This window comes from Grus americana, chromosome Z, assembly GCF_028858705.1.
Source record: "Grus americana isolate bGruAme1 chromosome Z, bGruAme1.mat, whole genome shotgun sequence".
NCBI lineage: Eukaryota > Metazoa > Chordata > Aves > Gruiformes > Gruidae > Grus > Grus americana.
The window spans coordinates 44,521,863-44,800,954 of NC_072891.1; the positions used below are offsets into that span (position 1 = coordinate 44,521,863).

The following is a 279,092-nucleotide window of genomic DNA, read 5'->3' on the forward strand; positions in this document are numbered from 1 at the left end:
TTAGGAAGACGCCCTTTATCCACATGTCCAACTTAAACAGCTAGTTTTCCTCTTCTTTGGTGTGTCAGTGCTACTTCGTAGACACTATAATTCAGCTGCCTTTGCTAGTAAGCTATTAGACCATTTCTTGGCACAAATTTGGCCTGTTCTTGCTAGCACTCTCTGAACAATTCCCAGGCAGCTAAAATGGTTCAGAGACTGTTCCCAAAACAGGTGTGCATGCAGTCAGATTGCACAGATACATGCCGTGCCACGTAGATTTGTTTCAGTACCCAGGAATATTCCCAGGCATGCTCATTAATTTACTAGTACAGGTGTAAGAGCTATTGCTTTTCTCACAGGACTCTAGGCTACAAATTAATTCTGAAGTAGAATTGTTGAGTGGCACATTTCTGGAAAGCATAAATATGTAAATACATATATAGTATATATATAAAAATATATCAATGACTAGGATAAAGAAAAGGAAGCCTTCTTTCTTTACAGTTCCCATTTCCTATAATGGCAAGCAGTGGCAAGCAGTTTCTAACTGCTCTGTGGCAATTGTATGGGTTCAGTAACTGAACTTGAACCAGTCCGTATAAACGCTAGATGACTTGCAGGTCCATCAAGAATCCTGCCACTACTTCAGCAGGGTCAGTTTTCTGTCCAGACAGCTTAAGCAGCAATAAATAATAATAATTAAAAAAAAAAACAAACCCAGAGATCAAAACTAATTAATATAAAGAGTCATATGTAACAATTCATTGGACCAGCTATTCTTCTAGATTTTATTTCAAGCTAGTTAAACGCAAAATGGACTGGCTGTATCTGGTACATTTGAAAATGCAATTTATTCCATTACATTTAAATAAAGACAGAAACAGAACTGATTTTGGGTTTTTTGAAAAAGATTTGGGGTTTATAGAATTATTTAAAAAGTAAGAGCAATTACAGTAATTCAAAACACAGCATCTCTAAGAACTTAGGAAACATAACTGGCCAAGAGAAATTTACCAGTCTGGCTCAGGTGTAACCTGCAGCTTGGAATACAGTTATCATTCTCTTTTGGGATGGGGTGGAGGGGTGTGGTGCAACTTTAATTGCTATTTTAACATGAATGCATACTATACCACAGACTGTGGTGGGTTGATCCTGGCTGGAGGCCAGGTGCCCACCAGAGCCGCTCTATCACTGCCCTCCTCATCTGGACAGGGGAGAAAAGGCATAACGAAACGCTTGTGGGTCGAGATAAGGACAGGGAGAGATCACTCACTAATTGTTGTCACGAGCAAAACACACCAAACTTAGAGAGGGAATTCATCTAATTTATTACCAAGCAAAACAGAGTAGAGGAATGAGAAATAAAACCAAATCTTAAAACACCTCCCCCCACCCCTCCCATCTTCCCGGGCTCAACTTCATTCCCAGCTTCAACTTTCCCCCCCTCAGCGGCAGAGGGGGACGGGGAATGGGGGTTACGGTCAGTTCATCACATGTTGTCTCTGCTGCTTCTTCACCCTCAGGGGGAGGACTCCTCTCATTGTTCCCCTGCTCCAGCGTGGGGTCCCTCCCATGGGAGACAGTCCTTCACGAACTTCTCCAACATGAGTCCTTCCCATGGGCTACAGTCCTTCATGAACTGCTCCAGCATGGGTCTCTCCCACAGGGTGCAGACCTTCAGGAGCAACCTGCTCCAACGTGGGCCCCCCACGGGGTCACAAGTCCTGCCAACAAACCTGCTCCAGCATGGGCTCCTCTCTCCATGGGGCCACAGGTCCTGCCAGGAGCCTGCTCCAGCGTGGGCTTCCCATGGGGTCACAGCCTCCTTCAGGTGCCTCCACCTGCTCCAGCGTGGGGTCCTCCACGGGCTGCAGGTGGAATCTCTACACCCCCTCATCCTTCCTCCATGGGCTGCAGGGGGACAGCCTGCCTCACCATGGTCTTCACCACGGGCTGCAGGGGGATCTCTGCTCCGGCACCTGGAGCTCCTCCTCCCCCTCCTTCTGCACTGACCTTGGTGTCTGCAGAGTTTCTTACATCTTCTCACTCCTGTCTCTGGCTACAAAGACTCCCTCTAACTTGTTTTTTTCCCTTCTTAAATACGTTATCACAGAGGCGCTGATAGGCTGGGCCTTGGCCAGCGGTGGGTCCGTCTTGGAGCCGGCTGGCATTGGCTCTATCAGACACAGGGGGAGCTTCTAGCAGCTTCTCACAGAAGCCACCCCTGTAGCCCCCCCACTACCAAAACCTTGCCTAGCAAATCCAACACAAAGGCGTATGCATCTTGCTGTAAGCTCTAAAAGCTTGTTTTCACTTAAGATTTTTATAATTAGTGCTCATTTTCAAAATACATAATTATGTCTAAGTACTCAATTTTGTTCACCTATCACAACTCAAGGAATAAGATTAGAAAGTAACAATATGTCAGTTAATAACACAATTTAAGAAAAACCCTTGTTTGTTTTTCAATAAAAATGAGGATGGAAAGTAATACTGTAAATAACTCCATAGAAAATATAAATGTAAAATTGTAACTAATAACAACAGAGAAAATAAATTCTGATGACTACATTCATTTGAATTCTTTCATTTGACAGAATGTGACTATTAATGAACTCTTATGTAAATATTCTTGTGATTAAATTATCTCTGAAAGATGCTCACATTTGATGATGAAAAAATTGTGGTTTCCAGATCAATAGGACACCTGTATGTTACATATTTAAAATCCACAAGTCTTATTCAGCTGACAAAATCTGAACAAGGTGGTTTGATTGGCTGCCAAAGGAAGCAGCAGGGGTAACGTTTGGCTCTGGTTACATGTTAGTTTCTGATAGCTAGCTCAAGGCTACATGTTCCTATTTGCTCTTTTGTTTGTGGAAAAAAGGAAGATTTAAAAGTATACATTTTTGCAAGAGACTGTGTGTATTATTTTGTTGAGGGACATAAACCTTTGACTGTATTGGTTAGGCTGCAGAAAACTGGGATACTTTCTATGTCCTGCTATTTAATAAAAAGAGGCAGAAAAGATGTTTGTTCTTTGGAATGGCTATTCTTTATGTCTCAAAATCTAAAATGAAAGAGAAAGCATAAAGCAGTCCTTTGTGGTCAGAAAGCTACTCATTTTCAAGTCTGTAGGACTACCGCTTCTGCTATGGTAACACCACTGTAATTCAAAAGAATCATCCATGAGACGTAATACTAACAGGGAAAATTTCAGGTGTCTGCCTTGTGGCTCCACTGTAGCTTTTTAAAAAATGCATATATTCCATAGAGCTCATCATTATAAATGCTAACTTCAGAACAAACTATAAGCATACAACCAGCAACATGTGCCACTTAGCATTCCTTAGTGATTTGTTCTTTACATTCAGAGGGAATAGAAGTAATTTTCTAAATATTGACAGAAATCTTACCAAAAAGTGCAATGTATCTAAGAATCTGATTTACAGAAACAAATTCCAGCTACTTGTTCGCAGCAATACTGACGATACAACTGGGAACAAGAACAAATGACAGCAGACAGTGAGATACAGGCAAAATCTACAAACCCAGAAACTAAGATGAGGTCCTGAAAAAAAACCTGTAGTGTATATGCCGAACAAGCAGGGCCACATAAAGCAATTATAAAAAATAAAATTAAAAGATGTTGAGGATAACCCCCAGAAGATATTTATATTGAGCTCCATAAATCCAAATATGAACAATTCTAGGCCCAGCTGCAATAAAAACATTTTGAAATGTCTAAGTACTCCAAACATCACAGCGGTTTAAAGCTGAGAACTTCTGCCTTAGTGATTTCTACACGACAGTGACAAAACTGTGGGGAAGGAGAAGGTGGAAGGGAAGGTCCACTCGTCCACATGGTTAAGGAAAGAAGAGCGTTGGCTTTTTCCCATACCTGATGAAGTGATGGCACTGAAAGCTGGAGCAGAGAGGAAAGAAAGGAAAAAGGTACAGCTTTCCATTACCTGAGCCCTTGTCAAATGCAATGCACGTAGGTAGTTTTCACTTTCCATTCTAGACATCTGGTCACATCAAAATCCAGCTCCCAAAATTATACACTATCTGCATCAGAAGATCACAGATAAGCATCTCTTTTTTTTCAAATCTCTGAAATGGTTAGAATTATTGCTTGATAAAATATAGGTAAATCACTTTTCTCCTATATTTAAAATAAATAGTAATATTTTCTTTCCTTTTCTTTAAATGTCAAACTAGAGCAGTCTATCCTTGCAAAAGAAATTGGTGTAATTATTTTAGATTAGAGGATTCATGCAATCTAACTACTTTGTAAGTGATACAGCATAAACAGAAATGCCTTTGGTCTCATTCTTTCAAATAGAGAGAGCCTTCCTTGGAGTCAGAAATGTAGGAGGCAGTCACAGGCATGAAGGTCCCTTAAAATGATCCCGATAGTTTATTACCACAGTAAGCTAAGTATAATTACAAAAAAAAACCCAAACCAAACCAACCAACCAAACAAAAAAAACCCACAGCCAAAAAAAACCCAAAAAACCAAAAACCATGTAGCCAACACAAATGCATTTTAATTTGCTTTCATCAAAGAAAAAAATTTAAGTTCAGGATCAACTGAAAAGTTCACATTAAGTTACACATAACTGGACAGCAACAAACAAATAAAATGGTTATTCAGATAGCATTGAACTCTACTGAAGAAACATAAAAGGTGGCAAAAATCTATTTTACTATAGCTACCTACGAAACAGAGTCTGGAATCTTAATACATTGTGATTCTCAATAGGAAATAGAAAATGTACTGAAAAGCCCTTTTGCTCTTTTACTTATTTTGCTCTCTGTATTTTAATTAGCAGGAGCTTAGTCTCTTAAAAAATGGAAACATGATTAAAAGAGAGTGTATTCATTATACCTGCCAGTAACTATTCTCTCAACGTGAAGCTCTGAAACCTGTGACGTGCATCAACTCCATCAGAGAAGGTGATCTTTTAAAATGTAAATAATTCTCTCGCCAAAAATAGACTCAATTTGTTACAATCAGAACACTAAGATCCACAACTGCAAACAAGTGCACCAATTGTAAGTGTATGTCACTCCCTTTTTCTCTTCAAATCTATAAAAAAACAGAGTAGCTTTTTACTACTGAAAAATAGCAACCTAAGGTCCAGTATGAGATATATGTTTTCAATAGTTTTTAAAAAATGGAACTGCCTTGATGGTATAAATAATTATATGCAAACAATTCTTTTCCTAGACGTTCTAAATCAGAATACAGTTGCAAGAAATTTAATCAAAATCATGTGGAGAAAGACACTTGCCTCATAATGGCTGAGGAAACTAGCTGTGGACCAGCCTGTGATGAAGTAAGAGACAATATGAAACTATTGTTATGCAGGTGAAAAAATCCCTTGAAAAGCTATACCTGGAGAGTATTTTCCTAGGGTTCAAAGTCAAAATAAGATCTGTCATAGGTACATAGCTATTTAAATTTTCACTGATAACCCTGCTGGAGTTAGGAATATGCTTATTGAACTTGTAGGTTAAACCTAGCTGAAAAGAGATAAAGCAAGTGAAATCAGGCTTAGACTTAAAAAATACATGGGAAAACTGGAGAAAAACCAGGATACAAATTAGTGAGGACAAAATCTTCATTAATTAGATACCACACTTAGGCAGGTAAGATTACCTACACCAACTGATTGAGAAATACCTGGCTAGATGGTATTTTTTTTCAGGAAAGGATCTGGAGATGTGTCAATCATCATCTGGGCATCAATCAGCAAAAAAACAGACATCATACTGGGAACTATACAGAGTAACACAGCCTCAGAGACACCTATTCCAAAGGTCTAAAAAAAACTAAGGTTCTCGATGAGAAGGGAACACTGAGCAAAGGTATAACAATATTCAGTATAAGAGGCTATTGTATGGATTTAGGGAATAACCTGATGATCACAAGGAAAATCTTTCTAGCAGTGTCATGGTTTAACCCAGCAGGCAGCTAAAACAACCACACAGCCATTAGGTCATTCCACCCACAACCCAGTGGGATGGGGGAGAGAATCAAAAAGAAAAAAAAAAAAAGTAAAACTTGTGGGTTGAGGTAAAGACAGCTTAATAGGACAACAAAGGAAAATAATAATAATAGTAGTAATAAAACAAGTGATGCACAAATGCAATTGCTCACTGCATGCAAAAGGAAAATAAACCAACTTGATGCCCCAGTGTGTTTCCGAGCAGCGATCCCACCTCCCGGCTCGCTTCCCTGGTTATATCCATAGCATGATGTTCTACGGTAGGGAACGTCCTTTTAGCCAGTCTGGCTCAGCTGTCCTGGCTGTACTGTCCCTGCTTCTTGTGCACCTGGCAGGGCGTGGGAAGCTGGAAAGTCCTTGACTTGGTGTGGACACTACAACTGCCTGGCAATAACTAAAAACATCAGTGTGTTATCAACATTATTCTCATACTAAATCCAAAACACAGCACTGTATTAGCTATTAGAAAGAAAAATTAACTCTATCTATCTCAGCCGAAACCAGGACAAGCAGTAAAGAATATATTGCCATGGGACATTAGAACATAACACAAGCAAGCCGGACAGGCTACGTCAGGACCATCTATCCCACTGTCCTACCTCTGACTGGCCAACAGCAGATGAGCAGGGAAGAGTGTAAGAACAGTTCATACACAGATGATGTTCTCCCCTTAATACTCTTCCAGCCTGCAAGCATTTTGAGCCCTAAGCATGCTTTGACTCTGCCACTGAGGAGTTTTAAGAAGGGATTAAAAGACACATCCCTAAAGAATGATGTAGGTATGATATTCTGCCTGGGGCAGAGGCCCCTTCAATACCTATTTTCTGTGATTCTACAAGAGGGAAAAAGAAAACCACCAGCAACATGAAAGGGAAATCACAGGGCGGGGGGGGGGGGGGGGGCGGGCAGGTTTAAGTGGCTACAGAATACCTGAAGTGGAAAAACATTACATCCAGCATTTCGGGATAGAGCCCTCTCTCTAAGTACCTCAGGAAAAAAAGAGGGAAATACCAGCTGTGCTTATAGGTTCCTCCAGCATTGTGAGACCAAACCAAAGCAAGACGTCAAAGCCCCACTCTCAAAACCAGCAATTATAACCAGGCTTTAAACAATGCTTAAACAGAGCTGTGTTGCAACTCTAGTATCTGTTCTGGAGCATGTCACAGAATCTTGTTTGTGTGCCTTCTCTACAGAGGCTGAGACAAAAATTAAACAGTGCTGCTAATCTGAAGAGATCTCATGAAGAGAGCCTTATCAATGCCAGCATTTTACAGATTGCACATGCTCGTCATCTAGAGCATGTGGCTCTTGTTGGTATTGCAGTCACCTGAATCTTCATATATATACACACACACAGATGCAAACACATGCTCAAGATGGTATTTGTCCTAATTACAAATGCTTCTGGACAAACATCAGGTACACCAACAACAATTAACATTTTTTTTTCCCTGACAACTCTTCATAATAACCATCTAGAGAGGTTTTTTTACTATAAAATCTGAAGAAATTCTCACATCAATTGTAAGATTCAAACCCAACTCTTACAAAAAACTCCAGAAACATTTCTGGTCTGGGAACTGATCCAATAAAATTTATCTTTTTCAGACAGTTGTTCTGAAAGACAATTTTAAAAGGAAAATGATCACATGTGTTATGTGGATCATACACTGGCTACTGTCTTCTGGTTTCATGTTCTCTAGACAATGAAGATTTGTCATTTTGTTCAAGAAGAAAATTATAAAATGTTTGTTTTTCCAACATTCTTGAATATGTCTCTGAAATAAAAATTTGATTTAATATGTTACTATCAAAAATAATTAAATACATAATAGTTTTAATATGAAAACTAAAAAGTACAAAATTCATTTAAGATTTCCAGGAAGGAAATAATTCAAATAGACAAAACATCTATTTTCCTGATAGTATACATATACATCAGAACAATAAGAAAATTAATATTGGAGTCACTACTTACAATCATTGGAAAAGAAATGAGATGGTCGATGCATGTGTAAAATCTTTGTTACTAATTCATATTTAAGGAAAAAAAAACAATGAAGCAATGAGCAGAGACTGTTGTATGCTCTGCCTGAGTCCTCCAGGGAATCCAGTGACCAGCCAGGGTTCTTAATAAGAAATTACTATCAGTCATTTTAGCCAAGAGGAACAGTTAGCTTAAATTGTGAGACGTATTCCTCTCCTTTATAAGAAAAGTTTATTAGCCTCTGCTTTCATTTCTGCGATATTTGCACCTTATCACAGGTTATGACAAATAAAAGTCATGGACATTTGCTAACATTCTTTACCAATATAGAAAACTTTTATAGCTTTAAATATATATGTAAAAATATATAACTAGAAATGATTATTGACATTTTTCCTATTCTCTATTCTCTAACACACATACATAAATATTAAATAAATTTTTCTGTGAGAGATTACATATCTAGATAAATGTTCCAAAATTACATTTGTGTTAAATTTCTACATACAATAGTTCATCTATGAACTCTGTGAAAAAGTATAAAACATACAGATGAATAATAATGTATTTTGATTCAACTCGATACATTATAAACTAAGAAGTATTTCATATATATGAAGATTTTACCAAGACAACGTATGGTAGGTGGAGCTTTAATTTTGATTTTTAAAGGGGAAATAAATTAATGCAGTAATAACTGTAACAATAGCAATTGCAATAAGCTTCAAACCATAAAACATTCAAAATGTTTCTTCTTCAGCTGCAAAGCTTTACTAGAAGTGGGAAGATTTTTATCACAGATTCACACAATCACAGAATGGTAGTGGTAGGCAGGCACCTCTGGAGAACATCTAGTCCAACCCCCTTGCTAGAGTAGGATCAGAGGAGCAGGTTGCACAGGATCACATCCAGGGGGGTTTTGAATATCTCCAGAGAAGGAGGCTCCACAACCTCTCTGGGCAGCCTCTTCCAGTGCTCTGGCACCCTCAAAGTGAAGAAGTTTTCCCTCATGTTCAGATGGAACTTCCTGGGTTCCAGTTTGTGCCCATCGCCCCTTGTCCTGTCACTGGGCACCACTGAAAAGAGTCTGGCCCCATCCTCTTGACATCCACCCTTTAGGTATTTATAAGCGTTGATGAGATCCCCTCTCAGCCTTCTCTTCTCCAGGCTAAACAGACCCAGCTCTCTCAGCCTTTCCTCATAGGAAAGATGCTCCAGTCCCGTCATCATCTCTGTAGCCCTTTGTATCAAGGGTGTGCACATTGGATGTTCAAATGGAGAAGAATCTAAGTCACATGTAGGGAAGAAGTTAATGGTTACCCATAGGATAGCACAATGGGGACCCCCATATAACGTCCAAGGATGGTGTGAGGCTGTGTCAGCTGGGATTGCATAGGCAGGGGAGCATAGGAGGAAGAGGACCACAGAGAACATCCGACTCACTGACAATTTTTCATTCAAAGAATGAGTCTGTGCATTTGAGGAACAAGAAGTCTAATTCCTACGGCAGCACCCCATGCATGCATGCACAGAGTTTTGCTATGTCAATGTTTTTATTCCAAAGAAAAGTAATGAGGAGAATGAACCATTCAATTATCTGCAGATCTCTGCACAGCAAGCGCCATTCCAACCTTCATATTTGCAACACTGTGATATAATATTTTCCTTAACCAAGGATTTCTGGCATAGTTCTTACTTAGAGAAGGGTGCCAACTGCAGTGTGTGATTAGCATATATCTGTTCTTTAGTGAGGTCCACTGTATATTCTTTACAGCAAAGGTTATGCCACATAGGCCATGCTTGAATGTCCATAATTAGCAAGGAAAATTCTACTAAAGAGAAAAAATTGTAAAATATTTCTTACGGCAAAAAAAAAATATAGAAAATGAAAAAGAGTACTAGTTACTTTCACCATATTAAACCTCATACAAATGTCTTACCCTCTTTTACTTGTTGTTGTAGAGCTCAGAGCAAGATCACGAAGCTGGCGACAGCTGCCAAAGCCTGAATTCCTGTATCGGTCACCTTTTACAGCCACAAATATCAAGATATCTGTAGATATCAAAACAACTGATTACTTCTGAAGTATGTCTGTTATGAGCACAGCATCATGAAATTAAGAAACAATCCTGTTTTCAGGGTGATCTATATCGATTTACTGTATGTTTTAAATAAGTATAGCAATGAGACCATAAGAGAAGTAGTTTAAGTTGATTACACTAAAATGTATACACTCTATACTAATATATATTAATTCTCACTTCTCGTGCTCATATTATGGCATCAGTTTAAAAGAAATTTTTACAAAAACTGTTAATGAGAAAGATTTTCACTAGATCAACAAGATAGTCTCTGTGGAAAGGAAAGTTTCTAAGACCCCTCCTCCACCTTGTACTCAGGCTTTTATATATACACTCTCACTTTTGACAAGGAAAATGTAATTATTCCTAGAATATAAATTAATTATATTCAATCAAGAGTTATGGTTAATGTTGTATAAACAAGTTGCCTCATTTGAATTTTAAATGTGAGATCCACTAGCTTTGCTTGCAATTCTCATGCCTAAGCAGCTCATGAATGTCAATCTTATATCATAAGACAAAACCCCAGTAGTAAGTGTTCATTCATTAATTATCTCACTAAAGATGGATAATAAACTTGGAAAGCTTACAACTATGTCACAACAGTATGGGATTTTAGAGTACTAATTGACCAATTAAGAGCTAAAATGGCAGAATAGTTACCAAGGCATGTCTTGCATCAGAATACATATATATATATATATATATATATCTCATATGCTAGAACAAAATTTATGCCAAATCACCATATCAAATAACACCATGAAATCCCATTATTTTAAACACACTGCAAGAACATTTTCTTCCTGCTGGCATCTATTATCGTGTTCCCATTTGGAAGCCATAAACCTGAGCAGCATTTGTTTGCCTAAGAACTTCATGAGTGTGAGCATGCGAGAGGGCTGTTCGGAAAGTAATGCTGTATTATCACTTTGATACCAGTTTTCATGAGTAACTAGCAGGCTCAGCTAAAACATTCAGCAATGTGGTTAATGAGCATAAAGAAGGAGCACTTTGATTATTATCATCAAGCACCATCAAAATACCCAGGACAGATGGACAGAAGCAGTGTCTCATCACTTTCTGTGGTTCCAACTACATAGAACCATGCAGAAAGATAAAAGGAATTATGAGAAGTTACAGCTTCAGTGAACTCAGAATTTCGTAGTAGAAAACCAAAGCTTGACTGAAGGAGATGATGCCACAGTATCTCACTTCTTAAATAAATACCGTAACTGCTTTTTTTAATTTACATACGTTTAAAAGGTGAGAAAAAAATAATATTCTGTTATAAACAGTGAACTGCTTGTCAGTATTTATATAGAAAATAATTAATGACTTCTCCAGCAATCTAGTAACTGAAAATGTTGCAGTCTTGTATAAAGTATCATGATTTCATCATGGAAATAGCTTTACAGAGTAGTAACATAACCTTTTGATTCTTCATAGCAAGATAAATATTTCTACACAGGATCACTATCTTAGCCTGCTGAGATAGATACACTCTGAAGGAAAATTGATGTCTCCATCTTTCTCTAAATCAAAATTGCTGAAAAAAAAATGGACATTTATGCAGATGCAATCAGCTTCTGCCAAAAAGGACATCATTCAAAAGATCTGTGCTTTCGGTCACTAGAACCAGGAAGACTAACTGTTTATTCAGGACTCACACACCACCACAGTGACATCTCTGGTAAAGACACCACAGTCTCTGCTTTTGGCATACCAGCAAGACACACATGATTTTTTGAATGGCTGAAATATTCAAATTTACAAGAAAATCATTTTCCTTTCAGCATTCACATTTGTACCTGATCATTCATAAATAGGCGCTGAAGTCAGCTAGGCTTTTATCTGTCACTTGTGAAGCGGAGCTGAAAACTAAATACTCCAGTTGAGGACACTGAGTCACAATAAAGTGGACAACAACATGTCTCACCTAAAATGCAGCGCATAAAGGGAAAACAAAATACAAACATATTCTTTAGGTATGTGCCTAAACACACCTGCCTAAAGTGTCCCTGCAAGAACCTTGAATGGCAGCTGAAAACAATAAGACCCAATGGCCATTTATGCTTGCACAATTTCTCTGTGGATGAACAGTATAAGGTTATCATTATAACCAACTGTATCATCAATATATGCTTGGCATTGCAGCCCGTTAGGGTTACATGGTCCTTGCTCCTTGAAAATTTTGCATTTTTTCAAAAACTAAATATGATAACAAAGTAAAATACATAGTAGTAACAGTTAAGATTGAAGTTTACGGCACGTGATTTCATTAACACATATACATAACATGGCTGGATTGTCCCGTCACAAGATTTTTCTGCTACAGCATGGTGACCATTCTGACTCAGAGGGCAGATCTTAACAAACCACGACATCCTCATTGACCAAAGACCTCTAACAATGCATTCCATGTTCCTAAATCAAAAGCTGTCACTATTTCCTCACCAGTTAGACAAAATGCAGAACTATACATTGATTTAAACTACCAAAATACATAAAGGAACCAATAGTTATTTGCAACAAGGGACCTCATAGCAACAGGTTATTTTCTTACCATGGAGCAAATCCTCCTGGAGACTATGCTCAGGCACATGGAGAGCAAGGAGGTGATTGGTGACAGCCAACATGGCTTCACTAGGGGCAAATCGTGCCTGACAAATTTGGTGGCCTTCTATGATGGGGTTACGCGTTGGTGGACAAGGGAAGAGTGACAGACGTCATCTACTTAGACTTGTGCAAAGCATCTGATACTGTCCCGCGCAACATCCTTGTCTCTAAATTGGAGAGACATGGATTCGATGGATGGACCACTCGGTGGATAAGGAATTGGCTGGATGGTCACACTCAAAGAGTTGTGGTCAACGGCTCAATGTCCAAGTGGAGAACAGTGACGAGCGGTGTTCCTCAGGGGTCGGTACTGGGACCGGCACTGTTCAACATCTTTGTCGGCGACATGGACAGTGGGATCGAGTGCACCCTCAGCAAGTTTGCCAATGACACCAAGCTGTGTGCTGTGGTCGACAGACTGGAGGGAAGGGATGCCATCCAGAGGGACCTTGACAGGCTGGAGAGGTGGGCCCGTGCAAACCTCATGGAGTTCAACGAGGCCAAGTGCAAGGTCCTGCACATGGGTCGGCGCAATCTCAAGCACAACTATAGGCTGGGCGAGGAATGGATTGAAAGCAGCCCTGAGGAGATCCAGCAGGTCAAGGGAGGTGATCCTGGCCCTCTACTCTGCTCTTGTGAGACCCCACCTGGAGTACTGCATCCAGCTCTGGGGGCCCCAGTACAGGAGAGACATGGAGCTGTTGCAGCAAGTCCAGAGGAGGCCACGAAGCTGATCAGGGGGCTGGAGCACCTCTCCTGTGAGGACAGGCTGAGAGAGTTGGGGTTGTTCAGCCTGGAGAAGAGAAGGCTCTGGGGAGACCTAATTGTGGCCTTCCAGTACCTGAAGGGGCCTACAGGAAAGATGGAGAGGGACTGTTTATCAGGGAGTGTAATGACAGAACAAGAGGTAATGGATTTAAGCTAAAGGAGGGTCAGTTTAGATTAGATGTTAGAAAGAAATTCTTCACTGTGAGGGTGGTGAGGTATTGGAACAGGTTGCCCAGAGAAGCTGTGGATGCCCCCTCCCTGGAAGTGTTCAAGGCCAGGTTGGATGGGGCTTTGGGTCACCTGGTCTAGTGGAGGGTGTCCCTGCCCATGGCAGGGGGGTTGGAACTAGATGGTCTTTGAGGTCCCTTCCAACCGAAACCATTCTATGACTCTATGATTCTTAATAGTAAATTCTTTGAATTACAATCTATTTTATTTTCTTAGTATCTATGTTTTGTTCCTTATCACAGGAAGCATTTACATCCTCTCACTGAGGATACCTTTCCACTGTCTACTCCAGTCATGGGTTTTTTAAAGCTATATGTAATGACTCCCACTGACGCTCAACAAGAACTGGTAACTTACTGTCTTTTCTATATATGAAATTCAGTCTGCAGAAATACTCTGCAACAAAGTGTAGTTTTTAGCACATGAATGGTAGACACCACAATATTTGTAGGGTTCTCTGTGTTGTAAAATATGTAGGAGACATTCTCATGCCCTGTATTATGCCATTTGTACAATACAGGCCTATAGAGAAACAAGAAGTGCAGGCACTACTGTGAATCCTATGGATTACACAAAATGCTGCAAGATCATAGCAAATGTCAACATATAGCATTACAAATATCAGCATGTGCATATAATGCAAATACTGTAGATATAAATCAAACTGCACCTTGTTGTTTTAAGACTAATTGAGGCAAGAGCAAGAAATCAAAACTTCCTTACCACATTGAGCCCAGTTACCTTGAGTGCAGTTAGTTTTCTCAGATATTTCAAAATATGGGATAAACATGCATGAGTAATGCTCAGGACTCTGCCAATGTTCAGTATCTGCAGATCTGGACAGCCACTAGCCATAGGGCTTACATATTTGGCAGTTAGAGAATGAAAGCCGAATACTTTTAGTTTTCTGAGTCAGGAGGAAAGGATGAAATTACAGAAACATGAAATCCAAGATCATTAATGCAAAAAACATCCAAAACTTGTTTTAAATCGTTTCAATTTTCTTTTTCCTAAATAGTCCAGATTTGACACAGCAAAAAAGTTGCAAACACTTGTAGAGAAGAACGGATGACTTTCTATCATCCAGTTCTGATATACTGTGGGAAGAAACATGCAAAACAGAAACTTCTAAAACAATCCCAGCGAAAAAAAACCAAGTAGCCAAATATTAGTCTCTATATCTGAGTCTCCTTCTCTGGGGATCAGAGTGATGGAAACCTCTTCAGTATATCAAATCATATAAAATTTATATCCTGATAGACCATAATCTTAGACATATAAACCAAAGATTTTGGTGGATGAAAATGTGAATGTAAATCTCTCAGGATGGCACTTACTTTCTTACATATCAACCCTCCTCTCTCTCTCCCGAACAGGCCCTTCAGCCACAGCGTCCAGTACAAGATGACGCAGAACCTGGAATTACTCAGCCCCTCCCCCAGGACTTACATTACAGCGACACACAATCCATTAGAAAAGAGGAATGAAGTGGAAGAAATGGAAAAGATCTTAAATGAGAAAGTTACATGGTTAGCCCTGGAAACAGTAACAGATGTTGACATATGTGGTCATTGAAGGACCATTTAAGGCCATTAGCATGGTAATGTCATGTAAACATAAATCTATTTAATAAAATGTATCCAGTTTCCAAAATTTAACTTACACAATCTTTAAAATTTTAGATGTGAGCAGATACGCAATTTTAATTCACCACCTTTCCTCAATGCCTTAGAAGCTGCCTTTAGTGGTATGATACTGTAGATATTAATCGGGGTCCAACACAGGTCTAAGTCAGAGAATAAGGAAACCTCCCTTCTCTGTTTCTGTCCTATACTGTTATAAAATAGCATTGCACTGAGCACTTTCTTTTTTTCCCCCTAGACGTTTTGGAGGATCACATCAATAAAATAGGTGAATCCTTTGAAATGCAACTTAAACTCTCTACAATTCCTCCGAGAGATAAGTAAATAATATCTTATATTAATTTATTTTTACTTTAAGAAGAAGCAACTTGCCAAAGTTCAGAGTATCTATTACAAAACAGAAGACAAAACACATGGCTTCAGTCTCAACTCTTTACTTGTTTGTCTAGTGTTCTACTATTAAAGCTATTGCTGAACAACAGCAGCCACCAAAGACCTCACTTGCAGCTGAACTTGCAACTCAAGCCTCATATGGATCAAATTGCCTTGAAAATGTGGAGTATGGTTCGTGACTAACTAGAATTATTCATGAGGCTCCTGCTGTACTCTGCAACAAACCAGACCACAGCTTGAAACTGTTCTTCGTTCATCCCAAAAGGAGCCTCGCAGGACAAGGTGGTAGGTTTTATAACCGCTTTCACGTGGCAAATATACACCTAGATAAGAAAGTCCCTGTTTAAATTTCCCATCATAAGTTTGAATCTGCAGTGTGCAGGAAACTTTATGATGTGCTTATTTCCTGAATCTAGTAGGATACGAAAGACAAGAGCTTTCCTCCTGAGCAGAACTATATCTTACTTATACTTCTTATAGTATATTAAAGTTTATTCTTTGTTCTTAACATTTTCCTTTGACATCTTTCCTTCACTCTGATACTTTAAAATCTATTTTTAGAAACCCATTTGTCCCATATGATCATGATTACTCTTTTTTTGCCTCTTCCAAATCTTTTCATTCCATCTTAGGAAGAAAAAATACAAAATCATTTATTTTGTATTCTCTGCCTCTGATGCCATTTCTACTATTTTTAAGGACAAGAATTCCCCTCTCCTTTACTGCATAACCTGTTCCATCTGTTTTCACATTTGGCAGAACATTACAGTCACTCCTGTCTTACACAATGTGAGGGACAGAGGTAAGAGGGGGCTAATATTTAGTGCAAGACCTGCATGTAAGCAGAGGAACAGGTGTTCTTTTGAAAATGGTAAAAGAGAATTCAGAGAAGAACTGTCAAGAATGGCAGTGAAACTTTAATTACAGGATATGGATCCTGGTTGGCTTATTTATAACTACTTGTTTTGTTGCACTTGGTAACCACCTGCTCTCACTTTGTCATGCAGCCATACGTAGACATGCAGGAAATGAAAGCACAATTCAATAGGCAAGTACTCAGCATATGTCTGCAGCTGTTGCCGTGATCGCAGCTTGTGTGCCATGCCTCAGCTAGTGCTGAATGAACTCTAGCTGCATCGCTGCAGCACCATGGAGCATGACTGAGGTCACTATAAACACCCAAAGAATCTAAATATATTTTTTTTGCAGTTAGTCTGCATTGCATTTCTCTCTATGGTGATCCCAGTGCTTAGCCAAGCTAGTTTAAAACCAGTACAGGTATGCCTGAAGGACACACTACCATTCGTGGTGAAGAGGTTCCAGGGATAACCGTGACCGAGTCATCCAGACCAGGAGAAGCAGAAGAGCTCAGCTCTGCAGCACTGCCCACGGGGCCCCTGCTCTCACATTTCGAGCTAGCTGTGGGGCTTCTGCACAGACCTGCCAACGTCAGTGCAGACATCTCCCAAATCAATTAAGTGCTTTCGGTTTTTTTAAACTGTGAAATTCAGTTTGCCCTGTGAAATGTAGTGTGGCTACACAGATTGTGTTCACCGGCTGTGAAAATCAGGCCAATCTTAAAGTGGTTCTGTAAATAACTAATTTTAGATGTCTAACCTTGAAAGAGCAAACACAGGCAAAAATTGTGTCAAAATTACTACAGATGATGTGAGTTAGAAAGGTCTTACTATTATTTCTAGTATTATTTCATCAATAACTGCATTTACTATTTTTGAAACTATACTGAAGAGTTTGCTTTTGCTCCTGGATTGCATTTCTCTCTGACTTTTATAACAAATAAGAACATCCTTCCTCCTGGCCTGCCACAGAAGACATGTAAAACCATACACACAAACAAAACAGATCAACTCCTGAGAGTTAGATGCTCCAATAACATCAGTTAGTATCCTACTGAGTTCCCTTTACACTAGGGACCTAGCCCATTGCATACAATTCCAGTTCACTGTGAGGAGCAGAGTCCTGCCCTAAGCTTTGATATACATTGATTTATGATGGTACATGATACTGCATGATATGAAATAGGAAGGACAGATGAAGGGGCAGCAGTTCATCATATACAGACATTTTTATGTCATTCTAAATAAAAAAAAAAATCACACAGAAGCTAAACTAATAGAAGACATTTAAGCATCCTCAGAGCTTTGAAACACACATGATTTATTTGCTGAAGAATATCAGATAGATGGGCAAGGTTTTATTTCCATCATCCTAATTCATAACACATACTTTGCACGGAATGTTAAAGAACTGCTTTGAAGGCAGTGCTGCTGACTACTATTACTTTTCTTTCTCCTTGCTAGTGTAATTTATTTGAACGAATGCACCATACAACAAAATTCTTGAATTATGAAAAAAAAAAAATTCTTCTCTGAAAAAAGCAGTACAAGTAGTAATAGTTTTCATTGAGTGATATTACTACAATATCTGAAGTATATCATCCTTACCAATAAATGATGCATAAGCTGAATTCTCAAGTATTAACAATTAACAATGTGCTTCAAACAGATGTAAACTGATTCAGAGTGTTCAACTTCGGGCAATTTGTTTCACTGAAGACAACTGACATTATCATGAAAATTTCCATAATTTTTTGCGAAAGGCAACCCTCAGGAACTATGAATTTCCCCTAAGAAAGATCAGATATTTTCCCCTTTTACACAGATAACTGCTTTTCAAATTTATAAGACATGTCAGACACAACCAAACTGTGTCTTTCAAAGCATCGGGTCTTAAAAATAAGAAGCACATGATCCACTGCATAGGAGGTGACTACCACATATAATCCACATGTACCATCTTCCCCCAACAGATCTTTTCTTCTCAGAAATTTTTGCACAAATTGAAAAAGAATTTGGCCATTTGTACAGGATTCCTGGCAGCCTGCTCAAAGCTGCTGCTCTGTATGGCCACCAGACATCTGGACATCTCAGGCTTCTGCAAAGATAGAGATGGCACACGTCGTGAGCCAGCACATCTTGCATGCCCTGGACCTGTTGCACATGTCGTACTCGATCGATAGAGCTAACAAGGGAAATCCAAACCTTTTTGCACTTACTACTCGTGCTGACCACTATGGAGTGTCTATGCACACGTATCTAGTATTTCTCAACTGAAATACAGGTAACTTACAGTCTCACCCTATTAACTGACATACCTGAGTAAGTAAAATGTACTAGTTATTTGAATTAGTTTAAAATAATAATTTTATGATGTACTACCTTTTGCACTTAAGGTAATGCAGGTCTTTTAAGTGTATCCATTTGTATGTGTATATATATATACATATATATTTGTATATATTGAATACAAAAAATGTAATGTTATAGCTAAGCTTGACAAAAGTGGAACTGTTCACATGCTTAAAAAGTAAGGAAAAAATTTCCTTACAGGACTTTGCTTAAAAATATGTATGTTAATAGGATTATTTGAGTACTGCTCATCTTTTGAGTAGTTAATAAGCACAGAACCACTCTATATTTATGGTACCCAGACATACACCCCAAAAAGCAACAAAAAATAAAGCACTTCCCACAGTCCTGGAAAGCAAACAAAATTTTAAAAATCCTGCTAAGAAGATCAATCATATGGGGCAAAATGTGAATCCAGGGAGGACAGCTGTTTGGCTAATGTGTGAGTTTAAAACCGCATAGCTGTGCTCAGTTTGAACAGAAATAGGCTGGCATTTCCCTTCAGCTGGATGAATCAGTGTAAAGAAGGAGGACTGCTATACCCCATGCTCCTGTACAGATCCCAAGCATGCAAAAGAAGCAGAAATTATCAGTTTAGACCATGCTCAGCTCAAAGGCTGCGTTCAGGGGACTCACGAGACTGACCCTCGCCAGTAATTTCACCCATTGCCCAAATATCATCAGAGAACTTCCCTGTCCCCTGACGTCAGGCGGGTGCTGGAGTCAAGTCTGGATTTCATGACTGAATTTTAATTCATCCAAGCACCTCGTTGTATACTAAGGATGTTCTGAGGTAATCAAACAAATTCCGTATTACGAAGAAGGTCAGAGAGCAGGATTTCCGATATTCCTCACAACAAATCACAGTAAGAAAATTGCTGCTGGACAAAAATGATTGACTGTCTGAGCTATTAAATCGCCTATCTCCTTTCCAGCAAAACATGGTTTCTGACTAAACCTCAGCTCCACTACATTTCAGAAGAAACCTACATCAACATCTACATAACTTCATTCACAATTATTTTTTTATCCCGCCCCCACCCCAAGCAAATATCTGAGGAAAAGAACTGGCCACTGACTATAAACAAAAGAAATATAGATTTCATTTGGCTGAGGTTCTCCATCTTCTGTGTCACACTTGTTAGCAATAATAGATGGAATGTCAAAAACACACACACAAACCCCAAACAACAGATTTACATGTTTTCTGATTCCATGTATTAGAAGGAAGTTCAATGACAAGCCAGTAAGACCACTTCAGAGTACTCCTTTTTCTGGGTAGTTAAAAAATGTCACAATTCATGCCCTTCATTTTTCTATTTATTGTTTAGCTACCACAAAGCCAGGATTTCCTTTTATGACAGGGTGACACATGCATTCTTAAGTCTTACTGTCAAAATACCTTATGTTAAAAAATTGTTTCTTAATTAGCAATATATGTGTAACACACAGATTCACAGTATACTCCTTCCACTTCCTAGACCTGTGTATTATAAAAAATATATAAACATCAAATTATTGCAAAAACTAGCTCATCTTCTCTCATTCTTGTGCATTTTGTTCCTTTATTTCCCCATATATCATGTTAACATAGCTCTTACTGTTAGCAAACTCTTCATGTTCCATAGGGTTTGGGTTTTTCTCCAGCTAATCATTCAAATCCGATGCCTGTTATATACTCCCAAACACAAAATTCAGTTAGGCTGATATTGAGGTTGTTACACGGCATATCAACCAGTTGAAATTGTATAAAGCCAGGAAATAAACTGTTCATACATTCAGTTCTACTCTTCCAGTTTTTATTAGCTCTATTATAGCCCAGAATGCTCTTAGAGAAAAATGTGTGCAGTCTTAAATCTGAACAGCTTGATGGTGGCATACTGTTGTTTAACCCCAGCCGGCAGCTCAGCCCCACGCAGCCACCCGCTCACTCCCCTGGTGGAATAGAGGAGAAAATCAGAAGAGTAAAAGTGAGAAAACTCGTGTGTTGAGGTAAAGACAGTTTAATGGGTAAAAAACAGCCACGCACGCAAGCAAAGCAAGACAAGGAATTCATTCCCCACTTCCCATGGGCAGGCAGGTGTTCAGCCATCTCCAGGGCAGCAGGGCTCCATCACGCATTACTTTGGAAGACAAACACCATCACTCCAAATGTTCCCCTCTTCCTTCTTCTTCCCCCAGCTTTATATGCTGAGCGTGACGTCATGTGGTATGGGATATCCCTTTGGTCAGTTGGGGTCAGCTGTTCCGGCTGTGTCCCCTCCCAACTCCTTGTGCACCCCCAGCCTACTCACGGGTGGGGTGGTGTGAGGAGCAGAAAAGGCCTTGGCTCTGTGTGAGCACTGCTCAGCAATAACAAAAACATCCCTGAATTATCAACACTTCTTTCATCAGAACAAATGCAAACCATAGCCCCGTGCCAGATACTCTGAAGAAAGTTAACTCTATCCCAGGCAAAACCAGAACACATGCCCAAGCAGAACTGATTCACGTTATGACTATGTTTGTGTAGTTTGAAGGTGTAACTCATAAACACAGCTGGAATGTAAACCTGGTCTCTCAGAAGGAGATGTAAGGACAGTAAGGAGGTAAATGGGCTACCAGAGACAACAGAGAGTAGAGAAATTAATAGGGTTTGGCCTTATCTCTTGACTTATCTTAGACCCTAGGCTAAGTAACATAATCTTAATATCAAGGCTCAGTCTACACTTAAAAGTTCTGGCATAGATGTGTGTCTCTGGAGTGTGAAAAACATACCTCCAACCAGCTGCAATGATTAACGCCCTCAAGTAGATACAACCCTGCTGTCAAAGCCACCAGGTTATCACCAGGTGTTACTCTGCATAGGAGAGTGCTTTATCATTCTGCTAAGCAAGCACAGTGTTGCAGCAGCTACATCCCCATTGGGAAACAGTTATGAAAACTTCTCCTTGGAAGTTATATTAATACTCACCTTCCAATGTAAACACAGTTTACGTGCACACCTTTATTGAGATAGCTCAACACAAATGATAAAACTTAGCTGCCATTAAGCCAAAAGAACTGCATTGTCACAATAAACTTATACTATCACTGCACAAGGTCATTTGAATGGCAATTACCTTTTACCGTGGTTTTCAACCAGGATATTTAAAGCATCATCAGTAATCTAGCATCCATTAGCAGAACCACCCTGAAAACTGAAATGCAAAAAGTAATGCCTATTTCTCCAGACTTGGCAGGAAAAAAAATATTTAAAAAGCCAAAACAAACAAACAAAAAACCCCACAAACACAAACCCCAAAGCCGACAATTTCACTGGATTCAAAGGACATGACTAATTTACTCTCTTTCCCATTACTTAGGAAACACACAGGACATGGGAACTGGACACAACCAACTGGAAAAGGCATTGAAAACTTTCAACTGGATCAAATATTTCTGCCTCTTGCTTCCAGTCCTCTGAGCAGGAAATCTTTAGTGGCACTATGCAAAAAGAACCTACAGAAGAGAGCTGCACCCCTGAAGTGGAGCTGCTCACAGAAAGCTCCTATTCCCAAAGGTGTACATGGATTTTAGAGCTGGAAAATTAAGAGCGAATTGTTGTTCTCTGCCACCAAACTCTCCTGTGCACAACGAGCAGAGCTCTGGTACAGCTGAGAACCACGAACCAAGTGAATACAGCAGACTTTTGAAAACTTACGTCAGTGAACAAAACAAGGAAGATGTACATGTGGATTTCAATAGTGCATGACAGTATGACTTCATTTTCACTTTTTCCTAAAACAATTTACCTTAAAGAAGCTTCTGCTAAAGAAATTATTCCTGAATCAGTAGATCCTGCCCAGCTACTTATCCACAGAGGTAAGCTGTTGACAGAAGATGCTCGCACGCAGCAGGATTGTGTCCTCTCTCAGCGCAGGATCACTACAGCTTGTTACATTCAGTATCTAGGTATAAAACCAACAAGCAGCCTACTTCCTGAACAGCGCTGAATGATTCCAGAGGAAGGCCTTGGTATATTTACTTCACTAAACATGGAATTGGAAGAATTCTCAAACTGCAATTTTTATCCTGCCGCTATTCTTACATTTTTGTATCCACACGATTAACAAATGATTTTATGACACTGAAGATTGTTCTTTTCAATGGAATTCTGGTAGCACATTTACAAAATATATAGGTATATACATATAAGCCTATGTACTTAATATACTAGATATTTTCCACATATAAATTATACACTTAGTTGTGAAAAAATATCTGGTTTTGCACTACCTTATATGTGTTTAGGTACATGGTTTTATATTTTTGTGTTTTTGTAGGTGTGAATAGAGTGCACCTTAGCAAAACTTCAGCTGTTTATTGATGTGGTTAACTGCAGCTGAGTTTTCACCTCAGTGTGAGTTGAAGTTGTTATACCTCAGTGTAATATTATAGCAATGCCCTTGTTCTCTACATTAAAGGGCAGAATAACTTGTTCTTTAACTAAAGTCACTGTTGCTGGCAAGAACATAACGGACAGTAAAGATCACGTTTGTTTCTTTGGTCTACTGTTACAAATAAAATGAAAAATTGGAAAAAGCATGTGAATTCATATGTGGTTCTACCAATTTTAAGAGTTCAAAAGTCTGGAGATAAGTTTAAAGCAGTTTAAATTCAAATTAAAATAAATTAATTGTAAGTAATTCTATATTCCTTTTATTTGCCTCTCCTGAGCCTGCAGAATTGCTGTTCTCAGGGGTGAGGAGTGGGTATTACGGTGGCTGCAGCCATCGGTTTACAAACTACGAATTGAACCGTGCAGCTTCCACACTGCTATCCTGGTACCCAGGAGTTATCAGGCATGAGCAGTGGGCTAACAATGGTGAGCAATTACTCTCTCAGTCCACTGGCAGTTTATCTTCAGTTAGTTCTCGCTGTGACAGCCTTCACAACACTCCCTCTGACGGACAACCGGTGAGTATTTACAGTGTGCGTGAAGACAGCCAGCGCCCGCGTTTGAGTCCCCACGTGCCTCCTGTTCAGCCTGTTCAACCCCCCATCCCCACCGCCTTCGGTGCACCGAAGCCTTTGGGACCTGAGCTCCTCTCTGCGCTCTGAACAGAAGGCAGGCTCGCAGCCAATAATCATATTACGAGGCTGCCCCTAATCGCTCCTTACAAAGCAATCTGAAGGGCTTTTGTAAGTCCATTTTTTTTCGCCTGGATACAGCCCACTGAATGCTAGCGTCTGAGAACTGCAGCCAGGTATTATGTGGCTGCTCCACTCAGATATCCCCTGTGGTTTTTCTCTACTTGACATTCTGTCCCCTTGGCAACTGATTTATCTCTACCCTGCTCTGAAGCCTATTCACTCCCGTAGCATGGAAGCAATTCTAAATGCCAAGAACTTTACCATGGTGCCACAAATCATTTCTCCATAAGACAGGATACGAAGGTGAATTTCCAAAGAGAAGAAGAAAACTTCCATTTTGGCAGGAAACTTCCATCGTGCTAATCAATAAGAGACTTATTGTCATCCTCCTAGGGAAGAAAGCACTCAAACAGATTTCGATTGCATTTTGTATAATTTTATAATCAATTACCAATTAACGATTCACCTATGCAATCTTCAAATCACTGGGTACTACAATTGAAATGTTTCTATTTAATTGGCTCATTGGACTCCAGTTAAATATTTTAGGCATCTTTCTTTCTCTTGCTTTCATATTTCACATTATAGATGTATTAACGAGGTCTAAAATGATACATAATTTTTAACTAATGTTTTTCCTGTACCCATCTACCAAGACAATCCTGTATTTTCTAAGACCGTGTTATCAGAACACTTGACAGGTAAGGAACATATCTCCCCAGTGACCTCTGAGAGCAAAAGTGTCATTATCAGCCCCATTATGAGTTAGTAAATAAAATCTGAACTGAAGAGATTAATATGGGAATTCTTGAGTGTTCTCCTTGAGAAGTTTCGTGAAGATAGCACAAGGAGTCTGTGACAGACTCAGGAGTTCCTGTATCAGAGTTTCAGTGCCTTGACTGAAAATTCCTGCCTTACAGCATTTCCTGTCATCTCCTGGTTAGTTTTAGCTGCAGGTCATCTCCTCCCTTGGTAGTTTTTGCCACTGAAAATATACTAAAGACATGCACAATGGACTGAGTGCAGCTGATCAATACTTTCCTTCTTCTTCCATATATATGGTTGCTCTCTCTTCTTGTCGCTGCCCTCTAAGAAAATGAGAAGCCATTGAATATACGAAGTTGAAAGAGCAATATTGAAAGAAAGAGATCCAAATATCCCAGACCTGTCAGTTCAGAAGGGGCCTGACAGCCAGGTCGTGGTTTCTGCTGCACGTGCAGGAACAAGTCACTACACAGATGTACAACCAGTCAGATTTTTTTCAGGTTTGCTGTAAAATACAGGGAAGAAGACCAGCTGTAAACTTAAGATGAACCTCAAAGTCTATGAATGAAGAGGAAAGGAAGAAACTGCCTCCCGCTAGAAGCCACTAGGATCCTTTCTATTGCCAGTAATGGAAGTTGTGTTTGGTCTGAAATGTAGTTATATCAAACGGGTGATGAGTAGAAAAACCTGAAAGTATGTCATCCAAATTTCATAAAACATCAATTTTCCAGCACCAGAGTTAAGAATTAATATTGCTATTAAATAAAAAGCTACCAAATACTAGTAAATATATCACATAACTGCTTTAGCAGAATAGATTTTTTTTCAATTCACTGATCTGAAAAGTGCCTATAATGAAATGGTTATTGCACAGAAGATGAACTGATGGAGAAATTAATTGAATTATTCCTAGTAATACTCTATGTCTTAAAAGAGTTTTATTATTCAACCCAACGCTCTCACTAGGGAGTATTCAGTCACAGCTAATGTTCTGAAGAAAACTAGTTAATTTCTATAACTGACAATCTATTTACAAGACAGTTGCTTTTACCGGACACTTTGTGTTTGCTGCTAAAGAATTTATTCACTTTACTTGGCCGGTATCTAGGACAGATTACCTGTTTTGGGTATAATTCATGTATGAAGCGTGTTAAATAATTTATCTATACCTGTGTATGTGCAACTGCATATTTACACATTTGCATATGAAGTATCAGTCTTTAACACTACTTTTTGTCTTGTTTTTTGATACATCTTCCACTACAACAATAAGCAGTAGCAGCTCTGAGATTTCAACAGTCAAGATGTCAGAAGCTATCTATCTAGTTTCTTTGCTCTTCATCTTTTGTGCAGCAGCGTGATATTGCTGACACACACTCAAATTTGTTATCTAATCCCAACTGGCAAAGCCCTGGCACAGCCCCTCAGTTTGGTGTCAACTGCAAACCTAAGAAGAAAACTGCCTACAGCATCATAAGGATCATCACTGAAAACTCTCAACAGTAGAGGACCAAGAATGAAATTTGTAAAGAGCTCAAAAAAATTTCTACACTGAAGAAAAATCACTTCCATCTACTCTTGAAACAGATTCCAAACATTTTTTCATTTATTTGCAGATATTTACACCCAGTATGTTTCACTTGATTGCCTGTGAGAACAACACAGAGAACAATGCCAAAAGCCTATTCGGTATGTACTGTTCCTACTCACTCTGAAAGGCCTGTTAGCGTATTGCAGAAAGGGGTTAGATTGATTGGGAAAACATAGCTATTACCTTTTTCTTTTTCTTTTTTTTTTTTTCTTCACCATTAATAGTACAATTTGACTACTTGTCTGAAAATTTCTCCAGGAACTGAAGTTAAGCTTAGCACTGTAAAATTCTGGGCTTCCTTCTGTTTCCTCCTTCCAAAAATAAGCAGTACTTAAGGGCTTTTAGGGTCTTCCAAAACCTCTTCCACCACAATGAGAAATGCTTACACTTAGCAGCTGAGGTTTCATCTGCCTGCTCTTTAAGGGCAGTAGCCCAGGAGGAATTACAGGAGGTCTGATCAATTGCAAACATCTAAGTTATCCAGGTATTATCTAACCTGTTTATTTCCTACAAGATGCTGAGCACTTACCCATTTATCTCTGTTATCAATGATTTTTCTAATTGACTGTAATTACCTTATGCAAAAACTGATGTAAATATTTCTCCCACATTATCAATCACTTTCCTGTTCCACCTAATATAACATCATTTTTCCTTAATCTTCCCCTTATTACTGCTTATGTAGAATGACTTCTTGTAACTATCTCTAACTATATCTCCTCTGGAAATACATGTCTGTCTTCTTAATAAACATACTCAAATTGCTCAGCTGACTGCAACGGATGAGCATAATGCACAGTAGCAGACAGCCACATGGCAGCATGGTGACCACCCAGCAAAAAGTAGAGTCCTCTGCTTCTCCTGGGCTTCTAGCACCTGGTAGAACCAATGCAAACACACAGACAGAGCTCGTGTTCCAGCATGTGACCACCCAGGTTTCCAGGTGTGGGATGAGTGAAGGGATATTCCTAGAGGTGGAAAGTGATTGCAAGAATGACTGTGGGAGGTGTGACCAGATTGCTGAACTGCTCTGCTTGGTGGCCGAGCTGCAGGAGGAGGTGAGCAGACTGAGGAGTACTGGAAAGTCTGAGAGGGAGATTGATCAATGGAGCCATACTCTGCCATCTGTGATGCATGGAAGCCAACTCAGCATGGCCACTACAGAGGCAGGTCCTGGATCTGATTTGTGCTAGGAGGAAGGCAGTGTCACAAGGGATAAAGAGGGGTGGAAGAAGGTTACAGCATGGAGTGGTAAGAGAAAACCCTCCTTACCCTCTAAGTTACCCTCTGAGATACCCTTACAGAACCGTGCATAATGAGTTAGAGGAGGAATCTGTGCAAGCAGTCTTGCTAAGATCAGAGAGACCAACACCTCGTAATAAAACCTGCATTAGGACCAGCACTGAGAAGAAACAACGGCGAGTTATGATCATTAGTGATTCCATCCTGTGTGAAAGGAAGCATCCATTTGCAGACTGGACCCTCATTGCAGGGAAGTTTGCTGCCTCCCTGGGGCCCAGATTTGGGATGTCACCACAAGACTGAAAAATCTAGTATAACCTTCAGGCTACTCTCTGTTCCTGCATTTTCAAGTGGGTACAAATGATGTCACTACAAAAAGTCTGAGGTCAATCAAAAGAGATTTCAGAGTCCTGGGAAGAATGCTAAAAAAATTGGGAGCACAGGTAGTGGTTTCCTCAATACTCCTAGTAATGGGGAGAGATTTTGGACAATGCAGGCGTGCCCAAGACTTCGGTACCTGGCTCCAGGACTGGTGCCTCAGCCAGAACTTTGGGGTTTATAACCATGGAAGAATGAGTCTTCAAGGCACAAAGTATGCTGGGGCCTGACGGGATCCACCTGCCCCAATGGGGAAAATGCGTCTTTGGGTGTAAGCTGGCAGGACTGATCGAGAGAGCTTTAAACTAGAATTGATGGGGGAAGGGGATACCAACAGGACTACAGCAGGTAGGCCAAGGGCTGGCATGGCATCACCTGATTAAATGCTTGTGGGAGCATTTACACTGCTCCTGGGAGCACGGAGGGCTCAGGAGTGCATCTGAAATGCTTGTACACCAACATGCGCGGTATGAGAAACAAACGGGATGAAGTGGAAGCGTTAGTCAGCTCCCAGAGATACAATATCATCGGTATTAGGGAGACTAAATTACAGTTTAAACTGGCCAGTGTTGTGTCAGATAACAAGGGCTTTTTAAAGTATGTTAATAGCAAGAGGAGGTCTAAAGAAAACATTGGACTGATACTTGTTGAAGTTGGTCATCTAACTAATCGGGATGAAGAAAAAGGAGACGCATTCAATGCACTTACTGCCTCAGTTCTAATAATACTGACAGACCTTGGGCTGCCTGGTCCCCTGAGTCGGAGGACCACAAGTGTGGGAACAGTGACATTCCATTTGTGGGCACTGAAATTGTAAGGGACCAGCTGTGTCACCTGCATGTTCACAGGTCCATGGCACCTGATGGGATGCATCCCAGAGTACTGAAGGAGCTAGTGGGTGTTATGGCAGGACCCCTCTCTATCATCTACCAAAGGTCTGTGGAGTCTGGGGAGGTCTCTGCTGACTGGAAGCTAGCCAATGTTATTGCAAATTACAAAAAGGGCATGAGGGAAGACCCAAGGAACCTCAGTTCCTGGAAAAATTATGGAGAAGATTATACTGGGTACTACTGAAAGGCATTTAAAGAGTAATGCAATGATCAAGCACAGTCAATGTGGGTTCACAAAGGGAAAGTCCTGTCTAACCAATTTGTTATCCTTCTATGATAAGGTCACCTGCCTAGTGGATGAAGGGAAGGTGGTGGATGTAGTTTTCCTGGATTTTAGTAAGGCTTTTGATACTGTCCCTCACAGCATCCTTCTGGACAAGTTGTCCAACTGTGGGATGAGCAGGTACACACTGAAGAACTGGCTGAGGAGCAGAGCTCAAATTGTCGTGGTGAATGGGGCTACATCTGGCTGGTGACCAGTCACCAGCAGTGTTCCTCAGGGCTCAATTCTAGGGACAGTTCTGTTCAATATTATTTACCAACAATCTGGATGCAGGAGTTGAATGCACCATTAGCAAGTTTGCTGATGACACCAAACTGGGAGGTGCTGATGACTCTCTTGAGGGACAAGAGTCCTTGCAGAGGCATCTAGATAGATCAGGGCACTGGGCAATAATTAATGGGATGAAATTTAACAAGCCCAAATGCTGGATTCTGCACCTAGGATGGAGTCACACCAGGCACAAGTACAAATGGGGAGAGGAGTGGCTGGAGAGCAGCCCTGCAGAAAGGGATCTGGGGGTGCTGGTGGCAGCAGCTCAGTGAGAGTCAGCAGTGTGCCCTGGCACCCAGGAGGGCAAACCGCATCCTGGGGTGCACCAAACACAGCATGACCAGCCGGTCAAAAGAGGGGATTGTCCTGCTGTATTCAGCGTTGGTGCGGCCTCACCTCGAGTACTGTGTGCAGTTCTGGGCCCCACCAATTAAGAAGGATGTGAAGGCCCTTGAATGTGTCTGGAGAAGGGCAACACAGCTGGTGGAAGGGCTGGAAGACATGTCCTGTGAGGAGCGGCTGAGGACTCTGGGTTTGTCTAGTTTGGAGAGAAGGAGGCTGAGGGGCGACCTCATGGCTCTCTGCAGCTTCCTGAGGAGGGGAATTGGGGAGGGAGGTGCTGAGCTCTTCTCCCTGGGATCCAGTGATAGGACATGTGGGAATGGTTCAAAGCCGCACCAGGGAAGGTTTAGACAGGATATTAGGAATCATTTTTTTAATGAGAGGGTGGTCAAAGACTGGAACAGGTTCCCTGGAGAGGTGATGGATGCTCCAGGCCTGTCAGTGTTTAAGAGGCATTTGGACAATGGCCTTAACAACATGGTTTAAATTTTGGTCAGCCCTGAAGTGGTCAGGCAGTTGGACTAGGTGACTGTTGTAGGTACCTTCCAATTGAAATAGTCTATTTGTTATATTCTATTCCACTTCTGAGTCAGTTCTCTGGGAAGCCATTATAGATCTAAGCCTCCCAGTTTTACATTATGCTCATGTTTAATTGATTTCAACAAAGCAGGCACTGAAATATATTTTCTGAGTAATATGATTTCTTTTACTTTTCTATATTTTTCTGTTGAAAAATCTTGGCATACTGATGAGCATTGTATCAATTTCATCACTGCACAATGGGCTTCAAGGAGTTTTTGTAATCAACGGTTGATCAAAGATATATAGTCACTATGACCACCATGTTAATCTATGCTAATCCTTGAAAATTCTTAAAGAAAAAAAAAAATTAAAAATCGACAGAAACTAAGGATTGTGTAGGTTTGTGTGTGTTATCCTTAAGAGGCTGAGGATGAAACTCATTAAAGTTAATAGGAAAACTTCTGAATTCAGTAGAGACCAAGTCAAATGAGTTTCAGGACCTTCTTTTGTTCTGTTTTCATCCAAAATAAAGATAAGAATCTCACCTGTTTAATCCTTCCCCAATATAAAAGTAACATGCAGAAATACACTTTATCAGATAACGTTTTCACTAGGTTCTGCTGAATAGAAGTCTCAACTTCGTTAATTACTAAAGAAAAGTGCTCACGTTTAACTCTTCAAACACAGGATTGCCTGCTGAGTATTTAAAAAAAAGAAAAAAACAAACCAACCACAAACTAACCCCCCCCAAACCAAAAAAACCCCAGCCCCAAAACCCCAAAACAAACAAACAAACAAAAACCCCACCGTGTTGACATGGGCTCCCCCTCGTGGTTATTTGTTATAAAATATTTTTAAAACCTTATATTTGCTAGGACTAATAACAGAAATCCAAGAAAGGGAATGTTTTGAAATGAAATGTGTTCTGTGTAAAAACATTTTTCTCAGTCATCTATAAAAGATCAAAATCAAAGAGTTGTTGAATCATCACTTAATACTGATCAAAAAGAAAGCAGAATAAAGTAATTCCATCTATAAATTTTATACCTTATAAGAATATAATTTGTGTACGCTAAATAAAAGTTGAAGACAGCTTTGGAAAAGTATATTTTTAACTGCTGTTAAGGTAAGGGAGTTTCTAATACGATGTCAGAAATGCATGTTTGCAGAAATCTAATTCAAGTGCTTTAACTCGTATTATCACATGCTATCTTTTTCAACAGAAATTGCTTTCCTTGGCACAGCAGTGTTTACCTCATGGGCAGCTGCAGAACAGTTTATCTTAACTGTTTAACGCCTGTTTCCATGTGCCACTACTGTCTGCTATTCAAAGCCAGGTCTAACACCAGACCTTCACTACAGCAACAGAACATCTCAGAAAGAGAAACTGTCCTCAACATACAAGACAGGTAACAGTTTATATTATTCACATTTTATATATGAGAAATGGAGGTACAGAGAGGGTAAGATTTTACAGTCTGCAATTACAGTGTCACACTATCAAGTGACTCACTGAGTGAACGTACTTTAGCAACCTAGTGTACTGGAAAGGTTCCTTGTAGGTGCAAATTTTCCTTGTTTTTATTCTTGTAGTTATGCAGTATGCACTCAAGCATAGCACAGGTGTATTCAAAGAGGTGCAACCAAGGGTGAAATCTGGTGCAAGAGCATCAGCTAAGGCTCCTAACTCATGATGCGGGTGCAAGGTCTCCTGCAGTTCACTCTCCACATCCAGTATTCTCTTAATAAGAGCAACATCCTCTGCACAGTAATCTGTCTTGCATTATCTGTTAGGTACAGATGTACAGTCCTTGCCTAGGATTTTTTGCTGGTAAATGTTATTGCTGGTAAATCTGTGACCTAGATGAGTAATCCTAGAGGCATAACAGTTCACGTCAAATCAATGCCCAGCCCTTCCCTTGTTGCACTGCACTGGTCGGCAAGGTAGATGCACTCGCACACCACCCACCTAGTTTGAACCTTCCCTGGGGATAAACTGGGCTTTGTCATGGTGAAGGCCATTGCCTACATCTTCCTGCCCGTAACAGCATGCATTAGTCACCACCACCTGGGTCAAACTTCTTCCACTGTGCAACATCGTATATAGAGAGACACGCTTTTGCACCGCTTTCACTGAAACAGCCTAGATTTGTAATCCTGATGGTCTGTGAGAGAAAACCAAGGAGGAAACTGTCAGGATTTTCCCAATCTATTCAGAAAGTGAATAAGAATGAAATATAACTCAGTATACTTCATTTTGCAGGGGGGCAGGGGGAGGGAAGTTCTAATATAAATAACCAGTGATCGACAAAAGCAAATAGAAACTCTGCAAGCTCTATCTCAATGTGAAATGTAATCATTCTGGTAAAACAGCATGAAGTAGGACTTTGCTTACTATTTATCTTACCAACTTCAGCTCTGGGATGTGGGGATTTTTATTTTCTAAGTGTACCACAAACTTTTCACAGTAGTGGAACTTCAGTAGAGATGTGTCTTCTTTGACACATGGCCAAGCGGACAGGTGGAAACTAATGCAGGCAACAGTTCTTAACCAAATTTGTAAAACTAAAGGTTCAAGTTTAAAAGAAACATTAATTCTATCTCACTGTGTGAGTGTAATCAATCGCAAATACATGTTACATGCTGAAACCACAGCATGATAATATGCAGATATATGAATACAGAACTGTGGCAAAATGGAGTTTAAAGGAGTGCATCTTACTGCACTGACAATCTAACACAGACTTATTTTTAAGATGTATAGTTAATTGAGCATACTAACAGATCACATATCTAGGCATCTGCATCCTGTTACAGGCACCCAAAGTTAATTGCACTTACACTGTTTGCATTTGCTGGAGGGATAATGGGTTTTTAAAACCACACCTCAAAGATTTATTACAGGTTCTGCAGTGCACTTTCCCTTGCATTAGTGAGAAAGATTTATCAGTCCCACTCCATGACTCTGGGATTTTTGAACGTTCTTCAAATCAGGAGATAGGTTTTATTTGCATTAAAATTGCTGCGTTATCATTAATTATTTGGAACTGAATCTCCTCACATTTGTAACGGTATGAACCAGGAACGCTCTCAGTTACTTTGCTATGTAAAAGGTGCAAGTAAGAGAAAAAGCTGTCCCAGTGGTTAGTCTCATGCATCCAAGTTAATTGTTCTTTGCCTCAGCTATAAAACCAAGGTAAGAATTATGTACCTTAACAGGAGTCTGTAAAGTGAGTTAATCAATGTCTGCATTTTTCTCTGAAAGCCTAACTTATGATACAAATACAAGGAATTGTCACTATTTCAGTTCAGTAAAACAGAGCTTTAATAAACCAACAGGTTCTTTCTGCCATCTGTAAATTGCTAAGAAAGGCTGATTTGAGATATTTGTCTAGTAAAAACTCTTCTTGCCATAGATTCTCAATGTCTGAAAAACATTATTTCTTTTAAAACATATGTGGATCTTCACATGTTTATATGAAGGACTATGGTAAATTCACTCCTTAGGCCCCCCATAAACCAGGAAGTGTAGTTACTGACAAAATCAAAATGCAATTAGAAAGTGTGTATATATAAATATGTCATTTTTGACCATGTAAGTTAATATGCATCATATATTGGCAAAATATTTAGGTGTGAAGTACAAGAAGTTAATAGAACAAATATGTAATAGAAGTCCTTACTTTTACTCACATATGACTGACAAAGCTAGAGGTTTTTCACTTCAGTTTTCAGCACATAATCCATACTACATTTCTGAAAAAAAGACGACTTTTGCCTCACAAAAACTTGCATTACCTTAAGAGATTTTTTGCAATGATGGAAGAACTAACCCCTTATCAGTAAGCTGCTGTTTTTCATCATGCCAAAGGTAGAGTGAAACTGTGAGGATAACGGAACCCTAAACTGATTGGCCACTCATCGTTCAAGTAATGGTAATCTGCAACCTGAATCTGCCTTCCTGCAAAAAGAAACTCGTTACCATGATACACAAAGAAGTACAAACACCTATTTCTATTCCATTGTTTGGATGACATAACAGGTCAGAAATAATTTATTTAAAGAATTAGATCCTGAATAGATGTGTACAGTGTGTTTTTCTACTAATAAATCCATCATTAGAATACATTATGAATTAAAGCTGAACTTTGATTACTTCATAAGCAAAGGCCAGTGCTTCCCAAACAAAGAAGAAAATTTAATCACATACATTTCCTACAACTCCTAAAAGGGAAAGTGGGAGAAAAATTAGCCAAAAAAACCCCAAGAACCAACCAGTATTGTATTAGCATCTATAACTATTATGAGCACCCCTAACTTTTTTAAGTTTAAAACTTAAGAAATTAAACAAGATAACAACTACAGTAAGCAACTGTCTGTCCTTCAGACAACTGGCAGAAGCCTCATATTGACAGGTCCTGATTCTCAGAGTGGACTTCAACCACCCCAATAGCTGCTGGAGCAGTGCAATCCAGCAGGGCACAACCAGTCAGGAGGTTTCTATACTGCACTGATGACAACCTTCTGGCAGGCAATCAAACAGTCAATAAGAGGAAATCATCAGCTGGGCTTCACACTTACAAACAAGGAAGGACTTATAAGAGATGTGCAGGTCAGGGGCAGCCTTGGCTGCAGTGACCATGAGATGGTGGAGTTCAGGATCCCGAGAGAAAACACAGCAAAAAGCAGGATCACAATGCTGGATTTCAGGAAAGACTTTGGCCTCTTCAGGGACCTGCTTAGAAGAATCCTATGTTATACAGCCCTGGAGAGAGAGGAGTCAAGGAAAGCTGGTTGATTTTCAAGGCTCACATCTTCAAAACTCAAGAATGGTCCATCTTGACAAGCAGGAAATCAAGTAAAGGCCACAGGAGGCCTGCATGGATGAACAAAACACTTGTGACCAAATTCAGACATAAAAAGCAAGCATTCAAGAGTTGGAGGCAGGGCCAGGTAACTCACCAGGAATAGACAAACACCGTCCAAGCATACAAGGATAGGGCTAGGAAGCCAAAGCCCACCTGGAATTGAATGCAGTGAGGGATATGAAGAGCAAGAAGAATTTCCACAGGTACATCAGCAGCAAAAATATAGGCATGCTGCTGAATGGGGCAGGGGACCTGGTGACAACGGACATGGAAAAGTCTGAGGTGCTCAATTCCTTCTTCACCAAAGTCTGTATTGGTAGGATTTGCCTCCAGGAATTTCAGTCCCCTGAGACCTGGGGGAAATTCTGGAGCATGGAACACTTACCATTGGTGGAATAGGATCAGGCTAAAATGCTGGTCTCAGAGGGTTATAGATCAGCAGCACAAAGTTCATTTGGAGAATAGTCACGAGTGGAGTAGAGCACGCGAGGTTGATCCAGTGGCCAATATAATTTAACATCTTCATTAACAATCTAGGTGATGAGATTGAGTGAACCCTCAGTAAGTTTGTAGATGATACAGAACAAGAGGGCATGGCTTATACACCAAATGGTTGTGCTGCCATCCAGAGGGACCTCAGCAGGATGGAGAAATGAGCAAACAGGAATCTCTGTGGAGTTCAGCGAAGGGAAAGGCAAAGTCCTGTGTCTGAGGAGGGATGACCACATGCACCAGAACAGCCTGAGTGCCAACAGGATTGGCATCAAAAGACCTGGGAGTCCTGCGGACAAGTTGAACATGAGCCAGCAGCTCACCAACAGAAGGCAAACAATGGCTGCCTGAGCTGCATTAGGAGAAGCATCACCAGCAGTTTAGGGGAGGTGATCCTTCCTCTCTACTCAGCACTGGTAAGACACACCTGGGCACAGTTCTGGGCTCCCCAGTATAAGAGAGACATGCTTATACTGGCCCGACTCTAGCAAGCAGCCATGAAGGAGAGTGATGTCCCATGATTAAGGGATTCAGGCATCTGTCACAGAAAGGCTGAGACAGCTGGGAGAAGAGAAGGTTCAGGAGGGTGGGAGGAGGATCTTATCAGTGTGTATAATTACCTGATGGGAGGGTGAAAGGAAGATAGACCCAGACTTCTCTCAGTGGTATCCAGTGACAGGACAAGAGGCAACGGGCACAAACTGAAATGCAAGAAATTATGTTTAAACATAGGAAAAACTTCTTGACTCTAGGGATTATCAAACACTGGAACATGTTGTCCATGTAGGCTGTGGAGTCTCCATCCTTGGAGATAATCAACACCCAACTGGAGACAGCCCTAAGCAACCTGCTCTATCCAACCTACTTTGAGCTAGGGCATCAGACTAGTTGATTTCCAGAGGTGCCTCCTATCTCAGCCGTTCTGTGACTCTACGTAGGCTGTATCTATTACAGCACCACTTTCTAAAGACGCTCTCCTCTCTTCCTTTAAATTTTAGTCTCAGTGAATATGACTAAAGTCCTTTAAAAATCTGTTGAGTGCAAGTCTTACTAATGCAGGACTGAAGATCAGCTGCAGCAAAAGCAACTTGGTTTATCTTAAGTCTCCAAGTGTTTCCAGCCTCATGTTAATGCTTATGGAAAATTTTCAGAAATTGTCCCCTGTGCAAAGTCCTTGTGAGCACAGCTACACCAGGGAATGCAATACTATGCTAGGGATCTAGCTATTAATGAACTGGAACACCACATTACCATGCAACAATATTAGCTTAGGTTCAAAAAAGCTGTATAATTGCATCAGCACAATGCTGCATCCAGGCTGATTAGCTCTGCCAATCAGCCTAATTAGCACAGAGCAGAGCCATGCTGATGTGGCTATACTGATTCTAGCTCCTAAACTACTAATCACAACACTACCCTATACAGTGTAGACCAAACAAGAGGTATCATCTGAGTATATTTACAGGTGAAAACTCCTGTAATTCTGTCCATTCTATAAGTATGTGTAAAACTTTTAGAAAAAAACATTCTTTCTTGCTTTTCAAAACAGAATTTTTTTGTACAAGGCACATTTGAGGCTATTACAAAAAATATTTCAAGGATTTTTAAAACATGCTTCTGCTGAATACTGGTTATTCTGCAAGGTGATTAGCTGCTACAGCAGATTTTAACAGCTCTTGGATTCTTGTCAGGTTATTTCTCTCAGAAGGAGAATCTATGAAAAGGTAGTAATTTCACTGATGAAATTTTGTTTCTTCACATAGGGTGTTCACAAAGATCTATTTCCTTTAACAGCATTTTAAAAAAACCTACCAGACACTTTGCTTGCTCATCGGGTTTTATACTATCACTTTCTTAAAAGTGTTACTCCTAATTTTCAGCTGCATGAGGGGAAAAAAAAGTCACCTTCTGGTGTTTGGTAAATTTGTTTGTTTCAAAATGTTATGATAAAGGTTGGACTACCTTGTGCTTGCAAGAACTGAAGGTACATTAGCAATTTCCTCTAGGATGTATGTCAGGCTTTGCATAAAGAACAGCTCAACCTCAGTCATGCTCTGCTTATTTCCCAGAAAACGACCATGTCGCTCAGGTAGTTCATGTCGACTTCATCCCCTTCCAAATAAGCAATTACTTTGATGTCAGCTAATTAGTTCTGCACTGCTTGAGCCTGTCCAACAAGGTTCCGTGTATCTGGGTTAACACAAGAAGCATAATAAAACCTTTCACATAAGCTCATGATCTAAAGCACAACTCTCAGGTCATACTTGAGAATGGATTCTGAATTCCAAATTCATATTCCGAATTACCCCCTCAACATGGTCTTGATCCGTCAAACTTTTTCATCTAGGCAGGGCCTTTCTTGGCTTGAAAAACCTTTTCTTAATCTTGGTCTTGAAAGGATCTTAACTCCCAGGGGTTTACTTTATTTCTTTCCAGCTGTGACTTTTTACTTTGAGCTGCTCACTGTGTGAAAGCTCACTACCCCGGCTGACTCCACAGACAGCTGACTTACGATGAGCGCATGGGACATCACCAAGGCAAAATCTGAACAGTAAGGAACATGAGTTACTTCTAGCATAGATGTAAATAAAGTAACCAAATGCTAAAGATTTGCTATAGCAAAGGTTAATTTGACTGTTACCTCTGAAAAAATTAACCTTAAAGGTTCAACATTCCCAAGTAACCGAAACTTATTTCTAAAGAAACGCCCTCTGGAAAATTCAGTCCTTGTCTGTGTTTGCTACACATTGTGTACCAGTGCCCATAGCAACCTCTGAATGAAATACTGCTCCCGGGCAAACTTTCACACAGCTCTGGCCCAAATTAGTGGGTGTGGCAACGCCCTAATAAAGGTCACCTCAACTACCTCCCAGTCTTCTCTGTGTTACATGTTGTTACTTTGGCTGATGAGCCAACAGCAGGAAGTCCTTTATATAAATACCTGAAGCATCCTTTGAATTAGCTGCGCAATATGCAGAAAATATGGAGAGATGCCTCCCACTCCACTCATGCTGCGTGTCAGAATACTGCACAACCGGCTGAGAGACTATCAATGAACCAAAAGCAGCTATCTGCACTTATGACTACAGTGAAGCTAAATGATTCAATTATTTCTAACTGAGCCTGATGAGATATTGTAATTGTCTGCTTATAGAATAAATACAATAATCTACTACAGATCTGTATTTTTTCTTAAAAATAGGACATTCTTAAATATAAAATACATGCTAGTTATGGCAGCTGGTTATAGAAGTCCAGCACCTTCATACGTTACTGTATTCAGAATACTAGTTCTCATATCTTGCTGTATTTTCTGTTCCAGCAAGTGGAGGGGAGTTTTGTTAAGATCACTGTTTATACTACTATGAATCTTTCTTTCTATGCTAGCTTGGCATTAGCAGGCAGATTTTTTAAAACCTGCCTTCGGATCGGCTTCACCTTTGTGTTTCCCTACTCTGAATTATACCAGTTAAGAAACTGCAACCATTAAAGTACCTACAGTTATTGAACATTTGAATACAGGCATTTAGAAAAATTTTAAAATTACACATATGAAGTACATAATTGTATCGACATCATGGGCTGAACATGATATTTTGTTGGTCTGAAACATTAGGGCAAGATAAAGACAGACTAACCCTGAAAACAAAGTGCCTTCAGCTCAGAAAAAAGCTAGGTTCACTTGTTACAGGCTGCCTAACAGGCTACAAAGATCACCATTACCTTCATATTTGCAAACTTTGTGTATTATTAGTAGTAGAATAGTGATAGCATCGAAATGTACATACAGAAGTATCTACTGTCAATCGTAATAGTATGCCTTAATAAATCTTGGAAAATTCATATATACACTGCCTTTGGAAGTACTACATACCTGTCCTCACTAGGCAGAAGCTGACAGCCTTTTTCTTATTTAGCTGAGAATGTACAATCAAAAAAACTTCACCGAGTTTTGAAGCTTTGGTTCTTCATGACACGCACAACCACCAAAGCAGAATAAAACGAGAGCACCAAAGGTAAAATCCCAGACTTTGAATTGGGTTTTTCCATGCCTGCCTGATGAGTTTAGTTTACCTCTTATATGTCTATGACACAGTGCAAAGGTCCTGCACAGAGGCCTGCTGGCTTCCTCTGCCGCAAGCTCCTCCAAGGATACACCTTGGGTGAGACAAGACTTGTGTGCCCGCCGGCAGGGCCCCTGCCTCCCGCCGCTGCTGCCGCCGCTGCCGCCGCCACCACCTCTCCCAAGGAACAGCACGCTCGCTTGCCTAGAACGTTTGTTCAGCACCACTGAAATGCAACACCCGACGTTTGTTTGGGCAAGGTGTAAGTATTTGCTCAGGAATTCACTGTGAGAACGTGACATAAGCCATGACAGAGCTACCTACAGCAGGTGACCTACAGTTTTGTTTGCTACCTTAGTCACAGCCTTGAGTTTCTTCCTTTTGTAGAAGCCACCTCCCCTATTAACCATTCAGGTCATTCAGTGCATGTTCATTTTCTTTTGCTTTGTTTCTAAAATGTTCCTCTTTGGCCTTTGGATAAAAGTTTGCTGGTGCTTTTATTTGATTGTATTTTTGGCTTAAATTCTTAAGAAAAATTAAACAGAAACACTGTTTGACGATGGAAAAATCTTCAATTTTCTTTTTATTTCTGTGCAATATGTTAAACTTTCCCAAGGGTGAAAGATTCTGGAAAACGGTACGAGCAAACTGAAGAAACTTGGGTTCAGTGACTTACCCCAGTAATGAAAGAAAATTTGTGGCAAAGATCTGAATCCAGATGCCACAGACGACAACCCTACATTTTTCCTACCTACATATGCATGTAAACCCAACTTGTCAAAATCTCTGGTGAAGGACGAGAGCAGGAAGACTTTTAATCACAGAAAACTTGCTCAAGTAACATCTGTCAAATTTAGTGTGTGGATCAGACCTAACGAGATGGCAGATATTTATGTGTTCTTTGTAACAATAAAAGCAATATTTATTTTTTCCCATTCTTGGTTTACACTTGTGTATACATTTAGCTGGGTACTGGATGTAGGAGTACTTAAGGTACCTGGAGAAAATCCACAGCTAACATGTCAAGGTGAACTTAAAAATGAAAACAAAAATACAAAAGGGAGAGTGCACCTTGAGAGGAAATCATTTACAAGAGATAAGTATGTGAGAATTTTCCTTAATGGAAACACTTCATTTACTGAAAAAAATCCAGTTAAAGTAATTTATAAGTCACATTTTATTAAGGATTCTCAACTAGAATTTGCAATAGTCCCAAATTTATAATGGCTATGATCTTATGTAAGAATATTTAAAGAACTTAAATATAAATATATTCAGGAGATTTATTTCTTTTTAAAATACATTACATGGAACAAAACAAGTATAGTAATATTTGCTGTTCTTTCATATAATGCAGTTACTTAGCCATTACATGTTATCATTTTCTTGATTTACAATATATGATAAAAATAAAACACTTTGCAAGGCCTCTTTGTAGTGCAAGTGGTTTAGTAAATTAAAACAGTCTATGTTCCAGGGAAAAATGGAAGGCTGTGGAATATTATCCTCCTTAGTGCAGAAGCTGAATATCTGGGCAAGTCTAGACTGAATTCAATTTCCAGTAATACTGAGATTCACATATAAAGAAAAACAGGGCATATTTAAAAGTCGGCATATCTAAAAAGACTTAAATAACATACTGAAACAAAAAAAAGGTACACTGCATATCACAGTGCACATGACAAATTTCTAGTAAGACCATGAAAATTAAGTTATTTTCCATCTCCCATCCAGATAGACATACATTTCTTTGTAACCATGATTATCAATACAGAGAAATTTGTTCCAAATATGATCTTACCGCTCATAACTCACTGGAGGCAAAGGAAATCTTTATAATTTATGAATTCAGAAATAGGTTTAATAGCTTATAAAAGACTACATTTATTTGCTCCAAAACTGAGCAGATTGTTCCTTCTTAAAATTTTCCAGAAAATGAAAATATTCACACCAGTTGTCGATGGTAACTTGTTATTTACAACGACGACTGTATCACATTGTCAGGAGTTATTGTTTGAGCAAATACAATATTCACAGACATTTCTTCTACAAAAACTTATAACTCAATTAGAATTGGGCCTGTATTGCCAAACTAAAATTTTATCTGAACATCTTGTCCAAGCAAATAAGCATACAAAGTCAGATACTGAAGAGGGGAGCAATTTCTTCTGTTTCTTCTGTTCTTCAGATCTATTTTAATGCCATCTGACTTTTCCGAATAAAAAATATGGTATAAAGCATGAACCAGAGACTCTTGGAAGTAAAATCGCGAGTCCCAACTTTAAAAACTGCTTACCACACCCTCGAAGACAGCTGTTTAGTAAAAATAAGCTAAAGAACAGCTTTGCAAATAAAGACCATGCTGTTATCATTTTCAAGTCAGCTTTGATTCTTACAGCTCTGCAATTCCAAAGTGAGAATCTTTAGGATAGACACACCCCCACACCCCAAAAAAAAAAAAAAACCCCAAAAAACCCCCTAAAGGCTGATTTGTGGCTTTGCAAACATTAAGATAAAACATAGTATTTTGAAGACACAGCTAAACAATCAAATACGTTGGATATATACATGAGGAATTCAGCATTTTCATTTTTAATCATTATACAACTGGACAAACTATAATTTCTAAGGACTTCCAATGCAAAAGGTCAAAAAGCCTTACGATGTTACGGTATCCATTCCAAGTTTTAGTTCAGACTTTTAAAGGTCAATTAGGCCTCCAAATTACTGGCAAAAGCAACTGAAGGCAAAATTTTGTGCCAGGATCATTTGTGTTTGTACTTACTTGGGCACAACTGTTGTCTTATATATGTCTGAGCACGCAGAGGAACATCTTCTACAAAACCAGCTCTAACAACTACTAAGACACTACATTGCAGGGAATCACCATAGAGTAGAAGGCAGACGAACTACATGATTTTAATATGTCTTTCCCATTTCTAAGAAATCAGACCTCACCAAATGAAACACGTATTTGCCAGTCTTTCATTAATTAGTATTTTATCTCCATCACTGGTATTATGTGATTACACATTAATTTCTGTTACTGCAATTGCTACATGATCAACAGTTGATAGCCAATGAATTATTCTAGCGCGAAGCAAATTAGGCTTTTACACACCATTCTGAAATACCAACACTGCTTTCTAAACTGAACTCAACGCTGCTCAAGTTCAGCAGCATGGTGGATTGGAGAAGACCGCTGTCTTACCATCGGCCTGACAAGTTCCACTCCATGGCTCCATTTACACATGAAACCAAATAGCTGGGCAGAGTAGGGAATTGAAGGTCCCGTAATTTTGGACGTAGTAAACTGGTACTTAAAAGGCTGTGAACATAGCAAGGGAGTGTCACGCTGTCTGCCCTTCACTCCAACTTCCATGCTTCAGTTGACAGCTGATGTGCTAACAAGATTACTATGCATGAAAATCATCCCACTACTTCTGTTGACATGATTCTTTGCAGAACACCAGCAGTGCATTTCCAACAAAAACTGAATGACTCATAAACTTTAAAAAAAAAAAATTAAATTCTTTTTAACATGCTGAGTCTAAAGCACCTGTGATTACAGGACAACTGTATCTTATCCAGATAGCTTTTTCAAAGATGCAAAGCCACATGAGATCCAATGTGCATTCACAGAGACCTTTTGGAAAGCAAAATATTTAGCATGCTGAGCTCTCCATGCTAACATTATCATGTGACTACTGACGTAGAGTCACTGACTAGCTTTGTGGATCGAAGAGAACAGCGTTATAAACTCAGATGGACTGTAATTGCTAGTATTCATTGCAAAACAATAGTAAAAGTGCAAATGTCTACACTATTTCCAATTATAGACACAAGCTATATAAGTAATTACTATCAACCAACACAATAATAGATATATATATTTATGTCTACAGGATATATATATAATTTTTTCATGTAGTTTACAGATTCTAAAGCTTAATACTCTACTTATTGTCTGCACTACTTCATATAAGATCTTAAGATACAAAAGCTAGAGACTACTTGATTATCTCTTCAAAGAACTGGGCGTATCAGTAGTATCTCATTCAAATCTTACAGTCCTGTTAATATCACTTCAGCCATTAATTGGAGAATATCTTCAAACCATTTCTAAGAGAGATTATTTGACTATGCTTTTATGCCACCTCCTGTAAGTTCCTTAAACTTCATTGTAAGAGATGGAGCAGCTTCAACTGCTCAATGTTCAGCTGCTCAGCATATCACTGAATGAATTCATGACACCAGATCTGAGCAGAAGTTAAAACAAGCAAGGGAAAGCAGTAGATGTAGCAAGCACAGAAACTAGGTGATACTTATATGAAGATTTTTATTTATAGGCATTTACAGTCTTTGAAGAGCTACTATTCTGCGTTCAGCAGGCAGTTTCAGTTGTGCTTTCTCAGACATGGTAAATTTTGAGGAAGGAAGTGTTTTCCCTTGTCTGGAATTGACACAACCTATGGAAAAAAATGTTTTCATAACATAATAAAAGAAGTTAATTACTGAATCAGAAAACCCATGATTTTTTTGTCTTCTAAGTTTCTCAGGATGTGATAAGTAATGGAACATTGAACAAAATTATTTCAAAGGTTGGAAACAACCCATACCACAACTCAACTCAGTCTTTATGCATAACCTATTTGTAGTAATCCAATATTTCTGTGGTGCTGAACCATAATGATTCAGTCTTCATATCAGACCTCTTCACTCAGTCTAGAATTTACCTGGAAGGTATTTTTTGGAGCAAACATTCTATCCTAATGCTTTGGTTCCCAAGTTTTTTAATCTCTTTAAACACTGCAAGCCCTGTGTTGACAATTTGAATCATTTCTAACACATCATGTCTCAGAAGTCATGGGCGGCTTCTTATGATATGTGGCTTGGGATCCATCAGCTTGATGAACTCAGAGAAATAAACCAATAGGAAAACAACAGAAGGGGAAAAAAAAAAACCACCGACAATGAAACAAACAAACAAAAAACCCCCCACAAAACAACCCCCAAAACCCAACAAAACCAAACCCATCTATTTTTATCTTTGAGCAGGGACACTGCATGAGACAGTCTCCAAATGCCCCACCTGCTTCAATGATTTTGTGATTATACATTCAGCCAGGGGACTATTTACTCTCTCAGGTTTTCAAACAGTGCTCTGATTTTCATTCTTTATTCAGGGTTATCTCAGCAATGTGAACAATAAAATGGTTACTCTAAGTAACCTTGTGATAAATGGAATGACACTACTTTGGGTGTTTAAACCAAAAAGCAAAGCACAAAGCACAACTCTGTGTTGAGAGAGCAGAAGAATGCCTCTCCAAAAGGATGGAGAGTGAAAAAATAGCAGCACGTGGAAGAAAAGAAGAAACTGAGCTCATAGACCGTGCAGAAATCATGTACATTTAAATTAATAACCTTCTGAATTACTATTCATACATTCATACTAACAGTCATCTATTAGGCAACTGATATTAAGAGCATCATTTCAGCATCATACAACAAATGAAATCAAATGTTAATGCAAATATACCCCTCACTTATGGATATGATCTCTGATAACAGTATATTTCAGAAGAGTTCTCATTATTTCTTCATAACTCTAGAAAAAAATTAATACATGCATACAGATTTACACTACAAGTGTTAAAGAAGCTTTAACCTTGTATTTTTTTGTTGTTAATATAAATTATTAATGCCTCCCTTTATGAATGAACCAGAAAAAAAAAAGAGACAAAATAAAGAGTCATTTTTAAGCAGTAAAGTTCATTCAAAAGTCTTTTAGGAAATTGATGGAGGTTTATACAGCATTTGCTATACTTGTTCATGCAATATTACACACAAAGCTCATTCGATTTTGTTTGGGTGACATGCAACAAAAACTAACGGAATGAGGAAAAACAAGCAGCAAGTTAGCAGCAATTAACTCTATGGAGGGAGACTTTTGGAGAAATAATTCAGAGTCCTAACATTTGGTTTTGTCACATTAAAATTCTTTGCTAATGATGCAAAGGAGTTGGCACCAAAACCTAGGAGTAGGGGAGATTGCCCAGGTTGCTTACTTTGTTGCACCACGTGGCTAATACCACATCAAATAATCCTAGCCATGACTAAAACTCATTGCTGTCGAATCACACGAAGTTATACATTAATCAAGACAAAAGACTAACAGCAAAATTGTTGAAAAGCATTAATAACGTGGAGGGGGGCAGATCCAAAAACATTCAGCTTGGAGAGTTTCAGTTCATAGTAAGTCACAATATGATCAGAAATATGCGCTGTCAAAGAGAAAGAGAAGTAAAAAATAGTATCAGCACACTCAAGAACCTTTCTTTTTTTCTTTTTCTCTCTTCATGAAAGTCTCCAACACAGTAGCTGAAGAAGATGCATGCATGCATATGTTTTAGCAACACATGCGCATAATAGTTTGAGAACAAACTGAGTGCAGACACTGCATAGATGATCTAAGTTCAGAGGAGGTAGTTAAAGTATTTTGGTGGAGGAGTTTTCCATTGGAAGCTGTTACTTGACTGCAAACATAAGCTTTTGCAGAAATGCACCATTTTGACAAAACTTCCAATAAAAAAATCCTAAAAGTGTCTCAAAAATAAAATGCACTTGTCTTTCAAATTTTTTTTGTTACATCACTTTTTTATAATCTCCCTATATAATTTTACATTCAAACTTCTATTTTCAAAACATAATACTCTCATAAAGTTCTGACAATAACACTGAAATCTTTATTTCTATTTTGTGGAAAAACAAGTTTTCAGCTCAATCTGAATTAAAACCAGAATAAAAGGCAGGAAAAGATTCTGAAGAAAAACAAAGGTGTCGTCTTGCCCATGGCAAGACACTGGGACAGTAGTCCCTGCAAATCAGTGAATGGGACAGATGTCCCCCTAAGATCAAATACTGCTCAAGAATAAAAAGATATTGAAAAGGACTATTTGCAGTACTTCAACCACCATGTTGTTATTTCCAGTTTCAGGCTGGGAGATTTATCAAGTCTGCAGACAAACCCAGAAGGTCGAGAGTCCTGCTGCCTTTGTGGAACTCCACGGGCAATAATTTGGCGAGGATGCTGACAAGCACATCGCAACGACGGGACAGGAAAAGACCTACTCAGGCAGTTTCTGTGCACTCTGGAAACGGGAACATCCAAAACATACCAGCCCATAAGGGGCCAGCCAGTTTACTTGCACTCAGTTTCCTGGCACTGTAAGTGACCTTAGAAGAAGGTGTATAATGAAGGTAGAAATAGAAAAATATTTACTTGTTATGTAAACAGTTTTTCAATGCTCTTTTCTTCACCTATTTTCCAGATATTTTTTTCCTCCCGTTTACCTACAGTGGGCTTGATTTTCATTCATCACTAGGTCAGCTACTTCAAATTCTTTCTCATTTTAAACTTATTTTATATTAGGTTTACATCTAGTGTACATGCTAATCTGATCCATGCTAAACAATCTCTTCTATTTAAGCACACAAGCTTTCTCCTTCTAATAGTTATTTTTATTATTCCCTGTTTAAATGTTCGGCTGTCTACTAAACAAAACTGATGAAGTTCTGAAGCCTTTGAATAAAAATTGACCACAGGTATTATGGAGGCCTTACAGGATATTGACAATACAGACTTATCTTGTTTCATTTACGGATGTGCTTCAAACAGACAGAAACATTGATTAAAGGAATGTATTCATTGTAGTCTACCACCTCACTAGAGAGTGTATTAAAACAAAGCTCTGGCAACTGTAATTTTATTTCTTTGACTTAAATTAAATCACTTTCAGGACAATTACAACCTTAAGGCAATACACTAAAAATTCAGAAAAATATTAAAGCTGAAGATAAAGGTTAAGAACACTGCAGTGTTAAAAATCAGTATTAAAGTCCTCACTGGAATATTTACTAAAGATAAGAAATATCTTACAAGAAATATAAACTAAAAAATTAAGCAAACCTTGGCTTCAGCTGCCCATGTATGTAAGATGACTGTGCAAGGCTTGACTTCTCCCAGTGCCTCCTTGGACAAATTAGTTTTGTTCTAAGGATTTCTGTTCCAGAGAGTTTCCTAACTAAATCATGTGACGACACTAAATGTTACCAAACACATTTATTCAATGCAAAGCATGATGGGTGTTGCTTTTACTAAGGAGAGAACAAAACTTCTCCCCTACTAAGACAACTGTGTTGTTTGTGGACAATTTCACAGTTCTCCACTACATCGTGTTGCATTAAAACCAGTTTTTGGCATCATCTCTTGTGAACCACACCCAAGAACAGCTTTATTTGGGATGTTTTGTGTACAACCAGGCTATAGAAAAGCACTAGCATTAGCAATTAGTTATACAAGCAACTTTTATGTGTTGTTTGACAACATTTTTCTAATGCAGAAATTGGCCATGCTGAAATAGATCAATCTATTGTGTATTTCAATGAGTAAGGGTACTGCTTTTCAGGGTAATGCAGTTATTCCTATTACTACATTAAAGACAGTAACAAAGTGTATTTATAACAAAATTAATTATAGTCATGTCAAAATGCATGACTTGTATTTAACAGAGTCATTAATAATGATAATTTACACAACTAAAATCAATAGCTAAACATATGTTAGAAATTCTTTACCTATCTGAACTTGACATTTCTTCTGGTTTGTTTTATTACTTGACTCTGAACTATCAAAAGGCTTTGAAAAAATACATTCTATAGCAGATTCTTGCTTAAGAGCTCTCATCTTCAAGATGTATGGTCTTTTGTTCCACATCACCAGGCTTTCAATTACTAATAACACTTAGCCTAGACAATCTATAATCACTGCCAGTTTCTTCCATTTTGTCTTGTTCAACAACTCTATTTTCAAGATGTCTGGCAAATGCATTCTCTTCAGAGAGAATACATTTTCTCTTTGGAGAAAAGGTCATTCATTTCCTTCTTTGGGCTGAAAAGTTCTCATCATACTTAGCATCCTCAAATAAAAATAACATTTACCCAAAACACTCATTTTGTGATCTATGCTTAATGGTTCATCCTCCCAACACAACTTTGGGAGCCTCATCTAAGTTGCTTTTCAAAACTTATATAGATGTGCTTATCTGGTTTCATGCACTCTCTCTCTGCTCCTCAGTATGCTGTTCCACATCATATTTCTCAGAGTTTATCGATATACTGAACAGAGTATAGCCACATTTATTGCATTAATTTGTGTTAGGAGAGAGCTGAGACTTTGATAATTGGAAAAAACTTTAAAGGACAGGCAGCTTCCTGAAAGACGGTCGCCCGAGTTCAGTATCAAACCACTGCTTTCCACAGCAGAACCTTCTGCAGATGACTGTAGCACTATTTTACTACCAAAATTTTGTCAATACTTGATTCAGTAAGGGGACTATCCATTTGCTTTGTGCTAATCTGCTTTCTTACTTCTTACATTTTGTCTTCCTCTTTTGTATCTTCAAATCTTTGTTTCTTTGTTTTTCTGATCTGTCTGTACTTTAAAACCATCAAAATTTAAGATCAAATCCTCCAAATCATCCACTTTTTCCTTTGCCTTATGAGAAAAAGCCAGCGCCTTACAGATATTATCTCTAATATTTTTGCAAACACAGGAAATGTCAGTCTTTATGGCAAAAGTGGAATTTTTCATCTCATCATCTTTATTATCTAGTATATGCTTTCCTCCTATGCTGCATTTTTCACTGCTGTTGGTCTTTTGTCTGCAGAAAATATTGCCTTCCATCAAAGTAGAACAAAAATGTTTTGTATTTTCTCTTTTGAATGAGAAGACCTTCTCTGGTGACTTTTTTGGTCACTTTTTTGGTATGGTCTCCCTATCAGATCTAATTTTAGTTTCTGTCAGAGCAATTCTTTCTGCACAGGTCTCATCAGAATTATCAATTAGGGGAGCATCTTTTAACTATATTTGAATGCATCCTCACTACACACAGGAGGATGAAGCTGGGCTTGACATATGTCTGCCCTTGTTTCTCCCTCATCTAAGCTTTCAAAATATTTTTCCTTGAGGTTTTGAGGTTGGTCAGCAGCTGGAGGTTGGGCCAAAGTAACTTCGAAGATCTCAGGATCCTTTCCTTCACATTTATTCATAGTTACTGATCTTTGTTGATTAGTATTAGACTGAATCTTACAGAAACACTTGTGTTGAGAAGTTAAGGAATTCTTTCTTAAGAAATTAATAGCAATGGATTCTTTTGTGCACTCCATGCTGACAAATGAAGTGGTACAAAGTCTAGAGCTCTTGCACACATCACCAGGTAAACTGAAGCTGTCTGTCCACAAAGAGCAAAAGCTGCCCCAACGTTCAGTTTCCTCCATCTTGTCTCTCACTTCCATCTTCTTGAGAAAAGGTACGTTCCCGGTTCAGCTGTGAATTTCTTGATAGACAATTGTCCTTCTGAGTTTTACTATGAGTCTGTCCTACACATTTTCTAGACACTTCTGAACCTAAAATTGTTATATGATCTTTTTCTAATGTGATATTCCAGGTCATTTCTCACTATGTCATTGAATGGGTGAGTGCTGTTTGACACAGAAAATTGATTTCCATCCTCCTCTGCCTTCATTATGGAATGCTAATGTTTTTCACCTGGAAACTGCTAATTCTGGTTTTGGGGGGTTTTTTGTCAGCATTAGGATGGGCAACCTCTCTTTTTTCATAGTAAGCTAGGTGCTTGGCCCGTATGAATTTGAGATCTCAAGTATGAGTTGTGTTTGTTTCACTAGGGATTTTGGCATGCTTTTTCAGAAAAAATGTTCCATCTGAAAGGAAAAGAAAGCATGTTAAAATAAACTAAAATCTTCCTTTAATATATTCAAAGCTGCATTATTTTGTTGGCAGAAAGCAATGATAGTGGGGTAAAAATCCCAGAACATGCAAATCCATTTGAAATTACTTATGCTTAAATGAAGATACCATTGTATTTTACTATTCAGTAATAACAATGACTACATATTTGATCCTGCCCCAAACAAAGGAAATTCTTTGCTGACAAAAAAAAGAACTCCCTAAAGATGAAGACCTCAGTGGATGCCAAATCAAGACATAAGAGCAATACTCCTTTACTGAAGTTTTATTGCCTGCCTAACATGAAATAGTTGAGAAGATTAAGGTTTTTTTCAATGACAATCTTCATGTGATAAGAATTGGGCGTTTGCACAACTGGGATCTTTCCAGTGTATTTGTAAAAGTTCTCTGAGCTTGAAGTGTTCATAGCAAGTAAGATGGCTCTCTCCTGTGTTTTCATAAACATCTGGGAAAAGTTCTATTTATTTATTTTTAATCTGGATAAACAGGCTCTGGATGTATGAATGTATGAAAATTAAAAATTAGGTGATATTAATTTAACAGGTTAAAAGGCAACAGACCTTTTACACAGTATTTTGTTGCTACTTTACTATGTTACAAAATAAACCACAACTATGTTCACAGTTACTTTTAAGCTGGATACAATATGGAAAACTCCAGCTTGCTATCAAATCCATACATTTTCCACTTGGCAAAGAGGATTATTTGGTTGATTTGAAAAATCAATCAGAATTTTAAATGGTACAACAGAAACAAATCTATGAAACACACTATTTCCAAAATAACATTATGGAGGAGAAGAATAATATAAGGTATTAAATAAAACTGATATTTAGCCAGCAAAGCAACCATGGAGCTTAATAAAAACCAATAAAACATGATTTTAAAATAAACTCCTAAATCACAGCTCACTATTCCAAGGATAGGACAAGTAAAGTGCTCTATCATCAAGAATTATAGTAAGGAAGTTTTTTTATACTGTCAGATACTCCACAAACTCATATGCAAAATATATCATATATGTATATATATATATATGATATATCTGAGGATAAATCCAAGATAAATCCAAACTAGGCTCTCCAAAAATCTTTTTAATGTGTGATCTGCTAAAGTCACATGAAACTCCAAACACCTTGGTGGTGAAACCCTTCAGTGAAATTATTTCCAGTGATATTAATGCTAAATCCATAGGGGTTTTTTTTGTTTCCAAGGTTCAGCTGAGTCTTGAAGTCTCAGAAAAATTAAACTAGCTCAGATTTGGGCAACACAAGCAAACTTCTCTGAATGAACACTGTAGTGGTGCAAGATATCTTCAATTCATATGAAATACACAATCCCATTTAGGATGAAATTTAGTAATCAAGATGTCATTCAAAAAGGATTGTAATTTATTTGAATTTTACTTTCGCTTTTAAACTCAAAACCCACAGTAAGGTTGATTTTTTTCCCCCTCTCTTCCCCCCCCCCCCCCATTATTCTAGATACGTATGTATCTTACTGGAGGAGAATAAGCAATAATGTAAATAGCAGGAAATCTACTCCATCCATTTTCAGTTGTCTACAGATACAGACCTTAATCTTACAAGAAACTTTTTACATGCTTCAAACATATAGGTATCCTAGGTTACATAAAAAGCGTCCTCTTCTTTCTTACAACACCAACATTGGTCTTCCAGAGTAACGATGCAGTCAAACAAGGAAATGTTAATAACTTGATCCTGCCTGTGACTGAGTGTACTAATAAGACCTGGGTAAGGCTTACTCTCAACGGCATTTTTCAGAGGTCACCTCTGTAATCATGCATTTCCCTTAACATGAAGGAACTGTAGCAATGTCTCTTTCAGACTGAAGTACTCATTTGAAAGTAGACACTGGTTATTTTTAAGTATCTTCCTTGAGTATTTGAGCCCTCAGATTCATATTGCTACTTCCTTATTTTAGGAAACAAGGCAATAGAATACACTACAAGCTAATCGATCACAATTTTTATGATACGTAAAAAGAGAGCAGTGAAGCAATTGAATTGACAGCACATCTAAGATTGGCTTTGTATTTCCAAAGATCAATTCTCCAAGTTAATATAAGCAATAAAACAAATTCATTCAGAGGTTGCTCTTAGGACAAATTGTCCCAAGGCAAAACCGACAGCAGATACTTTCAGGGCAAGCCAGGTTCCTTAAAACCTGAACCTTCCACTAGGCTTAGAGCCACTAAGGGGAATTGATACAGATGATCAAGAATTTAGGTGAAACACTGCATATTCTTGGACTTCTTCTGTTGCCACCCTGATCTTAGTCACTGGCCCAAGTAACGCACCCAAGTGGGCTGACTCATATTAAGCAAATAACAAATAAGTCAGAACTCATAAGTCATATGATATCATTCCTCAGGTTCAAGATAGGTTAGACTGACCTTACTACTGACACAGATCTTCCTCCTCCTTCCCCTTTGGCTACTCTGCTCAAGGAGCACAGGACACACAGGCTCAGATATCAAAGCAATCAAGAAAAAAAATATTATTGCATCCAGTCACTGCCCTAACAAAGGGTTCTTGCGTACCTGCTGGCCTCAGGAACAACTTCCACATCAGCGATGCCACCAGAGTGAATCCAAGCAGTCTGCACAGCACATCTGATTCCATGAGGAACTACAAGACTGTCAGAAAGACAGTCAAATCAAAATGGTACCCATCAGTTAAACATGGGAAAATTCCTCTAATATTTATAGGGAGTGAATGGCATCTATAACAAGATAGGCACCAAATGAAATGCTTAGTAAAATGAATGTTATATGATTTTGTAAAATACAGCACAGTTGGCAATTGATACCTACAGCCATAAGTAAGCTGTGTAAGTAAGATACAGCAGGAAATAAGAGATGGAAGACAGGGAAGACAGAAAGACAGGTCTTCTTGTTTGAAAACTTACTTGAAGTTCCTTCCAAGAAAATACTTTTTCATTTTTGCACAGCCTAAGTTTCCTTTTCACATAGTTCTTTTAAGACCCAAACACTTGCCATTCTCTGTAGATGTCGAGAGCTTTTTTCTAACTAATTTTTTTTTCTAAAATTTTCAGCTGCTCTCTATTCTCCACTTCTAATTTAGACCACGAGACTAATAATAACATTGTGCATTTCTACCTTTCAAACTTTACCTTTGGAGCTGATAAAAATTTTCTCAGTTCTAGAGGTAAGAAAAACAACAACTAAGAGGTTGTCTCAAAATCTTAATTGGCACAGCAAGAAATGCAAGCCAGACCCTTGTAGGCTTGATTAAAAAACAAAATAAAACAAATAACTAGCATTCAAAAATAATTTACAAATGATATGGGCACAGAAGCAACATGAAAACTAACTTCATCTTGCAAACACTATCTGAACAGGTAAGAAAATTATAGTATGCTTTTTTATAACTGTTCTCAGAAACCTGGTTTTCAGGTTATCAGCCTGTTTCTTTTGTATCACCTCAAGGCTTCTTCAGAGAGTGACCTGACACTGAGACAATTTTATCAGTTATAGTTTTCCCATAAAATTCAAGAGAACAGTCACATAAATTGATGCAAATGATAATTTTCAGTTTTGATCATTTGGTGAAATGCAGCAGAGGCACTTGTGATATCCATGTGAACATCAACAGGGCTGACAGGAATTCTCCATACCAAACTTGTCAGTAAAAAACACTGCTCCACCAGCGTACTGCAAGACCTTGTTCCCTTTTAAGGAACTGATTGTTCAGGGGAAAAAAAAAAAATCCCTTATAAATGAAATATTTCAGCTTGGCATTACACTCCTCATCAACTACACAACTGTATTGTCTTCATTTCTGTTCCTTTTTTTTCTCAAGTCTACTCTCTGGCACCATTTTAATGTACAGCCAAATTTCCAAACTCGGTATCAAATGCTTCAGTTCTCCCTTCCTACTACACGCTGCTCAGGAGCAGCTGCCACGCAGAAATGCAGCACTGTTTGTCATTAGGACCTTTCAGAACAATCAAGGAAGTAAAAGCCCGGCAGAGGCCATCAATCCATGATACCATCAGCCAAACATGACCATATAATAAATGCTTATCATTTCCAAGCGGGGTTGAGAAGCACGACCAAAAGCGAGCATGGCGTGCAGAGGGATGTGCAGCACCAGTGAGAGGGTCATTATAACCACAGGAGCCCAGCCCAGGAATTAAATGGAGCTTGCTTTCACCACCCCGCACGGACCCAACGCTATGGGTATACTATATGTATAATGCATATATAGGAAGATATACATGTTTATGTACCTGCAGGGGCACCGCCGGCAACGGGAGAGCTCTGAGCAGGACGGCCGCGCGCTCTCCGCTCCAACAATACTGGGGCCACCCAGCCCCGTCCCCTCGGGGTGGCAAGAAGCGGTGCCACTGCAGACCTTTGGCGCTGCATCTTCCTGAACCAGTGGAAAAGCTTATTCCCAGATCAACGGACTTATGTCTAAAACTATAAACGCCTAATTCAAACCTGTTGCCAAATATTTCTTTAGTATCATTTAAAACAAACCAATCAAACAAACAACTGCCCCAAAATGAAACAAATCTACCCAAACCCCCCCCCCAAAATAACCAGTAACAGAATCCAATTCTTAAAAGTGTGTTTCTGTGGAAGACAACTTGTGATGGATTATTCTGTAGTGCCACAAGAGGACACTCTTAAACCACATTTTTTAATGAGAACTAGCACTTTACAAGTAATTTTGTATTCAGCAGTAAATACAGATTTCTGCTCCACAGCAACACAGAAGACAATGACAGTTCTTCATATTGACCAAATCCTGCTTAAGCTCAGTATTCAGGTAGTAAACAATCAATAAAATTTTTTATTATAGCCACTTTAAAAATTTTAGCTCATCTGACAGCTATAACTCTTTATACAAATTGCATAAGCTTTGGTTCTTACAGCTTTTTTCTGATATTGCATTCATACCTTTTCTCCGAAAGTATATAATATATTTTACACTTTGGTTACAACATTTTTAGAAACATGTTATTTCCATATCTGTAAAGGAGCGGTACCAGCACTCGTGTACCTTATCTTTAATTACTCAAAGCAACTAGGCAGGTATAATTTTTTTTTTTTAAAAAATTACTTAGGAATTACATTTCTAGAAACAAAAAAATCTAGGTTCATAAAATCAGCAGTATTATTAAAAGTATTGAAACAACTACATGCCATTGCCTTATCATTATTTTAGCAACATTGGGTAAAAGTTTTCTAGATAGAGCCAAGCAAATAATTAGAGTTTGTGAATTATACATTAAAAACACCTGAGTTGATCTAATCCAGTCATCAGTTTGGAACAAAAGGAAAACAAATACATAAAATATTTTGCTTCTTTATAGTAAACTCTGGTGGAACAAGTGTTTACAACTAACAGATGTAGAACCTTCCTTCATTTTGCTTATTATATGGCTATGTTCTGCAGCCTGAACAAGAACAACAAGAACAAAAAAAGTTAAAATGATGAATTAGTTTATTTATACATACAGTTTAACAATAAACAGATCAGAAACAATAGAGTTTAAGATAGCTGGTAATGCTGTTTATATTTGGGATAAATGTGTTTCATTTATAACTTCATTTTAAAGTTGTCATGGAGTTGAATGATACTGTTAACCAAGCTGAGTAGAGGTTAATGCTTTTATTACAATGATTAGTTGTTTTAGGGAGGGGAGAGAACAGGAACCTCACATTGTTATTCAAAGCCTCAAAATTACACTTTTGACTTTAGCTTTCAGCATAGCAGCAATTAGGTGGATGCAGGGGACCACAATTACCTTTGTCTCGACCAATGGGGCCAGCTCTGGGATATTTTGCTAAGTCTGACTTGGGCCCCTCACATCTGTTTGCTGATTTTTGTTCAGCTGATGTGGTACTACCAAAACAGCTTTTCCCACATCACTCACTCTGTCCTGTCTGATCCACTACAGCATTTCCAACAGTTTGTTGGACCACACTGGCACCATCTCCAGGAAGGATTTGTATAAGGAAAACATGAAGAAACTCATAATAAAACAACTAGAAGTTCTTACACTTCTGAAGCATACTCAGTTTATAGCTGATAATAATATGAAACACTGTGTTTTTTCTCTTTTCTTCTTTTTCTCTTATAATCTATATGGGAGTTGAAGACTTAGATAAATGTAGTTGCAAATAGGATTACACTCCTTGCTTTGTTTATCCTTGGAGGGAGTCAAACCCCCATAATTCTCAAGGCTTTCTGGTGTACATTCGCAGTTGTAAAATGTTTTAGCTAGATGTGAGGTCTGCTTTATTAATGCTCAGTAATGGTTACATAATTTCAAATTTGCAGTATTCCTTTTTTCTAAGTTGTTATTTTGTGATGAATAGCTCCAGCCTTGAAAGTGGGGAGAGAGGGAGGGATAATATCTTGTGATTTCAGAGTTCTGCTGATTGCTTTTTTGCTAAATGCTCTTCTCAGTGTCCTGCCAAGGGAGTCCTGATAACTCCAGAAGTCAATATGCAAAGTACAGCCATAAATTAAGAGGGGTTATTCACAGGCACCCACAGAGCCAAAATCTTTGAAACAGATACTATTGTACTTTATAAAGGTCCTAAGAGTGCTGGATGATAGTATAATTTGCTGTAAGGGTAGATTTTTAGCAAATATGTATGGACAGCAAGTGCTGCAATGCAAGTCACAAGAAATACCTTCTCAGCACACAATAAATGGGAATCAGCTGTACGTGTTTTACAGCTCAGGGGAATTATGAGTCAAAGCAGTACTGAATTAAAAAGTATAGGAAAGAAACCAAGAACTGTCTCTGACTTTAATGTTATTAGATTGCTTTCAGAAACATCCCCTTCAGTGTAAAAGCTGTGCTTTTTGTAAATAACCAGAACAATGAAAAGCAAATAACCTTTTCAGTGCATTGCCAAAGATTTAGCCTGCTCTGTTACTGCCAAACACTGCTATGGCTGCACTTTCCTACAATCCAGGACGGCCAAAACGCAGTTCGCAAGCAGCTTACAGGTGGCCCTTGCAGTCCCTGGTGCACGCAGCCCAGGTGTGGGGCTGCGGGGTGAGGATGCAGGCAGGGACTCGTGTCCCAGGCGAGCCCCTGCTGCTGGCCCGGCCCTGGCATAGCTCTGCAGCTTCCCTGGTGTGTCAGCAGGAAGGGTCTGCCTGCGCATTTTAGGAAGTTCTGCAGCCCTTGCTGCGGAGGCAGATCGGGCCCCACCTGATCCCAAAGCGTTTCTGGTGCTGGGTGTTCGGGGGGCTGCACAGGGCTGTGCAGCGGTGAGAGAAGCAGCAAGGAGCTGGGGACGGAGTGTGTGCTGGGGACAGAGAGGGTGGATGGAGCCACGGGCTATGCTGAAGACCAGTGCAATGGTTTGGAGGTCAGGGATGTTTATTAAATTTGTACATGAGAGATGGAAGAGGAAGAGAGGCTTAGGAAATGAGGATTTTGACAGGAGGAGCTTTGTGCTTTGTGGAGTATAGTTGCCTATATCAGAACAGCAAAGGCGACTTTGATCAGGGCAATATACGTGGAGGAGGAAGTGATGAGTACGTGGCTGGCAATAGAAACTCTGTTTCCAGCCTCTGACCTCCCTTCCCACACAAACATGCCAGCTATGCTACTGTAATGACAAAGGCACTGCTCACACATTACTAGATCAGTATTTTCTCTGTGTACCCATACCATGCCATGGTCTTTAGCGATAAGTTGTTTTATCTCATTTCTGAGGTTCCAAAATAACTTCTGGGGAAAGCAGTGTGTGGGGGAGAGAGCAGAGGGAAAGAATGGAAGAGGATTTCCCATCCTTCTGAGACCGGGAAAATTGTGGGGATAGAATAATGGTCTCAAAGGTAATAGAGTTAGTAATATTTTTTGTGGGCTGTCCAAAGAAGATACAACTCAGCTATTCTGGCTTAAACAGTAGGTTTATTCCAAAGAAGCAGCAGGTTGAAATAACAAGAACAGATCATAGAAGCATAGAAGCATAGAAGCACAGAATCACAGAATCACAGAATGGTTTGGGTTGGAAGGGACATCAAAATTCATCTGTTTCCAACCCCCCTGCCATGGGCAGGGACACCCTCCACTAGACCACGTTGCCCAAAGCCCCATCCAGCCTGGCCTTGAACACTTCCAGGGATGGGGCATCCACAACAGAAAGGCAGTTGCGAAGTAAAGCTGACAAACTATTTTTCACCAGCAGATGACATTTATTTTGGTTTTATGCCTGTTTAGCATAGCACAGACATCTCCTTACATCACTTTTGTTGTTACAGTTCCCTGTAGACATACCAGGATCTCAGGCTGAAATTGCACATGCCATCAGCTAGGCAAAACCAGTAAAGGAATGGTGGTGGTCATGAGGAGATCATGAGATGTTGTGCTACTGAGTGGTTATATATACATGCTGAGTGGGGATGACAACTGCTGACATAGGTGTCAAGCATAAGATTTAAGCAAACTTTGTATTCAGATGCTTTTTGGATTTGGCTTTGCAGAAGTCCTTTTCTTCCCCATATCTAAAGTGTATCTCATTATGTCCACTCAGCTCTATCTGTGGGAAGAGGAATCTGAAGATTTCATCTGAGAAAAGTAGGGCACACATTAGGTGCCACTTTAGTTTTTATTGCCATGTTCATTGTGCTAGGGGTTCATTCAAATATACCTGCAGCCTCTCAGAACTTCTCTATAGGAAACTATTCCTGTGCTTAATACTGAAAATCAGAAAATATTTTGAAGTGGTTTTAAAAGCAGACTTTTCAGAAGACATTACAGACAGTAGATCTTTTTATTACAGATTCTAAACAGGATATATAGGATTGCAATTAAGATGCTTTCCATGTTCTTCTGTCTACAGCTCTTTCCAGTAACACGTGTCCTATTCAATCAATATAGCTAATTTTTCTTCAAAGAAATGTAAACGATTTCACCTCAATTTCTAGTCTAGTAAACCAATTATGTTCTCTTCATCTTTTGTGACTCGCAATTACAGAATCACAGAATCACAAAATCACACAATGGCAAGGGTTGGAAGGGACCTCTGGAAATCATCTAGTCCGACCCCCCTGCTAAAGCAGGATCACCTAGAGCAGGTTGCACAGGATTGCATCCAGGCATGTTTTGAATGTCTCCGGAGAAGGAGTCTCCACAACCTCTCTGGGCAGCCTCTTCCAGTGCTCTGGCATCCTCAAAGCGAAGAAGTTTTTCTTTATATTGAGATGGAACTTCCTGTGTTCCAGTTTGTGCCCATTGCCCCTTGTCCTGTCACTGGGCACCACTGAAAAGAGTCTGGCCCCATCCTCTTGACATCCACCCTTTAGATATTTATAAGTATTGATGAGATCCCCTCTCAGCCTTCTCTTCTCCAGACTAAACAGACCCAGCTCTCTCAGCCTTTCCTCACAGGAGAGATGTTCCAGTCCCCTAGTCATCCTTGTAGCCCTCCACTGGACTCTCTCCAGTAGCTCCCCGTCTTTATTGAACTGGGCATCCCAGAACTGGGCACAGAACTCCAGGCGTGGCCTCACCAGGGCAGAGGAGAGGGGGAGGAGAACCTCCCTCGACCTGCTGGCCACACTCTTCTTAATGCACCCCAGGGTACCATTGGCCTCCTTGGCCACGTGGGCACATTGCTGGCTCATGGAGAGCTTGTTGTCCACCAGGACTCCCAGGTCCTTCTCTGCAGAGCCGCTTTCCAGCAGGTCAACCCCTAACCTGTGCTGGTGCCTGGGGTTATTCCTTCCTAAGTGCAGGACCCTGCACTTGAATTTCATATGGTTCCTCTTTGTGCAATTCTCTAGTCTGTCCAGGTCTCGCTGAATGGCAGCACAGCCTTCTGGTGTATCAGCCACTCCTCCCAGTTTTGTATCATCTGCAAACTTGCTGAGGGTACACTGTCTTCTCATCCAGGTCGTTGACGAGTATGTTGAATAAGATGGGACCAAGCACTGACCCTTGAGGCACACTGCTAGCTACAGGCCTCCAACTAGACTCTGCGCAGCTTATCAGCCAGCCAGTTCTCAACCCCCCTCTCTGTTTACTCATTCATCCCACACTTCCTAAGCTTGCTTATGAGGATGTTATGGGAGATGGTGTCAAAAGCCTTGCTGAAGTCAAGGTAGACAACATCCACTGCTCTCCCTTCATCCACCCAGACAGTCATGTCATCATAGAAAGCCATCAAATTGGTCAGGCATAATTTCCCCTTGATGAATCCATGCTGACCACTCCTGATAACTTTGTTGTTCACATGCTTAGATATGACCCCCAGAATGAGCTGTTCCATCACCTTTCCAGGGACAGAGGTGAGGATGACTGGCCTGTAGTTTCCTGGGTCCTCCTTCCTGCCCTTTTTGAAGACCAGAGTGACACTGGCTTTCCTCCAGTCCTCAGGCACTTCTCCTGTTCTCCATGACCTTTCAAAGATGATGGAGACCAGTCTAGCAATAACATCTGCTAGCTCCCTCAGTACTTGTGGGTGCATCCCGTCAGGACCCATTGCTTTGTGGATGTCAAGTTTGCCTAGATGTTCTCCAACCCAATCCTCCTTGACCACGGGAAGGTCCTCCTTTCTCAAGATTTTCTCTCCCACCTCCAGGGTCTGGGTTTCCTGAGGGCCGATCTTAGCAGTAAAGACAGAATCAAACAAGGCATTTAGTAACTTCACCTTCTCTGTATCCTCCATCACCAGGGCACCCACCTCATTCAGCAGCGGGGCCACATTTTTCCTAGTCTTCCTTTTGCTGCTGATGTATTTGAAAAAGCCCTTCTTGTTGTCCTTGACATCCCTCGCCAGATTTAATTCCAAGTGGGCCTTAGCCTTCCTCATTGCATCCCTACATACTCTGATTACATCCCTATATTCCTCCCAAGTGGCCGCTCCCTTTCTCCAAATTCTGTAAACTTCCTTCTTCCTTTGAGTTTTCCCAGGAGCTCCTTGCTCGTCCATGCAAGTCTCCTTCCTCCTTTGCTTGATTTCCTATTCTTTGGGATGGACCAATCTTGAGCTTGGAGGAAGTGGTGCTTGAATATTGACCAGCTCTCTTGGACTCCCCTACCGTCTAGAGCCCTAACCCATGGGATTCTCCCAAGCAGGTCTTTGAAGAGGCCAAAGTCAGTTCTCCTGAAGTCCAGGCTTGTAATCCTACTTATTGCCCTGCTGCTTCCATGCAGGATCCTGAACTCCACTGTCTCATGGTCACTGCAGTCAAGGCTGCCCCCAGCCTTCACATCCCCAACAAATCCTTCTCTGTTCGTTAGTACAAAGTCCAGCAGCACCCCTGTCCCAGTGGGCTCCTCCACCACCTGTGCCAAAAAGTTACCATCAATGCTCTGCAGGAACCTCCTGGACTGTGCGTGCCTGGCTGTGTTGTCATTCCAGCAAATATCAGAGTGGTTGAAGTCCTCCACGAGAACCAGGGCCTGTGATCTTAAGGCTACTTCCAGCTGCCTGTAGAAGGCCTCATTGACTTCCTCTTCCTGATATGGTGGCCTGTAGTAGACACCCACAACAGTGTCACCCATATTAGCCTGCCCCTTAATCCTTACCCATAAGCTCTTGACTCTTTCTTCATCCACCCCTACGAGGAGCTCGATACATTCCAGTTGTTCTCTCACATAAAGAGCAACTCTACCACCTCACCTTGCAGGACTGTCTTTCCTATAAAGTACGTAGACATCCATGGCAGGATTCCAGTCATGTGAGCTATCCCACCATGCCTCTGTAATTGCAATGAGATCATGGCCCTGCAACCACATGCAGACCTGTAGTTCTTCCTGTTTATTCCCCATGCTGTGTGCATTGGAGTACAGGCATTTCCTAGAGGTAATCAAGCATGGAGATTTCTTTGGAGGGGTGCAGGAGGGTCCACCATAGCCACATATGCCCTTGAGATGGTTGGCTTTCTGGTTCTTATCTTGGGAGGCAGCTAAGGAACATGTGGCGCTGCTCTGGTTAGCCTGGCTTATTCCCCAGTTGGATCCAATGGCATGAGCATTGACGCTTTGGACCCCACCCCCACAAGTCTTTCTGTTTAAAGCCCGCCTCACCAAGTTGGCCAGACTGCTGCCAAAGATCCCGTTTCCTCTTCTAGAGATGTGTATCCCATCCCTCTCGAACAGGTTATAGTCATCAAAGAATGTCCTGTTGTAAAAGCCAAAATCCTTACAACGGCATCAGCCATGTAGCCAGGTGTTGATATGCATCGTACATCTATTTCTGGCTGCCCCCTTTCCTCCAACTGGTAGAATGGAGAAAAAGATAACTTGGGCACCGATGTTTTTCACATGCACTCCCCGGGCCCTATAGTCTTCCTTCATTCTACCCAAGTTCTGGTTTGCAGTGTCATTCATGCCCACATGAAAGAGTAGCAGTGGTTAGTAGTCTATGCTCTTGACAAGTTGTGACACCTTCTCAGCAACATCTCGGATCATGGCTCCCAGAAGACAGCATACCTCTTGTGACTCCCTGTCAGGTCAGCAGATGGGGACCTCGGTGCCCCTTAACAGAGAGGCACCCCCTAGCAGTACTCACCATTTCTTTTTACGGTAGCCACTGTGTGCTGCTGGTACAGTTTCTCCCTGCAGACCTTGCTTGTGGGTGTCTATAACTACTAAATCTTTTTATCTCTTTTTAGTTGTGAAGCTGGAGGGTGGAGACTGAAGCGGAGTCCTGCTTTTGTGGCCCAAGGTGCCTCATTCTCAGTGGTGCCCACTACAGGTTCTTGGTTATGAAACCACCTATCTGTCTCTGTCTCGGCCCCTCTAATATTGTGCAGCCTTTTAACTGTTTCCTGCAACTCAGCCACCTGATGCAACAGATCACCAACACCTGCACACCTTATGCAGGTACTGACCTTTTCACCAGGAGAAGGGTCTGGGCACTCACTGCAACCTACCACCTGTGTTGAAGTCTCCTTCCTTACCGCTTCTGTCTGGGTGGATGCATCTGACATCTCAGGGGAGATGTTCTCTGTAGGAACGCTGTTTTTGGCTCTGAGGTGAGTGCCCACCATTTTGGTGAAGACCTAGAGCACTTCCCTGGACTGTGGACCTACAAGCAGGTTACAGGGCCCTCCCTGCACGCCCTCCCTGCGCAAACTGCCACGGCGTGCCCTGTTCGCTAGTGCTCCCTATGGCCTTTTGAATCTCCCGCGGTTGCTCCTGGCAATCCCCAAGCCAGTTAGTAGATGGTATTTGTTCATCAGGCTGCTGCTGAAGATGCTAGGGACCACTCTGCTTCCCTGAAGTATCTGCCATTTTGTGAGCTCAGCAAACATATCTGCATTGAAATTAAAAGCAAGCTAATGTGGGAAAAGTCAGAATGAAATAAAAAGAGCAGGTAACATGTTTAATTTCCATTTTTATAACTATTTTTTGCACTCCTCCACTACATGATTGTTAAGTGGAAATTAATGCCTTATTGTTCTTCATTGTAATGCACAAGCACTCGAGCAGTGGTTGGTTATAGTAGGAAAACTTTTACAATAAAAGTTATGCCACAGCTTTAGATTCCTGCTACATCATTAAGCATCACTGCACAGGGACAGTGCCCACGTTTTCTAAGGGGGAGCTCTGAGACATGTAAAGGGCAAGCTGTGAACCTTTCTAACAGCGTAAGATGCAATTGCTGCAGGGAGTTCCTGGCTGAGACGAACAGCAATAACCTGCCTTAAAAGAAAGCAACTGCAAGCAAGACACCTTCAAAAGGTCAGAGCAGCACCTACAAATTTCTGAGGATAAGGCTAATGAAGGATTCGCCTTTGTAGAGAGGCAAAATGAAAGACGTAAGACTATGGGGTAAAAGTCTTGTTACATTGCATTTTAACAGCTGTAATGGGCGTCTCAGGGACCTTTTTCCACATAGAACACAGCTATAAGAAAACTTACACCGAACCCACAGAAACAGAAGAGGCAATTACTTCCTTTGCAATTTAAACAAAAACCAACAAACAAAACAAAACAAAACAAAAAGATGAGAAATGTGCCTTGACTTCCAGATGAAGTTTCTTGCATTCCAGTACTTGTGATCTCCAGTCTGGCCAACACGGTTGTTGTCAAGTTCTAACAGTTACCTACAGCCACCATTAGCACTGATTAATACAGCCTGATTTCTTCAAATGCACATTTGGTGTGACATTTCTGTGAGATGTAATTTTAGAGACATTTTAAGTGTCATTATTCAGAAAGAATGTATGACAAAAGCTGAATTTCTACCCAAAGTACACATATTTCATAAACTGTCATAAATTGTGGTAAATACTTAGAATGCAAACAATGTTGAGGAAGATATGCTGTATTATTATGTTAAAGCAGGAATGCAACCGCATTTGAAGGCAGCATTATAACTTACACCGTTCTAACTCAATAAATATGTCTACCTGTACTATATAATGATGGGCCTTTAAATTTCAAATTGCAGGAGAGGCCATTTAGATTTTGGCACTTTCTATACAGTACAGATATGCCTGCATTTAAGTGTTTTATGTGCTCAAGAAGTAGCCTTGCTTTCTCTGACTTAGCTCCCCAAAAGGATGTTCAGCTGGCTCTTTGCAGACTGTGTTTCTTACCAGATCCTTTCACACCATCTGAGCTCCAAACCAACTTAATGTAAGCAAGCTCCATCCAAAAGCTGCACAGCTTTCCTTGCATAACACTCTGGCCAGATCTGCCGACCAAAAGCCAGGGCCTGACTTTAAAACCAGGCTTCTCAGTTTGTGTTCTGTGTGTAGTAATTTTATTTTGGGGCAAACTCAAGACTGGGACTAACTCTTACGTGGTAACAGAGCAAAGCATTAGGCCCTTGGTTAGTGCATCTGAAACCATGTTAATGACATCCTATTTTAAAGCATTTTCTTAGTGTTTCTCCAGCTGATGAATAAAAAAAGCATATAAAAAAATTCTGAAGAGTCCTAAGAAATCTGTGCTATATCGTGTACCAACTAATTATCAAAAAAACTATTATTTACAAAACTTCTTTCACCATAAGAACTGTCATAACTACAGAAAGCTTGTCTCCAGTGTATTTTTATTAGGGATTTCTGCCATCATATCAACATACAAAACAATCAGGATGTTGACATATAGAAATGTGAAATTCACTGTACAAAGATAAGGCTCGAGTTACAGGTATATTTTCCCCTTAGTCTCCATGAAATAAAACCATTTTTAATTCTTCCCAGAGTTGTGTTTATAAATGTTAGACAAACCACAAAATAGATTTCAAGTACATAACATTATACAATATAATCCAAGCACAGACAAATACACAATACTGTTCCTATAGATGCTCCATAATCCAAGTCTGTCATCCTCACCAATAAAATCTTAGACTGCTACTCTCTCTGAACATGCCCAACCATATCCTTCTGTGTGTAGTACGTGGTCCTGGCCTTCAAGTTATAGGGCTCTCATGACTTTCAGTTAAATTATTTTGGTAGACCAGAGAATATCAGAAAGGAAGGGAAGAATTTTGAAAGACCAGGCCTGGATGTATGCACACAGTTAGTAAAGGCAGGCACACGTGCACACACACACTTGCATTTAACCCTACATAAAACCTCACTGCACTGCACATTTTCTGAGAATATGTTCTCATGCAACTCAGCTGTTTTTCTCATAGATTTAGAACAAGCATAACAATAATCCTAATTCTGGAGTGCTGCAATTTACAGGGACAAGACTATACTTTAGAGCATAGGATCTAACTTTTTTTTTTTTTTTAAAATAATTATTAGACTTTTATGGGAGCCAGTATGGAACCATGTCTCCATAGTCCAGCAGGATGCCAGCTCTCACAACCTCCACCACTCCAAACACCTTTGTTTAGATACAATGCAAGTGAATAATTTCCCGTTAAGGCTAAATGTCTACTTTAGTTCACTCTCCATTTCTATTAGGCTGAATGATTATTACCTCATGGGAAAGGATCATTTAGCTGCAAGTAGCACAAGAAGAAATACACATCAAGTAACTAATCAATCATGATTCTTCTGGGGAACAGATTGGCAAGGACAAAGATGAGATAAAAGGTAGTTGTTTAATTTAGCCTTTGTTGGCTGGGAAATGAATAGCAATCCAAAAGTTTTCAACTGAAAAAGGAACTCCTAAGCCCTGTTTTGTCCTTTAAAAACTAGAAAAGATTAAAAGGGAAGGAGAAATCCTCTAAGGAAATTGCCGTTTTCAAACTAGACATTTGCAAAGGCTTACATGAGAAAACCAAGCAAAACCAATTCTCTGATATGAAACTAAGGAATTTATTCAATTAGAATTAGAGATGTGGTTACAATGTGTTAAATGCACATCTAATAAAGTATGTCTCCAATTCATAAATCTCTAAGCAGGAGAAAGACTTTGAGGCCAGAACCAGAGTTCCATAGTTTAAATACAAAATACGCCTGCACTGAGATCAGGACGGGAGAAAAGAATAAAAACTTTCTTAAATACAACCTCTATGGTACATTTGAGGGCCTTCAAATGTTCTCAGCCTTGACAAGATTTTACTTATATATATTCTCTAAGCTATATTGGAATACCTTCAGATATACAAATCCATGTTACATGAAACAGAATTAGATCATGTAACTGGGCTCATCATAATAGGGAAAGAGGGTAAGTATGCTGCTATATGTGAAAGGAAGCATATTAGTATGCACAGAAAATATGTTGTCTTAGAGATTAGTAATAACGGGCATCAAGGATGAAGATGCATCTCTTAAAGTGTTTAAGCCTTTAACTGTGAGTCAGTAGAACTGTACAGCCTAATGCTTTGCTTTTAAAAAGGAATATATTTTTCTTCTCTATCATTTTTAAAAGTAGGTCACTCACCTACTGATTTAGCTAGGGTTTTGCCTTTTTTTTCCTGTTTTTTCTTTTTTTTTTTTTTTTTTTTTTTTTGCTACTTACTATTATCTTCTTCCATGTTATGTACAATAATCTACATTTAGACTGAAGACTCACTTTCTTCCAAAACGTACTTGGACTATCTTGTAAAGACTTTCTACAGCACTGATAAAGTGTAAGACAACCTGACAGGTAAGAGGAAGGATCATTACTTTCAGTTCTGCTCACTTCCCCAAGCATTACAAATGTACCTCTCAGAAATTCTTCTGCATACTTGGTGTCTGTTCACCTCCCCCAGGCAGCCCCAACTGAACTTGAGTGAACTTTCTATATATTTCCCCAACCACAGTCCCTTTGTATACAGCTATATTAGACTCATTCATTCTCCAGCCAGTAATTTAAAAAAAGAAAAAAATCATTGCTGAAACACTAAAAACACCCTACATGCCCTTGTGCATTAGTCTTACCAATTTGTACATTTAAATAATACCAGAAGTTGTCTTTTGCTAAAAATTTACCAAAATATTTTAAACACATAAAAATGTAAAAAAACAAACAAACAGAAAAACAAAACAAAAACAAAAACCCAGCATAAACATTGCTCGTATAGGCATTGGTTAGAAGAGATTGCTGCACTAAGGAGTATATTCAAAAACGTTTTTCTTTCAGTTTCATTGGATTTAGTGTCATGGATTGAAAAGTTAAGGACAATGAAACTTATTGTGACTCCACTTTATATGACATAATAGATGAGCAGGAAGCCTGAAATGCAACTAAAATAAAGCTTCTTTTTGGTTACTGAAAGATGACTGTATAAGCCTGTAACTAAAGGGGCAATTTAAGTATGTAAAGGGAACTTAAGAACCTGAAGAGTCTGTAATGGACTGGATATGAAGACAGCTACTGACTGATGGCCCCAGGGGCATTATGGAAAGCTGGCACTAACTGAAATTTTGAATATAGCCCTTAGTTGTATCATATTTATTTAAAATTTAAAAGCTGCCCAGCATGTCACGGATGAAGTTTATTTTGCAAGCCACCCACTGCCTAAGAGGGCAGTAATATTCAATATGAAACTGCTGAAACTCCGGTGTCTGACGGATTTCATGAAGAAAAGAGATTTGAAGGTCCGACTCCAAGAGAACAAGGAGAAGAGGGAACACAAACAACAACAGTCCAAGGCCTACAAGGAGAAGTCGGGAGAAACTCTTCACAAATGCATTTACCTCTATGTTGCCCATTAAAATATCATAGCTCCACCTAAGCGCTCTCCAGGCTTCCTTCATTTCTTCCTCCTCTGCAATCAAAAATGCATTTTCATCTGCTTCCAGTTCCTCAAATGAATCTGTATCATCTTTCTCATTCTCTACTCTTGGACAGGTATCAAAGAGCATGTCAATCTCATCATCAACAGGGGTGGGCAGCAAGCTGGCACTGGGATTGTATGCCAGTTCTGAGATGGTTAAGGGTTCCTCTTTCATCTTGTCTTCCTGTTCAGCGATAAGATCAGTATTCTCCCCAGTGTCATTAACTGGGGAGCCTGAAGTGACAGGTACTGAAATCTCATCTTCCTTTGGCAACTGGATACCTGAAAAAAAGAGATGAAAATAATGATCCTAAATTTCTGCCTTCCTGGTGGCAAAATTCAGCCTTCCAATAGTATCTAACAGAGATTGGAAAGAAATTTCTGCAATCATTTTGCATATTGAAACTAGACTATACACAATTAGAAAAAACTGGAAAATCTTTTTGAAAGGTGGGCAACATCTTTTACAGCACTGCAGTAAGCCAGATCTGTTTAACTTTGCCTGATGCAGCTACCACTAATAATGGTATAATACAAAACATAAAACAGAACACCTCATTTCTACTGGCAGTCAGACTTCTGATATAAATGAATACCTAGTACATATGTGAATTGGTGCTATTTGGTGTATTATAATAATAACAACAACAACCACCCACCTTTGTTTCTTTGAGATGAATGAGGAGAAAGTGATAAGATAAAGGCTGAGGTTGGGAATTTTTAATAGTGCATTATATTAAAAGGAGACAATAGATTACCGTGATACATTTGTATTAACAGCAGAGAGGATAAAAGGACAGAAAAGCTGACACACAGTATGAGGATTAGATATTATTGAAATGGAGTGAAAATGCCTCACCTCTTTAAAAAGCTCCCTCTCTTCATGTCCCATTTTTCTTCCAGTCATCTTTCTACTCTTCATACTCACAGTCTCCTTTCTCCTTCTCCTTTAAATTTCACTCTCTCCCTTACAAAGGAGTCTTTCTTAGCCTTATGGGTATGCTTCTTCCTTATTATCCCACTCTCTGCCCAAGCTCTCTCCTCTCAAAACTTACTAACCTTTTTTCCAGTCTAACCCTAACAGCAATAAATCTGCAAAAAAGTCTAGCTGTTTTGGAGCTACATCAACACTTCAGTGACTGCTGTTAGTTGTGAGTTGCAGGAGGAGAAGGGAGGAGAGTTGGGCACAGAACTCTAAGTGATGGGAAAACAGTTTTAAATTTGTCCCACGTCCAACACTCATTATCATCATCAGATGTCATCTGTGTGCAAAAGGAACAGACCATACACAGTATCATGTGTAGTACTAATATATAATAACACTTAGTACATCTCGTTGTGTGATGTTAAGCACCTCCCCATTCTTTACTAATGACTAATCCAAATGCAACATATAGGAAAAGGATATAGCAGTTAAAACCAATACAAGGTTACATGACTTGTCCAACAAGTAACTCAGGAAATTAATGTCAAAATACTATTTATAATTCAGATTAGCGCAATTCTTTGATTTCAGCAAAAGATCTCTGTAAAAGATAGCGAACTGACATCATCAAAGATTCATTCCAGTTTTAGTGCAGCAAAGATTAAGGTTGAGAGACTTTAAAACAATGTGGTATAACAGAAAATGTATTATTACAGAAAAACAAGAACTCAGAAAAGCAGTATATCTCCAGTGCTAACTACACTAGACATATAATGGTTTTCAGTGTGAAGTAAAAAGGGTCTTAGCAAGCTCTGCTAAAGTTTTCTATTAAAGAATGGCAAACATATAAAAAACTAAACAAAAGGCCCATTGTGGTCATTTCGAGATGATGGAAGTAAAACATGACCTGAACCATGCTATAAGGAAGAGATGCATCACTGCTCTGTAAACATATGATACAGGACAAAAATTGGAAAGCAAAAATCCCAATTAGAAAGACATCTACAACGTAGGAAGATACACAGCTTAGATGTGTTCTGGATCACAATTCAAAGCTACAATTTTAAATAGTAAATCAATTATAATTGACCAACATTCTATAAAGACTCTCACTTTGAGATCAGAAGACTTTTCACATTGTTTCTTTAAAATGTCACTGATTATTTTCTTTTTTACAGTATTAGTCCTAAGAACTGTAGATACCATTCACTGTACTGAAATTATTAACTTTGTTTCTGAAACCTACTTTTCCTCTATTTGACTAGATAGCAAAAGAATATTCTTATGCAATTGGGTACTGATCATAAAACTAGCAGTAGGCATAACTACACTTCAGCAAAGTTGGTAATACTTGCCTTACCCTAGACTTTCTCAGTGTTACAAATTTTGCATTTCTTGAATGACAAGGTCTGACAATCTCTATTTTCAATTTATTTTTCTCCCCCCCCCCCCGCCCTTTATATCTGCCATGACTACCATGCTCAGGACAGGACATACCCACAAAAATCTCAGTTTCATACCTGATACCAGATTTGTGCACTACCGGGTCATTCAGCAATAGACCTGCCCTGAACCAGACACAGGCACATGATCATATTTCTGCCAGAGCCTGAAATACTCAGTATTTGCAGAAAAATCTGGCAATACAAAGTTAACATGTTGAAACTTTGTAAATTAAATTAAACAAGCAGAGGTGCTGCTGCACTAGGAATCTTAAAGCTTGTTACAACACTTCCTCAGAAATATCTGCCATAGTACCCTGCTGTATGCCAGGGTGACTGGCATATACCACAAAACCCTCCATGCGACCTTGCAGCTCTGTTAGCATGTTCTCCAGATAATCAAAAGGGTAAGTAAGGTACTTGCTAAGTTACGCCAGTTTATAGACTTCCCAAAAGTTTGGTCAGTGATGGCTTGTTAGTATCTGGTAACTTTAAAATTATACAGAACTTAATACCAGTGGGGATGAAATGTCAATAACTGCAACGTAAAATACACAAAATTTTACAAATATTTCTAATGATATAAGAAATGACAGAAAACCTGCACTTTAAACCTATTTACATTAAATCACTCCTTCAACAAGCTAACTTGCTCCTTACCTGACAAGACAACTTCCTGGATCCCCTTCTTAGTGCATCCTTTTATGCGTCATGTTATATTCATTACAGAAAACCTCTTCATTACAGAACACCATCCTCAGGAAGCATCCTCACCTTCAGCAGAGCATGTTAGCTATTAAAATTAATTTCCCCTTTGAAGTCTTCAAAATGGCCCAGACAGATCTCTCCCCCGTAACTTGTTATCCTTTCCTGCTCTCTAGGTGATACACTGGCCATGCCTCCAGGTGAGGTTTCACATTCTGGTTAAATCAACCAAAAAGACAATTTCTGCTTCCTCTTATTTCATCCCTGAGCAAGCCAGGTTGTAAAGCTAACTTAGGAAAATAACTGTTTTTCTTCCTGGGTTAGTTCTCTGATTCTTTTTCTTCCTGAACTGGCTTGTCGGATGTTCTCATGAGCACAGCACATTACCAGGGATGAAGAGAAAGCAGGAGTGCTCCCTTCATCAGCACCTGGCCAGCAGATCTGCATAGCTGAAATGAAACCTCATCCTCAACAAAGAAAATGCAGATGTCTCTTCATTAGCTTAATTTGACTGCCCAGCTAATAATTCCTTGCCTCAACTACTCTGTCCTCTCCTACCACAGCCATTTTAGAAATTCATCACATTTCAGCATGAAACCTGTTTTGTGATGGAACTTACTGTCTACACCAGCCTTTGCGTTAACAAATATACTTGCCACAGTCATCAAGAGGAGAAGACAAACTGACTGAAACTAGACACAATGGTATATGAAAACTAACAGGTGAGAACAGATTTGGGGGGATCTTTCTCCTAAGCATACAGTAACAGCAGGTAACGCTGGATCATCAAACCATACTCTGAGTCACTTGAGAGCACACTCATGATAGCTTAAAATATAAAAGCCAAAATTTTTAAACTCTGGAGACCAATGTTAAGCATCTACACACATCTAGATACACAAGTACTACAATTTGATTTTCAAATGTACTTTTCATTTTCTTTTAATAGGAGTAAAAGGTAAGTTGAGCCACATACTTAGGCACCTCAATATGGATTAAAGGATCTAATTTTAACCTCCCAAATTTGAGAATCCTGGCCATAGGCATCCCTATACCTGCTTAGATGCAAGGTCAGTCCTATATCTTTATCATGTTTCTCATCACAGAGAGGACAGCTGCAGCTACTGCAAAGAAAGGTCACCCCAGTTTATGATTCTTGAGCCTTCTCTCCTTCCCCAGAGTAAATTCCGGCATGCATAACATACATAGTGAACATAAACAAGAAAGATCATATTAACTTTCATTAAAAATCTATTTTTCTCAAATAACTGGCAAACTTCAGACTTTGTGATTAACCTGTAGATAGAAGGCAGCAGAGGAACCTTTTCAGATCAGTGTTTTCTGAAGGGGTTGTATTAAAATTGGAATGTGTTGCGGTTCCAAAGCATACATCAACTTTACAGTCCACTATTTAGTTTGAGCAGATAATAAGAATTTTCAACTGGTTTATGTGTTGTTAAAACATACTAAAGCAAAGTAACTGCATTTTACATCAGTCAGATGTAAGTGTAAATAAATAACAAATAACAAATTTTACAGAGCCAGAGAGATCTCATTACGCCAGCCAAAAATCAGTGCTTCCCTTCCACCAAATACTGGGATTGCTCCAAACTCCTAACTTGCGACAGCAGATAGGAACACGAACAGTGGATTAAAACACAAGTTTACAGTGGTCATCTACTGTGAATATGAACGTGCAAGAGGTCTGACATAAACGCTGTCAGCTGCTAGTGTTTCTAAAGGGGCCAAAACCAGCAGCTGAGGATTAGCAGGATGAAGGGCAGCCCCAGTTCCACCATTCTTAAGAAGCTGCAGTTGCTGGAAACACAGCACCCCAGAAAAATGTACCCTCTGCTTATTAAAAAATTCAGTCCACACTTTGGTGGCCAGATATACTGCATACAGCTTTACTTACCAGACATGCAAACACAATTACGCATCGGTAAAGACTTTGTATAGCAGACAAATGAATAAGTGTGAAGATTTCCTGCTTTTAAACACAGAACTGAAAAATTAGATATGGTCCAGAAAGAGCAGTGCTGGGAATATTTTATATAGATGTGTAAACAAGTAAGGCCAGCCAGGCTGCAATTAGGACAGTTCCTCCCTACCTCTTTTGCTATTTCCTCTAGAAATAGTGTGTATTTCTTTGCTTATTTTCAATGTGGACAAAATTTATCTGTACTATGAATAGAATGACCTTTTAGAGGGAAGGAGAGGGTGACTTTCTCACATGAGGAAAGTGCATGGATGTCACAAAGAAAATGTAGGAAAGGGAAACAGAATCTATAATTGCACTAACCTCAAATAGTTCCCTAAACAAGGTCTATATCAAAGCAAGATCTGCATCACAGCCAGATGTCCAGCCCCCAGAAGCAGGAGACCATAGATCCCTACCCTACCCACATCCCATGCCCATAGAAGACACCTGTTCTAGCTCTGCAAGGAGAGTAAATCAATGACAGCTTATAGTAACTCCTTTTTAGGCAGTGACCTGGCTTTCCTGATGGCCGTTCCCATTTTTTTTTTTTTTTTAGTCTTACAGGAACTTCTAGGAGGGAGCAAAGCCCTGTCACAGTTGCCAACTGACATCAGTTGCAAGCACTGTGACTGCAGGGTTACAGCTGACCTCCCAACTGCATTGTGTGTCACGGTGTTCAACTAATGTCACACACCTGGTGCAGCGACCAGAGACCGACACTCTGCTTTTCACATCCCGCAAAGGGCACCCGAAGCACAGAGGCAGAAGTGAAACAGAGCGTGCAGCACAGCGGGTGTTCTGGGGAGCCTGTCCCTACCCTCCCTCTGGCCTGGAAGGGGCCCACCCCAGCATTGCTGATCCCCTTCCAGAACCAGAATTAAGCACCCAAAAGGCTGAGGGGAGTAGCAGGGAGAGAGAGCTGTGTATCAGGGGAGTAGGAATGAGGGGGCAAGATCCGTCTGTCAGCAGCTCAGAGCAATGGGAAGAGCTGGTGAAGGGACTGCAGTGACTCAGTGTCTAGCGCCGGGCCAGAGAGAGCAAGGCTGAAAAGAGCTGGGCACTGATGTGAAAGCTTAGCACCCGAGAAGAGGACAAGTGGGACGTTTCAGCATCCCCACTCAGCTTGGGTGAGCCCTCCAGGTGCAAGTCAGCGCCTTGTTCTGAAGCGGGGTTCTCCCAAGGAGTTATGCCCACTGCCATGAGTTTTGCACAAGCTGACTCCAGTTTCATATGCTGATATACAGGTTTTATGCATGTGTACATCAAAAGGAATAGCATCCTATAAATAGGACTGCAAAATCAAGCGTCTTAAGAATCAATGTAGCCCCAATGCACAAATCTCGTACTAGACTGCTGTCACATTAAACTAACAAGATGGCTTGTATCTATTTGGAGCCAGCATTAAACCTCTGAGGTGTAAGAATAAAAAAATACATGTAAATACTAATGTTCTTTTCAATTTTGCTACCTATTTTTGACTCAAGGGAGTTAGGTGCATTCTCATAGACACTATAGTTTCCCCTGAGCGGTGAATTCATGAAGCAAAGGTAGCCAGAAGCTGTTGCTACTTAAGAGATAAATCACTGCAAGAAGCAGGTTCTCCCATATCTGCTGTGCTTACTGCTTTCTGATTTTCATATGCCAAAAGTGTGAGAATATTCTGGTCTTTGCCAGAACATTCTCAGATAATTCTTCTGTAAATACACATTTCTGAAATGAAGATTCAATACAAAGGCATAGTTTTATATAGGTGCATGTAAACTGAAATCTGTCAACCTATATATGCAAAAATCCCAGAAGTAAGCAGTATCACAGAAAGCATGAAGGAAAAAATTTTGAAATGTCTTACTTCACTGAGGAAACAGAGACATATAGATTGATAGAGGGGCCAATCCATCTTTGGCAAAGGGGTTTGGTATAAAAAAGAAGAAAAAAAATACCTTTGTCTTGGTTGCTATCCAAAGCACTACTGAATGCTTTCTGTTCTTTGGGTTGCACTCCCGTTATGTGTAGTGAAAAAGAGGTTCGAATCAGAGTCCTTCCTCCCCCTCCCTCCCCATATTTCAGTATATTAAATTATTCAGTATCTAGAAAAATAAAACCAACAAAGTTATGATCTGGCAACTCAACCCACTCAGTTGCAGTAAAATGCTAAACTGTATCTACTACTGTATTCAACTGACATTCAAAATCTGCTACCAACCTATATGCTAATTTAAGAACTATTTAGTATTGGCAGAAATTATCACAGTTTCAAAGTATTTATCCCTCTCAGCCCAAGAAAACTACAAGGGCAAAAATTCCAGTCACTCATTTGTTAGCAATTAACAAATCCACAATTTATGTAAGCCATTACAACAAATGTCATTTAAGTTTCACCTCATTCATTCCCCATTTGCAACCCTGTTCCTGTCAGTAATTCATCTTTATTCTCTGCTGTACTCAACGTAACATTGTCATTTACAATATAGTTCCTTTCCAAGAGACTACTATTAGCATAACAAACTATGGGAGAGGAAAAAAAAAAAAAAGTCTTGAGTAAAATAAATGTAAATTTACCAGCCCTCCTGGCTGTGATCTTGGAGCCATGCCGCAGTAATCGAATGCACACTTCCTTGTTGCAGTGGTTAACCATCCGCAAATGAATGCTTCTCTTGGTTTGGATTTTTACAAGACATTTCACCATTTTGACTATTAATTCCTCTTCTCAAAGTCTTGTAAAGGCTCTATCCATACCAGCTTTGACCTTTTATTGAGTTCTCCCTCAGTTTTAAGAGACTAACACAAGTCACTCTCAATGAATCAAATGACAAGCTTCTAATATGGCCAACAAAAATATCCCAGTAGGGAACAGAACGAAAGGTTATTTTTAAACATTTCCAAATGCCTCATAACATACAATACAAACTTCCACAGCATCCAGCTCAGTTAGCAGTTGCTAGCATAACAGCTGAACCACAAACAGAAGCATAAAAATATCCAAGGAATCAAAACATAGCGCAGTGAAACAAAAGGCCAGCATTTAGGGTCTGTTTTTCACAGAATAAAATGACACTGTGGCCATTATTTTTCCAAAGACCTTCAATTTGGCCACTGATGTCAGTTCCCCACCACTGCCTGAAAAGTATTTGCAGCAGATACAAAAGGAAAAATCCTATGCTGTGCTTAAAAACCTTAGTCAAAGGCAAACCAATGAGATGAAAATGCTTTCATTTCAAGACTAGAACCAAAGCTGACCTGCCTGTGTATAAACAAGAAGAGAAAATTCCTAAGTTTGGGAAAAATGTCCCTCTTTGCACGTGTGCTCCAGTTCCCACTTGTGGACAACTATTGGACACATTTGCATCCACCAGAAAGAAGTGTTGCTTCAGAAGGCTTGGCACTTCCCCGTCCCCATCCAGCAGAGATATGCAGGCTCCCAGAAAAGGCATGACGCATATATGCTGGCTGCGGATAACTTGTTCCAGCTGGAAGCTGGCATGCAACCACGTGCACAGCATCACGCTGTCCTAGTGGGAAAGGAGCTCTTACTGGGTTCACTGAAACAAAGAGGAGATAAACTGGAAGGAGTGTACTAGGGTGCAAAGGCAGTCTCTCACTTCCCAGAATACTTACCTTTAATGTTTACAACATGTTGTGTCATCCAAGTTGTCATTAACTGACATCCTTGTTCCCTCCGCACTGTAAAATCAATGATGTGCATGCAAATATGTGGGAAAGAAGGGGGCAGGGGAGAGAGTCCTGCAAATGTATGTTTTACACCAGGTGATTCCTCTCATGAAAGACATGTGCTTCAATGGAGCATCTGGAAAACATCTCTACAGTGGCTCCTTTCCCCTGCCTGGCCTATATAGCATGAATATCCAGCAGTGCTCCTTTTCACTCCTTCCTCCTGCAGGGCAAACACTCCTCTCTTCCTCTCCTTCTCTGCACGCACTTCCATGTGGGTCTGAGGAAAGATCAAGTGCCCCTTCGCTTTCTATCTGCTTTTTTTTCCACACTTCGAAAGTAACATTTCTGTCTGCTTTTATCATCTTTATGCTCATAGCTGTTGTAGCAGCCAAAAGACGATCATTAAAATCTCACTAACAAGGGTTGAATCTTCACTGTGTACACAGCTACAAAACCTGGAAAGCACCAATTCTTAACAAAGTCTAAGCACCAATGTGTTCAATATATAAAGGAAAGCCTAGCCGAGGACACAAGTATCACCTGGACAGGGCTGTGAATGATTTCCAACAGGAGCACATTCATGTCAATGAATAAACATTTATTTAAGGTTCATGTGACCATGCTCATGAAAAGAGAAATGACTGTGAGATTTCAAGTCACTGCCCACAAACCATGTATTCAAAACTAAGGAACATTTAAGTAAGGCTCTGTGTCCTGAGAGAAAGAAGACTGCATGACCTGACATTGGACGTCCTGCGTAACCGTTGGAAGGTGTTTTTCAGCAAATATTTTCCAGACAAGGAGCCTGCTTCTCTCCTGCAGAGCTGCCCAGGAGTCTCTGTGTGCAGAAGACAGCCAGCAAGGCAACCGGTCCACTCTCAGTAACTAACTGGTTCTGCGGCTCTTCTCAGTCTCCTCCTTCCTAGATTGCTGCTCCAGATATTACACAGCTGAAAGGCTAATGACTGGTGGGAACTGTGGCAGAGAGACCCTTAGCATTCATGCCCCCTTACAGAGACAGCAGAAAACAGCAGATGGTTATGTAACTTCTCTTAAAATCAGAAAGTATGGTTTACAAAAGCAAAACCAATCTCCTCCCAAAACCAGAAAACTAAAACTTAACAAAGCACTCTTCAAAACTAGTACCTCCCCCCAGCCAGTGAAAATAGTGAACGGGAAATTCCTATTTAAGCATAACAATTTTAATGTATTTGTGAAAAGGAAGTATATCAGCTGTCTTCAAATTTTAGAGGTACCTTGTTATGGTGATGGGGGCAACCTTGTTCAGTTTGTAACAGAAGTAGTGATTTTATTTTGTAGACACATGACATAGTAAAAACTTGGGAACCTAAGAATTTGTCAGTAAGTTATGGAGGAAAGCTGGCAGAGCTAATTTTTGTTAGCATTAGGTATTGCTATCTTGAAGTGAAAGTTTCGCTTGTAAAAAAGTTGTTGTCAGACCTTGTAGGGCTCAATTACATGGTTAGAAGACTGTAAATCGAAGTTAGTTTGTTGAACAGAGACATGATGATGCACACAGAGATGTTGAGATCTGAGGTCAGAATGCTCTTGGGAGACTCCCAGAAACTTGCAAGACAAAGAGTGCAGTAGAGGGAGAAACTTAAGATGACCAGACTTTATTCCATAAATGACAGAATGATCTCAATGTCAAAAAACTGCCAAAAAAATATAGAAAATTCCATTACATACAACCTGACCTAAGGATGCTCACTTTGGCCTCTACTAAGTTTAATAGAATAATTAATTAATTAGAAGAAATTAATTATCTCTGCAGACCACAGGAATCTAAAAATAGAACTGTTATTTTATTTAGAAACACCACTAAGAAATTTGATGAACTCCTACATATTACAATTTTTGTTATCATATACGCACACACACACAAGAGGTACCATCAGCTCACGGGAGTATTGCTTCTACTAATTTCATGGGGAAAAGCTGTTAAGCAGATGCTACTTGACAGAAGACATTTCATGACTCTCTCTATCTGCTGCATTAAGATAAATTGTCTCTCGTATACAGCAGGTATGATTTTAAAAATATGAATGTTGACAATCTGTGTATTGGTTCCACCCAGAGAAAAAGCACTAAATCAGTAATTTCCTTCCCAATAAAAATTAAATGTAACAACATTGAGCTGTGCCCAAGGAAAAACGTAGACTAGATTACCTGTTATAGTGTTCTTGCTGTACAAACATAACATGTGAACAGATACTTAACATTATTTCATATTGTACTAGCATATTTTTAACATTTATTCATACTATTATTCATAAGTGGCCAATTTTTCATATGTTGATGCCTAAGCTGTACCCACAAAAGCTCCATGTGCCTCTGCTCTACAACCAAAGCTTACACAGATGAGAACTCACACATACAGACAGACAACTAGACTGGTAGTAGCCAGTATATGCTCATTCCCATCCATGCTTGTAAGATGCAACAAAGACTCCACATTATAAAGTAAAGATATCATTCATGCCAATTAATTGCCATTAATGCAATATTTCCTATACTTGAGTGACACACAAAAATAAGTTTGCTAAAGAACTCTCCATACATAACTCAGATGCACTCGCATACAATTTCATAAGAAAAAAAAATCTTAAAAGATCAATGAAGACATCTAAAAAGTGTGTAACTCCCCGAGAAAGAAAAAATTAAGGAACATGGATTTTAAACAGGAAGAATTTAGAATGAGTCTGTGCCATCAACTCTCTCTTTTCTAAAATACAGTACAAGGTAGATCAATCAATAGCATGACTGAAGCATGCTACTTTCACTTTGGTTGCTCCAAAGGCAGAAGTTAATGTCACTAGGAAAATAATTCACGTATGAAACCTGAGTACACAAGTATCAAGTGACTTAAAAGAAGTTTTCATCACTTGTCAAAACCACATTAATATCCTGTGACTCAGAGGTGTGGGTTTGCCTTTTTTTTATTTTTTAGATTGGACTACTCAAATATGTGAAGCCCTGATAGCATCTGGTGCTGAGAAATCCAAAGACAATGACCTACCACCTACAAAATGATTGTCAAGTGATCAGGACAGGCAATGATCTCTCTCACCAAATCAGACAGTGAAAGAAGGCAGCCAAACAACTCCTACAGCAATACCAAAAGAAATATAACATGCTCAACTGCACATTGAGCAAGGACCATGAAAGGACCTAATAGGACCATTCAGAAGGACCTAGTTTGACCATCTGTGACAAAGATGAATTTTGCAATCACACTTCTGGATACACTTAAAACTTTTGTAGCTAGGTGACTTTTGAAGAATGTCTCTTAGGTTCAAAAAGTAAAAATGATCCCTCTAAGCATAGCTGACACTCATATATGTAAAATGCAATTCCATGTGATAACATTCTATGCATGGCAGTAATTTTATGGTTGCATCTTTACACTACCATGCTTTTTTCCTCCTCCTACGACAGAAAGGACATTAGTGCAAGACAAGAGTCAGTAACAAGGAATGTGAAAGCCTGAAGAATCTTAAGCAGTAGCAACAAAGCACTGAGAGATGACCTGCAAAACCTAAGGCATAAGGAGCATAAGGACTTGAGAGTATTTTTTTAATTTGATAAAATATGTATTGGCTGGTGGCCAATCTCTAGGTAAGTCACATAACTATAACTTAAAACAGCAATAAAAGCACACTTAAGTAAGAATATCAATTCAAATCTGGGTGCTTAAATTAGTAATTGGACAGCTGTATTAGGCATCTAAGCACAGACTGAAGAATTGCCTCTTGAAGAATGAGACACCAATAGACAAACTCTGGATATTTCTGCCTGCCATTCTAATAAAAAATAAAATGCCATTACCTGTTTTCAAATCCGCTTGCATAAGTGTCAACTGCTAAAGTAACTATTATAGTGGTATCATGGGCATCCAGTATCTTTCTTCCCACAAAGAATGGTCATTTATGACCATGTTTAGTCAACAAACCCTTTCTTACATGTCTGCAAAACCACTGGACAATTTGGGCTTTTTTGGAGGACAGCTTCACTTCAGCATGATAGCCAGAGCAGATTTGTAAGATGGGGAATTTCATACGGGAGAATGGTTGGGCTTTAGTTGGTTTTCAATATTTGGCTGCATCATGTCAATTCTCCATGTGAGAAGATTAACCTAAGGACAACAAGGCAGGCTGAAGCCGCTCAAAATCCCCTGCAGACTCTGTTATCACCACTTCCGATGGCTTTGTACCCTAACAACTACCGAGTAATTGGCACAAAATCTTCCCTCTCACCTGGCAGTTCCTGTTAGTTCAGTTTCACACCACCCAGGCTCAGCCAGCTCAGAATTCATCTCTCCGGAAGTTTCAGGAAGCAGAGGTATTTATTCAAGACACTGAGGCCGCTATATTTTTGGCCACATGTTCTGCCCATAATATATAAAGCCAATTTAAAACTAAGAACAAGTAGGTTTTGCTCAGTTAAAAGACAAAGCTGTGCACTCTCCTGAATCCACCCAAGGTACACAGAGCTGACAGCACCATTATAGCCAGCTCTGCTAACGAGTTGCTTGGGCCCATTTACACAGCACAGTGCAGCACCATGTGAACGTCTCGGTCATCAGCAGCTGAAACATTCGTGTGCATACGGCAGCACCTTGCAGAAATAAGAGCGTGGATCAGGAACATCTGATCTGGGCAGGTCTGCACCATGCTCTCAACAGCATCTGCAGGCTCTTTGGAAAGCACCCCAGGGTGTCCACCCACACCTCAGGCCTGGACCTTTAGAGAGATGGTGAGGCTGTTTCACATGTGAAGCACACTACAAGCAGCTTCCCAATGCAGGTGAGTCAGTCCCAGGGCTAGCTGCCTCCACTCTCCTGCTCCTGCCCTCACTCTCGCACAGGACCTTGCTCAACACTCTCTGATGAGCCACTTACAGGTTGAGCCAGGCAGTGGGATACTGTACAGTTAGGGGGTTGTTGGTTTGGTTGTTGGGGTTTTTTAAATTTTTGTTTTAACTCCTCCCAGTTCACTCTGGCATGACTAGTGTTGATGCAGGGGAGAAGATGGGAATCCACAGAAGTGGACTGAGTGCATGTGGGGAACAGAGCCAGCATCAGAGAGCTGTGAGATCAATTCAAGCTGCAATTTGATAATATAGCCAAGTTTGCTGCAGGAAAATACTGTAAAAGAGCTAAATACCGTTAACTTAGCAGCTGGTGGTATTTAACTATGCATAACATGTTCTACAGGAAACCCACAACCAAATATTTCTATTAAATCGTAGTAGTAGTAACAACAATCTGTCTGACTAAAAGGAAACATGACTTTCAAACTTATGTAATACATACATTTGAAACCAGCACTGTCTGGTGAGCGTATAGCAATGTTAAGTCAGCAGTTTCCAAAAATGGATTTCATTGCTTAGAGTTGTAAGTGTGGCATAGCAGTCTTACAAGCAGCAAGCTGTTGTTACTCTGCAGTGGTGCGAACTGCCTAGGAGGAACACAATGTTGGTACTCGGCAGTCAGAAAGTGAATTCTCAGATACAGGTATTTCACAGCAGAGGTAGGCAAGTAATTGTTAAAATTAAATACATGCCATGCAGCCACTGCTACTGATTATAATAAACTAAGTACACAGACAATCTAATTCACCCTGTTCTTACTGCATTCAGTGTTGAAACGCCAAAGAATGAACAAAGCATGTTCAAGTGACTCCTATAAAATGAAATTAGGACATACTCCTATGAAAATGAACATACTTTCTCAGCTGTTTTCAGTTTCCCATTAATTGACCACAACAAAGCAACAGCAGAGATTGTATTTGCCAATTTCCAAAACAATTAGCTCACTGCATCTTACGTAAGAACCACTGTTAGGTTTTGTCTGTTTGGCTTCCTTTTTTATTAGGAGGAATGCAGTTATCCTCATTTAAGCTGGCTAAGATCTTCATACCATGGCTGGTAATGACTGCATCTCAAAAAGATAGGTGTTGAATGTTTTTTTTAAAATATCATAAACATATACATGGAAAAGCTTGTTCTATGAAATGCATTCAAACTGATATTCCAGTAACATCCCGTTTTGTCAATGGGATTAAATTAGCAGAGATTTTTTCCTAGCTGACCTTCAAATAACATTTCTTTTTGTCAACAGAATTAAATTAGCAAAGATTTTTTTCCTAACATTAGAACAGAAAGAAAGAAATATGAAAGCAAAGGGAAGCAAGAAAAACAACATACCTAGCAGTAAACTGCCAGTTTTCACTCCTCAGTAACTGCAGTTACTATTTAGTAAAGTGGTGCTATGTTGAGATTATTTATTCCTCATTAAGTTCTTTTCACCTGACAATCTAAAAACACATTTTTGAAACAGAAAGTTTAACAGCAGTAACTTTCTTCACAATGTATCTCGCATGAGGCTTGTGCAGAGTTCCTTGAGCTAGTGATCATTTCTCAGTATGACATGCAGAGGGTTAATAGTGTACTCCTAAGGGGAATTACTAGATTTTTTCCATATTCCTGAGTCAGTAACACACCTTTTTCCATAAGTTTTGTAATAAATATTGGTAGCGTTTGGCAGGAATTGGGTAACTCACCTTCATCTAAAGAAACCTCTTCCTCCTCACAGGGAGAAGGAAGGAGGGGCTGTAGAGGTTCCATGTTGATTATGAGTTGCTTGTTCAAGGAGGGAGAGCTGCGACTCTGGGTAATGCTGGTTCTAAAAGAACAGGGAAAACAGGGTTAATTCATTCACAAGGAAACTACTGCAGTCCAATACGTCTCATCTCAGAATGGTTTTGCATAAATTACACCAGGCCCTGAGCTATCATAACAAACTGCACACTGAACGCTGCTTTCAGCCATGTTACGTTGCGCCCTCAGCACACATAAACCTTTCAACATCTGAAGTGTAAGAGAAGGTTTTGTGCTGGTTTACTTCCCTTTACACAGCCTGACTCCTTTTCATCTCATGCAGGATTTCAGTGTGTTGCTCCTCTCCACGCTGCACAGCACACATCAGTATTTGGCTTCAAGGAAGAGGAAGGTAGAGAGGATACAAATCATCTTCCTGATGTTGTCCCATTGCTTCTGGGATTGGGTAAAGTATTTGTTATGGTTTGAGCACTGCAGACTAAAGACTAAAGCAGGAACAACAGTATCCCTTCAGTTAACAGATACACATTGCTCTCATTCTCACGCACCCCAGACATACACCATGTCTCTACACCATGCCTCCAGGTGCTCAGGCTGGCTTTCTTGTCTTACTTGGCTCTAACAGGCTTTCCTGGTAGCAGGTGTTGAACTTTCTCAGGAAAGTTTGAGGAATGCTGTAGATTTGCTTCAGTCATGAGGCTCATTAACCTAAAAACATATTTCTGAGAATATAAAATGGCTATTTAGAATAAGTTATCTAGGACTTACATGATACAGGCCTGAAGCAAGAGTCCTGCAATAAATCTGAACCATTACATTATAAAATACTTACTTTTGACAAAAGCAAAGATGAAAGAGAAGAGGATTCTACTTGACTTCAAATGGTACATACGTACAGTGCTGAAGTTTCACAAAATGCATTTCAAGTTTGCACAAACACTCAACTTACAATTCCACATAGATAAACAAACTGAACAAAGCACCTATTGCAGTGAAAAGAAGGGACTGTGTGTTGCTGAGGGTTTAGGTAAACTCGGGACACAGATGTCCTACTCTAAGGCACATTATGTGTCATTAAATATTCTGTGGGGATAAACAAGCTTTCTTGCTCAATTGCCATGATTCCTTGCTCATTAACATATGCCCAAAGCTACTTATGTCCTCATTTGCATTCTGTGAGCAGTCTCTAATAACTATTTAGTTTAAATTTTCACCATCCAAAGAAGTTTTTCACTCAGATTACTGTAATTACGATCACTCCAACGCAACGGTACCTCCACGGGCTTGTTATGCATCCCCTGGATCTCTGTGCTTGTTATAAAGAGCTATCAAGCAACTCCCAAAATAGGAGTTGTGCCTGGGAGCACCCATAAGGCTCCTACTCCATACTTATTTACAAAGATTCCTCCTTCAGGCATGCCCTCAAGGATATTAAGTTATTCACGATATTAAATATTTCAGTGTGTATTTGTCAGAAGAACTTGCCACCGCAGTAATGCTGGATGACTACACACTCCAACAGATTTTCAGTCTGTAGTGCTTTATAATATCCAAACACAAATATACGGAACAGTAACCTCCTCACAACTGCATGTTTCTTTCTGAATGCAGCCATGGTACCACTGAACTGACTTTGAGAGAGGGGGTGCAGGGAGAGGAAACTTTATTTATATATGTAAAGATATAAAATAAATAAATGTATGTTTACGTTCAATTGTATAATTTCCTCCAAATGTTTTGCATCTGAAAAACTACCATTTCCCATCCTCAAATCCTCTTTCACAGAGTAACTTGTTTCTAAAGCCTGCTTTTATTGGAGATAAAAAATTTTCTATGCTTTTTGCCTACTTGTGCTATTAGAAGGACAAGCTATCTAAGTCTGTCTCCCATTTCAAAACCTGCACTATAAAAACACTTGAAATCATTGGACTTTTTCTTAGTCTTTCTAAGAAACTGAAGTTGGAGCTACCATAATATTGTAAATGCAAGCATTTTAGGAAGGTTAATCGTAAAAAATATACATTACTATTTATGGGTGTTAAAGCCACATGGCATTGCTGTATAAACTTGTTTGTCCTCTGATCTGTTTCTTCATATACACTAAAAGTTTTAAACATGTTTAAAATACTTCAAATACTGAAAGAAAAGTAAAATACAAGAAAAAAAAAAGTGAAAATCTTTTGTTATCCTATGGAAAAAAGAAACCCTATCGAAAGTAGGCAATAAACTATTTCCTTATGTGAGTAACTATTTTCATTTAAAATGCATTTGCGTGCCCAAGTATTCTACCCTGCCTCAATGATGGACCTATATTCTGCCTTCTGTGTTCTCAGTTAATACATTCTAGATTGTCACTTACCCCAATTTTAAATGTAATCTGCAAAAGAATGTTCAAAAGCATCCTTGCATGGCCTTACTATTAATTACAAAGTAGGGCTGTACAACATATTTATAAATATTTGCTGCAAATATATTCCTACTGTTTAGTAAAGACAATCCACTTTTTTCTCAGATATAGATGGAATAGCCATATTGAATTAAAAATAAACCCAAATCACACCCTCTACCCCTGAAAAAAATTACAATAAAAATAAGGATATGGCTGTAGAATGTTCAGAAAATTAAGTAACCTTTTAAAAAAGTTTTTAAACAGCTTTTTCCTGCTGGCCTTTTTCTTCTCTTCTGAAGGACTTTAATTAGGTTCTTATCAATTTTCACTGTTACTACAATGAGTCATAACGACCAGAAACCATTAGTTTGCCTGCAAAGTCTAGCTGCTTATTTCTAACAAGTCAAATCTTTTTTCTTTGAAAAAAAGATTAACATCTGATCTTTTTTCTCTTTACTGAATTAACTTCTTAATTTTTAATCTGACTGTATTATGGAAAAACTATCAAATATACTTTTAAATATACCCATATACATAAACAAAACGGAATCTTCCAAAACTGGCAAGAACTAGAAATGAAATGAGAATGTATTTTTCTGTCAGGATCATGTAATAACAGTCTACGTCATAACACAAAAAATAATATAAGCTACTTATCTGACTGATTGATTAAACCCGGCTTCGAAGCAGAATAGATTAAGTTCCCTTGTGTAGGCGACTATACACTTTTGTCAGAATTTTGCAACACTGGCAACACCTATTTCCCAAGGCTTGCGTGCCTCATTGTGGAAGCTTGGAATGACAGCCATTACATATCACAGTAGAGGAAAAAGAATTTCTCTGTAGAGAGCAATAATCTTCCATAGCCCTTAAAACTTTAATATTGAATGTCAAGACATACCTGTGAACTTCAGGAGGTTCCCTCTGGATTTTAGAACTTGCCTCCACAACCTCTTTGGCTACTTTTCCACTGCATTAAAACATGAAATAAATATTCAAGCTCATTACATGCTACGCACTATATATACATGAACAATTAAGTTACATTCAAAAGAAGAAAAGAAAAAAGGAAAAAGATTTTTCTATGTAGTCAATATATAATGTCCCAGATTAAAAATTCTGCTGACCACTTGTCTGCAAAGCTACTGAAGAAAAAGCAACCTTTTGTAGTAGAACAGTAGGAGTGGGACTGGACTGTCCCACTAATGCACCCGTGGTCCAGAGCTACCCAGTAATAGGGGGCATACAATCTCTACACATCCTTGTTTTTACAGAAATTGCACCAAAAGTAGAGTCCTGTTCTGGTGAGACTGCTCTTTGACAGAAGTCTGCATGAAGCCTCCAGTTTATTTTATAAGCGACACTAAAGAGACAACAGAAAATCTTTCAGATCTTGACCTGAATTAGGTGTGAACAGGTCCTCAAGAGGGAAAAGCCCTCAATTTGCCATGAGTAATTACTGACGTTTTCTCTTACTTTCTGAAATGGTTTACCATGAAAAAGAAACAGAAAAGACCCACCTATATCGAAATCTGCTGCCTTTAAAAAATATCTTGCTGCTGGACATGGTCTTGATCTGACTGGATTTTGCATACCTTGAAGAAAAAGAACAGAGGCTGTGACATTTTCAGCACAGAAGGAACCTGATAAGTAAAAATGAACGAGGCAAACTACAAGCTTTATTGTTTTTATATCACAAAGTAATATTAAATAATTGGGCTTTCCAACTTTTTTTTAAGGCCTTTATACAACTTAGAATATAAAGCACACATAGAACAATTCAGACAGCACTGATTACCTGGATAGGAAAGCAAGAAAATTAAATGCAGACAATTGCTGCATCTCCAGAGAGATGCACAGGATAAAGGAAAGACTGTGGTACACCAAAAGCCCCTAGGACAAGTTTGCCCTAACACTACCTTGTTTGTGGGAAGATACGGCTAGTTCCACTTTCGCACTGCTAAAACAAAGAAATAATAAAGAAATGATAACACTTGTCTCCAAAAGTAGATGTATTTCCAATGTCTCTATACAGTCAGCTGCTTAGTAGCCTACATCATATCCTACTGCTTCTATCTAATCATGAGGCACACAGCAACCTTTTATCACAGTCTTTTATCACAAAGATCATGGAAGAGTACCTTGGACATGCCATGTCCTTGATGTTCTCTGCCTTCAAAATGGCAAATTGATTTCATATCGAGTCTCTTATTCCCAGACCCGAGCAGACAATCTTCTATGATTTATATCTATACTTGAAAATAATCACAACAGCCCCCCCTGAGCCTGGATTGAGACAAGACTAAAGCTCTGTTTTTCAAGACATGCCAAGCGTTCATGACTTTATCTTAAATTCCAAGTCTCAAGCTCTTCTAAGCAGAGGAGAGGACCAAATTCAGTTGAGGCAAAGTCTTATTATCATTAATTACTTACACAACTTGGCTATGTCTGTTCTGAGCTTAGTAGAATACCTTGTTGGTATTATACAGAACATAAACAGACAGGATTTATCTAATGCTGTTAAGTAACTAACAGTCCACACTGTGCAGCTCAGTTTCTCTGAAATGTACGAAAACTTCTGCTGTTTCAAAACTACTATCCTAAGCCTTTATTTACAGATTGTTTTGGCTTCAGTTTCATGTTTAGAGGATTGTTGTTATTCTTCTGTACTCAGCGTATTAACCATTACTATTTTCCCATCTATCAGCCAGGTTTCTCTCCATTGAGTATTACCACTGATCTTCATTTTACTAAAGCACTCCTCTTTTAAAAACAACCAAAATTTAAACAGGCAAGCATAATTTAAGCAGTCATGCTAAAGAAATAACCCCACACTAGTGCCCTGAAGATATTTGGAAAATAGAAAAAAAAACATGAGATAAAAATCCCTGCAGACACCCAGGTCAGTGCAGAAGGAGGGGAGGAGGTGCTCCAGGCACCAGAGCAGAGATCCCCCTGCAGCCCGTGGTGAAGACCATGGTGAGGCAGGCTGTCCCCCTGCAGCCCACGGAATACCATGCCAGACCAGATATCCACACTGCAGCCCATGGAAGACACTGCAGGTGGACATGCTCTGAGGGAAGCTGAAGCCTGTGGAAAGGCCACACAGGAGCCAGCTCCTGGCAGGTGTTGTGGCCCATGGAGAGGAACCCATGCCGTAGCAGATTCATCCTGAAGGACTGCAGCCCATGGGAAGGACCCATGCTGGAGCAGTTCATAAAGGACACTGGAGCAGGGGAGAAGTGTGAGGAGGAAGGAGCAGCGGAGAGAAACTGCTATGTACTGACTGCAAGCCCTATTCCCCATCTCCCTGTGCTGCTTGGGGCAAGGAGGATGTAGAGGACACAGAGGACTTCAAGCGCTAATTTCTCTCCTTTGGATGGAGTTGTTTCTTATTCCCTATATTTATTTCCAGTAACATAAAATAAAACTGCTCAAATACCATGCTCTAATTTCCTACTGACATGTACTTCCAATGGAAAACACTTCCTGATAATAGTTTTATTAATTCAATCTCAAACACAGTAGATGTTAACACAGAGAATTAACAGTTGTATTGTGCTAGCTCATATTTCCTCTTTCATCATTGAATATATCAATTGAATAGATAATATTGATATATAATTGTATCAGTGTTGAAATGAAAGATGGAATATTCTCCAAAATAAAGCAGGTCATTAACATCTATGTTAGAAGATACATTCTTCCTACCTAGTTATTATTTACCCTTACAGCAGCCCCCTGGTGTTGCTGTGCTCCAACACAGAAACAATAATTTTTATAAAATATGCAAGATGCTGTAAGGAGAGACTATGTAGCAAGAATAAAAGCTACATGCCCAAAGGGAAGTGTCAATAAACAGATCTAACAAAGTCAATGAAGGGCAGAAAGAATGCATAATAGCTTTTTAATGAGGAATTATTCTCAGCTTCTCTTTTAGGGAATAGGGAGGAAGATACTTCTTTTTTCTTGCCAATTTACAGGCTTTTTTTTTTTTTTCTAAATGAGATGGCTGGCATCTTTCAAAATGTATCAAAGAACATTTTCTTTTCTTTTTAAAATCATTGCAGAGATTTTTTTTTTTTTTCCCCTCAATCAACTGTTACTAAACCGTGGATTTCAAGCAGGAGAACATTACCCACCAGCAGAAGAGCCCACAGAGTCAGGCATAACAGATTGTTTCCCCTATTCTCAAGGTATTCAACAGCAGGGCTAAGATTAACAACTACGTTCCCAGACACAAGTGCAGTATTGTGTCCATCCAACATCACACTACAGAGCAGCAAAAACCGTGTGCTGCAAAAAGGGTTGTTATTCACTGCCAAAACCCTCGTGCCTCATTCAGATTTTAAAAAATTTACAATACTGGCTTGAAATGAAATAATATTCCCTATTAACTTGCATATTTTCTGTTTGCATTTTGAATTCCATTAATGAAATGGAACATTTCATATTAAGCAATCTTATATTAACATGCACATTTTTTTACATTTAGTATAGATAATGACTTCAGGTTTACATACTTGTAAAAAGCCTGGTTCTCCACCCCACATTTCCAAAGATGCTTGCAGGCTGCTGGTGTAGAGGTATGGAATGACAGCACAGCCTTTTTCTAAGTGCAAGGAAAAGAAGGCAAATAAAAGTAATGAAAATGTTGAATTCTCAAAGACTGAAGTAGCTATACCTGACAGCATCACCATGAACTGGACACACTGTTTTCCTCTGTAGCCTCAAACTGTGAGAAGTACAACCCTTACGCAGCTGATATTTAAACTGCCCAGGCAATTGTTTCAGAAATAAATCTGTGCCAACTGTATTCAGGCCAAAACAGAGGAAAGTCTCTATGTTTAATATTCCACATTGCACAGTTGCTGCACTACTTACTGTCTACTTCTCCCCCTTCCCTACGTCTGTCAAATCCTCCTTGTAACCACACAAACAGTCCCTGATACCGCTGTCACAATTTCCTTCCTCCATCTTCTATTCCTCACCTAGATCGCACCCAAAGCCATAATCTTGGACTATACCACTCTGTCCTAGAAGAAGAACTGATAATAGCATACTGTAAGCAAAAATCTCTACAATTTCAATAGCAAGAGCCCAATGATAGGACTCCTAACTATGTAGGACAGACTGCAGCCTATTCAGCTGACCAAGATTTGAGGAGATGATCATAATTAGCCAAAAATACCTCACATTGATCCAGATATCAATTCCCACCTGAATTTTCAATCATATACAGATGTCGCTCATGCTTTAAAGTGGGTGCATACAGCTTTAGCTCTTCAAAATCCATTAAAACTTGACTACACAGCAGACCAAAACCATGAGCAATCCACACAGCACTGCATGAATGTTAAGTGAGAAATGTCTCAACCCTTTGCAAATTAGACATTCTTCTGATAAAAGCAATATTCACATTCACACATTTTGTATATTTTATTTACAATATGAAGTACAATTATTGATTGTTTAGAAGTTTGTTTAGTTAAAAAATGATGTTGTTTTAGTTGATTCTAAATCAAATCTGTAAGAATATTAAATCTAACCTCTTTCTGAGCTCCAAACACATAAAAAGTCTTCCCTTCAAATTTCAGCTTATAGACATCACACCTAGAAAGAGAAAAATCATTTAAGTATAGGAAAAACAGATAGATCTACAGTAAGAAAAGCAACTTGCATGCAAGTTTCCCTGATTCCCAAAGTTAAGCAGGCTGTCAAAAGACAAAGACCTTCAACAGAAGTCTTACAACCTTTAACATAAAAGCATTTAATATTCTAATTTTCCTTGAGTAGAGAACGTAAGCCCAGAGTATTTCTTTTACATCTCTATGCACCTTCAAATAATTGACTTTGGCTGCTGGAAAATGAAGAGGAAATTAAAAGTAGGCAGAAGCTTATGTTTACATCCTATTTACTACATAGGTTGTAATTCCTCTTATATCTTAAAATCTTGGAACGTCTAATATAATTAAATGAAGGGAAAGATAAATCTCTTATCTCTGTCCTTACTTATTTGTGGTTTTATATGACACATCTTAGTAACTGACTGCTTACAGACAGAACAGGAAGAAAAAGGAAATGTCTGACAGCACTTATTACTGGGGCCTTGTGAGTTGCAAACCTATGTCAAAATTTAATTTAACCAAGGTTGAAAGCACAGTCTACATATGGAATAGCAGTGCACCATATAAAGGCAATACAATGTCTCTGCTTAAATTGTAATGGAAATTTTGTCATTACCACAACTAAAACGGAGACATGGTGGTTTTCATAAACTTCTCTAAAGATTTGGGATGTCAGATGGCTGAAATGGGAACAATTCTGGAGGCAAGAACAATGCTACCCCTGAAACTTTGTAAGAGAGACTTTTGCTTTAACATTCAACAACAACAAAAAATCATTCCAGTTGAGAAAGCTTTTCCATTTAAAAAAAATGTCAAATATGAATTTGGATTTTTACTGTGTAGTGCAAATTTCAGCTAGTATCAGTTAAAGCTACTAGCGCTCACTTCTAGGTCTCAGAAATGAAAGGAGCAGTACATGGTGTTCAGATAAATCTCACCAGACTGACCTTCCAACAGCCAATATAACACTGAGACAGCTTAATGGCTTTTCCTCTATCACTATTTCATTTTGTATCTGGTTTACGTGCCAAAGGACTAAATTACACCAAGATCCCTGAAAGGACACATTATCCTCAAGTAACACGAAAAACCAAGTGCTGCAAAGCTCATCTCCCACAGTATGCTGGATACATGCTTGGCAAGTGCTATTCTCTCCTCCCTGCACCGTAGACTGACATTACAGTTACGCTGTCCTTAAGCCAAAAGCACAAACCACCAAAGCACTGACTAGGGCTACCTGAAATTAACCCTAGGGAAAATACAGCACAAATCCAGGGTCACAAATGGATGGCATTTGACAGACATGTCCCCAGAGCTCCACAGGGAACTGAATCGTACGGACAGGACTACACTAACTTAACACCTCTGAGGATTTCAGGTTGGTCATCTGTCGATGAGGTTTCTATGGATATGCAGCAAAGAGTCCAGCTCTACACAAAAAAATACCTCACCATTTCTTCACCTCCTGCCCATCTTCCTCCCACAAGACAGACTGTGAGCACCGAGGTGGAGCAGCCACATCTAGGTAAGTGCTGTTGGCATCTGTTTAGCAGCAGGGCTAAAATGAGATTTATCAACGCCTGAGCATGACCTTGCTCACTCTGCACCACATTGCTGAGGGCACGGCCAGCTGCTGTTACACCACTTGCGGGAGCTCCATTTTACCTCTCCCTCAAAATTGGGCTGAGGCTGCCCAATTAAGTCAAATGTTTTACAGGAGCAGAAAAGAAAAGCCAGACAAACCAAGGACAATTGCATAAGTGTCCACTTCTTAAAAAAAGGAGGCTAAAAATATAAAAATTCAAAGGCATTGTCACCTCCTCCTCTGCTTACCAAATAAGTTCTTTTATAGTTTTCAGATCGAGGTTAATTAAATGAGGAAACAGCAACATTTCCAAGAGACAAATAAAGATGCAGGTGGACTCTTGTAAACTCTTCCAGACACCTCTGCCAATAAGCCTCACTGGTGATTTACAGCATAGTCGAAAAATCAACTTACTCAATTTTAGCATTTGTGCATTATGTTGACTAATGCACCCTCTGGAATAATTTTCACTGGAGGAAGAAGGAGACCAAATTATTATTATTATTCTACTTCTCATCTAAGATCATTTAAAACAGAAACATGATGGGACAAGAAAAGGAATATTCACGTGGTTCACATTAAAGACAACAAATGCAGATGAAGATAGTATGAAGGGAGGACATGGGAGGAAAGACTCTTGCATATTAATCTACTCTTACTTCACATGCTTACCATTTTAACAAATGAATTCTTTTATTCCCCTGGAAAACTACAAATCCTGCAGCTGTGAATCCTAAAAATGTAGTCATCCCCGTTGAGTCCTTGAAAGAGAAAAAAGAAATATAATTTTCCTCTCATCTAGTGACATATTTCTTACTGATAGCATAAATTTTTACTCCATTTTATTTTCCTTTTCAAAATAAATTTTGCCTTCAAATTGTACACTTCTAAAGAGCAAAGACTGCTCTTGGAAATACATGCCTCATTTATTTCTAGGCATTTAAATGAATAGCAACGTCTTATGCTTTGTTTCTGCCTACCGGTAGCTGATGATAATGGGGTATCCTTAGGTATACTTACTAATTTTGTTGAAAACATACTTTTGTGTATGTCCCATTCTTAACGTGCTACCAACTACAAACCAGGGATTCATATCTGCTTCAACGCTGATATTTTTTAAGATTTCAAAATATGTTGTTCCTCCGTGAGATGTCGTGTTGGAAGTACTGCTGACAGACAGCATTTGCAACAATCAGCAAGTACTCTTGAGTACAAACCAGAACATATGGTGATACTCGCCTTTCAAATAGGAAAGATTATTTTTTAAATTTTTAATTCCATAATAAAAGTTTTGCCTCATGGTTTTTCAGCAATGATTCAGGTGAGTTTTGTATTAACTGGATTTCCTGTCCACTTCAAGTTCCAGACCCTCACCTTGCTAAAGTTAGTCAACTTTATTGGGCCTTATGTTCCACCAGTAAAATAAGGGGGAACAGAAGCAGTGATGCTTCTGGAGTAGCAGCCACAGCACTGGAAGGAGCACGTCATGAGGAGCCAGGGAAGCACGTTGCTTTGCGGTTCACTTCCAGAAGACTGAAAAATTTTCCTTAAGCATGGGCCGTGAACGTCTGCATGCCCCCACACTACAAGCCCTGCTGCACAGGGGAAGAGGAAATTCTGAGCTAGTTTTGACTCTGTCCTAAGTGCCAACATAAGTCTGAAAATCTGCCGTATAGTTTCGAACTAAAGTTTACTAAGTCAATGACTTCACTGAGCTCTGAACCAGACCCTGAATTTCACACAGGAGCACCATTCCTAGCAAAGTATATATGAAAGTATATATAGCTTTATGTTAGAGCTCACTGTTTAAGGGTGCTCACCACCAGAACAGCTAACTGGACAGAACTGCTGTTCCACCAAATGAGATGGTATATAAGCAGCAGTTAAAACACAAAGGAACACTAAAAACAAACACTGCAGATTATGCAGATAAAACCAAGTAATTAAAAATGCACGAGCAGGGATAATCAGAACTGGTAACTAAAATCATCTTCTTACACAGAACCACAGAACAGCAAAGTTGAGGAAGATACAAATGCATATCCGGTTCTGCCCTCTGTACATTTGGTTTGCTGTTCTTCCTAAGATTTGCTTATTTTGATGGCACTTGAAAAACTAATCTGCCAGACACTAACAATTTGTTGTATCTTCTGGAACAGAGTAATACTGAATCCTGAAAATCTTGGCAAATACAAAATATTTCACACCTGGAGTATTTAAAGAAACCTTTGCATTAAAAACAAATAAATTATGAAGTATAATCACAGCTTTTGTCGTGACACTCTACTACATTCTCCTACGATGTTCTGCTTCCTCTGGAGAGACCTTTCCTTTGACTGATGCAAAAATGTCAACCAGTCAACATTCTTCCAAGGCTTAAACACAGTATGTAGTTCCAGGACAAGTTCTTTTATAAATTACTCCCTATTTGTGCCTGGACAACAAACAGGGCTAAATCAATTCAATTAATGGGTTTTTTACTGAATGTTGGTAAAAAGAAGATTTTATTAAATGTTAGTAAAAAGAACTGTTACCTTGCAAGGATGAGGATCAACACCATAAGTTTCCAGAGAATATGCTTTCAGAAGCAAGTTAAATTCAGCAACAGCTGGGCTCTGACCTCTGAAATTACAACAGCAAAAAGAAAATAGGAGAACAAGACGTTTTGACTGGAGAGTTTAAATGCCTTAAAAAGGAGGAAAGAAAAGTTCTTAACTGAAATACAAACTATTTTAACCATGTTGTGTTTAGAATATAAAGAGAGAAAACTTTTCACATGTTTTTTCCTGCTGAATTGTACAGTGCCTGATGTTTTTAGGTAAATTGTGATGTTTTTTTCTCCATCCTGAGATAACCACATGCTATCCAGTTAACCAGAGCAAGTATTTATTGTCTTTTCATATAAATGCATGTCAGCCTGAATGTGAAATAAACCTCTGCATCTTTTTTCCACAAACTCTTGCTCCCCAACTCATTTAAAATGATTGTGCAGATTAACAAACATTCCTTCCAGCACAGGGTATAAACACAGCAATCATATTACACTGTCTACTCAGATGCATGCCTAATTATAGCAGTGCCCGTTACCATCATGATAGTTAAGAATCTGTCAGCATTTCCATTATATGCCCCTATTTTTAGGGTGTCTATAATCAACCATGAATATATACTAAAGCCTGAAACGTGGCATGCAAGACTTGAATTCTAGGGTAAGTTATTTGATTTTTGCTCTTCTAACTCCTGCTGTTACAATAAGCTCTAATACAGATTTACAATACCTGTTGTCAGTAAAATGTTCCAAGTACTATTTTATTCATGTATTTGCATGACTAGAGTATGTGATTCTCAAAGATAATATGGTTTTGTGACAATGAGCAGTGCTTAGGACTTTTAGAAAGCCACACCTCATGAATGCTTCTCATGCAAATTATCCAAAAAATAAGCCATAGACAAATCTTCAAGGAACACAGCAATAGTCATACTTTATCTTACCCTTGCATTTTAGGGTCCAGTCTCACACTGTGACAAATGGCACTCGAGAATTGGCATTTAAAAACTGCTCTGTGCACTGATGTAGAATAATTTCCCTGCAAGTCTCTTACCTCCCAGTGGCTAGAAACCAACAAGCACTGACATACGAGATTCAGTATCCGCCCCAAAGTTCAGTTTAACAATTAAAACAATGTCTGGCATGCTTGTGGATGTCAAACCCTATTTTGAACCTACTAAGCTGATGCCCTGTGGTAACATAAGTGTCAATAACCTTTTCTGTTACAAAGTTTTGATTTGTGCTTATTTGTATTTTGTTGTTCATGGTCTCCCAGTCAATCCCATGATACTTCTTTGGCTTCTTTCATATGTCTTTTGGTCCTCCTTGATACTACACTACTTGCACTTTATTTCAGATCACATTTCTTTCTCCTTCCTTTTTTGGTCTCTTTCTCACCACTTTCCAATGGAGAAGAACATGTATCAAGTGGAACACCAAAAATTACAAATGTGCATTTACACTGACACTTGGATATCAAGCCATTGACCACAACTCTTTGAGTGTGACCATCCAGCCAATTCCTTACCCACTGAGTGGTCCATCCATCAAATCCATGTCTCTCCAATTCAGAGACAAGGATGTCATGCAGGACAGTGTCAAATGCCTTGCACAGGTCCAGGTAAATGACATCAGTTGCTCTTCCCTTTTCTACCAACGCTGCAACTCCCTTTTCAATACTAATAAATCACAACTTTAAGTGTAATCACAATGTTAAGGCTCATTTATATGAGCCTTAAAAAGGCAACAAGTTTGTTTCATGCACCAACCAACTGCACAAGACAGAAGTAATTCACTAACTTGACCTAAATTACTTAAAACACTTATGTTGCATAATGAAAAGCCAAACAAATAGACAGTTTGATTGCTTATTGGATATAGGGCCCTACAGAAAAATAAGATCGTAAAATTAATCTTTCCCCCACCTCCCTTTGCTATTACAAAGGAAAGTAGTCAGTCTTCTGGTTTGAAAGGACAAAAACGTGACAAATTGGAACAATGTGTTTTGGGAGTTTTGGGATTTCCAAAAAGGAAAACATTATTAAATTACAATCATTACTAAGGAGACTCATTAAAAAAAGAATTAGCATGCTCTCCCCATCTATAGCCTCTGAAACTATGCTTTGTGCACATCAAGTGGAACAAGCTGTGGTACTTGGAAAAAAAAGCAGAAGACATGGACAAGTTTGATCTTATCAGGTAACAAGCTAATCAAATGGCTACTGTGCAAAGCCTTAAAAGTACATCACAAAGCAGAAAAGTCAAGGGCACTATCAAAATAAAAAATCCTCATGCATCCCTTATCGAGGGATTAATATTCAAGCCTTGATAATATGCTTTTCATCTGTAATTTAGCAATGAAATTTTCTTTACTGAATAAAAATGTAACTATAGCAAATCCTGCAAAGTCAATATTTTTTTAACAATCACTAATTTAACATTAGATATGCCTTTGATTGGCTTTGTTAAAAAGCCTTTAAGCTTTCTACATGCAAACAGCCTTACACAAAAATGTATAGAGTTCCTTCACTTACGCAAGTGTATTGGGTCTGCGTGGCAAGGTTTTGGTAGCAGGGGGGTTGCAAGGGTGGCTTCTGCGAGAAGCTGCTAGAAGCTTCCCCTGTGTCTGACAGAGCCAATGTCAGCCGGCTCCAAGACGGACCCACCGCTGGCCAAGGCTGAGCTCATCAGAGACAGTGGTAGTGCCTCTGGGATAGCAGAGTTAAGAAGGAAAAAAAAAAACAACCTGGGAGTAGTTTTTGCAGCCAGAGAGAAGAGTGAGAAGATGTGAGAGGAACAACTTTGCAGACACCAAGGTCAGTGCAGAAGGAGGGGCAGGAGGTGCTCCAGGCGTCAGAGCAGAGATTCCCCTGCAGCCTGTGGAGAAGACCATGGTGAGGCAGGCTGTCCCCCTGCAGCCCATGGAGGATGATGGGGAGCAGTGATTCCACCTGCAGCCCATGGAGGACCTCACGCTGGAGCAGGTGGAGGCACTCAAATGAGGCTGTGACCCCATGGGAAGCCCACACTGGAGCAGGCTCCTGGCAGGAGCTGTGGTCCCGTGGAGAGAGGAGCCCACGCCAGAGCAGGTTTGCTGGCAGGACTTGTGACCCTGTGGGGGACCCATGTTGGAGCAGTCTGCTCCTGAAGGTCTGCACCTCACCGAAGGGACCCACGCTGGAGCAGTTGGTGAAGAACTGCTGCCTGTGGGAAAGACTCATGTTGGAGAAGTTTGTGGAGGACTGTGTCCCGTGAGAGGGACCCCACGCTGGAGCAGGGGCAGAGTGTGAGGAGTCCTCCCCTGAGGAGGAAGGAGCAGCAGAGACAACGCGCGATGAACTGACCGTAACCCCCATTCCCCATCCCCCTGTGCCACTGGGGGAAGGAGAGAGAAAAAACTGGGAGTGAAGTTGAGCCTGGGGAGAAGGGAGGGGTGGAGGGAGGTGTTTTAAGATTTGGTTTTATTTCTCATTGCTCTACTCTGATTTTATTGGTTATTAATTAACTTAATTTTCTCAGGTTAAGTCTGTTTTGCCTGTGACAGTAATTGGTGAGTGATCTGTCCCTGCCCTTATCTCGACCCAGGAGCCTTTCGTTGTATTTTCTCTCCCCTGTTCAGTCAACAAGGGCAGTGATAAAGCAGCTTTGCAGGGTACCTGGTGTCAACTAACGCCTCTTACAGGGAAAAACCGGAATATTTAGACAACACATCTTTGCTGGTGTGTAACTCAGTTCTCTCAGGCACACCAGGTCTCTCTCTCTCAGTGCACCCTCTCCTTTTGAACTTATATGACTTCCCAAATTTTTCAGTATGTAGTCAGCATTAAACAGAAGACATTCTCTTTGCATATGTTGCAGCCACTATAGCACTCAGCTGCACCATGCTAAAGGTTTTGAACAGGACCAGTAAAAGAAACTGTTACACAGAAATGTTTCTGTACACCATATGAATAATGAAATGTGGATTACTTCTGAAATTTAAGCTCCACAGTTACTAGCTACAAATTAATGATTCAACCTAGGAATCAATCAATCTGAAAGTCCCCTATAAAATTTTAATGAAACAAAGACTTTAATAGAAGACTGAGAAGTCTGCAACACACTCTGTTTTTTCCTTTAGGCTCACAAAAAGTACGCGCTAGAGGATGTACAAGTTCTGTTTATTCCCTACAGGCCCCCCAACTCTGAAGCACTTCAAAGGCCAGGCAGCTCAACAGGGAATACTTCCAGGGTGTGCCACAGCAATGATCTACTTCTGCTAGCTGCCAACACCCATTCACTCTAGAATTTTCTCCCCTTCATACCTTTCCTTTGAGGTATGTAGCTCCTACATACTGAAGTAGTGAAACTTGGTGAAAGTCAAAGATGAGACAGCACAGGATTGAGCATTAATTCCTTTTAACAAATGGAGAAGACTACATAGCAATAACAGCAAAGAAAAGGCATTTTCAATGCTATTCTTGGTTTCTTGCTTCCTGAATGACCTTAGTGAAGTCACTTCATCTGTGTTCTCTGATTCTCTTACTGACTTATAAAGTGCTGTGAGATACTATTATCAACATACTAATAACAAAAGGCGTAATTATCGTCCATACTTTTGCTTCATCTCTATGTCAAAGTTACTTGCTGCAAATACATTAGTAATAAGCTACTTAAGCATGCCCCATGTACTATTAGTTTCTGGATATTTATGGTCTGTGGAGTGTTTCAATGTAATTAATTCAAAGAATAAGTAAGTATGTATATAATGGTCTGGCCTCTAGAAACATTACGTATTCACCTCTGTGCAAACCAAGGAAAAGTACCAGCCATAAAGCTTTAAATAGAGTAGGCTTGATCTTCATCAAACACCCTTTGCAACTGTGGACATACTTCACTGCAGTCTCAGGAGAGACCACAGTGACTATTTCAGGAAGGATCTCCATCTTTGAAATATTCTGCTTGTTTTGTCCCAGATCTTGTACAGGACATCTCTCAGCAGAACATGGTTACCTGGGTTTCCTTTTAACCTAAAAAAGCACCAGAATTCTGAATAAAGAATCAACACATTTGGCTACACCATAACTGATCATAGAACTGTTTACCAACATAGCTGAGGATTTGCTGTTGTTTCTTTAAATCTTTTTACAGGTGGTTGAGACTGCAATTGCTATACAATTATAGTGATAAAGATCTTGAGTAGTTTTTACTTTTCCTTTAAGCTCAGGAGATTTTGGCAGACTGTGGAGATGGTTTTAAATACAGTCTGCTAGCATTTTTAGTCACAATGAAAGTTCTAAGGAGGACTATGTGGTATTGAAACACAAATCTGCTACAATTATCAGTGTTCAGTTTTACTGGAGACAATAGCACAACTGTGGTGATAATTTCAAATAAAAGCACTAAATGAAGACACTGGTAAACAAAATTGCGTTGTAGGCTGTGGCTCAGTTTGCCAGAAGAGCGATGCCACGCTCTGCACATTGCCCAGGCAGCAGCGCTGCTCCCCTAAGAACTGCCCAGCGTCGGGGGGGAGAAAACCCTTTAAATGGGTCTCCGTATGAAAAGAGACCTTATCACCTGGCAAGTAGCTGAATTGCTGAAATGTTGCCAGAACACAGTAAACTTAGAAAACTGCAGAACACTCAAATATCAATTTTACCTTGTACTGCAAAATCGTTTTTTCTCTCAGATAGATAGAATCCTAGGATGAGAAAAACCTGAATAATCACTTTAAAACAATAATCAAACTCTTTTACTGAGTCTATTAAAAGCTTATGGCTTTAATTTTACACCATGTATGCTGTAATGACGTGCCACTTACACATCTCCTTCTACTAGAACATTTCAAATTACTTGTGTGCCTTCAGAGATCAGGCTGAGACGATATCTCTGAAGTTTGTGTTTAGGTATACGTATTTCAACTTTTCTTCATAAATTGATGCAGTGACGCAGACAGCTTTAAGCCTGTTCAACAGACAGAATACATTTACAGAGCAGATGCAGTTTTAATCTACCTATTATTAATTTAAAATCTATTCCCATGACACGGAGACATCCACTGAGTTATCTGGTTTTAATATCACAGTAGATTCATCTTTCTGGACCAGACACACCTAGTCCATAAAGCCTTCTCCTAAATAAAGAACAGGTGGGGAGGGAGAGAAGGGGCAGAGGAAATAGGTCCTTTCAGCTGATGAAGAAATCCCAACATTGTAGAAATTCACACAGACATCTGAATTCAGCAGTATGCTATATATGCAGAACCCGAATCCAAACCTCACCATGACACAGGCAACAACTAGCTTGATAAAGAAAACAACCACATTTGTGGATCATGATTTTGACTACTCTTCCAAAGGAGTAAAAGAAAAAAAGAAAAAAAAGTGCATGCACACACCAAATAAATCTTTCCTAAAGGTAAAAAATTATCAATGTTACAATAAAAACAGCTATCTTTTTTCAATTCAAGTACATTATCCTTTTGACTGAATACTTCCTGGATTTCCCATTAAAAGAAAAATCACATGTATTGATATATCTTCTCAGGTTTTCACTGTATCGAACAGACCTTTGGGAAAAGAGAAGAGACACCTTTTTTGCCTTTGAATTTCCCTTCTCTAGATTACTGCTACAACTACATCTTGCATTAAATATATCCTCAGGCAAAGCTGCTCCTCACCATAAAGCTTCTGGAAATACTCTCTGTGCCATGCAAACACCAATCCAACAAACCAGCATCTCACTGTTACCATTTTTCTAGTAAGTGCATTCAGAATTGCAAGTACAGTTCCTTAATTTTAATTGGTGTTAAGCACACTTCTGTAAGAAAAAAATGGTTCAGAAGAACAAAGCTTTGAGGAAAGCAACACACACATCATTCTTTGGGGAAAGGACTAGGTGACTAGGACAACTTGTTATTTCAAACTTCCAATAAATATACATTCCAGCTATCTCTCTAGTTCAGTCACATTACAACTGACAAGAATTGTGGAGTGAAAGAATACACCAGGAAAATACAGCAGAATAGAAACAAACATATTAATCACCTCTTACAGCAAACATGATGGCATTTTAATACCAGATTCCTAAATTAGAGAGAATTAGATGAAGTTGCAGTGACAGGTACTAACATACAGCCTGATGGATAAATCTGATCTGTAAATGAGCCAGCACTGGCTACCAAGGCTGAATCGAAGAGGACACTGGGTGCAGCCCAGGGCTGTAATGTAGGTGGGACCCCGAGCAGCTGTCACCACGTGAACTCCCACTACACATCATCGTCCTCTTCAGCTCTCCAAAGGCCTTGGTATACTTTGTATAGCTGAGAACTACAAAGATTTGGCTCCTTAGGCCTGGAAGTCAGCCATCCTGCTGTAGCCCAAGTCCTGCTCTTTTCCAAACTCTCCCCTCCCCTACATGTAAACCTCAACAGATCCTCAGTCCCCAGCAAAGTGGCTTCTGTCTCCTGTAACGTGACTTGCAAGTTTTGGAGCACACCATACGTTCTACCATTTGGATTCCCTTCGTGCATACAAGGCTGTTAGATACCGATGTGATTAGGGTAGTACAAGAAGCTAAATATAGAGTGTAGACGAGTATGCTGCCAGCATTAAATGCATAAAAGCAGATAATATGTAGTTTTAATTGCAAGAAGCTCTTAAATGAAATACAAGATCCACCTTATACTGGACTTGCTAAACGGGAATTTAGTTTTATCACTTTTTAATGTATTCAACAGCATGCAAGAAGTTGCTTTAATCTTGGATCAAACGATATTAACACCCACAAAGAAAAGCATTTTCTAGCAACCCTTGCCAAGTCTTCTAGGACAGCCTCCCAAAATATACTCTGATAGTAACATTTGTAGTTATGCTTGCCAGTGGCTCCACTGACAGCTCCATGTCTGCAGGAGAGCTGGAGAGCCAGATTAGCAGAGACTGAGAAATCCTGTACTCCTGCTGGCACCAGAGCCTGAGCACCCACAGTAACCGATGGTACAGTGAAGGGAATACAGTGAGAGTTAGAGCAGCAGAGGAAATTTAAAAATTTAAACAACGCTTCTCATTTAGCTTGGATCAAAGAAGAGCATTAATTTGCTAGTCTGGTTTTCAAGAAAATACTGCCCTTTAGCTTAAAAGTTTAAATTGCTTTCGAGGTAGTTAATAGCAGAACATTGCAGTGATTTCACACCCTCAGAGGAAACTTTTCCTTCTCCCAAAAGATGTTCTCCCACATACGACTTTTGCAAAAGCTGGAGTATTTGATACACACAATGGAGATGACAGCCAATTCAGTAGCACTCAATCTTCTTGGGCCTGTATCCACACTGGCCATCCCAAGCAATAATAACTAACTTGCATTTACCTACACGAGGTCAGCCTGGGAAACAGGCATTTGAACAGGTCATGTAACTATAATTCACTGGTCAAAATTAATGTTTGAGTTGGGGTTTTAGATAAATTAGCGGCTGTTTACAGAACACTTTTATATAAATTACATGCCATGATATTTCTTACCAGGAATAAGTAAAAATGGATCATTAGTTTTCAAGTGGGATACAAAAAATATATTTATTTTCAAACACTGAGTCCTTTCAAAAAAGAAAAAAAGAGAAAAAAGCTATTATTCCTACAAATATAAATTCCCTTGATAGGGATTTATGTGGATCTTCTCTTTGGAAATTCCTGTATTTTCAGGTGTCTGGCCTCAGGGAGCTCTGGCTGACATGTATTTTTCAAAAGCTATGGAATTTTATCACAGTAACAAATGTTCTGTTAAAGAACATAAGATTTGACAAAAATTCATAAGAAGGAACTTTTGTCTCAGAAAAGGGAGAAAGGAATGTGACTGCACTAAAAACATCTGATGTACTATTTGGTCATCTGAAGCAAATTCCACAGTTGTAGCAACACAGAAGTCAATTTGGAACTAGTACTGACATAGGTGTATATGTACGCACAAAGTCCATTCTTTTGTAAAAGGAGCCCACAAAATCCAATAGCAATAGCTAGAAGCCAAACTGGACCAGCTACCAATGCAGGTTGCCCAAACCAACAAACAGTACTAATTCTGCCATGGAAAAAGTACAACTGGTTTGGGAACATCTGAAAGGAGCAAACTCCTGATGTGTTAAAAAAACCCCAACATAACAAAACAAAACCTCAAATCCCAAAGAGATTAGTAATGTCACCTAACTGATCTTTCACATAAAAACCTAGTAATCCTGCTGTTATGTTTGAAGAATTAGCCTTTCACTCAGTTTTCCTCTCCTCTACCTAGATTTCATGACTCTGCTTAACCTCATTTGATGGGTTAGTTTTGTTCTGGTTTTCCCAAAATCTATACAGAATTCTTCACTATATTTTTCTTAAGCTGGGGGTTTTTGGTCACCAGAAATAAAAATGAACTATGGCTTTATACACTGAGCATAGTGCAGTGTATTAAATATCTTTAATACTGCCAAAATAGGTGAGAACAGAATGTGTGGTTCCATGTACATTTGCATGGAAGTAAAGTAAAAGAAAGTAAGTTATTTTTAACTTGGATCATTTCACTGATGTGATTTACAATGCAACCTTACAAACACTTGCACACATCTAACTAAAAGTGGTAAGGGACATGCAAATGAACAACCTGGGGAAGGACCTTAGCATTCACTTCACTTGAAGAAGGTATACCAGAATACTCTCACAGAATATCCAGATTTTCATGGCCCAAATCTTTTCCAATCTGTTAAGAGTGGCAGGAAAACAGAAATGCAAGTAGCTATTATTTCAGTAGCTATGCTCTGTTGCAACCGTACTTAAAAACATAGCATCCAAATCAATTTTGAATACTTTTAAGAACAAGTCTCCAAGTCCCATCAGTTGCTACTGCATCCTCACATACCCTAAGTTGTAAGAGCACTACCTCTCTGCCTCCCAGCAGTATTTCAAAAGAAGACTTACTTGGAATGACAGGAAAATGAGACTATGTATTGTGATGAAATCAAGGCATGTGCTTGCCCCATCCCTGGTACGGTTCAATGAAATTATTCCTGTACCTCTCCCTTTCTCAATGAGGGAAGAATAATTAATTAAAATTCACAAGATGATTAATCACAGCTCAATAAAGTTGATATACATTTTTGTTTGCCACATTTATATTTTTGCAATTAGGTACAGTGGAAAGTCACATAAAAGGTCATATTTTGCTAAAATCCAGTGATGTTCTCACAGACACAAAGGACAAGAAATAGGGGCACCATGTCATACATCTATTTTAATTAAGAAGAACCAGGCTTCTAAATAATACAAGATGAGTCACTAAGTCACTGGCAGCTGTCACAGTACCCTATCAATGCTTCCCAGACATCCTACTCACTATCTTTCATGCACCTTTCAAAAGGTAAATTCTTCCATCATGCTGTAGGGCAGAGGAAAGGATGTGCCCAGTGAACAGATATTGGGGATGATGAGACAGGATTCAGTGAAAAACTGGACCCTTCCAAGCCACAGGGCTTTGGTTATATGGGAGCCTGCTGCAGCAGAGAGCACTGTGAGCTCGGTGTTTTTTCTAATCAGCTTTTTTCCAGCCAGATACGGAAATCTGATCATCTAGCACTGGACCTCTCTCTATATATAGTTCATTATATGACAGATATGTTTTATTAATTTGTAATCCTAGAATAGAGATCCATAGAATTAAATATCCGGCAAAAGGTAAAACTTCTATGTGACTAGTGAATGTCTGATGTAAATGTAACAGGATGATCAATTTTGGGAAGACAGAGCTACAGTGGACAATTGCCAGGCAGTAGCTACCCAAACAGCTCTGAAACTGTCTTTGTAACCAAACAGGTAAGGCACACCAGATGCTGACATACGTGAAAGAAAACAGAAAAGAAAGAAAACAGTTCCTGAGGGCTGCAAAGAGCTATAAGACACCAAGCCTAACATTCATAACATACAAACTGGTAAAGTCTAGAACAGAAAGAGAATTAAGGAACACATACATGTAAGTGGAATATATGAGGAGAGTTCTGCTTTAAATTATACTTATGCCTCAAACACCTCCTGGAATCTTTTGCAGGAATCAGCAGATCCACAGGCAAAAGAAGTCGGGTTGGTACCATCTGATTTCCAAAAGGCAATAATGAATAGTGTCCCTCACCGAGACTACTGAAGAAATTTAGGGGACGTCCTCAGATGCTGAGCAGCCATTAATGGGAGGAATCCATGACTAGGAGAATCCCAGAGGGACCTCTGCAAAGGCTTGTAACATTTACTGTCACAGGATCAGGAACATTACACTAACAGGAAATGGGGTTCAAAAAATGAGCTAAAAGTGTGCCTGGTTATTCATAATAGAGGAACTACCGGAATAAATTTACAATGGATGGGTAGGATTATGCACAACGGGGGGGGAGAAAAAAAAAAACCAAAACACAGAAAAATAACATCTCTCCCAGGGCTATGAAATACAAAAAATGCCAGCTTTGACTAACCACCCTTTCTGCTCTTCTCCTAACTTTAAATACAGGACTAGCCTGTTCTTGAAAGACTGAATTGATCAAAATCTTTTCAATTGCACCCTGGCTTAATTGATGAAAGATCTTGCATGGTTGAATTCATCCTTTGGACATCTGTGGCCACTGTATGGAATAATACTGAAAGTAAGAGAAACTCTGTTTTCTTTTTTTAAAAGGCTGTTCCTATGGGTCTGTGTGAAGGGCAGCATGGACTGCTCTAAAAATATTAGCTGCAGCTGTACCATTTAAAATATTGTTTTGCTGAAAGACATATAAACAAAGCATATAGGTTTCAGGAAGTAAAAAAGAGAAGACATTAATATTAGCAAGCTTACTGTCATTAATGTTGCACTTTGGTTGAACAACATATATGATATGCTTCTGAAAATAAAAAGTGTTTTAAGCTCTAACTCCTCTGGCAAGGAATTTTTCTTTTTTTTGTCCCGCTAGAAATTTGGTGTCTGACAATATAATTTTTGTATAAATAGTATTCGTATACTTAAGCAAAGCACTTACATATGTCACAATATGAAAACAAAACATAGGAGTTTTAAGCAAGTGTGAAGAGCCTTGTAATCTTTGAATAAAAATTGTCCTTCTACTTTACGTAATTAATCGTTTGCTCTCATTTGATTTTCTTCACATCCTATGCCTCCCCAAGTTTGCCGAGGACTATCCTCAACCAAGCGAAATGACTAGGGCATCATGCAAGCTAACGTCACGTCGACAGTGCGTGTCATTCGCTGACAGGCCTGAAGAGGGTGCAGTTGCACAACGCACTGCTGCTGCTCTCCTGAAACACCGTACTTCAGGGACACATTCAACTTTGAAACCAAGAGATTGATTAATCTCTTTCTCCACTCCCCTTTGTCACACTATTAAAAAGTTCAGGACAGGCAAAGAGCATACAGACTTCTGAATCTCACGTCCTTAGTCTTCCAAATTATTTAAATACATTTCTGTGCATTTCACCGCTATGTTAAGAACCTACAGATGAAATTACTTAATTACGGTTACAGTCAGGTCAATATCTATGAAGAATTTTATAATAGCACTACATACAGCAATTTCACAGCAAAAGACCTAAGTGTAATCCCTAAATGAAAGATGTCATTCCACTAATCAACCAGAGCAGCACTCATGATGGGAGCCGCTCCCACTAACCAGACCTACATTTCAAGCAAATGCAGTCTAAATTACCAGCACACATGCAGGAATCATCTGTTAATGAAGGTTAACAGGAAAAGAAAACCCACTAAGCTGAAACCACTTTTTCAAATACAGCATATTAGACAGTATATTGGTAGAGCATCTATTATAATCCAAGGAACAAACCCTCCTAAGTTAACATATGCTACTTGGAAACAGATAAAAGTATTTCTTAGCTGTCTCTTTACCAAATAGCATTCTAAAGTACCTGAAATCATTTTTATGCATGTCAGCTATTTTCTTCTCGAGCTTTTGTGACTGCTTGGGAAAAATCTTAAAGTCGTTGATGTAATTCTCTGGGTGTTCATCAGGATCATAATCACCAAGCTCAGCTAAACAGATCCGAAATACAAAACAAAACAGAAAAATTCAATTGCAACATTAGTTAATAAGGAAAAAAGGCAGTAAATACAGGTAATTCAAGATACTTCCATGATCGGTAAGAATCCAGCTCAAAAAAAAAAGGCTACTTTGAAGAACTGACAGTTAACTAGAACAACAAAATCCTTATAACTGCCACTTCAATCAATGCATTTCAAGTGAAGTTCATGGTTTATTGACTGCAGCAATAATTAGCAAACCTAAACTATTGTCTATGGCAGAAACATGCTCTGTAAAACAGAGGCATAGGTAATTTTCCCCCTTTAAGAACCTGTCATTTTGGTACCAGGCAGAACTAAAGCAATGCACTCCAGATTCTCCTCTTTTTTATACCAATTTATCCTCACTGATAGGGACTGGTTTAATTTTGTTCCGGCAGAGAAACACAGGCTGTAACATTATTTAAGGTGGCCCACAGTATTTCAGTCCTCTTCTAAGAGCTGCGTCACTTAGGTACCCAAACACGGCATTGGTGTTTGAATTTTCTAAATAAGCCTCTTTTAATAAGGTTTAGACTGAGTCTTGGTTTGGATACGCTGCCTTATAATGTGTTAAGAGCTTCATTCATGTTAAGGCAGAATGAAGGGGACTTCCACACGTATGACATCCCTAACCAGACATCTAGCTATTTTTCTGTGTGCAATCCAAGACACATACTTGAATTTGGCTCTAAATAAATGATGGGGAGAGAAAGGGGGAGAATTAAAAAAAAAGGAGCAGCGGGGGCGGGGGGGGGGAAGATGACCTTTCTCCTTGAATAACATCTACTCTTTTTGACATGAGATTCCATGATCTCACAGGTCTTCTTTACTGTAAGAAAGGGCACTGAAGGGCACTTTTTCCTGCTTAGTTCAAATGGAATAGGCTACATCTACATTCAGGATTCAGCATAGAATTTTGCTTTGTTTATAACTGGAATCTAACATTGATGACAACCTGTTGTTTTTAAATTTTTTTTAAGTTCCAGTTTGGCTTTAGTTGGCTAAATGGCTGAATTACTTGAAACCCTTTACAGTACATGTCAACGCAGGGAAACTAAAAAGAAAAAAATAAAAAAATGTTATTGTTAGCTATATTCCCACAACAGTTTTGAGTTTCTCATTATACTGAACATACCTATGAATTAAGTATTTACAAAAAACCTGCTGTTTGTACTTACCTTGCACAATACAGGCACCCAGGTAGGCAGCATCAGAAAAAGAACACAGCAAACGGCCATGGAACATGTCCCTTTTTATTTGTAGATATAAGAGGTATCTGAAATATAATTAAAAAATTGGGAAACAATGTGGCATCTTTTTGTAACAGATTTAACGTACCAGCATGAAACCAGTTGTGCAACTCTTCTGGATCTCTCTCATACTACCTTAAATGGCACGAAAAAGAGGCAAAGCATAACCACAGGAAAAACTAGATGTAAGACGAGAATTTTCTCAATAACAATGGAAGTAACAAAAACCCACTGAGAGATAGCATGGAGAGTACTTTATTTAAAATATACGGCTGTTACAATGCTCATTAGTAATGTAAAATAAATTACAGTAATGTAAGAGTGTTTGAGCACACCCTGTCTCATTAAATACAGGTTTACACAAGGAAATCAGTCTCTATCATTGTAGACAAAATAGCACATTGACCCCAGTGGAGAGGATTTCTTTCCTTTTCTGTTTTTCAATTTGCGAGTAATCCTGGATGAAGCTTTGAGGCAGAAGCAACTCCGTGAGGACCAGAGGGGCGGCAGGCACAGGGGACCTGCCTGAGGGAAACCTCTCCCATTCCTCTCAGAGCTGTTCTTCCTCCAGAAGAACTGGGGAGAAGAAAGCAAAAAGCTCCTCCTTCCTGCCCTCCACCTCCTACCACGGAGCAGCATTATTTCTAATGGCAAGAGAAGAGAGGCACAGCTGTGAGGCCATGGCTTTCCCTTTTGCTTCCTCCACCCAAGAGCAGCCTCCCAGAGATGGACGAGCTCACAGCCCCCTGACTCACTCACAGCTCCTTTCCCAGCCACCTAGCTGGCTACAGCTGCACCATTCAGCAGCTTCACCCCTCTGGGAAAATAAACCATTTAAGCATTGCTTTAGCCAGATAAAGTCACCTATCTAGAGTGTGCTGTCAGACTCAGTGGCTTCTGCAGACCTTGAGGACATTTCTCAATGCTGCCAGTCCTCTCCAACCTTGAGCTATAGCTGATAAAAATGTGTTTTATGAATAAAACTGATGTCAGAAATATTTTGCCCAAGTTACTTGGTTCTGTGCGTACCATCAGCTCCTCCATCAAGTAGCTTATCTGAAGCTTACAGAGAGTTCTAGATTCAAGCAAGACTGGAAGTATTATCTGAAGGGCAAGAGATATTTTCCTCCTTTCCTTGGATTGTTACTAAATGCTACATAAATACAAGACGGTTAACACTGAGAAAAGCAATTTGTTCTCATTGGGAACACATCTCTTCACTGCATTACAGCATTACAAGTTCCTACAGGAACCTTGCACTTCCAATGCCTTTTATTTATTTTGCAATCTCTTTTTTTTTTTTTTTTTTTCCTGTAATCAGTGTCCAGTAACAGCTCACTAATTCAATTCCATAATTTGGTACTGCCACAGTACAGGTAGCTCCCAGAGGAGAACTGCATCAGGGTGAACCGAAGGCCTCAGTTAGATGCAGTAAAAATTCTTAATCTGCAATGACAGCCTACTGGAAAATGCTCAGAATATTGATGCAGATACCACACATAACTTGGACAAATAAGCAGTCCTCATCCTAAAACTTTTGGTAAGCCTTGCCAGGGTGAAAAATTGGGTGGTTGTTCTCCAGAATGACCATTAGCTTGAGGCCAAACTGAGTTCACCTTTTAAGAAGTGCCAAAAAAAGCCACCCATGAAAGGGCATCCCAAGATTTCACAGCATAGCTTATTAGCTGAGCTGTAAGGTCAACATACCTCCAGCAACACTGCACATTGGTGGCTTCTGACTTTGAAAATTACTATAATGAGATACGAAAGTAAATAGGCTTCTGGAAAAGCATATTAACCCACTGCTCGTGACCTGAGTTTGCAGACATGAGGCTGAGATGAGAACTAAGAATCTGAAGTCCCAGGACCGTGCCCAGTCCAACTCTCCAGCTGTATGGATGGAGGCAAACACTATGAACAGCTACTTTTCTATGAATATTTTGGTATTTAAAAGAAAAAAAAAAATTTTGCAGGAATTTTTTTCCCATGTACAGGATTAAGCACCAACGCCGCCCACCTTGACCAGCTATTACAAGCCATTATCTACAGAGCCCAGGGAGAATGGAAAATCTCCATTGACTCAAAGCACTTATTTAACAGTCAGGCAGCCTCCCTCTTTCTCTCTCTCAAACGCTATGCAATAAATCATGTTAGATTGCTGAAGTGAGATGGCAGGGAGTCCCCTTCCCCCTCAATTATTATTTTATAAGAATAAACCTGAAAACACACATACCTGAATTCAGTAGAATTGAAAACAACTTTTTTGAAATACAGGGGGACAGCCATAATACAACAGTTTGTGATGGGTCACAAAGATACTACACCAGCACTTAGGATCAAAGACAACAGCAGCATCAACAGAGATCCCTCAGAATGAGGGCAAAAAGTCATTTATATACATGCCACTAAAATTCTATATAGATGAACATGGGAGTTTGAGTGGGAGTGTGCATACTTGTGGCATTTCTCAGCAAATAGTTTGTTGCTCACCAGGATCAAAGATCCTCAACATCGTTGTTAAATTTCTGCATCTGTAATAGTCTCAGTTATCTGAGCTAATCTAAAACAAGAAATGCACGGTCTTATTTTCCCCAGAAAGAAATCAAACAGGAGTAAATATAGGTTTTATATTAGTTTCTTGCTTAAGCTTGTTTGCAATATGAAACTAACAAAATTTGTCAAAAAAATACCCCCCAAGTTAGCTTCATTACAATAAAAAATAATATATACTCTTTCAGTCTAAATTGTCAATATATGCATTTTTGTTAATTACATGAAGCTAATAAAAATGTATTGTTGTCCATGCCCTCCAGCTATATCACTGGCTCTGCAAGTTATTCAGAATATTAAAAAATAATTAAAAATTATAATTTAAAACATTATAATTTTCTCATAACTTCAGTATAACACATTTTTCATTGTTTTGTCTCCCTAATATACCAGGAAATATTTTCTTTCTGTAAGGATTGGGAAAACACAAATACATACTCAGTTTTTGCTGAGACGTATGTTAAGAGAAAATAAGTAAGAGTAAGCAGAGGATATATAACCAAACCAGCACATAAGGTATAATTTTAGGGGAAAGAACATTTATGCCTCAAAGCTGACTTCTTCCCAGTGACCATCCTGGGATGACAGAGCTGAACACAAGCCATCATGTAGGCTAGCTTCTGTCACAAACATAGGCCATTCATCAGTCTTTGCTTTAAAATATATAATCCCTAGCATTTGCTGGTCTGAGGAAGCAGCTCTGTTTTTCCTCCCTTAGATGAAAGGATTTTTGTGGTTGCACTGTTTCATTGGCTGTTTGGGGGGCAGGTGGGTGTATCTTAAATTGTTCACATACCTTTCTATTACACTAATAATGTTTTAAATAAAAATACTGAAGTTTATTTTTTCTGTCACTAAGGTTCTGCGCTATTGAGTTGCTGCATGCATTTGACCATTGAAATCCTTAATCAGATGGTTCAAAATTGCACTTTCAAGGTACTATTTAACTTCTGAGAAAAAAAGAAAAAAGGAAAGAAAAAAGAAAAAAGAAAAAAAGGGGAAAAAAGAAAAAAAGGCAAAAAAAGAAAAAAGGCAAAAAAAGAAAAAAAAAAAAGAAAAAGTCTCCAACATAGAAGACAACAGTCAAGAACAGAAAAGAGGCAGAGAGCACAGTCCACAGTGGAGACTGGAGAAACTGTTGGCCGGGACACAAGGGAAGCACTTGCACTTGTAAGAAGGGCAGGGGAATACCCATGCAGAGCAGAATCAGAGAGTCTGAATGTATTTTACAGAGACCACCCACACAGCAAGCTGCATGGGATACCGTTCATCTTCAAAGCAGGAAGGGCAGTCTGGAACAACACTAAGATGTTAAGGAGTTCTTCCAAATGAAGGAGATACATGCACTTTGGACTGAAAGTCAATGTTGCAAGCTTTCCCAGAGGCTGGCTCAACCTCAGACACTATAATCCTGATAAAGTAATTTATGTCCCAGGTCAGCAAAGACCTATGAATGTATACCTGACTCCTGAATTCAGTAAGGTTATTCATGTACTCAAAATTGCCTACACTTACAGAAATAACTTGCAAAATCAGATCTGATTTTGCTGCTTCTTGTGTCCTTCCACCGCAGCTGTTCTTTCCAAGCCCTGGCACAACTTTATAGTCTGATTTACAGCCCTAAGTACTCAGGCTTACCAGCAAGCTAGTAAATGTATGCTTCAGTGCTTACACTCACAAATGTCTATCATTGGAATAACCTCATTTACATCTATTATCTGTTTGCAATACAGATGACTCAACTCCAGGTGAGCCAAGCCCTTCCCACAACGGCAGAGGAAGGGTCAGCAATATCTATTCTTGTTTTTAAGCAGGCTTCATGACCCCCAGAGATCATATTGCTAACTGCCTAACAGTCAATTTATTTATCTATTTTTAAGATGTTTAATGAGGCAAGAAAGCTTTCCCATAGCCAAACTTTGTGGTTTGTCCACGTAGTAGTTTTTTTCCTGTGTTCAAGTCACTTCACTCATTTTATTCCAGTAACAAGCATTTCTCCCAATGTTGCCGCAGCCTTTCCAGCTGACCGACACGGTCACCTCGAGAGATCCAGCAATGTTTCAAAAATTGTTATCTCAGCGTGATGTCTGACTTTGACTGCACTGCTCTTTCCCATGATACTGTGCATATTCAGGTGCAGAGTAGCAGAGGGCAAATGAACATGTTTACAATATTCCTGGATTGGGTGCCCTCCTCCCCCCACCAGAATTTATGAATTCTTTATGTATATTATTCTGGACACTAATTTCGCATTCTGTCTTCTACAGTGGATACCATGAAGTACGCTGCAGGAGCACTAGTTTCCTGCCAAAGTCTATGAATCTAACCTAAACACCAACTACTACATACTAATATGTAAAAAAGAACATCTTTTCTATGCTTTACAGTGCCACTTAGATAAAAAGGCTAATAGAAAAAATAATTATATTCTCTAAAAATATATTGTTTGTCTACTTACTAATATTTGATAAATATTTTGATATCTTATAAAATTAAAAAAAAACCAAAACCCAACACTCTATTAGCTACCAATAAAACACAGTTGCCAGATAGATCTTGGAGTCATCACAGACAGATCTCTAAAATCATCAAAACAGGGTGCAGCAGCAGTCAAAAAAGCCAATAAAATGTTGGGCATCATCAGGAAAGATACTGTGAGCAAGACAGAGGGGCATTTTGCCACTATTTAAAGACTTGGTGTAATCACAGCTTGAACGTTTTACCTAGCTCTAGCCTCTGCATCCTAAGTAGGACATACTTGAGCTTGATACAGAGAACAAAAACTAAAATGAGTGAGAAGATAGAGCCTCCCTTACAAGGAGAGATGGTGGCTGAGGGGGAATAAGAGAGAGTCCTATGAAATCTTGAGGGTAGTGGGAAAGGCAAATGCAGAACTGCTGCTCACTGAATCCTGCAATAGTAAAGCTAGGGGGAAGTCAGTGAAATCATGTCCTCGTTTCGGCTGAGATAGATAGAGTGAATTTTCTTTCTTAGAGCTTCTTTCCTTTCTAGCTGGTGCAGTGCTGCGTTTTGGATTTAGGATGAGAACAATGTTGATAACACACTGATGTTTTTAGCTGTGGCCAAGCAGCCGAGGACTTTTCAGCTTCTCACACTGCCCTGCCAACAAGAAGGTGGGGGTGCCCAAGAAGCTGGGAGGGGGCACAGCCAGGGCAGCTGACCCAAACCGGCCAAAAGGAGATTCCATACCATATGATGGCATGCTCCATATATAACTGGGGGGTTGGCCAGCAGGTGGTGCGGTTCAGGAACTCGCTGACTATCGGCTTCAGGTGGTGAGCAATTGTGCTATGCAACACTTGTTTTGTTTATGTTTTTATCATTATTGTTACTGTTATTATTATTGTCTTCCTTTTCTGTCCTATTAAACTGTTTTTATCTCAACCCACAAGTTTTACCTTTTTTTTCCTTTTTGTTTCTCTTCCCCATCCCACTGGGGGAGGGCAGGGGGCGGAGTGAGCAAATGGCTGTGTGATTGTTTTAGCTGCCTGCTGGGTTAAACCACGACAAATCAGGAAATTGCTTAAGGCAGACGAAAGAAAGTACCTTACACAGCAGGTAATGAATTAACTGCCTCAGGAGGCTGTGAAGAAAAACAGTATTACTAAGGCCAAAAAAAAATAATGATTAGTCAAATTCATGAGCAACAGATGCAGAAAATAATACTATAATGAATAGGCAGGAATGTAACTGTTAAAATTCGTAATATAATAAATCAAGAAACCTTTTAGTGAATTTGGGTGAGGAAGAGATCATCTATTTCTCTTCTTTTTTTTCAGGAAAAATATGAAAATTTTGCTCACACTAGCATGGCTTAAACCCATCACACTATTTGCAAAACACATACACACGGCAATAAGTGATGTTAGTACAGCAGTTGCCCTTTCAATCCACCTATGCAGTCATAAGCCAAATTCTAGCAGGAACTAGGGGCATAGCCATCATGGCTTCAAAACATAATCTTCAAACACAGGAAAAAAGAAAAAACTATTTCTCTTAAAATATCTAACACCAAAAGTAGTAGAAACTACCTTGTTAACTTATTTGGGAAACTGGATGACTGTTTGGAAACTGTACAACTGCCTGTGTGTGTTAACAGGCACCTGCAGGAAGAACCACCCTCTTTGTTCTATGCCTTCTGTAAATTAATGCTAAGGGTTCAAACACAATGGAAGTAGCAGCACCCTATAACTCCATCCTGAATTTATGTCCCTTCTAAATTGCCAAAACGACCAGAGTAGCTCTGGATCCATACTATTTAAAAAACAAAACAAAAAAAAAAACCCACCACCAAACAACAACAACAAAAAAACCACCAAAAAACTACACCACACCAAAAAAACCCACCACCAAAACTATTCTCTCAGAAAGAAATAGTCCATTTTCTGCCCTGGGGTGGGGGTTGGAAGGTCACTTGAATAACGGCTTTCCAGTAATCTCAAATCTCTCATTTCTGTGGTCAGGACGATGACTGCCACTTGGATCTAGCAATACATGGGCTTGTCCTCCTGGCTTCGGAACTGGCCAGTGCCTGCATTACAGTGTATGGTCTTTCCTTGGGAAAAGGGAAAAGTGTGAAAAATTACCATGCCAGCCAGCTGCTTGACAGAACTGTCTACAGGGAAAAAACCCAAACTTTATTGCTACACAAGAATTCATTTCACCAATGAACAAAGAGGACAAAGGAGTGGTAAGGGACAAGCTTTGTTTTGGATACTGGGTACACAGAAGCCCCACTGCAGCACAAGGATAGAGTCTCCTCTGCAAGTTTCCACAACTGAACTGCATCTTCTCAACCCTCCTTGCCTTCCCCTCAGAGGACCACAGGAGGATCTCTGAACCTGTAAGGTCTCCTTCTCCCACAAGCACAAGCTCCATCAAAAAAATCCAGGACTCTCCTGGGTATTTTTTTTTACCCTGCACTGAATGCTATCTGCAAGCCTGCTAGCACTAAATGCTCTTACTAACAACTCTCATTCATTTTTCAGACCTATGCTATTCAATCGACTCAAATAGTGAGCCCAACACTATTAGAACAATAAACTCACTTGCCAATTGCCAATATGGCCTTGAGAAAGCCAAAAGAGACAAGTGGACTTGCGGAGGCATCAAAACACAGCTACCACTGCATATCTCAAGAAAAGCAGGACAGGTTACCCAGAGAGGCAGAAGTATTCCTAAATCACGCCTGGAACAGGCTTCAGCAGCACAGGCCCACCTCATATTGGCTCACCTGTGGAAGGATGAATATATTGCAAGACTTTTCGACTTGCAAATAAATGGTTTGATATTCAAATACTAATAACCAGCTGGAGCACTACCGGCCTCAACTGGCTGCCCACTTCTGGAGGGAAAAACATCAGGATCTTCCAGCACAAGGCCATACCAAGTACAGCTGTTTGAGACAGGACTAGTCAAGCATGGCATGCATATAGCTGTATTGTTCTTCCTCACCCAAGCTAGCTCACTCAGGGCTCTTGAATTTGCTATGTTTACATACCCCATGTCTTTGCATTTTATATGACTTCCAGTTAAACATTTTTTATCTGTTTTTATCAAAGTACTCATTACACTGTTTTCTGACAGCTTAATGATTGAGGAACTGCTTTTTGGCTTAGGAAATATGGATTACGAAAAAAAGGGCATGATGAAAGTTAGTTGAAATAATCCATCTTTGGTTAATTCCACCAGCTACTCACCCATGCCCTCTTCTAGGTCTGTTTTTTCTACAATAATCATGGATTACTGCTGATACAGTATTATCTGTAGAATTTTAGATCACTCCTTTGGGACCTCAAATGATTTTATATTCTCTGATTTTAATTATACATACACAGCATAATGTAGGGATTTGGAAATAAGAAGGCATGAGGCCTTGAGCTGCTTTATTACATAAGAAAGAACAAACACTGATTTATTTAGTCCCTAAACAAGAACACTGAAAAGAAATAACATAGTAAAAATCTGTGCCCAAGTGTGACGGGTCTTTGGATCCATCTGTTCGCACTCCCTTGACTGCTGCCCTTCTGTTCACACGCAGCATCTCAGGCTTTCCCAGCTGTGCACCCTCCCGGGGCACTGACCTGTGATCAAAGAATAGTGAAGAGAGGCACAGAGCAAAAGTATCTCTGCTTTCCAGCGAGTGTAGTGGGATGCTGTGTGTCCTGCAGATTGAATGATTTCTGTAGTTACAACTTCCTTCATGGTAATTTTATGTGTTTGTATGCCATGCCAGCAGAATAATCTTGACCATCATAGTGAACTCCAGAATATCCTTTTTTCTACATGTGGTTACATGCACATAGCTAAAGAAAATCCCCTCTTACCACCAAGCCTCTCATGTTCTCTGGAAAAACAACTGGAATGCACCAAAAAGATGAAAAAAAAAAAAATTAGGAGAAAACAAAATTAGCAGTAATACTGAAAATGTACATATTCAAGGCCTCTACCCCAACCCTGTATAGTGTCAGCCAGAAAACAGGCTGCAGAGCAGATGCTGATTTAACAAGAAAAAAAAATGAAATTATGTTTTACAGGTGTATGTGGCAGGGAACAAGGCAGATGTGAAGACCTGCTTGTCATGTTGCTATTCCCTAATTAAAAACTAGTAGTTATTACTCTCATTAGGGATGCTCAATGACGCCAGTTAAATGCTATTTTCTGAAACTGAAGTACTTTGTTCTGACTTCACATCATCTATAAGGGCTAGACAATCAGATCCAGAAAGCTACAGAAGAGCCTGATGTCCTCCACATACTACACATGAAGCAGAAATCACACCCTCAGAGATGGCCACAGCATAGAGCAACATCACTCTTATACTAAGGTTGAGGCACCTCCCTCCGTTTAAAAGATTACACAGACTACTCAAAAATCTATATTCAATCCATGTTGCAATCGCTGAGCTTGCAGTGTACCTGAAAAAAATTCAAAAGCCCAATCATTTGAGCAAAATAAGTTAAATTCTTGCCTCGTTCTCATCACAACTTTTCAAAACACATTGGAAAACCCGTCTGATTAGTTTAACTATTAAAAAGTGTGTCTTTAGTCTTTCTTAAACACATTTCAAACATGTGTGGCCTCACTGCCCCACTGAAGAAGCAGTATTTCCAAAAATAAGGACAGACCTTCTAAACCCATGTTGACACAAACTAAGGAGATGAGTTAAGAAGGTTAAGCATTGAAGTGCATTAAGATTAGGACTTTGTTAACAAGCCGAGTTTCACATAGTCTGTTATTACAGAAACAAGAGAGCTCGAGGTGACAACCCGCATGGCCACTGAAGTTAACTTGTGAATTGCAACCCTAACACCAGCTGACTCTAGAGAAAATAGTGATCAAGGACCACATAGAACCTCCTTCTGCAGCGAAAGGCAGAAATTGTGTCCTGAGTCCACAGAATTCCTTATTTAGCAATAATATCTCAAAGTGCCTTAACATCCAGAAGCAGGCACTGATTTTATTCCAAAAGCATAGCTATGGAAGTGATTGTTAATTAAAACAAGGGAAGATGAAAGTAAGCAACTGGAATAGTACGATGTGACTGACGATATTCACAGGCGTCCTTAGCAGTGGAACGAAATGCAGTGACAGGCAAGCGCGTGGCTTGATCCATTGCCCAAGGCACTCCTGGCCTCTGAAAACATGGCATGCACACATTTTCAGGCTCTTACAGTGGGGTTTTTCTTCTGTAATATCACAGACAGAGGGATGACTTCAGCTAGGTAATTCTCCATCTTAATTTCCTGAAAATAGTTCCACCTGTAAAACCACAGACTAACTCAAGGATTACAGTTCAGGCCAGCCTACCAAAGGTAGGACAGAAATGAAGCAGTAGTAATCTGAGGTGACAAATACTCAATTTTCTTCTGGCAAGTAATGTCTAAATCCTGAATAGTATTTCTATCCATGCTATACTATTGTCACAGAAATCAAACAATTTACCCTCTACACACAGAGCTTCATGTACTGAATAGATGATTTTTTTTTTTTTTTTTACATCAGTTATTGCCACAGAAGAGCAGGAAAAACAGCTCTTTTTAACATCTGTACATCTCTCTGATGTCTCTAACGTACTTCATTAAAAATTTATTCCTATAAAGCTTTTACAAAGACTGCATTGACAATAATCCACATGGGGGATTTAGACAGGGTTAATTAATATTCTGAACCAAAGAGTAGTATGACAATGTGACAGGATGAGTCTTACTGTATCTTAATTTCATTATCTAAATGGGGACTACAGACACCCGCCAGATTTCTACCCAGTTGAAGAAGCAAAAGAGCAGCTCTGTGACATGCTTAGGCACAGAGAGTAGCAGAAATACAAAGCACTATTACTCTGACTCAGATGACTGTACATACAGCTACGAAGTACAGATGGCTTTTAAGTCAAAGGACGATAATATTATTAATTTATTTTCAAATCATCTTAAGCGCACACTGCAACAAATGTGATTGTCCAGTGAACAGAGCAGAGCTAAAACAAACGAAAAAAACCTACCAAAAAGCCAGCTAGCTATCAAGGTTTCATGACTGCCCTCTGTCAAATTCTAATGGACCTTTTCTTTCTTGAATTTCACCAATCATTGCAATTCAAGAAAAATGCTTAACTCAAGCCAATTTAGAGCTTCACCTTGAATCTGACCCTCTGCTTTAGACGATGAAGCAAATTCTCAGAGGCGAGTTACGTGACTACATTTCTCTTGCTCATTTCAGGAGCATTTCCTATACTTTGTTACTGTGCAAGAGACCTGGACAGAGACAAAGCAAAGCTTTCCAAATAACAACATCGGGAAACTATAAAGCTGATCAGATACAAAAAGATGTCATGTGCAGAAGGTGGACATATGAAAAGAGAAATTGTTTCTCCTTCTTAAGGTCTTAATGGTATTAGTTTTAACAAAAGACCATAAAACATTTTTCATACAGCAGCTTGATTTTAAAAATTAATTTTAAATGTTCTGGCAAAGCCTAAAACATACTGACAGCACAATACACTTCAGTAAGCTAATTCTAGGTGCTTTACATTTCGATAAAAGTTCTCCTGGGAGGGTATCCAGGCAGTTAAAACAAGAAAAAAAAAAGCAATTAATTAAGGCTTTTGAATGAGGAAGGTCTATACTAAGTTTATACTGTGGCTCCTAAGAAGTAGAATGTTCATCCAAGGACAAACACTAACAAATAATGAAAATCCCTTGACTTCCTGGTTTACAACCTGTTCACTCAGCTGAACAGTTTCACTATTTCATCCAAGATAAACAGCTGTAATATGAACTGCATGTTCCAGCTGCTCTGCACAAACTATAAACTTGCCATTCAGCAGAACGCAAGCTGTTCCTGAAACTTTCAGTGAGACCAGGGATAATGGGATCACTCCCATTCATGAAATGACTCGTGAGCATAAGAGTTTGCAGGGCTTGGGGAAAGCATCAATGAAAACTCAAGGCAACAAGTGCTCAGGCGCTCCCTGCTTCTGCAACACGCAACTATTAGTCAGCAGTGTGACCTGCTGACTAACAACGCAGTACGTTGTACATACAGTCCTGCACAGCTGCTGCAGAGGTCAAAAGAGCTGTTACTTTCCTACATTTTTCCCCCAGGTACATTTGTTGAAAAATACCCAGAGTAACAGAATATTCTCAATGGCTAGTCGGAAGGACAAAACTCTCATTCGTTAAGTATGACTGATTCATTGCTCATCTGTGTTTCCACACCATAAGCTGAAAAATTCCAATGTAAGCAACAAGACTCCTTAACCTCCCAAGCAGCTGTACTTTAAAAATACAAATATATTGCACCTCTACATCAGTTTCCTGGAGGTCTATCAGTACTTTAAAAATACTATCTTGTTTGTGGTCCTAAAGACACACACAAGAGAAAATTCAGTGAGGCTATTCATGTTGCTGTTGGAAGCGTTATGTTCATTACGGAATTAATCTTCACAGATTATTTCACACAAAAAAAGAAAAACAAAGACACAAAAGTAACTTACTCAAGACCACAATCTTTGCCAGGGGAAGCGTCAGGAAAATCCTTGCCCAGTCATTTGACCGCTGCTTCTCATTCTGAAAGTTCTTCAACAAAATCACTACTTCTCTGTATGTTATAGAAAAGTCCCCTTAAACTGCTTTTAAAAATCCATGGGTATCACAATAAATAGAAAAGCAATCAGTAGTGAAATTGTCTGTCTACTCTAGTATTTTAGCATAAATAGTGAGAGCCCTACCCTATGCAACAAACTGTCTTATTTTGAACTTCTTAATGACGTACATTAAATGCACAGACAAACAAACAAATACCTGGTGAGCTCTTCTTTAATCTTCAGGGGTTCATGTGGGTAGAATTTCACTCTAAAGCACATGGTATATGGTGGATGAGCTGAAACATTATAAAGAAAAAGCATGAGAACAGTAGCAAACGAACATTGCCTCAATCACTGTCACAGAGTGGCCTCCAAGAGTCTTACAAACTAGCCTGTGTGATGGATAGCTCCAAAGCATCAGGCAGGGATTCAAACAAAAACAATAATTATTATATACACATATGAAAAGAATATAACATATGACAAAGAAGGCCAAAGCATGTGCAAAATACACCTAACCTAGGCAAATCAATTTATAAACCTTTTTTCACCTCACAAGACTTATTGCTCAATCCAAGAACTACAAAACATATTTGGGCTGCTCTTTTTTCCTTTTTCTTTTTTTTCTCTTTTTCTTTTTCTTTTGTGATTGATAAACAGGAAGCAATTGCATCTTATCACAATGAGATACAAAGATGTTATGTATATTCGTTATTTCTGATAATGATAAGGCCTAGACTACAAAATGGAAGAAACCATTAATTAAATTTGGTTAATGAAGCTAGAGACAACAGAACTGTTTCTGTTTCTAGTATTTAATGAGACTACATTACCTGCTCCTGAGCTATAGTATGAGTACCAGGCCTTAAGTACAATACTGCCACTTCTCAGAAAAGAAAAAAAAAAAGGAAGTAAAGGGAGAAAGGAAGGAAAGGGGGAAAAGATGGAAAGAGGGAAAAAAGGAAAGGGGGAAAAGGAAGGAAAGAGGGGAAAGGAGAGGGGAAAGGGGGGAAAGGAGAGGGGAAAGGGGGGAAAGGAGAGGGGAAAGGGGGGAAAGGAGAGGGGAAAGGGGGAAAGAAAATGACAGTAACAAATTATTTAAATTCTGCAATCAGTGTCTCTCAGTTTTACATTAATGAACACAGTTTTATATCCTATTGTTGTATCTTTGATAACATTCAAGATATTATCTCATTCTAGGCCAGTGATCTTTCAGTCATCAAAGACTACTATTCTAATCAGAGGTATCTTGTAATAATCATGTTAGGATAAAAGATGTATAAAAAAGAAGTAGAAGGCTTAAAAATATCACATCAGGCACAACACACGGGTAGGCAGAGCCCTCAGAGCTGCCTGTAGTCAAGTAATGTTCATGTTTTAAATTCCAATTTGACGTGAGAAAGAAAACACTGTGTCTTCGAAAGGTAAATGGTGTGGGGATAAAATCTACCTATATTACAAAGGTCATGGTAACTGGCAGGCCTGCTGGTAATACCAAGAAAGAGCACGGGGATGGAGCAAGGACCAAGGCAGAACTGCTGTCCAAGCAGCAAGGGCCTTGGCACAGTAAACCATGCAAAGGTCCTCTACTAAAACTTTTACAAGCACAGCCATTTTTAGATGGACAGAAACAGAGGAAAAGCTGAGGCTTCAAACAAAATAGGAACATGTGATCATTGTGCTTATTTGGGAGTGTCACAGAATCACAGAATGGTTTGGGTTGGAAGGGACCTCAAAGATCATCTAGTTCCAACCCCCCTGCCATGGGCAGGGACACCCTCCACTAGACCACGTTGCCCCAAGCCCCATCCAGCCTGGCCTTGAACATTTCCAGGGATGTGGCTGCCACAACCTCTCTCGGAAACTTGTTCCAGCGCCTCACCACCCTCGCAGTAAAGAGTTTCTTCCTAATATCTAATCTAAATCTACTCTCCTTCAGCTTAAACCCATTACCCCTTGTCCTGTCACTACACTCCCTGATAAACAGTCCCTCTCCATCTTTCCTGTAGGCCCCTTCAGGTACTGGAAGGCTGCTATAAGGTCTCCCCAGAGCCTTCTCTTCTCCAGGCTGAACAACCCCAACTCTCTCAGCCTGTCTTCACAGGAGAGGTGCTCTGATCAGGCTCGTGGCCCTCCTCTGGACTCACTTCAACAGATCTATGAGTTGCTAGTGCTGGGGACCACCAGTACTCCAGGTGGGGTCTCACAAGAGCAGAATAGAGGGGGAGAATCACCTCCCTCAACCTGCTGGTCACACCTCTTTTGATGCAGCCCAGGATACAGTTGGCTTTCTGGGCTGCAAGCGCACGCTGGCAGCTCATGTTGAGCTTCTCATTAACCAACAACTGAAAGTGCTTCTCCTCAGCTGCTCTCAATCCATTCTCCACCCAGCCTGTATTTCTGCTTGGGATTGCCCCAACACATGTGCAGGACCTTGTACTTGGACACTGAGCCGTTGACTGCTACTCTTTGATTGCAACCATCCAGCCAATTTCTTATCCACTGAGTGGTCCACCCATGAAATCCATGTCTCTGCAATATAGAGACAAGGATGTCGTGCGGGATAGTGGCAAAAGCTTTGCACAAGCCCAGGTAGATGTTGTCAGTTGCTCTTCCCTTATTCACCAAAACTGGAACCCTGTCGTAGAAGGCCACCAAATTTATCAGGCATGATTTACCCTTAATAAAGTCATGTTGGCTGTCACCAATCACCTCCTTATTTTCCATGTGCCTGAGCATAGTTTCCAGGAGGATCTGCTCCATGATCTTGCTGGGCTCAGACGTGAGACTGACCGGCCTGTAGTTCCCCAGGTCTTCCTTTTTTCCCTTTTTAAAAATGGGGGTTACATTTCCACTTTTCCAGTCAGTGGGAACTTCACCAGGCTGCCACGACTTCTCAAATATAATGGAGATTGGCTTAGCAACTTCATCTGCCAGTTCCCTCAGGACCTGCAGATACATCTCATCAGGTCCCATGGATTTATGCACCCTCAGGTTCTGTAGATGGACTTGAACCTGATCTTCTCCTACAGTGGGCGGTTCTTCATTCTCCCAGTCCCTGCCTTTGCCTTCTGTATCCTGGGTGGTGTGGTTAGAGCACTTGCTGATGAAGACTGAGGCAAAAAAGTCATTGAGTATCTCAGCCTTCTCGATATCCCAGGTAAACAGGTTTCCTGTTTCCTTCCAGAGGGGACCCACATTTTTCCTAGTCTTCCTTTTATCACTAACATACCTATAGAAGCTTTTCTTGTTGCCCTTGACTTCCCTGGCCAGATGTAATTCTATCAGGGCTTTGGCTTTCCTGACCTGCTCCCTGGCTGCTCAGACAGTTTCTCTGTATTCCTCCCAGGCTACCTGCCCTTGCTTCCACCCTCTGTAGGCTTCCTTTTTGTACCTGAATTTGTCCAAGAGCTCCTTGTTCATCCGTGCAGGCCTCCACGCATTTTTGCCTGACTTCCTCTTTGTGGGGATGCATCGCTCCTGAGCTTGGAGGAGGTGACCCTTGAATACTAATCAGCTTTCCTGGGCCCCTCTTCCCTCCAGGGCTTTGTCCCATGGTATTCTACCAAGCAGATCCCTGAAAAGCCCAAAGTCTGCTCTCCTGAAGTCCAGGATATTGAGCTTGCTGTGTGCCCGCCTCGCTGCCCTAAGGATCTTGAACTGCACCATTCCATGGTCACTGCAGCCAAGGCTGCCCTTGAGCTTCACATTCTCCACCGGCCCATCCCTGACGGTGAAAACAAAGTCCAGCATGGCACCTCTCCTCGTTGGCTCCTATATCACTTGGAGAGGGAAGTTATCATCAACACATTCCAGGAGCCTCCTGGATTGCTTATGCCCTGCTGTGTTGTCCCTCCAACAGGTGTCGGGGTGGTCAAAGTTCCCCATGAAGACCTGGGCTTGTGAACACGAGGCTGCTCCTATATCTCTATAGAGGACTTCATTCACTCAGTCTTCCTGGCTGGGGGGTGTTGTGGCAGACCCCTGCTATGATGTACGCTGCCCCAGCGCTCCTTTAATCCTCTTGGTTGGCTCCTCATCCATCCCCACGTGGACCTCCATGCACTCCAGCTAGTCATTGACATAGAGGGTGATGCCCCCTCCTCGTCTCCCCTGCCGGTCCTTCCTAAAGAGCCTGTATCCTTCCATTCTAAAACTCCAGTCATAGAAGCCATCCCACCAAGTCTCCGTGATGCCAATCAGATCATAGCCCTGCAGGTATGTGCATGTCTCCAACTCCTCTTGTTTATTCTCAGTGCTACCTGTGTTTGCATAGAGGCATTGAAGCTGGGCCCCTGATGAAGCTGACTGACTGGCTGGAGTGGCTCGGATTCCTTTGTGCTGCACTTCAAGTGCTCTCCTGCTGACCTATAATCCTTCTCCAGCTCTGGGCACCTATTGCTGGCACTGGCATCAAACTGGTAGAAGCGGGATGGATTGAGGTTGCCCTCGCCTGCCAACTTTAGTTTAAAGCCCTCTTCACCAGCTTGGTGAGCCTATGACTGAAGATACTCTTCCCCTTCTCTGACAGATGGACCCCATCAGCCTCCAGTTCCATGTGATGTACAAAAGCAACAGAAAATAAGAATGCATTACATCTTATGGTTGGTATCTTTTGGAGGTTTCAACTGCTTTTGAAGATGAAGGAATATTTTCCCCTTTCAAGACCTCATGTTACACTTGTTTTAAGTACAGTCAGCCTCAACAAAAATTGCTGATTTCACTTGTTTTCACTTGTTCAAATATCTACTCATTTAAGACACAAGGAGGAATGTCAGATGAGATAAGGATGGAGAGATGAAAAACACAGAAAAAAAGAAAGCAAGGAAACAATAACAGAAACAAACAAGAGCAAATGGAGAGAGAAAAACAAGCCTTAAGTGTTGTCTAGGGATGGTTTGAACATTCAAGCTAATCAAATCTGGACAAGTCCTCTGAAAGCAAGAGAAACACTCAGACTGCTTTCTGTGGGCTTCGGCATCTTAGATGCGACTGCAGCATTGTCTTACAGTGACTGCAAAAAGGCTGCAAAACAGAGGGCGTTGTTATGTCCTCCCTGCCCCATGATGGCAAACTAGATGGTAAACTGAATTCAATGTCCCAGAAAGGAAAAACAGCCATCCAGAAATGCACTGAGGAGTCATGCTGCCAGGACAAAGCAAAAGATAACATAAGTCATCTTAAATGGTTCTGTCTCTTCTCAATAGCTTTCTTAAAACTAAGCAAGGGAGAAAAACTTGCACTTTCAAAATATGGTTCCACTTAGGAAACGTGATAGCAGAGCCAACATGTACTAAATGAGCAAGAGCTCTTCCTCAGCAAAAAAAGGACTTTTAAATGTCCTGGTGTATTTAGAAGTAGTTTGTGCTTCAAACAGGGATGCAGAAGTAAGAACAGCTAGTGCACGGCTCTGCAGGGCCCTCACTACTACAAGCCTACCGCAAGACCCTAAAAATGTACAGACTTTTACTCAAATTTTTGGATATCAGTGAAACAATTGAAACTTTGGCTGTGATAAAAAGAAAGGAAAAAAACATATAGGAGTTACAGTAGAAGAGCCACATTCTGGCAGTATATGGCAAGCACAAAAAAGCAACAGCTGTCCCATATGCCAAGAGTTTCATAGTGACGAAAGGATGGCATACACTGCACTAAAAAATAGCTCATGTACAGTTACTAGCAAAGGTTATAATAGGAAATGTTTTCCTTGTAGCAGAAAGACAGTCCATGACAGAAGTATACAGCAATGCACAGAATACGCAGGAGATTTGGCAAGGCAGTTTGTAGCCCACTTCACTAACCTCTTCCTAGACTTAAGCTTCTGTAACAATATTCCTCCGTAGCAGTGCCGCAAGCAGCACAACACAAGGCTGCTGCAACCTGCTAAACAGAGATCCTTTCTCAGCAACACCTGCAAGAATAGCACAATCCCAACCAGCAATTTGAAATGTTAAAAAGAATATGATCACCTCCATCCAATTCATCTCTGGAGATAAGAAGGTACCCTGCAATTACAGAAGGAAACAGGATCCTCTTTTTCTGTTCCTCCTTCCCAGTTAGAAAACCAGCCACAAACAATGAACACTTGAAAGGGGAAGGAGGGAACCCCACACACACAGCTATCCACTTTCCTCTCCATCTTAATTTCAAAATTGATCATAAGCCCAATGTTCCTCCAAAAACACATTTGATGATATGTAAACATTTAGTAACGCCTTTGTCTTACATATTTTACAGCACTGGAGAAACACACGTAAGAACCTCATACTCTTTCATTAACTATATTCTCATAGTGGAAAGCAAGACAGGCAGTGATTTGTATCAGCTGAATAGATGAGATTGTCAAGCCAGACAATTCCTCAATTCCTTGAAAGCAAAATTACTTTCTACCAGTTACTCACACATTAAAGTGGAAACACTAAGAACAAACCTTCAAAACCAGAATTCAATTTGCGGAACATTTCTTGAACACAAAACTAGCCTGAATATAATCAGTTTTATAATAGCTATAAGCCTTTTCTTTCAGAGGGGTCCTTTATCTGTCAGATAAGGAGCAGCTGGTATAGTGAAATGCCCAAGGCTTTGTCAGAACTTCCTAGCATCACAGGCTTTGCTTTCTCACTAAAAAAGATTCACAATTACAATAATTTCAAAGGACTTTAGCGTGGAGAATAGTACTGACTGCAAACTCCATTGCAATAGGGCTATTAATTTGCCAGTTTATGTGCTAACAGCACATATGAGATGAAGGCAAAATAACAAATAAAACAATTTAAATTACAGCAAATGCTGAAACCAGTCAAGATCTGGGCCCTCATGAAGGAACTACAGATACAGCATGGAAGGTTTCCAGGCAACTGGTAGTTCCTGAAGTTGAACAAGGCCAAGCGCAAGGTCCTGCATGTGGGTCAGCTCAATCCCAAGCACAGCTACAGGCTGGGTGGAGAATGGATACAGAGTAGTCCTGAGGAGAAAGACTTGGGGGTGTTGATAGATGAAAAGCTCAGCATGAGCTGGCAATGCACGCTTGCAGCCCAGAAAGCCAACCATGTCCTGGGCTGCATCAAAAGGGGTGTGACCAGCAGGTCAAAGGAGGTGATCCTACCCCTCTACTCTGCTCTTGTGAGACCCCCACCTGGAGTACTGCGTCCAGCTCTGGGGCCCCCAGTACAAGAAAGACATCGGAGCTGTTGTAGCAAGTCCAGAGGAGAGCCACAAAGCTGATCAGAGGGCTGGAGCACCTCTCCTATGAGGACGGGCTGAGAGAGTTGGGGTTGTTCAGCCTGGAGAGGAGAAGGCTCCGGGGAGACCATATGGCAGCCTTCCAGTACCTGAAAGGGGCCTGCAGGAAAGCTGGAGAGGGACTGTTTACAAGGGCATGGAGTGACAGGACAAGGGGTAATGGGTTTGAGCTAAAGGAGGGTCAATTTAGATTAGGTATTAGGAAGAAATTCTTCACTGTGAGAGTGCTGAGGCACTGGAACAGGTTGCCCAGAGAGGTTGTGGATGCCCCATTCCTGGGAAGTGTTCAAGGCCAGGTTGGATGGGGCTTGGGGCAACGTGGTCTAGTGGAGGGTGTCCCTGCCCATGGCAGGGGGGTTGGAACTAGATGGTCTTCCAACCCAAACTGTTCTATGATTCTGTAATAACTGATTGTATGTTTTTATGGTTTATTTCAGTTGCATTTAACAAACTGTTCAATGTACATGAAACAGGAAGGATCTCCTAGCTAAACCTCAAACCTCTAACATCCTGACCAGAACAAAGAGGGATATGGGAGCTGCACGTCTTGGCACAGATACCAATGTGTAAAGGACTGACTCTCACATGCATTCATTTTTAAGCAAAGCCCACTGAATCATAAGGAATGATAAGCCTCAGAAAAACAACACATTCATGTCACGATTTTCTTCATAGAAATACAGTCTGAAACAACAAGAAAAAATATATCTAAAAGTGTTTTGAAAAGCTGGTGAAAAACTTTAATCAAGTTTTAGAAGTGTGAACCAAAGAGGGAGAACAGAAGATCCTCAGCTGCCACTTTTGGGACAGTTTCCTGTTCGTTTTTAACAACCTGCTTTTCATCCAGCACAAATACTAGCTTCTGTAATGAGCTGTACTGGCAGTGTCGGTTTTTTGATTAAACATAGAGTACAGATGGATACTGAAAGCCAAAAGCAGATGTTTAAATTATCTTCATAGCCCTGAGAATGCAACATTGCAGAAAACATCCTGCATCTCTCCTTGATATTACTACACTACCCTACCAGAAGTTAGTGATCATTTAAAAAAAAAAAATAAAAAAAACAAAAAAAAACCCAAAAAACAACATTACACTCAAAAGTCTTCATGTTCACTGATGCTGCAGAAGGATCTCTGAAGAATGCTAAGACATGTACTGTTGTTTCCATATAACTCTTCCCTTACCAAATGAATGAGTTGTTTATCCATACCACTTGCTGAGTATGTTTCAGACAGACAGAACACTACTGAGTGTTTTTACTTTATGCATAAGAGATACCTGATCTATCAAAAACCTCAAATTGTGGGGTCTTCCTCCTTGCACTCTATTAGTTATGGGACAACACAGGGCAAGGTGGACTGTTGTCAACCAGTTATAATAATGCTTTAAAGCATGTTATAATAATCTTCATGAGGATCATAAATAAAGAATATACAGCATTCAGATTAGTGCCTGAAGAATCACATAATTTCATTGTGCATGGATTTAAGAACCTCATATTCGATTAAACTTTTTTAGATTTGTACTGAGACACGAAAACTCATGACGAGTTTGTTGAGATTTAAGAATCTTTAGAAAGTTTTGCACAACCCATCTCTGCATCTGGGTTCTTTCTTCCCCTGGTTCATTCCATCTCCTTTCACATTATATGACAGCATTAGAGATTAAGGAAATTAACAAATTCCAGTGGCCTGACACAGGCAAACATCCTTTTTGCATTAGTCTCTCAGATTATTTGAGATGCATGGCAGCAAGAAAAACATGTAAATTTTGAACTCCTGTACATCAGAGCAACAGAACTGATTCTGTTCTACTGCCATCAAGAACAAAACTCATTGGATATTTCCAACAAAGAAAGTTACAGGACTGCTGCATATTTTTATACAAAATAACCTTTACAATTAATGAAAAAAGAGAGAGGGAAAGTACATGGGAAAACTCTGTTCTTTACTTAAACACTAATGCAGATGTGAGCAGTAGGATTTACACCAAGACATTCCTAGACAGAAAATAAGGGAAAAAAATGTAAGATGGCCAAATGGAGAGGAACTTTACTGTCAGCATTTGGGCGAGAATAACACTGTACACAAAAACATGCAAAAGAACAGAAAAACTGGTTTTAAAATGTCTTTAGAACCACAAAGATGCAGCTACCTTAGGCAACCTTCCAGAGAGTTTTTCAACACGCTATTGGAAGCATAGTGCTCACAGCTACTGATCACTGGCCACCAACTGGCTTCAACCAGTATCTACAAGCTGGCAGTGGTGCAGGACATTTCTCAGAGACTAAAGTTTGCCCTCTTGGGCAAAATTAGTGGTAAATATGGCTGAGGCCCAGGCTTAGACTTTACACATCATGTTATGACACAAACATTTCAGTGAAGATAGAAAACACAAAGGTACATGCCATAAGACAAAAGAGATGCCATGTCTTCATTCTTCTTGTGTTGCACCAGGACATATTTAAATATGGTTCAATATGTGATAAGACAAAATATAAAATATTTTGGAAGATTACTCCTGTCGAATCCCAGTATTAATAAATATGAACTAAAAGGAATCTTTGCCAAAGCTAAAGAAATTAAAATGATGGCACATCACACAAGAATGTATGCAGACTTAAGAGCTTCAATCATACAACATTCTATCCCATCAACAGAAATGTATAGCTGCCAAATTGTGATTTCTATATAATCTGATTAAATAGAGGGATATGCCTGAACAATTCATGTACTACTGAGGCCCATGAAATACCTACTGCGATTTGTATTAGAATACTACTCCCAGTCATTCCTTTTCTGCTCTGAATATTTCTCAGTACTGAGCTGCATCCATAAATACACTGAAAAACTTGTTACTGTGGAAAATTAAGTTTCCCACATATGGTAGCTAAGATCAAGCACGTAGCATTTTTCAAATTTTGCTGCATGTATGCAAGTGCTCCATAATCCTACGTAAATCTGAGCATTCAACTGAATTTAGAACTTTTTGAATCATTAGTAATAATACAACCTACTCTTTCATCAGAGGGAAACAAAGTCCATTCTTACAAAACACATCATTTCACTGTTTTCTGAATTTCTTAATGGCAAAGAAAGAAAAAGAAACCTCCTTCTAATACAGTCACTGTGAATAGCTTTCTGCCACCATTTGTCCCAGAAGTCATATATACAGAAGGTATGTTCTATTAACCAGTCACTTCCTTGCTTCAGTTTTTACACTTTCTACCTGCCACTAATTTCAGTCCTCACTTGTGTCACCTGAGACTGTGATGCTTTTCAGATGAATATTGTTTATTTCTTCTTCTGAGTCTAAAACTTTTCATAGTAAACTGAATATTTTTAGATAAAATACAAATTAACCTTGTGTGCCTTTAGAAATTGTTTAATGTTCTACATTAATATAGCATATGTTTAGAAAAATAAATCAAGAGGTTTGTTATGTGAAATGCTTACAAAAACGTCCTTGAAAGATGTGGGAGCAAAAGATATATTTATGCCTCATCTACATGGATTCTATACAGGTATATAAAATATATATGTATCTCCTTATCTTGTTTCCTTAAAGGGTTCTTGTAGCAACTAAAGACCTTCATCTGTGACAAAAGATAAAGTTAAGTTACACCAGTATTAAATTGAAGTTGCTCATGAAAAGCCAATCACATAGTTAATTCTATTTCTGTCTCCTAAATCTAAGGCTGATAATAAAACATCTTTGCTAGCGTCTCATTCTCTTTTGCTGTTGTTGTTGAGACCTTTTCACCGTGATAAATAACCTCACACTAACTGCATTTTACTTTGCTTTTTCTCTATGCATTCATTTTTCAGTCTTCAGAGTTTTGATTTGGATTCTAACCCAAAAGCCACACAAGTCCTCTGATGAGACCATCACATCACTACATCTATGGAATTTATAGAGTTGCATCAATCTCATCTAGGCAACATCTATATGCAGATAGAGTTTTTCTGAATAAATCAAAACACTTTCTGTACATCTGTTGGCAGAGTTCCTGAATATGTTACTATGCAAAGTGCAACAAGAAGCATGAGTCCTTACGCTTTGTTGGGTGAAAGCAGTGATACAAATGCAGATTAGAGGACACTTTCAGGAAACTCTGTTCTACTTCTGATAACACATCGGAAGGAAGAAAGAGATAAAGATAATTTATAATTATTACAGTCCCTCTTTTCTTCCTTCACTAGCATTGCAGAGCAGTACAACTTAGTTTCAGCTTGACATTCTTGAGCTTATTTTTTACCGGATAACACTCCAGCTACCTAAACACTAGTTTTCACAGTTCACACTGAATATGCTAGGTGCATGCGTGCATGCTTATATACACATGTATGCACAGATTCCAATATATACTATTGCTGCATTAATGGAAGAATTTCTTGAAGTATTCCATGTAATCCAACCAACAACCACGATTAACCAGTTTTACATATTAGACAATCTCTTAAGCCTCATCACATTTTAAAACAAATGCATTATCTCTAACACAAAAGACACTTGTACTTATGCTTAGAACAGAAAACAACTGCGTACAAAGGGTATGTGAGCAAAATTCTCCTTCATTTCATAAACTAAGTAGATAGATAGACAACAGCTTTTATTAAACAAGACACAACTCCCAGCAACCTAAATCAAGTCTCCAGAACTGCCAAATAAACATTTTCTTCCACTGCTAGATATAAACTTTTGAGTACCAAAGTAGTTCTGTTTCCTGAAGAGGTCTTTATTGTTGGCCCATTTCATGGAAACGATGAGCCAGACTGTAACATTTCAGTAAGATAATTAAAATAATACATTCCTATTTTGAGGAGTCTTTTTTAAATAATGATTGTAATTTTCCACTTGCCTGTGGCAGGAGCTCACCACTTAACCCACACGACTTGAGTTTGCTGGACTCCTACAATGATCTCAAACCAATGCTCTGCACTGTCAGGAAGGAGGGAGCAGCAAAAAGAAAGCAAACCAGAAGGACCAAAAAGCAGATTGCCACACTCCATATTTTATTGCCATCTCCCAGTGGCAGATTGTGTCTGACTGGAAATGAGAGCCAGAACATACTGGTCTTTCCACCACATCTGCCACCCCACACACATCAGCTGGCCTCTGGCTCCAGCCTTGAGAAGTAAGGGAAAGCTCTTGATGTGCAGAGTACTGTGAGACAGTGAAATGAAGGTAGCATGGCATTTTTAGGAGTCCAGATAGGACATGAAGGGCTATTTGCACCAGGAAACAAATGAAGCATATTCTAAATTACTGCATGGAAGCATAAGAAACCTTTGGGTATTGCAAAAGCAGTTTGAAAAACATGAGCTCTCAACACTTACATTTCATTTGCTTGAAGATGGACTTGTTGGGCTCAAGCCAGTGCTGGAAAGGCAAAGCAGAGAGCAGAGATTAATACAGATCACAGCAGACAACATCATCTCTGTAGATGTATGTGGTACCAAAAATAGGAAGTGGAATTTTTTGTTTCAGACACATACGTAAACTGGAAAAAGCACCTGCATACTGTTATAATACTGGAATTGTACCATATAAGCACACTTGATGTCACCACTGCTTATAAGATGTAGTTGAGACAAATGTAAGACAAGTATTTCAAAGACAAATTTAAAGGAGACAGACTCTAGTGATTAGTTTGCAGCAGACATTCCAGTCTTATGCTTTCAGCCATTTTTTTCCAGAAGAACGATCATACTGGACAGTAGAACAGACTATTTAGAAACGTTAACATCGTCTATTCATTAATGTTGTCTTCTACAGTTCGTATAACTAAAGCATGTGTAAATTACTGTTCTCAGTCAGCACCCTCAGAACACAAGCTATTGTTCTTTTCTAGCAAGAATTAAAAATCTGAAGGGAAAAAGACTATACTTTTCCATTAAATGTTTACGCTACGGACAGTCAATGCACAACAGAGAGGTATGGATAGAACCACAGAATCATAGAACTATAGAATGGTTTAGGTTGGAAGGGACCTCAAAGAGCATCTAGTTCCAACCCCCCTGCCATGGCCAGGGACACCCTCCTGGCCTTGAACACCTCCCAGGGAGGGGGCATCCACAGCTTCTCTCGGAAACCTGTTCCAGTGCCTCACCACTCTCACAGTAAAGAATTTCTTTCTAACATCTAATCTAAATCTACCATCTTTTAGCTTAAACCCATTACCCCTTGTCCTGTCACTACACTCCCTGATAAACAGTCCCTCTCCATCTTTCCTGTAGGCCCCATTTAGGTACTGGAAGGCCACAATTAGATCTCCCCGGAGCCTTCTCTTCTCCAGGCTGAACAACCCCAACTCTCTCAGCCTGTCCTCACAGGAGAGGTGCTCCAGCCCTCTGATCAGCTTTGTGGCCTCCTCTGGACTCTCTCCAACAGCTCCACGTCCCTCTTGTACTGGGGCCCCCAGAGCTGGACGCAGTACTCCAGGTGGGGTCTCACAAGAGCGGAGTAGAGGGGCAGGATCACCTCCCTCGACCTGCTGGTCACACTTCTTTTGATGCAGTTGACTTTCTGGGCTGCAAGCGCACATTGTGAGCTTCTCATGCCAGCTGTTGAGCTGGATGCATGTCAGTTGGTGTATAACTTTCCAGGGAAAGACTGCAATGGCAGGAAAACTTGCATTTTTTATTCTCCTGGAAAATAAATTCAGATGCTTCTGTGACAAAAAGCTAGGCTCACATTTTAGTTAAGAGCCTTAGCACATCCCCTGCTAACACTAGCTGAACTGTTCAGGAGGATGATTTGATTGACAAAAGAACATGCTGATATTCAAGTGCCACTTCTGACCACAGCAAACAGCATTTGTACTAGGATTTTTCCTGTAAGCAAAAAATCTCCACACTAAAATGAGATTTGTGCTGCAGAAGCAGCTGGTCAAAAAAGCAGAGTATTCAGCTTTAATAAGCATAATCGACACTGGAAGGCCTTGCACTAACGGGTTTCATTTTTAACTCTTTTCATTCTAGCTCTAAAATTCTACGGTCTTCTGCAAAAAGAAAATCTAGCATTCTTCAAGTCATATGTAATACTTAAAATATCCAACATCAGCTACTACTTTTCCTCATAACTTACAGTAATTCTACTACAGAGAAAGGCATGGGGAAGATATTTTGTAGGAATTGTTAATAGGTGACAGAAAATTGTTATGTTAAAAATCACGATGTCTCAAGAACTTAGTCAAAATCAGGGGTAGCGTAACTTAGTTTTCTGGACCAGAACTTCTGACAAAACAAATACCTTGGAAAGAACATTTTCAAATATCTGCAGCTTATACACTATGACTGCTCAGAAACTTGTGCATATAGTTTAGAGCAATATTGAGATAAGCATTAGTATCTATTTCTGTTTGAAGCTCACTTATCACTGAGAGACTGATATGGAACCCTAGCACTCAAAAAACAAACAAAACAAAAACCCAGCAACCCCAAACGTGAACCAACGATGACAATAAAAAACAATCCCACACCACTTCTTCACCTCCTCTCTCTCCCCACTATCTTTCTTTTTTGAGGAAAAGAAGAAAGAAACTGCATTGAGAAAGCAATGACTGTTTCATCAACGTACCAGAAATATCTAGCTCATTTCATTCTTTTTTTAGGTCACATACATACATTATTTATACATTTCGCTGTGAATAAAGGGGAGTGAGGGTTGTTCATAAAAAGGTAATGCAATTTAAGAAATCTGATACAGTCTGCAGTATTTTATAGATATATAATCCAGAATTAATTCGCAGATAGGAAACCAGTCAAGACAAACAGAAATGCCAGTTTACTTTCAATAACCTCTTCACACGCCCACCCCACCTCCACCAGGATCTAGGCAATCCTGGCTGAACATTCAGACAGCAAAGAGGAACTTGGATAGTGAGCCGTGCTGTACTGTTCCCAGGGAACTGAGAGTTAAGAGGTATCTCACTATTTTTATTGAGCAGGAGCACAACACAATTTGTTTGATATTTCTTTTTGAAAGGCCAGGCTGAAATGTTAGCAGACCAGATCAGCATTTACAGGTGTTTGAAAAAGTCAATTACCTATTCTAACAGAAAGTCAGGGGTAAAAAAGCCAATTTGCAAATATGAAACCCTTATAATTCACCATATGAATAATGAAAAAGGGGAAACATGGATGAAATTCTTCATGCAGTGCACCAAAACCCCAGGAACACAGATTTAGCTAACATGTCCAAAAGCAAACATGTTTCACTAAGACCTGACTTTCATGGGTTAAAAATGAATTGAAAAGACACTGGGCAATTAAGCAGTCTAGACTTTCACTTGGAAGTCAAGGAGCTGACAGGCAGTTTTTAGAAGCTCAGATTTCTGTGGTGACCTTCTGTTGGTGGAAGATTGCAATCGTGTAGGCAATTCAGCTGAATCTTCCAGAAAATTGAGCAGTTACTTTCTAATTCGTGGAGATTTTCAAAGACACAGCAATTAGGTGCTTAATGCTCTCTGAGTGTCAGGAGAAGATAAACACCTAGTCATTGCTAATACTTCTGAAAATAGCCACCCCTATATTTGTTTGCATATTTCAATTTAAGTTTTAGGAAAGATTTTCCCTTGAGTACTTATCTTCCAGCCTTACAGCATTGACTGTTAATAATTAATAACTGTGCCTCATCTCTACTATAGAGTATTCATGCTATATTTATTCCAAGATTAATTAGCTGTTATAGCTAGGACCAGATTAGGGTTCCTATAAATTAATAGAAGAGTTTCTGCAGGAATTTTCAATTGAAAAGCATCTAGCTTTGCAAAATGTTTTTTGCATGTATCAATCTTTTTTTTAACAATTTTGCTGAAAAAGAAAAAAATCCTCAGGTGAAAGGAAAATACAACATTTTGAGTTAGCTTGTCAGACCAAATTTTAAAAGCATTTTAAATCTTCAACTGCAAAAAAATTTCATTACTACTGCATGCCACAGTGCCTTGCAGGAACAGACCACAGGCATTTCCAATTCTTTCTCGTAAGGCTAACACCTCATAAGACAAATAAAATACACAAACAAAACAAATTAGACATAACCTTGGTACCAGAAGCAAGAATCTTTAATTTCTCCCCTTGCAGTAAAATGTGCAAACTAGGAGGAGAAAGAAAACCCAACAATCTTACACAGTTTCATTCTTGCCTCATGTATTTCACAATGTTGTCCATAAAGGTTGCTTTAATTGGATGATGGCTGACACCCTCAAACCAGTTTGGCTTTATATTAGATAGTACTTAACGATCATCAGAAACCATTCCTGCGGAGGCTGTGTGTCCCATTTCTTTGATGGCACGTTAGCAACATGGTTGTTGCCCAATGGACAAGAAAAGATTTTGATCCTAATCCAGCTAACACCTATTACCAAGGATCCTGTGAAGAGATTAATGTTCAGCACTGACAATTTCTAATCTCTTTTGCCGAAAGAGGTTTGGGTAGCAGCTGGATATCTAGGCAGTCAGGCAGCTGTCCTCACAGAAGCAGAAGGCAGAGACAAAGATAATAGAGATCCTGAAGGTCGGTCATGGGATAGCTACCGAGTCTTGGTGTTTCAAGTGTCAGTGGTGAGTAAGCAAACTATTATGGATATCACTTTTGGTCCTGCTATCCTAAAATATGCTGAAAATTGCCTTCTGACTAAGGTTTCATTGTGACTGCATGCTGTGTTTCAGACTAGTGCAATTTTTACTTTGTAAATAGAGCCCTCACCTCCGATCTGCCTTTAAGTGGCACTGAGTAGTCATTAGTGAGGCCAGGTGTGTTCTTGCTTACCCACAAATGCTGAGCAGCTGATGTGCTACCAGCTTCCACAACAAAAGCTCAGGATGAGCAAGGACACCAAGCAAGGGTAAAAGCACCACTCTAGAAAGCCAGTTTAACTCCACAAACACTGATATGCTTTTAGTAAAGACATTTCAGCCAACAACCTCTTTCAAACAAATTTATTCACTGAGAAGCTCAGACAGGACTGAGATTGATCTCAGTGTAGCACAGGGTTAAGGGTTTTAGAATAAGAAGTGAGCAAGAAAGAGTGCATAATATCTTGTATCTATTCTTACAGCCCTTGTAAGGGGTCAGGTGTCATTAGTATCCCCACGCTCTTCTTCCTCTATATTGCAACAGCCACTCTACGGTGTAAAGGTGCATGCTCCAGTCTCCTCTTCCTATGGACTCCTGCATAAGACTGGCATAAGCCAAGCCCACCTCCTAAAAAGCTGCCAAGCCAAAAGCAGGTGCTCGGGACGAGACCAATCAGAAGTCCAATGAATTCAGTGAAAAGTCTCTCCCCTCCTCCAGCACAAGAGGCTTTTGATTTAGTTCCTGTGTTTGCAAGAGGAGCAGTAATGGAGGGACAACCAAAAGTGGCCAAATGCTGTGAATATTTAAATCTCCCTCAGCAAGCAATACTCAGTCAAGTGCTCAGATGTGCACACAGTAAAACAGAATCAGAAGAACCTGCAGATGTCACAAGAATATTCTAGCCGGGCAAGGACTGGATTTGAAAACTTTTTTTAATGGAGAGAAGAGATCAGGAGAATGGAGATATGCACTGAAACACTGCTAGAAAAGTAATAAAATTAATTTTATTTAAACCTCAACCCTATATTAATCTTGGAAATTAATACCTAACCTTTTCCTTGAATGAAAGAAAAATCAATTTGCTTTAGCCTCAAGGCACTGACTTGTACCAGGTCATTGCCTGCCGAAAGTCAGACTCAAAAAAAATACTAACGGTATCCAAAGCTAATGGAAGCTTAGACAGCAGAACTAATTGGATTCCCCCTCTATACCAGCACAATAGATGCCAAATGACCCAGGGCACCCTGCATGTCTCCTTGTTCATGCCCTGAGGCTGACACCATTTTTTCATGCCTTCAAGAACCTCTATACCAAGAATATCAATATTGTTCTATTGCAGCAAAGGAGCTGTTCCTCTGTACTGTTCCCAAAACCAGGGTTATCAGCTCTGGTACGCTAAGCAGGAAGAAACAATGTACATCACTATTTCAAAAATTAATCTGGTCCAGAAATAGTACCATACACTGGAACAGAATCACTCTTTGTATGATTCTGAGCTGGAATTTATTAAACAAATTTCCAAATTCTCACTCTGTTATTCCTATTACACTAAAATATTACTCTGCTATTCCTATTACACTAAAATATTCAGAGAAACTCCAATGCTGTAAGTTGGAGTAGCTCAAATGATCCATAACCTCTACATCAGTTGAACATCTGGCCATAACATCTGCATATATTGATGTATGCATGATCTACCACATGCTTACAGCCAACACGTTCAAAATTGATAGAAAAATCATCTTTATTTTTTATTAAAATAGCCTGCAGAATGATTTGTTTTACAAGATTACTAATCTTCACACAGGATATTTCACTTAGTAGCATTACTGCTGAATTAAGTGAATATATATATATATTCACACTACTATTCATCTGTGCCAAGATTTTGTTTAGTACATAAATGCACCTCTACTGGTAAAAGCAAGAATCCATTTAACTCAGCACTTTGTCCCTGAAAATGGCCTGAAGCAAACACTTAGAGAAAGAACAAGAGTAGTAGTTCCCATTGTGTTCACTGAGCTTTTCCCAACAGCCTTTGTTACAATTTGGTTGTAAGTCTTTTCATATTTTTGGCAGTTACAACAATGAATTTTATGACTAGGTATGGTATTTTTAAAACTGTTTCTTGATGCCAATTGCTTTCCGAGCATTTTAGTTCTAAGAACTACAAGGCAATCTCTCCCTGATCATCATCTCCAAGCCATTTTGCATCATATTGTTCTCTCATTCTCTGTTGCTCATTGTCTTTCTCTCTCTCTCTCAACCCTCTTCCTAGCTGAATTACTCTAGTCTAATCCATCTCTCTCCATATGAAATCCATTCCTGCTTGATATCATTCTCATGGCCGCCTTTTTTCCTTTTCCAGTTCTACTACATAGTTTTGAAACAGCATGATCTGAAATGCAAACACCAAGCAGGGTAACAGTAAGTCTTTGTGCAAAAACACGTAATTTTTATGATAACTCTGTCCAGGAGGAGAGATTCATATGCACAAAGAAGCATTAAAATTTTAATTAACTTATGGCTCAGTCACTCTGGTTTTCAGCCTATAATAATTCTGCTGTACCCCCTCAAAGAGACTGGAGAGCTCCCAGATAGCTGTCTTTACATAGCTGTGTGGAGCCTTACAAGTCATTACACAAAGACATAGCTTTGTTAAACTGAGGTTGCAAATTATCTGTTGTCTCTTTCTGCCAACCTTCACTGCCCTCACATAGGACTAACTGCACATTTTAAAGAACATGTATTAAATAGCTGTTGTTGCTAAAGCAGAGATCAGCTGCACCCAAGACTTGATGACCCTTTCAAAAGGTCTCTCTGATGAGGCACTGCTGTACATTTTGTGTGCATGTCCCACTAAAAATAGAACTACTACTCTGTGATAAAGAAATTCATTACTCACAGACAACAGGTTCCAGTTTCCTTCACTAGTAAATACTGGGACAATGCTGAACAACTTAGGTTATAGGATTAAACAAATACTCTGTCCAGGTCCACTGGAAGTGCCGCACTCTAAAATACAAATGAGACTCCCCAGCAGCCTTACTATTGAAATAAACATGTAATCTGACAAAAAAAATACCTGTGTGTAGAGATGCCTACCAGTTTTCAGCGTATCTAAGCTTGAAAGCAAAACGAGAATTATATTTGCAACAGCTCTCTAGGGGCAGATTGGCAGGAGCCCGGCAAATCCATAGTGCACAATGTCATCTTTCTAACAATGCACAGAGCCAGGCTCTGTGCTCTGGAGAAGTCAGAAAATCCCAGTGTATTCACAGCTAACATTCAAGATCAGCTGCATAGTGGGAGTGTATTCATAAAGCAATTTTACTGATTTGAAAGCTTTGTTTTCATACTGACAGGCATACATGCGCAGAACTAAAACCACTGCGCTGCTGTGCTGCTCCCAGACTACTCTGCAGCACATCCAAATGACAAAGCATCTTAATGCTTCAGGGTGATTATGCTCTCAAACATTTCTATAATGACTGGTGAGAATTCACAGTTGCTTCAGGGTCCTACAAAAACTTTTCATAACACCTAACACTTCCAATCTACCCCATGGGTAGCTCCAAGGTATTCCTGCCTAGCTACCACCTCATACTTTCACATTCAGAAACGTAATCACAAGCATGTGCTCAAATCCACCCATTGGGGTAAAAAAAAGGAAATGAGTATTTCCAACTTTAAATCCCTGCTCAGATGTCCTCCTGAAGGGATATAAAGAATAAATTTCACCACACTACCCTCTTCCTTTAGCCCAGACCTCCATTGCCCTCGAACCAGTGGTCTCTCTCAACAAGGGATCCTCTCTAGAGAGAGATGCTGAACAGTAGCTGCATTATTTCATCCTATTCCTATCTTCTATCAGCCCAAAAAACCACAGAAAAGGTGCTCAGTCAACCCACGATATCTGGCACAGAATTAGCCATGCTGCATTTCCTCAAGGGTGAGAGTGTGATAACTGGCCTCAATATCATAGTAACACCTCCTCCAGGTATGTCTCCTGTTTGAAACTACTTATTTCTAAAAAACACAAGCTCCAAATTATGGTTTCTGGGTTCGTACAGTGTCTCCCTCTCCCAGCTCTCTCTAGATTCCCTATGGAGTGGGTTTGCCACGTTTTCCTCAGTGAGAATAATAATACGGTTTTACCCACCAATGTGGCAGCTTATCTTCATGAAACCTTACTGGAACTTAATGTTTGAGACCTATCTCCCCAGACAAATTTCACCAAAACTGGCTTCAAAAGTTACAGAGAGTTACAGAGAAAGGCAATGGGATCCCATATACCTAGTTTTCTCAGAAATCCACGTGAAAATTTCAACAGTTAATATATAGACACTAGGAACTCATATGTTCCCAGCATAATGCCATTACACACACAATGGCATACTGCAATTCACTGCACAGTTTTAGTACAATCCTGGCTTTTTTGAAGCTACCCTAAGGCACAGTTTCCCCAAAGGAATATCCAGATGTGATGCTAGAAGATAAAACAGCAGATACAGTGTAGAACCTAGACTCTTTAACTAATAGTTCAATTTGAGGTCATTGGCATTCCTACTCTCCTGTATATCCACAGATATATAAAAGCTACCGTGCTGCCTTCCGTTAAGACTGTCTTCTAGAATTTTTGTCTGGAATAGAAAATTGAAACTACAGAAAAGCGTACAAAGTTTAAGTATGCCTAAAATATCCACACATGTTTTCTTATGCAGAAGGAAAGGATTATTATAAAAGCGGGGCTGGGGGAAAGAAGAAGTATACATTACAACTTACTAGAAAAATAACCCATAAAAACAACAGCTGTTTCCCACCACAGTTTTCCCACATTTCAAAATTTTGTTCCAACCTAAGGCAATTAGCTCAATTATCTACATTTTTCACATAGTCATAAGTTCTGAATGTTCTGAACACAAATATTGAAACATTTAATTTGAAACATCTGAAATATTGAAACATTTCATTTTTTAAATTCTCAAACTCAGTCAAATGTTTCAACACTCCTAAGTCAAAATGCTACAGTTTGGTAGCATTCTCTGAAAGAAGACATTTAGGATGAATTAAAGCTGGTATTTTTGCCTGCTTGAGCTCCCTCAATAGATTACAAAACAAAAGGACTGCAAATTAGCTTTGGAGCAACTCTGCAACCTTTGCACAAAAAATACACACAAATAAAAGGGAGGCAAGCATCACTGGTAGACTAAATGCCAGCAGGAGTAATTTGGCATAATATTTATATATATATGTATGTATGTGTGTGCACACTATATAATAATACTCTATTAGCTCATATAGCTTAACTATTCAAAGAGCCAATCAAGAATAATTCACTAAAAGCCAGAATTAAATGAATGATTTTGGCAGTTTCATTTGGAACCACAGATATAGCCCTTTCTGCACAAAGACAGAGACTACGAGGTGGAATATAAACTACAACAGAGGCATTCAACACTTTCAAGAGAATGGGCAAAGCAACATGAATTAGACACTACCTGCATCAGAATCAACAACTCTCCTAAAAAAAGTTATGCTTTCTTGTTTCAGCTTTTATTACATATTCTTTGAAAGAAACTTCAGAAGATGGTGCCTAGTTTCTATCTCTGTCAATGTTTAATATAAACCCTTTCCATAAAATTACAGAGATCTCTCAAAATTCTCTGCAAATCTAGTTAAAAATTTTGCCCCGTTGCCTCTATTATGGCTGTTCCAGATGCTGCACCTCTCATTGCCTTAATTAAGAAACCACCTCTCTTGCTTAAACTTTCTTTTTCTTTCTACTTTACACTCGGATGCATGTATAACCATATCCTCTTATCCTTTGTTTTACTGCACTAAATGGGTTATGGTCTTCTTAATGTCATCTAAAAAACAAGCTCTCCATTCTCTTTATCTTTCTAATACTCCTTCTCCCAGTTCAGCTGAATTGAATCTTTCTTAAATGCAGACATCTAGATCAGAATAGCTGAGGTCTCATTAGGGTGTAATGACATTAATACTTTCCTGAAAATACAATCCTAAGAAGGGGTAAACAAAGTGCTGTCTTTTATCATATCCACATTGTGTTGGTGACTTATTACCGAAACCAGACCAGTCAATATTCATTTTATTCATTGTCCCACATCTCATTATTTGCCTACAAGGCACTGAAGTATATTGTCACACACATTGTTGAACTGATTTAGGATGAATTATCACCTCCCTTCAGAGCAACTGTTCTCAGTCAATTCACCAGAACTTTAGAAAAAAGCTCTTGGTGAATTCCACCTACAGATCGTTACTGAGCTACTGTTTCTGTTTTGTAATGCATCTAGCCAACCCATAAGGATGTACTGCAGGAAATGGGTCTCCCTTTTTACCTGGTGGGACCTGCAAGAACTCCATGGAGCTTTGGAGATCTCTTCCCCAGAGCTCTAAGTAGTCCTTCCTGTAAGATGGCTACGATGATGTGATATTCCTCCTGTGACCCACTACACTTTATTCTTGCTACAGCTTATCTCTATAACCACATACCTAAACAAATACTCCTCTGTAATTTGAGGGGGTTTTGTTAACGTGAATTTCAGGCAGCTAAGCTCACAACTGCTAAAATACAAAACTGTGGGAAAAGCCACCACCTACCTCATCATTTCAAAAATCATGATTTCCTCTAGGTTTCTACTGAGCCATTTACTCATGAACTTTATCTAGCTAAAATGCCTAGACCCCAGCATAATTATTCATAAAGTCCCATACTTGTTATGTTACCAGGAGATTGTTGGTTAATAAGTTTCTTTAAGATCAGAAAAAGATCAGAATAGTCTTCTGTTGATGGGAGAAGAATTGTAATTATAGTTTCACAGTCTTCCTGCATCTGACTGGGAGGTATTCATGCATCTCTATCTGACACAAAGACAAGACTCAGGTAAGTGAACCTCAGCAAGATCAGAGATTGAAAAGAGCTAGATGACATAAAAACAGTATTCCTTTGTTTTAACATTTCTCAGTAGTTTAGTCCTTAGGATAGGGTTTGTTGTAGAGGAAATATCTGCTCTGAGGGAAACCATTTTATTTATAAATATTCGGAAATGCAATCTTAAAAAAAAAAACAAACCCAAACAAACAAACAAACAAACAAAAGAACAGGACAAAGGGACAATAGAAGATACTGCCTGTAAAAATGGCTTATTTTGCTGAATTGTAATAAATCTAAGAGAAAAATGTATGTTGACTCCAACTCATCACGCAGAGCATTTAAGTCTGTATAAAGAAATGTCCCTTATAATTCATGTCCTAATTCATGAGAGAGTTTAAAACCATGAACTAATACCCAATTAGAGAAGCTATCCATATGCTTAAAAACATGAGTAACTATAAATCAGCATTTAAAAATGCATGCATGGAAAATGTAAGCTTGAGAAGTTTGCTAAATGAAATCCAGCTGAAGAGTGGGCCAGTTGATACAAGCCATCCTACTACACAGGATGGCCACAGTATTCTTAATTGATGGATATAAAGGGAAATGAAGATCTAAGATTTTTTAGGTAAGACCATAAATGTTTTCTCAGATTGTCTTTTTCTACTATCCAAGAGAAAACTTGCGCTTCAGTATAAACTACAATCTTCCATAAACTTAACACAGAATTAGCTATACTACAAGATGTAAAAGAACAACTGTACATCCAACAAGAATAAGGTACTGCAGCAAATTTGTCAACATGGTTAACAGCTTTTTGAAACATGGGACCCACATAAGGTATGACAGAACAGGCATCTCAATGGGAGTGGGTTTTTAGAGTTTTTTCTGAAGCATCACTTTAAAAAAGTGATTTTTTTCTGAGAAAAAAATTAAAACCACTTGATTGCTGTTAAATAAAACAACCTTTCTATAGCAATTTTTGAGTAACTGCCAGAGAAGGGCCCAATAAAAGTAAGTATTCATTAAGTTCTACCTAATTATAGTCTAATCCAGATTGATCTATCAATTCCAACCAGGTGAACACCTCTAATTTTAATCATTGTGAAGAATTAAGTACACTGGTCAGAATAACTGCTAATTATTCTGCTAATTATTTTAATTTTAAAAGGAGGATGCAATGGAAATGATCTGCTACAGCTTTGCAAAGCTACTGCAGTATTATAAGGTTGAGCAGAGGGTGATTCCCTAATTCCAGTGATTTTTAAAAAACTTAATAGGTTGTAGCAAGAGATACCCAGCAAAATGTTTTTCTCCTCCTGAATCATAGCAGTTTCAAACTGCTGATCACTTCCAGAGATTAAATGCCAGTATATGCCCCCATGATATTTGAAATCATATTTAAGTCTTAATCGTGAGACCAGCAGGACCACACAGTGAAGAAGCAGTTCTGAATTTCACTGTCTGAGGACTTCTGCTTCCTGTGTTGACCACCCTTTCTTCTCTCAAACAGTAACAGACATCTGAAACCAAACAGGGAGTAGCCATAGCAAATCACCCGGACAATACAACCTGCAGGATCACCTTCCACCTAAAAGAGATGACTAATCACTGTCCACACAAATTCCTAGAGCACAGGCCTGTACATTTAATTGTAGAAATGTAGGTGCTTGTAAGGAGAACTAGCCTGAAGAACGTCCCACAACCTGACAAATCATACCTATTTTGTGTATTACAGATAGCTAAGTCCATGTGCCCTGTGAAAAGTGGAACGGAATGACTGCTTTTAGCTGTTAAACTCCATAAGATTCCTGCCTACATCTCCCAAGAAGTATACTCTACAGAGAAACAGAAATCCCAAATTCCACTGTAGTGCCAGAGCCTAGAGCTACCCTGTGGTACCTCTGAGTCATGCCCATAGATCTTTCCTATCTTCAGTACCCAGGGGAACTAAACAAATCAGAATATATCAATTTACCTGAAACTAAAGACATGAACTGAGGGGAAAATTAATTTAATAATGGCACTTTAGGAACCTCTATGGATTATGGCTAGACTATAAACCCTCAGAGATACATAACTTTGCATTAGAACTTGCCTGCTTGTTTGTCGGTTTTTTGGGTTTTTTTTTAAAAATCAATTTAGCATTACTTAAAAGGAAATGTAGTCAGAGTTCATATACATACCCTCTGCTTCTCAGGGTCAACGTATCGAATGCCAAAATAGTCTTTCTCCAGCAAGCTGTAATAGTTGCAGATGTGATCTATGAGAAACTGACCTTTAGTTTCCCTCTGTAAAAAGAGAAAGAATTGATACATTATTCTCAGTCTTCTGAACTTGCTGTCTATAAATTTAAAAAAAATCTAATCAAAGCGTCAAAGAAAATGGCACGTGAAATTTGTTGTTATTCAGATAAGGACAAGGATTTGAGCATTCATCTCTTCTAAAAGATGCAGCAGATTAGTGATCTGCACATTCACAAACTGATTCGTTAAGAAAATATCATCCCTGGTCCTGCCTCAGGAAAACTCATGCTACTCTAATAGCTGCACATTTATAACATTTAATCTATTACTAGCAACCATATTTCCACCTGATGCTATACTGGCATAACAGATACCCATTTACATATGGAATTTTAAAACAGCATGTGCTTTTTTCTGTCCCCCAAGTTTGCAAGCAATTCTAGCAGATCCTTACGCAATGCCCACAACAAGAGAGACCTGATCCTTAATTCCCAGACAGCACTACAGTACAAGGAAGAAATGCCCAAATGACTGAAAGAAGTGTTTTCATCTTTGCATTGTCACTGGGTGAATATAGCCTTAAGGAAACTTACTGTCCATATGATGTTTAGTTAACAATCTCATTCTTTATTTCTGCTTTCTTCAATCTCAATACTGTGTTTCATTCAGATCTAATTGCGGCTTACCAGTACCTGAAGGGGCCTACAGGAAAGCTGGAGAGGGACTGTTTATCAGGGAGTGTAGTGACAGGACAAGGGGTAATGGGTTCGAGCTGAAGGAGGGTCGATTTAGATTAGATGTCAGGAAGAAATTCTTTACTGTGAGGGTGGTGAGGCCCTGGAACAGGTTGCCCAGGGAAGCTGTGGATGCCCCCTCCCTGGAAGTGTTCAAGGCCAGGCTGGATGGGGCTTGGGGCAACGTGGTCTAGTGGAGGGTGTCCCTGTCCATGGCAGGCGGGTTGAAACTAGATGATCTTTGAGGTCCCTTCCAACTCAAACTATTTTATGATTCTACGATTCTATGATTTCTCCTTAATCTACTGCCTGATATGGAGAATTTACATGAATTTTCACATTTCTTCTGATCCAGCTAATGTGATTTTTTTTTTCCTGAATTGTGATGTGTGTGATTATTAACATTGGGCTTAAGCCAATGTTACACTCCTAAAACAGTCCACTCTAAGCAGACAAAGGTGCTTTACTATGTTGCAGTGTCAGGTCTCTGCATTTCTTTCCCTCTACCTGTCTAACCCAGTCCTGCACTGAGATGCCTCTGCTGTGGACCAGGTAGAGAGTTTGCAAGATTCCACCCTTTGCTGACATGAAATACCTTGAACTTAGCTCTTTAATGTCTACAAAATAGAAACTACACAGGATATGCAATCACATTACATAAAAAAATGACTTAATCGTTCCTCCAAATGGCTGCCTGAAAACTTTAATGCTATGCCTTATTCAACCTTTCATTAAGAAGCTAATAGGCAATTTAAACCATAAACAGCATGACTAGGCAAAAATGAACAGATAGCTCCTGCCTCCTCAAGATACTTTAGAAAATTGGACATTGTTATCATCTGCATTTCACATAGGAGCAGCTGAGGCAAAACCAGTGCCGTGACCTGTCCGAGGTCACACGCTACAGAGCAGAGGAAGCAATGGCCTCAGGAAACCTCCAGTGAGACCTACTGCTTCCCACAGAAAAAATGACACATGCTTCAAGACTGGAGTGTTAGAAAAGAATACAATCTGTGAACTCCTGATCTATTTTCTTATCTTTATAATTATGAAAGAATTCTGTGGTGGATACAGTTGCTTATCCTTTCGCTCCCATCATTGAACAAACAGACTAACGAAATAAAAAGCCCCCTCAGTTAAGGCACTGATGGAGAGCTGCGTGGCCCTTCCAGTGCGCCAGGGCTCCTGCGGCCATCCCCTTCCCTGCCGCATGGACCTTCTCTCCTCCCAGATTCACTTCCCACCACAAGGGAATTGCTACTTTCTCTATAGATTTCTTTTTCCTAGACATGGGGGGCTCTACTTCTCTTCCTACTGTGTAAGCCATCACTTCCACTACTCCTTTCTTCCTCCACCTTCTACCTGCTATGCATTTACCCCTCACTATGTGTCCTTTACTCTTCCATATGCTGCTACGTGCCTGGAGGATGTCACTGCCTTGTCTGCGCCATGGTATTTCTGTACTTTGTTTTGCTATTTTTAAAAAGCCAGTGTCAAAGGATGCTAACCCGATTTGTCTGTTTGCTGTACATGCTCGCTCAACCTCATGCTCTGTGCCCTGCACTGCTACCTTTTTCCCTGTAACACAGCCGCAACAAGTTTTCTTCTGAAATTGTTTCTTTCCAGCCTCAGTACATTTAAACACCGATTTGGTGTTGATTGTTGAGAATGGTTAACACATACACTGACATTCTTGTGTACTGTACCCAGTTATAAGTATGGGCATGCTAGTGGCATCATAGAGAAAACTTTCCTCAAAAGGCAAAGCCAGTATCAAAGATTGAAAAGTGCAGAAAGAAAACTGCCATTCTCCCTGTGACTGACAAAAAAAGGTCTGCACTTATACAGTCATATCTCAATGAAGTAGTTTCTAGCTTAAAATTTTGGAAGTGTCTGCAAACTTTTGTGACTAAGCAACAAGCAAGACCGTCAAAATATTAAGACAAAACTGCACAGTGACATTTCAATACAAAGGCAGTAGGAAAAAATTTGAACACAGATGTGAAATTCAAGTTGCACACAGTTTTAAGATGAATCTACAAATAGAACTGGGGAATAACAGCTATTAGTTGGCTCAGGTACAGTCAAACATGAAAACAGATTTTACTGACAACTGTACAAAGAAATCAAATTTTTTGAACACCGGAAATGAGGAAATCAGACTAGTCTTATTTTTGTCTGACAACATTAGAAGGTGTTACTGGACAAGCAGTCAGTAAATCTACTAACTTCTATAGGTTCACATCCTAACTCATTCATTTAAAAATCCCTTTGCTTCACCCACCTAAATAACCACGAAAGTTTTTTGAGTTCTTGAGAAATCTGATAAAAGGCTAGGGCACACAGAGTGTTTTTCAATCCTGTAACGACGCTCTCTTTCTAAAATGAATTGATGCCCTAGTTTTCTTGCTTGAAAGATAGATGATGGAAACATACCAAACAAAAAAGAGCAAATGAACAAAAGCCTCCAAGCTAAATCCATGTTCTAGGAATCCTTAAGCCCTCCACAGATAAATAAAAGGGACTAGTTAATAACCTCACCCTCGGTTAGTACACACTTCAGTTAATAGTGCTACTCAGTCAGGCTTCAAGTTCTACGTGATTCATTACCAGAAAAAAAGACTCAAGATGGATAGAAGTGGCTAAATAGGCACATACATAATGAGTGTTCTCATAAGAAAAACTGTAGTAAATGTTCCACTATTATGCTTTTTAAATACCCCAAATTTGAAAAAATTCAGATCATAATTGATACACAGAGGAAAATACTTAATGTGACACAGAGCACCTCAAGTCTGAACTCATAATAGATAGCGTTGCAAGTAGGATGGGCAATGGTTGTTCATTTTCTTTTCTGCAAACAGCATCCATAAACATTTTCCACATTTCTCTAACAATGCTCCAAATTCTCCTGAGCTTTAGAATCTGATGATCTTTCTCATCTCCTGTGTTCTTTGATACACTTATTACACATTATATTACAAAAGAATATATTAAATCCAAAGCTCATTCTCATTTGTGAAAGAATATGGATAAATTAAATTAGAAGCTGCCAGTCATCCACAACAGAGCACAGGAATGGATTTGGGTCACAGAATAATGAATACAAAACATTGTCTGAAATTTCAGACAGTTGCCATATACCTTTCCAATTAAGTGATCCTTTAAAAAAAAAAAAAAAAAACCACCAAAAAAACACCCCAACACAACAAGAAAAAAACCCCACCCCAAACCCTGATATACCAATACAGTACTTTGAAGCAATTCAGAAAAATATTTTTATGCCACATTTCAGCATGTTTGCCAGAAATGAAAAAATGACATCATAAAAAAAAAAAAGCCATTATTTGAAAGACTACTGAAAAATGTCAGACCACAGGAATTTCAGAGCAAAAATCAAGTCAGATTTTTAAAAGCTTTACAGCTGAAATCTTTGATAATTATACCACAATTCAGCCAAAAGTCATCAACTATTCTCAGTCAGAGAACAGCAACCCAGGCAGAAACAAGAGTCACTAAAGTGTGTAAGAAAGAGAACCAAAATGTCCTGGATTGTAATCAATACATTGTTTTCAATGAAAGAATACCAAGTTAAACAAGCCACTTTTTTCTAAGTCTAATTCAAATACAACACCTAGCTGTCTCAACTGAGATATATTTTATTTCAGATTTTTGTAACCCATACTCTATGAAAAGTATTTTTTAAAATGGCCTTAAACAAAGTCCTATCATGTAGCCATTCCACATACACACACAAAAATAGGCTTTTGGAGATTCCCATAAATAATTTGAGGAATAACTCTCTGATTTGCTTAGATAAATTAGCACAGACAAGATTGGTATGTTTTCCCTAAAGCTGTATTTGAATATCTGACCTTAATACCGCTAAAATCCCACAACAAATCCCAACACACATGCAAGGGATATAATGCCATGTAAATGACAGAATCCCTGAACACCGAAGGTCAGCTTGCAAATAGCTGGTAAACTCTGCTTTTTAAGCTGGATCAAAAGTTTTCTTTTCTATTGAAACAAGTATGTATCAAATTAAACTAGCAGCTGTTGCAAAAGAATTAAGCAAAACAAGGGACATTCCCCACTCCAACAAAACATGAAAACATGATCATACAGAGTCCTCCATTGGCAGACTCACAGGACAACCTGAGTTTCTTCCTTAGCTCTAGGAACCAAGTAAGACACTGCAGAGATGCCTCATTTCACTACCAGACACTATTATTATGGCTTCTATTTCTGCAGCTCTGCAAGTTTATGACTGACTAACCCAATTCCTTGGTAACTCCACTGTTACGCAGAAGCTAATCCAAACAAAGATTTCCATGGCTCGTGAGCAGTTTCAGTCTAACACAATACCCCAATCTCGTGCTTGCTTAGGGGATTTCTTTTTTTATTCCTAGTTTCTTTGTGCAAGTTAAAAAGCAAGAGAGAGCATATCTTGTTCTGCCAATTTAACCCTTCTCCAGTGACATAAAATGAGACCACAAAACATTCTGCAAGTGAGAGGAAAACCATTTATAGCATTTTAAGATCTTGCATTCAGTGAAGTGTCTTCCCTATTTGCATCTGCTTCACTCTGGAGTTCTGTGTCTATTTATCTGAATGTTGTCACAAGGAAGAGCAAGAGTCACAAGCAGATTAAACACAATGCTTCTGCTCTGTTATCTAACCACTGAAGTCCTGCCAGCTGTGCTTAGGTCCATCAGGAAGCCACTGACATTACTAAGAAGCAGTGCAGAGTCATAAACACAATGTTTATTTGTACCGGGGATTTCAATCCTCATCCCACAAGTGTCTTTACTTGTGCGAACAGTTCCCAACAGTGACCCTCTGTGTAAAGCTATTCACATAAGTAGCTTTAAGTGTTTACTTCTGTGTAAATCCACTCAAAAAAAAAAACCAAAAAAAAAAGGTAAATTCAAACCACAATTAAAACAAAATTCCAATATTTCTACTTAAATAAATGGAAAGTTCTGGCTCTCAGACAAGACATAAATAATGTCTGATTTTGTATGCTTGTTTTCTTTACTGTGTAACACGTTTTGAAGTTTATGGATGTAAAAAAAAAACCCCTAAATACATGAATTCAGGAATAATCGTAATACCGCCATAGAATGAAACCTAACCAGGTCAGAAAAATGGACGAAACCAAGAAGTTCCTCTAAGGCAAAAACGTAATTCAAAAAGCAGCTTACCCATTTCAAACTGAAGTAGTATTTTCTCAGTTGTAAGAAGGGCCAGCTGTAACTTTTTTGTTGTTGTTGTTAAAGTTTCAAAATAAAAAATTATAACAAACTGTTGTTGATAAAACCCAGTTTGGAACTCACGGATTTTATTTTAGAAGCAAAGTATTTATCACTAAATTTTCTTTTCTTTACAGTGAGGAGTTAATTGTATTTCTACCTAAAACAAAGAAAGAAGATCAGTCTAATAATTTTTAATGAAAAATGCAAAAAAAGACATTGCAATAAAACAGTTGGCATTTACTTAATTACAAGAGTCCTCTTCCACGCATTATTTTGTATGAATTACCTCTTGCAAATTATATACTTCATTCTGCATAGTCAATTACCTACCCATAATTTGTATCAACATTTTCTAATTCTAGAATGTAGAGGAGGATGGATTTTTTAATTTGTGTCTCTTAATGCATTTTGTTATGTATAAATTCACTTATTTCACTACACAATGTTATGAAATTAGCTTTTGTAAAAAGATTTTACCTGCATACGTCCAGATCTTTCTAAGCAACTCCATCACTCATCAGTTCCAGCAGAAACAAATCAAAGAATGTGCTCTCAGTAGCAAAGTTTTCATCGTCTTTGTTTAACTGAAGGGAAACAGCGGCACCCTACTACATTGTTGGAAATCCAGCCCCAACACCATTCACTTCAAATGGCATCCAGGTGGAGGCCATCCAGATGGAGCTGACTGACAAGGCACAGGCTCAAGAAACGGGAAGAATGGAGGCATGTATGGGAAAATCCTCCTCTGGGGAGAAGAGTGGCAGCCCAACACAGTAATACACAAAGCAGAAATACACCTTATGATACAAAAACGTACCGGGGGAAGAACTATACTTGCTTTTATTTATCTACTCGCTTCCTGAATAAAACTCATGGAATATGCATATCTTCCTAATAAGTCCCCTAATAAGACAAGCAACCAGAATACATGCTTCCCTTAGTTGCACTGCTTTCACAGCATAATTTCAGCACAGAGCTTCCCAGGCACGTATACTGTAGAAATGCACATTGATGCAACAAAACCAACTCGCTCAAAACTAACAGAAGTAAAACTTCAGATTTTAATTACCACCTTACTTTACCCTCATTTGAAGTGGGAAAGACTTTCAGGGGGAAAAAATAAAGTCTGTGAATACATGAGTGAAAGCATTAGAGAATTAATGCCCATTTTATTTCATAGGGAATTTAGCATTCAGCGGTGATAACCTTTGCCCACAAGAACACTTCATGCCTGAGACACAAACTACCTGTACTCCTCCAGTTTTAGAACTCCTTTGCTAAGCTGGAATGGGTCTTGAAGAACATAATTTTTACAAAGGTATCAGTCTTTAAACTCAAATTTCTGAGCCCTTAATTACCAGTTTAGCCCCAAGTGCTACATATTAATTAATAGGACTAAATTAAAAATTAAAAAAAAACACAAAATGCCCCCCACAACCAACCACAATACATCTCAAAGTTAAAGGAGAAAGCAAAGAAAAAAGGAGAAAAATGTCTATGCTGAGAAGAAAAGAAATAAGTGGAGAGCAATTTCAAGGCTGTATGTGTGAATGTAGCTGTGGAAGCTCTATTAATCTGAAATGAAACTGCATGGCTAAATGTACACAGCATTGCAAATTTACCCAGAAATATGTGCTGTAGTGAGGTCAGAAATATATTCGTCAAAGATGATTCCTCTTGTGTGCTACCTCAATTGGGAAATGAAGACAGTTATTCAAGGTTACGTACTCTTGTTTAGTTTTGCACTATTCATTTGCAACAGATGGACAGTTTTGTCCGTACAGCAGCATATTTTTGCCCTCTCTTGAATTAGAGGTTATTGTCAGATGATAGTGGTCAAATAATAGAAGATGAAGGGGAAAAAGAAACAATTACACCATAGAAAAATTACACAATGTCAGTCCCATGCAGTGGAAACTATCATAAATACAAAATCATATGAAAAATGAAAGTTGTATTGTACCACACAGTAAAACGTGGACAGCAGGAGCGAACATAGACAATAGCTTTCACACAATCAGCTCTCAACCTCGGTATTACTCCACAAGTAAATTACTCTGACCCATGAGTAAATTATAAATGACAAAAAGAAATATTTGTAGTTCACGTACTGCAGTTCTCAAAAGTCACCACCAGGCAGGCAGGCACTGAAGAAACCACAAATGCAATATTCATTTACAGGGCTCATCATTGTTTTCTGTCCCTCTGCACATGGGCAACACTTGACCATATAGGTTTTATGTCCCTGAAGTGATGGCCTCACAGAAGGTTTGCAGCATTAACTGCTCACTTCTGGTAACAGCTTCCATTAGTGCAGCATTCATGATGCTATCTGAGGCACTATTGATTTCTTAAAAGGAACTGAGTGCTTCTGTCAACAAATCATTTTATTCAATATCCAGCATTGGTCTGCAAAGCTAACTCTGCTTTCTCTCTTGCACCCTCGGCATGAAAACTAACTCGGAAGATACAGCTAGGACACACCGTCATGCCCCTTCACAGCTACATTTCAGGGCTCAGCGGAATGTGCTGAACCCCAAGCATGGTGAGGGTCATGCAGGAACAGCCACACCGTTGTTTCCACACCAAGTGGGAACGTATGATCACAGGAGAGAAGGGCGAGTTGGAAGAAGAGATGAGCAGAGCAGGGGAGGTGCTGTTGCGATAGGGCAGTTGGTGCCCCTGTGAGCACTGGTAACGGCACCTCAGCTGGTCTCCCTCACACACACCCCCTGCTTGGGGTCACCTCCCATGTTCCTCTTCTCACGGGGAAATACAGCACAAATGCTTGCAAGCGTGACATGGAATGTGCATGCACTGGGTGGGAGGGAAGGAGAAATAAAAGGAAGATCATAGAATATAATCCCTAGAGGGAGAGATTTCCTAACTGCTGAATTAATGCCCATTTGAAAGGCTATTAGAGTGATGAGCGAGGCTAAGAGCTTACATAAATAACAGAATATATGACTAGATATTACGGGAACTTGATCCATCGTTACATGGATTACTCTAGAATCACAAGCCCAGCTGTGTAGTCAGTGATCTAGCAATATCAACTCTGAAGCACACTGAATCTCTACAAGTGCTGCAAATCACAGATAATGTCTCCTGACAGACAAGACCCTCAACCACGGTGATGAAGTCAACAGCTCCCAGTGAACCAGCTGAAAGTGTAACTCATACACTAATCTGATGTGATAAGGGCCTAGATAAAAACTTTTGGCTAACTGAAGAATCCTCACCATGCTATGCACTTGAACTGTCTGATAGTCATACCACATAATCATATCATTAATGCCTCAGAGGACACTTGTCATAACACCTTCTGAGGATATCTAAAAATGTCTTTATGGATTGCAAGAGACTGAGGATGCACAAAAAGCTTTCTCACCTTTTACTAATTTAGAACCATCAATACACTTTTTCTTTCAAATACTCATCTTGCTCACCTGCCCAAGGTAAGGAACTCCTTCCTGAGAAAACTATTTGGTCTTTATTAATACTGCACTATGCTCTCTCAGTTTTCACATGTGTTTTGACTGCAGAAATTTTGTAAAATGAACAACCATGTTGACTTATTTTCCACTCCCCATAGTGTTTTATTCCTTTATTTTCGTTGGGCAAACTGACAGAATAATTTTAGCATGAAAAATAATTTCCAAGCTGCTCAACTAGTGCTTTATACACACACACACATAAATGTATTTTACTGTTAAAAATAATTACACAGAAAGGAACCTTCCATCAATACTTCCCCCCACCTCCCTTGTATGAATCCCAGCTGTTAAATGCTTGTTGTGAAGGAAAGAAACAACATTAAATTTGTGGGATTAGACGTCCAATCTTAGAAAAGCAGATGTATGGTAGATTGAAAACACTGGAGAAAGAAGTCCTCCAGAAGCATTCCTTGGACATAGCACCTACATCAGTGCACTCCAATGGTATTTAATAAAAGCCAGCTATTGGCAACAGAGGAGAAACTCATTCTCTGTCATACAAGCTTCTGTCTCTACACCAAAAAAATAGTTCCCAGTTCACGATTTTTTTTCTAGTAGGAGGAGCTGGATTGATTTTTTTTTTCTTTCTTTCTTCCTCTGTTTCTGGAGGTCATTCAGTCCTTGAAAGCCACACAAATTGCCTTATTAGCATTACTTAAAATAAGACCTCCATTTGATAGCACAGCCAGCACTCCCCCTGCATTTGTAATCTTCGCCTCACAAAATTACAACTACAGTAAGTATATTTTTTTACTCTTTTAAGAACAATTAGATATAATCCAGATTGAAAACAAAAAAATATTTCTTTTAAATATAAGCACAAAAGACACAATGCATTTTAAATAATGGCTGGCAAAAATACAAACAGAGGGTTCTACAGGCTTGTTTCATTAACCACAGCTGCAAAAAAGAAGATAATAAAGCAATACATTTTACAGGTCTCATAACAAACAGATTGTTTATCCCTTACTAGATTCCACTTTTCCCCCTTACTCTGTCAGATTCTTCTTCATTCTTTCTGTTCTGTGCTCAGACTTCCTGTTCCCACGCACTCAGCAGAGATCAAAGGCAAACTGACCTAGCTTTTTACTGTTTCGGTAATGTTCGGTCTGTTTTCTACATCTTTGAGTCACGGTACATATCCACACACTATTAAAATGCATCCTTTTTAACTAAGTTAAAAGTTAACTCATGACACCTGATTCTTTTCAGCAGTAGTTACTCTTGTGCCTCTTTTAAGATCACCACCCACCCCCCCCAAATAAATCCCAGGACACTGCAAACATTTCTCAAACCTGGTAACTGGAAAGCATAGCCCTGAATTACGTATCGAATGACAACTCACTTTTTCCAGTGCAAACTCTAACCTCACAGAAACACTGTATGTGTCTATGCAGGACACAATGTGCTGTCTTTAGTATTTATAACATTTTAGATCTCTGCTGAAATTGAAGAAAAAAAAGAAGAAAAAAGAAAACTTTCAGAATATGTGTTTAAACACTGGGAGTTGTCTGGCATGTTCCACAGTAGCTGACATTTAAGAAAAGCGTTGTAAAGTCACTCAGTTTATTGCATATGATGCGGACGATGTTTATGCACACTGACCAGTTTCCCTCAGTACCCACATCGCCTATTGCAATTGAACACAAAACTCATTAAAAAAAAAAAAAAAGAAAAAAAAGAAAAGACCAGAGGAAGATACCGAACTGGATCACCTGTATTCATTTTATTATGTGTAGTGGTGGATAGGAAAGTCACACAGTAAAAACTACATGCTGTACACAATTAAGCAGTGCATAGTTCTCACAAGCAAGTGTCTTCAGAGAAGTCAAATTCTAACACAAAAAATTAAAAAAAAAAGTAAAAGTGCCTTGTTTAAAGGTATTTAAGCACCAAAGCAATTTTTTTGGAATTGAAGTCCTATTCTCACACCGGTGGTTAAGGGGGTGGGGAGATACCTGGCAAAAATTGTAACTTACTGTTAACATTCATAAATATATTGTGCAGCTGGTTCCTAAGTCACCAGTTGCATCAGAAGGTCTCTCTTCACATTCCTGTCACATTTAAAGTAAAAGCAGAGCCGCAGCAAATGTCAGGACCAAAACTAAGCAATTTGACAATGGAGTGAACAGGTTTGAATATTATCTCAAGATAAAAAGTTAAGTAAGGTTTCTTTTTCTCCCCTCTGAGTGTTGAAAGATCTGTGCTGAACCTCCTGTAATTTGAGAGCAGACTAAGACTACATTTTCCCTTCTCTTCACCCAGATCATCTATGGCTGCTACAGGCTTACATGAAAAAAAAAAAAATTCTCTTTAAAAGTCTCTTAAGAAAGAGCTAGATCCAGCACAAGGCTGACATGCAGATTATAACAAGCAAAGCTCTGACAGCTTCATACCTGCCATGCCAAAACTGACTGCAAAACCTCAGGATGTATTTATTCTATAATGATCCTCTTTTTCAAAACTGGAGAAGTTACATAAATGAGCAGGTGACACCAAAGGAGAAAAGGTACCTTTGTCTTACAGCATAAGGCAACTTTTTGGATTTCTCTTTCTGTCTGACACAGTGAAGAAAAAAGGACTTTTGGGAAATAAAGCAAGAAGTAAGCCAGCATGGGAACTGGCAAGGGAGCAAGCAGACATTTCAGTACCCTTGCACCCTTGCTGTGGGATGCAGCAACCATAGCCACGTGCCCTAAGTACAAGCATGAGCAGCAAGCAGAAGGCAGGCAGAGAAGCAGGGGAAGACTTCAACAAGTGCACTTCTGTCAGTAACCCAAACCCAACCATCTTCATGTGTTCTCCAAAGGGCCTTAGGGAAAGGACTGGACTCCCAAATCAGCTGCAAAAGTACCAGAGTTAAGCATAACCGTATGAAAGACACGTGAGACCCAGTAAACCAGGATGTATTCTTCTATATAAGGTGGAGGATCCCCTTTTATCCAAGGCGTTTAAACCCTAGTGCAGGAGTGATACCCTGCTATTGTCCTGCCCTGTCCCACCACCTGATCTTCTCTAACCCTTCCCAGCCCTGCTCATCCTCCTCTTTGCCACACAATAGGAGGCATCCAGCCTCAGTCCATGCAGGTGGGAAGAGCACATCGAGACATCCAACAGCCAATATGCTCTGAAGCTTTGTCTTTGCCACCCTCTCTCAACAGAAAACAGAAACCCAAAAGTAAATGAACATCAGCTTGCAAGCTCAGAGCATTTGCCTGTAAGGTACACAGAGTTATAGGCAAGACATGAAAGCAGGTGTAAGTGCTTAGCAGTGCACAACTGTCAGAAAGCAAGGATCGAGTGCACCCTCAGCAAGTTTGCCAACGACACCAAGCTGTGTGGTGCGGTCGACACGCTGGAGGAAAGGGATGCCATCCAGAGGGACCTTGACAGGCTTGAGAAGTGGGCCCGCATGAACCGCATGAAGTTCAACAAGGCCAAGTGCAAGGTCCTGCACAAAGGTCAGGACAATCCCAACCTCAACTACAGGCTGGGTGGAGAATGGATTGAGAGCAGCCCTGAGGAGAAGGACTTGGTGTTGGTTGATGAACGGCTCAACATGACCCAGCAATGCATGCTTGCAGCCCAGAAAGCCAACCGTATCCTGGCCTGCATCAAAAACAGCATGACCTACAGGTCAAGGGAGGTGAGTCTCTCCCTTTACTCCACTCTCGTGAGACCCCACCTAGAGTACTGCGTCCAGCTCTGGGGTCCCCAACACAAAACAGACATTGAGCTGTTGCAGTGAGTCCAGAGGAGGCCACAAAGTTGATCAGAGGGCTGGAGCACCTCTCCTGTGAGGACAGGCTGAGAGAGTTGGGGTTGTTCAGCCTGGAGAAGAGAAGGCTCCGGGGAGATCTAATTGTGGCTTACCAGTACCTGAAGGGGCCTACAGGAAAGCTGGTGAGGGACTGTTTATCAGGGAGTGTAATGACAGAACAAGGGGTAATGGATTTAAGCTAAAGGAGGTTTGATTTAGATTAGAAGTTAGAAAGAAATTCTTTACTGTGAGGGTGGTGAGGCACTGGAACAGGTTGCCCAGAGAAGCTGTGGATGCCCCCTCCCTGGAAGTGTTCAAGGCCAGGCTGGATGGGGCTTGGGGCAACGTGGTCTAGTGGAGGGTGTCCCTGCCCATGGCAGGGGGGTTGGAACTAGATGGTCTTTAAAGGTCCCTTCCAACCCAAAACTTTCTGTGATTCTATGATGCTATGAACTACTGAAGGATACAGCTTCACAGTGAGGTTGAAAGGCATTTCAATAATTAAATGCCAATATTTATTTCTACATATGACTATTTAAACAGTGACCTCACTGAGTTCCTGCAGTACATACTCATATATAGCCATTTTGGAGAGCAGCAGATACCAGTCTTGAAATATTAATTTAAGATCCTATAATAGCAATGGCCAATAGATCAGAAATGCTGACCATCATCATGCATTCAGCTCATAAAAGGCACTTCCTCTTCTAGTTTATAATGTATACAATCACCTATACATTATATCTTTGATACCTCTCAAGCAAACATACACTATGCTTTTTAATGCTTATGTGTCTATATGCACACATACACACACACACTTTATACCTAAATATGTAAGAAAGATGTCAAGAAAAATGACTAAAGGATTCTAAAATTAGAAAAGGCCATTAGATCATTTGGCTGTCTGTATAATTTGCAATATACAATTTTATCCAATTTACGTCTCATACTAGCCAGCTTTATCTTTTGTCAAGCTCAATAATTGCATTTTTTCTACAGCGTGTCTTCAGCCGAGGCGGTCAATCTTGATTTAAAGCTTTCTAAAAAAAAGAGGTTGAAAATCAGCAGATTCTGTTGCTGGTTTATTCTACTGCGTTACAAGCTTTACAAAATAAACTTGGAAAAAATCATGCTTCAGTTAAACTGTCAGCACAGCACCATGGAGCACCATAATTCCCTACAAACGTTGTTACTAAAACAAAAATACTAAAAAAAAAAAAAAAGAGCTAGCTGTCTATCTAGAACAATCTCCTTTGGTCAAATGGATTTAATGAAGGACCATGATCTATTTGACAGCATTCAAAAACTGTTATTTTAAAAAATATATACGCTGTCATATTTAATAATATCCACTTTCTCACAAATCAGAATGCATTCCAAAATTTTAAGCACAGCTTTTCCAAAAAAGTTTTAAAATATAGTCTCATCCTTATTTTATTGTGTCCCTAAAACAGCTATGAGCAGCCAACTTGAAGCACCATATTGGGTGAAACTTTTTACAGACCAACCAAACTACAATCTTACAATACACAAGAATCTATTTAAAACATCTACCTTGTTTTTCAGCATCATCCTTTAAAATGATGTAAAACTTCACCAGCCCACAGCTTCTGATATTTTGAACAGGTGTCAGGTTCAGATACCCTTTCTCCAAAGAGTACGAAAGGAACAACAAAGCATTCGAACATTAGGAAAATCCCATAAGATAATCAGTTCAGCTGCCTACTTTATGCTGAGAGCAGTTAACTAGCTCTGTACATCATTTTAGGTGAGAGTTAAAGGCTTGTAGGTTCTTATAATTGTGGGCCAAAGCCATTATTTGATGCAAGAACAGCTCTCCAGAGCGCAATGAATTTTCAGCCCCTTGCTCAAGTACAGATCTTGTCCCCATGCATTTTGGGCACTCTCCCCATCCCCAAAAGCACCTCTGCACTGACTCGTGCAGACTGTACACACACCACAGACTTCAAGCAACAATACAGACAATTACACTCAAGCTCCCAAAGCATAGCGATTTTCCTGCACCGGTACCTACTGCCCTGCCTTCCAACAGCTGATGCAGAGTTAGCATGAAGGAAAGAATTAGGGGGTATGGATATCCCTTTTGTGCTGACACTGGAAACACCCATTTCCCATAAGTTCATGACAGGTTAGTGAAACACAAGGCAGGCAGCTTGCTCTGGGATGAAATCGCGCACTCCCGCCCCCAAAATCACAGGGGACCAGATGTCAGCCCAGGCTGTTTGACGGTCGCGGTTCCCATCGCACTGTGGCAGGACAACTTTATAATGTTACCCTGCATCAGGGGGGAAATAAGTGTGGATCCTCCCTCCTCGCAGAAACAAGAGAAATCCTCAGAGCCACACACTGAACACTTGAGCTGAATTTTGTATTTGTCAAGTTCCCTAAAAAAAGCTCAGCTAAGAAGGAAACAGACATGGAAAACAAATCCTGCCTACAGTGGGTGGCAATCCCACCCACTTTAGAGCCCATGTGGCCATTTCAGACTCTTCTCTGTTTTAATTAGAACATTTCCCAGTTTACTTCACCCTCCCTCATCTGCTACGCTGAACTATGGTCTCTGCCGAAGAGCTTAGAAATTACCAGAAAGCTAAAACATAAAGATTCTTGTGCTTGCAAAAACATTGTCAGATAACTACTTGTGCACATGAAAAAAGACTCTGACAGTTTAACTTAAAAATTCACACATTTTTTCCAGTTTCTTTCTCTGATCACCAAAAGAAAAATCACGATACTCCAAAACTAGTGGTAGAGACAGCAGCAGGAGGTCTCAACCTCTCAACAGCACAACCAGGTAAGCAGCCATCCTACCTTTCTCTACGACAACATCTATCTCCTATTGCACATCACCCAGTGTTAGGGGTGATACTAGGGGACTGATGACGACAGCTGCTATTATGGCATTAAAATTGATGTGATATTTGATCTACTCCTGAAAACATCAGCTGCCATAAAACTAGATGAGAATCTCTGGCTGAACTTAAAAAAAGTAACAAGGGAACCATGCACCCCAAGCTAAGAAAAACTCACCCACCCCCCTACAAACACCAGAAAGTGGAAAAAGAGGCAAACTGCATTGTGTAAATACAGTTTGTTTTTCTCATAAACCAATTTTGCAATTTTGGGGGTGATTTTCATAGGCTTGCTATTGGCAGTATTGGAAAAGAACAGCAAATATGCTGTATGACACATAGCAAATGAATTAGTACAACCAAATAGTATCAATACACAATTAGCCTTCAACAGCATCCTGCCAGGACTGCATAAATTAGACTCACCATAGCTTTTCTCCTGAACACAGAGATATTAATCCATGTCAAGGACAAGAATTCAGCTTTCCTAATGCAATACCATTCTGCCTAGATTGTGAAAAAGCAAACATCTAAAGGTCATTTGCATCACAGATTTCAAATCTTAAATTAAAAAATGAATACATTTATTGCAGTATTATATTTGACCTAGGAATAAGTACGCCACATTTTACGGAGATGGTTTAATGGATTCAAACAACAAACTATAAAAAAAAAAAAACATTTTGCTGTGAATATCGACATTGCTTTCAACTGCAGCAGCAAGACAATACAGAAGAATATGTCCTGTCTGAATGCTATACCACGTGTGTAAATAGCTTTTATTCTGATAATATATGATAAACATCGGATAATCTTTTCCTTTTAAAAAATTTTAGTCCGTAGTAATAAAAAAGTTTAGTGACAAATTGCCTAGATTTAATGAATTATGTTTTGACAGTTTTCTGCCTTACCGCTTGCTTTCCTACCAATTTCTTTCTTAATGTGCAAAAAAAAAGCTGTATTCCACTTCTTCATGTTTTGATGCCTATTTTGGTATAGTGAGGAACAACGGACTTCCAAACCCTTTTCTGTTATGTTCTTCTGGCACTGAACACCCTAAAATACAGCAACAAAAACATCTGGGGGCTTAGTTGTATTATGCAGCTTGATAATCTAATCATCCATCCATTCCATCCACTTAACGCCAGTATTTCAGTCAAGAAGAGGTTCTTGGTGCAAACTAGCTTGAACAATGAATCAGCCACTCTGCAGAGAACCAGAGGGTAAATTCTTATTAACTTTTCATCTTAATATGGGATGTTACAATTGTCTCCTGGCGATGCAAAAATACATGTTTTACATAACCTAACTTTCCCTGGAAAGGAGCTGCATTAAGGATGGACCAGGAAATTTGTCTACTTACAAGAACATCTCGTGGTTGCCTAGCACATTCACAGAAACCATCTAAGTAATAAAGTTATGTATTTGTTTTCTTTTCAAGAGAGAATTTATTTACTCGTAAAGATAATAAAATGGCCAAGAGCAGCAGCACTGAATGCCAGAGCACGTCTCCCCTCAGAAACATAACTATGGAAGAACATAAGCTGTTCTAAGCTAGGAAAAACCCTAACCTCACCCCTGCCCAAAGCACCACGGGGCAAATAAAAAGACAAACTGCAAACTTTCTTGCCTATACTGGCGTCTCAGAAAAGATCACAGAAATTTCAAGGTCTTATTCTGACCGTTAGTCACAGTCCAACATATCCTAAAGATCACATACAGGAAATACGGACATTTGTATGCTCCAGCCAGTCATTTGGGTTACAGCCCAGGACAGGCAGATGACTCCAGTGCCAGGACACTATTCCACAGGGCAGAGGAAAGCAGAACCATCCCAGATAATGGAGGGGGGAAAGATTACAAGGGCACCGTGGGATGCATACAGCAACAGACTCAGCTTTGTCTTGGCAGTTTATTGACGCTGGCTCTACACCAGCTTTGCCACTGACATGGTGGAATGCAAGGGTAACCTTCAAACACTGAATACTAACTCCCTTCAGGGTGCTCCATGCCTAAAGCATGTAATAGTGAGAATGGGAGCAGAATCAGCATAAACAACATACTGCTACCACCTCAGCAACGCCAGCTTCTGGGCTAGCAACACAGACTTTCAGGCTACCATGAGGAATTTGTCATTGCTTTCAAAAAACACATGTGTAAGAACAATTATGAGAAGTTTACTAAACCATTCTAACTGTGTAAATAATATAGTTCAATATACTTTCAAACTGCATTTTTAAATTATTAGCTGGGGGAGGGAGGGGAGAATCCCTCCTGCAAAAGATCTTATTTTTCAGTTCCTTATTACACATCCTGGACCCCACTCTGCAAATCTTACTGGTTTTATTTTTAAAAATTCAGAGCTTAATTCTGCAAGGGTCAAATGCCCCACTAACTTCACATTCGATGGAGAGTGAATAAGTTAACAGCTAGAGGTAGGGGGTAACGAAAAGAAGCACACACCACACAGCATTTCGCAGTCTCAGGCTAGCATCTCAGCCTACAATGCAAGCTGCTATTCGCATATCACAAAAGGACTTCTTCATGCTAATTTATGGAGCTCAAACTTGTACATAACTCCTAAATTGGAATAAAGAGTTCAGTGCTTAAGGTCTCTTATCTTGGTCTCAATAACATTCAAGGTATATGTAACATGAGCAAGCCAAGGTAATCCTCTCTTGTGTTTTTCTTTGCATTAACATGTTTACCTATTTTCTTTACTCTCGACTTATTTTTTTTCTGTTTTCAATGTGTTAACATTGCGAGATGCAGCACTGCATCTGAAGGTCTGAAATAGGTGCACACAGACTTCTGAAGGTCTGAAATACATGCATGTATCATGGTAACATCACATGCATACATCATGTGTTCTCAGGAAAAGTGTAAGGAGGGTCAGCCACAGATGTGCAGAGGGGACAGGTTACCCTGTCCACTTGCAAGTTCTCTGTGCAGGGCATGGAAAACCAGAAAAATTGTCAGCAGTCACAATAGTCAGCAGTAGCCCAGAGGCATCCACTTGAAAGAGGGCGAATGCATATAGCTTGTTACCAGCAGCTAATGGCAGCTAAGAGATGTGTAACAATGCACAAGCGTGAAGGTGCAGCACTCATGGCATCCCAAGACACACATGCAAACTAAGGATGAAACAGCTACTGACAAGATTGCTGGATCCCTTCAACCTATGTGTAGCAGGAACCTTTGAAGAGTTTACTGTATTCCCAAAAGGAAGCCAGAAAAAGTAGGTTTGTTCCCAGTATCAATTGGTGCAGTCATGGGATATGACATCAGAGCATTGTTCAGTGGAGTTATGAACTTGAACCAGCAGAACGAGAGGAACAGTATCGTCAAGGCAAATGGATTGAGTAAAGAGACAGAAAGTTGTAGTTCTTCATTCTCCTTCCAGGTAAACCAAAGAAATCTGTGCATTAATTTCATTAATTATTAAGTTTAATTTTAAAATTTTCTAGAAATGAAAAAGCTAATTAATTAGTTGTGCTTTTATGTTCATTAGTTCAAAAGTAAGCTGACCAATAAGTTGTGTAAATCTTAAATATTTTAAAAGTAGCAGGACTTGAAATTTTCTGTGAAATTCCCTAGGAAACTGAGTAACACAACTGATCTCTATTTTGCACAGTCCTTATGCTCTTTCATCTTTCCTTCCAGGAAATGCCAGTCATTCCCCTTTATGTTTTAGCACATCTAATGCCACCAAAGACACTTCAAATGAGAAAGTGCACATTCTAAAAAGCTCAGCCTACAGGAACTTGATATTGATTTAATTTAAAAAAAAATATTAAAAGAGGAAAAAAGCTCTTTGCATTTAGCACTTTAATAAATTTAACTAAGATATCACTAAGTACTTATTGAACAATTGTTGCTTAAAGCCAAAAAATAAAATCATTTAGATGAAATAACAGAAACAGAAAACCCAGCCTTTAGAATCATCTAATGGAAAATCCAGCATTTAGAGCCATCTTTTCCTCTGGTACACAAAGATGAAGCAAATGGGTTTTGCATGTATGATTTATGCAGTAAATGAGGAAATGAAACGCTTTCCCATTTCAAAGCACCATTCTGGCCACTACTGCAGCCATGCCTCTGGTGCACTGCCTCTAACAGGAGTTGCCTGGTGGCTTCACGTAGTTCAGCGATCCACTTACCACTGTTTCTTCCTCAGTTCTCCTCTGTGTGTCATTGCACAAAGAGCTAACGTGAAACAACATATGCTCCACGGCTCATGGCAATTACTGACCTTGCTCTGATCTCAAGAGCAGATCCCTGTTTCATTCACTGGGGACTTCGTGCTTGTCAATACCCTTAAAAAAAAAAAGCAACCGAAGAAAACCAACCCAAACCCCAATAAAAATTGGAACTTGACATGAAAAAGGCGCCCGGAAAATTAAAAATAAAATAAATCACCAATCAAGTAAAAATCCACACAAGTATACAGTGGATACTAGAATTTTACTTGGATCATGATCTGCTTTAAAAGATCTCTTTTTATAGCAGAAGTGACCATTATGGTCAAGCAAGAGAAATGACCCTACTACTAACATTCAGCACATTCTTCCCATGTTCACTGAACTGTAACAGTAAGATTTTCTTCTCTGCTGTTTCAGGTAAAACTGGTAATGGACAGCACTGCTGCCAGCATGGCCCCTTTCCACATTTTCACGGTCTATTGTTACTGAACACTGGCAGTGAACACTGATGTCCTGACAGCACGTATTCAGAAATACAAGGAGATCTAATTACAATACACATTTACAAGAGCAGGTGGGAAATTCTTGTTCCTTTCATATGTACTGACAGTTCTGACCATTTTTATAAGATCACATCAGTGCTGAGGAGAAGCTATCAATGAAAACTTTGTAAATAAGGTCTAAAGAATACGATGCTAAACTACACATGTAAAATTAATTATAGGTATCTTTCAAATTTTAAAAACCTCATATTGAATACCTATTGAAAATTAATATAAAAAAGCAAAATGCATTATTGGGGGTACTAGAAAGGAAGTTCATCATGATCTTTCCCTTAAATCATTCAGTCGTCAAAGTGATGAACCTTTTCAGTGCAGGGCTTTTACTTACTTTCTCAAAGAAAGGACAATTTTCTTTCTCAGAGAAAGGAGCAATTTTCTTTAGAACAACAAAAAATACTTCATTCCTGATTAAACATGTATCTGTTTTTTTCCACCTCCATCCAGAGAAGAGTTAAATTAAACCTAGCATTCAATTCAGTGCACACCACTAGGTCCTGAATTTCCAAAGTTACCTTGAGGAGTAAATGCTGAAGCCAACAGGAGATGCTACAGGCTTCTGAAGGGCTCTACAAAATACAAATATCCATTCCTGAAGAATCTGCTTGGGAATCTATCAGGCAAGAGGCCCTTCAGTGAGCATCAGTTTCAAATCAAAAATCTGACCTTTTCTACATAGTACACTAGAGGCATTTGGGGGATTTACAGTGATTTCTCAAAGTGTTCAATCCAACTGCATTTAAAGTCAGTTGGAAATTATTTCAGCAAGAAATGGATTACAGCCAAAGAACTGCTTATTAGCACTGAAAAGCATTGACAACAAGTGTGATCACACTTCATGCCCCATGCTATTCTTTATATTTTGGTTTCATATTTACCTAAACAAATTGCCTCTTAGCTTTTAAGCCTGGCTGCTTTTCTGTCTCACATGGTGATGCCTAAATCCTGATGCTTCCTCGTGGTCAGCACATGCCTGAAGCTGAATAAAAAAACGGGCTCTGACATCTAGGAAAGCAGCAAGATGGAGAAATATGAGGGAAAGTAGGGGAAAGATTAAACCCTCTCCCTCCTACCCCATATCTCTCCTTTAACAGGCACAGAATGATAAAGCTTGACCTAAAGGAGGCCTATGACAACAAGCTACTGTGCTTCAGGCTCTCCTGCCAGGGACCAGTGGAGCGTACCCCAGGCGTGGGATGGGGCTTACCTCCTACTCAAGCCAGGAGCCACTCCACAGCCTCTGTCCCCACACCGCGCTGGTGGGTTAGCAGCATAGAAGCCCCACACTGAGATCTGGGCGGGGGCAGCTGACTAGAATGAACATCAAAAATGTGCTTCTGTGGTGCAAAATAAATGGATAAAATAAATAAGTAGACCGCCTTCTGCCCAGGACTTCAAGCAGTCACCCGTTCTGCGCTCCACGGCTATTCAGCACAGCACAGATCATGGCTGCCTAGGGTCTCCCGTTACAAAAATGCAGGCTTCTGCCACAAGAACTAACAAAGCTACCTCTATCTGAAAGCAAGACATATCCATTACTGGCCATAAACCTTTACTTGCATCCTTTACTTGCACAGATGCACTTACACATGCTCATACACTGGTTAGTTTTGATTTATTTATAGTGCTACAACTACAAACACTACCAAGTTTCTTACCACTCTCTTCCTTTTGGTTCTGGGGTACAAGAAGTCTATTCATTAGCTGATACTCTCAATTTATTTTCCATCTTTTTTATAAAGTAAAATATTGTCTTCTGAAAATACCTACAAAAAATAGGCTCACAAACAGCCAGCGGTTTAAAATATGCGGACTATTAAACATCTAAATGGCCTTGAAAGACTTGAGCCACAACTTAAATCTTCATTACTTCATCTGGAGTAAGTTTCTCTTAATGCCTAGAAAAAGGCTACAGACTTCCAGAAACTCAGACTTATGCAATATTATGGGCATGTAAGCAAGTATTTCACGCAATAAGAGGAGAGAACTACATATTATCAAGTTGAATTGTTTGCCTAACGTAGCCATAAAAGAACTGTCTCTTGAGTACACAGATAATTCTTCTCCAGTCAGTTTGTCTCTACATCAGGCTTTTTAGCCCTGTGATAAGTACTGCACCAGTGGCAATGCTGCAGCATAGAATATGATGAAAATACCATCATGGCTTACTGTGCTCCGGGCCAGTTCTCAAAAAATTGCAGTCACCGTGGGAATGGAGTGAAAGCCTAAAGCAACAGAGAATGAAAGGGGGAAAAAGTCCTCAGTGCCTGCTCCCTTAAGAAAGTAAGATGAACAAGAAAGGAAAAAAAACCCTGAATTAAACACTCTTCTGGTTCATCAGAGAAACTCAAAGGTTCGCCAAACAGGAGTATTCCTCTCTCCCTACATTCCCTCCTCCTCTCTACTACTATATTCACCATACTAAGCTTTTCTGTCCAGAGAGACTGTTTAGTATTTTCTGCAACAAAAAATAAAAATAAAAGTTTGTAATCTTACTACTTACAAGTCATGAACTAGATTCCCATCTATCTGTCCTACAGCTCATAGATTTACAAGTAGGTGAAGTAATTGCTGCTGATGGAATATGTCTTTAGTAAAAATGTAACTAGAAATAAAACATTACAGAAAACAGGTTTGCTTTTTTAAAAAAAATATTATTTAATACATGATATAAAATGAATGGACAAGTACTAAAAAATTGAATGTGGGAAAAGTAAACAGTGGAAACAGTCCTTCTATACACCATTGAAAATTCACCTCTTAAACATAATAAAAGTGGTTTCTTCAGAGACGAAGAGTTCAGCGTGTGCCTTCAGTTTCAGCAGACTGAGAACTGTGAACTTGCTAGGTAAAAGCAATCTGTACAACAGCATCCCTTTGTAGGATCTATGTGCATCAGAGCTGCAGAAGCCAGTTTAACCAAGGTCTCTACTTCATTACCAAATTGGACATATATCACAATATTGCAAAAATGTATGCAGAAAGTTCTGCAATCCTTCATTTCAGAGCATAATACAAGTCCCCATCATTGTGACATAACACTTCCAATAAATACTAATAGATTCCTCTCTCTTGTGACATCTTTGTGATGGAAATTAGCACCATGCTTCCTATTTCAGCCAGGGGACAGTTTAAGAAACTGATTTTGAGAAACTGAGATTAAGAATTTCACCTCCTCCTGCTGAAGGCAACTTCAGTACTTTGCCTGCAACTCACCCCTTTGCATTTACACCCTGAGAATTTGGGACTCCAGTTTTGACGATCATAGCCGTAGTACTTTGGGTTTTGGTTTTTTTCCTCTCTGAAGACCTTTTAAGGTAAGTGAATTAGCAGAGATCCTCTCTCTACTCATAAATCCTCCCTTCTCCTCTTCTGTCTTGACTGCAAACCGGTTTCTAGTAACTACACAAACATTTCCAACAGGATGCCGACACAGGCAGGTTATCTGCTGCTTGGCAGTGTAGGTTTATATTTGCTGCTAACTTCCTCAATCTCCTCTTTCTCCATACCAATTTTGGACCCTACCAGCTCAGTGCCCCAAGGCTGTTCAAGGTATTTAAAACAAACCCCAACAGAGTAACATTTTGCAGAAATGCCAGTTTCTGTCCCCAGCTGACAACCCTGCTTGTTTGCCCACCAGCCTGGCTAGCAGATAACGGGATGTAGCATCAGCCTATGACTTCTATTCATCTGCATGTCATTTTTCTTCAGAAACATGCATGAACAAGGAATCTATTCCCTGTTAAAAATACCACAGAGGTTGCGTTTAACAGGAATACAACAGAAGCCCACTGTTCTTTAACAGGACAATAGAGGAATGCGTCCCATTGCTCTCATACAAGCTCTGCCAAACTGTTTTGGGGAGGAGGGATAAAAGCCTCCCACCACTCATTCAACTTCCCACTTGCATACCAATTTTCATGTGTAAGCACAACAAGTTAACCCCTGCGGCCCTTTACTACAGTGATGCCATTCAATTCATGGAGATAAACAACTTTGTTCCAGATAAATGCAAATTTCACAACTGCTTCAAGTTTTGCAGGTTCTTTTAAAATAAAAGGTCACTTATTATAACTAAATATTCTAAATACTGTAACATAGGACTTAGCACAAAGAAAACTTATATAAATGTTGACATTAAAAGGCAAACTAGTTGCATTCCTAAAATTTACCTTAAATAAGCCTGCAGTAAACAAATATTAGTGCCTAAGGAGGGTAAGTTCAGTGCTATCATTATGACATCAGTATAACAAAACTCAGAGAATGCTCTACAGATTTTAAAATATTTAGCTTCTTTCACCCCCCACACAAATAGTCTTTTTTCAAAGAATACTGGTATGTAAAGATTACTTTCAAAAATAGGATTACTGTACATTTTGCAAAAGCTCACTCTTTTAAAATTACTCCAGTGGAAGTCAATGTGAAACATGGGGTAGAATTGGGGTGTGCACGTGATCAAGCACACAGAGGGCATGTAAGGAATCCATCTTCTTTTCACCTGGCAGCAGCTAGACGCTTAATTTTAGGAAGTAAAAATTTCTCAAAATATCAAAAACACAAACATGCTACTTTGCGTGTTGTGATTTTATTTTACACATCGAAAGTTCACCAGAATAATCTCATTGAAAACTTAATGTAACCATTCCACAGGCTTCATCAACTCCCAAAAATGGAAGACCCCCTGATACTCAAACAAGTAGACACTATCGCAGGACACCACTTACAAATTTGTGTTGCTGTGGATAGGATCTGCATATTCATTACCAATTTAAGAAGAAGGTGCGCATACACAGATAGTGCTGAACTCATTTACCCATTGTCACTTGACTTGCAAGTACACCAGTGGAAACCTTACCAAAAGCTGCACCAGAACTGTTCATGTCTGTTCAAGTCTTCAAACTGTACGGGAATACAGGGGTCTGAGCTTTCCACTGCCAAAGAAGGCTTCTGTAGTCCTACATTTACCCTGCCTGTGTGAATCTGGACAAATCTCTGCACATCTGAGTCTTTGCTCTTCTGTAAAATGGGTCTAAACTACCTGCCTTTCTCTCAGAAAAATGCATATCCATTAGGGTCTGTAAATAGCTCCTCAAATTTTTTACATTTATTTGCAAAGCTATTGTTCTAGCCATTTAAATTTCTAAAGGGAGGTAAGAAGCTTAGCCCTTTCAAATCTGTAAGATGGTTACCACAGAAGAGAAGCCACATCAATTTTTTTAAGAGGTGTGCAGAAACAAGTGTAAAACAGAAGCAATGACAAGGTGGCACAACCACAACTTTGGCTTGTGCTACTTGTGTGTTTACCTTAAGGTCAACTACTGGAGAAAATGCGCACCATTTATACTTTTGTGCAAAACTGGAGAGGCAAAGGTATTCACCTATAGATATCTAAATTTTAAGCAGGGGATTGGTACACTTTAAAAATCAGACAACTGCTTAAAGGGTTATCAGAAGTGTCTCTCAGGTACTTTCTTTAGCTGTAGACCCATGGCTGTCAACCTCTTCATACTTTTCTGCCTTCAACGCCAAATTCTGAATACAGCTGAAAGTACATATAGGTGTGACACACACAAATAAGAAATGGAAAAATGCAAATGAAAGTGAAATATACAGGATTAACACTGATCTCTCTCAGTCAACAGTACTGTGATGGACTGCATCAGTAACTATCTATTAAAAAGATACACTACCTCTTGTTCCTCCTAAACCAGGATCTGTACGCTCTAGAGAAGCTAAGTGGTTATGTGCAGACATCTACAGGAAGTAAAGTGCAAGTTTGAAAATGTATAGTAAATAGCTAGTATGAGAACGTAAGCTTGCTAAAGTGAAGGTTTGAATAAAGGAAGTATTTCCTTGTTGGCTTCCTCTTCCCTTCCTTGAAAACACAACATAGTATTAACATAGTATTTTTGCTAGGTAAACTATGGATGATGGAATAAGGGACAAAGAACCTGTGAAGTACCAGCTTTACATTTTGATGATTCCTTGCAATCAGATGATTTCTTACTGCAGGTTTTTTTTTTTAAAGGAAGAAAAAGGCTACAAAATAAATTCATGGAAACAACTCAGCAGCAGAGGCAGATAAAAAAATGAGCTCTTCCAGGCCTCTGCTGTAGCTGCACCACCTTCCCTCTTTGCTCACTGCAGTTTCCCAATTTCTGTGGCCTTGACAAGAATCAGAACAAATAAGAAGAACAACTTCAGGAATAGAAGTTTGTCCAAAGTGTTATCCAAAGAAGAGTCTGACGTAAACTGTTCATGGTTTTTAGGAACCCCATGGAAAAGGTTAACTATAGATGTTGCTTTAAATCTGCAAGGAAGGCAAACCTCCACATCCCAGCCATCAGAGGCTGGGAGCATGGTGTGCACAAATTCTAGCACGTTTCACGTTTCAGATGTTATGTAGGTAACACCTATAGAAAAGCTGAAGAGAACACAGGGAATAATGGTGAAATGGTGGACAGTTAATCCAATCAGTTATAGTCAGTTAATAAGTTACAGGTGTATAATCAATACCATGCACAGTAGCAGGCAGTTGCAGATTCACTATCAATTAAAAAGGAAGCATGGGAAACAGAATGAACCCTTGCACAGAAGAGCTGCTGCTGTGAAGGGCTGTAAATCAAAAGATGACTAAATATGTACCTCCTGAAGCAACACAAGTATCTGTGGTATCTACCTTTACCACCAAGGTAAAAGCTATGTAAACTACAGAAATGTCTCAATATATTAGCTCAATTACTTCTGCTTCAATTTCTTTTATATTTTAGGGACTTAGTTCATGATGGTATACTGCTTTCTGTCCTCAAATCACCCCTTAAAATGGAAGTGAGTGCAGCTGCAAATCTGCTCTTTTGCTGTGTAATCCATCAGACCAGGTCAAAACTGCACAACAAGCTGGATAGCATTTAACTGGAAAGTCCTGGATGTGGTAATTCATCACCTCAGTCAGTACAATCATACTTATGAAACCAGTGAGTAAGACTGACACTGAGGTTACTCTTCAACTGAGGAAGAAGAAAGATACTAAAAATATCTGTAAAAATAACATTTTAATGAAAATTTTATTAATTTCCTTAAGGGCTAACTACACTAAACTGTTTATAAAGAAAAGTTTCATCCTTTGCAGAATGCAGTTATAATTTTGCTGACAGAAAATGCTCCACATTAAGTACATCCCTGTTAACTAGTCTGAAGCTGACTACCGCTAAACTAAGACCCCCAGATGTTGCCCTCCATTTAATTTCCAGTTTCTACTGTATTCTTTCAGCAGCTTTTTGGCTTGAAAGCTACTCCAGACTCTACAGCAACAAGTTTATAGCTCATTTTCAAACTGTTATATTTGAAAACAAGAACTGTTAAACAAGCTACTAAATCCTGAGTTTCACTTTAAGGCACGATTGTGTTTTATAAGACAGTATTTTATGTATAGTTGCTTACTTTGTCTACATTGATCAGTCCATCTCATTCTAACTCAGAAGTTTAACATGTCTGAACCGATTCCTGTGCACCAGCAGCAACTCACTGCAAACAGCTATTCAACTTCTGAGGTAACCTGTGAAATATCTTTGAAGACATACACTGCATCAAAACCACTAATCTACATCAACCAATAACAAGATTAAAAATACATCAAAACAGAAACTCAAAATATAATTAGGCTGAAGAAGCCCATCTTCTCCCCCCACCCTCCCACTTATATTCTCAGGAGCTGTGACAAATGACTGTCTGCAAAACAGCTCTTTGTAAGTATGGATGCAGGAAATATTTATCCCTTGCAAATATATTATGAAGCCCACATGTATACAAACCCTAAGGCATGAACAGATCCTCTGAGAAGCATTGTCACATCAGAGTTCCCCTGACTTGCACATTTAAGCACTGACAGAGGCAAGAAGATGAATGATTGTAGCACACTCCTCCTACAAATGCTAAAAATAGTTTTCAAAATACTGGATGAGGTCTAGCAATGAAAAGAGAAAAATGAGTATCTATTTAAAGACAGAAGAACTTTGCTTCTGTCAATGGTGATTTCTGGAAAAAAATTAGCATGAAGCAGAAGAGCTTCTTAAATTTTGAGACCCTGCTATTGGTTAACACAAGATACATCCAAAACACATGCTAATCTTGATCACAGGATGAATGCTATCTACCTGTTAAAATTAAAAGAACTTCATATGGAGCATGTCCATCAACTATGATTAAATATCACAACGAATATTATTACAGAAAACCAGAATATGCACTACACTAAAATATTCCTTCTGTACTGCACTTTCAAGTATAAACAGTATATGATGATACTACTAATCTGTTTTCACAGTCAGCCTCAGTTATGTTTGTTTTTCTTCTTCTCTCTTCCTCCCCACCCTTTTCCTTTTTCATGGAAGCAACTAGAAGTTAAATATTTCACTTGCTTTCCTAAGAACAGCAGTTGCAACATACAGAACAAAGCTAACAGAAAAATCTCACCAGCTCCACTCATTATCGCCATGATATCAGTATTAACAGACACCACAGTGTCCTCAAATCATTAAAAAGAGGGATCTCATCCTTGGAAATTGAGATCCTTAGGGTAAAATATATGGAGTCAAGGTCATCTAAGGTCAAACACATAAGTACATCCTTAAAACACAAGGGAAATACAGCTGCTTGCAGTTCAGCTTCAATTTCTTTGTTGTATTCATAGTTCTACATTTAAAGCCTTTGGAAGCTTTCTCTACTTGGCCCCCAAAAGCACTTACCTAAGAAAATTAAGTATCACCAGTTCAGGTAAAGATTCTCGCTTTAATAAAATAATACCACACCATACTATTTAAGCCTCGTAGCAGCTTAAAGTAGTTGGGTCTTTGCTGCAAAGCTTTATTCAGGGAACATATTATTTGTTTAGCACTAGCATGACCTCAAAAGGTCAAAAGAGGGTTGATTTTCTCTTCGCTGATAGTGAAGAGACCCACTACATTGCTTCTGCAAAGACTATTATGCATGATACTGTCCTCAACAAACTGCTTAGAAAAGTTACAGACAATTATGAGATAGTAATGACAATGTCTGAACATACAAAATAGGTCACATTTCCTTTTCATTTGTGAAGTTACACTAACCCATAAATGGCCTTAACCTTCTCTGATGAGATCCTGTTCAGCAATCAAGGACTCTTTTTTACTGTAATACCTCAATTATTTGCAAAGCCATCTATCACAGCAATGCAATGACCTCCTCTGAGGATGCTTCTGAGGGATACAATACATGCTACAGACAGAAATTGCACTAAGACAAGCCTAGCCACTTCATTAAACCATTATTATTAGATGACTCCACTGCAGAGTTGAGATTTGTAGAAAAAATTCACAACACACCTTACTGGAGTGCCTTGTTAAGGTATTTTTCAAAACAGGACCTCAGCTCCATACTTGCTGAACCTGCAACCAGATCAAAGCCAAGAGGTTGGATGGCTCTGTGCATCTCCCTTATCTGACCTTTCAGGATTAAAAGCAATGGAGAGACCACAGCTTCACACGGCAGGTCTGAGAGATATCCACAAAAGGTGCATGTAGGTATGCATTTAGGTTTCCGCAAGTCATTGTAAGAGATGTTCCTCTATGGTTATAAAGTATAGAGGCTGGTACTTAGAAGCTCAACAGTCCACTTGCATTCAGGCAGGACAAGGGCAACAAATGCAGACACGTTTTCACATTATAGTGTGAGCTTCTGAATTTTACAAATCTGATCCTAACAGCTAATGCTTATTATTTGAAATGTATTATCCTGGGTAGACTTGGATTAGAAGTCCACCATTAGAGTTGTGTTAGATAGCTATAATTAGATCTAGGAACATGCTGATATCATAAAACAGTATCATTTTGTCTGGACTCCTCCCTTCCCTTTTTATCCCACCCCAGCATTGTCCACTACAAAAAATACTTTTTGCAAGTTATTTTATGAAGCCTACTTCTTGCTAGAGAATGCTTTTCTCAGTGGGCCAAGAACAGACAAAAGTCTCGTTCCCAGTTAGACCCCACAGTAGACAATCTTCAGGGGACCCCTCAGGCTGGGATGGCCAGCTGAAGCTACAAGAACATTGCATGTTCATGCAGAATTTTCTACTTGTGCATGATCTGCATGTCAGCTTGTCATCTGGCTGTGCAGGGACTATAACTGCTCCCAGAAATGGAGACTGTCTGCTTGCAGAAGCAGCTCCTCATGGGTTATGCTTTTGCTGCACCACCGATGCTGCCAGTGCACGCTGAATGCTCTTGAGCAGGATTCCTTGAACGGCTTCAAATGAGATGGTCTGACATGCACTTGCCTTAGGACAGCAGCTCCTCATAGGGCTGAACCATCAGAATCTCAAAGACATAAGACAGACCAGGAGCTCAATCCAGCTGCTCTTACTTTAGTAGAGAAAAAGCCTTCTCCAAAGGCTCAGTTGATAGTATTGCTTCTTCAAGTAGCTATGACCGTTCTTTGATGTCAACAGAGATGCCTTTGTCTGGAAATTGTTTCCAGCTTTAAAATTGTATCTGCTCCTTCTCCTCCTCCTCCTCCTCCCCCTGTCCCCCCTTTTTCATCTTGAGCCCTCTTTGCATGTTACTAAATATAGCAGAGCAATCAAAGAAAATGGAAAACAGTTTGAAATGTTAGACTAACAGCATTATATAAATTTGAGAATAATATATTAGAGTTACAAAGAAGAAAAATTCCCTAGTAGCAATGTTAGAGTCAAATAATCTTTTAGAATGAATTATCACTTTATAAAAGACTTTGGGGACAATCACCGCACTCAGCACCCAAATTCAACGTTAGTTCTGCTTCTTCCACAGAAAATGAGCAAATTGACCACAAGTTTAGGAAACCCTGATACATGGCATTCAGAAATCTTAGCTGTCCTCCTGCAATTCTCTCTCTCAGGAATTAAGCATGATCTCCTGGAAAAGAAAATCTGGTTTTGGCTCTCATTTTGCAATAAAGACCTAATGTGTCATGATAGTTGATTTTACCTTGCAACCCCTCCCTCCTCAATACATCTCTCAGCTGGTTGGATCCCTGGTAAGCACCAGTGCAGTGACCACTTCTAGGGAAAGTATTATAGGTAAAGCTCCCACTGAAGTTACTGAGAGTGTGGCCTGTAAACTCACTAAACAAAATCCAAATTAAGAATTTAAGACTTCCTACCCAGGACTGTTTCAAAAGGTGCTGGACTGTTTGGTGTCAGCATTTTTAGCTTCAGCATGGACTTGAGGTTTCTAAGTACAGAAACCAGCCTGGAACCCCTTAATTCCTAAAAACTTTAATAGTGTCCTGGAATTCTAGGTTGACAATTAGTCTTAACAATATCCGCTAGCCAATGGACTTTACAACAGAAGATTTCTTATTTTCAATTCTATTTTCTTTTCCTCCTACCCTCGCATTATTTCTTGAGGCTGTTCTTGCAGAATTGATAGAACTAAAGCAAATGCGCATTCCAGCTGGAGGCTTACAATCACAGCTTTCAAATGACATGCAGTGTTAATCTCCACTCGCTCTAGATGCAGATGATAATATCAGCTAGAAGTATGTTGAAATTACAATGATGAAAATATGAGGTAGTCGTCATACTGACCGATTTTGAAATAAAAGCATTTTCCAATGTGTTTATAAGTGATTTTCTGATGTTTTGATTATTGAATTCTTCTGACAGATCTTCTCGGCTGCTTTTACGAACACTGGAAGTCACACATGCTATGCCATTTCTCAGAAAATATGCATAGCCACTTAAGCCCATGATACTTTATCAGCAACATTTCCTGTTTCTCTAGTCAAGAGGAGGTATAAAGGGAAATTACTGGAGCTAAGAAGGAAGATAATGAAATTTGGTTTTGCTAACATCTCCTGTTAGCAGCTGCAGCTTCTCCTTCTCTTAGATGCAGAGATGGGAAAGCACATGCTACATTAGCAGTAGCAGCAAGGGACTAAACATTTGGCACACGTTAAAGTAGCACAATGCTCTGCCAGGTAAAGATACCCCAGAAACTCTGAATGAGAATCTTCTGGCAGAAATCAAAGGACTGCTTGGATCAAATCCAAGTTTCTACTGCTGGCTTAAAATTAGCTATACCGCTCATCTGTCTGAGAAGATTCAAGTACCAGCAAATACTGAACTAAACAGAATGCCATTTTTGCAGTATAAAAACTTTAAGTGTGAGGTGGAGTTAAACACACTTCATCTTGTCATTTTCAGTTTTTAACTGGAAAAGTTAAACACGCTTCATCTTGTCATTGTAGTTTTTATCAAGTTTCTGTATCTTTGTAATACACGCGTAACTCACATTCGATATTCAAATTATTTTCTTCCCCTTATCACTTTTTACAATAAATGACTTGATTGATTGAATTTTCTTTGGGGTTACAGTACCTCATTTAAAATGCCCTGAATAGTGAGTTTATGAATCGTTGCGTTACGACTCCATAGTTAACCTGTACCATCTTCTCTGCAGATTTAAATGGTCACCACACCAAGGCCTTTCAGTCAATCCTAGCAGTACATATCCTGCCTAGCAAACAGTATTAAACACACCTATTCAGCCAAGCAAAAGGAGAAAATTATGTCATGAGAACTAATGATTCAATGAGATTAGTGTTGTTCTTTGACCAGAATTACACAGCAGACGCTGTCTTTTGCTAACATGCAACTTGGCCAGAGATCAGCTGGTCATGCCTATGGTTCCCTATATGCTGTATTTTATTTTATGTTTTTGTTAAAGAGAGAGGCTGACTCATACAGAGACTTGACCTGCAGAACAGCAGAGCTGACCCCTCCAATGCCTCTTTCCATCATCTCTTGCTCCCCACTCTGACAAAAAGAGAGGCCCCATTCACGTAAGAAAGAGGAGTCAAGGTGCCTCTGGGAAAATGGGTTTCTGAAAATTGCCCTGAAGGCAGCAGCTGAATCGCCCCACTTGCAGGTGCAACTTTTACTCATTTACTACTGTAGTAGATCAGATCACACAGAGAGGAACAGGTACACGCAAAGCTAAGTGAATTACCTCTTCAAAAAAACCCCTGATGACTAATGTATCGCAAAACCATTGAACCTCCCCCTGCACTTATATCATACATTTCAACTCAAGAGACTACACAAGGAAACAGTGCAATAAATTGCAGAATCGTATCCCACCCTTCTGTGAAACCACTTACAAAAAACAAGCTATAACACACCATTTTTTAAGAACTCATCCTAAAAGGTGGTGGAAGTTGCATGCACCAAATATGTCAGGGTGAGCTAGCAGTCTTGAGTTTCAAGTCCCTCCTTGTTCAGATGAATTACTTGTGTATATGGCCACAGCCCATTCAAAAAATTAACAACAGTTGTAAGCCTTTCTAGCTCTGCCTGCAAAGCAGCAAGATAATAACATTTTCACAACTGTGTATCATCTTTGGCAGGTATGCACTCTCTTAACAACTTGCACAGACCCCAAAGCCTTTGAAGCACATCAACAAAATACTTCAGAGCTATCTGGCCACACTGTCTGTAGTACATTTTGACACCTACACTAACAGCTAATTGCACCTGAACAGGTGACGCAAGAAAAATCCACCCCAAGGAGAATGCAGCTCTTGCAAATTAGCAAATGAACATAATGTGTCCCTTTCAAATCCCACACTCAATGGCGTGAGGTGGCACAGAGAGAAACATTGCCAATAGATAACTAATCAAAAGGAGCAGTAGGAGATGATGCCAGAAAGATAGATTTTTATTTTTTCTTATCAAGGACAGGAAGCAAGAAACTTTCTTATAAGTCATCTAACCAACACTAAAACATTAGCTTAGATTGGACATTAGGAAAAATTTCTTCACTGAAAGGGTTGTCAATCACTGGAACAGGCTGCCCAGGGAAGTGGTTGAGTCACCATCCCTGGATGTATTTAAAAGACGTGTAGATGTGGTGCTTAGGGACACGGTCTAGTGGTGGGCTTGGCAGTGCTAGGTTAACGGTTGGACTCAATGATCTTAAAGGTCTTTTCCAATCTAAATGATTCAGTGATTCTATGATTAAATGTAGAAAATGCCACTAACACTGTCCTCTCATAACTGTCCATACAATAAAATTCATAGCGTACAAAGCACCTACTATCCCACCGGGGAATGGAAAACCTCAACAGTCCAGCTATTTAAAAAAAATTAATTTAAAAAAATCCAAATTCACTAAGATAATTTCCATAGTATCTATCTGCACTTTTACGAACATACCATGTAAATTTAGGAAATGGGTTAAATGTAAAGTTCTCTAGCTGGTCTATTTCTTAATTGAACAGACAAAGTAAGTTTTCAAAAAAAGTCAATTCATCAAATACGAAGCTTTGAGGAAAGCGTTACTGACACCAGCTCTGTCAAAATCCAGAAAATCCTGCCATTTCATCACATCACAACATTCACTGAAAACAGAAGACTTAGGGGAAGTCCACACTTACCTGAATCAGATTGTTTCCCAAGAAAGGAAGACCCTAATTCTCTATTTGCTCATCTAGGATACATCTCATTATGAAGATGAGGTTTATCTCGCCTCTGCTGAAGTTGTACATAGTTTTTTAAATGGATTCGTACATACATGAACATGCGTGTGTGCATGCATGTGTGCAAGTGACAGAAACTAAAGATAACAAAAACATTAATATTAATATATCTATGTATGTCAGTATATCCAAATTTATGACAAAAAATTAGGAAATGGGAAGAGACCTCATCTGAGTTTGGGAGAGTAGGAAATTCAACCTAACCAGTCCTAAGTCAGAGCATCAGGAAAATGTATTAAGCTCAAGGCTGAGATATGCTGTCCTCCACACTTCAAAAAAAAAAAAAAAAAGGCAGTTAATTCACTCAGGTTTACCATGCAATTTGCATATTTGTAAAACTAATTTTAGCTAGTTACTTTTTAGCTAATTATGACCCTTTGAAAAGATCCTGAAGAAGTTGACAGAATTTAAAGAGGAAAACAATAAAAAGTTGCAAATAACCATTTCCTATGCTTCTCTAAAGCTTTAAAAATAGTTTTGGGTTTTTTTTAAATCCAGTCTCTGACCACAGCATTATTCTCCTTTATTTCTTAATTTTCTTGCTTTATCTCAGTCTTCCTCCTCTTTTCTTCTTTCCATCTTCTCCAAATAAGATTTAACAGTAAGCATCATTACAAATTACTAAAAGAGGACACTACAAAGGAAGTAGAAACAATATAGGAGGAAAGAAAAAAGAAGTGAAGGTGACCGGCAGTAAGAGCAGACTGTAGTTTATTTTTTAACTATAATGCTGTAATATGTTGTAAAATGACAGCAGTATCTGCCAAGCAGTGCAAACACAAATCTAAATCTGCTACACACACAGGATCCTATATATATATTTACGTTTGTTTTTTTTTTCAAATTAATTCTTTAGTGTTTTGAAAGCAGCAGCTGATGTTGAACAATTCTATTTGCTTACTAGTTGCCACTGCTTATGGGTTTCTAACATGTTAAACCAGGCATAAAATGATTTTAAATGGCAGATTCTGGTCCACGGCCAACTCTGTACTTTGTCAAGGCTTCGCTAATGGCCCAGATATGCAATGCCTCTTATATTCTGCAGGAAATCCTTCCCCTGCTCCAGTTCCCAATTGCTTAGAAAACACATAGTGACTTTCGGCGTTTCAGAGCTAGAGTCAGCACACAGCAGCTACTCCCCAATGCCTGACCTTGTGGACAGTGAATTAATCAAGGTCTACTTTCACTAGACTCAAATTAATTATGTAGTCCTTTTTTAACTATAATATTCACAGAGTAAACATCTTAATGACCAAGTGAGTGTAATTCATAAAATGATTACAGATCATCAAAAGGACACAAAATTTTCACCAAACACCTGTGAATGAAGGTTGTTTGGGAAGTTGGTCCCTGCAAGCAATTTAGGTGCTGCATCCAGCCCCCATGAAAGAAATCATTGTAATATGTCTACAAATCGCCTGTTGGGAGAACTTGCATCAAAATAAATAATCTGTCTTCAGCTTTTTAGGGAAGTACATCTAAGCTTTACAAATGAGTTTGTATGCAGAGAGGAGTACGGATGGGTTGGAGGACAAGAAAGAATGGGACAGGTTAAAAAAGCTCAACTAGTGGCAGATTATAGAGTCAGTGACTTCAACTTGAAAAGCCACAATAACATGCTGAATGAGGCAGCAGCAACTGAAAGAAGACATATCTGCAATTGCAAAAAGCAAAGTCAGGATTAGACCAGGCTCTGAAACTGAGCCAGATGTGTCATTAGTTTCTGCAACTGAATCAGGTATTATGTCACTCTGTGCATCTCCTTTGAAAAGCAGATCCTGTGGAGAGGGATGCGCTGAAGGGCAGAATAGAAGAAACACAAATTTAAGTGAAAATCCTCACCACAGGCACCTTTTAGCAGAGATGGCAAGGGAGGAATAAAGTAGCACAGGTTACAGAATTGTCTGTGGGGGATTCTCAATAGACTAAGTAATAATATATTTACATTTCATATAGAACCAGGATTAAGCAAGAATGGACCATATTATTTAAATTAGATAAACAAGAAGGAAGAAATAAATAACATTAGCACTAGACATTCTAACCTAAGATCCACAAGCTGTGCGAAATGCATGGCATGCATCAAACTTACCCCCCAACAGCTCCACGTTTCTACTGAACCTGGTCCATGTGTCTGGAACCTGTCCTGGTATACATAAATCAATAATCATAGTAATAAACCAGAACTATACACGCACATACACACACTCACTCTTATATAACAATAAATTGATAGTATAGTATCCAATAGAGAAAGGCCTTTGTTACTATGCAGCAATTGCAACTTAATATTTTGATACAGCGGTATCATAGAAGAAAATATATTCAAAAGGAAGTTTTCACACTTCAAAAATCCAGAGACCGAACAGTTTCTGTAAGCACCTACATAAAACCCATAAATTAAAAGAACTGAGGAATGTCAGCTATCAATGAAAAAATCTATTACAGAATAAACTAGCTTCACCAAAATTAACACATTGGACTCAATGATCTTAAGGCTCATTTCCAACCTAAACAGTTCCAGGATTCTAGGATCAGAGATAGTTAAGTATAAACCACCATTCAGCCTTTCATTCAGACATACTTTCTCCTCATAATAAATGTATACGTCGAGTCCTGATCATCCCTCTCTGATGAGCTCACAGAAAAGAGGGGGGCTCTGGTTAAATTGTAAATAAAAGCAAATATAAAAAATATTTAAATAAGATTTTTTTTTAAATCAGTAATGTTAGTCATAACAGATTATTACTCCTGACCTTCAAAAATACCACAGCTTCAAGCACAGCAAAATCAGGATTTTGATAATTTATTTAAATTCTATCTTAATTAACAAATACTGCATGCTACAAATAAAATGCTCTCGCAAAAGAATAAAACCAGCTTTTGAATTTGGTTCTACAGAAGCAGTTAAATATATCATTCACCCACAGCTGGGCCAACAGAATAAAGTCACTGTAGTTTCCCTCTCAATATACTATTATTATGAATACTGAAGATCTCTTCAATTTCTGATGCAAACAGTAACAATCTATTATGAAAAAAGACCACAACAGATTTTCTCAGTCCTTTTCATTACACTGTGGAATACTATTTATCTGTTCATTTGCTGATTTTCAGACACATACAAGCTAGACTATTAGGCTTAATCATGGTTAAAGCTACGAAGTCATGAAAACCCTCTGTGGCACTCTGAAACTAAATCACAAGCAAAAGAAAAAAAACAAACAAAAAAACCCCAACCCAAACAAACAAATCAAACCCTGAACAACCACAAACCAAAGTATGCCAGGAAGCATTCTGGAAGATGTGATTCTTTATCCACAGATTGACCATAATGGAAAATACAGATCTTGCAATATTACATATGAATGGGAATATTTTGCCTTCTGCGAAGATATATTCAGCATGCAATTAAAAAAAAGACCAATAATTGAGAGTATCCAAAAAAATGAAAAAGCCTAGAAGCAAATGCCTCTGGATTACTAAATGCTACAGTTTAGGAATAAATTAGACAACTGATATTAATATAACAAGAGTCCATAAGATCTGGCCCAAGAATTATCCATAAAGCAAAGAGATAAAGGCCCACTTCAAACTTGCTGAATTTCACCTGTACCATGTCACTCAATTTTCAAGCATTCAGTATGGCCATTGCTAAAGATCCATTTGTACTCTGAATGTATCACCCAGACACAGTACTGATACTGGAGTGGAAAAACTTCCAAGAAACACCATTTAACTGAAATTAGAAGAATAATGTGAATCTCACATCAAAAAAATGTTCTACAGGTAATTTTTTTTTTCTTTTTTGCAGAATTTGCTCACCACTGTACAATAAAAATGTAAACAGCTCTTAAAATTCAAGCTACAACTATACCTCAAGACATGGTATTGTGACCGGAATGGAAATACTTCGAGTTTGTAACTGGACTGCTGCCAGCTTGAAATGTCAGAAGTGGCATAAATAGGACTAAAACCTTTATGCACAGGATTTTGTACTCCCAAAGAATGAATACCCATACAATGAAGCTGATAAGGAAATGCATAACCAGGAAGGAGTCAGAGACTACTTAAAGGTTTCTACACAAAAAAAGTCACCCTGTCCTTGACCCCCACATGTGCAGCAGCAACAAGGCAAGTCCCTGGGGTCCCAGCTGCTCACCCCATGGACCTATACCCAACAAGATATGGGAGCCCCAACCACACACAAACCTCTCCCCATGGACACCATTGCCTACTACAGGAGTGCAGCCAATTACCCGTACCCCATGTAATCCCTCAGCACCATTCCTAATCAACCTCATCCTTCCTCAAGCTGCAGATGAAGCACCCTACCCTGCCTCAAGGCAAGGAATCAGCCATAGCAGAGGCCAGCCAGGGGTGGCACGACAGGTCACCAGTGTCACCCCTCCAACACAAGATGCTGCTTCTCATCTCCTTTTCACTTGCATCAGCAGAAGGCTGTGCCAGCAGAAGTGTCCCCACTAGTTGCCTACTTGTTGCCTGTGCAAACAGCAGCATCTCCCAAACAGCAGCTATGAGAGACTCCACTGTGCTGGGGCACAAAGGGACTTGAGTAAGAGAGAGGACATGCAAAGCCCTTGCAGCAACACTGAGGCTCCAATCCTTAACACTACACCACTGAAAACTTCAGCCAGGGCAGAAGCTGAGTCCTGCCCAACAATACCACAGATAGATAGAACTGATTCAATACCAGAGATGTCAAATGTTTGAGACTTTAGTCCCATATCAAAAGATAATGGGCAGGGAAGGTTTCCTTTTTAAAGTACCAGCTGGTTCTGAAGTCAAATAATTGAGCTGAAAATCTCTGGTGATGATGATAGCAGCTTCTAGCCTTCAGGGATTTTCAGGACAATCTGAATACACCACCCCTAAATCAAAAAAACTAAAAGCATGGTCTTAAAAAAAAAAAAAAGCTTCAAGGTTAAAAAAATATAGTCAAATACAGGCCTTTCCCATATATGGCCAAGGCAAACCTCAGCCCAGAACTGCCATACATCTAGGATGTGGGTAATGATACGCAACACTGCTTGATGAGCGATTTCTTCCCCAAAGTTAGGTGAGTTCCATTAAAATTAAAAAATGCTCCACAAGTGATACAGATGCTGCTTCTGCTTTTCTCCCCTCAGGCATATTATGCCTTCTTTAAAATAAATAAGTAGATAGATAGATGAATGAATGAATGAATGAATGAATGAATGAATGAATGTTTTTACAGCTAAGTAATAAAATGCACTCATTCCCATTTACCTAAAAACCTTTGCTGATGCAAGGACATCGTATGTGACCAGTAATTCAATATTTAGTATTATTATGTAGCATACAGTGAAGCACTCAGCAGGAATCAGAAATACCTTCATAATAATCCCTTCTATAAATTACGTTGCATGACAGATTGCATGCTCCCAAACTTTCCCTCTCTTCAATTGAAATATGTGTTTGCAGTCTTCCACTTAAATAATACACTTTGCTTAGCTGTTTTATACAGGATAAATCAGGCTTATGTGACTGAAAATGGCAGAAGCTAGGTATCTGCTCTTAAAATAATTACAAAAATTCATATTCTTAATGGGCTTGATTCTTTCTGGCTAGTTCATAAGCAGAGTAAGACTTGTGTCTCCAGAAACACTGATATACTGTTCTCAGAACATTATTTATTGTTTAAAGGAATTTCCAACCTAACGCTCTCTCTTCCCTTCAAAACGCTTTCAAACATCACTTTGTTGTTGTGATAAAAAGAAAATAATACGTAGCTGGGACCATCACACTTTTGTGACCCTTCTGCAGCCAAACATTACCTACACTGAAAAATCTATTTCAGTAAATGTGAGTACTTGAGACCTTTATATTTGCCTCCTCCTAAGCACAACAATTTTAAAAAACAACACACAGCCTTGTAAGTTCCCTTTAAATTGATAATTCACTGTTTTACAGACCATGGGCAGGACTGCCCAGGAACAGAAAGCAATACAGTAGTGCAGTCAGCACAAGAGCACCGCGGTTCGCAGCTCTGACGTACTCCGCGCTGTGCAATCAGTAACAAGCAGGGCTTCGCCTTTAGGGGCAGAATTTAGCCCACAATATAAACTGCAAAGGTGGAACGTTTACAAAAATCCCTCCTCAGGCACACTTCAGAGTAGCAGAGAAGGATCTACAGCTCTAAACTAGTCGGGATTTTTGCTTGCATATTTTTGCCAGTAAAACTTGAAGCACTGCAGCCATTGTGCGCACTGAAAACTGCTACACAAGTATGCTGGATTTACAATAGCAACCAGGAAACTACTGACATGCAAAATAAACAATTCCATTTTAATATCTGCACTTTCTTTCTTTAAATTAACTGTCTTTAGTTGATAATTCTTGAAAATGTTAACTAACATAACTATGCCATTGTATTGAGTATACATATATAATTATTTCAGCAATTATCACCAAGCTGAGTTCAATACTCCGTTTCCATTTGTGTTCTGTTCTAATGGGATGGGCACTAGAATTCAACTGAAAACTAAACAAAATAAATGTCTACTAATTAAAACTAAACTATGGATTGAAAAACAACCCAGCACGTGACTTTAATGTTTTACGTATAAAAACAACTTACCAAAAAAAAGGAAAGCAATATGTGCAGTTGGAGATATGGATTGTTTATGGTACTACTTTCCTGTATGTTTCTGAACTTTTATCTTCTTGTTATTCCATTCACAGTGCTAAAGAGGAAAAAAAGCCTTCTTTCTTCAGTTCTCATCAGTTTCTTAAGTTTGTACAAGTTGTTGAGGTGAACAATCTGATTTTTCAAGGTAAAGATATTGTTGTAAATAATGGATAAAGAAATACTATTACAATGTAGTCGACTTTTGTAAGGTTTGTCATTTTGGTTGTTTTTTTTTAATTTTGTTACCATCAAACATGTGAAATCTTAGATTCCACTATTTATTATATTCCTTAACATACTGGGCAGAGAAAATTAAGCAAAGCATGGATTAGTGACTTCTTATGACAATAGGATGGTTTTTAACTTTCCCTTCGTCCTTGATTGCAACTCAAAAATCACAGCTAGACCTAGCAACATCATCACAGGAAACTCCAGTTCATCATCTGTTTGCATCAGGCATAAAATCAGCCTTATTGTAGTACATAAAGCAAACAACCTCAGCGTTCTGAGTGCTGCAAAAGACTGTCTTCATGAAAACTATGTAGCCTCATACAAATTATTTATTTGATCTGACAAGACCTCAGAGTTGTTACATAAAATTAACTTTCAAAGCTGATTGTGATGCTCATGTGATTTTGGTAGTGCATACTCTTGGAAAACCGGTACTGAAGGTGATAGCTCTAACATTTAAACCAGCAGCTACTGTTGACCAAAATCCAAGACTCTCAGTATGTCTACACCAGCAGAGCTGGATGCAATAGTCCAAACCTCTTCTCTCTTAACTCCAAAAGAGCAAGTTGGGAAACCCCTTACGGTACAGGTAAAGAACAAGATGAAGTCATGCCTGCAAGAAAATGGCCCTGGTCAGTGAAAGCACATGTATTTCAGAGTAACTGCTTTTATGTACAGTGCATGCGCAGTTCCAGATTCCAAACATGATTCAGGAAATAAAGGTGACTCACATGTAACACATGTACCTTCCACATATCCCCAACAGTATTGATTCCACTGACTGCATTGGGACAACTCCATTGGTTCCACTCACCTTAACATACTTTGGAAGATTTCTTGAACAAGAGCTAACCGTTTCTGCAAACTAAAATTTCTGTTTATAAACTTCTGTCTTTATTTGCCACCCTGAGCTTTTGAAGTGCTTTACACCTGAAAACTGATCCATTTCCTGCAGGATGTTTTGCATTAAAGATTTGTTTCTAACTGATGTCACTAAGCGGTTAAGCAAATAGAAATTGCACACACCTTAATCTAAATAAAAATATTTGCATAAGCTTTGTGTATTATTCATGGTACGGTTTTGCCTAAAGCTGATGTAAATTATAACCCTGTTCCCACTGTAACATGGATTAGCTGTAAAGCAGTACGCGTACCTCCTAACCTCCCTCCAAATCCACTCTGCCAGGAGTTGGAACAAGCATGGATCCATCCAATTAGCTACATGCTAATGTAACTGGCATCAATGCATGTTAAAGTACCTGAACTTCTGTCCCTTCATATTCAAAGGCATTGGCTCAATGCATATTCTGCAGTTAACAAACATGTAATCTGCCATATAGCCTCTTTATAACTGATGAAAAGAACATTTTAAGTACTCTAAAATTTAGATGCAGTGAAAGGTATGTGTATGTGTGTATCCCACTCCTACATCTCTGGCGTCAGCATTAAGGAGAGCACTACATACGCTTGCATTCACTTCTGATTATCCAATAAAGTTAAGGGGAAATCTTTTGCAAATAAGAAAACCACTTTCATAATTCAGGTCTGCCATATTAAACCTTACACATAATATCTCCAAGTAGTTCATGAATAATGCAACTGGTTTTCCTTCACATTTTTGGTCAGGAATTGAGAACAGTCACAGTGTGTTGGCATTCTTCACCACAATCCTTAGTCACATTGCACAATCCTTTAAAAGTCAATTGGGAAATATTCATTAAAAAGTATTTAACTTCTTTAACTTACTCATTTTCTAACAGACATTCCCTATATTGCAGTCTTTCAGCACTAACATTTAAGATGGTTGCCTCATGCCAAAAGCCTGTTATCTAGTGTAATTTTAACTATCTTAGTTTAGTAAACTAATCTAGTCTAATTCAATTTAATCTAGTCAAATATCTGATACAAATCAGCGGAAACATTTACATTATTTTTTCTAAAAGGACTTTCATTTTCCCTAGTGCCTCAACTTTTTTTCTGCAAAGCAGCAAACTACAATGGAAGACAATAAGCAGCTCACCAGCACTTTTATCGTACTATAATGTTCCCTCATATGTTGTTAAAACCTCTGAGTTTTTCTCATTAAAACTTTCATGTTAGAGATGCCAGCCATTTTTTGTTGTTAGAGTATAATATTTTTTAAGCTTTAAAAGCTGCTTATCGTACTGAAAATCATACCACTCAAGGTCAGAGTGCACATAATTTGTTGGATAAAAGTACGACAATTTTGTAGAAGTTGAAGAGCTCAATAGAGTTGAGACTCATCTTTCAAGTCTGTAGATAACATTATGGACATTCCCAAAACAGGGCAAGTCTAAATCTAGATGATATCATCCAGACTGTGACCCTGCCAGCACATAGCTGGGGCTAGCATGTCATTCAGGATTCTCCATGCCAAATTCAAAACAAAGAAGTATTAAAATATCGTATATTAATTGAAAATGGGGTTCTACTGCTAAGTGTCTGGAGATTTATTACCTTCTTGGAAGCACACCTAGTACGTAGTACAACCAGCTTCACAGCCCATGCATCCTTGACCTGTCAAAGGTGGCTTTTAAAAAGCTCTTACTTGCTCAATTAATTTTGACGTATGACAAAGCCGATGTTCTCCCAACACACACCTACTTTGTTTCCTAAAATCATATTCTTATTACAAATTATCATTACTCCTCCTAACCCCTAAGTAGACCAGGGCATAATAAAACAAGACATTATTTTGTTACCATCATTTTGTGACTAGATTATCCCAACATCATATCCTCTGGCCGGCCAAATCCCATCTTGCTCCACTGGTATCTTTCCAAATAATAATGCAAAGATCTTTTCCCTGGTCTGCTGCTTCAGTGTATCCCTTTGTGCATCCCTCCAGTGATTTTGTCACTTCCACCAGCTACTCTTCATCCATCCGTTTCCAGCTGTACTTCAGTGCTGCCTACCAGGACCCTCTCGCTTTATGCCTCCTTGTCTCCTTCCTGCTCCGTGAGACAGGATACCAATCACCTACCCTTCTCAGCTCCCACAGTACACTTCTTAAATTTCCAGAACAAGCAACTCTATGTTTCCTTTCAGGTCAGCCCTTCTGTCAGGAAGGAGGGACCACAAAATACACTCCATTATAACCTTCTAAACCCCTCTTCTCTGGGCAAAGATGACAATGTGCAGAGACCGCTACATCACGCTACCCAGTGTTGTTTTTTCCGTCTGCCTGTCCCCACCTAGGGACTAGGGCATCAGTCTTATTTTAAGGATGTGGGCACAGAATATAACTCAGCTGCATCTGAAGATTAAATAGATTATTGTCTGCCTTGGTGAACACTGTCCAACTGCAATATATTAAAATGTATTGGCAAAAAGGCTTCAGACCTATGTTTTCACTCCTGGTAGCCATTAACCAAAAGCACATGCAGATTCAAGTACAACTCCTCATTGAAATGGCAGAGAGCTGTTTTATTTATATAACATACTATTCCAATGGGTGTCCATGTCCTCAGACATGACTAGGAAGTGTATCTTACTTTGTGTTTGCATAACAAAATGGGGTCCCTATCCATAGGCTCTGAGGCACTATTGTGATACACTGTAAACACTGCTATCACTGCCCATGGAAATGCACTCCACATGTTTCATTCTCTGCATCAAGCTGCCTTTTCCGTGTTGGCTCTAAGCTCCTAGCATTCATTACATATACTGAGACAACTGAAGCATCTGAATTTTGGTTGTTTAGTGTGGGGGTTTTTTTAAAATTACAGAAATGAAATAGCAGACATTCTTAATGAAAGCCACCCAAACCTGTAAGACACACATTTATCATTTTAAAATGGCAAATCCTGAAAAAATAAAATGGTAAAATGGTAGAGAAATAAACAAATTACTAGCATGGAAGAAAATTATTATCAGTTCCTTCTGCAAGAAAGTAGAAAAGGAGGCACTGAAAATCTGTGACAATACTAGCACTGCGGAACAATGGGCTCTGAAAGAAACATGATTCTGCCTTTGCCAAATTGTAAGCCTCTGAAAGGCATATGGTGTAATTTTTGGAAATTCTGAATGCTTCCTGTGCTGTGGTCTCTATTTGTACTCCTGAATGGTTATCTTGTAAATAATATAGAAAAACATCATGCTTCAGATGACCTGGAGTACCTGGGGTCTGGTGTTAGTGCTGCTCTGCACACGGTCATAGCTCTGTGAGAATCACAAGACACAGCAAAGCTTAATGCTCAGTGTCCCTCTGGGACACAATATATATCCCACCCAGCAGAAGACGACATTTATCAATTAATTCCCTCCAGTTCTGCAGCAGCGATAATGTAGAGACAGCCTGGATGGCTACTTCTCTCCTGACATCTTTGGAGGGACGCACTGACCCTGCAAACCCGGGACAAGCGTTATAGCTATGCTGCGATCAATGCAAACTCCATCTCCTCTCCCTGCAAAGCGGGAGAGGCTCAGGAGGCAGACAATAAAAATGAATGATATTTTGTTCTTCCACACTACACGTAACAAAGCACATTCTCATTCATGAGCTCTGCAGTAGACAAGTTCTAGTCCAGTGCAAGACACTCCATCCCACACAGTCACCTGAGGAACTAAATGCTTCTTACGAATCTCAGGGAAGATGTTCCCACATGAATGTATCTACATGTACAGAGGGGAGAGCATTAGCGTTCCTGTCCCAGGTTTGGGAATTTTGTAGTTGTTTTTGCAGTATGCATACAGTGCTCCAAATTAAATTGCTTCCATTACAGCCTCTCCCCCAACAGCAGCTTTTATCCTTAAAATCCAGACATACACCTCTCAGCGGGCCCCACAGGAACAGACATTTGGGGATGAATGGTCCCACTATGACCACAAAAACTCATGGATAACATCTCTTATTTCTCTGAGGGACTGGACCACATCAGCCAGCCTGTTTCCCAGGAGTAGCCCTGACTATGACCGTGGGTCGTTGCAGCCCAACTTCAGGCATTTTCGATCCCATGTTGTAGATCAGTAAACCTGAACTCCACCACTGCTCAGTCTGGCTAAACAGTCATATTACCCCGGTTCAAATTTTCACCAGCCACTGCTGTGCTCTAACTGCCAAGCCCTTCACCAAAACTCCAAACCACACAGACCAAGAAGGATGGAAAGCAACAGGCAATTTGTATCTTCACGTGCTCTCATATTCTCCTGGGGAAAAAGGCAGTCGCTCAGCATATGACTTGAATGTTATATCTTGCAACATTTTATTAACTGCCTCACTGTCAGGGAACCGTTCCAAAATTTGCTTAATAAAATTCTTCATGCCCACTAAGCCATGGGATGTGCCCAGTGCACAAAAAACAGAGTTTTAAACATTTTTCATTCACTTAACAGAAAGCATGTTACATGCCAAATTTGTAGTCATAGTTCACATCCTTATATGAAGTCTTCACCGTTTGTGGTCTTGAAGAACAAAATTAGACCAGCATATGCTCAGTTATGTTTTGGCTATTAACAAGGTGAAGGATGTCATCAATACCACAGCAGATCTGGCACCAGTTAAAGCAAATCTGCATAGATGAAGAAGCAATCATTAAGGCTTTACAGACTCGCTTTCCTCCAGAGTGTCAAAAATCCTCCCCATATGCCCTCAAGTGCTGGAGTTCGGGTTTGATCTCTGATCTAGCTGAAAGATGTGTAAAAGCAGGCACAACATTATCCATTGACTAAGTGCCTGAGACAGCCCTGTGTGTTGTTTATTCCAGTGAGTGCATAAAATATCTTGCGGTCATGAAATGTGTCAGAATGATGTTTACTTTGAACAGAAATATACAATTATCTTGTTCATAAAGCAGAAACCTCTCTCTCGGCAAGAAAACTCAACTCATGATATTTCTGCAAAGAAATACTGCTACAGGAATCCTAGTGCACCTTTGGGAGGACAGTATTTTCCCTTTTATTTCCCTCCTTTTTTAAGCATACATTTAGCTGTTCTATTTCAGGAATACAAGGGAAAGGCTACGTAGTTCAAAATGAGAAAAACTATATTCCGTAGAAGCAGATTCAATTTTAATTACAAAGCAATAGCAAATCTGTATGGACACAATAGGAAAACAGAATTCATTAAACTGGCTTCCCCCTGGATTCATAACCTTTCCTCATCATTCAGCCTGCAGGATATAACACTCAGAATCCTCCTCCAGCAAACATTTTGGTTTCTGCGTAAGCAGTGAATCCTCTGGAGACAGAGGAGGCAGAGAGAGGTTAGAAAATGCAATTCCTTCTGTATCTCTCAGAGAAGTGCCAAACATTATGTAGGGCACAAATCAGCTCTGCAGGTTCACCATGAACATAGCTCTTCTTGTCTTCTCTGAGTACTGTCAAGTCAGCGACTTAGGAACTTCAAAAAGGATTTACATGTCACCATGCCTACCTGCTTGTTCTTTAAAAAAACCCAAGAAACTAGGAGGGGGGGGAAACACTTTGATGCAGTGAACAGAAAAAAGAAGTTCTCTCCTCCACAGATTACCTGTGTGGCCAAGACTGAAAGCAAAGAGGTTTGCTTCACAGACAAAAAAGGTAATACAAATAATGCTATTAAAACTGAAACAGGCAGCAAGTAAGAGAACCACAGAGGTCAGTTTGGGGCAGAAGAGGAGTGAGGACATCACAGGCATAACTAGCAACCTGCCTGGACATCAAGAAGCATATATTACCTGGCCATATCTGCCAACACCTGGTACAGTTTTCATCTTTCTTGGAGTACCACTGAAGCACAGCTTGGCTAAGAAGGAAGGCACCAAAATTGCTATTAGAAATGAGTGCCCTCAAAATGACCAAAAGCTCCACCTGTGCGTGGTGGAGAGAAGAAAGAAGGAGATGGCTCCTCAAATCCACATCTGCATCTCCCCTTTTATTTCCTAATCAATACAAGATACAGCTAACCAGAGCTATTAAAAGCAAGTTAATGGAAATGCATCAAATGCAACAAAAGTTCTTCTATCCTCAGAATACCGGCTGTATATGGAAAAAATTAAAACAAAATGCTACTCTTGCGGTTTTTGGATTACAATGATAGGTCTGATCACAAAGTAACAACAGCATAAATAATTAAACAATATAAAAAAAAAACCAAACCTGTAAAAAGACAGATGTTGGAGCTGTGAATGCAAAAACATTCAGTTTGTATCTATTTTTTCAGGACACGAGATATCCACTGAACTATTTATCAACTCATGACAGAAAACTATGTATCATTTCCTGTAAACAAGATAGGATGTCTAAATTCTAGTACAACAAAAAAAAATTACAAGATGTGAATATTCATACAGAAGAGTATGTTAGTGGTGCTAAGAGTTTTAACAGGAAATTCATCTAGGGAGGAAGGGAGGTTTAGTTTTTAAAAATTATTTGTTTCCTCATGCTATATGAAAACTCCTGCAGGACACAGAAACATTTCCATTATTCCTGAATCATTCAGGATTTCACATAACAGTGCAAATGTGAAGAATGGGCAAAAATCTGCACTATAAAGACTGAAAGTGCTGGATCTCAATTTAAAAATACGTAAATCCCATTAAGGCTTTGGGAAAGAGAAAAAAATGTAATATTAGTTGAGAGGGATCAGCCTAGCAGGCCATGAAAATAAAGATTTTTCTGATTTTAAAATTGATGAAAAGAAATTAAATTGGTACGAATAAATTAGTTAATGAGCAACAAAGTGAAGAAACTAAAGTTTCTAAGGTACAAACTGGCTATTATAAAACCTGATTGCTATAAATGGCAGTCGGCAAAACAAAGACATACAAACAATTAGGATACTGTAAGAGCCATACAACTACAGAGACCATTACAGGTAAATTACAAGATGTATACAAACACACAGATATACACACTACCCTGTGCAGACAATATGTTACCAAGAGCAACAAAACTACAACAAGTGAGTCAAGATAGTTCACTGAGCTGGTAAACTACAAAAAAAAAAAAAAAAAAAAAAAAAGAAGAGGAGATCTACCTGGTGAGTGAGATCTAACTGTGGCTTACCAGTACCTGAAGGGGCCTACAGGAAAGATGGTGAGGGACTGTTTATCAGGGAGTGCAGTGACAGGACAAGGGGTAATGGGTTCAAGCTGAAGGAGGGTCGATTTAGATTAGATGTTAGGAAGAAATTCTTTACTGTGAGGGTGGTGAGGCCCTGGAACAGGTTGCCCAGAGAGGTTGCGGATGCCCCATCCCTGGAAGTGTTCAAGACCATGTTGGATGGGGCTTTGGGCAACCTGGTCTAGTGGAGGGTGTCCCTGTCCATGGCAGGGGGGTTGGAACTAGATGATCTTTAAGGTTCCTTCCAGCCCAAACCATTCTGTGATTCTGTGATTCTGTGACGGCCTCAGAAGGGTATTGCAGGAGCCTGAGTTTAGGCCTGGTATTTGATATCTTCATCCATGATGAGGAAGGCAGTGAGCTAAGAGTTGCAGAAAGGCAGGAGTATAAATGAAAACCAGTGAGTCCGCAGGGCAGAATTACAACTCATATTTCCCCTCCTGCCCCAATCCAACCCCCCGTGGTTCTTGCTACATTCACCAGCTGCATGAGCCTCTAACAGAGCAGGGAGATGGCAAGCTATTTACACAAACCTAATGCAACAGAGCTCACCTCCTAACACTTTAAAGCAAACGTGAAGTAAAAAATAAGGAGGGAAACAGGTTAGAGTAGTAAAAATTACCTTAGCAGTTGGGATCATAGATTTATGAACTATGTGTTCTTTCACTGGAAAAAGTTTCTAAGTAACAGGATAAGACAAAAAACAGGTGCAAACACAGGAAGGATGTAGCCAATACTGCCACCTTCTCTGCAGTACACCACATAACTGCAGAAATGTCTACACAACTGGAGCCTCGCTCTCTTCCCCACACATACCAGCGTCCAGCTCCTGCAATTTCTTCTTCTACAGTAGCATTTTTCCCCGTTATTTAAGTTAAAACTCAGGCCAGCTACACAAATTACTTTGTGCAATCTCATCACCACAACATGAATTAAGCATTCCCTTATTGTGTTTTCCCTGAAATTACAGCATAAACTCTTCTGGGCAAGATACAAACCGTCCTCTGATTCTCAGGAAGTTACAGGATGAAAACTGCTACTTATTTGGTACATGTAATCCACGCACAAAAAATAACCAGAATTGTCCTGAACACATTGTCCTGAAACTGTGTAGATTATTATTCATTTTTCACTTAGATGTGCCACTCTTTTTGCTTTAATGCCCATGAGCCAGCAAGCATCGTTTGGTTTGGGGACTGAGGATTCCTGCTGAAGTCTTCTCCGTTCTGGTGGCTGTAAAGTACCAACTGCCAGACCGTATGAGAAAACTAATATGGAAATCCTGGCAACGTGAGCGGATTCTCCAGTCAAAACAGAAAAGCCTCCCTGGATCTGCACCTAGCAACTGGCGGGGGCACCGCAAGCTGCTGGAGTGATTTCATGTGAACGGCTGAGTCTGCACACACTGAATCACTCACGGCACCGTCTGTAAAAGCCTCTGCTGTTTCCCTCCTTTTCCCAGGATGGAGCGAAAGAAAATTCACACAGAGCAGGAGCAAGCAGGGACAGTGTGTTTGGTGCAATCCACCTGTTGGCACAGCGCACGTCTCGAGATATATCCTTAAAGTCTCCTAAATTCAGGCTGGCACTGCACAGCTTCAGAGTTCAACTTGCACCCCAGGTAACTGTCCCATCTAATGCAAGAGCAGCCATCACTCCCTGACTGCAAAGTTACTTATCTTTGCTACCCAATTTTAAAGTAACAGAGTGAAAGTGAAGGATCAGCTGTATTTTACTCAGAAAAGCCTAAAGAAATAGGATCAAAAGTACATTCTGTAGCATCTCCGTGGCGTGCACAGCACATAGTTTTTGCAGTTACTGTTCAAAGAAATAACCACATCTCATTTCTCACTGCACTATAGGGCTTGGAGTTTGTGTGTGCAAAAATAAAAACAAAACCAAAAAACCAACAATAACTGATGTCCTGATCTCCTGATCCTGCAGAGTACTTTTGTATTAGACTCTGTTGCTAAAAGCATTCAAAAAAAAAAAACAAAACAAAACCCCAAGAATCTGTCATCCCAGAAGAGATTACAGGTTCAAATCCAAGATTACAGCCACAGATCCTAAACACAGCTACTTTGTAAGCACTTACTAAAACTAGTGCTACTCCTACTTTAACTACCACCAACTGTTTAAGATGCTGCGCACAATGCTTCAGATTTTCCACTTAGAAGGACGGTGTTACGAACACAGTTACCATTTCACGTTTTAGTATCAGAACTATAATACATGTTTAGTCCTTCACAAAATATTTTTTTCTTTTTTCTTTTCTTCTTTGAAAACAGAGATTGCATCTACACTAAAACTACTAAAACCCTCCAAGCATTGTGGAGTGTTGAAATCCACCACCCATGCTAGCAAACTGTTAGGGCATTGCCTGACAAAAATCCGGTCTGTGCCAATTAGCATTCTTGCTGACCAGTTCCTGGGCATCGCCTGGCAGATAGAATGGTCCAGGAACCATTCCCAAAAGGCAGTTCACACACAGACACTCTGTTTTGGTAACAAAAACATTTGACTAGCCTCCGAGCCTGGAAACAATACAATACACCATTACAGTCTGAACTTTATGTATCAATTTCCACAGGACTTCACCATTAACTTGAAATTGTGACTGTTCTTTAATAAATTATTAACAAATTCTTTGCTTTCATTTTGTAATCCCATTTCTTTTTTGCTTCTGTTGCAGTTACATGAAAGACCAAAAAGTGGGCATACAGACTGACTGGATGAAAAAGTTTTTACACCATTTTGTCAGAAATACACAAAGTTATGTTTGCAACATATGCCTTTTCATAGTAAGTTTACATATTACAACATGAAGACAAAAATGGCCAGGTGCAAATCTTGATTTTTGTTATTTTTTTAAAGTACAATTCTCTTACAAAGAGAGTTGCAATGGGGAAAATACCATTGTGAGACAATACATTTGCAAGGAGTGAAGCATGTCTTCAATCCGGATTGTTTACTTCTTCCTGGGGTTTAAGTAAACAAGGGGAAAATAACAAGTGTTCTTAATGAAGATGGTGACTCATTTAACAGTTTTCCAAAGGAAGCCTTTAAAGAGCAATCATTTTGCAGCCACTTAATTCTTACGTTTCTTACTGTAACTATCTTGAATGGCCAGATTTCCAAATACTGCAGGAGTTACTTCTGTTTGCAAACACTTCTGCTGAAAAAGAACTCATGGCATATAGCCCATACCTTCTCATTTCTAGCTGTGAGTAACCTTGACAAATTTTATAGATATACTTGACCTTATACAGATTGGTATGATCCATTTTATCTCAAGTTTCCAGCATTACTTTCAGTCAGGGGAAACTTTTCCTCTAAATGTAAGAGTACTACAGCATCAACATTCATTCTTCGTCTCTGGGTCCTCCTTAATTGAGTTTCTCAGTAACTCCTGTGAACAGCAACCATGAATAGGATGATTGCTATTCACACTTGGCCTACTACTGCCATAATTAACTGTGAGCTGGAGAACAGCATCTATCTTGACAGCACAGTGAAGTGGCAAGAGCCGATTATCAACACACCTCCATCAAAAACAACGTGTTAAACCCTGAAAAGAGGAAAACAGGAACACTTTTATGAACTGAGTGCCTGTAGCTGGAAAGAATAAAATAAACTGACAGTAAGAGGAGTGGAAGAAGAAAGTGTTTGGGGGCTTTTTTTTTTTTGGCTTTTTTTGGCCTTTTTTTTTTTTTTTTTAGTTTTATGCCAGAAAGAAAAAGATTTACTATTAGCTTAATTACTGCTGAACTATTACAATTGTGTTTTCACCAGCAGACAGGGAGTTAAAACAGGGTGAGAAAAGGTAATCTGACAGGAACAAAAAGATGACTTGTAAGGTCTAGAAAGGGTCTCCAAGAAAGCAAGGCTAGGGAGAAAAATGAGGCTGTACTTAAGCAAACGAAGAACAAAGGAACAGACAAGCAGCCTCGGCTGAAGGAAGAACTATGAGGAGATATTTTCCATATGCAGCAGGGAAAGACACAGCTGAAGTCATCTTTAACAGGTGATTTCTTTAAAAGGAAAAGGAGAGAAAAATTATCTGGATATTACAAACCTTGCCAACAGGTTGATATTATCCACAGCAGGGAGTGGAGGGAGAGTGCAAAAAGAGAGATAGAATAAGGAGATGAAGAGAGTCATTTTCAGTATGTTTTATTTAATGAGCCAAAATACCCAGAAGGACAGAGACCTGTGCTACAGAAAACAAGGATTTTATCACAGAAAGAATTACTCTCCGGTCCTCCCAACCTACCTGCTTTTTTGAAGGGGGAGAGAAAAATCAGCTGCCGTTTCTCCCATTCTTTATCCTAAGTGTTTAAACTTTGAGTTTTTAACATACTGTCTGTTCTGGTGGACTAGCAAGAACCATAGAGGCAAAATCCAGACTCCCTATTTCACATTCCCATAGAAAAAGCACTAACCTTTTGTTAAAGGTCATTTTAGGAGAATTGATATACATTATCAAACCATTCCTGACCTATACAGGAAATTCAATCTAGGCAAATACAACCAAAAAGTGAAAATACAGTACTTCCTCACAAATTATTCATTTTGGGTCTAATCTTAGGCCAATTAATTCTGCCAAATGATCGCTTCTTGGCTGCCTCCTATATTAGATCTGTATCAGTGCACTGAAGATGCCTAGACAGGCGAGAGCATCGCAAGGTGCAAGAAGCTTCATGATGTGCCAAAAGCCCTTTCAAGACGAAAGAGTGTATGAAGTTCCTACAAGCAGAAAGCACCCTGTATCTCCACCTCACGGGATCAGACTGATGATTTGCAGTTTGGATAAGTAAGCTGTGATGCATTCTATTATTGATTTTCCAGTCGCCTTTCCAGTGCCAATAGCTCCACCCCTACTGTTCAGCTAGTGTCCAAACATGCACGACAATAAAGAATGTAAAAATTTTTATTCAAAGCTGTAAGAAAAATGAAAGGTGGGTGACATTAAAAAGATTATGCTTACATTTTAAATGAGTATTCTTTTAGCTTGTCCCTGTTAACTAGCTAACATTTGTCTGACAATACTTGCACTTTTCATATTTTCACTGCAGCACCAAGCGTCACCAATACACTGAAATACTTATCATCTACACTGAATTTACTGAAATACATGTTCGTCTTCAACCCTGAATTGGGCAATTCCTTAAGCACACATCAAGGTTCCCCCGCCCTTGTTTACTAGCAATCAAAACATGAATTACTATGCCAATTGCAATACACAGGAAATACACAGTTCCAATGAAAGGCAAGATATCTGTGTCTTCATGATAGAGAATTTTCAGATTTTGTTCATTAACCAGACAACATAGAGCGTGGGAAAGAACTAATTCAACATCATTAATAAGCTTTATCCAACAGAAAAGCAGTTCAGCTGCAGTTTAGTATATGTTGGATAAAATCCGGCATAAGCCAGCTTTGTAAGTATTTTCATTTAAGAATAACAAGAAAGAACAACAGAGTTTGTGAATTGGTAGCAATACATAAGTGTTAGACATAGATATGTGCTTTTCCCCTATCAGAGATACAGAAAACAGTTAAGCAAATGCTGAGCTTCACAAACATCAAAACCATTAAGACAATTAATTTCTTAATTTATAAATGAGAACTCCCAACACCCCACTAACTTTCTAGTAACAGTTTCTATTCCTAGTTTGCTTTTCAGCCCTGGAAGAAGCTAAGAACACATCCATAAGTGCTATTAAAAAGAAAACATGTTACTGCAAATTTAATCAAACACATGAAATGACCGCAGAGGTAGCTTTAACCCATAGGCTTAGCTTAACTCTCACCAACAGTACTTGTAGTAACTGTACCATTAGAGGCTCAAGCATGAAGTTAGAAATACAAGCCCTAGTGTGTGGTTTCTGAAATGTGTCAACAGAACATGGTACGGAATCCATCCTAACTTGCATCCTTTTCCTCATCTCGCCTTACTATTCTGAACCGTTACAGCATCATCCCAGCAGCTCAAGGCACTTGCTGGTTACGCTTCTGACATTGCTTACAGGATAAATATAAATTCACTAAATCTTCTGCCTGCTGTCTACATAATCCCTTAACCTTTCCCTTTCCACAGCTATGGTTCTCTGCCTTCTTGTCATCTCTGGCCTCTCTGCTCCTCCATTTCTTACGCTACTTTCCCTTTCCCACTTATTTTTCTGAATCATCAACATTCAGCATCTCTTCACAGTAAGATTTATGGACACTGCTTTTTAACCTCACAGCCTGCTTCAGCATTTTGTTTCGGTTTTTACACTTTACTGAGGGATGGGAATTTTAAAGATAGTTCTTTGGTTAACAGATTTCTATTAAATTTAGCATCTGTCTGCAAGACACAGGCCAAGCAGAAAATATAAAGCAAGAAGGCAAGTTTCCAGTCATCAATGTGCTACAAAAGGAACTAGACAGGACAGTGTATGTTACGTGTAAAAGCAGGGGGAAGTCAAGCTAGTAAATTATTAGCCAAATTAGTATCAGTATTTAAACTGCAGAGAAACTGCTCCTGAATTAAGCTTGAAAAGACACAAGGCCATCTTACACTATGGGACCATCAGCAGCAGAAAGAAATGAGCCTTCTCAGATTTTGTCACCCTCATTTTTAGTTATGCCAAAGAAGGCAAAAGATCTAAGAACAGACCATGAGTAAACCACAGCTTTGCTCTGCTTGTTTTCTTCCTGGTTTCTAAACTGGTTTTTAAAAATTATGTCTTCTCCTTGCTCAAAAGCTGTACACACATAGAAATACAAGTTTATTCTTTTAAACGACAAACAAATAATCACTTAGATACATAAAAAAAAAAAACCAGTAGTGTATCCAGGTGATATTTTTGGGGATATCTATATAGATTTTTATTTGGGAAAGCTCACACAAAGCAAAATCTGTGTCATTATAAAGGCCCCATTACTACACAATTTTACATATGGGCTGAGGCACAGGAAGATCCACTTATACAGTATTTCTACAAATAAACACACAGACAGCAAAGTTCACTACCACTGTCAATAATAAGCCCCAGCTGACAGAAAAGCCTCCTTCATGCCAACCTTATCTCCAGTTTTGCACAGCTGGACCTGAACAGCTCAAGGAGTAAAGCAAAACTTCTATTAATTTAAACATTAACTGTAGCATTTTTCTAGAGTGAGCTTACGATTTTGTATTAGCCTCATATAGAGAAATAGATTTACAGTTATAATGGTTACTAATACACACTCATTTTTTAAAAAATTAAAGGAACAGTAGCATGCTTGAGAATCACTTCAGTTAAATGAGGTATACTGAAGCCCGTGCCTTATTTAAAGCATGACAGTGGCACCACTGAACTCAAGGTGTACTTACATATTTAGTAACAAACAGTCTAACGTAACAGGACCTTGATGTTTAACTTTACTCACAACTGAAGTAAGCACAAGTAATCTTACAGAATAAGCCAGGGGAAAAAAAAGTCCTTACTATTTAAGATGTTTAGGCTATTGTTCCTAAAAGGTTAATTGGATGCGTGGAGTTGTTGCATGAAGCCTGCAAAAATGGGAGTAAAGTGCCCGTTATGTCAATGATTCAGAAAGTAAGTATCTCCATAGTAGCTCCAGAAAGGAGGTCTTCCTGCTGCCCCAGACATATTTCCAATAGTTTTGAAGACCTGCTTCCCCCACTGCCTTCTTTCAAGCCTTGGTTCTGAGCTTTACCAGGCAGGCTGCACAAGCAGGTCAGTTCTCCCTCTGGCACATGGAAACAGACAGCGGCCACTGGCACTTCGGGCTGTTTTCCATAACCTCTCCATTTTAGCACTGCCACTATAACTTCACCCTGCTGCTGCTGTAAGACTGCCTGGCATACGGGTCCCAGAGAGGCTTCTCAAACAAACAAAAAACATGGGGAAATAAATGTCATCAGAAGAATTAGTTAAGCATCCCGCGGGCCCCAGCCCTTTCCTATGTCCGTCACCACTTCAGCTAATTTGCAGTCACAAAGTCTCTCAGATGAGGAGGACGACACACTGAATCCCGACCTTTGAGCTGCAAACCTAGCCTTGAGCAACTTGGTGACCTACATGGCAGCTGCATAGCTCAATAACTAGTTGGCTGGAGTCTGCAAATGCATGATTCATCTCTGATTCTCCCCACGCTACCCCTTATGCTGTCACTAGACTGCTATAAGACGTAATTTCCAAAAGCAGGCTCTATTAGCCTGCTGGCCTGCTTGAAACACTGCTTTATAAGAACTTTAATAGTGAAAAGAAAAAAATATTTTATTTTCCTTCCTAAACACTATGAAATTTACACAGGGAGAAAAAAATATATCTATATGCAGCACCTAAACACATCTGCTCCCGCTTACTTTTCCTAACACTACCTCCCAATGTTTTAGCTGAGTAACATACAATTCTGGTTGCACATTTTGTAGGGCCAAAGATCTACAGTGCATCCGCAAAGATTTGAATTAGCAGACATCTCTGCACTGAAGTGATACTGGAGCCTTCTGATACTAGCCCACATGTGCAAGCCATGTGCTGGAAAAAGTAGGATTTGACAAAACTTAGTGCGCTAAAATGCAGCAAATCATCAGCTACGTGCATCACCACCCATACTAGCTGCATTTCTCCCCTCCTTTCCCCCTGAAAATGCACAGCCAGAATTTCAGTTATCACCATTCCTTCCTGCATCCCATGTCCTTAAGAGACACTGTTGGCATTTCTCAGTGTTGTAGAATTAGCCTTTCTTATCCTCTTAATGACCAAAACACAGCTGTCCAACATGTTCCAGCCGGCACAACCCTGGCATCTCTGCTGTTAACCCAGAGTGTTAACATCATCTCAGCTATTCTGTCCCACTGAATATGCATCAATATGCATATATACAACTAACTCACAACTTTTTTTTTCCATTCAAAAATAAAATTGTAACATTGTGAAAGCTCCTAGCAAGTTTTGTCCACATTATGCAGTTCAAATACAAATCTGATCAAGAGGCTAAAGACAAAAAGTTGACTGGTTTGGGATTTGTTAGTCTAGTGTCTTAACAGCTGCACACATACAAGAGGGTGAATAAATTATACAGCTGAATTATATCTCCTCTGTATATACAGTGATAGGTAAGGGGTAGCTAGCTACAGATAGGATTAAGCAGTTCAAATCATGCAGCACAGGAAAGAGTGAAAGGTAAATTAGAACCATGAAATGTCATCATTAATTGCATGTTTCTGCTGAAGTGTCCAAAAATGAAGTAGTTCCTCGTACTAGGATCTGCATTTACATGTTTAGAATTTCAGTACCTGATAATCCTAGGGGGAAAAAAAACCCGAGCCATTCCCACCTTTTAAATATTTTTGCCCAATGTGCAAACTCAAGAAAACAAGTTCTAGATGAGTTTATAATAGAGTTCAATTTTCAACCTTTAGAACTGTAATAGTTAAAACATTTTCAATTGTGGCATAAAACACTTTTCCCCTGCATGCATTACACGTGGAATGAGCCACAACAATGCAATACAATTCAACTGATTCTGAGCTGATTACCTCACCTTGCACTATGTAACACCTAAAGTAATGACTGTTTTTTTCTACCCTGTAGGCATCAAAGGGCCTCTCTTAGCACGTGTAAATCTGTTGAGCAAATCTACAAATCTACAGAGCTGTAATGACAATCTCAGATTTTTACTTTAAATTCACCATTGTTTAAAAAGACTAATTTTTAAAGATGCCAAATAAGTTACGCAAAGATTGCATTAAGCTCTGAGAAAAGACTCTGAAGGCCATTCCGCTTCTTACCACTAAAGCTATGATCTCATAACCATGATATTCATTAACAAGAGCACTACAATGATAGAAGTACAAAATGTTTCAGTAATTTCCTGTTACTTCCAGGCTATATACTGTTTGAGTGTAACTATACACAAGTACAGACTGCAAGAGCAGTGGCTGGAGAGCAGCCCTGCAGAAAGGGATCTGGGGGTGCTGGTGGCAGCAGCTCAGTGAGAGTCAGCAGTGTGCCCTGGCAGCCAGGAGGGCAAACCGCATCCTGGGGTACACCAAACACAGCGTGACCAGCTGGTCAAAAGAGGGGATTGTCCTGCTGTATTCAATGTTGGTGTGGCCTCACCTCGAGTACTGTGTGCAGTTCTGGGCCCCACCAATTAAGAAGGATGTGAAGGCCCTTGAATGCGTCTGGAGAAGGGCAACACAGCTGGTGGAAGGGCTGGAAGGCATGTCCTGTGAGGAGCGGCTGAGGACTCTGGGTTTGTCTAGTTTGGAGAGCAGGAGGCTGAGGGGCGACCTCATGGCTCTCTGCAGCTTCCTGAGGAGGGGAATTGGGGAGGGAGGTGCTGAGCTCTTCTCCCTGGGATCCAGTGAGAGGACACATGGGAATGGTTCAAAGCTGCACCGGGGAGGTTTAGACGCTACATTAGGAAGCATTTCTTTACCAAGAGAGTTGGTCAAACATTGAAACAGACTTCCTAGAGAGGTGGTCAATGCCCCATGCCTGCCAGTGCCTTAAAAAGAGGCATTTGGACAATGGCCTTCATAACATGCTTTAACTTTGGGTCAGCCCTGAAGTGGTCAGGCAGTTGGACTAGATGATCATTGTAGGTACCTTCCAACTGGAACTAGTCTATTCTATTCTAGTATTAAATGGCTCCATTGGAACTAATAAAAAACAGAATTTGGTCCAAGCAAAAATGTAGCTTGGATCTCACAGCACTTCATTTTTTCACCCATAGTTGGTCTTTCTACAAGACCACCAACTTGATTTAAAGTTGTGGATATTTCATACTACCAGAGAGACAGAAAGACCAACTGTGAGTGACAAACAGCCTCCTAAAAGACCACTCGCATCTTCTGATCCGCATGCCAAGCTCATCTCAGTGATTCCATGAATGCCATGGAAATTTCAGAGTAACTTGGTTTCTAATGCTTGCAGTTTAAGAATCTCTAAGACTTCCATAACACTAGTTTGGGTCTTGTTAGGACACCTAAAATGCCCCTGCTTGCACACACTACAAACGTTGCTGCTCCACCAGAAATTCACAGACTCCTTAATCTTTAGCTCCTTATACTTATTACTTGAAGGAATAAAAAAAGACTAAGTAATTAAAAACAAGGACTACAGCAAAGTTGCTTTCTTTCCAACTGCACAACTACTATCACTGAAAATCCTTCTGTAAGTTATCCATCGCCTTAAATTAAGAGGAAGGGGGAGCAGCAGTTCGTTTTGAACTCTGCCCACTGTCTCAGTAACAGCGTTTCCTGACAGCGCACGCCGCGGGCCTTGCTCCCAAGGCAGGGCTTTCCCGGCACCGGAGAGCAGGTCCTCCTTGAACACCGCCTCCGCAGCAAGAAGTGCCCACCGGGGCGCTCCGTTAATGCTCCGCGGGACGGGGAAGGCGCCGCCGGGGTCTCCCTCCTCGCCCGGGCCATCGCTCCCCGGGGGCGCCGCACCCCAGCGGGCTGCTCCTGCCCGGGGGTACGCCGTGCCGGGGCACCGGAGCACGGGGGGACCCCGCGGCTCCAGCAGCGCCCGGGCGGGCTCCGTGCCGTGTTCTGCAATGCCGTGGGGCAGCGCCGGGAGGCGGCGGGGAAGCCGCGGCTGTCCGCGCCGCAGGTGCGCGGAGACCAGCGCAGGGGAGTGGGGCGTGCGGGGAGCTCCTGCCGCGGCCCCGCCGAGCCGCGGGGAGCCGCCGCCTGAGTCCCGGCCCAGCTCTGCGTCCCCCGGGCCGGGGTGCCGCTCCCCGCCGAACCGCCGAACCGCCCCTCTCCCCGCCAGCACCTGGATGTGGCAGGAGATCTCGGAGTCGTCCAGCAGCCGCACGGTGCATTTCATCTCCGGGCTCAGAGACCTGATGCTGGAGCTCCGGAACCGGATCATCCCGGCAGCCCGCCCGCCGCTGCCGCCGCCCCGCAGGCAGCCGCAGGGGGCCAGCCTGCAGCGGCGCCCGGCCGACCGCGGCACGGCACGGCACGGCACGGCGCGGCGGCGGCGCCGCCCCTCAGCCCCGCGGCACCCCGCCGCCGCCCGCCATCCGCCCGCCCGCCGCGGCTGGGGCCGCCGCTGCGTCAGGCTGCGCTCCGCTCGCCGGCCTCAGCATCCTCCTGCGCCCGCCCCCGGCACGGCACGGCCCGCGGGGGCACGTCTCCGCCCTCACCTGCTCCCCCCGCTCCTCCGCCCCACCGACCCCGCCTGGGCTCCCTGCGGTGCTACGCGCCGTCGGGCTGGGGGGAAAAGGCAGCCCCGAGAGGGAATGGTCAGCGCGTCGGTTTGCCACGGGCGTGCTTTGCCTGGTTTTGAGTGCACCCGAGCGACTGGTACTCGCCTGGGACTGCCCTGTGCCCCGCAAAGGGGGGACATCCCCTCGGCTGCCGGCGGGGGGTGAAGGCCCCACGCTGCCTGTCCGCCCATAGCGTGGGTCTCCGGGGTATCCCAACACAGCCCGAGGCAGGAGGAGGACGCTGTGCAATATCTTGGGGGGGGGGGGTTGGTTGGTTTTGGTGGTGGTGGTTTTTGTTATTTCTATTAAAAAAAAAATTACCAAAGAAGATGGGTGCACTGTAAGAAAACAGAAGAAACATAATGCAACTTCATGTACGAGTGCAAGTCTTGGAAACTTGTTTCCTCAGGGAAAAAGAATGGTCCATTAGGGAGGAGCAGTCTCATCCCATTTGTTGTGTAAGTGGGAAAGAAAATATAGCATCCAGTGGCTTCACTGTTACGTTCTCCACCACAAAAGGCTGTACACATTTGCACAAAACCTTGCAGGAAGCAAGCACTAAGGTTGACCAGCCTTGAAACGGGGATCAGCACTGTATTGAAAAAGGAGAACTTCCTTTTTCAGTATGAAATGAAAAACAGTGCAAAATGGGATGTGACTGAAAGTCTACAGAGAGAAAAAAAGTACTGGTAGCTGCGCACAAGGAGTATTTCAGTCATTTTGCCTAGTTGTCCGTGATCACTTGTAAACTTCCGTGTTTTGAAAATAGTTCTGTGTGAATGTAATGTTCTTTTGAAAATCTAATGGAAAAGCCCAAGCGCCGCTACTCCTGTAAACTCTTCCTTCGGCTTTTTGCTGGACTGCTAACAGTAGGAAATACAGCCACAAACAAATAAGAAGTACATAATGCTCACCACCATCAACTAATAAATATGCAAAGCCTTTTAATGTGGAACATAAAGGAAAAACTGTAAGTATATGCTTCTCGTAAATGATAAATGCTTCCAATTGCGTAGTGAATAGTGAAGCAAACCGGTGAGTCCTTAAAAAAGATTATTCACCTCAGTAGCCACAGTCAGCCCACAAAGTACGGAAGAACGTCCTTATCAGCTGAGACACCAGTTGCAGACACCCACTCATTAACAATAAAATAATGCTTTTTGTCCTACAGTCCTGCAGCATGGGAGTTCAGCAGAGGCAGGATTTCAGTCCATGTGTGGATTGACTCTCAGGCAACACAGATTTTCCCACTTAGAGTAGAGAAGGAATCTTTTCTTTCTAAGCAAGGTATTTTATCTTTCCCTTCAGTCTCTGCAGCACGCCCTTCTCCATCCAAAATAGGAACTAGAAGAGCCAGCTGAGCCAATGATGAAGCTATGGGGAGCAGGTCAAAGTCTACCACTCTCAGAGGTTTTTTTGCTTTACCACTTGGAAAGGACCACATGGAGAGGGGTGAGCTTCCCAGGAGTTCTCAGAGTTATAGACATAGGGATGACTGCAGCGTGAAATTGCATCTCCAAACTGGCTCTTACACAGCAAGTGTGAACTGGTGTGTACTAACAGCAGCACAGCTGCAGAAGCACAGAGCTCAGCAGAATTTTACTTACCTCCTTTAAAGACAGATCACTCATGTACTTTTGACACTTTATTTGCTTCTGTGATACCCTGTACCATGTACCTTTCAGGTGCCTGACAGCTCTGTGGAACAAGTAACAGATTTCTATGTTTCAGTTACAGAGTCACACAGAATGGTAGGGGTTGGAGGGGACAACCAGCACGCTGCACAGGATTGCATCCAGGTGGGTTTTGAGTGTCTCCAGAGAAGAACACCCCACAACCTCTCTGGGCAGCCTCTTCCAGTGCTCTGGCACCTTCAAAGTGAAGAAGTTTTCCCTCATGTTCAGATGGGACTTCCTGTGTTCCAGTTTGTGCCCATTGCCCCTTGTCCTGTCACTGGGCACCACTGAAAAGAGTCTGGCCCCATCCTCTTGACATCCACCCTTTAGATATTTATAATCATTGATGAGATCCCCTCTCAGCCTTCTCTTCTCCAGACAAAACAGACCCAGCTCTCACAGCCTTTCCTCACAGGAGAGATGCTCCAGTCCCCTAATCATCTCTGTAGCCCTCCACTGGACTCTCTCCAGTAGCTCCCGTCTTTATTGAACTGGGGATCCCAGAACTGGACACAGAACTCCAGGCGTGGCCTCACCAGGGCAGAGCAGAGGGGGAGGAGAACCTCCCTCGACCTGCTGGCCATGCTCTTCTTAATGCACCCCAGGGTACCATTGGCCTTCTTGGCCACGTGGGCACATTGCTGGCTCATGGAGAGCTTGTTGTCCGTCAGGACTCCCAGGTCCTTCTCTGCAGAGCTGCTTCCCAGCAGGTCAACCCCTAACCTGTGCTGGTGCTTGGGGTTATTCCTCCCTAGGTGTAGGACTCTGCACTTGCCCTTGTTGAACTTCATTAGGTTCCTCTCCGCCCACCTCTCCAGCCTGTCCAGGTCTCGCTGAATGGCAGCACAGCCTTCTGGTGTGTCGGCCACTCCTCCCAGTTTTGTATCATCTGCAAACTTGCTGAGGGTACACTCTGTCCCCTCGTCTGGGTCATTGATGAATATGTTGAACAAGACTGGACCCAGTACTGACCCCTAGGGCACACCGCTAGCTACAAGCCTCCAGACTCCGTGCCGCTTATCACAACCCTCTGAGCTCTGCCATTCAGCCAGTTGTCTACCCGCCTCACTGTCCACTCATTAAACCCACACTTCCTAAGCTTGCCTATAAGGATGCTATGGGAGACAGTGTCAAAAGCCTTGCTGAAATTGAGGTAGACAACATCTGCTGCTCTCCCTTCATCCACCCAGACAGTCATGCCATTATAGAAGGCCATCAGATTGATCAAGCATGATTTCCTATTGGTGAATCCATGTTGACCACTCCTGATAACCTTCTTTTCCTCCACATGCTTATTGATAGCCCCCAGAATGAGCTGTTCCATCCCCTCTCCAGGGATGGAGGTGAGGCTGACTGGCCTGTAGTTTCCTGGGTCCTCCTTCTTGCTCTTTTTGAAGACCAGAGTGACATTGGCTTTCCTCCAGTCCTCAGGCACTTCTCCTGTTCTCCATGACCTTTCAAAGATGATGGAGAGTGGCATAGCAATAACATCTGCCAGCTCCCTGAGCACTCGTGGGTCCATCCCATCAGGGCCCATTGCTTTGTGGATGTCAAGTTTGCCTAGATGTTCTCCAACCTGATCCTTCTCGACCAAGGACAGATCTTCCTTTGCAAGACTTTCTTTCCTGCCTCCAGGGTCTGGGATTCCTGAGGGCCAATCTTAGCAGTAAAGATGGAATCAAACAAGGCATTTGGTAACTCCGCCTTCTCTGTATCCTCCATCACCAGGGCACCCACCTCATTCAGCAGTGGGGCCACATTTTTCGTAGTCTTCCTTTTGCTGCTGATGTACTTGAAGAAGCCCTTCTTGTTGTCCTTGACATCCCTCGCCAGATTTAATTCCAAGTGGGCCTTAGCCTTCCTCATTGCATCCCTACATACTCTGATTACATCCCTATATTCCTCCCAAGTGGCCAGTCCCTTTTCCCACATACTGTAAACTTCCTTCTTCCCTTTGAGTTTTCCCAGGAGCTCCTTGCTCATCCATGCAGGTCTCCTGCCTCCTTTGCTTGATTTCCTGTTCTTTGAGATGCACCAATCTTGAACTTGGAGGAAGTGGTGCTTGAATATTGACCAGCTCTCTTAGACCCCTCTACCTTCTAGATCCCTACCACAGAAATATAGTCACTACTAGCACAGAATACAGCAGCCATCTAGGAGGAAGTAACCAAATAATGATCAAAACCAAATACTCCAGCCCATAGGAAAAAAAAAATTGGCAATGAAAGCAAACACTCTGCCCAGTTGGAACTGCAGGTTGTAAATCCATCAGATGGATTTTGCATCAGATATTACGACTGCCATCCCTTCCTTATTCAAAAAGTATTATCAACCATTTTTTTTCACCTACAAATAGGATAATTTGTAGGGGAAATGTCTCATAGCATTACAATTTGTACAGAAAACCCCACAAACATATTTCAACAGCCACGACTGACTGAGAGCACCCCTTTTTGCCATATCTTGGAGACCAAACACTCCTTATGCAGGAAAGATCACCTGAAAAGTCAGCTACTTCAGGAACTGACATTAAATAGTATACTAATATTAGAAAACACAAAACAATATATAGATTAATTCAATTCAGTTACCAGTAAATGCTCTGCTGATGGAATAGAAAAAAAAACCACATTGCTTGTACACTTACCCATTCGTGGCTCAGTGGAAGGTTATCAGCTACTGTTGTTGCTGCCAAAACCATGGCATGTTGTAGAGAGATTTATCTAAGCACTCACCTGGCTTCATACGGCAGAGCTTGGGAAATCTGATGGAAGATCTCAATACCAGGTAATTATGGCTGCAAGAACAAATGCTGGTGGGTATGCACATGCTTGAAATGCATTTGAGGTTCACCAATCTCAGGACTGCCACCACCCAATGCAATAGCCACATTCCTGTTCTTTGTTCATCTAACTGGTCACCGAATGAATTTGCTTTGAGTGCATCTGGATGGAATAAGGGACAACAGTCTATTTACCTAGGAACTGCTGCCAGATAGAAAGTTAGATTCAGGGATAGCAGGGAGTAATAATGAGCTTGAGTAGTACTTTGATTTCTGAATGATTCTGCATGGAGTCAAATTACAGAATATAATCATCAAGAGTTTTCCCTTCAGTGACTGATCACCACAGCAACTTTAGCTCATTAAGTTAATGTTTATAATTTAAACAAGTATATACACATGTGTGTGTGTGTATATATATTTCCAAATACTCAAAGATTAATCCATAAATGCAACTGCTGCAGCTGTAAGCACACCTGCCTTGGGTCAGACCTTGGGTTCCAGCATGTGTAGAGCAGATGCACCATTTGCTGACCCCACAGGAGTGCCCGCACGACACGCTAACCTCCTTTCCCTAGGCCCACACCTGCCCATCGCCTCGGGCTAGGGCCCCGTGCGAGGTTTTCACAGCCAAGCCATACAGCACGTACAGCCATTAGTTGTGGCTAGGACTCTCAGAGATCATGGTGCCATAAGCAAACAACAGCAACTTCATTAAAATTAATGAAGTCTAGGACAGTTTGCATTTGAATCAGTTCCCTTCTACAATAGGATTAGAATCTCCAACTCTAAAATATTTCAGCTGAAGACAGATGATCTAGATATTAGGCTTCTCCAGAACATATCCTAAAGAGTAGAGGGTGGGGGCTGAGCTAGCAATGAGCCAATATTTCAGGGAGCAGTTTACTATAGTCAGGGAAGTGTGAGTCTTGCTCTGAAAGTCACAAGGTCCGCAGGAAAGCTAGTTTGCTAGATGTCCCAGAGGTCCAGTTACACAGAATAAGGTTTGGATAGCTTCTAAAGGACCCAGTTCACCAGGCAATCAACTTGTTCACACCAAGGCCCAAAATTTTTGTGCATATACTTGGTTTTCTTCAATGGAATTGCTGTTGAGACACACACTGTATTTGTGTAAAATGTATCCAGAAGCCAAGCCGAAATTAGCAATGAGCTAATTGAATAGAGCTAGGCATACTGGGCAGCACTTAAAATATGCAAACAAGCTCATCAAATGTTATACATACAGAGACATCCCACACCTATGCGATACTTTTGTTTCAATCTTAAGTAAGCATTAGGAAGGCAAAAAAAATAATTTCACTTTATAGCAAAAAACAATTGTAAAGAAAGAAGGGTTTACATCTTGAAATAAAAGGTCTCTCACATCTGAATATTACACCAGTAATTTGAAAACTGTATATAAAATATTAATGCATATTTCTATAATGCTTATTACTGTACTAACAAACCCTAAGAGTATTTAAAGATACATAATTTACAAAGAAAAAAATATTTAAATAGCAAAAGTTCTACTGATTTCAATTAGGGCAGAGTTGAGCCAGAAGCTGAAACTTTAATTCACATAGGGTTTCTACTTTCTTTCACATTACAAAAACATCACATATTCATTGCATGAATGAGAAGGCAACAAGATTTGTAAAATATGATATTATTTGACATCAGTACCAAAGTACTCAGAATTTTCATTTTGTACTTCAAAGGGAATTTCTAGTGTGAGCCAAACATGCTCTCGCTCCAAATCCACCAAAAAAATACAGAGCTATCAGTGATATATTTGGCCATAATTACCCCAGCAAAAAGACCTAAAGTCCTATTGAAATCCATAGGGATGTATCACAGCTTGCACGGCACTGGTGGTCCTGCTGGCCTCCAAATTTCTTGGGTGTAGTTATGAGGGCAATCACAACCATGGCTCATAGGGGGAGCAGGGGCGAGTGAGAAATATGCATTTTCTTCCACTGCTGAAGTTTAGCAATCTTTACAAGGATTCAGAAGTAAGTATGGGAAGAACATTACAATACTCCCTCCAGCAGAAAATGATGCGTTGAATTTACTGCACAAACTTTTTAGCAAACTTCCTGCGGATGTCACCTGGAAGCTCAAATATCTATCAGCAGTTGTCTGAATTAAACTGTATTGCACAATAGCACACTTGAAAGTTGCCTACTGGAGCGAACTTTACATTGATTTTAATCCACACAAGACAACTACCATGAAGGCGAATGTCAGCTCCCAGCCTTTGATTCAGAGCATCCAAAGTAAGTGAGATGATTATCACAGTTCACTGGGTCCTGGGACTTGCCAACGTGTTTTTACCAGCAGGGATTGAAACATTTTTGGTACACTCTTCTCTTTTCAGGGAATGTATAGCCAGTCCTGTTTTTCTACTACCACTGTCAGGAAAACTACAGCAGGCAGTGTACTCCTTCAGAGTTTCCCGTGCCTCTCCAAGGAGTCTCTGTCCCGTGCCTCTCCAAGGAGTCTCTGTCCTCCGAGGACCATGTTTGTTCTTTCACTACTGGTTCTCTCTAGTTGCTTTCACACAATCCATGCAGTAAGATTCCAGGCTTGCTAACCGCCCCAGAGAAACCCTGCAGCTCACACCGCTGAAAGACTAACAGGTTTTGCATGTAACAAAATTGCCGGTTTCAGATGTCTGCAGTTAATTCAGTACCTACAGGAAACTGATTGTCTCTTGCTGAATGCAGAGTGGCTGCCACATCCACGTATCTCCTCGGTCTACGATGAATTAAAAGAAACATTCCGGCACCAGTGATAGAGTAATTCGAACAAAGGTACTCTGCATATCCTGATCAAGCCGAAAACCAGAGCTCTGCTCCCCTGACTGTCTTTGTGCATAGACCAAGAATATAGCAATGCACATCTGCCCATCGAAAAAGTTCATTCTTAAGTAGGTAGAGGTAGAAGTGCAGGCAGTGTTGGCAGGTGAAGAAAAGAATTATTGTCTACATATAGCTTGAACTATCTTTTTTATGGTATTTGTCTAAATGAATGTTTAGTAAGGGTCCAATTCAAAATACAGTCTAATGTTACACCAAATAGTCACATTTTTTCAACTTTATCATTACAAAGAGCATAAAAACAAGAGTAAAAGTTGATCATTACTGTAACACTAACACTAGTCATAAAATATACAAAAACTACATTAGCATTAGTTAACCGGTAGCCAGTCCAGAAGACTCTTCAGAGCCAGGCTTTGAAGAGCTCTCAGCATCCCAAAAGCCTTGCTTGCTGAGTGCACAGCAAAATAATCCCCACCACACACCTATCTGGTGTGTTCTTCTGTACTGTTCTTGTTACCAGGTAGAATTTGGATGCTGATGGGTAGAACTCACTTGCAGTAACGTCTTATTTCCATGGCTGCTGCACGTGCACTTCGAAACAGCTGAAAGTGATTAGACCAGTTTTGTCTTGTTTTATAGTTCCTTTTCTTCTTTTGGGGTTATTCTGGTTTTTAATACTCCCATCATACAATTTGAATTTTACATCCTCTGAATGCTCCAGTAGTTGTCTAACTTCAAATGAGATTAAAGTGCTTTTCCAACCAGGAACGATCCTCAAAGTTTGGGTCTGGATGTGGAATCAGATTCTACCCCACGTCTAATTTGCATAGATCAAAGTGAAGTCCAGCAAATAAAACTTCTGCTTTGCACATGAGGTAAGTCAGGTTCCTAGTACATTTTGTGAAAAAATTAAGTAGTAGTACAGGAAAAACATGTATCATATACAACAGGTATTTCAAGTTTGTTAATCTTGCCAGCATTTAATCTCTATCCAGAGTCTGTTATTAAAGTAATTAGCACCATGATTTTTAAATAATAATATGCAACATTATTCAGTTTGTGTTACAGCTCTCCTTATGGCTTCTGATTTTTGTCATTAATTCCTTTCCAAATTACGGTAAGGACTATTGCTCTTTATTGATCTGGCTCTTTTATTTATGTAAAGAGCTAATAAGGACAGGATTTAAAGTTGCAACTGCCTTTGTTGCCAAACTTCTTTGCACATGAGAGGCTCTATGGTGTAAGAGCTAAATATGCTTGTAAGTGACTGCAGAATGAAGGCTTGGCTATCCAGGCAAGAGGTGTGGACTAACCAAACGCAAATCAGAGACACTAAGAAAGCACACTTCAAAAGCATTCATTAGTAACTGCTCAGTACTAGTAATCTTATGACTGACTTGTAAGAGCAGCATTTTAAGATAGCTGAATTTTCTCCTTGCCACTTCCCAAAGCCAGCAGGGGGCTACATCATGCTCACACCTTGAGTGCTTTCAAAACTAATGGTTCTCCATCAGTGTGTACCGTTGCTATGGTAAATAATGTTGAAATATAGAGTACATAACTTTTACACCCTGGGTGTTAGGAGAAAAATACAAAATGAGGAGATAAAATAATAATAAATCTGTTGGGGAACCTGTACTTCGAATGGAGGCCAGAAGCTTTCAAAGTGACAAAGTAATCCTGGAGAAGCTACTTTCTGTCTCACTTAGAATAGAATAGAAATAGCTCTCCTGATGTCCTCTTTTTGCTATCTTTTTGAAGAGACTAAAGAAAAGAAAATCGTCTTCCCATAACTCTGCAGTCTTCTTTATTTCCAGTCTGCCCCTGCAGTAACACTGCAATTACTCCAGATTGCACGTGACTGTGGCCTGCGGGCAGTAGCTGTACCCTCACCGTGAGCACACGTATGTCGGCAGCCGTCCACACCCAGGCAGGAACATCCATGTATTTTCCTGACTCTGCTCCAAGTATCGGGTATAACCCCTTGACTTTCACAGTCACTTTTGAATCACATTGCTGCAACTCTAGTTTTTATTCTGGACTGAAACCACTGTCATTTTCCCATTTTTTCACACTCTCGATATGGCAGACAGAGAAAATATTATTTTATGACCTCAGGGTTTCAGACAGATTTTGATTAGTTGAGCACTTCTCAGGACTCTTTATGTTAATGCATTGATTTTGGTTCACGTCACATGGAGAAATTTTTGTGTAGTAAACCAGACTTTTGATTTCTTATACACAACTAAATTTGGTAAGATTCTTGTGCAAACCTGGAGTTGGCATCGAAAGATTTACTCTGGATTGCATTGATAAAGAATAGCCTGTAAAATGAAGATGTTTTCAAAATCTAAGGAACAATCATGTAAAAAGACAATTAACCTTCCGCTGCTTATGTACATTAATTTTCTTGAAAGTGAGTCAACTAGCCATTGCATAAGCATATTATAATGTTTCCTTTGTTGTTGCTAAAAAAAAAATAAAAATGAATTAACAAGAACTTCTGTGTTTAGAATTATGTGTTTGTAACTTTTAGATCAATGTCTTCTTAGGCTTCTCTATACAGAAATTAATGAGCTAGGACATGTACAGGCTATAATATGGTAAGAAGTGTTGTGTTTTTCTTTTACCTATAGCTAGGTTCAGTTAGTTTTGCGATTCCTTCAACTTTGCAATCAAGCTGAGAGCATACTTATGTCGCTTAGAAGCAATGAAGTCACTCCTATTCCCTCTAACCTGCATTTTTTGGTACCACAAACTGGAAAAATGAGAAAAAATATTTACAACTCTCATTTTTTATTTCATGAACATCATACCCTAAATCTCTGCACTCTGTGGAAAAATGGGAGAATCATAGAATGGTTTGAGTTGGAAGACACCATCTAGCTCCAACCCCCCTGCCATGGACAGGGACACCCTCCACTAGACCATGTTGACCAAAGCCCCATCCAACCTGGCCTTGAACACTTCCAGGGATGGGGCATCCACAGCTTCTCTGGGCAACCTGTGCCAGTGCCTCACCACTCTCACAGTAAAGAATTTCTTTCTGACATCTAATCTAAACTGACCCTCCTTCAGCTTAAACCCATTACCCCTTGTCCTGTCACTACACTCCCTGATAAACAGTCCCTGACCACCTCTCCTGTAGGCCCCTTCAGGTACTGGAAGGTTGCTATAAGGTCTCCCCGGAGCCTTCTCTTCTCCAGGCTGAACAACCCCAACTCTCTCAGCCTGTCCTCACAGGAGAGGTGCTCCAGCCCTCTGATCAGCTTCACGGCCCTCCTCTGGACTCGCTCCAACAGCTCCAGGTCTTTCCTGTACTGGGGCCCCCAGAGCTGGACATCAGCATGTACAAATACTTAATGTGATTTTTAAAACCTATAACAGCTTTAGTTTTATTTACTGGTCCCAGTAAATAGTTTGATTTACCGAAAGCTCAACAGATTAATCAAACTGATGATTTTTTTTTGCAGTACTCAGAAATCCCATTGGGTGCAGAGAGCCAGTTTGTACTAAGTTCTCCTCAGCCTCCTAAGTATCTACTCTACGATCAAAAGGAAAGGATTTCAGACAGCATATTGACTGACTTTGCATTGCATAGAACAAATTCTGAAAATTGTTGGTACCGTTTTGATTAACACAGCCATAATCTGAAGCTGATTTATTTCATAAGGACTAACTCTGACTATCAGAACACTACTGTACAGGCTATTTTAGCGACTTTCCTCACAATGAACATATCTTATTAACACTCTCTAACTTGAGATTTACTGTCAATACATATCCAGGATTTAATTTGAACCCCTAAAGGTCTACATAAATTTGGGCCTGAGCTCCTTGAAAGACCATCTTTCTCCCCTTAAGATTCAGGAAGCTGAGATTACTTAATGTTTCTGAGCCCTGACTTTTATAAGAAACAGCCGTCCATGATGCTGGATGTTGCTGGCCGGTTCTAAGAGGTCTGTGCACTCTTATAGTAGTTCATCGTTATGCTGTGATAAGTTTCATTAGGAATTAGGGTGGGAGTGGGCATTTTTTTTTATTTTTAGTTTGGCAGTTGTCCTGGTTGTGGCTGGAATAGAGTTAATTTTCTTCCTAGTAGTGGGTGTAGTGCTTTGTTTTGGAATTAGGATGAGAATAATGTTGATAACACACTGATGTTTTGTTTGTTGCTAGGCAACATTTACACTAAGTCAAGGACTTTCAGCTTATACTGCCTCGGTAGCGAGAAGGCTGGGGGTGCACAAGAAGCTGGGAGGGGGCACAGCCAGGACAGCTGACCCAAACTGTCCAAAGGGATATTCCATACTATATGATGTCATGCTCAGATTATAACTTGGGGGAAACTGGCTGGGGGTTTAGACCAAGGCTCGGGAACTAGCTGGGCATCAGTGGTCTGTGGGTGGTGAGCAATTGTGCTGTGCATCACTTGGTTTGTATTTATTATTATGATTATCATCATCTTCATCTTCTTCCTTTTCTGTCATATTAAACTGTCTTTATCTCAACCCATGAGTCTTACTTTTTTTTTCTGATTCTCTCCCCCATCCCACTCTGGGAGGGAAGTGAGCAAACATCTGTGTGGTTGTTTTAGCTGCCTGCCAGGTTAAATCATGACAGCAATCTTGTGAATACATCAGACCTTTCATAGTATCTTTGGGAAGGAGGCAGATACAGTAAAGGCAAATAGAAATAACTCCAGGACAGTAAAATCTTTCATTCATATTTTGTGTTACCCTTCTCTAAAATTAGGCGGCTAATGTAAGTAGATGGTAAAGCTTTACTGAATTCCACAAATTCAGACAATTAGTCAAACCAGAGGGGCTCAGAAAGACACTGAAAATACTCCAAAAAGATATAAAATAGAGTAAATGCCATTAAAAAAAGTATTTAAAAATACAGTATCTGGAAAATTCTTTAGGGGCTAGAAACACATCATGGGTTTTCTGGTAGGTATTCTTGAGGTTTTTTTTGCCTTTTAATTCTTGACTGTTCATCCTTCACCATTATATTTTAATTTCACCTGTTATTAAATATAATAAATGAAACATCAGAAGACATTTACATTATATTGTCTCCTATTTCAGCTATGTGAATGTACTCTGGAATTCATGAAACTGCACAGCTTTTTAATATAACTACATGAAAACTTCAGAATCAAGTTATATTTTCTGCCAACATTAGAAATAACAAGAATTTTAAACACTAGAGAGAAGGCACTGATGGCAATTATGGCAAATGGTCTTCAATGTAATGACAGCATCAGAATAAATTTCCTAAGATGGCCATGCATCATTAAATGATGAAGACTAATATGAAGGTCCTCTACATTATTAAAGAAATAATAAGTAGAAAAAATATTTATTTTGTCTGTGACTAGGACAGACGGGAAGGGAAATCCTCATTCAACTCAAACCAAAAGGACCCACATATGTTACTTGATCTACAATCTTAAGTGGATACTGAAGCATATGCAATGTGATCCCGTTAAGTCAACCATTTGGCTGAGTTTTATCCAGTCATCTCTCCAGTTCACTACTAACATGAATTATATTTGCACAAATCAAATGAACCACGCCAGCAGGAAGTCTGACTATAATTGCCTTCTTCACATTGCCTATAGGCTCCTGTGTTTGTACAATTAGATTAGTTTTCTTCCTCTCCTTTTCCCCTCCCTGCAGCAGCATCTGCAGAGCACGCTGCTGCCTGTACAGCTCTGTCAATGCATTCTCATGGTTTTTTAGCCAGGGCTTCAGTAAAAGACAACTCCTGGAAAGACTTCCTGCAAATACACTGATATAAAATGGTTGTTACATGATATCGCACTAGCCTGGCATGGAGCTTTTTATAAAATACAAAGTTATGTATTATGAAGAAAAGCTGTCAAAGAGTTTGGAAGAGGGGCCCAAGACAGCTGGCTAATATTCAAGGGTCACCTCCTCCAAGCTCAGGAATAATGCACCCCAACAAAGAGGAAGTCAGGCAAAAACACCCGGAGGCCTGAGTGGGTGAACAAGGAGCTCCTGGAAAAACTCAAACACAAAAAGGAAGCCTACAGAGGGTGGAAGCAAGGGCAGGTGGCCTGGGAGCAATACAGAGAAACTGTCTGAGCAGCCAGGGATCAGATTAGGAAAGCCAAAGCCCTGATAGAATTACATCTGGCCGGGGATGTCAAGGGCAACAAGAAAAGTTTCTATAGGTATGTTAGTGATAAAAGGAAGACTAGGAAAAATGTGGGTCCCCTCTGGAAGGAAACAGGAAACCTGTTTACCTGGGATATCGAGAAGGCTGAGATACTCAATGACTTTTTTGCCTCAGTCTTCACCAGCAAGGGCTCTAGCCACACTGCCCAGGTCACAGAAGGCAAAGGCAGGGACTGGGAGACTGAAGAACCACCCACTGTAGGAGAAGATCAGGTTTGAGAATATCTAAGGACCCTGAAGGTGCATGAGTCCATGGGACCTGATGAGATGCATCTGTGGGTCCTGAGGGAACTGGCAGATGAAGTTGCTAAGCCAATCTCCATCATATTTGAGAAGTCGTGGCAGCCTGGTGAAGTTCCCACTGACTGGAAAAGTGGAAATGTAACCCCCATTTTTAAGAAGGGAAAGAAGGAAGACCTGGGGAACTTCAGACCGATCAGTCTCACCTCTGTGCCTGGCAAGATCATGGAGCAGATCCTCCTGGAAACTATGCTCGGGCACATGGAAAAAAAGGTGACTGGTGACAGCCAGCCTGGCTTCACTAAGGGCAAATTGTGCCTGACAAATTTGGTGGCCTTCTATCACAGCGTTACACTGTTGGTGAATAAGGGAAGAGCAACTGACAATATCTACCTGGGCTTGTGCTAAGCATTTGACACTGTCCCGCATGACATCCTTGTGTCTATATTGCAGAGACATGGATTTGACGGATGGACCACTCAGTGGGTAAGGAATTGGTTGGACAGTCACTCTCAAAGAGTGGTGGTCAACAGATCCATGTCCAGTGACAAGTGGTGTTCCTCAGGGGTTGGTACTGGGACCGGCACTGTTCAACATCTTTGTCGGCAACATGGACAATGGGATCGAGTGCACCCTTAGCAAGTTTGTCGATGACACCAAGCTGTGTGGTGGGGTCGACACGCTGGACGGAAGGGATGCCATCCAGAGGGACCTTGACAGGCTGGAGAGGTCGGCCTGTGCGAACTGCATGAAGTCCACCACGGTCAAGTGCAAGGTCCTGCACAAAGGTCAGGGCAATCCCAACCTCATCTACAGGCTGGGCGGAGAATGGATTGAGAGCAGCCCTGAGGAGAAGGACTTGGGGGTGTTGATAGATGAAAAGCTCAACATGAGCCGGCAATGTGGGCTCACCTCCCAGAAAGCCAACCATGTCCTGGGCTGCATCAAAAGAAGTGTGACCAGCAGGTCGAGGGAGGTGATTCTGCCTCTCTACTCCGCTCTCGTGAGACTCCACCTGGAGTACTGCATCCAGCTCTGGGGGCCCCCAGTACAAGAAAGACATGGACCTGTTGGAGCGGGTCCAGAGGAGGGCCACGAAGCTGATCAGAGGGCTGGAGCACCTCTCCTATGAGGACAGGCTGAGAGAATTGGGGTTGTTCAGCCTGGAGAAGAGAAGGCTCTGGGGAGATCCTACTGCAGCCTTCCAGTACCTGAAAGGGGCCTACAGGAAAGCTGGAGAGGGACTGTTTACAAGGGCATGGAGTGATAGGACAAGGGGTAATGGCTTTAAACTAAGAGGGGGTAGATTTAGATTAGATGTCAGGAAGAAATTCTTTACTGTGGGGGTGGTGAGGCACTGGAACAGGTTGCCCAGAGAAGCTGTGGATGCCCCATCCCTGAGAGTGTTCAAGGCCAGGCTGGATGGGGCTTTGGGCAGTCTGGTCTAGTGGAGGGTGTCCCTGCCCACGGCAGGGGGGTTGGAGCTAAATGCTCTTTGAGGTCCCTTCCAACCCAAACCATTCTGTGATTCTATGGTTCTATGAAATAGATGTTTTCTCTGCTTTGTAGTAATCAAGCCAAATAAAATTGTGATAATCTGGTTACAAAAGCGGTTGGGTGTGCACTGTAGGTGGGGTAGTCAGTTGCTTGTGATGTTAACAAAATCTCAAGGATTGTTGTGACAGAGCCATTAAGGTTTTACTTCTGGGAATGAGAATAGCAATTGTGATAATGCTTCCAGGGTGAAAGCAAACACAGATATTTGGGGTTTGTTCATTTAGATCTCCCAAGAACTCTCATCTGAATGAAACATTTCCCACTGCCTCACAATTAATCAGCCAAGAAATTGAAAAGATGCAGGCAAATTGAATTACTTTAGCACAATCACACTGTTATTACAGCATAATTTGTGTTCAGTCACTGGGCACCTTAAAGGAATCATTGTGGTCTCTTAGTAATTTGAGGACGGGGCAGTCTGGGTAATAGCCTAATAACTTGGAAGGTTCTGGTCTTTGTTAAGAAACTCTTAATAGATATGTGAAATACAGGCAGTTCCAACCTCAATTAAATGGTCAGGGACAGATAACAGTAAAAAAAAATACAAGGCATCCATCGTTCATAACATTATTTGAAGTCCCCTGCAAAGGAAATAAAATTTCATGCAGACTGGGAGACTTAATGTACTTTCTGAGACTTTCTTCCAAGACTTAATTCATATAAGGTCACATTACCCGTTTTAGCTTCAGAAACAAGGATTGACTCAATCTTCTTCATTTTCGAGAAGGACTTGTAGTTGAGAAACTAGTGATATAATCTACCTAACTGACACACATTTAATAACTTTACTCCTTCAAAGGAGGAGCTAACTTAAAATACTAATGAAGAAGAAATAAATTGAATTAATTTCATTAGAATCACCATCACTATCAGATCTCTTATCTAAATAAAGGTTTGGGGGTTGTTTTGTTTTGTTTTCTGTCCAGCGTAATGAACTTACTCATTTTGCAATCACTTTGATAGCCTTTCCTTACAGGAAAAAAACAAAGAGGAAAACCAATGTATGTAATAAAAATAGGGACATATTTTCCCATAAAATCAAATCTTCAAATTCCAAATCATATCTTTTGTTATAGCAGTGCCCATTAAACTATTTTTTTTTTAGAGAAAAATAAAACCACTCTTATATCTATCCCTTTGCTAGCAGAGAAACTAGAAGGTGAATGGTGGAAGGAAAGAGTTAAAACTAACAGGATGGATCAGTATCATTAATAACATGTTCATTTAAGACCTATTTTATGATTTCAAACCACAATTTCTCATGCAGAAGCATGAAGCCATGGAAAAATAAGGTATCCCCAGAGCCTTCTGTTCTCCAGGCTGAACAACCCCAACTCTCTCAGCCTGTGCTCATAGCAGAGGTGCTCCACCTCTGATCATCTTCATGGCCCTCCTCTGGACTCGATCCAGCAGCTCCATGTTTTTCTTGTACTAGAGACCCCAGAGCTGGACACAGTACTCCAGGTGGGGTCTCATGAGAGCAGAGCAGAGGGGGAGAGTCACCTCCCTCGACCTGCTGGTCATGCTTCTTTGGATGCAGCCCAGGACATGGTTGGCTTGCTGGGATGTAAGCCCACATTGCCAAGTCATGTTGAGCCTTTCATCAATCAACACCCCCAAGTCCTTCTCCTCAGGACTGCTCTCAGGGCTGTTTTGTCAGTGCCTCCCACAAGAGCTGCCAGCTCCTGGTGGGTCTCCCTGCTCCCCTGGCGTTTCCTTTCCTCAGGAAAACCCCTTGTGTGCCAAGATCTGCTACTCTGCTGTAGGTCAGGCCAGCACCAGAGCATCCCCTTGGCAACTGACATCACTATGTATGATATAATCATCCTTCGTGTCCAACCAACATTGCCGTTTTTTCATGGATACTTCTTCCCTTCCCAATGCCCTAGCATCAGACTATCTATTCCAGGTACCTGCTAGTCCTTCCCTCTGGTAGGATTACAAGACATCTTAGCTAAATTGACCATTATCTCTTTTTCTGCCTGTGAATTGCGTGTAAGTAGAATATACAGACCTTGGACTGGAATTTCCAGATATTTGGTTATTTAGTTGAAGTGTCAATACAGACCAATCTGCCAATGTCCATAAATTGCTGCCATGCCCACCATGCAAAAGCAACTTGGCATGCATAGTTCATGCAAGAGTAACAAACAGAGTGTTTGCACATATCTTCCTGCGCATGCACAGACCACCACTCAGGAACGTGAGCTGCAGGTCTGGGACATCCCACATCTACCAGGCATGCCTATTCCCCTGCCTCACTCTGCCTCGTCTCTCGCAGGAAGTATTGTTCCCTCTACACCTCCACCCGAGACATAGACAACACTCGCAAAAAGGAAAAAAGAAGAAAATCTACATTGCTCCACTTGCACATTCTTGATATCCATATTCTCTAGACTGTAACTTTTCCCATAAAGACACTGTCACCCAAGTCTTTTGTATGTGCAGGGCTTTCTGTTATTCCCAGCTACTACTGAGCTGCAGTTCTCTTTGCAGCATTAGCTGTAGGCAGCAATTTCTCCACCTAGGATACAGCCGGTCCTGCAAAGATGAATTTTAAGAGAGGAAGCTGAAGACAAACAAAACATACAACATCAGCGGCATGAATTTTCTTGGTTGTATTGTAAAATAAATGTCCAGAAACAGCAGCAGTCTTTTTCCTGCCTGACAGGAAAGCAGGGCACGCACCACGCTCTCCTGAGGCCACCGGGTGGAGCAGCTCTGGCAGGCCCTGCAAATGCTGCTCCCCCGTGCAGAAAAACTTCACCGGCGCTGGTCGGCAGCACCACCGCACTTGATCCTTAAAGAGCAGACACGTTGCTAGGTGAGATATACATACATGCTAATAGCAAGAATACTTGGTGTCTAAGAGCATTTCCGCAATTTAAAAATATGACTTGATTAATCCTTAAAGAAACACTAGAACAGAGTTAGCCACGGCATGGCTACAGGTTAATTAAATTTTAAAGGCAGACCTTTATGAGCAAAGAGTAAAAAAGTGTCCAACAGGCATTAATGCACCCTTTAACACGCATGACACAAATTATTATTTCTGTTAATCCGCGCGTGTTACAGAGGCTGCAGTGAATACAGTGCTGGGAAACACTCGGAAAGAAACGCGGGCCAGACAGAAACGCTACAGACGAAAAGCGTCAGGGAGACGATCAGGTAACTTCAGCACAAGGAACAACCGCGGGGAAAGACAGCGGGGGATGCGACACGCGTGTACCGCGTCTCGGAGAAGGGGAGCGAGAAGACCCCGCCGGGGAGCCGCGCAGGTGAGCGGTGCCGGGGCAGCAGGAGGCGCTTTCGCCGCCTCCGCCCGCGGCCCCGCCACGGCCGCCCCGGGGCCGCCCCTTCCCGCCGCCGCCCCGCGCCCGGAGCCCGCAGGCGGGCCCGCACACGCCTCCCGCGGCCGAGGGCGGGCCGGGGCGGCCGCGAGGTGCTGTGCCGCCTGGCCGCGCAGAGGGACGGGCCGGGCCGGCGGGAGGGGAGAGAAGCGGAGCGGAGCGGCGCGGCGGCCGAGCTCGCCATGGTGCTGGTCGTGGTGATGGGCGTGAGCGGCTCGGGGAAGTAGGTGCCGGGCGGGCGGCGGGGCGGAGCCGCGCCGGGACTCCGGCGGCTGCCTCGGGCGGGGGAACTCCGGCCCGGCGTTGCCGGAGGTTGCTGGAGCCCGTCCGTGCGGGAGTCCCGGCTGCCCTTGCCCGAGGCCTGAGGGGGTTGTGACCGACTCTTTGTGCTTCCCTGCAGGACCACGGTTGGGTCGCGGCTGGCGGCGAAGGTACGGCTGTGTTACACTCGGGCCTGCCGCCTCTGTCAGCGCTGCTCAGCGGCAAGCCTCCCCCCCCCCCGCGCCGGGAGACCTGCAGCTCTCTGCGGGCAGCTGGCCTTGGCACACGGCGGGGCCGCGGCAGCTCGGCGGCGTGGGGCCTGCCCGCCCCCCGGCTGGGGCTGCCCCACTTTAACGTCGTGCCCTGATGCGTCACCTGTTGCTGCCGCTAAGCTGACTTTGTAATTTTTGCTAATCATCATGACATGAATGGTGATTCATACTGTGGTGTAAGAGGCCTGTAATTTCTTAGGTGTCGTCTTTGTAAATTCTGGGATCCTTATTAGCTCACCTGGTTTGGCTGAATGATCCATAATTGTACTTTTTTTTTTTTTTTCCTTAGCTGGGATGGAAATTCTACGATGCAGATGATTATCATTCTCCAGAGAATAAAAAGAAGATGGCAGAAGGGATACCACTAAATGATGAGGTACCTTGTATAAACACTGAAAGCACAGTCATCGACACGTTTATCTTTGTAACCTCTGGCACATTGTGTTAAAGTAGATTGTGTTTTATGTAGACTCAACTGTAAGCATAGGCTGAATTTATGGGTGTGCAGCTGGTGAGAGAGGGAGGCTTTTTGTGATACAAAAGATTCTGCATAAAAAACAGTTTATCAAAAGTAGTTTATCAAAGTGTGCTTGGTAGCTTATAAGGGGGTTGATGCTGATTCAGGATTTCTCAGAAATCACTCCCTCTACATCAATATACAGAATTGCAGCTTTAGATTACATGCTGCTTCTTTGAGTTAAATACATGAAGACAGACGGATGTCTCTACTGACGTACATTTCATCACTTTCAGTTACAGAAGTGATTACTTCTGTTTTATATGGTCCTCCTTAAAATGTGCTTCCTTCCCTTCAGCCTGTTCTTTAGCCTAAAAAGATAAAAATGTTCAAGTTTAGTTTTACAATACTTAAGAATTCAGAGACTTGAGTAAATTAGAAAAGTTACTACGTAACACCCCTTCAGTGTTTTCTGGGAAATCTCTAGAAGCATAAAGCAGAATGAGGGAGTTCTTCAAAGCACTCTCTAGAGACTGAAAAATATGTTCTAGATTCTTGTTAAAAACTTTAATCTTTCACTGGTGGTTGGAAGGTCATATAGGACAGTACGTCATCTAAAGCAGCATTGCACAACTGAATGACTGAACCATCGGTGTATGGTGCCCAGCAAGAGGGAAGCATCTCCTCTGAAACACCAGGGATGCAAAGTTGTGAAGGTGTTCTTGAATGCCAGCGGGGAGTTATTCTGTAATGACAATAACAAGAAAACAGTGCATTTATTTGTCCATGTTATCATTTGTTGTGCTCATCCAGCACTAACAGCATTGAAAGACGAAATGGGAACAATCCTTTAGCACTCAATAGGTATGACGAAAGTTTGTGGGAGCTTAGAATTTAAAATAAGATTATAATGAGAAGCTGATCAATCATTCACATTGTGTTTGTCTAACTATTGAGCAAAGGCATTGCAAAATTGTGGCTATGATTACATTTATTTGTGAGTGCTACTGACATAATTAAGTTATTGCAGATATTTAAATTTAGATCTGTCTGTTCCTGAAAGCCTCAGCTTTGATCCAAAGCATTGTGTGTGTATGTCAAGATATAAGGAAAAAAAAATAACAATTCAGGCTGTACGTTTGAGTTGTGTAATAGAAGCAAGAGAGAAGGTGACTGTCCTTTAAAGGTTTACAAGGTGCATGCGACATGTAAATACATATTACTTCCATCAGATACTTGTAGGTATCTGTAATATAAAAAATACTGTTCCACTAAAAACATCTTATTAAAAATATGCCTAGCACTTCTGACTAGCCTTCAGGCAGTGGTGGCAGATCTACAATAGGGAGAAAGATAATCAAAACTGAACTTGCTGTACAGTTCAATGCTAATTTTCATCTCTAGTTAAATGCTCTAGATGTTAGAAGCAATTATTTCAAATCAATTTCATAAACAATTTTGAACTAACTTGTTTTCTTTCTAGGACAGGATTCCCTGGCTTTGTGCATTGCATGATATACTGAGGAGGTAAGAGAACATCTAGCTTTAGGGAGTTTGGGCTAAAGACAAAAAGGTACCAAAACTGTTTTCCTCCTTTCATTCCAAAACAGAAATGTATGTAGCAGTGTAAAAACATTCCGCAGGCAGTAAAGCCATTCTATTTTCACTAATCTAAGCTGTGATAATAATTGCTGAGAGTGAGATAATCTCTGAATAATAGTGTTGGAAAAATTGTTGCCAATGATAGTTGGTTTTCTGTTCTCTATGTAAAAATAATTTCAAGGATCCAGTTCAGTAATAAACCTGGCATTAGCTACTTAGAAAGTATATAACCACAAAATACACCGATAATGACAGCAGGATAAAATTTTGTAAAATATTGTTAGTTTAAGATACGGTGTCAAGTTTTGTTGACACCATGTCCCACAGGATCCTCACAGAGAAGCTGATGGAAGTATGGGCTGGATAAGCAGACAGTGAGGTGGGTTGACAACTGGCTGGACAGCCAGGTGCAGAGGGTGGTGATGAGTGGCATGAAGTCCAGCTGGAGGCCAGTAACTAGCAGTGTACACCCGGGGTCAATACTGGGTCCTGTCCTGTTTAGTATCTTTGTTAATGATCTGTCTGATGCGGCAGAGTGTACCCTCAGCAAGTTTCCAGGTGACACAAAACTGGTAGGAGTGGCTGATCCACAGGGACCTTGACAGGCTGTAGAAATGGGCTGCCAGGAACCTCATGCAGTTTAAGAAGTGCAAAGTCCTGCCCCTGGGGAGGAACGACCCCAGGCACCAGTGCAGGCACTGGGGGGGCACCCAGTTGGAAAGCAGCTTTGCAGAAAACGACCTGGAGGGACCACAGTGGACACTCAAGTTGAACATGAGCCAGCAACGTGCTCTTCTGGCAAAGCAGGCCAGTGATATCCCGGGCTGCATTAGAGAAAGTATTGCCAGCGGGTCAAGGGAGGCGATCCTTCCTCTCTCCTCAACACTGTAGCTGTACCTGGACTACTGTGTCCAGTTGTGGGCTCCCCAGTACGAGAGGTATGGACATACTGGAGAGCATCCAGCGATGTGCCATGTAGGTGATGAAGGGACTGGACCATCCACCAAATGAGGAAAGGCTGGGAGAGCAGGGACTGTTTAGCCTGGCTTTACACGGTGGCTGTTGCTTGTGCATATCAGGTGAGCATGCCTCTTTGGAGCATGGGTTAATTCACTGAGAAATTTGTCTGGACTGTTACACTGGATCCATTGCTTTATGTTACATGCTAGCCCAAGGCCACTGCCCAGCTCCAGAAACTTTGCAAAATCAAGTATACTTCAGAAGAGCCTAATGCCAATGTTTAATTACTAGTGCTTATAAGTAACTGAGGCTTGTATTGGCTTATCTAGGTGATAATAGTAGCTCTTTTAAGTTCGTATTTCCCTGTGAACCAAAATGTGACAAGTGTAGCATGATTTTAAATGGGTTTTTTCATAATTTTAATTTGATTACAGAATGTACTTTCTTAGGCATTTCAGTCACTTCTCATAGAGACGACTAATTCTGGATTTGATTTTCAGTGGAACAGACACACCCACGGTTTTATGCTTGCTTTATTTTAGGAAACCTTGCCAGTAAAAAGTACATGTGCAAGGCATTAATTTGCTTGCATCCAATCCCTTGTTTAACTTGAAGTGGGCATATGTGCAGTACTGCCAGTGAGTATGGTTACAGGAGACATAAAATTTAACATTACAGTTAAATTTGAGCCAGTGAAAACAGGTGTTGGAAGTATACTTGAATATGTATTTAAGAACAGACCTCTGTACTGTTCAGCAGCCACTTACTCTTTAGGCAGATTAGTGTAGTAATTTTATAGATAATGGCTGGGTATTTGTATGGATATTCAGTTGCTGCTGTTCTCAGCCATTAAGGAAATTATCATGACACTTCCTTGTGCTAGAATTGAATTTAATTTAGGAAAGAACTGTGGCTAATAAAGAAGGTCTCCAAGATTGAGATTTTACCAGGAGGCTGTCTAGCCTGACCTCGCTTTCAAATCACATCTTTACCTGCATTGGAAATTTGGTTTCAAAATCCTGTCAAAATGACAAAAAAATGCCACTACTCCCAAGTATGTCCTCTGCAAAGATCCAGAACTTGTCTCCCTTGTTCAGCAGAACAAATGACCCATTTTGTTAAATCACATATGGATGGTTTTGTTTTTTTTTTTCTTTTTGATAGAGAAGACTCATCTAGACAAGATGTAATTCTGGCCTGTTCTGCACTGAAGAAGATGTATAGGTGTATATTAGTTAGTGGAGCATCTGCAACTGAAAGCAATCAGCCAGAGCAACCAGGAGAAAATGCAGCGCTGCAGATCCTCTTTGTTCATTTGCATGGGCCTATAGACATCATAGCTGGCCGCCTGGAGAAGAGGAGAGGACATTTTATGCCACCTGAACTTCTCAAGTCTCAGTTTGACACTCTGGAGCCTCCTAGTGCACCAGAAAACTTTATTACTGTCAGTCTAGAAAAATCTCTCCCTGAAATAGTGCTGGAGATTGAGTGCGCCATTTTTCAGGGTGAGGCTTTTCTGCAGGAAGTTTCTGGATTACACATACAGAAATTCCCTTAAGGATATCAAGGGTATGGAACAGCATTTTAATTATTAAATTGATTATTAAATCAAAAGAACTTATTTTCCCATATAATTAAATGGATTGCAATGCTAAGAGCTGGTTTACTACTATAGGAATTTTTATCATGGCTCTGTAAAAGACATAAAAGATGAAATTTTCAAAAACTATCAATTTTTTAAACTCTTCATCCATTATATGAAGTTAAACCTCCCATTTTAGGAAGTCTGCTTTTGAAAATCCTGCCAAGGGTCACATACAGTAATTTAATGTCTTCATTTTAATTTTTACTCTGTCAAACATGGAGATGGGCATATCTGCTATTAAGAGATGAAATAATTTTCAGCTTTGTTAGAAACAAAACAGTTATTTTTCTAGAAGTACAAGAGGCAGGAACATGCATGATGTTCTGTGCCTGACACTACCACCGTCTCACTGCCAGATTCTTAGCAGGTTGTAGCTTCTGTTTGTGTCCTTGCTAAGCTCACCAGCGCACTGGGGACTTCATGAGAGCTTTCATGAACTCTTATCGTATGCATTGAACACCAAGCTGAAAAATGTGAGGGAAAAGGTAGTGGCGGTGAGGCAATATACAAAATATAATTGTAGGGAGGTGAGGCAATATGCAAAATATAATTGTAGGGAGGTGAGGCAATATATGAAGTATAATTGTGTGGAGGTGAGGCAATATGCAAAATATAATTGTATGGACAGCTTTAGAAACAAAGTGTCAGTGGCATCATTTTGACTCTGAACTCGTATCTTTCGTGTACAAAGCACACCCATTGATGAAGTGCACTGCAGAGTGAGTCAACAAGTGATCTAAGATACTGAATACAAGATTGGTAGATATTTCTTTCTTTTAGAAAAACACTTTCACACTTGGACTTTCTCCTTCGCTTCCCTTTTCTGGGGTGCTTTAGTCTTCCACCTCAGCTGATGCCCAGTCCAATGTATGGTTATGGACAGGTGTCCATACAACCACTTCAAAGCTTAAGATCAAGCTACTTCTAATACACGTTTTTCACAACTTTTTTTTTGTGACCAGAAAATTCCAAATGTCCAATCAGTTACCTAACTCACAGAATTTAAGGTTAAAATCCTTTTTTATTGTCAAAGTATTTTTTGAAAAGTTCTTTATGCCTCGTTATACAAGAGGTGCCTTTTTAGCTTAACTTAATGAAAATCGTGGATAGTTTCTGTAAGAAAGATTCGAGTCACATCTGAATGGAGTCATCCCCATGTGCTGTTGCACATGGATTATTTTTAGTGTGTCATGCAGTTTTTTTATTTCTAGGATGATGGATGAACTCCTTTGGAAGCAAAACTCATGTTTCGAAGCATCTTTGGTGTAATTTTTACCTGGATAACTAGTTGAAAAATGTTTGTCTTAGTTCTCATTTTGTATCAGTAGTGAAGTCTTTGTGGTTTACTAGACAAACTACTGTGTTTAGGTCAGTGTCGTGGTTTAACCCCAGCCAGCTGCTAAGCCCCATGCAGCTGCTTGCTCACTCCCCTCTCCCAACGGGTTGGGGAGAGAATCAGAAGAGTCAAGGCAAGAAAACTCATGGGTTGAGATAAAAACAGCTTAATAGGACAAACAGAAAAAGGAAAATAATAATAATATAATAATAATAATGTTAATGTTAAAAATATACAAAACAAGTGATGAACAGCACAATTTCTTATCACCTGAAGTCGATGCTACGCATGACCCCCAGCTGCCCAGCCCGCAGACACAAGCAAAGCAAGACAAGGAATTCATTCCCCACTGCCCACGGGCAGGCAGGTGTTCAGCCATCCCCAGGACAGCAGGGCTCCGTCACGCATAACAGTGACTTGGGAACACAAACACCATCACCCTGAATGCTGCTGTGCAAGACCCGCAGCTACCACGCCAGGCCCCCAGCTGCCACACCTCTCAACACCCCACCCCCAAGTTACAAACAGAGCATGACATCATATGGTATGGAATATCCCTTTGGCCAGTTTGGGTCAGCTGTCCTGCCTGTGTGCCCCTCACCTTTCTTGGGCACCCCCAGCCTCCTTGTTGGCAGGGCAGTGTGAGAAGCTGAAAAGTCCTTGACTGCTTGGCCACAGCTAAAAACATCAGTGTGTTATCAACGTTGTTCTCATCCTAAATCCAAACCACAGCACTACACCAGCTGCTGGGAAGAAAATTAACTCTATCCCTGCTGAAACCAGGACGATCAGTGCAATAAATGGGCATTATCTGACTGAAAATGGGCATTTTTAGATAGAGATTTGGGATTGTAGACATTAACACACCCACCCAGAAGTGGCCTTTTCCTATTTGTGACCTGGAGGGAGAATACCAGGCAGTTACCAGTTTTTGTCTGCTGCTGTACACCACAGCAGCACTAGAAATAAACACTTGCTCTCAATTCAGAGCCTGTTTATTCTGAGAGCCAAGGTGAAAGCTGAAGGCACAAACATTCGAGCACAAACTGGAACCCAGGAAGTTCCATCTGAACATGAGGAAAAAATTCTTCACGCTGAGGGTGCCAGAGCACTGGAAGAGGCTGCCCAGAGAGGTTGTGGGGTCTCCTTCTCTGGAGATATTCAAAACCCACCTGGATGTGATCCTGTGCAAGCTGCTCCTGTGATCCTGCTCTAGCAGGGGGGTTGGACTAGGTCATCTCCAGAGGCCCCTTCCAACCCCTACCAATCTGTGTGATCCTGTGATTTGGAGGCAAAGTTAAGTGCAAGAGACAGGCATGTCCAGCTGAGTCTTAACACCCCCAAATTTCAGAGACTCGGCACCTCTTCAGACTACGTGATTCATCAGAACTCTAGAAGTTTAGCATCTATGAAAATCAAAGAAATGGCACCCTCTTGTGGTACCTCTGCTTTTAATGGTCTTCATATTTTCCCAATACATCATTTTACAAACAAAGAGCTTTTCTGGTATACCCGTTATTAAATACAGATTTATGGTCACTCTTTTCAGACACAACAAAACTAGATCAGGACATGGTACAGTGATGGGAAAAATTAGGCAACATTTTCAAGTGTGAGCGCCAAAAAGGCTAGACTCTAATTTTCAGATCTGCTTGTCAACATTTATAGCAGGCTCACAAGGTGGTTGGTACTAACAGAAAATTATAATAAACACTTAAACCCCATTCTCTCGCAGGGAAGTCTATGTAAGCACCCTGGGTTTTCAAAGTGTTTTCTAAATAAAATAGTATGTTCTTATTTACAGGCAGTTCATGCTGCTTCACATTAGTTAGGGGTATTTCTCACTGTTTGCCCCAATGACAGGAGTATTTCCTTCCCTTAACCTTTTAATATTTTTGCCTTTTGCTTTTACAAAGTATTTCCACAGTTCAAATGATGCTGACCATTTAAATTAGCATGCCATTAATTTTGTGAATGACAGGTGCAGTTTTCACTACAGGAGTTCAGCACTTTAGTCTGTTATGTCCTAATTAGCTAGTGCTTGAAGGTTGTAATTCCCACTTACATCCTTCCATTAAAAGATGACATCTCTGTACCATCACTATTCTAGCCTCCACGTTAATGAGAAATGATCAGCACCTAAAGCTAGTCATATTTTGCAGACCTAGAGTCCATGAGAACCTCCTGTTTCCTAGAAAGGGCAGCTGGCAGTACATGGATGAACACGGTAAGATGTTAAACATACACATTTTTTTTTTCAGAATGCTGATCTGAAGGTAATGCCAAGCATCTGCATTTCTCTCTCAGAATCTCAGGAGGCACTTTGCCTCCACCTTGCTCCATCTCAGAGGGGGACAGATACAGCCAAAAAAAATGTAGAAGCTTCCCCTCTCAACAAACAAGTAGAAACCAAGAAGCCATTACTTTCACTGGAAACTGTGGCTGAAATCTTCAGGAATACAACTTCTTATAGATGCTTTCCCTCTAAACTCTTCCTGCTTGCTTTTTATTTAGAAAATGAAGGTTACAAGACTCCTGGGAAGCTTCTGGTTAGCTCCATCTGATGTTTGATTTATTTTCCCCAACACAGAACCAGGCTTTTGTACTTAGCTAGACAGAACTGTTGCAATTTACTATTTATTAAACTTTTGCCACAGTGCCACATCTCTGAACTTTGCAATACTAAATCCACAGGGGGTTGCAGGAGCGGCTGGCTTTTTCCCCTCTACGGGGAAAGCCTGCTTGGTTTCTGCCAGCCTGTTCACATGCGGTTGCAGAAATGCGCAAATTGCTTAGAAAGAATACTGAACCTGCGTTTCACAGGGCTGTCTGTGGACTCCAGGTCCACAATTTGAGAGTTCCAGATGCTACATAGAAGGTTGTTGTCAACTTAATCAGTTAAGTAGGCTGTTACCTGCTATTCTGAAAGACGACAAAGTATTACTTCTGTTCACTTATTTCCTGTGCTTCATAAATTAAATGATTAAGATGTCAGTCACCCAAATGCTTACCACATAAAACTGCTCTCCAGTTTTAATACTGCTGTGAACGCATACAGTGGAAGGAAAAGATTGCAGAATCTTTTCCTGTACGAAAGATTGTACATAAGTTTCATTTACCTGCCCAAACACAATCCTACAATATTTAATTTACCTCTTTTTTTTTAAATGAAATAACACTATATTAGGGATGTTGTATTCAGATTAGTTGCAATTCAGGTTAATTAGGCAAGTTATTTATATTTAGCTCAGGTTATTTGGATGCAAGTTTTCTGCCTATATTTTGAAATACATTTAGCAAAGGCAGCAAAAACTAAGAAGGAAACATCTGGAATCAGAAATTGCTTTTCCTCTTTGCCACGAGCACAAGCTATCTATGGAAGGTACACACACTGTACCTCCTCAAGAACGTGTGCTAAGCAGTTTGTAACGCGCTGCATAAATACTGTTGCCTACTACAGCATAAGCATTTCACAGTGCTATATTGAGGATGTAAAAATGAAATGTTAGATCCCAATAGCAGTATCCATTCCTACATGAAACACAGGAAGGGTGGAGTCGTCTTAAACTGCACAGGTTATCTATACAGGCAAAGGAACAGCTGCCTGCCAGCTCAGTTCTAAATTGAGGTGGTTATTTTATCCTGCAGGCACTGAACCAAGGAGAGAATTAGACTACATCCTTTACAAAACTAGCCATCTTGCTGTCATGTTCCCAGTAGTAGTGTAACAGTATTTGATTTGAATGTACACATTTTAAATCTTTTAAATGGCATCTGTCAGCTCACACTACCATGACTTTCAGCTTTTTTCTTTTTGCAGCAGTTACTTTCTCTAGCAGTAGTTTGATGGTCAGGCAAGGCAGTTTTACCACTACTTACAAGAAAGTTAGGAACTGTTGTTACTAGTTGGCAACAGTTACTGATAAATATTGATTGTACTTCAAGAAGGGAACTTAGCTCAAGAGCTCATTGTGGAATTTAGGTCAAACTTCATCTCTTGTTGGATTGCAATGAAGTTGGACTTCAAATATAGCATCTCTTAGTTTGTAACATGCAACTGAAATACTTACATAGGTGAACTGAATGTTTTCTCAAAAAACTGCTTGCACTGGTTTTGTGTGGCAAGGTTTTGGTAATGGGGAGGCTACAGGGCTGGCTTCTGCGAGAAGCTTCCCGTCTGACAGAGCCAATGCCAGCCAGCTCCAAGATAGACCCACCGCTGGCCAAGGCCCAGCCTATCAACGATGGTGGTAGCTCCTCTGGGATAACAGAATTAAGGAAAAAAACCCCAAACCCTAGCAGTAGCTTTTTGCAGCCAGAGTGAGAAGATGTAAGAAACTCTGCATACACCAAGGTCAGTGCAGGAGGGGGAGGAGGTGCTCTAGGTGCTGCAGCAGAGATCCCCCTGCAGCCCCTGGAGAAGACCATGGTGAGGCAGGCTGTCCCCCTGCAGCCCATGGAGGATGATGGGGAGCAGTGATTCCACCTGCAGCCCGTGGAGGACCCCACGCCGGAGCAGGTGGATGTACCCAAAGGACACTGTGACCCCATGGGAAGCCCACACTGGAGCAGGCTCCTGGCAGGACCTGTGGACCAAGGAGCCCATGCTGGAGCAGGTTTGCTGGCAGGACTTGTGACCCCGTGGGGGACCCACATTGGAGCAGTCTGTTCTGAAGGTCCACACCTCGTGGGAAGGGACCCACACTGGAGCAGTTCATGAAGAGCTGCAGCCTGTGGGAAGGACTCACCCTGGAGAAAGTGGTGGAGGGCTGTCTCCCACAGGAGGGACCCCATGCTGGAGCAGGGGCAGAGTGTGAGGAGTCCTCCCCCTGAGGAGGAAGGAGCAGCAGAGACAACGTGTGATGAACTGACCACAACCCCCATTCCCTGTCCCCCTGTGCTGCTGCGGGGTGGGGGGGAGGAAGGAGAGAAATCAGGAGTGAAATTGAGCCTGGGAAGAAGGGAGAGGTGGGGGGAGGTGTTTTAAGATTTGGTTTTACTTCTCATTACTCTGCTCTGATTTTATTGGTTATTAATTTTATTGAGTCTCTTTTGCCTTTGACAGTAATTAGTGAACAATTTCTCCCTGCCTGTCCAGCTGAGGGCAGTGACAGAGCAGCTTTGGCAGGCACCTGGCCTCCAGCCAGTCAACCCACCACGGTGTTCGCACTACTTAGATTCATTGTTTTAGTGTCTTGGTAAAGCCTGGTAAAAATGATTCCCTTTCATTTGACAGTAGCCCTTTTTGGATGGTACAGATTGTGTTCCTAAAAGGACCTGCCTTTTAGAGGGATCTTACTTTTCTTAAGGCAAGTTCCTCAATAAGGAACAATATAAAGTCAAGTAAAATTAGTTACTTTGAAGATCTTAATAATGTGAAAATAACTGTTAAAAGATGGTGATTAGTCTACAGAAACTACTTGCTCTCTCTGACTTCCCTATCACAGCCTTGTACTCCATGCAATCAAAGCTACCCACCCAACAGAAGTCACTGTGAAGGTATGATGATGGGTCCGATCACTGGCTAGGAAATAAAAGAATAACTTTATACTCAAACCGTAAGTATTTTAAAAGGTTTTGATTATATTAAATTCATCTTACCAATATATTTCATTTTATTTATATTTAAGACTCTGTGCTGCCGCTTCTATGAGCCTTTGATCCAAAGGCAGATGCTGCCAACGAAGAGAGTTTCTTGAACTTTTCCCAGTACCATGCATCAGCAGTATTCGATCAATTTACGTACTTGCAAAGCAAGAGACAAGATGACTGGACAGCGAGTGAAACTTCTCTTCTGTGGTAAGAATACAATGCAGTTACTGCCAACAAAAATGCATACTTGACTTTGCCAAAAGTTTTTAAAATTTCACTGTATGCTGAAGTGTGCTCAACATCTTGCTTTATCAAACTGATTAACAACTTTGAGTTAAAATGAGTAGTTTTAAACCATTTGCAAGCAATTTTTGAGAGCAAACTGAAATTATACTTGTACCATCAAAAGAAAAAGACTGTTCAAACTAAGTGTTTAAAAGCAATACAGGAATTCAGTAAGCATGTTCACAACTACGCTGAGGTGGAAGACCTACAAAAAGCAGATGCTATTCAGTAACACACACAGTAGTGTCTTTTATTCTGTTACCCCCACTTTATCTAAGCTAGTACTCTTCAAGATCATATGCCTCTTACTCTCCTCCCTCCACCTCACACTCCCAGGGTCATTTACAAATCTTAGCCCAGAACTGGTGAATATTCCCTGAGCTTACTCTCAAATGCCAACTCTTACGCTGGTCAGTCATCTTGAATTCTAGGTAATCATCACCTGCAAAAACACTGTGACAAGATACTTAAAGATTTTTAATTCATTTATTACCTGTGCACAAAAGTAACTACCAATAAAACCTCAAAAGATATACAGTATTTTTTACATGGTGGTTAAAAGTAATTAGAATATCACATGACCATGAAAGTAATGTTTCCAATTACAAATCAGAATACATGTTAGAATCTCAATGGAACAAGCCAAAAAAGCCTTAGAAGCAGTTCCAGAGCACAATGCAGCGCCCCTTCACTTTGCACAATGATAAAGGCAATTTAATCTTTGTGAATATTGAGACAGTGTTACAATGCAAGTTTCTGTACAGTTAGATGTAAAGAGGTAACCAGAACAGTAATTCTAGTATATTTTAAATGGACTTGCTCAAGCATTTTTGCTGAGATGGTTACCAAAGATGCTGGAAGATTCTACACCAAAACATGTCTTACGACTTCCCCCCCGCTCCCCCCTCGGCTTTTTTGCATTACTTGTAATCTCATTCTATTGCAGTGTGTAAATCTCTAGAAATGAGCTGTCCCCATTGTATATATTGTTTATACTTCATACAAATTAAAGCAAAAAATGGTAGATTACTCAAGTGGTATAAATTTTACAGCATTTTGCTAGCAAAAAAAATACATGCCAGAATCACAATAAGCAGTATCGGTACTCACAAATTGTAACTTCAATTAATTTGTTTTCTTTTTAATTTGTATTCTACATAAATTACTACTGAAGGCTAATGTTTAAGTAGTAAATAAATTGGACAGTTGTAGGTCAGACAAAACCAGTTCAACCAACTGTAAAAGCTGATATTGTGTCAAAAAAAATCACAAATAATGCAGAACAAAAGAAGTGTGATGCATGCAAGAGTGAAAATGCATTGATTCCCACTGTTTGAAGAAAACTACTGCACACCACCTTAAAATGCATCAGACTGATTTTAGTTATAACAAGACAAACCCAAGAGTCAGAATGAAATAAAGCAAATATTTTAAAGATTTAAGAGCTGTTATCAAAAATAAATTACATTTTTTCAAGTTAAAGAAACACTGCTATGAAGGCTGAGAGCCAAGCAGCCTTTCAATAGCTGCGTTGATATCCCCTCCTGTTGCTATTAGCGCTTGTAAGTTTGCTTCACGATTCAGAAAGCCCATTGCACTCAGCTGCTCCAGTTGTTGCTGAAATCGAACTTCTGGATTTTGTATCTGCTGAGAACAAAATTTCAAGGTATAAAAGCATAACACACATTTAGCAAAGTGCAGGATTTAAACATAGCTGGTGCTGCACCACTCCCTGTCTGTACTAATTTCTGTCTACATTTTTTTCAAGATCCTAAAACTACACTATGACATAAATTAATTCACAATTGAATTATTTTTTAACGAGTCAGAGCAGCTCCAGTTTTTAAAAGTATCTACACTTAGATGACATTCTTGAACTACAGGAAAAGCTGCTCGTTTGACAAAACAGAATTAAAATTAAATTGGGTAAATTTATGTCCCACGAACAGTTTCTTAAAGACATGCGGATAGGTATTTTTTTTAAAATGAAACAGAGTTCAACCTAGTAATGTAGAGCAGCAAGGATAATGATGTCACTGTTGGCAACAGTGAACATCATAGGCTTTTTTCTCCTCCTTGACATAAAAAATTCACCTCCTTTTTAATGCTCCAAGTATTTGTTGACTAAAATTACCAAAATTCTAATAGTTAGAAAGCTTTAGTCTAAGGAAAACCAACAGCTGTGCTTTATGGGATGATCCTGCTCACACAAACATATGGCAAAATTCTGCATGATTTCACTGGTATGATTTTCAGTTCAGAGGCATTTTTGAATCAGAGCAATTACAGAAAAATAATATGCTGGAATAATACTGAGAAGTCACTTTTTGAAATCAATGAGTCTATTTAGATGTCAACACAAAACTTGTGCAGCTACTGCTAATTTTCCTTTTGTTCTAATTCAACATTTTCATATGTCAAGAAATTACTACCAGTATTTAAAATCTGCATATGGTTCCAAATCAAATGTAAAGATGTAACCTGAAATTTAAGAAATGCCCCCCATCTGCTTCCCCCAGTAAAATTAAACAGAATGTTGACTTAGTTGTGTAAGATGTGACAGCATGATAAGCTGAAAGGTATGAGAATGTGGTTTCCTGTGGTGACACTGACCAACACCTCCTCGTGGTCAGATAACAAGAGAAAAATGTCAGTTCAGCGGGCTGCTCTGAAACTCACCTCATGGCAACAGAGGAGGAAAAAGCAGGACTGTCCCTTCCACCAGCAGTCTGCCACTACGCCAGGTATGTGCCAGTGTAAGGGTGCTGTTTCACACAGCACTCTTGGGAGTTAACAGCATGTCTCCTTTCAAGCCAGTCTTGCTCACCACCCTACAACTACTGGCAAAGCTGCTACCTTTGCTTGACTTCTGGAGCTCTCTGGAAACCCTTAATCCCACTCAGGATGTTAACAAAATGCACCGCACTCTGCACCTGCAGGATGTCAGTGAAGCCATACAACGAATTCAGGCTCCACATAACCAGAGCGTGGCTATTCTAAAATGTGGAACAGAGGCTTAGTCACTGCTAGAGAATAGCAGCTAGCAATACAGACCAAAAGCACACAGGCAATGGTGTTCAGCGTGCTTCAGCTTTTCTCTTTGCACTTGTCAGTGTATCTCAATCTGTGTCAATCTTTCCAAGCATTTCAGAAATTCAAGGGTATGAAGATGAGTGTGTAAAAATCAACAGTTCAGAGGACACTTTTACTCAGTTTTGATGTTTTTCCAGCATTTACTTGCACAACACTTTTAAGCCTCCTCTGCTCTCCTTTGACTGGAAGTATCCAGGAAGCTCTCCCCTCAAACATCAGCCTCCTTTCTAATGGTTTACAAAGAAAAAGTAAAGTAAGAATTAAAAAAAAAAAAATCTAGATTATAGTGATGTACGTTACCTGAGCATTTGCACCAGCAAGTGCCTGCAACATTTGCTGGACAAACTGCTGGTGACCAGGTTCAGCAGTTCCTGATGCTGGATTGGTACTTTCACTAGGAACAGAACTAGGTACAGTGGAACCTGTAGGAGCTCCAGTGCTTCCGAATCCACCTAAACTGGGATTAAATCTGCACAAGTGACAGAAAAAGAAATACACCACTTGAATAATAAATACTAGCTTGTCTCTTCTAATTTATTTAATTACTGAGTAAAAATCTTATCAAAGAGTGGATGACAATGTAAGTAAAGTACTAAGACCAGAGTTGTTACTGTTTAGAAGTGCATAGCAGGTGAAATGTGACAGATTCTACAAGTTTAGTTACACTAAAAAAGGCAGGAGGAGTAGTCTTTAATAAAAACTGGATAAGTCTCTACACATATAAAGTATGAACAATGTAACACAAGAACTTTTGTTAACCTTCTTGTCTAAATTTGTAAGACCAATTCTTACCCTGGTATAAGCCCTGGTGCTTCTGCTGCTAGTGTTTGCAAGCCCTGCTGAATCTGTAGCAAAGCCTGCATTGCTCTAGGGTTTGACATAGCTGATAATGTGTCAGGATTCTGCATCTAAGAAAAAGGAGAGAAACTCTTAATCATATGCATGTTTAACGTTAATCTTTATCACTAGATGTTTTATAGAGTCCGACATCATTCCAGAACTTGTTTTTCAACTTTATATTTGAATATTTACATGAAATCCTTCAGGTACTTTTTGTTTTTTGAGAAAACTTTCATAGGTGGTGATCAATGAACTCTCTAGACATGGACAAAGCCTTTCAAATGAGAAGTACACAAGGAAAACTATTTTTCATTACCTCTTCTAGCAGGCTTCATCTTTCAAAGCCATAGGACTGTATTAATGCAACACCATTCTAGAATTAGTCTCCTATATCATACTACTGGTAAGCAACAACACTGAACACAATGAAACTTGACCAATAGATATCCAAGAAAAAGTTATACCATATTTCTTTTTCCTAGCTAAATTCAGACCACAGCAGTGTGAGCATGACTCTTTGTTCATGTCTTCATATCTGTAGTGCCCTCACAGCCTAGAGAAATGCAAACAAATACACTGCACAACATACTAGCAACCAAATGTATAATATGCAAAGGCTCTCACTCTACTGTGACTCAAAAACTGGCTTTCCTATCCACAGGTAATTTAAAAAGTAAATCCTTTTCACTTCTGAAATTAAATGTCCAGAAACCTAACTATTTTAGATGCAAAACTGAAACTAATGGCTTATGCCCCCTTCTGCTTAGAGATGCCACAGGTAAGTGAAAAAGTAATGTGTTTCAGTCACAAATGACACAGTCTTGGTAGCCAGACTGACTTCAAATAGCAGACACGCTTACTAATCTTAGCAGCCTTCATTTTGACAACTAGACCAAATTCCTTCTGCTGCAAAAGTGTTTTTGATTCACGTAGAAATACACAAATTAAGGTCACACTTCTGGTGCAGAGCAGAATTGCAGAACAGGATATGAAAAACTTTGGTCTGGAATATGGGTCCATAATGAGACTTCAGCACAGCAAATTGTTAATATTCTCCATTCATCTCTTGGATTTTTGCCTTCCTCATAGCAAAAGTCAGAGAATAACTATACAGCTGGCAAAGTTTATCCAAAATTTGAAGAGGAAAACATTTTGTGTTCCCTAAAGAAAGCTCCTGCAATTACTTTAAGAAAATATTTAAATTATGACTTACTGTCTGATATTTGGAGTTGTTTTACAGAAATGGTGGCCCAATAAGTCTCAGAACACTTATGTGACCTGGATCTTGTCTCTATTAGTGTTATTAGTTCCAGCTGTTAAGTAGCAGCAATTCTTGTAAAGACTTGTATAAAAGCTGCAGATGGAGTAGCTCACAGGTTAGTTTTCCTAGTTCTGCTGGGCAATTGTCCTTTATTGCAAATGATGCCTTCCATCACGCAGAGAAACACGGCATGGTTTCTCTCATCCAGTCCAATAATATAAATGCCAGTACATAAGCAAGGAAGTATGAGCTGCAATACTGTCAACATTCTGAGAACACCCAAATATTTCTCCACTTTACCTGCTAATGCTGCTGATCATCTGACCTAAGATAAGTGAATACAACAGAACTAGCTGTGCAGATAAACCCCAAGGTGATACTAACAGGAGATATCCAAAGGAAACTGAAATCATTCCTACTGTCCCTTCATTAATTACTATTTATTCACAGATTTCAAAACATACATGTGGTGCTAGCTCCTCAGATACTACTGAGTCATCACAAAGAAGTGGTATTATGACACTACAGCCATTCATGTGGTTGAAACAATTTAAACAGTTTCTTCTGAACACTGACCTTGCTACTGTAATTCATGTATGTGTTAATTATTTTACTCAAAACTGCCTGTGTGCAGTCAGATCCTGGCAACACACATTTACTCTGATTTACAAGGTCTGCCTAATGATGGAACTTGGGAACTGGATTAAGTTTTCAATTCCTAAAAAAAAAAAAATCTTGATTGCTCCTATTTAGGGAACACAGTACTCCTACACACTGTGGCAGCTAATACCAAGCAGATACCTGGGATGGAAGTATAATGTTATTAAGAGGGGAAAATGGTGGTAGGGCAATCTTTACAGGCACAAAGCTTCAGAACCCACTTCTTTCGAATTAGCTAAGGTCTTGGGTCTTTCAAGGGATGCTCTAAGATCTCTTTACCCAAATACTTAATGCAGGTTTGAAGACGTAAGAGGAAAGCATAATGAAACTTCATTCTAGCAGTTGGAAAAGTACTAATCTTTTTAATTGGTGAAACAAATCACATTGCAAACAGGTGTTCTCTGGCTGGTGCACAGTAAGAACAATTATTCCTTCTAAGCAAAGAAGAGCAAGCAAATCTAAGTGGTTTTGCTAGCCGCAGACAAAAATATCCACTAAAAGTCAGGATTACTTTTGGAAGGGATGGAGATATTAAGCAAGAATTTATTAGCAAGGGACAATCTAACTTGGTGTCTAAAGCTAATGAGAATATATTACAGAATCTAGCTTTTAGCCAAATCAAAGAAAGACACCAGTTTATTGAAAATATTGCTGACTTGCACACATTTATTAGCAGCTAGTATTTCATCTTACTTGCTGAAGAAAAGTTGGAAGTTGTTGTCTCATTTGTTCCTGAAGTTGAGGATTTCCAGCAAATAAAGGATTATTCAACATCATCTATGGGACAAAAATACTTAACTTCAAAGATCAAGCAGTAAAAATCCTCAGGGGGTTTTAAGACAACTACTTACATGGTAAGTAATAATTGTCTATGAAAAAAACCTTACAGAATAATAATCATCTACTTCTCCTTTGACCAAAACTTGTTATGCATCACCAGTCTGAACACATTGCAGGTTTGTGGTGGGTTTTTTTTTTTTTGGGGGGGGGGGTGGTGGTGGTGGTTTGTTTTCCTTTGATTGTTTTTCAATCTTTTAAGTGAACAAATTGCCAGATAGTTGCCAAGACAACCTCATTTAAATTACAAGAAAAACCTTTTCTGCTCAGCCTCCACCACAGATCTAAGTGATAGTTTCCCTGTAAACATCACCTGAAGTCAGGGATATTTTCCAAGTGAGTATTTAATACAGAAAAGATCACAGTTTTTTAATCTCAGTTCAGAATTTGACTTTGGATATTACTGCTTTCAGTAAAATTTGAAAGTACTTCTATGATACCGTTCATAAAACAGCATCTGCACTTCTACAGTGAGCATGGGTCACAAAAGAGAAGCTAAAACCAGAATAATGCGTAGGTATGGCATCAAATCCCCTCCCTTCACTTCTCTCCTCCCACACTAGTGGGAGTATTTATTTACTGGCAGATCTACCTTAATTTACAACAAAAGCATTTGCTTTTGTCTAACTGGATCTTATGCTGGGTCACAAGTTTAGGACTTGTACAAAACACAAACTTACAAGTTAATTTAGAAGCATGCCTGTGTGATGTCTACAAATTGAAGAAGCTCACTGCAATAAATTTTTAAATGAAAGTAGATCATTTCAGTGAGGTAGGCATTAACATTAAAAACTGGGCTATTCACTATAGGCAATGTTGAAATGGTGGCACAAGTGAAAATTTAACTGTATCATAGATTCAACTCTTTTTTTACTTGAAGGCACACAATACATTACTAAACCAAATGCGTTTACCTGTACTGCAAAATCAGGATTCTGGCTTAATGACTGCATCATGCTTCTCATATAGGGTGCAGACAACATATTCTGCATAAGTTGTGGGTTTTCTGTTATCTGCTGTAACAAGCTCTGCATTCCTGGTGTGTTGAACATACCAGCTTAAAAAAAAAAAAAGCAAAAGCCACTTTAGTACACATCCTGGCTATCATCAGATGAATTAGACTACCTAAAACCAGGATATAATCACTTGGTTTCTAAAAGTTTTAGTCCCTGAAATACACCTCAGTGTGGTTCTGCTTACACTGACACATTGGTTTGTGTTTGCCTGGCAAAGTTTGGTAGTGGGGAGGCTACAGGGGTGGCTTCTGCGAGAAGCTGCTAGAATCCTCCCCTTTGTCCAACAGAGCCAATGCCAGCCGGCTCCAAGACGGACCTGCCGCTGGCCAAGGCCAAGCCCATCAGCAACAACAGTAGCACCTCTGGGATAATAGAGTTAAGAAGGAAAAAAAAACCAAACAAACTACAACCTAGCAGTAGCTTTTGCAGAGAGAGAGAAGATGTGAGAAACTCTGCAGACACCAAGGTCAGTGAAGAAGGAGGGGCAGGAGGTGCTCCAGGCAGTGGAGCAGAGGTTCCCCTGCAGACTGTGGGGAAGACCATGGTGAGGCAGGCTGTCCCCTGCAGCCCATGGAGGTCCATGGTAGAGCAGAGATTCCACCTGCAGCCCGTGGAGGACCCCACACTGGAGCAGGTGGAGGCACCCGAAGGAGGCTGTGACCCTGTGGGAAGCCCATGCTGGAGCAGGCTCCTGGCAGGACCTGTGGAGAGAGGAGCCCACGCTGGAGCAGGTTTGCTGGCAGGACTTGTGACCCCATGGAAGGGACCCACACTAGAGTAGTCTGCTCCTGAAGGACTGCAGCCCGTGGGAAGGACTCATGTTGGAGAAGTTGGTGGAGGACTGTGTCCCGTGGGAGGGACCCCATGCTGGAGCAGGGGGAGAGTGTGAGGAGTCCTCCCCTGAGAGGGAAGGAGCAGCAAAGGCAGTGTGTGATGAACTTACCGCAACCCCCATTCCCTGTCCCCCTGTGCCACTGGCGGGGAGGAGGTAGAGTAAATTTGAGTCTGGGGAAGGAGGGAGGTGTGGGGGGAGGTGTTTTAAGATTTGGTTTTATGTCTCATTGCTCTACTCTGTTTTCTTGGTAATAAATTAGTTGATTTTTTCCTAAGTTGAGTCTGTTTTGCCCGTGACAATAATTGGTGAGTGGTCTCTCCCTGCCCTTATCTCAACCCACGAGCCTTTGGTTGTATTTTCTCTCTCCCATCCAGTTGAGGAGGGGGAGTGACAGAGCAGCTTTGGTGGGCACCTGGTCTCCAGCTGGGGTCAACCCACCACACACATCTACCCTACAAGTTAAGACAGAGGCTGCATCCAACAAGCAGTCCCACTAAGCATCTACATTATTAGCTGTTTTTGCATTTGCCTCCAAACAGGAAAAATATTACCATTCATGTAGATTCCCTACCTTTGTTATTTTAAGGCAATACACAAGTACTATTACCACTCTTAGTTTACTTTTCATGTTTGTTTTTCTACAGAGGACTTTGATACTAGTCAAATGTTCTATGAAAGTAAATAGCAATAAAAACTTTGAATCAAAAAATCTTTCTAACAAAAGAATCATCTCGGCAAACTCCAAGTATGTTCAAATATATAGAAGTGCAATAACAAACACACCTCCTAGTCCAGGTCCCAAATTTGGTGCAGTTGAGCTCTGTCCTGTATGGCCAGAGGTGCTATTTCCATCACTACTACCGCCACCGCTCTCGCCACTGGTGCTGGTACTTGTCGTGGAAATCTGCGAGTTGGACTGAAGAGCCCAGGGGTTTGGTAGAGGATCTCTATTTTCTGTACGAGATGGATGACTGTCCCCTCCTGTTGATGCATTGCTTACTAAAGAAGCAAATGGGTTACCTCCAAACTACAGAAGAAGGAAAGCAAACCTGTATCATCTACTAAAGCCAACCGGTTTTAAGTCTGCTATAAATAGCAAGTTACCTTTCCAAAATTACACATGAAGACAAATGTTGATGGCTCTTCATCAGTTATACTCACTATCCTACAGTAATTCATTGTAAATATTCTGAAAAGGTGGTGATGATACTGAGAGATGCACCTCCAAAAAATTAAATCACATTTCTTTTTGAAAGCAGTGTTGCTACTACACTGGTATTTTGATCACAGTAAGATTATATCCTGCATTCTGGTTTCCAAATTCAAATCCTTTTTCCTTCTCATCTTAGGTTCCAAGTTACTAACCACACCCTTAAAAAAAAACTTTCCTGGCCCTCAGAATTTTAAGGCAAAGAATTAAAGGAATTCAAATTTAAGTAATACAGAAATTCATTAACTTTAAATTGGTTTTCAAACACACAAAGCAGTATCTGTATTTTTTCAAGCTTAGAAGAACGTGGAATTTTTTAAGATCTTTCCTCTCAAGATTAAAAGGCCACATAGCGACTTCAAGCTTCAAGAATTGTTTTGTCAAGTACACATTTGGACACTTACATTACTTATGCATTTTTTTAAAAAATATTTACTTTCAGTGCATTTGCAATCTTTTCTCACCTGTTCCTGTGCTGCATTCAACATTGGCTCCTGAATATCTGTGTACATACGTCGCAAGGCATTGTATCCACCTGGTATACTTTCAAGGTTGCTCAAGGCTCGGTCTTGGTTTCGCATCATTTCCTGCATCATTGCAGGGTTTCTAGCAAGTTCTAGTGTCTAGGAAAGTGGAACATTTAATCTGTATTAATAAGAAATCCATTCTAAAGTGAAAACAACAGCATTTGGCAATACGTCAGTTACCACTGTCTAACCTAGTTTCAAATTATGGTTAAAGTCAAATCAAGTTGTCAGCTTAGTGGGACTCGACTGAATTAGATATTTAGCCAGCATTCTACTACAACCATCACCACGCTGGTTGGGTCAGGAAGCACTGGCTAAACAGAAGAAAAACCTTGAATGAATTATTATTTTCTTTCTTCATCTTTTCAACACAATACACTCCTACCATTTCTAACATTGTTACAGTAGGTAGTCTATAATATGAAGTTTAAAATAAATATCTACATTTTCAAAAGTATCCATTTGGTTTTGATACCTTCTGCTACACAGCATATCTTATGTACCATCTAAATTTAAAAGCACTCAGAAGTACTCACAGTTAGATAAAATGAAAATGTGTAGTATTTTGGAGAATTACTACTTTCATAAACTCATTGTTGGCTAGACAGCAGAAAGTTTCAAGTGCACATAGGGACATCCAGCTCTAACCTCAGAAGACATGATTACACAGTCTTCAATGTCTTTCAAAACTATGCCGCAGATTTTCTGAATTATCAGTCTATTTCAGACATTAACAACTACAAATACAAACATCGGTTGCCTACAGCAACCTTTTATGCATTTTCTAAGAAGTCTAAATACTTCAAGAATGTTTAAGCACTCATCTAAGCATGTCCAATTCCTGCTCCGTCGTTCACCGTTACAGTATAATCAAAGGTCATGAACTTACAGAGATCCTTCTACATACCTGTCTCATTATATCTGGATTATTCAGCATGTGACTGATTTCTGGATTTCTCTGTATCAGTTGCTGCATTTGAGGGTTAGCCATAATTAACTGCCTCATCAGGTCAGGATTTGAAAGCATGCTCTGAACAAATGGATTTTCCATTATCTGAACCATCATTTCTGGGTTGGACATAAGTTGCCGTTGCATCTGACTTTGCAACTCTGAAAAGTTGGAGGTATTTAAGCCCAGGCTACTCAGACCTGCCAAACCTCCAAGGCCACCTTTAAGAGGATGAAAAAAACAAAATTGAAATTTTTGAAAAAATAAAATTGAGCTTCTAGTACACTTCTAAACACATACAGGTTCTTTCTAAATATAAAATACTTGAATATAGCCCACACTTCAAAAGAATGAAAACTCCATCTTTGCAAGGCTGTTAAGGAGTTATCCCCTAAGAATTTCCTTCTTTAAATAACAAGACACATAACTAAAAATCCAAACTGCATCTGAAATGTAAGTTGTTACAATTCTAACAGCTTTTCTTCTCATTTTCCACAGCTAAGATACAAGCAATGTTTGAGTTTTGGTTCTCCCTGCCCAAACACCTTCTAATGCATTTATAATAATAATTTATCTGTTTCCTCTTGGTTAGACTATAACCAAGAGAGATCTCCCAATATGACTCATATTCCCTATTCTAATTAAAAGTAGAGCTGCTGCTCTTACTAATGCACCAAGAACTAATCATGCTTTGAACTCCCCTTCTTTTCTGAGTTCAAACAAAAATTTGCAGAAGGTACTAGTTAATCTGAAGAACAGTTTATGCCCAAAAAAAGCAATTGCTTACTATTGTTAGCTTTGCAATTCTACCTCTCCCCCACCCTACAAAAGCAAATGACATTAAAAAAAGAACCAAAAACTACTGTGATTATGGTAATAGATAGTATTTTTAAGCCAATAAACTGCAGCCTCTTTATTCATGAAAGAGAAGACTGATAACGCTATCAGACTTGGAACCTGACAAATACTGAACTCTAAGATTAGCAGTAATTTTGTTACTTGTGTTCCAGATCTTGGCTTCATGTTACAGGTACAACTGCATCAGCACTCTCCTCACAGGAACTCAGATGCACTTTTAAGGAGCATAAGGAAGTTTCATTGGAAGGAGTTTCATCACCCATAGTGCCAGAATATAATGTCAGTGGCACCTTGCTACTGAAGGTGAAATAGCACAAGTCTGAAGTTCTGCACATAAAATTAAGGAAACAACTTTTAAGGAAATAACTTACTGATCAGAAACCTTCTACAACCAATACCATAGATATCTGTAATCAGTTTTCTGGGCAGTGTGTTGGTTTGGTTTTTTTTTAAGTTCTGTCTACATTAGAATAAAGCTTCAAGGACAATTACCTGAATCCAAGAGAAGACACCCACCATGCTACCTAACAAATATTCTTACCCAAGCCAAAAGGGTTACTATTTGTTGAAGATGTTGTTGAGGTACTACTGCTCGATGTTGATGTGGTAGCAGTACTCCCAGTGGTGTTTGCTTGTTGAGCTGGGTGGTCTTGTGATCTAAAAAAAAACCCCAAGTTTAAAAGTTGCAAGTTTAACAAGTTAATTTAAATAATGCCATTAAATACAGGAATAGTGTCATACTCAAGAATCTTAATTTACATTTTGATTCTTTCTCAAAAATCACACTATTATCTCTAGATGGCTTCCAGTAACAAGTCTTTCTCAGATATCTGTAATGTCATCAGTTATTCAGAACAGTTTGAAACAGTAAGAAAATGGATGGGCACCACTGCCATTACCCATTACCACCTTCCCACCCTATTCCCAGAATGCTCACCAATGAATTGTTTCCTCTGTCCTTACCTTGCTTTAAGGATCCTTGCCTTATTCAGGTATACTCAAATACTACTGATTACATGCCTGGGGCTTGAAGAAATAAAGCCTAGCAAGATTTAATGCCAGATTTATTTCATGCCACATCTGTAATAGGATGCCTACCCAAATGTGAAATTCAGTTAATGTCTCATTTCATTAGAAGACAAATATCAGAAATCTCAATAACCTTTAAGACTTTAAGAACAGGGTGAAAACATAGTTACACAAAGTTAAAACCAGCATAATTTAGCACAGGCACTAAAGGCTGCTCAAGTCATATACTCACCACACCTTTCTACTGCAGAGGCATAAACATAGGTGCTGCCACGTAGTAAAAGAGATCAAGGAACTGAGCTTGTGTAAAGCTAACCTGGCCTCTATTCAAAGGAAAAGAGGCTAGTTTGAAACCCAGATCAGTTCTCCAGTCTCATTCAACAATCTCATAAATGCCTGATTTGTAAAACTACAGCATGAAATAGCTTACAGAAACTACGAATTCAGACCTCATACAAAGATTTGAGGATTTGACAGTACACTAAATTTCATACCTCAGTTTATCTCAGAGTTTGTTTCAGCTATAGTAAAATTCGCTAAAGCAAAGATGGGAAAAACAAACAAACCAACCAACAAAAAACTCAAACAAAGAAAAAAGCCTAAGACACCTCAAGTCCAGAGGCTTCCCTGAGATTTCTAAGAGTTCTCTGACCCCAGGCTAAACATCAGCCAACAAAACCAGACAGAAACCAAAAGGAACAATGAAATACTTTGCACGCTTCCCAAGTTCTTTCACCAAATCATCAACACTAGCTTATATGTAGTCCATCCGGCCTGCTAATTTGATCAGGACTCTTGTAAATAGGTAAATAAACCATGGCATGCCAAAGTCATGAGGGTATATGGTGTCATGGGATCAAATCACCTCGTTCAAGTTCTTACTGATGTTCTGTATGTGAAGGAGGAGAAATTAATGTGTCCACAAGATCTAACAGTTCTTCTAAAACTTAAGTCCAGAGTGATTCCTATGAATTCAGTTTTATGTATTATAATTTGTATTCCCTTCTTGTTTACTTTCAGGTCTATCAAAACACATACAGATACTGTTGAATGAAAACCTGTTCTAGAGGAAACCTTCCAGACAGACACTAACAATCCAGGAAAGTGAATACCTGGATACTTGGCTTTGACATAAGCTGCCCTGCCATAAGGCATTGGGTGAAACTCCTCAGAAGAACAAGCATTAATACTCTTTAACATTAACAGCAGCTGAGAACTTTGAACACAAGACAGCTACCATTAGCTAAGCAGCTGTAACTTCAGTGAGGACTATTATAGACCGTATACTGACCGTGGATCTTCTGCTGGAGATATTTGTTTTCCTTTGGTCTAGAAAGCACATAGATCTTTCCTCCATAAGCAAAAAAAAAAAAAGTATAAAACCCTAACTGTTTTTTTTAACTGAGAAATGATTTTGAGAAGCGACTGTACTTCTCCACATAATGGACAAGAAAGGTTCTCAAAGTAGCACAGAAAAGTAGACAAGACTGAAAACTCACAGTTCATAGTGCTTCTATGGAAATTAGGGGTATATACCCTCAAGACAACAGTTTGAGTGTCAAGTCTGTCAGCTGCAAGTCTGTGAGTGAAATTCCTGTAAAGTGCACATCATTTTTTATATCCACTTTGCCATTATGTTTCCTCCTGACACTCACAAACAAATTATAGCTGTTGACTTGGAATTTTGTATTCAGAAATTCAATGCATCTTCACTGCCCATTGCTAATCACTCACTGCTACTCTGACATGGCATAGGCCAGGTTACAAGATTACACTGGAAGCCTGTATCATTCTGGAAAATGTAGCACATAGTATTAAAATTATCTCTTTTCAATAAGGATTGCTTAGAATATAGGAGGATTGTTATTTGAAAGTTACACATCTAATATCATTTAGAAGGGAAAAGATCAGATCTAGTTTTGGAAAAGAAAAGAACTTTTGTTTATTCAAATACATGGCAGCAACAATTAACAGAAAAGTAAATGGCATAAAGTGGTTGGGAGCAATTCAATCTTGATACTCATGGCCAAAAATCAGCACCTGACAGACCACACCAGCAGGGTCTAAGTCTTGCCTTTTGGGTCAAGCATAAAATCCAGGTATTTTAGTAAGAAGAATACTGAGATGGTTGAGGACAATGTTATACTTTCTCAAAGGTGATTTTCATTGTCCTGACAATTCTCTTTAGCAGGTCTTAGGAGCATATTTTTAGTTTATTTGAGCAAAGCTAGTACGTGAAAACATTACTGCCTCATTTCAACATAGGGTAGATATATGCAAAGGTTCTGTAGTTTTCCACAGCACTTCGTTGTCCGAGACACTATTATTTTCAGAATGTTTTAATCGTAATACACTCTTCTAAAACCATTTTAATAAATAAAATGGGAGAGAGAGGAGACATGAATTGCAATGCTGATAGGACAGGTGCAGGGATACCAAAAATTCCCCAAAAGTCATAAATGTGGCATTGTGCATGGGTGCTCCTTTAGCCAAAGTACAAGAAGGTACAAGAGCGTGGCACTGGTACTTTAGTACGTATAGTCATTGTAGGTCCAACCTATGAATGCTCTGAAGACTGTGCAAGTCGAGAGCATGCTGCTACCACTGCTTATGAAGTTGCTGTGCCACACTCTAGACTGCAGGCAAAAAAAGCAGAAGTCACAACAACAGCAGAATACTAGTTCAGATGCACAGAGCACAAAATCGCAGTACTAGCTAATACTGTTTACATGATTGGGACAGCTATCAGGCCTAAATTTCAGGCTAGTGAGGCATAGGGCAAGGAAGGGAGACCTCTGCCAGTGCAAAGAAAAGTGTTTTGATAGAGACAAGACTCCAGGACAAGGAGGATAGTCCCACCAGGATGTGAGCATGCAATTGAAGACATCAATTTCAACAGGTGCCTACATTTAATGTTAATGCTAATGTCAACAGGTGCCTAAATTTAATGCTAATGTTACTAATAGGCCTTTGTGATTTAGCGAGGCCTGGAAAGGGAAACCATATTTCTTTTCTCTCCTAAGTTCCATGCTCTTTCCTTTACCATCTGACATTTTCCCACATGAGGAGATCCTCACCACAAACAGGAAACAAGTGGAAGAGGAACAAAAACACTTTCAGTCTAAAACAGCAGATACATTATTGACAAAGCAAGCTAGATGCAACTGAGGAACACATTACCCTACTTGCTGAAAGGACTTTTTATTTGAGCCCTTTCCTTTTGAGCACTTCATAGGAAGTAATGGGCAGATTACATAGCTCAACTGATGTTACTTTTTCATCATCATTTTAAAGTTGCCTCACCAAAACAAACAAACAAAAAAAATCTTAAAATGCAAGTCTTTCTGTTCAGCCAGATAAGTTAGACTAAAGCAGTTCTCCCAAAAATTTTCTTTCCTTGTTTTACCAAAACAGTGAGAATTCACCAGAAGTTTACATGCTTGAAAAGAAAAGCCGCACAACATATCTTTAAGGATGGTAAGAGCTGATATCCAAGACCTATGGAGCAAAAATACAGCCAGCACTCAGCACTAAAACTAAGAAGTTAAATAACAAAAAAGCAGGACAGTTGCATTTACAAACACGTTTCCAATTAAAACACAAGATAAACCAAAGAAAGAGCACTGTAACTTCAGACTGTTATTCTGCACCAACTGTGACTAAGGAGCTGATTAAAGTGATTTAGTTAAATCTAGGTTTGCCCAACAGAAAGCTGTCACATTAAGAATTCAGAGTATTTTTACTTCTGAGAGGTAAAAAGATCACTCATCAGTAAGGTTACCTGTTTTGTGTTTTGATAACCAGGTGAACAGTGAGTCCATCGTGAATTCCATGCTGAGCCAAAGTATCTTGATCTTTTAAAATTTTTCCAGCAAATATCAACACAAGCTGATCAATGTGGGACTTGAAACGCTTAGCAATTTCTTCCTTGAACTAAACAAAAAAGTTAATATTATACATTTATGTAACTGAATACTGAACTATATTTTTTAACGATTTAAGGACAAGCTATTTAATTCACATTTAATGTATTACCCCACTTGCACTGCACATTCTGCTTTACACAATCTAGAAATGCTTTATTAAAGTTTTCTCAACTTTTTGTCCACAGGAAGATGGAAAATAGTCATTTGTTTTCTGTATAATAAGAATCAGAAGAGTTTCACATCTATATCACTAGTTACATAACTAACAGTAACAAAAATCTGATTCTATTTAAAGACTACTGTGGCTTCAATCAGGCATGGATCCATGACAATACATATATACTAGTATATATACTACTTATATATACACTGTAATGTATGTATGTAATTATATACTAGTCAGTATACACTGAAATATATATATATACACACACACACACAACACTGAAGCAATCCACTGCTGAAAGACTGAAGATGCGATGTCACAAGTACAATAAATCTGTCTATACTTTTGCTGGAACTCAACAGAGAAGTAACCTCTCTTCTTAGACATATTTTTGCTGCCTTCCATGTGTCAAAACTAGCACCCCTTTTCACACAGGCAAAAGTTACCTTTCAGGTGGCTCTGCTTTCTCATTCAACACATGACATAGTTACACGAAATGTATTTGCAGCCCAGGGCATGGTGAATAGGCACATTGTTCAGCTGCCCAGGAAATCATACCCTTATTAAAACAACTGAACATGGAAGACCACTGTATACCTTCTTGCCTTCCTAGCCAATAATAACCAGGTTATGCTCTGAGTTCTGACTGAGATTTATTATTCTCTAGAAAAACACTCTCGCTGAAAGCAAAAAATACACAAAACTTAAAAGGAACATATTCAAGAAAAACACTAAAGAATGACTTGATTATAACAAAGTCAGATAAATTTAACAAGCCTAGTCCGTAGGCTAAGTATTTTTAAAAGATCCCAGGCAGTTAGGAAGTCCGTCAGAAATTCACTCTACTTAACATTTTAAAAATTCAGTTGACCATACTACTTTAAAATAAGCATCCATTCCCAAACATCCTAGGGAATTCTCACTCCATATAGGAAAATATTAATCTTGCAATTAGTTATTAATAATTACATTTTATAATAGGCAGAACTAAAAAAGTAAAATCCCACCGTATCATGCTTTAAAGATGAGTCTCTAACTGAAAGACTTTATAGTATAACAAGAAGGAAATAAAAAGAACAGATTAAAAAAAGAGAGAGTCTGAGAGACAACAGAGGTAAAAAGTGTCTGTGTTTGGGTAGGAAGTTGACCTTGGTTAGTTAAAAGTCTACTCACACAGAGTTAGTTCCAGTTCTTGGGGAAACAACATTTAAGTCAGCCTTTATACTGGCAATATTTAAGACTTGCAAGTATTCCAGAAAGTCACTCAGTCCCTTCCTTCCCACAATGGGTTACTTACCTGAATTATTCCTGACATGTTTATCCAGTCTGTTCTCAGAGGTCCTCGGTGACTTTTTTCCCAAGAAACCTATTCCAGTGTTTCACTATCCTATTTCTTCATTGTCCTGTCCACAATGGACAACACCAACAGATTGTTGTTCTCCTTAGAATAAAGATTTGCAGTAAGGCTAATCTTTCCTTGAGGGTTGTGTTTTCTAATCCAATCATTTCCACCGTTCTTTGGATTTTCAAATCCGATTAAATCATTTTGTAAGTGCGGGGCTCAAAACTGGACAGAATATTCCACACCAGTTCTTATCTATACTTAGTGGAACAACAGGATAATCCCCACATCCTGCAAGCTATATTCCTATTTATAAGAAAAAGTGAGAAATTCATGTGGGAAGATATTCATGTAGCAGTGTTGACTTATTTAACAGCTATAAAGTCTTTTCTGCAGAGCAGCTATTCAGGCAGTTGCTTCCTATTCTGCATTCTTCTGGTTAATTATTCTTAATACGCATTTCAAAGCAAGACAAAAACAGCAGAAATACTCACAATTTGGCACAAAACTAATGCAGAAGAACAAAGAACTACCATACTGTGCCTAACCAAAGAGTAGTATCATTTACCATCATCTTTTCCACAATATGTTGTGACAGTGAGATCCACAACTTAATTCTCATCAGAAGGCTGATATTGTAGTACAACAATATTCATAGAATCATAGAATATCTCAAGTTGAAAGGGACCCATAAGGATCATTGAGTGCAACTCCCTGCTTCTCACAGGATTACCTAAAATTAAATCACATGACAAAGAGCATCATCCAGATGCTCCTTGAACTCTGACAGGCTTGGTGCTCTGACCACTTCCCGGGGGACCCTGTTCCAGTGACTGACTACCCTCTCAGTAAAGAACCTTTTCCTAATATCCAGTCTGAACTTCCCTTGACAGAGCTTCATTCTATTTCCTCATGTCCTATCACTGGTCACCAGAGAGAGATCAGCACCTCCGCTGCCACCCTTGAGGAAGCTGTAGGCTGTGATGAGGTCACCCCCCAGTGTTCTGTTCTCCAAGCTGAACAAGCCAAGTGACCTCAACTGGTCCTCTGAAGTCTTGCCCTGCAGACATTTCACTGTCTTGGTCACCCTCCTCTGGACACACTCTAACAGGACATAATAATGTCGTTCTTCAAATCAGTTTATCTTAAATCAAGCCCTGTCCCACATTTCTAGAAGCTGCTATTTACCCATAAGGACAAGGAAACAAAAACCGTTCATAGAACATAACCAAACGGTATCTAGTATTACTAGTATATAGGCATCAAAGGCTATACAATTCCTTTCCCCTACTGGGATGTAATGCTATTTAGATGATCTGCAAAAACTACACTACAGTAAGACATGAATGCAACAGCCAATGTACCAGGACCCCCAAAACAACCTTTATAGCAACATACATACATGATCCAAATGCACAATATATCTCTTTTCCAGCCACAATAATAAAACTTTCAAGAATGCTGAGCCAATTTTGGCTGAGATATATTTACATAAAAAGCCTGACTGAGGTGCAAAAATGAATCAGGGGTCTTCACCAGCTTCACTCACATTCAGCAGAACCTTGGGACTTGTGAAATGACAAGGTATAAGCAGGACCAAGCCCTGTGTTTGACACTTCATTCACAGAAGACTACCACATAAAACCTAGGTTACCATGCAAGATATTTTGCAAATGAGTCTGCTGATCAGCATTAACAGGCAACTATACCATCAATAACAGATTACGTTCATAATCTTTTATTTTTTTGCTGAGGCAGGGGGGAAGAGAAGCATCTATACATTTATAAAACAGAATCCCAAAACCATTTTCAATATATGTGGGTTGTGTTTTTGTTTGTCTGCTGGTTGTTTTTTTTTAAATTGTCAGCATCTAATATATTGCTTCTGGTGAAGAAAAAAAGAAAAATTAAAAATCAAAAGATGAATAAGTCAGTCTTCAGCATCACCGGATCTCTGCCAATATTGGAAGGTGATTAGCCTTAGGTCAGTTTGGCACAAGTCACTACTGTTTGCACTGTGAAATAAAGTAAGGAGGGTGGAAGAGAAGACTCTTTACCATCCTCTGGGGGCAAACACCTATCTTCAGTATTCTCAGCCTCTCACTGTTAATGGTAACTGAACTGCAAGACCACTCCCCCACAGTAAAGGCAAAAATGCACAAGTTTCTTTAAATTCAGACAGTGAAAGTACAAGAGAAATGACTAGTATTCTTACTCCCACAGACCTCATCTGTGTAGTTTTCATAGGACGCCCCATTGCTCTCACTGGCAACAAATAATTTGAGCGATAAGGTCTACAGCACTATGGTAATAAACAGCATAAACAGTGGAGACAACTCTCTCAAACTTTCTTTTCCCTAAACAGAGCTGTGAACATCAATCTAATATGTACTGCCTCAGCACCTCTTATTCAACATATCCTATTAAGAGCAAAGGGAATGAAGGAAATAAGATTATGATAATTAATACATATTTAGGTAGTTCTAAGAAAATAAACTTTGGCATTGTTTAAATCTTCAGTTTGTACAACTGAACTAACTAACACTATCAGTAAGTTACAGTTAAAATACTTTGTCACCTGGGAAAACCAAAAGCAGAAGGAGTTCAAAGTGTCACTAGCTGGAAGTTATGAGCATTTCTATCCAATTCTCATACTGCACTGACTCTTCTTTTTTATTAACATGTAACACTCCAAGCTGTTTCAGCTGATTTGCTTTACTGTTGTAAAATACAAGTTTTATTTCATTGTAATAATACTAGGCATTGTGATACTACAAAGGCGTTCAGTTATATCTGAGCATAGAAAAGGACTTGAACTTGTAAAAATAAAGCATGTTTCACCATACCTAACACCTAGCACAGTCACAGAAATAATTTCGTTGTACTCCTCTAGTAACTGAATACAATAATGTAAAATGATGTCAATTTTAGACATAATTGTTAGATGAATCAGTGGAGAGAAACACAATGGGAATCAGACTGAAACACAAGACTAATATCTAGACAGAGGCCTGCTTTCTTTCCCTAGGGAGAAAAGGAGAAAGCATTCTTAACTGGATTGAATTAATTCAAGGTCACAGGCTCCTCAAAGCATGGCAACTTGTAGATTTGACATGATGTGGTGGGTTGACCTGATTGGAGGCCAAAGTGCCCACCAAAGCTGTTGTGGCACTCCCTTCCTAAGCTGGACAGGGGAGAGAAAATACAACGAAAGGCTCATGGGTTGAGATAAGGGCAGGGAAAGACCACTCTCCAATTACTGTCACACGCAAAACAGACTCAACTTAGGAAAAAAATCATCTAATTTATTACCAAGAAAACAGAGTAGGGCAATGAGAAATAAAAACAAATCTTAAAACATTTTCCCCCTCCCCTCCCTTCTTCCTGGGCTCAACCTCACTCCCAATTTCTCTCCCTCCTCTGGTCTTCAGGACCAGACTGCTCCAACATGGGTCCCCCACGGAGTCACAAGTCCTGCCAGCAAACCTGCTCTGGCGTGGGTTCCTCTTTCCATCAGATCACAGGTCCTGCCAGGAACTTGCGCCAGCGTGGGCTTCCCACAGGGTCACAGCCTCCTTCAGGTGTTTCCACCTGCTCCAGTGTGGGGTCCTCCATGGGCTGCAGGTGGAATCTCTGCTCCCTCATCCTTCCTCCATGGGCTGCAGGGGGACAGCCTGCTTCACCATGGTCTTCTCCACAGTCTGCAGGGGAACCTCTGCTCCAGTACCTGGAGCACCTCCTTCTCCTCCTTCTTCACTGACCTTGGTGTCTGTTCTCACATCTTCTAATTCTGCTCTCTTGCTGCAAAAGCTGCCACTAGGTTGTGGGGGTTTTTTTTTTTCCTTCTTAACTGTGTTATCCCAGAGGCACTACCACTGCTGCTGATGGGCTTGGCCTTGGCCAGCGGTGGGTCTGTCTTGGAGCCAGCTGACATTGGCTCTGTTGGACACAGGGGAAGCTTCTAGCAGCTTCTCGCAGTAGCCACCCCTGTAGCCCCCCCACTACCAAAACCTTGCCAGACAAACCCAAACCACATGTTTTAGAGCAAATCTAAAGCTATTCTCATTGAAGCATCTTGCCCACATTATTATTTTATCTCAAGTTGTTTCTATTATTTTTTTTTTTTAAGGACAGGAACAGTGTAACTTTTTACATTGAGAACATTCACGGTTTTTAGCAGCACAGAAGCACTTCTTGTTCACACTCTCAATTTCCATGTCAAATATCCTCATATTCACACAACTTTAAAAAACTCAGCCCAATACTCCACTAACAAAACTCAGCTTTTTTGTTCTATGTCAACAAAAAAGAAATGCTCAAACCAACCAAGTTAGGACTTCTATTACATCTGTTCAACTTGATTGCCTCTGAAGGTTTTTGCAAGGTATGGGTGGACACCACAGTGTTGATGCTCATTGCTGAACAAATGCATGCTCATACCTGAGCTAGCTAAAGTAAACATTTTGTCACTGAATAAAGCAAATGTCTAAATACACATGAAGCAGAACAGCTGACTAAAACAGAGACAGTTTTGCACTGCCACTTTGCAGAGCAGATCTGTACCTTAAACATTAACCTATGAACATCTGACAAGTTGACCTAGGAAGGGCCTGATAAAGGGTTATTCCAGGCAAAGTAAAAATCTTAGCCTGCAAACTGTGCTTTGATATGTTACCACCATATAACGATTCAAAAGCTTTTGCTGACTCACTCTATGACATCAAAACCAGCAACTGTAATAACATTACTATCCATTCACACAACAAAGAGCTGTGAAAAAGGACTAAAAATAAAAAAACCCCCAACTTTCCCAAATCCTCTCAACCTTGGCTTAATAAGACATATTTAAAAATTAAATTACAGTAACAGTCTGAAAGAGGCCTCAGGGAATTAACATCCAATTCCCACTGAAAAGTAACAGAACACAGGCCCCTAAAAATTGCAACTGCTTTGAAAATACTAAGCTACAACTTTATCTAGATGACAATAAAAAAAGCAAAGTTGCTGACTCTTCCCACACCAAACTCTGTTTAGAACACAGCAGTGGATGACATGGAAGCAAAGGTTTGTATCTAGAGGGCTGAACTGCAGTTACATTCCCAGCAGTCCCTCCAACAGTTCTGCTACAAAGAAAGATTTTCAAACCACAATACCTTGTTTAGCACTGCTGTTTGGAAACACACCCATGATCATTTAAACTTTCAACTGTCATTCCTATTAACATACACAATTAAGCGTATTAGCTGGACTTCAGTCTCTCTTACACCCACGCCCAGAGGCTTCAACAGAGTCTAACTTTGATGAGCTCCAGCTTTCTTTTATACAATAGAATTAATGGCTACAGGTCTCTTGACCCAAGAAGTAAGGAACCACACTCATGGCAATACAACTGCTGATAGTTATGGTGTCCTTTCCTGGTGAATCATACCTGGTAATCTTATGACCATGAATTAAAGTGAGTCAGTGAAAACAGGGTTTCATCATACAATTCTTGGACGCTATACAGAAGGGGAACAAGAACTTGTGGTTTCAAGCAGGAAAGCACTTCTAGCCCACAGCCCATGGTTTGCAGCAGGTAAGGCATAGCTAGAAAGCACACCCAAAATCAGGCTTCTATATACGTCTATTCTGTCCTTCGTGACTTGATGACAAGTTACTATCTTCCTGTGCCCTTGCCAATGACCCATGCTAGTCTGAAAACCAAATTATTTCCTCAAGTCTCTGCAAACAAACCAAACTCACAAAAACTCATCTCAAGAAACAAGTTCACACTCTTGATGAGCTTACAAGGCTAGTAGCCCACACAGGAAAACCGCAGCAGTGCAGCCTAGTGGAAAGGGCTCAGGACACATGTTCTAGCCAGTTCTACCCCTTGTACCCTTCAGCGAGGCACTACACTTCTCCATGCTTCGACTTAGGAGAAATAGTTAGCAATGCTTCCCTTCTTCATTAAAGCACTTTGCAATCTACCAGTGGAAAGCGTTGTACTTGCAATAGAACTAGCCTGTTCTCTAGCAAGTCGCTAAGACTGGAAAAGGGTATAAAAGGATTATGTGCAAAATGGGACTCTTGCAGTAGAGCCCTTTTTTGACAATCTACCCTACACCTTCCTTTTCATGAGGCAGCAAAGATGTTTTATCCTTCAACTTAACTGGGAGGAGCTTCGGCAACATCCATTTTTCCTGAGGAAACACTGAGATGTGAGCTCCTTTTCATCTGACCTAGGTAAGCATCTTTAAATTGTTTGACTTTAGCAAGTTTTAAATTGAAGGTGATACAGAATATAATCATGAGTGGACTACACGCATAACAGCTAACATTCTTTTTAGCCTGTCAGGGAACAATTAACCCCATCAACAACATGAAGTCTAAATGAAAGCACTTTTTTCCATGTCACCATGTAATCCTCAGTTCTTAAGATTTTGACCCAACCTTACTCCCCGGCAGTGATACTCCCTATATAGCCATGGTTTGCAGTCACTAGATTGAGAAGCTGACTGGGCTCTAAAATAAGCATGTAGAATATCTTACCATGACTGTTTATTCATTAGGGTTTTCTCTGCTGTTGACAATTTTAAACAGTACACAGGACAATCTTTAAAAATTCTGTGACACCCCTGACCTATGACTGAGGGTGAGGGATGCTAACAAAACAAACCCACAGGAAATCACAGGAGGAAGGCAGGCCTTCACTGACATGGATAAAGTTTTAAAGGATAAAAAACCTGAAGTGTCAAAATGAACCTATTACTCTGCAGAAAAGTATCAGCACAGAAGACACTTCACAGTGTTATTTAAGTAGGTATTCTTATTTTCCCATATCTGCCAGTCATTTGTCAGAAAACACTTGCTAAGTACCATGGTTAGAAAACTGGTACCTTTGTGTTATATCTAACTAAGCCAGCAGTCAGGAAAGTCAATATACCTTCTTTTAAAGGTTTTTGTTCTACCAAATACCCATCTACCACTGCTCTGTAACAACTTTAATCAAGCTTCCAAAATGTGAAAAAAATTAGGTTTACAAACATGAATCAGAGTACATTGCAAGGTGGACTCCATAAAAAGTCACACAAGTGTGTTTCAATGCACTGAGACATCAGAAAATGGAAAACCTAAAGCTAAACAATTCATGTAGTCAAGTGCCTTGGGTGCCAACAGAAAGCTAAAGCATAATCCTGTATGTGGTGGGTTGACCCCAGCTGGAGACCAGGTGCCCACCAAAGCTGCTCTGTCACTCCCCCTCCTCAACTGGATGGGAGAGAGAAAATACAACCAAAGGCTCGTGGGTTGAGATAAGGGCAGGGAGAGACCACTCACCAATTATTGTCACGGGCAAAACAGACTCAACTTAGGAAAAAATCAACTAATTTATTACCAAGAAAACAGAGTAGAGCAATGAGACATAAAACCAAACCTTAAAACACCTCCCTCCTTCCCCAGACTCAAATTTACTCTACCTCCTCCCCGCCAGTGGCACAGGGGGACAGGGAATGGGGGTTGCGGTAAGTTCATCACACATTGCCTCTGCTGCTCCTTCCCCTTCAGGGGAGGACTCCTCACACTCTGCCCCTGCTCCAGCATGGGGTCCCTCCCACGAGAGACAGTCCTCCACCAACTTCTCCAACATGAGTCCTTCTCACGGGTTCCAGTTCTTCACCAACTGCTCCAGCGTGGGTCCCTTCCATGGGGTGTAGTCCTTCAGGAACAGACTGCTCCAATGTGGGTCCCCCACGGGGTCACAAGTCCTGCCAGCAAACCTGCTCCAGCATGGGCTCCTCTCTCCATGGGGCTCAGGTCCTGCCAGGAGCCTGCTCCAGTGTGGGCTTCCCACAGGGCCACGGCCTCCTTCAGGTGCATCCACCTGCTCCAGATTGAGGTCCTCCATGGGCTGCAGGTGGAATCTCTCCTCCCCCTCATCCTTCCTCCATGGGCTGCAGGTGGAATCTCTCCTCCCCCATCGTCCTCCGTGGGCTGCAGGGGGACAGCCTGCCTCACCATGGTCTTCCCCACAGTCTGCAGGGGAACCTCTGCTCCCCCTCCTTCTTCACTGACCTTGGTGTCTGCAAAGTTTCTCACATCTTCTAATTCCTCTCTCTTGCTGCAAAAGCTGCCACTAGGTTGTGTTTTCTCCTTCTTAATTCTGTTACCCCAGAGGCACTACCACAGTTGCCGATAGGCTTGGCCTTGGCCAGCGGCAGGTCCGTCTTGGAGCCGGCTGACATTGGCTCTGTTGGACACAGGGGAAGCTTCTAGCAGCTTCTCACAGAAGCCACCCCTGTAGCCCCCCCACTACCAAAACCTTGCCAGGCAAACCCAATACACTGGAAAACAACTGGACTCTATTATATAGCTTCAACCTCTTGTGGTTGTATCATTCAGTTATCCCTGGACTACAGAAAAACACTGAGACAGAATTGGATTAAGCTAAAAGAATTGAAATTAAACTGTTCTTATGAAGTAAAATATTACATACAATATTAAAAGCATATGCAAATCAGGAAAGATGCTCCATTGCCAAATCACCCAATGTTGCCCTTAACATTTACACCTGCATGATCTTTGCAAGTAGAACATTACCAACTTGGGGTCATGAGAACCAGGCACAAATCTGAAACCTTGGATTTACGGATTTAAAGTTTCAGCCATAAAATGTAGTCAAGCTGCAATCAAAGAATACAACTTTATGAGATCTCCACTTGACAAGACACAGAATCTCAACACAATGTATACATTTACACACATAATTCAGTAGGTCAGGTATTTTATCTATAATTTAGTGTAGCACAGAAAGCACAGTATTTATATGTTCACTTTGCTTAAAAAACATACCACAATCTGTTAAATACGCTATTACTGAAAACTATATTCCACACTGAAGGGAAATTCCATGAAAAGGTTCACGCTAAACAAAAATGGAAAAAAACACAGACGACCCAAAACTGTTTTCTGTGAAACTAAACTCAATTTCATGAACTTTTCCAGATGAACATTACTCTGAAATCTTCAGATAATCATAGGATTGACGATAACTCTCTGCAAGAACAGCAAGCTTCTGAAATTAGTAGTGCAATTTGCTATACCCACTCTTTGTTGGCCTACCAGTTAAAAAAATACAGCAAGACATGTTATTTCATTTCAGATTTGTAATGTTCGCAGAATGCACAACTTGGTATCTTGCAGTCTGCATACACTTTGGCAGACAGTAACTCCAAACCAGTTCCAATAAACTCTTGAACACTGCAATTTTCAACACTGGGCATTACAAGAAGTGCACCATGAAGTGCCAGCAATCTTTAACCCTTCTAAAATTCCCTTATGGTGTAAACAGTCTAAACCATGAAAGTAAAACTGTTTTTCCACATAACTGGTTCAAGTTACTGTTTAAGAAAAACAGCCAGTACTAGTCACACTTCAGGGACAGTGTATTTTTTAGTGCTAGCTATGACATTGTCTGGGACTCCAAGCAAATGGTCAACACACAGGGGCAATCTAACTTCACAGAAATCAAGATATGACTGCATATCTAATCTGTTACAGCAGGTCCCAGAGACAACATTCAGAGTTTAAGATATCTGTGGACAAGAAAGATATTTTAAACGGTGTGTTCTACTAATTACCTAAACTTGCATGGCTGCTTGCGGTAAAAATTCACGTTCTTGCTGGGTATATAACTATTTCAGGTTTTTTTAGATAATTGCTTATTTGAAAACCTGGCAGCCCCACTGGCATTCACATTTGAAACAATCTTAACATGTGAATTCTGTAATCTGTTTGATTTTAAGTAAATCTGTTTCTATTAAGTACCCAAACTAACTGCAGAGCGCCTTTCAGGACAAATGCGATCCTCAGGTTAGATCAAGCCTATAAATCCTCTTTTAAAAAACAAAACAAAAACCCCAAAACCTGCAAAAACTTTTACAAAAACTGCATTGATGCTGCTCACAAATCTATGGAGAACAGAGACGTGAAAAGCACCCCTTTCAGACTGAGATTGCTGGGAAAGCACTGAGAACATTAAAAAGCAGACACAGTCGTTTTATGTTTGGGAGAAATGCCTAGATTAAGCTTGCAGAGAGAGTAGCTGACAGCATGCAATACCACAGCTGTTAAAAGACCACTGAAGACAAGAGTAGTCTCATCCTTCTAGCATCTGGAGAGAAGACTTCAATGAAACTTACGTCTGGGATACTTATAAGCCAAACGCTGACATAAAAAATTCTGAATCTAAAAGACACCCAAGGGTAAAAACTTGAAAGAAATATCAGCATTTTGTCTCTTCACAGCAGCTAGGTGGAGCAAGAGTCTGACATTCTAGCCCAGGTGCTAGCACTACATTTTACACTTGGGAGCCTTTACTTCATCTTTTGTATTCTCCTCTGATAACCACACAGTGTCTTTCAGGTCATCCATAAGGAATGATTTCAAGCTCTGTATCTAGACACTAGTGGCACTTTCACATATGTAACCTTTTTCTTGGTGAGGTTTGCAGTTACCAACCATATAAAAATAACGTGAAGCTGCCCTATTCAGAGACACTTCAGTAAGAATTTCAGAGAAATTCTACGTAAAATGAAGTAAGTTCTGAATCTCCTTCAGAGAACTTCACTTTCTGGAGTACTTTAGCATAGCAACATCTACATCCTTCACAAGCAGGAGACTCTGGCTTTATAGAGCCTCTACCTTACACTTTGATTACACCTTTTCTATGATTCATAGCTTTCTACACTAAATAAATGAAAATGTAGTCAACACTTGCGTGGAAGACCTCCAAGAAAAAACAAGAGTTGCAGGAAATAGTGTTAAATGATTCAGTAGGTGTCGCTGCTTCTGTTCAGCCAAAGGTACCACGGAGCACAGACTTTCACAAGAACGCAAAAAAGACCCTAATAATTCAGAGTTATCCGACAGTATTGCCATGCTAAGTACCATAACAATAACTAGCACATTTAAGTACAGCAAAAGGTGCGCTTTATTCGTACTGCACATTTTACAAACACAACCTAAAGATATGACTTCCCTAAAGTGAAAACATTTTTGCATAACCAACTTGCTGGTTTTAAAGTCAGTTTCAGATCAAGATAACCACGGGCAATACAGCGCTGTGACGCAGGTGATTACATGCGTTTTCTATAGTCATGCTAGCTAGCTAGCCAGCCTCCTACTTGCGGACTGAGTCAGCTCGACAGGGCAACTCACAGTTAGAAAACGAGCTACATCCACCTCCCGGGCCGGCTCTCAGCATTGCAACAGGGAGCAGAGAACCTGGGGAGGAGGAGATGAAGCAGGAGGTTTCCTCACTACTCCCACTAGCCTCAGATGGCAGCAGTCCTCTCCTGGGCCAGGGTCGGCCCTGGCACTCGCCCGAGAGCGCCCAGAGCAGCACGGCGAGCAGAAGCTGCTTTGTCACCGGGAAGGGCTCTCGCCCTGCAGCGCTGGAGGCGGGAACCGCGGGGCTGGGCTCTTCTCCGGGGCAGCGCTCCGGCCGTCCCCGGGCCCTAACCCCGGCTTGGCTACTCCCGCCAGCCCCCTCAGCCAGCCCCGCTGCCCCTCACCTGCCGGATGCTGCTGGTTTCGGACACGGCGAACTCTTCCTTCTCTTTGGGAGTCTTCACCGTGACTTTGATGATCCGCAGCTTGGCTGCGACAGAGCCCTGAGAGGGGGAGTCCGGGGGGCTCTGATCCCCGGCGGGACCCTCCGCGTTCTCCGACATGGCGGGGAGAAGATGAGACCTGGCCGGCTGTGACTGCGCGGCTCCCGGCAGCGCCAGGCCGGCCCTCCGCACCGCGCACCGCCCGCAACACCCGCTCCCGCAGCAGCGGGCGGAAACAGCCCGGCTCAGGCTCCGCGCACTCTGATGACGTCCCGCAGCAGGGAAGTTACTAGAAAGGGGTGTTGTCCGCCCGGGCGTGGGCTTGCCCGCCCTCTCCGCCAGTGCGCATGCACACTGGGAGAGAGGCGGTGACGCAGAATCTGCGCATGCGCTCGAGGGCCGCTGTCCGTGACCGCCCCTCACCTGCCGCGCGGGAGTTTTACGCTCCCAGAAGCGTCCCTCTGTCTCTCGCTGAAACTGCTACAGGGAAGCTCTTAAAATTTATTTAGTGCTTTGAAGTATCGGGTAAATACACGAAGAAGGTTACTAAGAGTTTCCCAGTGTTGGGAGCGCGGATGCCCGACGCGCAGTTGCGGTTTGCAGGAGCTCTAATTGCGTAGTGTCACAGAGGCCTGCCGCAGCCTGCAAGGATTTTGTGTTGGAAAAAAGCAAGAAAACTTAACTCGGTAGAGCTTGTGAACCTACGCTGAGGAAATAAAGCACGCCTGTTGCTTTTGAGTTGCTTGGCACCAGCTAAAGAGTAATACTAAATGTTTACTGCTTGAAAAGTAGTACTGCTATGGAAGCGTTCCATAGCTGGGAATCAGATTTTCCTCAAACCTGGACCAAAAAAAGCTTAATCACTAATTAAACCTAATATCACCAAATTAAGACCTCCTCCCAAAATAGGAGTGATTTTCCCGTCTCTTGGGAAATTAAAGATGCCTGTTTGTGTCTTGGTGTAAAATGTATGCGTGGCTTTGAGTTCTAGACAAAGGACCTTTCTTCCTTGTCCTTAAACAAGAATTGGTACTTCCTGCAGCAGCCTGACTCACCAAATGATTTGCTGGCTTGGTTTGATGTTGGGATAATCTCTCAGGAACTCTATGTAAATTGGTTCAGCTGATAGTAAAAAAAGTGTAATACAATACAGTAGGCTGCAACTCTCTAAAATTTTTACTAAAGGAATTTAAGACCTGGTAAGAGGTTTTAAAATAGGAATACCAAAGTCTGGCTGAACACAAGTCCAGGTTTTGCCTGTCCTAGAGCTTTGGCTTGTTACAGATAAAAATAATTTTAGGGCATGTTTAACCACTAAGCCTTTCCTTGGTCACATTTGTTCCTTTTCCACATTAGTTGTGATCTAACAAGGCACTGAATTCTGTTGCAGGACAGCACTTTGACACATGCCAGTGCTACATTGTCCTGTCAAGTGGCAGAGCGAGGGACGCTATGAAGTAATGTTTTGCACTGCAACCAAGCAGTGATTTCAAGCAGAAATCAATCAGATCAAAGTGCAAGGAGATGTTCCTCATCCCAGGCTGTTCTTAGTTTATAGATACAGCTCATGCTGACTGTATTGTTACTTAAGTAGAATTTGTGCTGGAGCAGCACAACAGCTAGCTGGTTATGGTTACCAGAGATTTACAAGTTAGAGGAATAATCATTATTTACTGGCTTATATTTGTTATAAAGGACAAGGATATTAAAAATTCATAGAAAATAACTTGGAAGCTATTAGAGGTTCTTAATTAAGCAAAGAAGAAATTTTAGCAAAGAAGGTTATTTCTTCATCTTAATTTTGGTACAGATAACAGGGATACAGGAGCTTGTTTGCCAGTACGGGAAGCATCCAGATGGAAAATACCCTACATCAGGACAATATGCATGCATATTCACAGTCAGATAGTTGAGAACACAGCTTATACACAATGCATGGAAAATGACAGCAAAGAGATTTGAGTTCCTAATCCTCCTTAGGCTGATGGGTTTTTAAACACTTCTTTCTTTCCTCTTGCTTTTACTTTTCTTTCCCATTTCCTTCCAGCTGTGCTTTTATTTCCCCTTTCTGTAACCATCTGTGCAACTTCTCTTCATCAGTTTCTGATCCTAAAGAATATAATTCAGAATGTTTATTAGAGAGCAGCTTAATTTTTATGCCACTCCATTTTCCTCACCCATGGTTACAGAATTTACTGCAGAAGTTCAGCTTAATTCCCAGCTTAAATTCAGCTTAAATCCCCCATAATTAACTAGACGTTTTCAATTTGGTATTTTTTTTTCATAGGTAGTTGATTTAAACCAATGCAAAGTCACCTACATTGGCTTGAAAAAAACAAACAAATTGAAAATGAACTTGCAGTGACCAGAGAGTATTTTGTATCAGAATGAAAATACTACCTGGAGTTGCACCAAATTAAGAATATCGGTAAAAGGTTTTGAACCATTTTGGTTAAACTCAGTTAATATTTTACCTGAAGTTAGTGTTGCAATTTTGAATTTAGACAAGCTCTCAGGTGGTCTAATGACAGTAAAATTACACACAAGATCTCTAAAGGTTTGCTATAAACTACACCTTACATTCTTTATATTTCTGAATATTAAAACAAAAACATAACACAATCACCTGTGATTTATTCTTAACGTATAAGGGAAGAGTATAGACTTCTGCTTTCATATGACCTGAAAAAGATATTCTATATAGTGTTTCCCATTCCTGATTTGCCAGAACAAAGACTACAACTCCTTAGTTTAGACACAGTTAAAGGAGTTAAATTTGAAAAGCTACATGCTGAAGCGTAACTGGATAGACAGCAATTGCCCTGTGCTGTGGATATGGGGCTCATTGTGTGGATGCTCCGCCTTTAGGATAGTAAACCACAAGCACAGTGCATTGTTAGATCTGAACCAGAGGGCAGCCTCCTTGTCAGCTCACAGTAGTTCTAATACACTAAATGCTGCTGTTTCACTTGCGGTGAGGTTTCTTTTACTCTCTGGAAGAGACCAAAGATCTTCATAGAAGTAGTGTTAAACAGGAATAGAGCCCTGAGCTTCTGAACTATGACTGCTAGTTCTTAGCTACAATCATGCACTCAGAAGTCTAGAAAAAAAAGTTACCACTTCTATTATCCTGACCTGTTAACAGCTATTTTCCAATTGTAGTCTACTACCTAAGCCCTATCCCTACTTATTTTTGTTGGTTTAATTCACAAAAATTGTATTTAAAGTTTTGTAGTTGTATTTAGTCATACCCGTTCCAGCAATTTTTTTCTCCAGCTCCATTCTGCATGTACCCTGTGCTTTGGTCTTTCCACCAGCCTCTTGGCCTTCCTAACCTCTGCTGTGTGGAGCTTTTTGTTTCTTTGGGCAAAGGCACCTCAGTTTCCCTCATTTCAGATTTTTTCCCTCAAAATTCATTAATATTCCTAATTTCAACACAGGAAACTTGTATCTGTAGTACTGGTTTAACTGCCTACTTTAAAGATAGTACAGAACCTATGCAGTCTAAACTCTTTCTAATGTTCAGTAAATAGGAGCCTTTTTCTCTTCTTTCTCTTTATTCTGGCTTTCTCACCTCATCTCACCTTTAGTTAGGAGATTGTGATGATTTTTTAATTTTTTTAAATGAACCTTTTTTTAAAAGAAAAAAACTTTTAAAAAAGAGGTTTATTGTGTTGCTACATATACAATTTACAGCTTATTTCAAAACAACTAGGACAGATACAGAATACTCTTGAAGATTTGTGCAGGAGATCAGAAGAATGACAACACTGGCTATTGCCAAGTTATATACACTCACAGTTTAAAATAACTAATTATGGGAAAGTAACTGCAAGACAATTGCTGAATTTTCAGAAGGAAGCATACTGGGAGTATCCCTCCTGAAACAGGCTGCAACAGCTATAAAAAAAGCTTTGTCTTTATGAACATTCAGTTACTACAAATGTAAAAGGAACTAGATATGAGAAAATACTTTTTTTTTTCCCTGAGTCATCCAAACATTTACGAGTAATATAGTGGAGAGCAAATCAGCTGACAGAAGAATTTCTGTGTAATTTATACTTGACAGGCTAATACACCAAGTGGTGAACAGGGAAAGGAGTTTTGCTGAATGACGAGAACTGTATTCAGCTTTGCTCAAATTAGAAATGCGTGTCTATTTCTTTAGCACTTAAAAACAGAATGAGCTTTTTATGAGGACATGAACACACACTTTCAGAATACAACTGCTGTTTCATTTTAATGAAATTCTTTCTACTGTTAGTCAGCAAGCATTATACAAATTAATTTATATCAAATTCAATAGCACAAGAAACAGTACAGGTTAGTTCTACAGGGTGGAAGGGAGTGGGGAGCTTTTACTGACAGTTCTGAAAGGAAAAAAAACCAAAACCGAAACCCTATGTCATATAGGGACAGATGGGCAACTTAAAACTTAGAGGAAGGCAGATTTGTAGGATAGCAGGTTGTCAATCTTTTGGATTTTGGCTTCTAGACGGGTGAAGCAACAGAACTTTGAATTATCCTAAACAGAATTTAGCAATTTAATGACACCTTGAAACAGACTAATTAGATTTTGAGAAGAGATATACATTCTGTATTCCCTAATTCAAAATTGCTTACAAAGACAAACATGTTGGAAAAGATGTCACATCTTCAAGTTATAGGCACCACTGATTTGATTAGAAAAAAAGTCTTGGTCTTGTTCTAGTAAATATTTCCTGTGTAGCAGCAGATAATGAAAAAAATATACCACATCCCCAAAGAAAGGGGTTTTAGTTTTAATCTAATAACAAGACAGATTTCTTTGTTCCACCCAGTAGTGTGTTGTTAGAATAAGATGCTGCAGTTGTATGGTCACAGGGTTCATAGTTCTGAAGAAGGGGTATTGGTCCCACCTTGAGGATGTGGTATTTGGAAATTATTTTCAGAGTTGGACAGAAAAAAAAAAAAGGAAAAAAACCCCTAAGAAAATGTAGGACAAAGAAGTCAGGGAAGCTACGATGTCTAATTTCATAGAAAAGTCTTATTGCACTGTTAGCATCTTCATGGTATTAGTTTTCAAAAGTCACTGCTAACTGTGAGAGCCTTACAGATTCATAGCACTTTATTGATAAATACTTTTGTCCCGCTTTCCTCTCCTACCTCCCAGGGAAGTGCTTATCTTCACACATACTTTACTTTGGAAATTGCTTAGTGCTACGGTGTGTTCAAAAACAGATGGAGTCTTCTGTTTTTAAATCTACAGTAATTTGTTTTGAGCTTTGTCTCTTCGCACAAGAGGAATTGTTTATTAGTAGGCAAACTCTGAAGAATGACACAGGACACTATTCAAAGCTAACAGGTAGGAAAGTTCTTTTTACATGGTAGTTGCACATGTCAGCTTCTACATTTTGCAGCTGAAACCTATTGTTTTGTCCCAGCCAGCAGCTCAGCCCCATGCAGCCACTTGTTCACTCCCCCATGGTGGGGCCAGGAAGAGAATCAGAAGGGTAAAAGTGAGAAAACTCCTGGGTTGAGATGAAGACAGTTTAATAGGTAAAGCAAAACCCTCACACACAAACAAAGCAAGACAAGGAATTCATTCCCCACTTCCCATGGGCAGGCAGGTGTTCAGCCATCTCCAGGAAAGCAGGGCTCCATCACGCATAACGGTGACTTGGGAAGACAAACACCATCACTCTTAACGTCGTCGTCCCCCCTCTTCTTCCCACAGCTTTTTATTGCTGAGCATGACATTATATGGTAGGGAACATCCCTTTTGCCAGTTGGGGTCAGCTGTCCCAGCTGTGTCCCCTCCCAACTCCTTGTGCACCCCCAGCCTCCTCGCTGGTGGGGTGGTGTGAGGAGCAGAAAAGGCCTTGGTTCTGTGTAAACACTGCTCAGCAGTAACAAAAACATCTCTGTGTTATCAACACTGTTTTCAGCACAAATGCCAACCATAGCCCCATACCAGCTACTGTGAAGAAAATGAACTCTATCCCAGCAAAAAACAGCACACCCATGTAGGTATGAAAAGGATACAGCTCACAATCATAGAATGGTTTGGGTTGGAAGGGACCTCAAAGATCATCTAGTTCCAACCCCCCTGCCA

General features: G+C 40.0%; 3 protein-coding genes and 1 long non-coding RNA gene across 7 annotated transcripts; 1 reads left to right on the forward strand and 3 right to left on the reverse strand.

Moving 5' to 3' along the window:
- Positions 1 to 8,561: 8,561 nt before the first annotated feature.
- Positions 8,562 to 39,880, reverse strand: LOC129199434 (uncharacterized). The gene is made up of 4 exons (XR_008574666.1): positions 39,757 to 39,880; positions 36,303 to 36,383; positions 9,924 to 10,035; positions 8,562 to 9,269 (listed from the first exon to the last, which is right to left on the reverse strand). It is a non-coding gene; the product is annotated as an uncharacterized LOC129199434 (long non-coding RNA).
- Positions 39,881 to 65,600: 25,720 nt separating this feature from the next.
- Positions 65,601 to 211,672, reverse strand: FRMD3 (FERM domain containing 3). Its single transcript, XM_054810791.1, has 14 exons — positions 211,377 to 211,672; positions 149,123 to 149,227; positions 135,793 to 135,835; positions 123,428 to 123,506; positions 110,484 to 110,581; positions 109,152 to 109,275; positions 96,230 to 96,317; positions 94,368 to 94,456; positions 92,033 to 92,096; positions 91,007 to 91,095; positions 88,004 to 88,078; positions 87,385 to 87,453; positions 84,037 to 84,158; positions 65,601 to 69,009 (listed from the first exon to the last, which is right to left on the reverse strand). Exons 1-14 carry the CDS (start codon positions 211,473 to 211,475, stop codon positions 68,414 to 68,416), a joined length of 1,740 nt encoding a protein of 579 aa, XP_054666766.1. The 5' UTR covers positions 211,476 to 211,672; the 3' UTR covers positions 65,601 to 68,413.
- An 18,805-nt stretch (positions 211,673 to 230,477) lies between these two features.
- On the forward strand, positions 230,478 to 236,512 carry IDNK (IDNK gluconokinase). 3 transcript variants are annotated; one of them, XM_054809872.1, is made up of 5 exons: positions 230,478 to 230,671; positions 230,849 to 230,879; positions 231,271 to 231,357; positions 232,922 to 232,965; positions 235,165 to 236,511. In XM_054809872.1, the coding sequence occupies exons 1-5, from the start codon at positions 230,631 to 230,633 to the stop codon at positions 235,556 to 235,558; spliced, it is 597 nt and encodes a 198-aa protein (XP_054665847.1). In that variant the 5' UTR covers positions 230,478 to 230,630; the 3' UTR covers positions 235,559 to 236,511. The 3 variants fall into 3 exon arrangements, with proteins under 3 accessions (XP_054665847.1, XP_054665846.1, XP_054665845.1); XM_054809871.1 differs by lacking the exon at positions 230,849 to 230,879 and having other exon boundaries at positions 235,165 to 236,512; XM_054809870.1 differs by lacking the exon at positions 230,849 to 230,879 and having other exon boundaries at positions 230,478 to 230,633; positions 235,165 to 236,512.
- A 6,805-nt stretch (positions 236,513 to 243,317) lies between these two features.
- UBQLN1 (ubiquilin 1) lies at positions 243,318 to 273,271 on the reverse strand. Of its 2 annotated transcripts, none has more exons than XM_054809273.1 (11): positions 272,960 to 273,271; positions 259,755 to 259,906; positions 255,486 to 255,601; positions 254,045 to 254,307; positions 253,075 to 253,233; positions 252,184 to 252,427; positions 250,464 to 250,606; positions 249,406 to 249,489; positions 246,744 to 246,859; positions 246,252 to 246,420; positions 243,318 to 244,502 (listed from the first exon to the last, which is right to left on the reverse strand). In XM_054809273.1, exons 1-11 carry the CDS (start codon positions 273,116 to 273,118, stop codon positions 244,350 to 244,352), a joined length of 1,758 nt encoding a protein of 585 aa, XP_054665248.1. In that variant the 5' UTR covers positions 273,119 to 273,271; the 3' UTR covers positions 243,318 to 244,349. The 2 variants fall into 2 exon arrangements, with proteins under 2 accessions (XP_054665248.1, XP_054665247.1); XM_054809272.1 differs by having other exon boundaries at positions 243,318 to 244,505.
- Between the last annotated feature and the right edge of the window lie 5,821 nt (positions 273,272 to 279,092).

Excerpts from the sequence above, each read along its gene's own strand:
- IDNK (XM_054809872.1), top strand. The coding sequence starts at position 230,631 with ATGGTGCTGGTCGTGGTGATGGGCGTGAGCGGCTCGGGGAA. Across the intron at positions 231,358-232,921 it reads GGATACCACTAAATGATGAG|GACAGGATTCCCTGGCTTTG; the intron begins GTACCTTGTATA and ends TTTTCTTTCTAG. Across the intron at positions 232,966-235,164 it reads TTGCATGATATACTGAGGAG|AGAAGACTCATCTAGACAAG; the intron begins GTAAGAGAACAT and ends TCTTTTTGATAG.
- FRMD3 (XM_054810791.1), bottom strand. The coding sequence starts at position 211,475 with ATGATCCGGTTCCGGAGCTCCAGCATCAGGTCTCTGAGCCCGGAGATG. Across the intron at positions 94,457-96,229 it reads TTGATCCTCATCCTTGCAAG|GACTCAACGGGGATGACTAC; the intron begins GTAACAGTTCTT and ends TTCTCTTTCAAG. Across the intron at positions 92,097-94,367 it reads AGAATTCATTTGTTAAAATG|GTGTGATGTCTATAAGCTGA; the intron begins GTAAGCATGTGA and ends TTCTCTTTCTAG.
- UBQLN1 (XM_054809272.1), bottom strand. The coding sequence starts at position 273,118 with ATGTCGGAGAACGCGGAGGGTCCCGCCGGGGATCAGAGCCCCCCGGAC. Across the intron at positions 250,607-252,183 it reads TTTGGGACCTGGACTAGGAG|CTGGTATGTTCAACACACCA; the intron begins GTGTGTTTGTTA and ends TTTTTTTTTAAG. Across the intron at positions 244,506-246,251 it reads TTGCTGGTGCAAATGCTCAG|CAGATACAAAATCCAGAAGT; the intron begins GTAACGTACATC and ends TTTTGTTCTCAG.